Source organism: Mauremys mutica, chromosome 2 (genome assembly GCF_020497125.1).
Source record: "Mauremys mutica isolate MM-2020 ecotype Southern chromosome 2, ASM2049712v1, whole genome shotgun sequence".
Lineage (NCBI taxonomy): Eukaryota > Metazoa > Chordata > Testudines > Geoemydidae > Mauremys > Mauremys mutica.
Window position 1 is genome coordinate 142,159,293 of NC_059073.1, and position 215,186 is coordinate 142,374,478.

General features: G+C 44.6%; 1 protein-coding gene across 4 annotated transcripts; it reads left to right on the plus strand.

Moving 5' to 3' along the window:
- Nucleotides 1–5,048: 5,048 nt before the first annotated feature.
- Nucleotides 5,049–204,157, plus strand: ANTXR1 (ANTXR cell adhesion molecule 1). Of its 4 annotated transcripts, none has more exons than XM_045006867.1 (18): nucleotides 5,049–5,109; nucleotides 25,316–25,387; nucleotides 26,380–26,451; nucleotides 32,650–32,731; nucleotides 34,417–34,450; nucleotides 36,458–36,537; nucleotides 37,791–37,859; nucleotides 39,855–39,935; nucleotides 53,764–53,824; nucleotides 61,272–61,370; nucleotides 78,136–78,205; nucleotides 80,239–80,317; nucleotides 106,924–107,019; nucleotides 123,892–123,933; nucleotides 141,333–141,428; nucleotides 144,613–144,780; nucleotides 153,366–153,446; nucleotides 197,985–204,157. In XM_045006867.1, the coding sequence occupies exons 3-18, from the start codon at nucleotides 26,393–26,395 to the stop codon at nucleotides 198,255–198,257; spliced, it is 1,470 nt and encodes a 489-aa protein (XP_044862802.1). In that variant the 5' UTR covers nucleotides 5,049–5,109; nucleotides 25,316–25,387; nucleotides 26,380–26,392; the 3' UTR covers nucleotides 198,258–204,157. The 4 variants fall into 4 exon arrangements, with proteins under 4 accessions (XP_044862802.1, XP_044862804.1, XP_044862803.1 ...); XM_045006869.1 differs by lacking the exon at nucleotides 5,049–5,109 and adding an exon at nucleotides 5,723–5,859; XM_045006868.1 differs by lacking the exon at nucleotides 5,049–5,109 and adding an exon at nucleotides 9,394–9,466.
- Nucleotides 204,158–215,186: the final 11,029 nt, after the last annotated feature.

Consider the following 215,186-nt stretch of genomic DNA (forward strand, 5'->3'; position numbering starts at 1 on the left):
ACATGTATCTGTTCAAGGAAATCAGTTACTTTTCCCATCACACAGCTTCGGCTCTTTCCTGGACTGCCCCGGCATCCCCCTCGCAGAGGCTGGCGCAGATTAGGCGGCAAAAGAAAAAGACTAGGGACGAGATGTTCGCGGAACTGATGGCCTGCTCCAGAGCCGAGGCGGCAGAGCAGAGACAGTGGAGGGAGACCCTATGTCAACAGCATCGCACACACAGCGAACGGGAGGACAGGTGGCGGCAGGAAGACCAGCAGGCGACTCAAACGCTGCTTGGGCTAATGAGGGAGCAAACGGACACGCTCCGGCGCCTTGTTGATGTTCTGCAGGACCGCAGGCAGGAGGACAGAGCCCCCCTGCAGTGTATCTGCAACCGCCCTCCCCCGCCAAGAAGTCCTGCCCCCCCCACCCAAAAGTACAAGACGGAGGGGCGGTAGGGGCCATGAGAACTGTCACTGCACCACTGCATAGCGCTAATGTACCACACACCTCTCACGCTATACATTTGTAGAAGTGCTTCCCTTACAGGCTCACCCAGTCCCAAATCCAAGTTTCATCCCCCCACTGTGTATTAGATTATTAAAAGCTGTTTGCTGTTATTCACTGTTTCGGTCACGTCTTTCGTGTCAGAGGATTTTTTTGTGTATGGGGGGGGAGGGGATTTATAATTGCACGGTATAGCCTACATTACCAGGGTACAGACTTGGGGGCATGATCAACTGCAGGGCACACACACACTGCAGTCAGTAGGCACCAGGGTCACTCTGTGTGGTGTATGCTGCCCCGGGTCATTCTGTGATGTGTATGCTTGTCCAGGGTCCTAGCGCCTGCCACCCCCTTAATGTTAAGGCACGCTGCCCTTACCATGCACTTCCACCGTAGCAACGAGCCTCTCTGCTGCCCTGAGCCCCAACAAGAGCCCTCATCCACGGACAGATACTCACCCTTCCCCCACACCCCTCACCCCTTCCTACGCCCAAACCCGCAGCCCACTGCCGTCATCCAAACCCCTATCCAAAGAAGGCACCACTCGCCCCTTCCTGCAAACCCACCCCTTCCTGCAATCCCTCCCCTTCATGCACAACCACTTGCAACCGTCCCCCACCCCAGAGACCTATGTAGGAGCAGGACGGAGGATGTCATTCCTCTATGGAACAAGCGGTCTGTACATCAGTGCACACCGTGCCCAGCACAGTATGCGTCCATGTTTCAACACCTGAACAGAAATGCAAAGTAAAACAAAGATTTATTAATAATGAGTGTAACAATTAATTTGCTTTAAAACGTGCTTTGGAAGTGGGGGAAACTTGGAGAACGGGGTATGTAACCGCAGATCTCACTCAACACATAGAGACACAGGCCCAGGGTCAGTTTCTCTTGAAAGCAAGTGGAGAGTCATAGGTTACCCTGCTCTCCGAGGAAACTTGCTTTCAAAGCCTCCCGGATACACAGCGCTTCCCGCTGGGATATTCTCTCGGCACGGGTGTCTGGCTGAGCGTAAACTGCAGCCAGGCGATTTGCCTCAACCTCCCATCCGGACAAAAAGGTCTCGCCCTTGCTCTCACAGAGATTGTGTAGCACACAGCAAGCAGCAATAACTACAGGGATATTCTTTTCGCTGATGTCCGAGCGAGTCAGTAAGCTCCGCCATCTCCCCTTGAGATGTCCGAAAGCACACTCCACCACCATTCTGCACTTGCTCAGCCGGTAGTTGAAGAGTTCCTTCTCTCTGTCCAAGGCGCCTGTATAGGGCTTCATGAGCCAGGGCATTAGCGGGTAGGCTGGGTCCCCGAGGATCACTGTAGGCATCTGCACATCCCCAACCGTGGTTTGTGTTCCGGGAAGAAAGTACCTGCCTGGAGGCGTTTAAACAGACCAGAGTTCCTGAACACACGCGCGTCATGAACCTTGCCCGCCCACCCAACGAAGATGTTGGTAAAACGTCCCCTATGGTCTACCAGTGCTTGCAGCACCATTGAAAATTAGCCCTTTCGGTTAATGTACTCGCTGGCCTGGTGGGCTGGTGCCAGGATAGGGATGTGAGTCCCATCTATAGCCCCACCGCAGTTTGGGAATCCCATCGCGGCGAAGCCATCTATGATGTCCTGGACGTTTCCGAGAGTCACTACCTTTGAGAGCAGTTGCTCAACGATTGCGTGGGCTACTTCAATCACAGCAACCCCCACGGTAGATTTGCCCACGCCAAAGTGGTTCGCTACTGACCGGTAGCTGTCTGGCGTTGCAAGTTTCCAGAGGGCTATGGCCACTCGCTTCTGCACACTCAGGGCTGCTCGCATCCGGGTGTCCTGGCGCTTCAGGGCAGGGGACAGCAAGTCACAGAGTTCAAGGAAAGTGCCCTTACGCATCCTGAAGTTTCGCAGCCACTGTGATTCATCCCAGACCTGCAGACTATGTGGTCCCACCAGTCCGTGCTTGTTTCCCGGGCCCAGAATCGCCGTTCCACACCATGAACTTGACCCATTGCCACCATGATCTCCACGGCGCGGCGTACCCTGCTTTGTGAGAGGTCTGCGCCACTCTCCTCACCGCGCTGCCGGAGCCTCCTCGCCTGATTTCTCAGCAGCTGACTGTGGAAGAGGTGGACGATAAGGTGCGAGGAGTTGACAACGGCCATAAGTGCAGCGATGATCGCAGCGGGCTCCATGCTCGCAGTGCTGTGGCGTACGCGCTGTAATTGACAAGAGAAGGGCGTGAACAGATTTCCCGCTGGAGCTTTCAGGGAGGGAGGGCGTGATTGACGGTTCAATGACAACAGTTACCCAAAAGCACCCTCGACACATTTTTCCCCCAGGAGGCATTGGGAGCTCTACCCAGCATTCCAATGGGCAGCGGGGACTGCGGGAACTGTGGGATAGCTTCCCACAGTGCACCGCTTCCAAAGTCGACGCCAGCCCCGTTACTGTGGACTCAGAAATTCGAATTAGTGTATTTACTGTGGATACACAAATTCGACTTCATAAGGTCGAATCCACAAATTCGAACTAAGTTGATTCGAAATAGTCTTGTAGTGTAGACAAGGCCTTAGTGCACATCAGCAGGGTCCATATGCCAACTTAATGCACAGCAGTTTAGTGTTCTGTATGCTCACAAGCTTCCCACAATGCTGTGTATGAGAACTCCCATGAGAACAGGGCAATATGCTCACTGCACATCTCACTTCATAAAAGAAAACATTCATGGTAAGAGATGGGCAAAACCAATAACACTAGGGCTCTAAATTTCAGAGGGCTGTCATGACCAGTACAATGGGGAAGATAGTAAGACTGGGGAGGGGCAGACAGGCAGCTTACAGCACTCTCTCCCTCTTCCCCCCTGCCCACATCATTTACACATAGAAATTATTTTCACACACAAGTGGGACCAGCTGTAGCATCATTACATACAGCAGTGCGACAGTTAATATGTGTTAATTCTCTCTCTCCCTCTCTCTCTCTCACGCACACACATACTGCAGCCCATGAAATCCACTTCCCGAAAATTATTAGGTCTTTAACACAAAGCTCTACTGTACTTTTCTACAACATTTCGTGTCTAGCATTTTTAGTGAGCGAGGGACAGAGAGAGTGGAAATTCTGACATCCTGCCCCCCCCCACCCTCCCGCCTCGAACATAGTTGCCAGAATCTGTAAAAGAGCCAGGGCTTCTTTTTGTAGGCACAATCATCTTGCCACTGTCATTTGACCACAAAGGAAAAAGCAGGCTTGCAGAGAGGAACAAATGGATGAGAAATAGCTCTAAAGAAAGAAAACCCAAAGCCAAAGCACATATGAACTGCTTTTCACTTTATCAGCTGCTCTCCCCATCTTGATCACTGCTTCAAGCTTTCTCAGATGCCTTATTCACTGGCTCTTTCCCAAGCCATATTGAGCCGACTGTCAGCCTGAATGCATAGCTGCATATAGGGAATATGATTCCCTGCCTTTCCCCTCTTTTTCCTCTGCTCATTTAGAGCTTCTGGCCAAACTTATTTTCCTGAGGCTCTTTCAGGATTTTCATTGCTTGCTTTTTCTCATCTCAGGGCCAACCGGAAACAAATCTAAATAAATATATAATTTTTCAGTTTAGCTTTTCACTTTTAGCAGGTTACAGGCTGAGGGCTAGATTCCAACTGCAGTCATGATGGCGCAAGCCCGGAGCTATTCTTCTGACTTTGGTGAAGTTACGGTGGTGACCATGAGACCAGAATCTGGCCAAAGCTCGTCAAGGGATTTTTTTTTCTTCACCCTTCCCACTTAGAGGAACTTTTGTTTCCTGTATTCAGATCATTTTCTTCATCGAATGTCTAAACTCATGCACAAGCCAGGCTTCCCTCTCCAACACAGTACCGCACCTACACATGTGCACCAGCCTTTTACACAGCTGCCCGGTGTGTTTTCAACATCGGCCTGACAGCGAAGTCCCTCAAGTGTATGTTTATTAGATTTAGAAGGGTCTCCCAGGTGACACTTTCAAATAGAAGGTCCTTTCTGTTCTGAGTGTCCATATACTCTTGCTACAGGAGCTATAGCTGCGCTCCAGAGCACCCAGTGGTTATTGTGGCTGCAGAGTACTGAAGCAGCCAAAATGTCACACATGGCTTAAACAAGATCTGATCATTGAAAATGTACAACTTAAAGCCAAGTCTTTGAGTCTTCAATTCAAATGTTATTTCTACCCTAACACATTGATGTGAAACCTGGGAATCCATCATAGGCATAGGCTGACATCTAAATGTCTTTGAAAGCAAATGCCTAAGGAAAATACTAGATAGTTGATGGATTGAATTTATAAGCAATTCTGAGATTTGTCAAAGAGTTCAACAATTCCTTATCTCTAAAGTTCTCCAGAAGAGAATGTTATATCCTTGGGGGCAGCCGGTTTAGGAAGAAATCACTTGAGGCCAGACAGCAGACAGCTAACAAAACCACCATTTTATTTACAGACACAGAGAGCTCACTCAGCCGGCTGAAGCTGGCTGAGCTAACCCATAATAATCTAACTCAGTTGCCATGGCAACAAAAACCATGACAACCAAATACACAACAGAGAAGATGGACATAAGTGGGACATGTGTTAAGAATGAAACCAAAGCATCTGCCATGGCAGGTATGCCATTGGGTAGCTGGAGGAACATGTAAAAGGGGTTGGGTGAAAGAATCCCTACACTGAAAAGTACTTAGAAAAGAAAAATTTGTGGGACTTAACAACACAGAGAAAATGCAGAAAGACCCAGGATAGACAGGGAAGATGTAACCTTGTACATGTCCTAAGCAATGTATAATGGCACTGGAAGGATTCAGATTGGTGAAAAAATAATAACTAGCTTAAATGAGATCTGTTGGGAGCTTAATGCCTCTCGAAATCAGTGTTGTTGTAGCCATGTCAGTCCGAGGATTTTAGAGAGACAAGGTGGGTGAGGAAATGTATTTAGCTGCTGAGGTATGGGTTTAAAAGCCCAACCTTAATAATCCTAGTTCTTTTTTATTTTTAGATCGCTAAGAGCTTTACAAAGGAGATCAGTATCATTACTCCCACTTTACAAATGGGGAAACTACGGCAGAAAGCAGGGAAGTAACATGCCCAAACTCACCCAGCAGCTCACTGCCAGAGATGGGAAGAGCGCACAAGTCCCCTGAATCCAATGCTGCTGTCCTAGCCACTTAACTACAGGTTGATCTGCTGCTGGCTAGGAAGCCATTGGTGCAGTCAGGAATAGAACTCTGCTTTCCTGATTCCCAGCATAGGCCTCCTTAGACCACAGCTGGGTGAGCACAGAACTACACAGAAGAGATTTCCTTATTTACCACAAATAGTACCATCTCAGGCTCAATCCAGCAGTGGCAGCCGTAGCAGCAGGTGAGAAAAAAGCCATGCTCCCCTAGTACTGCAGAGTTCCCCCGGGGTATGCATGAACTGTGGGGCAGTAGGGCTTGCTTGTTAACCTCCCCCTCCCACCCCCCCACCGGAGGTGGAGTAGGGAGTCAGGGTATGTCTACACTACAGGATTATTCCGATTTTACATAAACCGTTTTTTTAAAACAGATTGTATAAAGTCGAGTGCACGCGGCCATGCGAAACACAGTATTGCGGCAGTGTGCTTCCATGTACCGAGACTAGCATCGATTTCCAAAGCATTGCACTGTGGGTAGCTATCCCGTAGCTATCCCATAGTTCCCGCAGTCTCCCCCGCCCATTGGAATTCTGGGTGGAGATCCCAATGCAAAAACAGTGTCACAGATGATTCTGGGTAAATGTCGTCACTCAATCCTCCCTCCGTGACAGCAATGGCAGACAATCATTTTGCGCCCTTTTTCCCTGGATTGCCCTGGCAGACGCCATAGCATGGCAACCATGCAGCCCGTTTAGCCTTTTGTCACTGTCACCGTATGTGTACTGGATGCTGCTGACAGACGTGGTACTGCAGTGCTACACAGCAGCATTCATTTGCCTTTGCAAGGTAGCAGAGACGGTTACCAGCTATAGCACCATCTGCAATTGGAAATTGGCAATGACGTTTATCAGTCATTTTGCACCGTTTGCAATTGGAAATTGGCGATGACGGTTATCAGTCCTTTTGTACCGTCTGCTGCTGTCATGGGTGCTCCTGGCTGGCCTCGCTGAGGTCGGCCGGGGGCGCATGGACAAAAATGGGAATGACTCCCCAGGTTATTCCCTTCTTTATGTTTTGTCTAAAAATAGAGTCAGTCCTGCCTAGAATATGGGGCAAGTGTACTAGAGAACCAGAGAGCACAGCCGCTCCGGGTCAGAGCCCCAGAGATCCTGCAGAAATGATGATTCCATTCTAGGGGGTGCCCCTGCAACAACCCCACCCATTGCTTTCCTCCTTCCCCAATCCTCCTGGGCTACCATGGCAGTGTCCCCCCCCCCATTTGTGTGATGAAGTAATAAAGAATGCAGGAATAAGAAACACTGAGTTTTTAGTGAGATAAAATGAGGGGGAGGCAGCCTCCAGGCAGTACAGGCAGTACAGATTCTTCATTAGACATGAAAAGGAGGGGCTTATGGAGCTCAGCCCCCAGTTGCTATGATGAGGATGGTTTTCAATCCTTTTGAACTGTCTGCCGGAAATGACCAGGAGTCATTCCCATTGTTGCCCAGGCACCCCCGGCCGACCTCACCAAGGCCAGCCAGGAGCACTCACGGGATGATGAGGACGGTTTTCCACCATTTTGCACTGTCTGCCATCAGGAAAGGAAGGAGAGGGGATGCTGCTGTTCAGCGCCGCAGCACCGCGTCTATCAGCAGCATGCAGTAAACATACGGTGACACTGAAAAAAGGCGAGAAATGATTTTCTCCCCTTTTCTTTCACGGGGGAGGAAGGGAGGTAAATTGACAAGATATACCCTGAACTACCCTTCAGGCATTGGGAGCTCAGCTAAGAATGCAAATGCTTTTCGGAGACTGCAAGGACTGTGGGATAGCTGGAGTCCTCAGTCTCACCCCCCTCCATGAGCGTCCATTTGATTCTTTGGCTTTCCGTTACGCTTGTCACGCAGCACTGTGTTGAGTCCCTGCTGTGGCCTCTGTCTGGAGATTTTTTCAAATGCTTTGGCATTTCATCTTCTGAAACGAAGCTCTGATAGAACAGATTTGTCTCCCCATAAAGCGATCAGATCTAGTATCTCCTGTACAGTCCATGCTGATCAGCGCTCCACGCTGGGCAAACAGGAAATGAAATTCAAAAGTTTGCGGGGCTTTTCCTGTCTACCTGGCCAGTGTATCCAAGTTCAGATTGCTTTCCAGAGCGGTTCACAATGGTGCACTGTGGGATACTGCCCGGAGGCCAATACCGTCGAATTGCGGCCACACTAACCCTAATCCGACATGGCAATACCGATTTCAGCGCTACTCCCCTCGTCAGGAAGGAGTACAGAAATCGGTTTTAAGAGCCCTTTATATCGATATAAAGGGCTTCGTTGTGTGGACGGGTGCAACGTTAAATCGGTTTAACGCTGCTAAATTTGGTATAAACGCGTAATGTAGACCAGGCCTCAGAGACTCTGCAAGGTCAAGGTGAGTGGAAGGCAGGCCTAACATGCATGCGGAGCAAGTTCTGGAAGCATTTAGGCTAGTATGTTAATGGGGATGATACCCAGATTCAAGGAGTGACATATTCTGTGACTATTAGGATCCAGACGTAGGTGCCTGTTGCTTGCTCTTAATCCAGAGTTGCCAACTTTTGCAATCTCATTGATTGTTTTTTTTCTTTAAACCGCAGCTCCTAGAGTCAAGATATTTACATGAGAATCTCCACTTTCATTTAAAAATAAGGAGGTGTCTGGCCCTCGTGGTTGTAGACCAAGGGTAGGCAACCTATGGCACATGTGCCAAAGGCGGCACGCGAGCTGATTTTCAGTGGCACTCACACTGCCCAGGTCCTGGCCACTGGTCCGGGGGGTTCTGCATTTTAATTTAATTTTAAATGAAGCTTCTTAAACATTTTTAAAACCATATTTACTTTACATACAAAATAGTTCAGTTATGTATTATAGACTTATAGAAAGAGACCTTCTAAAAATGTTAAAGTGGATTACTGGCACACGAAACCTTAAATTAGAGTGAATAAATGTAGACTCGGCACACGACTTCTGAAAGGTTGCTGACCCCTGTTGCAGAGAAACAGCTTAAAAGCCAAGCCCTGTACAGCTAAAAGGCTCAGAAATCAAGGTGAAATAAAAAGGACCCATAATGTATCATTCAAAAAAATCACACCTCATGATTTTTGAATGCTTGAGGTTGTCTCTACTACTAATGATATGCAATGCTATTGCAAGGTCTGTGGTATAACTAGGCTTAGCTGATGTTTAAACAATAGCATCACACACAAGCTTAATGATCCCCCAGGCTAGCTTAGTTCTTTTGTAATACTCTCCTCCACCCCATCTCTCTTTCTTATTTAAAACCAGGCAAACTCCCTTATGTCACTCTCCTTAATGAGTTCATTACAGACACCTGAAGCCCACAAAGCCCTGGCTGGGATCATTTAGTTGGTGTTGGTCCTGCTTTGAGCAGGGGGTTGGACTAGATGACCTCCTGAGGTCCCTTCCAACCCTAATATTCTATTATTCTAATGTTCAGCTGTACTGCTGTTGCTTTGCTAATTCTTGAGAGGAATTTGGTAGATGGGGGTTCATAAGTTATCTTGCTGTGTTGCTAGATTCACTCCCTATTCCCAGTGGCAGCTCAGCACACTGTGCTCTGACAGTGAGAATTTTCCCTAGCATACAAGAACACAGACGGGCTCAGACAGGATTCACCTGTCTAAACCCACAGAACTGCCTTTAGAGATTCCAAGAAACCATTTTGTAGCAAAGAATGAGTGGGACTACAGAACCTTGCTGAGTTTCCTTGGCTAATCAGCCAGGCAGGAGAAATGCTGTAGCCTCAGGTGCTGAAATGAGCTCATTAAGGGAAATTCTGGAAAGGCACCTCCTTGATTAGGTAGGGAGATAAGTGTGCTTAATAAATAACTGCATGTTTAATTACTAGAAAAATACATTGGGCCAAACTCCCTCTCATTTATTGCTGCTGTAAGTCTGGAGTAACTCTGGATTTACATTTATGTGTCTGAGAACAGAATTCAGACCCCTACCTAAATGGGTGGCAAACACCAAACATGTATGTGTGTTATGATATGTAAATGAGTAGTCCCATGTAGGCCTGTGCATCAGTGTATGCAAGATAGGTCACATGTATGCAACCAAAATTGCTGCAGCATACACTCTGTAAGCTCTTGGCATGAGTATTCTAATTAATATCCTTTCAGAGACTCCAGTCTGTTTTGTCAGGCCTTCACCACAAGATGGCATTCTCTGAACTTTCTTTTGTAAGAAACAACAAAACCCACCACCCACAATAACAATAATAATTAAGAAGAAACACTCCAAACCCTCCTCAGATTCTCTGAAATCTGGGGCAAAGCAAGAATTGTTAGGAAGTAGTTTCTCCTGTTGCAAAACAATTATACTGCTTTTGGAGAGCTGCAGGGGAGAGTGACGGAGAAGTCCCTTTAAATAAAAAAAGCGAAATACAGTATTGTGCATCTTGAAATCTGAAACCAAGAAACAGAACTGCAGGGGAAACAAGGGGAAAAAGTCTTGCAATTTCAGAGGACAATTGCTGCAAGTGGAGTTTAAGGAGCAAAATATATGTATATACATTTTAAAGCCATTGAAAGGCATTTTTGGACAAGGCTATGAAATAAGGGAGCTTTGGAAGAAGAGAACTTTTCCCCCCCCTTTCTGGATATAATGGCTATTGCAAAGCAAAGAGTCTTGAGATTCGGCTTCAGGTTTCTCTTCTTCGCAACGTTTGTGTTAGCCTGTGATGGACAAGGTGGAAATAAAGAGAACGGAGGTCCTGCTTGTTATGGAGGATTTGATTTGTACTTTATTTTAGACAAGTAAGTTGGTTTGTTTTTGTTTTAGATGAATCCTTTGCCAAGGCATGGAAATTGTATCAATTGGCACTTACAAGACATCATGTCTCCAAGGGACCTGAAAAAGGTCCTACTCTTATGGCTTTATTTTTGTTTTGGTAACTTCTACAGTAGCTAGAATATGTCTTTCTGCAATGATATATAGAGTAAATTTGCCCAGCTCTGGGAATTGAAATGTTTTGTTATTGTGACTAGTGTAGATGCTATAGTGGATACTTTACAGTGTCCTAAAATTGGCAGTGGGGAAGGATGGGAGGGAGGGATAAAAACCTGGTTATATCTGCTTTTTCTCTGACCTGCAAAGGTTGAGGCACTTCTAAAAGGAGATGGCAGGAGAACGTTACCAGAGGCATTAATTTTTAGCTCACCTTTCAGAGGAAATGCCAGTCTGACTGAAGTGTTACTGTTTAACCATTTTCCCCATTAGATCCAAATGTTCCAGTTTAAGTGACTAGCTGATTAAAAAAAAACCACCTCTTTAATGGCTGAGTACTTTGTTTCAAAGAAAATCTGATTTTGATCACTGTGATGGAAAATATATAGACTTTCTTAATCCATTTTTTTAAAGTCAGCCAATTTTTATCAGCTCTCAGTCAGATTTTCTTTGTTCCCAGTTAATGAAATGCATATTTTTACTGCTTAACTAACCAATAGTATACAGTGAGGATAAATGCTTACTCGTGTTATTTACCACTCATATGATATGTCATTGTTTTTGCATTGGTAGCTTCTTGCTGTAATTTAAAGGCCTTCAGATTGCACTATAGACAAGTCGAAAAGATAGGAAGCTCTCTAAAAAAGTGTGGAAAAGAAACTAGTTAACCCCAGTATTTTGCAGTGGCTCCCAGATTCCATTAGTATAAAAGCCCATTCTAAATTACAATTAGTTATGCAGCAAGATACTTGATTAAAAAAAAAAAGATAAATACACCGGATATTTAGGAAAACCAGATTGTCAAATACTCAAGGGAAATGATTTTATTTTCATTTTACTTAGTCCAATGAAAAAGTTCTTCTCACCTACAGCTTCTTATTGCTTTGGTCATTCTGTTCTGTCATTTGGAATAGTTCCTTTTATCACCAGATTTCATAGCAATGCTTATTTAAAAAAAGTTGAGTATGATTTCTATTGCAGTTTACTTACATACACTAAGTTTCCCCTAAGGTTAAAGTTGAGGTGGCTGGAGGTTTTTCCCCGCTGAGTAGATATGCTTTGTTATACCTTTGAGTTAGGTGAATGGCTATGAAAATTAAACTAAATCGAATGCATCCTCTTATGACACAAAAAGTGAAAATTTGCTCAGCCAGTACAAATCCTAAAGGTAGAAATGCTGCACCAGTACATGTGTATCACTGGTTCATGTTACACTTCTGTAAGCCTCATTTTGCACTGGTGCAGCTTCTCTACATTTGGGTTTTTCACTGGTGCAAAATTCTTTAATGTAGAAAGGGTCACAGATGGGGCCTGATTTAAAATCCATTGAAAAATTTCCATGGGCTTAGGAGTGGGTTCACAGTGCTTAGGTACTACCATGTTGGATGCTCTGTGGACCTGATCTTGCAAGAAACTAAGAACTTCTGTGGAGTTGGGTGTGATCAGCACCTCACAAAGGGGGCTCAGTACCCTGCAGGATTGGGTCATCCAAACACCTTAGATAGAGAGTAGCAAGAAATGGCCAAAGCTACCACCTCCTTTATACCTTCTTTATGTTTTGCAAAAAATGGGCTATCTGGTCCCCATCAGTCCTGATGTAAGTGGATATAATTCCATCAACTTCTGTGGGGTTGCTGTCAGGCACAATGGGTCTGAATTTGGCCCCATGTTCATATGCTGTCTGTTGTTATCCTGTCAGGTTAATTGCCCATATGTGTTGTGTGGCTGAGCAGTGATCCATGGTGTACCTGGTGAACCTCACAGTCTACTCCTCAGTTAACATGTTACACTGACATTGGTGTCTAGGTGTCGTTTTGTTTGGCGTGGGGCAGGCATAGTTTAAAATTGCATCTTTTCTTCATCCTGCTGATCTCAGGGTCGTTCTTGTTCAGCTTCCGGACAGGGTTTAGCAACACAAGGTCATGTGGCCCTGTGGACGGTGGGTGGGAGGGGGAGATCTCGAAAGGATGGGCTTTCACCAAGTATCCATTGCTGCCAAAATGATAGGAAACCTTTACACACTATCTTAGGAAGCATCGGGGAATAACAATCGGCCTCAGTGATTTCCTAGCAGGGTTACCCCACATGTCTTGGGCAGTCAGTCGGTTTGCTACTCTCATGTTATCATTCTGGGGTATAAAGACAGAACAGGAATACTGGGATTATTCTTGATCCAGCCACCATGTGAAATGATCAGTTTGCATGCAGGGTTTCAGACCATTCTGTCTGCAGCCTGGATGCCGCTCCTGTCCATGGTCTGGGGGAACACATTCAGTTGAACAGTGTATCAAGTGATTAGCCAGGACCCCATAATGATAATGCAGAAACCTCTGCACAAGGACTAGGCATGATGGCACAGATTCAGAGCATAGCCTGGAATGGCCATTTTTTTCAATGACAGATTACATGCTCATTGTAAATATCCTTTTTGCTGTAGTCTGACTCTGAGGGAAGGTCTGAGAGCTAGTCAGAGTTCTGACATGAGATTCTGCATGCAGTACCATCAACAGCCATGCCATGTTGTACAAGTAGCATGGTTACAGGGCATGACATGGATTTAAATGGATACTAAATCTAATTAGGCACTGAAGCACAGGAGACGGTAGAGGGCTCCAGCATTGCTTTACTTCTAGGGCTGTGTTTATTTTTTTAATATTATTTCTTATGTCTCAGAATGAAACTCTTCCCCATTCCTGATAAGGATCCTTTATCACTGGGGCTTTAATTATTTTTAAGGTAGATCCAAATGAAGACAGTGAAGCAGATCCTGATCTCATTGCTATTCACGTCCTGGTGCACTCAGAGGTACAATCAGGAACTGTTCCCCATTGTTCTGGATGTAGTAGAAAACCCACATGAAAACATGCTTCCTGCCTTGAAGAGTTAAGAACGTGGGAATTGGGAGACCTAGTCTCCTGTCTCTGACAGTGGCCAGCAACAGATGCGGTAGAGGAAGAAGTGAGAACCCCACGGTAGCAGATGTAGGATAATCTACCCATTTGCATTACGTCTCATCCTGATCTCTATTAGCTAGAGATGGGCTGGTGATTTGAAGTTTAATATCCCTTTCAAAAGGATGATGATGATAATTATTAACACTCAGAATATTCATGATATCTATATAAATGTCCAATCAATTTTTTCTTAGTTGAGTTTACAATCCAAGGCCCCAAACCTACAAACTCTTACACATTTCTTCTGGTGTTTGAGCCTTTAGAGTTCTGGTCAGGTCACATTTTCAAATTTTTCTCTGTAACCCGGAGGGCTAGAAAGTTATTGAACAAAAAACAACAACAACAACAAAGTAGCTGAGGTGATCCTGTATTCACTTGTATCTAAGTAAAACACCAAATATCATGAGACTCATCAATTGCCAGTGCTGGATTTCTTATAGGCATCTTGCAGAAACAGGTCTCAAGAAGAGATTTGAAGGTGAAGAGGGTAGTACAGAAGAGATGAGGGGTGGCATTCTATGCATAAGGGGCAGTGTGGAAGAAGGTCCTAGTGGGAAGCTAGCAAACAGGCAGATGATGTTAGCACTATCAATGGAGAAGAGGACCCAGGATGAAATAGGGGAAATAAGACAGAAGGAAAACTTGTGAAGGATCTTGAAGATGAATGAAGCTTGAACAAGGAACCAAGGTCAAGCTTGAGTTTGTTTTGAAAAAGAGGGAGACAATGGAGAGATTTGAAGTCAATGGAAAGATTCCCAGTGGTCTTTAGATTAGGCTCTCAAAGGAGGTTAGAATGACAGGGAAAGAAGACAACCTTATTCGCTCGGTTTTGTGTGGACCGAAGGGGTACAACAGGATGTCAGGTATGCCAGAGAAGAGTTGTTTATGATAATCAAGACAGGAGATGAGGAAGGCTTGGATAAGAGTTCTGACTCTCTGAACAGCATGCAAAGAATTGCTCTTAGAAATGTTACAGAAGAAGCAGCAAAATCTGGATGCAGCCTGGATGTGCAGAGCAAGAGAGGAGTCAAAGATCCCTTAGGTTACAGATCTGAGTGTTGAGTCCTAATTCACTTAGTCAAAACTCCCGTTGATTTCAAAGGACACACTCCTGAGACATCAATGGATGTTCTGGGTGCTGAGAACCACTCAGGATTTAGCCATTTGTAACATTGCCTGAGAAAGGAGGCCAGGCTGTGAATTAGGAATTTTGCATTAAGAACTCAAGCTTTGGTCCAGTGAGAGAAACGAATGACTTTCCATTGTGGTTTATTTTAATCCTGATATTTGTACTTCTGCAGCAAAAAAGATCAATATCTGAAATCAGGACCTTCAATATTATCTGAGATGTTCATTGCCAGTGTGGTCTGAGTCCTGTAATCACCTGGGCTGAGGTTTTCAAAGCTGCTTTAGGGTATTTAGACCCAGATATTCCATTAGTTTTAATGTAGGATCTGGGTTTAAATCCCCTAGACTTTTTTGAAAATCTCAATCTATACCTTTTCTTCCGGTTTCCTTGTTGAGAGAGGTTTTCTAGGCAAGAAATATGAAGTTATCCCAGCCTTCCAGGTACATACTAGCACCACAGAGCATGCAGTGCCTAGTCCAACAGGTTCCATCAGTGAGAACAACTATTTGGATAGAAAAAAAGGGAATTTTTGGACTGGCTGGTTTACTGTTTAGCAATGTGCTGAACCAATCAGAGATTTCTCTGACTGCAGAATGTTTTCCACAGATGTGTGCAAGTAACTGGAACTTCTTTTCATTCCTGGTTTTATGGGGTTATTGGCAAAATGTACCCGGAGGCAGATATTTTTTGATCATGCAGCATAAACTGCATTGCTGCTCAGTGCAGTTAGAGGGGGCTAATGTTCTTTAGCACTGGTGTTTTTAGATTGTACTGTATTTACTTTTGGATTAATTAAATTAGATGGTGCGATAGTGGAACTCATGAAGAAATCTCTCCTGGTATCTCATTATGTTGGACCCGAGTATTATGGAAATAAGGAAGCTGGGTGTAGTTATGGATGTTTGTGTGAATTAGAGGTTGGGACAGCTGAATTCTTGTGGCACATCACCTTTTTATGATTTGAATTGCAGTATTGCCTAGGAGACTCAGTCGTGGACCAGGACCCCGTTGTTCTAGGTGCTGTACAAACACAACAAAATGATGCTCCCTGTTCCGAACAGCTTACAATCTAAATCTAAGATAAGAGACAACAGGAGGCTACAGACAGATAGGGAAGCCTATGGAAACAATGAGAAGATATTGGTCAGCATGATAGGCAGACCATTCTTTTGGTTGGTTTGTTCCATTCACTATTATCTAGCAAACCTGGGGGGAGGGATAGCTCAGTAGTTTGAGCATTGGCCTGCTAAACTCAGGATTGTGAGTTCAGTCCTTGAGGGAGCCTCCTAGGGATCTGGGGCAAAATCAGTACTTGGTCCTGCTAGTGAAGGCAGGGGGCTGGACTCAATGACCTTTCAGGGTACCTTTCAGTTCTATGAGATAGGTATATCTCCATATAAGTGTCACAGCATATGATTGACAAATGCATTTATCCATCCCATTTATAATATGTCTAGCACCAGTCAGTTGAACACTGGCTAGGAGAGGCTCACAGAACCATTGATTTGCAGTTCAGGAGGTGAATAATAAATCCTGGCACTAATATTTTCTATCATTTACAAGCCCAAAGTTAAAGGCCTTATTTTCAAATGGGACGTCTCAGAACAGCCGACATTTTATTCCCACCCACACGAACAAATGCATGAAACGGATTTGTCGGTGAATGCATGCAAACAGGTTTGCACATGCAAAAATTTGCATGAGCCAGATGAAAAATCTGACTGTAAGAGAATAGTGATGAAGGGAGGCAAGTAATCTGAGCCATTTCATGTGATCCTTTCATTGTCCATCCAGCCAGTTATTCTATTTTTTAACAAACCGCATTGAAATGAACTCCCGCTATTAAAAGTACATATAACAAATAAAGGGTTAGATCTCCCTTATACTAGCGTTACTTGATGTAACTCTGTTGACTTAAATAACTCCTGTAACTCCTCATTTGCACCAGTATAAATAAGTGGAAATTGAGCTCACCGAGTGATGGGAAGCAGACAAAAATAAGAAATTGACATCACAAATTTGACATCACATAGACACAAGACTGTCCTCCAGGAACCACTTCCTGTGGGGAGAGGGGTGATTCTTCCTATGGGAGAAACAAAAGCTCTAGCAAAATCCAGCCACAGAACTTTCTGGAACAGAGTACTAGTCTAGCTGTTTTAGTCACCAGAGATACAGGCTCTGTGGAATGAAGACACTTTTACCTCTAAGGAACCAGTTCAAATTTGTCCCAGATCACTTGAGACAAAAGCTTTTTACTATCTGATGACTGGTGACCATTCTGAAAGGTTTCAATCCAGTTTGTAATGGTCTGGTGTCTACCACACACAGTTGGCACAGCTGTTGGTTGTCTCACTAGGTTGACCAAGGCATATAGTCTGAGCTTCCTGCTTGCTCCCCATTATATGTGTTTCTTTAACATGACGTGTAAGGTGTGTTGTCAGGACTGTGGAGAAGCTTGTAGTTCAGTTGTCTTTGTACCTGTTCTGTGGATAAATGTAACATAAGAATGGCCATACTGACCAATGGTCCACCTAGCCCAGTATCCTGTCTTCCAGCAGTGGCCAATGCCAGATGCTTCAGAGGGAATGAACAGAACAGGTTATCATCAAGTGATCCATCCTCTGTTATCCAACCACAGCATCTGGCAAACAGAGGCTAGGGACACCCAGAGTATGGGGTTGCATCCCTGACTATCTTGGTTAATAGCCATTGATGGACCTATCCTCCATGAACTTACTTAGTTCTTTTTTGACCTTCATTACAGTTTTGACCTTCACAACGTCCCGGCAACTAGTTCCACAGGTCGACTGCACCGTGTGAAGAAGTACTTCCATTTGTTTGTTTTAAACCTGCTGCCTATTAATTTCACTGGGTGGCCACTGGTTCTTGTGTTATATGAAGAGTAAATAACACTTCCTTATTCACTTTCTCCAAACCATTCATGATTTTATACATCTCTAACACATCCCCCCTTAATTGTCTCTTTTTCCAAGCTGAGAAGTCCCAGGCTTTTTAATCTCGTCTCATATGGAAGCTGTTCCATGCCCTTAATCATTTTTGTTGCCCTTATCTGAATGTTTTCCCATTTTAATATATCTTTTTTGGAGAGGGGGCAACCAGAACTGCTGGCAGTATTCAAGGTGTGGGTGTGCCATGGATTGGTAGTGTCTGTTGCCTGATCTACAAAGGATGAGAGACTGTAACAGATTCACTACTAATGAGCCTGGTTCTTTGGCTCAAACTGTAAAAACATTTGCATTTAGCTCTGGAGATCTGCAGTTCAATTCCTGAGGTCAAACGTGATGGCAGCTGTGACATAATCACAGGCTAGCTGACTTCAGTGGAATTCTTGTCCTCTTAGACTTGGACTGCATTTGGTCATAAGGACAAAACTCTGCTCTGGTTGCACCTGAGCAAGCCCTGAAACACGGATCACACATCACACTACAATGTTCAATGGCTGGTCTTTATTAGTGAGTGGCCTCGTGTTAAGTCAGCTCAAACAATATATAGTCTATGATTCAATCCAGATCAACAGAGTTAAATCACTTTGCTAACAGTGATGGGGTATGTCCAAACCTATTGGCTTTTTCCAAATGTCTCTTGGAATACTTGGGAAGATGGAATGAAGCGGCTGGCTCTTCCAATAAAACCGTACTGATTTCTAAAGAGCACAGTAAGATGCTGCAACAAAATTTCCTGGGCCAAATTCAGCTGTGATTGACAGCCATGGAATGAAGCGGAGTGACTCCATTCTTGCACTGGCATAACTGAGAGAAGAATCTGACCACCATCAATCTCTAAACCAAACACCTTTCTTTTTTGTTTTGTCCGCTGTTGGCATGTACGTACAAGTAGATATGAGCTTAGATTAATAGATTCCAAGGCCAGAAGGGGCCATTGTGATCACTGATTGCATGAAGTCCATGGGCCTGATTCTGTTTTCACGTACACTGGTGTAACTCCACTGGCATCATTGGAGGAGAGGAAACCAGTGTAAGCATAAACAAGTGTCATTGGAAGTGTAAACAAGTGTGATTGGAATTGGACACTGTGTGTGGCGGGGTGACATTGATGTAAAGCGCATGAATAATAATTTGGCCCCAGTTCAGGAAAGCATTCTAGCACATGTTTAACTTTGAGCATACTTTTAAATATTAAAGTCAATGGGACTAAAGAATATGCTTAATTGCTTTCCTGAATCAAGGCATTACCGTGCAATTGTAGAAACTCCGAGCCAGATCTGGTTCTCATTTATACCAGTGTAAGTCTTCTAGCCTCATTTGGATTTACCAAATGCTAATGTCGTTGATAGTGGAATTTACCTACTTAATGGTTTAAGTCTACTCCAAGTATGCATTTTTTCTGCAGTAAAGAGAGTTCCTGGCACCCTCATTATGATATTTCTTAGCTGCTGTGCACAAACACTGTACAAGGCGTAAGGTTGCATCATCTTGACTGGTTGATCATTTTGTTCCTCTTGCTAGATCTACAGTTATAAACATAACAAAATTCAGATGTTTTGTTTTAAACAGTTAGGCTTTATAGAAATGCTTATCCCATTCAGACAACTTATTGACTGGTAATTAAAATATAATTATATCATTTTGCAGCAATGGTGCAAAAAACTGCTAGTAACATGACTATAGCATTTTGTGCTATTATGGTTGATTATAACAGTTGTTGGGTTTGGGGTTTGTTATTTTTTTTAATGACTGATCCCTGGTTAAATTGAGACATGGATCCAAACTGCACCAGGTTTTGAACTTGCAAGAGCAAAACCACACTTGTCTCTATTTGATATGAGCTAAACTGGAACCAAATATCTGAACTTCTTGGAAGTCTGGGGGGATCAGCTAAATGGGACCCAGATCTTGTGAACCCCGTCCTGGTTTGACGTGTGTTTGTGATGCAAAAACCAAAACCACTCACTGCTCTGGATATTCATGTGTTCTTTTATTAGATTCGAGGGGTCCTTTCGGAGACATAAGGGTATTTATTCAGGCAAAGCTTCCGTTGATCTCAATGAGATTCCTCCACCCCTGCAGAGTATGAATAATAATAAGGGGGCTCGGTACTCCTTCCATTGAAGTCAATGGCAAAACTCGTATCGCCTTCAGTGTGCAAAAGATGAGGTCGTAAGCAGGGATTGAAGGATTTGACCTTTTGTCTAAAGGAGAGTCTTTGAATTCCAGATTTTGCTGCCTTTGGGGTTTTTTTTGAGGATAAAGAGCAAGCGACAAACAGTGCCAAGTAAACAGCTCCCAATAAAACCATGTCTGATGCAGCTGTTAGGGTTGGACTTGCCGTGGTTAAATGTCAGGTTGAAGATGCTCTGAGAAGAGGAAGAGCAGAAAGCAGGGGTGGCTGAATAACTGAGGGTATGTCTACTTTGCAATTAGACACACACAGCTGATCCGTACCAGCTGGCTGGGGTCATGGGGATGTTTATCTGCTTCAACCTGAGCTCTGGGATCCTCCCACCTCACAGCGTCTTATAGCCCGGGATCCAGCCTGAGCCAGAATGTCTACACTGCAATTAAACAGCCCCTAGCCCAAGCTCTGCGAACCTGAGTCAGCTGGCATGGGCCAGCTGCAGGGTTTTAATTGCAGTGTAGACATAACTTGAGAAGTGAATAGTCAAAGAGGCTTCATTGTCATTATAAAATAATACTTGGCATATGCACAGTGCCTTTCATCTGCAGATACTGCTGTGCATTATGTGTTTTAATGAATTTAGGTTTGCAATGCCCCTGTGATCATCACCATCTGCATTTTAAACGGAGGCATGGAGAACTTAAGGGGTTAGATTTTCATATGAGCTCAGGTGCCATTTAAGCGCCAAAATAAGTAGCCAGGGTTTTCAAAAGTGCTCAGCCCTTGGCATGTACATTTGGGTGCTGAGCTCTGTTGTCAATCTGTCAGCAAGTGCCACAATGAGGGATGCTTTTGGAAGATCGGACCTTTCTTTAGTTTCTTGGATGGGAACTGAGCTCCCTTGACAATCTGACCTCAGTTGTGAGCACCTGGACTAGAACTTGGGACACCGGCCTCTGAGTCCCTGGCTCTAACCACAGCTCAGAAATGAGAACCAATCAACATTACAACATGTACAGGGAGGAGAACTGAAAATCTCATCACTAGTGAGCCTGCTGCTGTTGCATCTGTAGACACAGCTGTGATGCCAATTTGCCCGGCTGAAGAGAGCATACCAATAGCAAACAGTTCCACTGGGTCATGTGGGCAACCCACAGTCCCAGAAACCACGTTACTGGACAATATACGGGAAGGTGGAACTACAGTATTTGGTACTAGTGTCTGGGACTATGAATTCAGCATCAACAAGCTCTTCAATGCATGCACAGTATAATAGTTCTTGATTGGATTTTGCTAGCATGGTGTAACGAACTGGCTTTGTGTGTGTAAGTTAATGAGGGCCCAGAGAGAGGGTAAGAAATCTGTTACTAACATTAGATAAAGGACTTTTTGATAAGTCAAATGTCTGAGAACAGGTTGGGAAACCAGCAACTACTGGTCTCCAGTACCAGTTTGGATACCTGCGCGCTCTCTCTCTCTCTCTGTCAGGCCTTAAGCAAGTAACTTAACGTCCAAGAAGTGAGAGGGATAGCATGGTGGTTTGAGCATTGGCCTGCTAAACCCAGGGTTGTGAGTTCAATCCCTGAGGGGGCCCTTTAAGGAACTGGGGTAAAAATCTATTTGGGGATTGGTCCTTCCTTGAGCAGGGGGTTGGACTAGATGACCTCTGAGGTCACTTCCAACCCTGATTCTCTATGTCTTTCCCACCTCTGTAAAAATGGGTCTAACAATCCTAACCTATCAGACAAGAGATGTCATGACAATTAGTTACTTGGAGCTTGGTGAAGGCTTTTTGAAAGTAGAAATGACTGTATAATAGGAAGGATAATGTGTGCTTGTCATGGAGTAAAATGAGCATTCTCAATATTTTCCATATAGTGACACCACACGCATACATGGAGCACCCCTTTCCCATCTAGAAGGGACCCCTCTCCCTTTTAGCAGTAATTAGACTCCCTAATATGTGTTTGTTACCCCAGTAGGGCATGGGGCAACCCCTCCACATTGAGAAGCCCTGTACTGGAGGCAATGGCATACAGTCAGTTATATGCAAAAGATTTAATTTTGGGGAACCAGTTCTGACCTCACAGTGGTGTAACTCTGCTGAAGACAATGGATTGACTCTGGATTAACGCCTCCCTACCTGAGATGAGAATCTGGCCCTTTTTGCAGGGGGCTAGTGAGATGTTTTTATAAATATCATCATAGAGAGAAGGATAAGAAGCTCTGCTAAACCCCCATGTGAAATCTCTGCCGGTCTTGGACCTTGTGCTGCTCTTCCCCTCTGTGTGAATGTATGTGTGGGAAGGTTTCATGGAAAAAGAAGAGCTGTAATTTTAGATGTTTGGATTCTTGTTCCAAAGAATTGGGGGGAGGGTGAAATTGAAACTGCAGCTTATGTGGAGAATTAAAAAGCAGCGCGTAACTGAGAAAACTGCCTTTTCCAAAACCACTTAAAACCAAGTCCAGTGGAACAACAATCACAAAGGCAAACATTTAAACAGAGAATGTAGTTTGCTGGCAACTGGCATACAACTGACTCAAGCAACTGGGTTTTAAACTCAGTTCTGGCTAATGCTGTGCTTTAAAAAAAATTAAAAGAAAAACCAACCCCAGGATTTCTCTCAGCCATGGAAAATGGCACTGTTTTATATAACGACCTACATACCATATGGGCTCTGTGGCTGTTTCTCATTTGCAGCTGCCTCACTGTGTTTAAGAAAAAAAATCGTGAAAACCAGCTTAGTTCAGAGGCTTCTAATAGGAACATAGGAATACAATGCAACAATGATCAGTAGGTGATGATTCTGGTAGAGAGAGGGAGTGTTGCCTAGTGGAAAGAGCACTGAACTGGGACTTGGGAAAACTGGATTCAATTCCTGGCTCTGCCACTGGCCTGTTGTGTGACCTTGGTCAAGTCACTTTGACTCTCTGTGCCTCAGTTTCCCCATCTGTAAATGACCCCCCCCCCCCCGTTTTTGTAAAGTGTTTTGAGATTTACCGATGAAAAGTACTGTATTGGAACTAGGTATTATTATTAGGGTCCAAATTCTGATCTCATGGAAGTCAATGGGAAAACTCCCACTGATTTAATTGAGAGCAGAAATAGGGCCCGTGATCAATTTTCATCTGAAACTATGAATTTACTTGCAAGCCTGAAAGCGCTGCAGTGTCATTGACTAAAATGAAGAACGCACAAAGCCATGTAGCAGAACTATGGTTCGGGGGTCTCAGAACAAGAAAGTAAATCAGGTTTTTACTGAGTTGCTGTGAACAAAAATGAAACAAATCTATGAATAATCCATACACTGTGGCTTGGCTTTGCATTGCACTTAGTCAGGGAAGTGATGTCACGTCATTAACAGCCAGGCCGGACTTGTATGCACCAGCTTCTGCATGTTGTGATGATTTCATTTATGGCTCTCAGTCTGGTTTCCCAGAGAGGAGACATAACAGAGAAATGTTAGATACTTTTACCTTTTTTTTTCAAAAGCTTATCCACGCCCAGCCCCAAACCTCCACATTTCTAGTCTCTTGGATGATATTCAACTCAGCCTTTAAGAGGAATATTGTTTCTCTTTCAGTTGTAAGACTCTGTAACGGCAGAATAAAGAAAAACCCAAGCGAGTGGACTGAAACAAAGTAAACTCAATGAGAGTACTGGTGTCAGTGCTCACCAGTGTTAGTAAGGATTGCACAAATCTATGCATAGACTGATAAGCAGACTTGCTGCACAGATTGTCTAGTTAACCTTGCTGTTTTGCTGTTTATCAATGTAAAAAGGAAAAATCCTGGCTCAGTCCCAATCCAATAAAAATCAATGACAAATCTCCCCGTGAACTCACTGGGAGCAGGATTAAGGCCCAATCGGTGTGACCCTAGGCACCCCTATATTCGCACCCTACCCACTACTGCAATAATATCTTGATGAAATAGGCCCTGTCAGGTATCATATGAAAGCTAATAGCATACTGGTTATTAATATCACTGTAAAATGCATATATTAATATTATATGTGAAGTTGTGAATTCCCTCTGTATGATGTTAGTAGGACATATTTAAGACAAGACAGTCTAGTGTAGGTAAAGGTGATAAACAGGTCTGTCCTAGATAAATGAATGTGGCTTTACCTAAGTTTACATGTTAGCTGTAACCAAAGCTATCGAACTAAACCACTGGGGGTTATCCTGCTCCTGAACTCGAGAGACAGAGAATTAACATGTTTCCTGTACCCCAGAGAGAGACAAAAGACTGAATCCCCAGGAGGCCGCCTTGACTTGTAAGAAAAAGGCAATCTCTTTGGGACTATAAGGAGCAAAGAGAGACTCCATCTTTATCCTTCATCTTAGGAGACAAAGAAACCAAGTGATTTGATCTCTGTGGTGGGTCCAGGCCAGTAAAAAAGCTGGAAAGGAGACTGTGTGAGAAAGAAAACTGTATCTTGCTAGCTTGAGTTTTAGACTTTTGGATGCATGTTTTCATTTTTATTTGTTTGCAGCCATCTCTACCTTTATCTCTTTTACTTGGTATCACTTAATCCATGCTCTTTTGTTAATAAACTTGATTTACTTTTACTGTAAACTAATTCCTTGCTGTGCTTGAAGGGAAGGGTATATTTACCCTGTTAAATTAATAAGCTGTGATGTACAGGCTCTTTAACAGAGCACTTATCTTCTGTCATTGTACAGTGGCAGGGGCTGTGCATTGCAAAAAAAACAAAACTCTGAGGAGCTCGGGTGCTGGCATTCACTGATTGCCACCTGCTTGGTAAGGTTTATGCCAGGAGAGCCTTGAGGAGTCTTCTGGTGAAGAAGACAGACTGTTGTGGCAGGGAGCTCACAGAGAGTCTAATCTCCAGCAAAACTCACTCTTGCTGAGGTGGATAGGTAACTCTGTGGCCCACAGCGCTGAGTATTCCAGCAGCGTGTCACAGTCTCTTTTACCGCAGTGCTAGAGAATACACCAGTTATGGCTGAATTATAGGTCTAAGATATTTTACCTCTCATTGTCACCAGCACAATGGAAACAGTGGTTTAGATTTAGGAATCTTTCCTTCCTTCCAAATGCATTATGTTCCCTAAATGCACTCAAGCTGATAGCTAGGCACAATGACACGGTGAGTAAGCCAATGGAATCCACCCAAAATACTTGACAATGACATAGATCAGCGCTAACCCTGGGTTATTTGATTACTGCCAAGTTAAAGGTCTAACGGAGCTGCCATATATTCTTGTCAAGAAGCAGCCTCAAATGCTCAACTGAAGTATAAATTATATGCTTCGCGTTTCAAAGTTGTGTCTGAGATATGATGCGATTTCCACCCCCCACTCCCTAACCCCACTTTAAGGAAACACAGAAAGGAGTTTTAGTTGTAGAAGTTTAGGTGTAGTTTTAGTTGTAAAAGAAATGATGAGATGAACAGATGTATAACAATACATTAGGCTGGGAAATAATAAAGCAGTGGCCTAACTATATGAAATTAAACTAATATTTCCTGCAATGATTGTTTTCCCAGATCAGGAAGCGTCCTGCACCACTGGAATGAAATCTATTTTTTCGTAGAACATCTTGCCCACAAGTTCATAAGGTAAGAAATGCTGGTTTTGCAGATAAATCCAACTGGGTGATGTGAGCTGCGAACTCAGGGTCAGGTCCCATGTGGTGCATAAGGATGTATGCTGATTCATACCAACCGACAGTCAGACCCTAGGTCTTTTTAAGGGATTGAGTCCTGTTCATTTTTTTTATGCAAGATGCCCCGTTAATTTCAATGTTAGTACTCCAGAGGTGAGCAGCAATTGGTGCAAATGCACTGAGCCCCTGAAAATGAACAAATAAATCACTTCTATCTCTAATTTCTATGGGTCAGATTATACCATCCTGTGGAAGTACCATGGGGAGGGTAAAGATACCTCTAAGGCTCTCAGCTGCCATGCGGTGGAAGAAGGGGAGTGGAGTTTGCCTCTGCAGGAAGCAATCAGGAGCAATGTCTTTCCAAACCCCTTGAATGTTCCAGTAGCTGTGGGGCGAGCCTGTGGGTCGTGAGTCCAACGTGAGAAGTGAAAAGACACAGGCTAGTCTCCTTGCACCTCCACATAGTGGTAAGGGGACACTGAAGTGTACAAACTTGCTTCTGAGGCATAACCTCCTTGTGGAAATTATGCAAACAGGAATGGCATTCACTTCTAGAGGGAACTGCTTAGGAATTTCCATGGTTTTGCAAGGAGGAATGAGACTTCATAAGGCTCCCATCTGCTGATTCCAGATGGCTCTATTTAGGCCTCCATCTTCTTATGATTACATTATTATTATGGTAGCAGTCACAGGTCCCAATCAAGATCGCACCCCCATTGTGCTAGGTGCTGTACATACATCTAGTGAGAGAGAGTCCCTGCCCTAAAGATCTTACAAGAAGACAAGACAGAGAAAGGGTTGGAGGGCAGCAGTGGTACAAGGAAGTGTCATTGTGAGGAGCCGGAAGGGTAAAGCAAGAGAGAGGAGAAATACTGACTAGGTGAATGAATGGAGAAATGGATTGCAAATCATTCACTCTCATTTCTGTCTATTCTCCATCTCCAGCCCCCAGCTGAGGATGTCATTCATTGTTTTCTCAACTAGAGGCTCAACTCTAATGAGGTTAACTGAAGACAGGTAAGAAGAATTTGGGGCAATAGCACAAAGCAATGTCCTTCCTTTTGCACTTTCTCCCTTTTTCTGGCTAGTGCATTCTGGCTTCATATCAAATAACTCAATAATTTTAAATCACTTGGCTGTACTTAACATCTGATATGCATGTTAGGCTCTTAAAGGAAGAGCCAGTCGAAAATTTAATCAACATCGTTTTTTGGTGGAAAATTGTTTTTTCCCCCCAGAGAGTGTCTGCTTTCCTTGAAAATTTTTCATTCTTTCCATTAGAAAAGAAAATTGAAAAACCCAAAATTTTCAGCTGAAACCCAAAGAAGTTGTTTGTTTTGACAAATATTTGAAATTTTCTGTGGAAATTTCTTCCATCCTCCCCGCCCCCCCATTCATTTTCTGTCCAGTGGTTCGCCTTTGTGTCACAAAACCTGGCTTTTGTTTAGTGTTTCAGTATAGAGGCAAAGGGCTAAATGCGCCATGGAGATGGGTGACTGGGAAGGAAGAGGAAGCCAGTAATTTCCCCCACCTTCCCCCGCCATTGAGTCCCAGTGAATCCTTTCCTTTCTCTTCTTGCATCAAATTCATGCTCTTTTGTCCTCTTCTGCAGTCTTGTATTGTCTCCCCATAATCTACCCTTCTACTTTAATTTCCCCCTATTCCCCATCTTGTTCCCAATTCCTACCATGTTGTTCCTCTCTTGCTCCTACTCCCAGCTTTATACCATCAGTTATGTTACCACTGGCTCTTGAAACTGTTTCCCCTCTACTTGGCAATCTAGGTGAAGTTCCCCTCCTTAAATCTACTTCTTCTAGGATAATTCAGTACTTGGGTTGCCTCATTGACTATCCTCCTACGCCTTCCTTTACCTGAACTGTTCTCCCATGCCTTTGTAATGATCCCTACCATGGATTCTCAGCACCTGGGACACTGAGCACCACAGCACAGACCTCTGCCACTTGAGCAAAAAGGAGCAACTCCATTAGCTGGCAGCAGTAGTAGGCTATTCTCTTCTAGAGAATATTCAGTTACTAGAGGGGGGATGCTTCACAAGTGTGTTACATCTTGTCTTGTCCCTGCTTTCCCCATCTATCTGAGTGTGCATATTCTTCAGAGCAGAAAAGAGGTCTCACTCCAGTTTTGTAAAGCATTGTGAAAACTTGTCGCACTCGTACCTGATTTTTAATAACCCTACATTAATAAAGTGAGCCGGTATACCAATAGAGCAGTTGAATTTGAACGTCAGAAAGATCAAGTTTGGAGCAATTGTTTTGAAAAGGATCTTCTTTTTGTGGGTAACTGCAAGAACACCAACAGGAATTCTATTGGGGTCTTGCTTTCTCTAGAGGATTCTGAGTAGAACTAGGCATGCAGGGTAGGAGTGGGATCTAGCCTGTGGAAGGGTAAACTCTAAAGACTTGGGCTGAGATTTTTCAAAGCTATCTAAGGGATCTGGATGCCCAGTTTCCATTGTAGTTAATCCAGATCCCTTCAAGCAGCTTTGAAAATCTCACCTTCAGAGAATAACCCTCTGCTTCAAGATCTTATTCTCACCTTTTAGGACCATTCATGGAGTTTACTCACCTCTTCTCTAGGGGCGAGAGAGCAAATGGACAGAACAAGAGTGTCTCTGTTTGTGCAAAGTGTGGGAACTACAGTCAATCTCCTGAGAAACATTTGTAGGTGGTTCCTTCACCATTCAAAAAAAGGAAACCCACCCCCCCTCAAATAACCTATCTCCCCCTGCCATAAACCAAAGCACCCTGACAGCAGGTTTCATAACTGCCTAATAGCAGAGGAAGCACCTGTGTGCCAGATTTGGACAGCTGAATATGTGCCAGTTCTGATCTGTCTGAAGTGCACATGCTGGTTGCTTGACTTTGAGCGTATTGAAAGGGGAAGAAAGGGAGAAATTAGAGCAAGACGTTGTTCCCCCATCATAGGCCTGTCCTTTGATTTCCTTCCCTTTTCTCCATGCTGGAAGGGGAGGAGCGGGGTTGCTTTCACCACCAGTGCAGAGAAGCCCAGCGCTTTCCCAAACCCTATTTTTCTGATCTCCAGTTCACCTTTTTCCAAACACTTTGTTTGGGGTCCCTGTACTATTATGGAAAGTGCCTTGAAGTGGGTGAGGGGTTGGACTTGACTGATCTGTATAATTACTGAGAGGCATTTGTGATTAATATTAAGATTAATGGGAAGCCTTTGAAAGGACTAAGGAGCCATAACACAGGCAAGCAGATGATTTAGGTGGGTTGGGTGTTTTTTGACCGGGCCAGTTTATAAGCATAACACTTTTGGAAAGTATTCTCATTGTTCCCTCTTAGAAAAGCGATGGGAGTCTTTTCATTGATTCCCAGTGTAAATTGGATCAGGCCCCTTTAATCACTACCGTTTCCTCTGTTAACTTAATTGCCACGTGGAAGAAAAAATGTGTAACACATGCGAATACTGTGTGAATAGCATATGTTTTACATATTGGACTTCTCTGAGATTACATACCAGCATAGCTCCTGTTTAGGAACTAATAGGAAACTGGCCACTTTCCTATAGTATAGTCTACATGCATACCAGTCTAAAAAATGCTATTAAAACTGGCCAGTTGGGGCATGAAATCTACTCCTCCGCCATTTACCATAACAATAGAGGACAATGAGAAAATTAATTTTATTTAACTCGATTATCAGACGAAAACCTACCCCCCTATTGAATGGGCAAGGACACTTTTGCAAGGCTGCATGTCACATACATAAGAAGACCTGCTACTTATGTATGTGAAACCTTTGTTTCCATATGGGAATGTATAAACTTACCCAACAGACGTAGAAATTATGTTGATTTCAGGCAGGACAGTAGTGTGGCACTAGCTAAAATCTAGCATGCTGGCAGGTGTAAGTCTTCTGTTTCGATTGGAGGACTGATAGGTAAAATGTGGGTCTATTGGCGTGTATCATCAGCCTTCCTGGTGTATAGCTGTGTGCAAAGGCTGTAATTAGCAATGGCCTTTTCTTTTACTTGGATTTGTAAAAAAGCATCTTTGGGTGGTAGTTTGGATGAGCCCGTTTGGAAAAGGGATGCTGCCAGTGTATGTGAGATCCCCAGCAGAAAAAGTGAATGAGGCCCCGTTTGTGAAGTGCTGATGCTCTGATTCAGGACATCTCTAAAGCACATGCTCAGCTTCACCAGTGTCCAAGGGCATCTGGAGGTGACCGACACTCTTGGGAGGCTCTCGGCCTCTTATAGGACTGAGCTGTTAACAAGGACCATGAGCCCAGAGAAAATGCCAGGTGGGAGGAACCTTAGCATGTGAATTTAAAAATCATAATTCCAAACTGAAAAGTTGCTGATCGATATTAATGCGGAAAATGTTTTGGTTGGCATAGTAACCCTGGGCTTTGTTATTAATTTGTATTGAGAAAATCTCCCCCCACTCCATCCCCCATCCAACTTTGCCTTTAGTGTCACAGGTGACAATGACTCATTCAGCCCCCAGTCCTGCAATCCGTTCCACAAGGGCAGATTCCCCTCACCACCCTGCTGGTGCTCTGCATAGATTAGCCGTGTAGATCCAATTGCAGAATCGGGGCCAGGCAGTGCCATGTATATTACAAATCAAAGAAGCTTTGATTATCTGGGGTTTATTAACCAGAGGATGTTACCACCGAAAAAAGGAACCTTTTTAAATGAAAACATATGAATACCTAGTGCTTGTAAGAAGTTGAATCATTCTGAAAATTTTACTTTGGGAAAATTTGTTTGTTAAAGGATGGGGAATCCAGTTCAGATAAAATAAGATCTGATGTCCTGGAATTTCCATCTCATCCTATCCTATTTTGAAAGTGCCCATCAACGTTAAGACAAGCTCATCCTTGAATTAACTCCTTTGAAATAAATGGAGATGAATTTGGCCCAATTTATCAAAAGCCAAACTGATTTGCCAGAAGCTGGGAATGGGTGACAGAGGATGGATCACTTGGTGATTACCTGTTCTGTTAATTACCTCTGAAGCACCTGACATTGGCCACTGTCAGAAGACAGGATACTCGGCTAGATGGACTTTTGATCAGACCCAGCATGGGCGTTCTTTGCGTCTTATGAATTTTTAGTGTATTTAGGACAGATCACTTTTTCAATTCTTGTTTTTCATTTTTCTATATTTTGTTCCTTTAAGATCTACCAGTAGAAGGGTCAAAGTATCCTGAGAGTCTGTTTTTTTGAAATTCAGAGCCTCACTATATCCTATTTGGGTGATTCACTATATCCTAAAACTCATGAAAAAGCCTGTATTTCCAGCTGGGGAGAAGTAACCCCATAATTTTCAGAAGTGAGCTCATTTCTCAGAGAATTGCTGCCCAAATTTGAAGACTCAAATGGTACAGATAGATGGAAGCATGGAAATTTTATCCCCAAATCCTTTTTGGTTCTTGAATTCCTGGAAGAATCCTGGACCCATACAGCAAAAGAGATTTAGAGCCATGTGGCTAAAAATCTCTGGCATTCAGGCCTGCAGAGTTAGTCTGGTCCTGCATACAAATTGATTTAATCTAGTTCCCATGAAGATAGCATTAGTTCATTCAGAGATCCCCCGCATACCACAAAGACTTCATCTGGGCTTTATAAAAACATCTAAACTGTACTCAGCTCTTACATGTTGGTGTCTGCAACTCAGTGAAACATGTCTGTCCCCCCACCCCACGCTGCTTAGCTTCTGATTGATCAGTCACTATGTCTGGGTTTCCAAAAGATTAAATGGGACACCCTGAATCTTAAAGCCTTTTCCATTAGCTCATTAATCCTGAAGTTGGGTTTGGCTGGGAGCGGAAGGCATTGTATCCAAATATACTGGAGCCTGCCGGATGATCATATACAGCCAGATGTAAGTCAGCAGCTCCACTTGTCTCGCCACAAGATATACTGGGGCTGTAAAGGGAGTATGAGTGTGGAGAAATACATATGCCAGAATATCACAGGAGATGTTTCTGTCGTGATGCTTTCTCCAGGCTGTGAGACTAGCAATGAAAATCGACTCTGATCTAGTTTTCACACCCCTAGAGAGAGAGGCGGTCAAGTGTTCCCCTGTTAACACTTAAAAATAAAATTCTTAGGTTACCAAGACTGTGGCCGAAGTTTGTACTTCACTGCCTGACCTGCCATTATGTAGCCAATGGAATAAAACGTTTCTTCGTTATTTACGTAGCACAGATAGATGGCCAAGAGGAGGGAACTAGGAGCATTCCCGAACGTAGCAATTTTCTTTCTCAAATACCTGCCTTTAAGGCAGGGATTTAGATGCCCAAATTCAGCTCCCTTCGGTTCTTTTGAACATTCAGACCTTAAGTGCCTTGTTGGAAGTGGGATACATGCTCCGGAAGCTCTGTTGACTTCAGTGGGTGGGTGCTGCAATCCACTGCAGGACCTGAGCTCACTGGACTATGTCAATATTTTTTTTTTTAGATTTTTAGTGGCTATTTTTGGGCTAAGAGTGTACCCTGCTAGTTGTAAGGCTGGCGTGTGCCAGTAAAGCCACCTGATTTAAAAAAAAAATTGTGGAGGGGGGAGGGATAGCTCAGTGATTTGAGCATTGGCCTGCTAAACCCAGGGTTGTGAGCTCAATCCTTGAAGGGACCATTTAGGGATCTGGGGCAAAAATCTGCCTGGGGATTGGTCCTGCTTTGAGCAGGGGGTTGGACTAGATACCTCCTGAGGTCCCTTCCAAACCTAATAGTCTATGATTCTATGATACACGCACAACGCACTACACGAGAGTTCTCCCATTGGCATTAAAAAAAAACCCACCCCCACAAGCAGCATAAGCTGTGTCAGCAGGAGAAGCTCTCCCACCAACATAGCACTGTGCACACCGGCACTTATGTCAGTGTAACGTATGTCCCTCAGGGGGGTGGAATATTCACACCCCTGAGAGACACAAGTTTGCTGACAAAGGCTGTCGTAGTATAGCCATTGCCTTTCACCCATCTGCCCACACGTCAGATCCTGACCAACCTGACAGTTGCTAACAGAATTCTCTGCACCTTGAAGTCTTTAAACCACAAGTTGAGGACTTCAGTAGGTCAGGGGTTTGTTACAGGAGTGGGTGGGTGAGATTCTGTGGCCTGCGTTGTGCAGGAGGTCAGACTAGAAGATCATAATGGTCCCTTCTGACCTTAAAGTCTAAAGTCTGTGAGAACTAAGGGAGCGTCTGTCTTAATATTTCAGGGATCAGATACGTCAAGGCCTAGAAGAGCTGCAGAAAGTTCTGCCGGGAGGCGACACTTACATGCATGAAGGATTTGAAAGGGTGAATAAACAAATCTTAAAGTCTCTACAATGTCTTTCGGCATGGGGGGCTCAGAGTGCTTTGCAAACACAAATTAATCCATGAAGCCATAGAACACCCCCGGGGAGGTAAGTGGTATTATCCATGTCTTAATGGATGGGATCCTGAAGGCAGGAATATTGAGGAACTGGTTTATGTGGGGAGGGGTGTACATCATTCACCCTGCAGACTTTAGGCTGGAATATTATCTCCTCAGGCTATAGAATCTTCCTGTGCCCCTGCCTTCAGTGTTGGGCGTTCCCTCTTCAGGAGAGCGATCGAGGGCACAGGACAGCTGCACCTTGTCCATGCAGCTGCATTTGGAGCTATGCTGCTAACAGGGGGGCAAGCTGCAGGAGACCCTGAAGCCAGCAAGGGCCTTTGTGTGGATGACCTTGGCCTTGACTGGATCCTGCAGGTAGTCGGCTAGGTTTGAGGGCTGGCCTCACAGCCTGTTCCATGGGGTGGTTAAGCCACCCCACCTTGTAGTCTCTCTCCCTCTTGCCTTGCCCTGCTGCAGACTTTATTAGCTCAAACATTTGCATGCAAACCACACAGGATTTCTTTATCCCTGTCTCCCACCTTCACTAAACATTTTAGAGGCTTTTGGAAGCGATTATGCCCCCCAATGAAGATGAATTGCATTCCTGTAATCCAGCACATGGGAAAATTACAGTGCATTCCAGGCTGCAAGGAGAGCTAGCCAAGATTTGGTTCTAGCCAGAGATGAGCCTGAACAAAACTCCCAGACCCAAACACCCCCAAACCTTGAAGGGGTGCTCAAAATCAAAAGCCAGATCCAAATTCAGCAACCAGAATCCCAGCTTCAAAGAGGAGTTCAAAGCCCAGATGCAGACCCATCTCTTAATTCCAATCTCCGATACACACAGAAGTGTTTGACCACTGTCTTGCAAAATCTGCTTGTTCATGTGTAAAGCATAAGATGCACTCAGAGGAATTTCCACATGAGATAAGTTTAACACAACTCCTGCTAGCTCACCCCATTTGGATGAGCTGAATTAGAGTGTAGGGTGCACACGGTATCCTTGTACTCCCTGTCTGTCTGTGTGTCTCCCTCCACCTCTTGTCTTATCCTAGACTGTTAGCTCTTTGGAGGCAGGGACCGTCTTTTTGTTCTTTATGTGTACAGTACCTAGCACAATGGGGCCAGGGTCCATGACTGTGGCTTTTATGTGCTACAGCAATAGACATAATAATATTAAGAGCACATTAAAATTAGCCCAGGCATTAGGCTGGGGCTCCCAAATTCATTACAGTCAATGGTGACGCTCCTGGGATAAATTTGACCGTGACACACTAAGTAAATGATGAGGTATGCTATAATGTCCATCTCACGGGTTGGCAAAGGGAACATGGGTACAAAACAGTGTCAGGATACATGCAGTGTGAACCCCTGGCTCTTGGAACTGAGCCTAAGCAGAGGGAAATGTAAAATTGAAAACAAAATTGTGCAGCCTAAGTTTTTTGCATGGGGTTACAGAATATAAAGGGGACATTAATTTCAGAATGAATGTTGCCTGTGATAAAATGCAGTCTCCAAATATGGTATCTTTGCTGCCACTTCCAAGTTGTTAGCAGGTCAGTTAGGAGCAATCACTAAGTGTTATTCAGTTATTGCTAATGCTGCTGTTTGGCTTTAATTTCAGGCAAGTGAACAGATTTACTATGAAAATGTGCAAGGTAAGAGTGTGTTTTCCCTGCTCCCCTCGCTTTTTGTCTGTGTGGTTGACTTCAGTCCTGGAGCGTAAACTTACTACAGGACAAGGGTGTGACTGTTGCTTTTTGCAGAAATTCAATGTTATTCAATGCAGTTTCCCCTGAAGAGCAATAAAGGACTTTGAATACATTTCATATTGAGGACTGAGGGCCAGTTGTGTAAAGAGGCAGATTGGTGTTGTGATGTTTAGTGATCCCTCAGTGCTTAAAGTGCTTGATTCAGTGTCTGGTTCCATATGGCATTGCATAACAACAAAACTTCACCGTGCCAGTCTCAGACTCTGTCTGGGAAGCTCAGCCCCATTAATTCCCCCCTCTCCATATATATATAATATCTATATATGAAACTATACCATTCCAGTTTGGTAATGTTTTTCTCTCTCACACACACACACACACACTCACAGTGCAGAGGTACACATGTGATGATGCAATGTGCAAACCAGTGGAGAATCAGACACACAATTCTGCAAATATCGGCCTATGTATTTTCACGAGGCCTGGCATTCTGTTTTCTTTGTACTCATTGTGCTTTCCATTGCTTTTCATCAAGTCATTGCTCTTTTGTTGTTGCATGGTTGTGTGAGAGAACCTTTTTATTAGTCTAGGCTGGGATTTTCAAAGGAGACTAAGCGAGATAGGTGCCCAAATCCCATTGACTTTCAGCAGGAGTTGAGTATTTGATTTCCTGTAGGTGCCTTTGAAATTCAGAGTCTTACCCGCTAACACCCTCATTCATTTCTACAAGGACATTCAGTGTCCCATGAGTACAGGCTCCTCCTTCCATATTTATAACTCCCCAAGGTCAGGAACCCTGGCACAGGCTGTGTGATAGTCTGGTCACAGAAACAGAAGGAAAGTTTGTGCCTGTCTGCAAAAGCAAATGGACCCAAACCAGCCCGTTCCAGCAAAAGTTGTTTTTTTTCCTCTTCATCAGCACAGACAAATGCCCATCTGTTCATAACTGCATGAAAATCCTCCTGATGACTTAGGACATTTAAAATTAATTAGCCAGATTTTCACTTTTTCAGAAACAACCTTCAAATTATATTTAGCGTTTACTAAAGTGAAGTATCAATGTTCACGTGTAATGCATGACTGCACAGCTGTTTTGGATTTATACCAAGTGTCTGTTGCCAGAAACCCAAATTAATTCCATTCAGTGCTGCTGTAAATTTACACAGAAAGAAGCCCATACAAGCCTGGGCTACAATCAATATTATAAAAGAAGATTACAGTCTTCTTGTTACAACTCCATTGTCAGTATATATGGTTGAAAGGATGAAGAGGAATTAAGCTTTTTAATAATTTTCCTACCAAAGTCTCATTAGATTCCAATTCAGCCTTGGAAGACCTAACAATAAACTGAAAATCTCTGTGGGTTTAGAGAATGGATAGATAGCATGCATAAAGGCAGGAAATAACTGGAAATGTTTTCAAGAAATTTGTAAATGGCTGCTGTGCAATCAGTCAAATCTGTTTGAAATATTAAAATATTTGTTTACTAGGCTCTCAGTTTAGAGTGATTCAGACATCTTTTGGAGGATCACAATATAAATGCCCAGAAGTCTGATAGATACAGTAGGAGGGTTGCCAACTCTGATTGAAGCTATTCTGGGAGATTTTTCCCCCCCAACATGATATAATGTCATTTTCTTAAAATATCCTACTAAAATCTTCCAGATCATTTTCAATAGTCACCAGGAGATCGATGCCAATTCTGGGAGACTCCAGACCAATCCTGGAGGGCTGGCGCAGTAGACAGGTGCTTTATTAAAAGTGGTCAAAAATTTCCATTGAAACTTGGGGCCTGTTAATGTAGGCTGTTAAAGAGAGGTGAAAGATATAAAGTTTGGAATATATCACTTCTGACCTTATCATCCCATTACCGGCTCACTGGCTAGGTTTTTGGTGCACCGATTTAGTCCTATGGGCTCTTTTTGTGAAAGATTTTTTGTTTAATTTATGTAGGCTACAGAACTGCTAGTGTCATCATTGCACTCACGGATGGTGAACTCCACGAAGACCTCTTCTTTTACGCTGAGCGAGAGGTAAGAGATTCAAGGCCTGGCTATAATGCAATCACAGGGGTTTAATCTAACTAGCGTTTGTACTGGAGAGGAGAAGCTGTAGCAGTATGAGCTTACTATACGAGTAATTACCCAGGGTTCTGGGTGGGCTTGTACAGCTCGCGTCGAAGTCTGTGATGCTATAGCTTATCTGCTAATGGTATCTGAACTAGCTAGATTAAAGCTAGCCTGGATATACCTACATGCACCCTGTGATTGCAGTGTAGACATACCCTTATGGTCCATGCTCTTGGGACAGCACTACCAGAGTTTCTGTCATTTCTACCAAAACAAGATATGTATGCTAAGGATGCATGTGTTTGTAGGGATAAATACTAACTAATAGAAGCAAGATTTCTGCAAGGCTTTCAGACCACAAGATTTCTGCTCAAGTTTTTAAAAAGCACTTTGAGTGTTGATCGCTTCTGAAAATATGTCTGTAAGTGTCACGGTGGGAGCTGCTGGGCTCTTTTGGAAAATTTGACCCCAATTTTTGGTGCTCCATACTTGAAAATCTGGCCCTGTGCTCTTTTGAAGAGCTGGCCCTGAAAGTCACCAATTCAGTAACAAGACCTTGCAAGAGAAGTTTTCCTAATGGACTTTGAATACCAAAATACTTATAAGTAAATGGTTTAAAAAGAAAATTGAAAAGAGAAGATTTTTTGTGCAAATTCTCCACCTCCCCTTTTAATGATATTGTAAATAACTAAGTGCTATAGCTCTGCAATAGCTATTGTACTGAAATGCCTCCTACACTAAGTATGAGGAGATACCATGGTTATCATGGATCCCAGGAGCAATACATACCATTTTTTTCAGGGCTTCCACTGGCCTTAGCAATTATATAAACTTTGAGGGCTGAATCTGTTTCATTTGTTTTATACTGCACACTTTCAATGGGCAAATGTTGTTAAGTTGGAATGGCTAGAAATTGGATTTGTTGGGTAAAAGAATGGATAAATGTTTTTGTTTACCATGCAAGTAGCTACTATAGGAATAGACAAACCTCTGCATCTGCAGGAGAGCAGAATGTTAGAGTCAAGATCTGCTATCCAGATCTGAGAGAAGACTTTTAATTTTATCCCTTATCATGCCCCTAGTCCTTGAATTTGAGGAGAGTTCCACTCACAGAATGACAGCAGGACGGAGATATTAACAATACAATTACAAATGTGCCGAAATCTGCAGCTGTAACATGTACCTGTTTATTTAAAAGATTTGCATTCTGGTTCCAGGCTAATCGATCTCGTGACTTGGGAGCCACCGTGTACTGTGTTGGGGTGAAAGATTTCAATGAAACACAGGTAAATGAGTCATTCTTTCCATTTTTGTTTGGAATTCTGGCAAAGGTGGACTATATGCTGTCAGTTCACAATAATTAGACTCCCCCTAATTATTATAAATCTTTCTAGAGTTCTGCTTCCTTTAGGACTTGCCATAGTCCCCAGCCCAAAATACCCAGTGCTCTTTCTCCCCTGAATAATAAAAATGAGTCTCGTTAATGAAGAAAGAGAAACTTATCAAACTCATCTCATCGTGGATTTAGCTACAGACCCGGGCTAAGCTTGTTGGAAGGTACAGTGAAGAGCCTGATGGTTTCCAATGAATGTGGGGCCAGGATTGAGTTCATGTGGGACAAGTGGGGGTTTCATTGTTTTGATGTAGGCAAGGAAAAACTCGCTGGTTATTACTGGTTTCAAGTCTGAGTCTTCGGCATTTCATTTGAACCTCAAATGAGGTTCCCCTCAAGGCAGCATAAACCCCATGTCACCCCTGCCCAAAGGAAACACAAAGAAAAGCTTTCTACTAACTCCTATGAACCAAAATCACTGAGTATTGCACAGCTCTACAAACAGCCAGCAAGATCCAGAAATGGGCCTGGTCTGCAATGAAGATTGGGATCCGAACTTCAAAATGTGGTTGTGGTTGTGTTTGGGGGCAGGGTTGTGGTTCAGATCCCATCCCTAATGTAAGATGAAGCAAGAAAATAAGAGTATTTGTGGAGGTGGTGAGAAATTAGATTCCCTCTCTACGGTCTTGCTTACAGTGCAGTTGTTCCATGGTAACTGCCCCACGGCAGACCCCTCGTGCAGACAGCTCGCAGCTTTCCCTGGTTTGTAACCAGGGTAGACCTGCAGTGGTACATGACACTTTTTTACACTGGTGAAGCACATCTATATTAGAGGTTTGCACTGGTGCATTTACCATGGGTGCAAAAATCTCCAATATAGACAAGCCTTATGCAGAGGGAGGAGAAAGCACCGGCCATCGAGACGGGCACAGCCTGAAGTCATCAAGGCATTGGAGAGGTTAACTCGAGTTCAGTGATAAAGCCCCACTGTTGTTCGAAGCCCCAGAAGCTTCCGCCAGAAAGACCATAGAGAATGAATTCAGGAAGCTATAAATCCACCCATTGACTGTAACTGCTATATCTTGGTTTATGATCCCTAAGCAACTTAATTACCTTGCTTCATAGTAGAGGGTAGCCAATAGCCTGGGATGTTCCCTATGGGCACAAACCTGGAGGGTGTGCGTGTTTGTTTTAAGAGTTGTCTATAAATGTTTATTTTAATTCTGATTATACATAGAACTGATCGACAGGGATACCGGGGGGGAAAGGCTTGCAGGGCTTAGAGATAAGGGTGAGGCTAGTTCTCTGCCTCCAATTTGCAATGCCACAGGGGAGGCTGAGCCCCAGGCAGTTGGGCAATGTTACTTCTGCTATTTGAGAGAATTATTAAAACAAATGTCACCGTCGCAGCAATAAAACTTGATTCTGCTCCAGCTGCTTCATGGAGAGCTCCTTATTCCTGAGCCGGGCTCACCATTCTCCTTAACCCCTAGCACACCAAAGGCGAATAAACTTGTCTTTCACCTCCTCCAGTGTGGCATTCCTGGTCTGTCTCGCTCCAGCCAAAGGGGACCACAAAATGCTCATCTGCCACCTGTGCTTTGTTTCCCCCGCTTCTCACACAGACCCACCGCCTCCTGCTACCTACCCACTTTCCTATTGCTGCTGGCTCTGTGATCATTCACCCGTGGGCATGTGGCCTCTGCTTCTCACCTGCCAACTTCAGGAAACCTTCTCTGACTCCCAGCACAGGTCCCTTAAAATAAACCAGGCCCATGGTATTACTGTTAGCTAATTTCCAAAGAATTACAGCGTACTAGCAATTCACACTCCATTGAGTATTGATTTTTATTTGCAAGTGGATGCATTTGAAGAACTCCTTTTAATTTGCTGATGGCTGGCTAATTTATACCATTGTTGGCTTTTCTATTTTTTGCTGTTCTGTCAGCTGGCTCGAATCGCTGACAGCAAGGATCATGTCTTCCCAGTGAATGACGGCTTTGAAGCCCTGCAGGGGATCATAGATTCTGTGAGTATTAATTTTGGCTGTATGTGTGTGGACGTGTATGCATGTGTGCGGTGGCTGGGGGAACCTGTCTATCATACTCTAAGTGACAGGTCATCGCTATTGTATTGCTTTTTTAAGCTGTCTCTGCTTTAGCTGGAGGACAAATCTGATTCTAATATTACCACGTTGGAAGTATCTGGTACTTTCTCATCTGATATGGTTTAAAAAAAAAAGGTGTGTGTGTATGTGGGGGAAGGAATCATGAACATTTTTCCTGATTTTTCCTTCCCTCTGAATCCCCAGAAACAAAGTAACTGAAATTTCAAACATCAAAACATTTTGCCCACCTTTAGTCTCCCATCCATTACAAGAATTACTCATTCCTGTGAGAAGTTGTAAGTACAGCAAGTGCTGGTATTCCCATTTTACACATGGGGGAAACTGAGGCAGTGAGCGGTCACACAGTGAGTCAGTGGCAGAGCTGTGAGTAGAATCCAGGATCCCAGTCCCCTGGCCTAACCATTGAAACACACGGCTTCCTGAAACAAAGAGGGGCCCCATTCTGCTTTTTTTCCTGCTGCTTGTTGTGTCCTTCCTTTGTTGGCAGATATACTCCACTGCTCTGAGTTTTGGTTCTCTGTGGTATTTCTCCTCTTCACTAAAGAAAGCAGAGCATGAAGATGATGGGGAAATAGGAGATGGATTTTCCTAGCTTGCCTGAAGTCCTAAAAAGGCAGCCATTCTCATTCAGAGGTTCATGGGTTGGGCCTCCTTGGAAACAGGCCATTTCTCTGCTTGGCTACATTTCTCCTCTAGAGTTGTTCAGTTGCCTGGGTTTCCCATGTGTCGGCTTCAGCAATAGGAAGCAGACAGAGAATTCATAGAATTATAGAGTTTAAGGCCAGATGTGACCACCAGATCTTCTAGTCTGACCTTCTGTATATCACAGGCCACCAGCACTAAGCCAAAAACCAAACTAACCTCCTCTTGGAGGTGGTGACACTCTAGGGTCAACAGCCCCCGTCCCAGTGATTTCCCTACACCCCCCCAGGGGGGGTGTACACCCCCCCTGAATTTTCCCAACACCCCTCCTAGTTTTGTGAGCTAGTTACATACCAATTTAGTGACTGTTTGGAAATCTGAATTTAAACTGAAACATTAATACAGACTTTAAAAGCTTATATAGTGTATGATAAAATATGTGTATCTGAAAAAGTATAATAGATTTGAAAAGTATGAACATAGACTAGCTTCCTTGCTTCCTTATACAGCTGTTTTTTATGATGTCAGTGCATTCATTTCGGTGATGTTGGCTAACCTAATAATTTCAAATGCTGATTTGTAAGCAAAGTCTAAGGCTATGGCTACACTTGCACTTCAAAGCGCTGCCGCGGCAGCGCTGCCACGGCAGCGCTTTGAAGCGCTAAGTGTAGTCAAAGCGCCAGCGCTGGGAGAGAGCTCTCCCAGCGCTGTCCGTACTCCACCTCCCTGTGGGGAATAACGTACGGCGCTGGGAGCCGCGCTCCCAGCGCTGGGGCTTTGACCACACTGGCGCTTTGCAGCGCCGCAATTTGCAGCGCTGGAGAGGGTGTGTTTTCACACCCTGCTGCAGCACTGCAAATTTGCAAGTGTAGCCATGGCCTAAATGAGCTCTCCCTAACAGCTAGTGATGAGCTGGGGGCTAAGGCTTCAGGGCCAGATTATATTTACATTCACACGTAATCTACCTAGGTATCCAGCAAACAGAGCTGTGTTGTCCAAGTGATAGATTTTGGCTGGGGTTGGGTTACAAACCACTTGAATGTGGGGGGGAAAAGGGATGAAATGTTGTTCTTATTGTATGAGTAAAGGGCAGTAGAACTGTGCTTAGCCTGTGATGATTTGAAGGCATCAAGAGAGAGGGTGGGGACCTGTCCCTCTCCACTGTTTAAAGACAGAGCTGATTAGGCTCCAATAGATAGTCTTTTGTTCTGTTAAGTGACCACTGCAGTTGAAATCACTGACAATCAGGTCTAAGTGCTTAGTCCTGTTGTGGGGACAGTGTTCCTGTGGGTACAGTGTTTTTGTGTAAGAGACAGCCCAGACTGCACTAGCAGCGAGGTTCCCGCACTGAGAGCTCAGCTGAAATCACTGAGAGCTGGTGGAACCTCAAGAGACCAACTCGCAGCGGTCACAGTGGTAGGTGACAGCAGAAGGTGACTGTGCAGGGCCATTGGCAACAGAGCGGTGGAGTGAACGGTGGCACAACGAACAGCCGTGGCCAGAGCAAACTGTGCCTTTTTGTCCCCCACCTGGAAGGTGTACTCACGTGAAAGCACCTCTGAACTCTGAGTCTCCACTGACCAAGGACAACACCTGGGAGTGGAGTGGTGGAGGGAAAAGTGAGGGGCACGTTAAATAAACATTTGTTTGTTGGACTATATTTTAGTCACTTTGCTCCAGAATGCTGGATTTGTGACTGGGAATGGAAACTTATATAAATATGTTTCCCAGTAGGCCAAGATTTTTAAAATGCAGTATTTTCCAAGGTTGTTATCTCACATTGTTGCTATCTTGGGAGGTCATTATGTTGGGGAGTTTCTGTACTAAACATTTTTATTATAATTAATTTTTACATAAGAATGGTCATACTGGGTCAGACCCATGGTCCATCTAGCCCAGTACCCTGTCTTACAACAGTGGTCAAGGCCAGGTGCTTCAGAGGGAATGAATAGAACAGGGAATCATCAAGTGATCCATCCCCTGTTGCCCATTCCCAGCCTCTGGCAAACAGGCTAGGGACACTCAGAGCATGGCGTTGCATCCCTCTCATCCTGGCTAATAGCCACAGATGGACCTGTTCTCCAGGAATTTATCTAGTTCTTTTTAAAATCCTGTTATAGTTTTGGTCTTCACAGCATCCCCTGGCAAAGAGTTCCCTGGGTTGACTTTATATTGTGTGAAGAAATACTTTCTTTTGTTTTTTTAAAATCTGTTGCCTATTAATTTCATTGGGTAACTGCTAGTTCTTGTGTTATGTGAAGAATTAAATAAAATTTCCTTATTCACTTTCTTCGCACCAGTCAAGATTTTGTAGACCTCTATCATATCCCCATTAGTCATCTCTTTTCTAAGCTGAAAATTCCCAGTCACTTTAATCTCTCCTGTTTCATACCCCTCATCATTTTAGTTGCCCATCTCTGTACCTTTTCCAATTCCAATATATATTTTTTAGGATGAGTGACCAGATCTAGACACACTATTCAAGGTGTGCACATACCATGGATTTATATAGAGGCAATATGATATTTTCTGTCTTATTATCTATCCCTTTCTTAATGATTCCCAACATTGTTTGCTTTTGTGACTGTTGCTGCACATGGAGTGGATGTTTTCAGAGATCTATCCACAATGACTCCAAGATCTCTTCCTTGAGTGTTAACAGCTAATTCAGATGCCATCATTTTGTATGTATAGATGAGATTGCTTTCCAATGTGCATTACTTTGCATTTATCAACACTGAATTTAATTTGCCATTTTGTTGCCCAGTCACCCAGTTGTGTGAGATCCCTTTGTAGCTCTTCGCAGTCTGCCTGGGACTTAATTGTCTTGAATAGTTTTGTATCATCTGCAAATTTTGCCACCTCACTGTTTACCCATTTTTCCAGATCATTTATGAATATGTTGAACAGCACTGGTCCCAGTACCGACCCCTCAGGGATACCACTATTTATCTCTCTCCATTCTGAAAACTGATAATTTATTCCTACCCTTTGTTTCCCATCTTTTAACCAGTTACTGATCCATGAGAGGATCTTCCCTCTTACCCCATGATGGCTTACTTTTCAAAAGTCAATTTAAATTAAATACATTTGTTTTAAATTATATATTTTTTTAGAAATCTAGATCTGTTATGTGTTTTGGTGTAACTTGCATTTTCCGTATGTTAAATTTGCATTATCCTAACAAAACATTTACTTTATTCACTTTCTTCACATCAGTCAAGATTTTATAGACCTTTAGCATATCCCCCCTTAGTCATCTCTTTTCTAAGCTGAATATTCCCAGTCATTTTAATTTCTTCTCCTATTTCATACCCCTAATCATTTTAGTTGCCCATCTCTGTACTTTGTGCATTTCCAGTATGTCTTTTTTGGGATGGGGTAACCAGATCTGCACACAGTATTCAAGGTGAACATGTGCCATGGATTTATATAGAGGCAATATGATATTTTCTGTCTTATATCTATCACTTTCTTTAAAAAGCAAAGGTTTCAGAGTAGCAGCCATGTTAGTCTGTACTGCAAAAAGAACATAAGCTTTCGTGGGCTACATCCGATGAAGTGGACTGTAGCCCACGAAAGCTTATGCTCAAATAAATTTGTTAGTCTCTAAGGTGCCACAAATGCTCCTGTTCTTTTTAAAAAAGCAACAGAATGTTGGGAATTACTGACTGCCGCTGCACGCTGAGTGGATGTTCTCAGAGAACTATCCACAATAACTGCAAGATCTTTCTTGAGTGTTAACAGCTAATTCAGACTCCTTCATTTTGTATGTATAGTTGAGATTGTTTTCCAATGTACATTACTTTGCATTTATCAACATTAAATTTCATCTGCCATTTTTGTTGCCCAGTCACCCAGTTTCATGAGATCCCTTTGTAATTCTTCGCAGTCTGCCTGGGACTTACCTATCTTGAATAGTTTTGCGGCGGGGAGCCCAGAGCCTTTTAAATCCTAGCCGCGGCTGGGGTGTAAAAGGCTCTGGGCTCCCCGCCGCGGCGGGGAGCCCAGAGCCCTCTGACTCCCGGCCGCGGCTGGGATCTAAAAGGCTCTGCGCTGCCCGCTGCGGCGGGCAGCCCAGAGCCTTTTAAATCCTAGCCGCGGCTGGGATTTAAAAGGCTCTGGGCTGTCCACCGCGGCGGGCAGCGCAGAGCCCTCTGACTCCCCGCCGCGGCTAGGATTTAAAAGGCTCTGGGCTCCCCGCCGCGGCGGGCAGCCCAGAGCCCTCTGACTTCCCCCCGCAGAAGGGGGGGGTCGTCTTATACGGCAAGTATATGGCAAAACTAATTTTTTAATGAAAAAATTAGGGGGTCGTCTTATACGCCACGTCGCCTTATACGCCGGAATATACGGTATGTTGAACAGCACTGGTCCCAGTACCGACCCCTCAGGGATACCACTATTTATCTCTCTCCATTCTGAAAACTGATAATTTATTCCTACCCTTTGTTTCCCATCTTTTAACCAGTTACTGATCCATGAGAGGACTTTCCTCTTACCCTATGATGGCTTACTTTTCAAAAGTCAATTTAAATTAAATACTTTTTTAAAAAATATATGGTTTTTTAGAAATCTAGACCTGTTATGTGTTTTGGTGTAACTTGCATTATTCTTATGTTAAATTTGCATAATCCTAACAAAACATTTACTTTATTCATATCTTTTTTATATATCTCGTTGGTCCTGACACCCCCCCCTGTAAATTCAAACACCCCCCCTAATTTCAATTCCTGGGGAAACCACTGCCCCATCCTGACCAATAGGAGTTTTGCCATGTGCTTCCCAGGGAGCAGTATCAGAATCCAAAGAGAGCTGTAGAAAATGGTAATGCAAACCCTGGACTAGCATACAGGTCCCAGAACTAATGTACACATCCCAGCTATGCTTGCTTCACTCATGCAAATATTCTCATTAATTTCAATGGGAATAGGATTGGGACCCGTAGGGACCTTCCATCTCTGACTCCAGTGGTTACATAAGTGATCTCTCTCTCTTGCCATCCAACTCCACCCTTTGACAAACAGAGGCTAGGGACACCATTCCTTACCCATCCTGGCTAATAGCCATTAATGGACTTAAACTCCATGAATTTATCTAGTTCTCTTTTAAACCATGTTATAGTCCTAGCCTTCACAACCTCCTCAGGTAAGGAGTTCCACAGGTTGACTGTGCGCTGTGTGAAGAAGAACTTCCTTTTATGTGTTTTAAACCTGCTGCCCATTAATTTCATTTGGTGGCCCCAGTTCTTATATTATGGGAACAAGTAAATAACTTTTCCTTATTCACTTTCTCCACACCACTCATGATTTTATATACCTCTATCATATCCCCCTTTAGTCTCCTCTTTTCCAAGCTGAAAAGTCCTATCCTCTTTAATCTCCCCTCATATGAGACCCTCTCCAAACTCCTAATCATTTTAGTTGCCCTTCTCTGAACCTTTTCTAATGCCAGTATATCTTTTTTGAGATGAGGAGACCACATCTGTACACAGCACTCAAGATGTGGGCGTACCATGGATTTATATAAGGGCAATAAGACATTCTCCGTCTTATTCTTTATCCCTTTTTGAATGATTCCTAACATCATTTGCTTTTTTGACTGCCGCTGCACACTGCATGGACGTCTTCAGAGAACTATCCACGATGACTCCAAGATCTCTTTCCTGATTAGCTGTAGCTAAATTAACCCCCATCATATTGTATGTATAGTTGGGGTTATTTTTTCCAATGTGCATTACTTTACATTTATCCACATTAAATTTCATTTAATTCTGAGTAATCCTGTCTGACTCAATGCATTTCCAAAGCCTCTCTGGGCAGAGCAGGGAAAGCAGCACACAAGGGACTGTCTGGACCATTAATTAAAAAGAAAAAAAAAGTGTAAAATATTCCAAATGTTCTCTAGGAAAGGATCTATTTGGGGATTTTTTTAGTTTCCTTTGCTCACTTGCAACACTTCCATAGCTATTCTAACTGGATTGAGTTGCCCAGGACTATGGTGCCGGATGGGGAATCCTTTTAAATCTGTGTCTATGTACTGGCCATTTGGTATGTTTTTTTTGTTGTTGTTGATAAAACCCAGAGCAAGAAAAGTCAGCTTCATACAAGGGATCTAGGATTTCTGTTTTTTTACAATAGTTACATGCTATCCTGACCACATGGTATCAAGCAAAAACAATTCTTTCCAAGACAAGCTCTGTTTCCCCCAGCTCTTTCTCTTGCTGAAGGAATATGATCCCATATTACTCATTTTCCTGATATTTTGCAAATGTGGAGCTGGTTTCCCCAAATTTTCTCTGGAATGATCAGGTGTTGTCTGTCTTTTTAAAATCTTGGTTCTCAGCCTGGCACTCTCTTTGCAGCAATCTTTAATGAAATCCAGAGGTGGCTTTCTGACATTCTCTCTGTGGCTGTATATGATAAAACATAAGATTTCAGTCTTGGGCGCCTAATTCAGAGCTAATTCAGTTAAGTGCTGCTCCATTTACCAGCTACACCAGAAAGCATAACTGCTGCAGTAATTTTGTGGTGGGATTGTGAACAGACAATGATGGTCTGTCTGAAAAAACATGGGAAATTCCCTGACAAATGATTATGCTTTCTGGTGATTCCTACTGTATAGCCAGAATGTGCCACAAATGCTTCCAAATACACTGAATGCCCTGATTATTCATCACTTTTAACAGGGGCATCACCAGAACAGCAGCAACATGGACTGTGGAGTAGGGAATTAGCAGCAGAAGAATGTCAGAACCTGGAAAGGTTCAAGCTGAAGGAATTGTAACAAGAATACAAAGCAGTGAGAGGACAGGTAGTTTGAAGACTAGCTTTGGGTTCTTATCGCAGTGTAGAACGTAAAGGCTTTTCTTTTGCGGAACAGAACACTTCAGTGCAAAGCAAGCAAACAAGGCACCCACGGTGGGCTGAAACTTGGCTTTGCTCATGGCTGAAAGGGTGCACCTCGGCAGCCTGGCAGTGAGACCTATCACTGCGCATGGGCACTGGTTCAGGACCACTTCTGAGCAACAGAGAGAGACAAATGAAAAACTATGGGGCTGAGGGGGTGGGGAAATACATCAGAATTTCTTATTTTCAAACCCCAGAAGTGGGTTTCTGGGTTTGTTCAAATCTCAGGTGAAGCTTTGCGCCAGTAATATTGCGTGAACCACCTTTAACCGCTGTGACAGCTTACCCCCCACTCTGAAGTGCCACCTGATGTACTGGGGTACCACTGAGCTCGTCTGTTTCACCAGTCGGGGCTCCCTTCCATTGTCCTGCTGAGCCAGGCCCTCAAGCCTCCTCCAGCGCATACACAGGTAGGGACACACCCAGCTGCAGAAAGACACAGACACTGAAATCAGCTCTGCCTGGGAAGACTCAGCACTTAAGTACACACCCCCTCTGGAGTGTAAACCGACAATTGTATGGTCTTGCGCGGCACAGAAAACTGTACAGTGTAAGCTCATAAAAATCACCCCCTCCTCAGTGTGGAGGAAGATATGCATAGCTTCCTTTTTAAGGAGTAAGGAAAATAAGGCAGACACCTGGTCCCTGTGAGCTGGACAACAATTCAGAGGAACAAAGTATTTTATAGCTTTTTTTTTTTTGTTACTGTGGTTTCCATGGGAATTTCTGCAGATCATAACTTGTCAATTTAAAGCAAACGGAGCAAGACCTAGAGTGAAAACCTGAAGCTCAAATTCATCAACTGCTCAGGACTTCTTTGTCTGGTATGAGGAGTGCTCCAGGCTGTGAAATATAGAACATCATGAAAGTTAGGATAGGATGCCTTTGTCATCTCCCTTATAGCCTGTAACTTAAACAATTTAGTAACACAGCTATGACTCAGAAGCAGGAATGCTCCCAGGTCCTTGCAGTTTGCTGCAGCTGAAAACTCATTTCAGACATGGAAAGGATTGTATCTCGAAAACAAAAAATGAAAACAAGATACTAACCATATATGACTATACAAATTATGTATGTGAGGTTAAGAAGGCAGCTGTGGAAAAAAGGAACTAGAGGCAGAAGTATATTATCATCTATATTCCTATTGATTGGTACTCTTGCATAATTTATTTCTGCTCTTTAACTTAATACACTGCTTGTTCATTACATTTCAGCTTTATACCCACACAGGATTTATTGGTCTCTACTGCATTCCCAATCTCTTCATATCTCAGCTCCTAAATTTGTTCTGTCAGTGTTGCATATACATTTGCCATAGAAAGTTTTAAGATGGAAAATTAAACTCTCCAAGTGCTGTATGTTACACAGATATCTGAACTCCTATAGGAAAATGGATATACCCAAAGGACAAATCTTATCCCAGAATCCACTGAGTTCAGTGAGAATCTCGCATGTGCATCTGAAGAACCAAATTGTTTGTCCTTTGCCAAATCTAAGATGCACCATTATTTTTTCTTGAGATCATCATGTGCTTTAGGGGCCAGCTTTTCATATGGGCCTCTAAAACTATATATGCAAATATTTCTTGTGTGTCCACCAACATTTACAAGTCACATGAGTATGCACACATAAGGATAGTGAGAGACAGTTACCTAGTTTGCAACACAGGGGTTCGCATAGTTTAGAATCCATTTTGAAAATTTGGACCAAGTGTGTATATTGTGCATTATGACATGTTTAATGTTTACAATTGCTTTTCAACATGATGTGTGGTCACATCTCACACTTCTTCCCTCTTCCCCCAAATCATCTCTGAAGTATGTTGTTTTTTGATGTACCAAATGCTAGCGATGCTGGAAAGGAAGTATTGTATAAATAGAATTAAATTACTGTTTTGTAATTGGCAACAGACATTGTTTTGCAATGATTCACCAGAACTTGGGTAATCAGTACCTAGACTCAGACTACAGGTCATTCACACTAACAGACATATGCAGTACCCCCCCTCTAAACTTCCACATCCTGTTTGTTCATTAAAAAACCTAAATTCAATAAAACCCCTGTTAACAGAAAACGTCCTCCAGCTGCTGTGCCGAAGAAGCCTAGGTATAAACTGGTGGGCCAACTCACCAGCCAGTGCATCAGATGCTGTTGGGAGCTTTATTTGAGTTTCAATCCCTCTCTTCAGCGATGGGTTTATTCCTCAAAACAAAACAGTCCAATGCAAGTCAACAAGTTCCTTTTCCCCTGACCCAGGGTCTCCTGCAGATCTCCCTCCCAACTGAGCTGTTTGTTGGCCTTGATCTAAGGACCAGGTGACCTACAGGCTATCACCCAGGGCTGGTGCAACCATTTAGGCGACCTAGGCGGTCGCCTAGGGTGCTGACATTTGGGGGGCACCATTTTCTTCGGCAGGGACCGTGGGGGCCGGATCTTCGGCCGCCCCGGTCACCACTGGCATTTAGGCGGAGGGAGCTGGAGCAAGGGAGCATAGGGAGGGCCGCTTGCAGCAAGTAAGGCGGGGGGGAGCGGCATGCAGGGGAACTCCCCGCCCCAGCTCACCCCTTCCCCGCCTCCTCCCCGAGCACACCAGGGCCACTTCACTTCTCCCGCCTCCCAGGCTTGCGGCTCCTAAGCTGATTGGCGCTGCAAGCCTGGAAGGTGGGAGAAGTGAAGCAGCCACGGCGTGCTCGGGGTGCACGGAGCAGGGGTGAGCTGGGGTGAGGGGCACCTCAGGGTGGAGGGGGGGAGCTGCCGCGGGGGGGGCACCTCAGGGCGGGGTGCGCAGGGAGGGGAGGGTGCAAGGTGGAAGTTTCGCCTAGGGCATGAAACATCCTTGCACCAGCCCTGCTATCACCTGATCCCTGGCCTCAGACCCCTCACCTGGGAGGCTGTGGGTTAGTCACAGGTAGGGCTAAGCCTGCCTGTCTTAAAGGGTCATTCTACCCTGTGATATGAAAAGTGCTTAAGTATCAATCTTCCGTGAGAACCCATTATACAATATTTACATTTTCAAAGTTCTTTACAAACATTAACTAACTAACCCCTGTGAGGTAGGGACATGCTTATTATCCCCTGCGAATACATGAGGAAACGGAGGCAGTTGAGCCTAAGATTCCTTGTTCAGGAGAGCACTTAAGCATGTGTTTCTCTCTAAGCACATGCCATTGAAGTCAATGGAATTTAAGCGCCCCCCCCCCTCCCCTTTCTGTCCATTTAAAGCATTCTTGCCCTTTTTTTCCCTGGCCCAAAGACCACGCAGCCAGGCATTACTGAATGAGCCAGGACTGGAGAGACGGGGTTTGCCAATCAAACACGAGGCTAGATTTGTCTTGAGTAGGATTCAGCACTAGGTCAGTTGTACTGAGCACACTGTAGGAGTGATTTATACTAGGTCTTCTGCTTGGGAACGGACTGAACGCTGTCACACTCTATTTCATTGGCTTGTTTGAGCCAGGTTACCTAATCCCTCAAGCAGTGTACATGCAATGCAAGCAAGAGCCTTCCACCACCCTTGAAGGGAGGAAAGCAGCAGACCTCATAAAGCCTACTAGGGCATATCTTGCTTATATGTGAAGTCCTTTGATACTATTGCTTCTCATAATGATGAAACGTGAGGACTGTTGGAATGATTACTTAATGCTGCTGGGACTTCATTGTGTTTATTAATGATGTTAGGATACTTAGAGTCATGGATCCTTGTCTTTTTATTATTTTAAAATCTAAATAAATGCAAACAAATATTATCATAGGTATTCTATTAAGTCCTAAAGGCCAGCTCAGAGGTGAAAAAATACAATTATTTTTGTACTACAGAGTACAAAATAATACAGAAATAAGGCTGGTTTCAAAAGGAATTAATTGTATTGTTTTTTATTTGAACTTTGTTGCGAAAGTGTTTATCAAGCTATAAGGTTTGTTTTCTCCCCGCCCTTCCTTTTTCACCTTTTCCCTTCGTCCTCCATGTTTCCATTTTACTGCTGAAAAGGGGGTGTAGGGAAAGGAAAAATTGAAAACCAAAAGATTTTTGGTTTGGGGTTCCACTGAAAAAAGGCAAAACTTAAGAAGAATAGACAAAAGTGTGCGAAAAGTTTCCATTTTTGAAACAGAGCCATTTGTCAATGAAAAGAATATTTTTTTCCTTTGAAAAATGTCAACCAGCTGTATTACGTTGACTAGTACCTCCCCTGCATGAATGGTCAGTGAGGCCACTTGTGGAGTAAACTAGTACCAAAATCTGGTTTTAGGAATGGCTAGACAGCACCCATGTGGTATCTGGCAGGCAGCATATTACAACACCTACCCACCTCTAATCTTAAGTGTCCTTTCTCTGATTCTGCTTTCAGAGCCTTCTTTTGCTTGTCGATTGTGCTCTCGACTGTGTAACTGCTGCTTCTCTCTCTTTCTCTTTTCGTTTCTCCCTTGCAGTTCCATCTGACTGGCCTTGTTCCTCCAAAGCTGCTCCTTTTCCCTATGCACTGTCAATCTGTCAGCAGGTCAGAAGGACCTGGTTCTCTTCGGTCCCTGGTATCCCAGAAGACTTTGGCATCACTGTTTCTGAGTGACTAATAAGCCCTTCAAAAAAAACAACAACCCCCAAACAAACCCATAACTATATCTGCACCTTTTGGCAAGCAGGTATTTCTGATGCATGGAGCCTTAATTACAGTGAAATCCTGGATTGTCTATTTTCTTAACATAATTTATTGTATTAGCTGTAGTTTGTTCATTACAGATATTTCAGTTTAAGGTTGGGGAAAGAATTTTGCTGCTGGATTGAGTTGTGGTGCTTGGCCAACATTATCTGGCCTCTCAGAGCTGGCTAGCTTACGTGCTGCCTCTCCAATGTCCCGTTCCAGAATGGGGCTGAGCAGTCCCAGTTCCTTGTTAAGGCCCCCAAACCTGCAAAGACTTACACATGTGATTGTGGAACTACACATAGTGCGTATAGTGAAGCATGTGTATCAGGCTGTGCAGCATCAGGGCTGTCATTGACAAAGAACAGCTGGATCATTTCTAACACGGTATTTGAATAGTACTGCTCCCAACTGAGTGAATGGCTGGCGATACGCTCAGCCCAATGTTCCAAAGGTATGCCTAGCTTGAAACTGAACCTGTGGCCTTAGGGGAGATGTCTACACTGCAGTTAAAAACTCACAGCTGTCCCAAGCTGGCTGACTTAGGCTCACAGGGCTGTTTATTTGCAGTATAGATGTTCGGGCTTGAGGTGGAGCCCAGGCTCTAGGACCCTGCAAGGTGGTTGGGTTCCAGAACTTGGGGTGCAGCCCATACCCCAACAGCTACATCACAACTAAACAGCCCCACAAACCACGGTCAGTGGTCTACGGGTGTCTAATTGTAGTGTAGACATACCCAGAGACTGTTTACACACAAATTTGCATCGGTTTTATTAAACTGGTGTAGACCTGTGTAGACACACTTATTTCAGTTTAGCTTAAAACCGTTTGTAATTGAAATAAGAGTCCCCACAGGTACATTGGCTTAAAAACAAACCTTAAGTTAAATTGGTGCAAATCTGCATGTGGACAAGCCGTTAGACATAGGATATGTCTACACTACATCTATGACAGAGGCACAGCTATGGTGCTGTAGTGCAGTCACTTTTTGCACAGACAGAAGGGGTTTTCCCATTAATGTAGTCAATCCACCTCTCTGAGAGGTGGTAGTTAGGTTGACAGAAGAATTCTTCCATTGACCTATCCACCTCTACATAGGGGGTTAGGTTGGCTCAGGGTGCAAAATTTTTCACAGCTCAGAGCAACATAGGTAGGTCGATCTAATTTTAAGTGAAGTTCAGGCCCATGACTGTAGGCTTAGGGGGCTAGATTCTCATTTGCACCATTCTGGCAGTGTAAATGGGTGACATTTTCAGTGAGAAGGGGCATTAAGGTAAATGAGAACAATGAGTCCTCGGAGTCCAGAGTTATGCCTTAATGTAACTTAAAAGTTAGTTCAATAAAGCTATGTCACTCAGAGGTGGGAAAAATTGCACACCCTTAGTGCTAAAGCTATGTAGACCTACCCCCTGGTGTAAACATGGCTAGGTCGACAGAAGAATGCTTCTATTGACCTGGCTACCATTGCTCGAGGAGGTAGAGTTCCTACATAAAATATCCTCCAAGATATTTTATCACATTTCTTCTTTCTTTCTTGGCTTCTAGATTTTGAAGAAATCATGTATAGAGATTCTTGCAGCGGAGCCTTCCAGTATATGTGCAGGAGGTAAGTTTAAACCAGTCCTCCGCGTTTACCAGTGCAATTGTCTCTATCCATCGATCCCTGATCCCTAAGGAGCCCAGAACAACTGAGTTAACTGGAGTTAATTTCTAAAATATTTTGCTACTTTTGAGGAATTTCACAAAACAAGATTTTTTTTGTCTCAAAATGAAGGAAATTAAAAACAATCATGCTCAGTTCTGAAAACAAATCTTTGTTTGATCTAAATTATGATCTTAACTCAAAGCAGCCCATTTTTCATCAAACAGTGCTAACCTTTAAGCAAAAATGCTGTGAAATTTCAAAGCCAGACTGCAAAATCAGATCATCTTTGTGAGGAGACAGTTTGGAGGTTTTCAGATTTCACTGTGAATATTTCTTACAATCTGCATTACTATAAACAGTACACGCTGGCAAGCAGCAAACCCCTCTAGGTTAACCTCACATCATATATTGTCAGAGTATAAATCAAGTGTGGGATTTTTTTCAAAGCGCTCCGAGTTAGTCTCACCCTGCTCCCATTAAGGTGAATGCTAAAACTCCCTAGCAGGGGTGGGCCTTGAACACAAGGTTGTACAAAAATTTGCTGGAACCCCTGAGAATGATGTAAGTGGCCAGTTAAGACACCATACACTTTACTGACACTGAATTGTGCTGATCCCTTTTTCCAGTGCTCATTCTAATACAGTTACGCCATTTACTTTGTGGATTAAAAATCCCTGGGAAGTATTTCTGTGTTCAGCAGAATCCAACTCCAAGCTGTACAATCTTGTATTGAGCTGTGACACTTTGAGTAAGTTTCCCAGACCTGAAGAAGCACTCTGTGTAAGATCAAAAGCTTGTCTCTCTCACCAACAGAAGTTGCTCCAATAAAAGTTATTGCCTCACTGCCATGTATCTTGAATATTATGGGACCGGCATGGCTATAACTACACTGCATACAAAATCCAACCCCCTGAGACTGGAGCTTGAGAGATGCTCTGAGCATTGTCCAGCTACTCTCCATATGATTCCAGATCCAGCGTTTCCCCATGAATTTTGCAAATTTTGCAGAGTGGATCCCAGTTGTTTAATGCAGAACAGTCCACTAGATAGAGGGGCAAGGACCAAAGCCAAAGTGTGCAGAGCAACACAACAAGTCAATGGTGAACTCTGCCAAAACAAATGTCCATTTCATAATTTTGTAGCCCAAATAGGAAAGCCAGTTGTAATAAGTTATTTTGTGTTTTCAGTTCAGAAGTGTCTGTCTGATTCATCCTTCTTGAGTTTCCCACTATTGGAGTGACTGGGCATCTGCATTGCTAGCAATGAATTGATACTAAGTTGTATTTAATAAAGAAATGATCGTGTTTTAATAGCAAAGTCAAGGTCCTGAAAAGAAAATGCAGATAACTTTCGCATTCAGTTATCCTTACTGTCATTTTTGGTTTTAGTTAATGCTGAGACTTAGTTGATCTGAGTTTGTTTGTCTAAGGCTTATTATTTTGCTATATGCCCCCCCCTTCTGTCCATTTAAAGCATTCTTGCTGAAAATCTGGACTGCATCAGTAATGACCTCTTTGACTAGTCACCCAAAAGGACTACAGAGCAATTTAAAAAATGCTATTCAAATGATATACAGGAAACTCTCTATTCAACACTGAAATGCAGTTGAATCTGGGCTGGACACAACAGGCACTTTGGCAGAGCATAGTAACAATGTATAAAAGTTTTGGGAAAGAAGTGAAGAAGAGTACTAGGTCTCACTTTATATTCCATTTATACATAGTTTATGAAGGGTTAATAAATACTTAACAGATGATTTATTAACTGGTTCATCAATTGCAATAGATGGTTATAGTGTCCATAAATTACTTATATTCATGGTTTATAATCTGCAACACTTTTTATGTGCTCAGAACTATCTACACCACTACATCTATAAATCATGTCACTAACGTGCTTGTAACATCTATTAGCCACAGGCAAACCATTTACAAATGGAGCAGCCTTAATGTGACTGAATACTGTATGCAATTGAAACAGCAGAAGGAAAATATAAGAAGACATTATGTAATGACTCAAGTTAGAAATTGGCCAAGCTGCCACAGGGGGAGTGATGTTAACCCTGAAAACTGCCAAGGGACTTTTTACTGAGCGCGGTTACTCATCCAAGACCACAGTGTTATGCCTTTTTGGAAAGAGAGCATCTTGCACAGTGTGGTGCCTCTTAACACATGCTGGGTACCAACTGAATAATAACACAATGTGCCAGCAATGCTAATTTGAGGAGCAAGTTGTTATTGCTTGGTGGGTGAAATGGGGCCCAAAATCCTAAAGTCTGGGTTCAGACAAAACCTGTATTGAGTTCAAAGTGCAGTGGGAGTTTTCCCCAGAGTGAGGATTTCAGGCTTGAGCTCACAGCTAGTAAAAATGCAAAGAATTATATAAATCTTAATTGAATTAGTTCCTCTGAGAATTACAAAGGGATGAATTATGGCAGCTATAGTTCACGGTCTGTGTGAGAGAGGGCACTATTCCCCCTAGTGCGCTTATGTAGAGTGTGGCTGTAATTTGGCTGCAAGCCTGGGAAATGCAAGGTGGGGGCCCAGAAAGGATCTAGACTAGATCGGGCTGTGATCCCCACACCCTGTACATATTAGAATGATGTCACTGTGAGGAGGGCTGGCTACACCTTCTTGTCCTCTCTCTGGTACCCTGGAGGATTATGATTTAGGACATGTCTACACTGCAATCAGGAGACACACCCGAGGTAGTCAGATGAAAGCTAGCTCAAGTAACAATAGTAGTGATGCTGTGGCAGAATGGATGGCTGCAAGGACTAGCCCCGGCTGCCTGGGAACATATGTGAGAGCCTCTGCCCATCCTGCCTTGGCTTCATTGCTGTTGTTACTCAAGCTAGTTTTGATCTAGTTATCAAAGCTAGCTCGGATATGCCTACATGTGCTATAGCTGCAGGGTAGACATTACTGTTATGCTGGCACACTGGCTCCAAACACTGCAGCTTGAGCGCTGTATCTTGTGGTGTTCAGTGATCATGCAGTACTGAAGGTGCTTGCAAGAGCTCTGCTTTATTCTGTATCTGCTTCCAACAGCTTGTGCCTAAGAAGAGCTTCACAGTGTCACTCCCAGACATTCAGTCTGGGAAGCCCAGGCCTTAAAGGCACAGTCCCCAATACCACACACCTCACCCCCACCATAGCCTAGGTCAGTTAGCAGCAGCGATGCCCCATTCTGAAAAGTTAGTCTCCACACTTGTTGGTTTTGTGTAAATATAGAAATGTGATAGTCATCGCTGGGCTTGTTAATTACAGTTCCAGACTGGATACCTTATCACAAAGGCTTTTGTACTCTTCTGTACTTGTAATCCCATCCCATATGATTTCCATAATTGCGCCTAACGATTTTACATCCTCCACCCTCCAGAGCTCAGCACTGCTCCCTTTGTTCTTCTTGAATGAGCTTGGACAATACACAGTGGGATTAAAAGGCAGCCTGCTTGGATAGATGTGCTGGGATTGTTTGCAGCTGACTTCTTCCTGGCTATAAGAAAATGAGACCTGGAACACAGCCCAGATTCCAGAGCGAATAGGCTATCCTGACAGCTACAGTGCAGGAGTCCCTCAGGGCAATTAGATAAGGTGGCTTCTGTAATGTACAAGGAACAGCTTTGAATCGGCAGAAATTTACATCGGTTTTGCTGCTTAAGAAGTTTAAATGGCACATAGGAGTCTTAATACAGAGCTCGGGTTATGATACACTGACTGCTCCTGCATCTCCTCTGAGATAAAATTGTAAATGTTTTGTCTAGGTGAGCCACAGGCTATGTCTACACTATGGACTTTGCAGTGGCACAGCTGCGTCACTGTAAGATTGCCTTCTATGATGAGATAGCTGCTCTGTGTCGACGTGAGAGAGCTCTCCCACCAGCATAATTATACCACCCCGAGCGAGCGGCTGTAGCTGTGTCTCCCACTGATGTAGCACTGTCCACTCCGGCGCTTTTGTCAGTGAATCTTATGTCAGTCAGAGGGGTGTTTTTTCACACCCCTGTCCAACACAAGTTTTGCCGACAAAAGTGGTGGTGTAGATAAAGCCACATGCATGGTGTCAGTGGGAGCTGAGTATCAATCTCCCTCTATTATTACTGCAGATGTCAGCTCAGCTGCAAAACTCCTCTTGATTTGATATTTCTCCAGCTTGGGGCTCCAAGGGTTGTACCTATGTTAAAATGATTCTTTTGTTCTGGGACCTGATTGCCTTCTATGATGAGATAACTGGCTCTGTAGATATGAGGAAAGTGGTGGATGTGATATACCTTGACTTTAGCAAAGCTTTTGATATGGTCTCCCCCAGTATTCTTGCCAGCAAGTTAAAAAAGTATGGATTGGATTAATCGACTATAAATTGGATAGAAAGCTGGCTAGATCGTCAGGCTCAACAGGTAGTGGTCAATGGCTCGATGTCTAGTTGGCAGGCGGTATCAAGTGGAGTGCCCCAAGGGTCAGTCCTTGGGCCATTTTTATTCAACGTCTTCATTAATGATCTGGATGAAGGAATGGATTGCACCCTCAGCAAGTTCACAGATGACACTAACCTGGGGGAGAGGTAGATATGGTGGAGGGTAGGAATAGGGTCCAGAGTGACCTAGACAAATTGGAGGATTGGGCTAAAAGAAATCTGATGAGGTTCAACAAGGACAAGTGCAGAGTCCTGCACTTAGGACGGAAGAATCCCATGCACTGCTACAGGCTGGGGACCATATGTCTAAGCGGCAGTTCTGGAGAAAAGGACCTGGAGATTACAGTGGACGAAAAGCTGGATATGAGTCAACAGTGTGCCTTGTTGCCAAGAATGCTAATGGCATATTGGGCTGCATTAGTAGGAGCATTGCCAGCAGATCGAGGGAAGTGATTATTCCCATCTATTTAGCACTGGTGAGACCACACCTGGATTATTGTGTCCAGTTTTGGGCCCCATGCTACAGAAAGAATGTGAATAAATAGGAGAGAGTCCAGCGGAGAGCAATGAAAATGATTAGGGGGCTGGAGCACATGACTTATGAGGAGAGGCTGAGGGAACTGGGGTTATTTAGTCTGCAGAAAAGAAGAGTGAGGGGGGGATTTGATAGAAGCCTTCAATTACCTGAAAGAGGGTTCCAAAGAGGATGGAGTTCAGCTGTTCTAAGTGGTGGCAGATGACAGAACAAGGAGCATTGGTCTCAAGTTGCAGTGGGGGAGGTTTAGGTTAGATATTAGGAAAAACCATTTCACTAGGATGGTGGTAAAACACTGGAATGGGTTACCTAGGGAGGTGGTGGACTCTCCATCCTTAGAGGTTTTTAAGGCCCGGCTTGACAAAGCCCTGGCTGGGATGATTTAGTTGGGAATTGGTCCTTCTTTGAGCAGGGGGTTGGACTAGATACCTCCTGAGGTCTCTTCCAACCCTGATATTCTATGATTCTATGTCATAATACAACATGGCACTGCTCAGTTGTGACACACACAGGTTACAGAGCACAGATTGTTCTATTACTCTCTACCTCATGTGATACAGCAGGGCCAGAGGGCAGCAGGAGAGTGATTGATGGGAGGTATATAAACCCCAGGATGATCAGAGTCTTATTCCCTGTAGACTAAGGAAAGGTTACTACAGGTTAATTAGAGCACCTGGAGCCAATTAAGGCCCCACCTGAGACCTAATAAAAACCTCTGCTTCAGTGAGACAGGCGGATGGAAGGAGAACTGATTGTAGTTTGGAGGTGTACTGGTGTTGATCAGAGGATTAGAATAGCAAGGTAAGGGAGCTCCCACCCAAGCAGGGCAGAGGGACTCCCCCAGCACAGAGAACCAAGAGAAACCCTGCCCAGGAGGAAGAGGGTAAGAAACCTGTGAAGCCGAAGGGGCTGGGACCTGAGTAGGGGGGTGAACTTGGGTCCCTTCCCTGCTCTCCTTCTCTCCTCCTCCAGGGAACTTGAGGAGCCCAAGACAAGGGCTAACCCTAACCCTGACCCACCACACCAAAGAAAAGCACGGACCCACCACAATAGCATTGGACATTTGCCACACTCAGCTACAAAAGTAGCTTTGCTGCCCATAGCCATGGGTCATATGGAGCTGCAGAACTTCCTGACTGCACCAAGAGGTTTCTGGGAGTATGGACAAGGGTGACCCTTGTTGCATCCCCTTTGTGTGCAGGATTGTCATCAGTCTTTCCCATCATTGCTACTGTTGGTTCAGCTCCAGTTGCAGCAACACTGGAAGTAAGATTGTAGCCAGGAATCCAGGAGTCTGCTGGTGCTTTAACCACACATTATCTAACCATGCTTGCTCAAAGCAGGTCTCTGCTCACTGTGGTACTTAACATGTCTAAGCTAGCACTCCCCTTGCTGCTACCCCCCAGTAGAGATGGGGTAGTATCCAGCAGTAGGAAGAATGTCAGCAAGGCCTTGAGGAACACCAGGGCTGTGATTGTGACTAGCATGCCCATCCAAGCATGCTAGATTTCCCAACTGGTGCAGGACTAAAGACAGTCTAGCTAAGCATTTGTGTCCATCTTGCATGCTAGTATTGTAGGGTGTGGGACAGACACATGGAGACTGGGACAGTTTGGAAGATTTCTAGGGAAATGGTCAAAATTTGCCATATGGGAAGTTTTCCTTCCTCTGAAAAATATGGTTTCATCAAAACCAAATTTTCCACAGGGAAATGTCAGCTCAGGTGAAAACTTTTTATTTTTCCTGCATAAGATGTTGAAATGAAAATTTTTGTTTCAAGTCCACTTAAAATGTTTCATTTCAAGTTTTAAGTTGAAACAGAACAAAAAAAATTCATTGTTTTGAAATGTCAATTCAAAATGGAAAATCGTTCTTTTTTTTAATCAATTTGAAACTTGCCAGGGGAAAACTGAGAACCTTAGACTGAAAAATTTCAAACCAAGACCTGGTCTACATTACAGGATAAGGTTGATGTAGGCTGCCTTGCATTGTCCTAGCTGTGGAAGTGTCTTCATTTAAATTTGGCTCCCGATGATGTAACTGCCTCTCTGTGCCAGTTTAGTAACACCACCTCCGCGAGTGGCATAGAGTCACGATTGATGTAGTGAGGTCGATGCAGCATCAGTGTAGACACTGCATTGCTTACGTCGATTGATACTGGCTTTCGGGAGCCATCCCACAATGTTCCACACTGCCATTATAATCGATGCAAGCATTCCTGGTGAGGACATGCACTGCTGACAGAAGGAGCAAAGTGTAGACACGCATAAGTGATGTAACTACTGCGGCGGCTGTATGCCGACATAAGTTAGGTTGACTTAATTTTGGAGTGTAGACAAGGCCGAGGACTTTTCGTTAGAAATTTCTTTCAGGAAGAAATTGTCTGTTGTCTGACCAGCTCTAACCTCCCCGTTATTACTGATGCAAGGCAAATAATCCATTTCATCTTTACCTTAGAGTCGTTCCAAGTCGTGGTCAGAGGGAATGGTTTCCGACATGCCCGGAACGTCGATCGAGTGCTCTGCAGCTTCAGGATCAATGAAACGGTTACTGTCAGTGAGTAGTTTGTTATTGTACCTTCACTAATGGCTGTTTTCCTCCAAAATACTTTGACAGTTTAGTTTCTCTGGGGGTTATTGTCCTGAGAGGGAGAGCTCTTCAATGTAGGATGTTGCAGCTCAGGGCTAGTGCCTGTGTTGCAGTGAACTGAAAGAAAACCTCTCCCTGGGCATGGCTTAGTCAGGTATGAATGAGCAGGGAGGTGCACACCAATGAGGGACTAATACAGTTTGGTGGACAGGCAGTGTGAATGCAGAATGTTGTATCTCAAATAAAAACACATCTAAGTTTTCCTGGCAACCATGGCAGCCTTTGCTGCATCTTGCATGGGTGGAACAGAGCTGGCCCTAAGAGGATTTTGTAGCTAATAGCTAAGAACTGCATAAATTGGCTCCAGATGCACTGAATAGTTCAGCACTCTTTTCGCTGCTGCTATGTCCAATATGGGCAAAAGACAAGGCGGCCTATTCTATTGGTTTAAAAGTTAAACAGATTATGCCAAGCAGTAAAATTTGAGAGACGCTCATCCTTCCTCCCGACCCCAGACCTCAATCAGGAAAATGGAAATAGGACCCTTACCCATCCCTGAAATCACAAGAAAGATTTGATCCACTTTTAGGAGTTCCATCAGTAAGAGATGACGTTCATGTCACATGATAAACCCTATGTTTTGCCTGTATTAGACCTGTGACTGTGAGTATATGAATGGAGACACTTGAATCGTGGGGCGGGGGGAGAGATATCCTTATGTATGTATATGAGGGTTCCTGTGTAGATATTGTGGGAAGTGTGAGTCTAGAGTGGATCTGTTTCTCCTCTTGCTTTTTATTATTTGTATGCCTAGGAGCCCTAGTCATAGATCTGGACCCCATTGTGTGAGGCACTACACAAACACAGAACAAAAAGACAATCCCAGCCCCAAAGCATTGACAGTCTTAGACCTGCCTTATAAAAGTATAACTCCATTGGCCCCAGTGGTGTGACTCTTACTTTATACTAGTAGAAGAGAGAGTTAGGCCCAGTGTGTAACAAGCAGTCAGTGCTTTGGGCTTCACCTGGGTGAAAGGAGCTATTGAGTCATAGATATTTTTATTTTCTGTCTGCTCTGGTATTCCTGTGAGTCAGCTAGAGTTGGAGAACCAAATGGCATAGCTCATTTCTAACACCGTAAGGGAGGGGAGAATTCATCTTGCATAATGTGAAACCAATGCAAAAGCTGATAGATTGAGAACAGGGCTTGACCCTTCAAAGAATAAGAATTTTTTCTCTTACAATACATCAAAGTCAAATGGCCGAGCACTGGACTTGCTCACTCTTGTTTGGCAAAGCTGCATCAAGCTGGACAGCTTTCCTGGCAGCAGAGATTTCCTGATCCTTGTAATAGCCCAAGTGTTGATGATGGCACTGAACGGTGTTGAGCTAATTGGCTGATTCAAAAGAAATTAAAACCAAGTGCTTGCACACAGAACTCATCTGAGCACATTGAAGGTCCCACTTCTCCCTTTGGGTGTCTGTGTAATTTGCTAGTTAAAACCTAAGAGCGGCTTACCGTGGCTGTCTGCCTTGCAAAGAGTGGGAGTAAGAGGTCAGAACAGGTGTGCTTGTGAGTCTGAGACTTAAGGAGTGTAACTTGTGTCTACTGGTCCGCCAGACATTCCTAGAAGGCAAAGTTCCTGGTTCTTCCAGTGTTATATTGCTTGGTTATAAGCAGGATATTTGGTTGGTCATAGGTTAACTGTTTCCAACCTGGATTTCTTTTCTCTGAGACAGTAGGAAGGGAAATAGTAGGGCTCAGGTGAGCACTATCAGTGGGAAAGCTGGAACAGTGAGGTGGGGAAAGAGACGCAAGCAAAATCACTCACAGGGTGAGTGGGGCTCATTGAAGAGGTGGCTGGTCACCAGATATCAGCATCAGTTGTGCCAACTGGCCAGCGATGGGAGCTGCAGCTGCATACTGGGTGCAACAGGGGAGAGGTGGGTTTCAAGAGGAAGAACTGCAGAGTCAGCTCTCGGATTCTTGCTTTCCATTATGAACCCCCAAAATAAAACTGACACTTATCAGAAAATCCTGGGCTCTGGATCAAGGCCACATGAAAGCACTGAGCCTGGTCTGGCTTCTACCCCAATGCTGCGGCTGAGCCACAAAGTGTCCTGCTCAGATCTGAAGTGCTCCAAAGCTCAGTGGAGTTCAGATCAAGGGTTTGGTTTGGGCCCCTCTCTGTTATGAAGTCTCACATAGCTCTGCTCTACAGCTGGGAAGGAAATTACTTTTTTTTACCATTCAAATTTAAAGAGAAATGAATCTTTGGTTTCATTTTTTGCTGAAAATTTTCTTAGAATCTTGTTTGGGTTTTTATTTTAAAATTTTTTAAAAAGTCAATATAAAGCCAAAAAAAATCAGGTTTTGGTTGCTGAAAAGTGAAAATTATTTTAGCTTTCTGGTTTTTGCTTTCAATGAAAATATGAACATTTTCTACAAAAACAGGATTCTCTCTAGGTGAAAATTTCCATTTTGTCAAAAAATGTTGATGGGAAAATTTTGACACACTCTCCTCTATTCCAAGGCCTCATTCCTGAGCATCCTCTGGGCCTGAGAGCCTTTTCGGAGGCCCAAGGCCTCACAGCCCTTTGACTTCTAGAAGAATAGTCATGTGAACATGTTCAGCGGCATTCTAATTTTGGGACCACACAAGGGAAGGATTCGCAAAGCGCGTGTGTGTGATGGGCGGGAGAGATTAAGGAGCGGACCGGCTGTTAAATTATACCCTAATCCCATTGGTGGCGCCACAGAATCATATGAAACATTGTGAAAGAAGCACAGCAATTTTCTTACAATGCAGCTGTTTTATTGTAAACCCTGTCCTATGCTTGAAGAGCTACAGCTCTGAATGGAAGCAATGTTTACTAAAAAGTCTTGGCTGAGAAACCTGAAGGCAGTTGGGGCTCTCTGGAAGAGGTCTGATTTATATTTGGTCTCCTTTTTGCAAGCCATGCTAGTGGTTGTTGGGGTACGAGCAGTCTTCTGGGTATGGTGGTCAACAGAGAGGGGACATTGCTTAAGACCCACAAAGCAGACAATGTACATACAACTGCAACTTTATTTGTATGTCTCGGGCACAGTGAAGAACCAGGCCCTCTGTATCTGAATCTGTCCATCAGTGACTTCCCTAATATCTGTGGAAGAGCTGAGAGTAAGACTTGGGTCATGTGACTCCCACCCCCGGGCCTTGACGAACCTTGCAAGCATTTAACTGAGCTAGAAGAACAGTGAAAGTGACAGCAGACTTGCATGACAATGAGTTAGTGCCTAGCTGCTGTATAGAAAGCTAAATTCCAGTACAGAATGTGCTATGAATAATAGAGATAAAATTAGAGCAGTGATGTGATAATTTTCGAGTCATTTTGATATAACAACACATTGCATGGGGTTAGAGGCAGTCCCTTCTGTAGTACCTTTCATCTGTGGATCCCCAAATCACTCTACAAACAATGTAAGAGAAGAAAATCACTAAATCCATTGGTTAAATGCATCTGTTTTGGAGGTGGAAGGTGAGCAGCCAGGATAACAGTATGCTTGCACCCCAACACTACACGACAGAAAGTGAGGAATAATTTATCCAGTGGAAATTACAGGGACAATTACAGGTGGACTGAGTGTAATTGCCCATCTGGATTCTGGCAAGATCATTGCAGCAGACAACCTGTTCTTGCAAGGACTTGCTATTTAATCATTCATGACCATGAGCAATCAGGCCCTGCTACATACATAGAAACCAAGCAGGGCAGCCGTAATCTAAACAGATAGTTTCAGAATTAGAACTTGGGGGGCGGGGGAGGATGGGTCAGTGGTCAGGTTGCTACCCTGGGATTTGGGAGACCTGGATTTTATTCCCTGCTTCATCAAAGACTTCTTTTGTAACCTTTGTCAAGTCACTTAGTCTCTCCATGCCTCAGTTCCCCATCTGTAAAATGAGGACAACAGCACTTCCCCAGCTCTTAGGTTCTCAGACCCTGGAGTAATGGGCATTGTCCTGTTGACCTAAAGTGATGTAGGGACAAGTTCCAACCTCCATGCCTCCCACTGATTGCAATAGGATTTGCACAAACAGCATCCAGGAAGAGAACATGTAGTCTTCAGTGTACAAGGGAAGTCAAACGGCAGAAGTGAGTGTGGGGGGAAATGTGCCTTCCCAAAAGGAGATATGGTAACTGAAAACACAGCAGTTTAGGGACAGGAAGGACACCTGGGATGTTGTACTCCACTCCAGATGTTTTTGGAAATTGATACATTTCTTTATTTTCTTGCTTTATTTAATGGAAGTTGCTGGACCCCCATCCCACCCTACGTATCCGATCACAAAGCAAACAATGAACTGGCACGTGGGCATTAGAGAGGTAATCCAGTAATGAGGCTGCCAGAAAACAAGGAAAAGGAGCAAATCCTTGCTAATTTTTATTATTCTCTATTTAGGGAGCCTCTCTGGGACTATAGGTGTTGTTTTTTATTTTTTGTGCGATGGGCAGGAAGAAAATATAGAGTTTTGAACAGATAGATGCAAAACGAAGAGCCTGATCTGAAGCCTAGAGCTGATTGGGGATTTTCTGACAAAAGATTTTAAAAATGCCAATTTGTCAAAACCGGAACTGTTTACAGGAAGGGGCCAGTTTTAACTATAATCTCCTGATTCAAAAACATTTTGAAAAAGAAAATAAGTTTTGAAATTGTTGGAATGTCCTGGTTTGACATTCTCAAAATGGAAAGTTTAGTTTTTTCAGTTAAAAATAACTCTTTGTTTTGAAATTTTAGTGAAATTATACTTTTTAAAAAAAAATTAAAAGGTTGACATTGAAATAAAATGTTTCAAAAGTATCAAAATGAAATTTTCAATTGACCCTATCAGAAATATTTTCAGGGTTATTGTTTCACAAAACTTTTTGAGTTTTTGATTTTTCATCATGATCCAGGACAGCAAAACCTTTTGAAATCTCCCGAGGGACAATCAGCTCTGTTGTTGACTTCAGTGAGCTCTGGATCAACCCTGAGTAGACCAGTTTAATAAGGAAAACTCAAGTGAAACTGTGAACAGATTTGTGATATTGGCAAGAACAAGAGGCAGTTTTGTAATCTTCTGCTTCTTGCTTGCATACATATACCTGCCCCTGGAAATTTCCACTACATGCATCCAACGAAGTGGGAATTCACCCACGAAAGCTCATGCTCCAATACGTCTGTTAGTCTATAAGGTGCCACAGGACTCTTTGCTGCTTTTACAGATCCAGACTAACACGGCTACCCCTCTGATATTTTGTAATCTTGTTCTTCCCTCTCTTCTCATGGCTGAGGGGACAAAATCCTTGTTGTGTTGTAAATTCTGAACACTTAGCAGTGCTAGGTCTGCCCCGAGAGTTTGGGGTGTTCATACTCTGTGTCCAATTCCAAGTTTTATAGCTTGATCCCGTCTTTAGTCAGTAAGTGTGATGGCCAGAATCAATAAAATCCAGAATAACAATGGGCAGAAGTGTGTGTGTGTGGAGGGGGCGGGGGGAAGAAAACTTTTAAGTGTCAAAATTGAAAGTCCAGATGCTATCTATTTTATATGAGCCATTTCATCTATCCCTAGTTAACAATAGCATTACCAGTTCCACTCCATCTAGTTTCCACAATGGCAGCAGTACAGTGAATCTGCTTTGCTAGTTTCCATAAGAACAAGGAGCAGCTGGGCATTGATTGTGCAGAGTTATGGGAACGTGGCTCCATTAAGTGACTAATGAGGAAGATTCAGTAAATCGAGAGAAGAGTGTTTCCATATATGTTCCTTGCTGCTCTTTTTCCCTGGCTAGAGTGATAGTTGAAGGGATTTCAGTTTTGGTTTTTTTGGTGTTTTTTTTGCCCTGAGTTCGCAAGTTGCTGTTTTGAAACAACCTTATGCTTCAAGAGCTGGGACTCAGAATGAGAACTCTGAATCTGCATTACAGGGCAATTGGAAATATGGTCCTTATCTTGATGTTTGAACTTTAATTCTTTTTTGAAATATTGAAGATACTTAGCAGTTTTCATCCAAAACAATCAAAACATCTCCTAGAGACAGATAAGTGTCACTACCCCCATTTTAGAGATGGGGAACCTGAGGCACAGATGGGGCCATGACTTGCCCCAAATGAGTCAGTGGCAAATCTAGGAAAAGAAACTGCATCTGCTAACTCCCAGTCTGTTATCCTGGCCAGTGGGGTCTCTGGTGCATTCCTTTTGAAGTTAGTGTTCAGGTTTTCTGAAACACTTTTTCCATTCCTAGGAGATTTCCCATCTGTCTATCTACATAGCTATCTCTCTGTGAGCCATACTTGCATGGTTCATATTACTGTAAAGAGCCCCTGGGGTGATATTTGTCCTCACAACACCCCTGTAAGGCAGAGCAGTGCTATTATCACCATTTTTCAGATAGGGAATTGAGGCATGGAGAGACAAAGTGATTTGCCCCAGGTAACTAGCAGAGCTGGACTAGAACCCAGCTTTCTAGAGTCCCAGACTGGCAACCTAACTGCTAGACCATTCTTCTTCTCCAAAGTTTCTGAAGACTCTTCAGTAATTTATCCACGTTTTCCTCCGGAGCAGACTAGAGAATACCATCAGCACTGTCTCACAACAGCTGTGAGATCTATCCCCCTGCGATGTTAACTGTGACACACAATCTGTATTTTAACCTGCCTCTCCTCCGTAATTGGCTGCCTTGGCCTTGGCTAGCTCTGGGGCCAGGCATTCTAGGAAACGTCCAAACATCTTTTATGAAACTGTAATATCGTCAGTCAGCTTTATGCTATTCAGTGCATTCTGCCCATTGAGAGATAAAATTCTAGCTTGCCAAGAGGAGGAATCAGTTGAAATGAATGTAACCTCACTCCCAAACACTGTGACCTGGTACTTAGATGGGCTGAAGAGGATTTCTTCCACCACTTTTGTTTGCTTGCTGTATCTATCTATTTATAAAAGCATCCATCACCATCCGCTGCTAGAAGGGAATGGTGTCCCTAGCCTCTGTTTGTCAGAGGGTGGTGATGGACAGCAGGAGAGAGATCACTTGATCATTACCTGTTAGGTTCACTCCCTCAGAGGCCTACACATCTAGCATCTCCCTCCATTGCCCCTGTAATGTGAAGCCAAAGTCCTCTATTACCCAGAGACCAGGTATAGTAACCATAGAAGTTGTCCCCTCCCAGCCAATATGCATCAACCCTGATCTGAAGAGAAGTCCACTGGGGGCAAAGGCCATAGCTCAGTCTCTCCCAGGTAGTCCTTGGCACCTTGTGCTATTTGCAGCTGATTATTTTGAGGCAGATACTAGGAAATGGACCAAGACCCGTCAACTAGTTTCTCACAGCCCTGGTCTGGATTTGATTTGTTGACCTAGAGGTGAAAGGTCGCTCACCCCACTGCCAAACCAAGGAGAAAAGCTAAGACCTGTGAGCGAGCCACCTCCTTGTACTGGAACTCAACAGATTCTATCTGGGGTTCTTGGGCCAGTCTTGGGCCAAATTCTCTACCAGTGTAATACTGGTACAGCTATTGTAGCTTTGAGCTGTGCTGACTTGTATCCAGAGAGGATTTGGCCTGTTGTTATTTTTAATACAGCACTGCAGGCCCAGCCTGCATTCTTGATGTGTTTTTGTGATACTTGGCTGTAACAGGTTTAAAATATGAGTTAACTCAGTTAGGGATTAATGGGAACCATATGGGTGGCTGGATAGCTCGGCTGTTTTGTTTGTTTGAAACCTCTCAGCATCTGATTATATCAGGCAAGATGCTTATTTTAAAGATAAGATTAAGCCAGCAGTTCCTAAAACCTTAGATCAGCTGAAATGAGACTCAAAACAAGATGGACAAGACTCACTGAGATCATTAAAGCCATGGAGCTAATAGATTTCAGTATATATTTTATTGGGATTATACACAGAATCATAGAAATACAGGGCTGGAAGGGACCTTGAGAGGTCATCAAGTCCAGTCCCCTGTTCCGAGGCAGACCAAGTAAGCCTAGACCATCCCTGACAAGAGTTTGTCCAACCTGTTTTTAAAAACCTCCAATTATGGAGATTCCACCACCTCCCTTGGAAACTTGTTCCAGAGCTTAATCACCCTTAGAGCTAGAAAGGTTTTCCTAATATCTAACCTAAATCTTCTTTGCTGCAGATTAAGCCCATTACTTATTGGCAAGGGATGATGGTGAGGAGAGGTGAGAGAATCAACTTGTAATGTTCATAGTTACAAGATGAAAAATAAAAAGAGAGAGAAAAAGTTGTGAGTGCTAAAGTTGTGAGTGACCGGCTATCAGCTGTACATCCACTAGCAGGATTTTTCTGCAGATGGCAGGAACTCTTAGAAACACTTTTCACTAAAAGGGTGTCATAAGGAGGAGGGAGAAAACTTGTTCACCTTAGCCTCTAAGGATAGAACAAGAAGCGATGGGCTTAAACTGCAGCAAGGGAGGTTTAGGTTGGACATTAGGAAAAAGTTCCTAACTGTCAGGGTGGTTAAACACTGGAATAAATTGCCTAGGGAGGTTGTGGAATCTCCATCTCTGGAGATATTTCAGAGTAGGTTAGATAAATGTCTATCAGGGATGGTCTAGACAGTATTTGGTCCTGCCATGAGGGCAGGGGACTGGATTCGATGACCTCTCAAGGTCCCTTCCAGTCCTAGAATCTATGAATTGTACGGGCTCAAATGGATTTATCCAGAGAGATTCTAATTACAATCTACCTGAATCACTTGTGTTCCTAAAAGACTCTCATCTGTTCTTAAGCTCCAGGATTGCCTGGATGTCCCAAACAAAATAATGGACTCATTGTTCAGGGCATTGTACATGCACATAACAATAATTGGAGATATACCAATCTCCTAGAACTGGAAGAGACCTTGAAAGGTCATCTAGTCCAGCCCCCCTGCCTTCACTAGCAGGACCAAGTACTGATTTTTGCCCCAGATCCCTAAGTGGTCCCCTCAAGGATTGTGGTCACAACCTTGGGTTTAGCAGGCCAATGCTCAAACCACTGAGCTATCCCTCCAAGAGACAGTCCTTGCACCAAAGAGTTTACAAGCTGACTAGCCAGACAAAGAGTGTGAGAGAAAATAGAGGTGAAGTGACTTGCCTAAGGTCACACAGCTGGTTAGTAGCAGAGTCAGGGGTAGAACCTATGTCTTCTGATGATTAGGCAAGCACTTGGTCCACAGGACTGAATGGCTCCTCACCTTAATGCAGCAGAGTGAGCTAGCCATGGCGTGGCACTGGTAACAAGGCAGGAGAAAATATCTCAGCGTAGAGACACGACATCCTGTTTCCAACAGTGCATTGGTGTCAGAAGAGAGGTGAGAAACAACAGGAACAGGACCACATATGTATATGCTGGATACCAGCAGGGAGTGAGGTTTATGGTCTGAACTGCACGGACCAGCATATCCTGCAATTCCTCCTGACTTTCTTATTTTTACCTTCCACGGACTTCCTGTCTTCCCTCTTCCTCTGGCTGCCTCACACTGACTTACTCTCCACAGTTCCGTGCGGCCTGGCCAGCATTAGCGCAAGAGCCTTTTGCTCCACAGCTCCTGTTTTCTAATCTGTGTCTGCCTGGTTGACTCACCATCTCACTTCAAGCCTTTACTGAATACTTGTCTCTCTTCCCCTGCCTCAGCCTCTTAATTGTCCTCTCTCTCTGCCATGGCAGTGTTGAACTCTATAACGGTATGAGCAAACGCCATACAATGTAATGGGATCCAGGTTGTATGAACAATGCTATAGGAAATGCAGCTGCCTTTCTCAGAACAGATTACACGTGCATGGAGTTATGGTATTTAGCTTGGAGTAATGCACCACGTCAGAACAGGCTGTGGATAGAGTACTGGCCAGGGAATTAGAAGGCCTGGGCTTGGCCACTGGTCTGTTACATGACTTTGGGCAATTCAGTTCCTCTCTCTCTGATTGTCTCTGTAAGCTCTGTAGGGCAGGGACTGTCTCATGCTCTGTGTTTGTGCAGTGTCTGTTAATAATAACAACAGTAGATATGGAGATGCTGTGATACAGCTCTACAAGACCATGATGGAAATGTAGCATTCTGGAGTTCTTAAAGCTTTCTTCTAAGGAATGATGCTTATTTAGAGCATGTGCTACCCTTCTGAGCCATCAGCTATTAGTGAAAGCAAATTCACTCAGTGGTAATACAATGCCTGCCAAGTTTCATTAGCAGCCTTTTAAAAGCATGTGTTGTCATTTAAAATAAAATCCCAAACACGACAGATGAACCCATCGGAGAAAACAGATTCCATCCAGATCCTTTCACTCTAGCTACAAATCATGCAGAATGTGACATCACAGCTCTATACTTTACCCATTCCCCCTCCAAACATTCCCTAAATCGCCTCGCAATGGCTTTGGGTTTCAGAAAGCGTGGCTCCCTATACAAAGCAGGGAAATTATAGCATGATTTCAGCATGGCTTTCATTACAGCATTAGCAAAACATTCATTTCTTACTGATGGGGTCTTTTAATAGGCAATTTCTCTAGCTCTGAGAACACACCAGTGTCTCTCTTTCTGCATTCCTACCTCCCCACAAACGGGTTTCAAGTAAAAAAAAGGATTTTTTCTTGGAGGGCTACCCTAAGCAGTAGAGTGGGAGGGGAAAAAAATCAGCTAGGGTAAACAAAGATCACTGGTAGATGGTGTGAAGATTTCCAAAGTATTTTCTTGATCTCCCTTTTTTCCTTTTTAATCTCTGCCTGGTATTGAACGAATAGCAGAAGAGTTGAAAGGCTCAAGACAGGCTTGTCTTAAACACTTCCCGAAGAAGCATCTAGGATGCAGCACAGAGCAGATGTTCCTGGGGGGAGCCCGTTGCTTCAGGAGTCACTGCAGTGACTATTATTAGAATTTGAATTATGGCACTATACAATAGATGATCCCTGCCCCCCCAAACAATCCAATTATTAAACAAGGAAACAGTGGGTCACATCAAGGCTGGATGATCCTCGTGAAGATATGCTTTAGGCAAGTGAAATAAATGAAGGCTCAAGCATTAAGGCCAAGATGAAAAGACGTGATTAGTAGGGAGTTGAGACATAGTAAAGAGACCTGATTTTCAGAAAGTGGTGAGCTTTCAGGCCCCTTTGCATTGTGTCTCACTCAGAAAGAGAGGCACCCCAAATCATTTGAGAGTTATATATGCTCTTTGAGGGAGGGTTTTTTTTTCCTGTTCTGTGTTTTTACAGCACCTATCACAGTGGGGCCCTGATCCATGACCAGGGCTCCTAGATGCCACTGCAATGCAAATAATAAACAGTAACAATCACTGGTTAGTTTTTAAAATCCTTGTCTTAGCCTTCATGCAGTCCCCATTCGCTCTGTCCTCCAGTTGTCTCTACAGAGTTAGCTTCTAATCCAAAGCTGGCCTGCTGGTTATATGAAAGTAGTTCTACCTTTTTTTGGTGGCTCTACTTGGGTCATTTCGCTCCTTTACGTTCCATCAAAACATCCATTCTGAGCTTCCTGTGAAATCCAGCGTGTGTCTGGAATTTTTTTCATCCTAAGGTTACAGATTGAAGAGAGGGCTGGCTCAGTGCAAGGCAATTGGCAGAAGCTCGCCAAGGTCAGAAGCAGAAAGGAACAGTCTTCAAGTGAGGATCAGTTGGTTTTACAGGCTGTAAATATTCTTTGAGCCAGAGAAGTGCGAATTAAAGGTTAGAGAGTAGATTGCATGAGTTTAAGTGCTGGTAGAAGGTTCCTTATTGCATGAAGGCCTCTATGCAGAGAATAGATTTGCGTGAGCTGCAGCAAGAAAGCTTCCCATACACACACTGCCCTGGAAATGTACCCCTCGGTTAAACGGTTGATTGGTGTCCATATACCCATTGCCAGCGGCGGCTCCAGGCACCAGTGCTCCAAGCACGTGCTCGGGGTGGCAAGCCAAGGGGGCGCCCTGCCAGTCCCTGCGAGGGTGGCAGTCAGGCAGCCTTCAGTGGCATGCCTGCAGGATGTCCCTGGTCCTGCGGATTTGGCAATAATTCGGTGGCGGGTATGCCGAATCCACGGGACCGGAGACCTCCTGCAGGCATGCCACCGAAGGCAGCCTGCCTGCCGTGCTTGGGGCAGCACAAAAGCTAGAGCCACCCCAGCCCATTGCACCTTGTCTTCTCTACTGAGACGGCCAACAAAGACATTGTGAACCATTGCACTGATTCCTGTTTAGATTTGTAAGCTCGTAAGGTCAGGAAATCTGTATTATTATATGTGGATAATGCATCTAGCACAATGGGGCCTTTAGGCAGGACTGTATTAAGAGAGAGTTCCTGACCTTAAAGAACTTACCATCTATTCTAAATCAATGAAATGGAGGCTCAGAGAGGTGAAGTGACTTTCCCAAGGACCCACAGCTGGTCCGTGACAGAGCCAGGCACAGAATTCAAGTCTTTTGTCTCCCATCTAATGCCCTGACTATCTGATTACTCTACCACCAACGGGTCTTCCATGTATCTTGTGAACTGAGACAAGTCCCAAGCCACAAAGTCCAAAGATTGTTAATGTTTTGGCCTGTCTCTCCCTGCAGAGGAATACAGCCCATTTTTCTGCAGCCTGAAAAGAGGAGCAGCATCCTTTCAAATGCATCTTGCACAAACAAACTGAATAGCAGATGAAAGGCATTTTTGTTTTGTTTCCCAATGCAGTTTTCCAGGAAGGAGTCAGATGGCTAGAGTTATGCAAACCAAATGGATCTTCTTTTGTTTTTGGGGGGGGGAGTTAGTTACTCATTTCTGTGGTGAAACAAAACATTCTCCAAACAAAACAATCCCTCCCCATAGCTAAACCTACCAGCTATGAGCTAGGGTAGACCCTGGGGACTAGAAGACAGATACACTTTCTAGAGGAGAGTAGATTTAATTTCGGGAGAAGAAATGGAGTGGGGAGGAGAGGAGAGAAACAAAATGCTTGTGAAATATTCTCAGCAAAAAGCCTTGCAAAACAAAAGCAGCTTTTAGTGCTTTAAATGCTGGAGAGCGCATGTTCTTTGGCTTTTACCTGGGTGTTTTAAAAGAAGAAAGTGGCCTATCTGACTGACATGAGACCTCATTCTGCTGTCACATGCATTGATATGGTTCATTAACTTCACTAGAGTTACTCCTGATTTACACTGGTATAAGTGAGAATAGAATCAGGCTCCTCAGGGTGTTTATGGTCCCAGGGCCTGATTCTCCTCTGTCTTGCACCCGGTTATGCGTGTGTGAGGTGGATGCAAAAGGTCACCTATAGATTGTATACCTCCTGCAGTCCAACTCTGATCTCCACTTGGCTTGCACATGGCTTAAAGGGTCTGTAGCTAGTGTTGGGAAATCCTCTGATGCTGTAAAGCCAGCCTCTCTGCCAACCTCCTTCCAACCCACCCCCACACCCTCCCAAAGCAAGAAGGTTGTCAATGTATCTCCCTATACCCTGGCAATCCCCTTGGGGGTCTGGGCAGAGTAAGCATAGCACCAAATTAGCACCTGGTGGGCACAAGTTCAGGGGAGAGTAACAGTGGCTTAAAACCAACTCTCATCCGCTGAGCCTTGTGCACAAAATCCAGATGCCAAGATCTGACCCATCACTGAAAATAATGGAGCTCATCGAAATTTTTCTTTCACAACTTATTTTTGACAAAAATGGAAAGGTGTGGGAAACGTCCAACTCTGGCAACGTTTTTTGGTCAAAAAAACCCCCCAAACCTCTAAAACTTTTTGTTGTTGTTGCAGAAAGCCTCCCAACCCCTCCCCCTGCTTTTTTAAATGAAAACTTCTTAAGAAAAATTTCATGAAAACGAACTTTTTTCCCCCATTATTGTTGAAATTTTCCATGGGAATAAAAAGAAACATTTCCCAACTGGCTTTGGAAAATCCTCTTTCAAAATGCTGCTATAGCAGGAAAACACATGAGGGTGTCATATGTACTAGGAGGGTACCATGGAACAATACTGCAAAATAATATATATTTATCTTCAATAAGAAAAGCTGCCATAGAAATGTCATGGAGAGAATTCTCTTCTGCTGTTATTTGCTTCCAGCCCCTGGAGGGTTTTATGTTGCTAGCTGCAGGGCCATAAAAACCCTGTGATCAGTATCTGCCTCACCTCCTCAGAACTTCATGGGGTTGCAGGAAAATATGCTGTACTGCCTCATTTCCCAGTGAGCCCTGCTGAGCTAACCACTGAGGAGAGGGCCATGGTTTCACAGAGGGTTGCTGTGGGTTGGCCTGCACCGGGGGAAACAGCTGCAGTGTGACCAATGAAAGTTTAAATGAGGTCAGAAGCTGCTGAAGAAAATCTTTCCTGGACGTTTGCAGCACTCTGTTCAGCTTCAAAGTTTGCCTCTTTCTGATGCTCTTTGGGGCAGGGACCATCTTTTGGTTCTGTGTTTTGTACAGCACCTAGCATGATGGGCGAAAAGAGCAGGGGGTCCTAGTCCATGACTAGGGCTCCTAGGAGCTCTGGTCATACAACTAACAAATACTGATAATCAATTCGGAATTCCAACTTGCTCAAGATTCCCTAAAAACAGAGTGCCAGATTTTCAAAATAGCTCAACTCCTACTTAGGATCCTACCTTTTTTTTTTTAGGGATGTTCCGTACCTACCAGCTGCTGTTGCTCTTAGCGAGAGGTGATGTGGCCTAGAGGATAAAGCACTAGACTGGGACTCAGGAGCCCTGGATTCAGTTCCCAGCCCTGCTGGGTGACCTTGGATAAGTCTCTGGCCTGCTCTGTGCCTCAGTTTTCCCATCTGTAAGATGGGGATAATTATACTGACCTCCTTTGTAGTATACATTGAGATCTACCGATGAAAAGTGCTAGGTATTATTAATAGGAGTTGTTGGATGCTGAGCATTTCTTAAAATCTGACCCCCAGGTGTTGGCCACTTTATTGTAAATTTTGAGTGGCAAATTGCCATGATTGAGAAGCAGCCAGCTATACAGAGAGAGAGGGGGGGGGGTCCAGATTCTCTCTTTTGCTGAGATCCACCCCTTCCCTTCCTCATCATGTCCCCTCTATGCCAGGATAGGGGAGTTGGCATAGGAACTGTCTTTGTCAATTTATATGAGTTGGGAGCTTCCCTGCACTGGGGGATTCTCAGCTAGCCATTTAGGGCCAGATTCCGTCAAGCAGGGCAAAGTGGCCAGAACAGAGGAAGAGAATCTAGCCCATATTGTCCAGTCCTGAGCTGTGAAGACAATTTTTGTGTTCTAGCAATGAGAGTTGCATTCAGTCATGTAGGGTTCAGGCTATAATGTCAGGCTGAATGAAATTTCCCATGAAATGGGCATTTCCTTTTTCGGCTACTTCTAGTTATAAACAACCTCTTGTGATGCTGGGACTCAATATAGCATTAATTAACCCTTTATAAGCTATGTAAAAGGATACCTTTAGTACACAGCACTTCTGTTTTGCTTTCTCCTTGAGGATCTCAAAGCACTTTATTAACCTGAATGAAGTCCCCAATAAAGATAAAGATTATCATCATTATACAGCTAGGGAAACTGAGGCACGGAGCATTTATATAATTTGCCGAAGGTCAGACAGGTCCCAAACCAGAAAAAAATGGGTAACTTTATGCATGTAAGCTGTTCCATTGATCTCAATGGAACTATTCATGTGCTTGAAGTTATTCATCTGCACAGCTGCTTTGCTAAGATATGGGTCGCAGTTACTTATTGGTAGAATCAGGAACAAAAGCCGGATCTCCCTACTTCCAGTGCTAGGCTTTAATGGTTATACTAGCAATATTACATTGATGAACATGTTATGAATGCCTAGACAGATGCGTGCACACGCTGACTGTTTTTTCTCTTGATCCAGGAAATCAGTTCAGGTGAAATAGGTTACCTGAACCTCATTCAAACCTTAGAATCATAGCATCATAGAATATCAAGGTTGGAAGAGACCTCAGGAGGTCATCTAATCCAATCCCCTGCTCAAATCCTTAATCCTTTCTGAGGGTTGAAAAGTTAAAAATTTAGATTACCATTCCCAAAGAGTTCTAAGGGAGTTAGGAATGTTGATGGGAGTTGGATGCTTAATTCCCATAAGGCTCTTTTGAAAATCCCAATCTAAATTCCTTTCAATGCAGTCTGACTACTAGATTTCCACCCCCACTCCATGTGTTTATATATAGGTTTTGCAGAATTTGATTTTTTTTAAATAATTTTGAGAGACATCTATTTTTAATCTTCCTTTTATTTGTATCTATTTAAATTTTCACAGTTGCACAAGACTATGGACTTTAAGCAATTTTTTTCCTATTTTTATCAACTTAAATTTTCACAGTGGAAAATTAATGTGGTTATCACCTGGGAGAGGGTCAACCAATAATTATTTAATGACAGTTTGATGCTGATATTCAAAAAAATTAAGGTTTGATAACCATTAAAACACAAATTGTCAACATCGCATGTCAAACTATACAAAATAAATATCTTTACATTAAACTCTAATAAGTTCTCAAGCACCATATTTCTCACTTTGTTTAACTCTACATTTCAGCTATTATCAGTGGAAATATTTCCTCATCAGTTTGTATGTGTACAGCGAAACAGACATTTACTGATGTTTACAGATAAAAATCTAATCCTTCAAAGCCTATTTATATGCCATGAGAGAGAATTAAGATGTAAAATTTACGGTAATCCTAATTTATAAATGATGCTTTACCAATCTCCTCACACATCAGACCACTTTCTCTCTTTCTTTCTCCAGATGAGAAACCTTTCGTAGTAGAAGATACCTATTTGCTCTGCCCAGCACCTGTATTACGAGAAGTTGGCATGTAAGTTTTTAGAGATACCCCCCAGCATTTGAAATTGACTGATCCCATTTATTGCCTGAGGAAGAATAATTGATTTGCCTGCTTTTAATTAACACACATCCCTGTATTCGCTATTAAACTGGGCCATAGTTCCTTCCTAGCCCACAAATTCCACGCAGGAAAACTGAACCACAGTCTATTGGTCATGTATGGACATGTCAGGACTGACTAGATCTTATCTTAATTGTAAAACAGTAGCCTTAGAAGCTCTCTCTGAAATTATTTCAATAGTGTAAAGCTAGACAGTGGGGTATTGAGCCTCCAATGCTCCTGTGACTCAAGATATGAGCCAAACAAAGGGATTTTGTGAAAATCTGCTGATCTTTGGGAGTTGGGAGACAGTAAAAAAGGGGGAGAATTGGTCATAAGACAGAAGGGTCCCAGTCCTGCTGCCCTCTCTCACTTAGAAATCCAGATCCAGAGCCATTCAAGTCAACTGATTTGAATGGGCATTGACTCAGTTACCGTTGACTCTTCTCACACTTACATGAAGAAGGATGGCATGATTGGCTCAAAGCATGGGAATCAATGCTGAATTAGTTTGGATCTGACTGCCTAACCTGCACAGCTCTAGAAGTTCTGCAGTGCATCATCATTCCTCATTTTTAAGAGACAACTTTATTAATGGACAGCAGTCACTGCATCTGCTCAGTTCTTCCGCACGATGTTATACTAAATGTTATACTACAATGAAGTATTGCAGCTGGAGCTGCGAGAAATCAGCCATCACCAGCAGACTCTGTGAATCTGGCCTGTTAATAGGTTAAAGAGCTCATACAATTTTTTTTTTAAATGTATGTTGCTTTTTGTGTCCCATTGCCTCTTCCCACCGCCTCTCCCATCGTAACATCCCCATAATGATAAGGCAGGCAGGTGCATTCCTAGCTTTCCACTGTATCCAAAGATTTTGTACTGCTGTCCATCACCAAGGTATCTGATCTCTTTTCACGTGCATTGGATTGGCAATAGCAAGGTCCCTAATAGAGTTCATGGAATCATTCCTTCCTCTTCCTTTTGGGTTATAGGAATTCTGCTTGAGGAAGGCATTTCTGTTTTTCATTTTGTGTGGGAAGCAAGCAGAGTGGTGCTGATGATGTAAATGTCATTCTGGTTATGGTGGAAATGCGATATGGTAGTAAGAGAGTTTTTTGCAACTTTCCCTAAAGATAGGCAGATTCTAGATTAGTCTAATCTCCTCTGGAAATTCATTCCATAGCAGAAACCCTTGATTAGAGAATGCTTTGTCCCCGGTTATCATGGCCCTTGCTTTGGGCTTTGCGCTCTGTACTCCGCAGTGCTTGACATATTTGTGATTTCCTCTCGTCCGATGAACTGAGCTCTATTCGCATGAGAGTGTTGGTGTTTTTTCATTCCCAATTGGAATAGAAAGTACAGAGCTTGAGGAAGATGATGTAATTTTAAATCCTGTGTCAGTTAGTAGAGGGAAAACAGTTCTTTATATGGGAGTGGGGAATACCCTGTTGTTGTTCCTGGAGAGGGAGTTTGTATGTATGTTCTGACTCTAATAAACAGAACAGACAATTGTTACCCCAAAAGTACAGACATTTAATGACTAGTGAGATTAAGGAGCATAAGACAGACTTATAAGTAGCAGGTAGGATCTAGGGCAAACCTGAAAGCAGATAGTAGAGATACCAGATAATACAGCCAGTTAAGGAAAATATAGAGCAGCTCTGAAGCTGCTCTAAATTGTGCTAAGGCTAGGTTGGGCCTAGGACTAAGGGAATGAAGAGGTAGCATTTTGCTCCCTTCTTTTCTCAGTGGTGTCAATTTTTTCTCCATATAATACATTGCACAGTTGGCTGAGTGCATTACAATATGGCAGTATGGAGCAGTGAGGATGGGGGGAATTAGCCTATGTTTGAAACCTCAGGCACTGGCCAGAGCCTGATATCAGGATCCCAGATTCAAGGCGGGCACTTGTCTGATGCAGCATGGCAGATGGCTGTCTTGATTTTGTTTTGTTTTTGCAGGGAGGCAGCTCTTCAGGTCAGCATGAATGACGGCCTCAGTTTCATCTCAAGCTCTGTCATCATCTCCAGCACACACTGTGTAAGTTTCAACTTTTGTTGATTCAGTAGCAAAAGGGTTCTAAACCACATATAAACTGTGCTAGTACTGGTGCTTGGGTGAGTGGTATGCTAAGGAGCCACCTCTCTGCCTTAATGGTGAGCTCTTATGCATGGCCCTCATGCACTACCATTCCCCATGTGGTGTGCACCTTCATGTGGGTTTGGAGCAATCAGGTCTTGCTCTATGTGAGATAGAGCATGTATGGGAGACGAGGAAGTGGTTTTGTGATATAGCAGAGGTGTCAGGGCCTGGTTCTCCACTGCTTTGCTCCTTGCAGGGTGAGTGCAAATTGCACCAGCTGATCAGACATGTCCACTCACACCGGTGGTTGCTGTTTAAACCCACTTTGCATAGATGTAAATGATAGCACAAGTTGCAAGGCAGTGACAATCAGACCCATTGTCTATAAATCGATATCCCCCCAGAAGTTTGGGGAGCTCTGCAGAAGTGCAGAGCCTGCACTGACCCCATGTCCTCCTTTGCTAGCAATGCTTGAGTCACTTGTTCTCATAAGCCTCTTGCAGCAGCCTGAGCAAAGGAAAGCATCTTCTTACAGTTAGTAACACCATTGTTTTGATGGGGATTTTACTTCTGCTAAAGTGTGACCATTGGGAAGGGAGGCCTCATGGTAGTAAGGATAAAGGAGATTTGGGAGGAATTTACTTTGTGCTCATGAAAACAGACAATATTGGGAATCTCATGAGAAGGTGGAAGTTCTGACTGAATAGGATGTGTAGGATTGGGACCCATGTACATAGCATGTGAGATTCATAAATTTGGTCAAGCCTTTTGACTGACCTGTGTGGGATTAAGCTAGTAAAAAGGGGGTTCTGTTATATACTGTTGCTTTGAAATAAGCAGTTTTATTAAGGTAAGGTCACAGTTATAGGGCACAGTCCTACAAGGTGCTGAGTGCCTCCTGGATGATTCTAAGCACCTTAGGTTATCATTGAAACCTGTGGGAGTTGAGACCCTCAGTATCTAGCAAAAGATATTCAGAATCTTTTGGGGTCTAGCCCTGGCTCTCCAAGCATCACTAATTGACACCCATATTGATGCCATTTAAAACTTGGTTCTTCAAGCAATGCTGTGTTTACATCTGGCTTTCTTCACAAAGGTGAACTTCATCTCTGTTCAGAGAGACCAGCATAAAGCCTATGCCCTACTTATGCCTTGTGCTGGCCCTCTGCACTGTCATCAATTTCGTATGAAGGACCAATTCCTGCAGTCAATATTCAGGCAAAACTTCTCTGGGAGTCTTGGCTGAGAAAGGACTGCAGGATTTGACTTGAAGACTTTTATGGCAGGTCTCTTTGCCTGCCCCCTTCAAATCCACCAAACAAAATTGCATCATGTTTCTATATGGAGCTAGTGAAAGGCCAAGTTATGTAATATTCACATACCAAGACTATTCAGTTGTGATCCATGAACACTGATGCACAGGCTTCGAGGGAAAATATCTCCTGTACCATTTCATCTGTCGCAACAACGACAAGATTGTCTAGAGACACCAGCATTGTCTACACGATTAACATGTCAGTTTTCAGAGCTGAGATGAAGGCTTATTTCTCTTCAGTTGACAAGGGCATCTTTATGCTTTGAGAGAAGGGCTTTTATTTCAGCTGGATTTGATATTTCAATTCAAGTTCTCTTTGCTGCCATGGTGAAAGTGTGTGTGTGAGAGAGAGAGAACTATGAACAATTTTTCTGCTTTGCCTTTTGAAGCAAGATATGGATATGATCAACACAGACAGCAAAATGCAGCTGTTTGACATCTGCAACATGCCATTGGGGCAGATACTCAGTCGGTGTAAATTGTCTTAGCTCCAACAGAACTGTGACAATTTACACCAAAGGAAGATTGGCCCTATTGACTCCAATGGAGCAGCTCACTTGACTCTGTTATTTCATTCATTTCCAAGAAGGGAATGGACACTTGTTCTCACTTGCAACACTTAGGATAAAAGCAATGAGCTGTTGCTTTAGCGCAGTCCCTGTCAGATGATGCTTCATGCAAGAAGCATGAAAACATGTAAAACACAAGATTTGTAGGATTCAACATTCTAATTTAAAAAAATCTTCCTTTGAATTTCTGGTTTTCCACATGTTCTGTATTGGGAGGCTACTCAGCCAACACATTCAGAGTAAAGTAAAAATTAGCAGATTTGGTATGTCTAGATATCAAGAGGTAAACACAAATTATTTAAATCTGCTTGCTCGTTCTATAAATGTGTGTATAGCAGTATAGATTTCAGAGACTGATAGCTGGAGAGACAGTTATGGCACTGCACAAGTGTATAGTACAGTATATTTTTGTATCTCTGCCTGTTCTAAGTGACCCAAATTTGATCCTAAATATGGAGCTTTCATCACTTGGATAGAACTCACTGTAGCGACCTTTTCACTGATACTTCCCCTAATATTTTTGTGGGAGTTATTTCCAGGCAATAGGCTGCATAATGCTGATCATTTCACCTACACTGGGTGCATAGAAAATGTTTCCTCCAATTTGAAAGCTTTTGTTGGTTCTGGCAGTATTCCCAGTGACAGCCACCTTTTCAAAAATACCTGCTAATCTTCAGTACCTCTGAGTTTGAGTATCCAACCTGTGAAACCATAAGCCTGTTTTCCAAAAATGCTGAGCAACCCCACCCCCAATTCAGATCAATTCCAGCATTTCTGAAAATTTAGTTTGCATGTGGTGTGTCAAGCATGGGCTTCAAACTCAGTGACCTGCTCTGAAAATTTGGTTGTAAATGTCTCTTAAATTGTTTGGAAAGTTTATTTTGGAGAAGACAGGGTGACGAGACAGCAAGTGTGAAAAATCGGGACAGGGTGGGGGGTAATAGGAAAAAGCCCTAAATATCAGGACTGTCCCTATAAAATCAGGACATCTGGTCACCCTAGGAGAAGAGAGGGGTTTATTTATTGTCTGTGTTTAAATAGCACCCACTGTAGACACAGTAACCGGGGTCATTTCTCAGATTCTGATCTCTTTAAAGAAAGCTAAAACAAGGGCTCCAATCTTGCAAACGCTTACATACGTGCATAACTTCAGGCAATTGATGAATAGTTGCAGAAGCGGCTCTATGTTTTTTGCCACCCCAAGCACGGCAGTCAGGCAGCCTTCAGCGGCACATCTGCGGGCAGTCTGCTGGTGACGTGGATTCAGCGGCGTTTCTGTGGGTGATGTGCCAGTCCCGGCCTTCGGCATACCCGCCGCCAAATTGCCGCCAAAGCTGCAGGACTGGCGGACCTCCTGCAGGCATGGTGCCAAAGGCTGCCTGACTGCCACCCTCACAGTGACCGGCAGGCCGCCCCCCGCAGCTTGCTGCCCCAGGCACGCGCTTGCTGCGCTGGTGCCTGGAGCCCCCCCTCCCCCGGATAGTTGCACTGGCTTCAAGCTTGAAAGATAAGCACATGTGTGTTTGCAGAATTACACCAAAGCCAGTAAATTTGGAAAGCTGCAGCAGGAGGTGACAGCACAGTGCAGAGAGAGCTTCTTTCCTCACTTTGCAAACAAACCTTGGAGGGGAGGGAAGGGAATAGGTCGTTTGTAAAGGCTGAAGTAAATCTTTCCTCCATGGCATGTCAGTGAAGCTCTTTGCAGACGGCATGCAAAAACTGCTCTAGATCTGGAACTATGCCCTGAACGTACCACAAATTCTTCCCGTCTGTGCATCTCCCACCCGGATCACATATAACAACAGCTCAGTGTTTGGCACTTGTGCAAACGCCTTAACTCTCAGAACCATTGCTCACCAGAAGCTGTGGTATGTTGGGCGAATGAGTCAGCAAATAGAGGTTTCATTCAGAAAGTGGTGCCCACACCCGTGTTTCCATATTTCTTGAGGTTTGGGGACTGGCCTCCTACTCAGAAGATGAAAGTGGATGGCACCATGCTATGTGAAACCTCTGAGGAGCCAGAATATGTGTATGCTTCTTTAAAATATATGAGTTTGCCCAAGTCTGGAGAATCAGCAAATGGAGTGCGGTGCACCTGTCCCATTTCCCAGTCCAGCGTGACTTGTGAGCTGCAAAGTTTGAAATTCTATCAATAGCTCAAGAAGTCATAGTAACAATCCTTCTTGCTGGAGACGGGTTCTAGCCAGGAGTTCAGATGCAGATTTCAAGCAGTCTGAAGGTCAGGAGTGTTTGGATGCCAGGAGCTTTGTTCTGTTCCAAAACCTGGGATTGTTTGTAAACATGGAGTTGGGTTCAGATTTTCCTCCACCCACCTGAGTCCCATATTTGATGCTGTATAGATGCAGGCCCAGCATTAATTACTGAAAAATAAAGATCCAGTCAGTCATGCTAGAAGCATTATCTAGGGTTTCACAGATGTCTACACTGCAGCTGGGAATGAGCTGTGGGTAGACACTCGCTTTAGTTTAGCTTGACCTAGTGTGCTAAAAAAAGGCTTGTGGACATTGCAGCTCTGGTGTAGGCTTGGGCTAGCTGCTGAATCCAAGCTAACCCAGCCTCATGGGCTTGACCCAGGTAGCTAGCCTGAGGTTCTTCTGGAGCCTCAAATGTCCACACTGCTATTTTTAGTGCACTACCTCCCGTAATGCTAGCATGTGTCTGTCTACCCAGGCTGGGAGGCTCTCTGCCAGCTGCAGTGTAAGCATACCCCCAGAAAACAATTAGCATTAGCTCTCTTTCTAGCAAGCATTTGTCCAAAGAACTGGCCAACATCCAACTCCCATTAAAGCCAATGGAAAGACTCACCATTGGATCAGGCCCACAGGGACGAGAGGGGAAGAGCTTTTGATGAAAGATTGGAATAACTTATTATGACATAGCAAAATTATCTCTGAGCAGGGGGAAACAACTGCCAGTTTGTAAAGGGCGTAAACATCAGAGAGGGGAGTGAATATCTGAGGCTGTTGCCCGCGGGTATAAACTTTCAAAAGGAATATTTATATTCAGAAACCCTTCCTATCAGTGACAGGTTTCAGTGGTAGCCGTGTTAGTCTGTATCAGCAAAAAAAAACAACCCTCTAGCACCTTAGAGACTAACAAATTTATTTGGGCATAAGCTTTCATGGGCTAGAACCCACTTCATCAGATGTATGTGTGTATCATGATATCAGTGAGATTATTAGCTGTGGAGTAGCCTCCCAAACAAGGTGGTTAGGACATTTTAAATGTAGGTGGCAGAAAACCCTGGAAAATAGCATGTTAAGGAACAAACCTGCAAATACAGGGACTGAATACAGTAATGGGCTTTACCACTTCTTTCTTACACGATTCTACAACATAGCAACAAATTCTTACAACACATTCTCATGACTTGGAGATCTTCAAGATAGACTCTGTCATTTCCCCCATAACTCTTGGAAGAAGGATGTTTCATACAAAACTATCTAAAGTCCATCAATGGATGGAAAGACATCTATATAAAACTCAGAGCTGATCTAATCCTTTTGAGAAATTAGACATTTTGATTTTAAAAAAGGAATATTTTTTCTTCTGAAATTTCCATTCCATTGTTTGACCAGCAATCTCTCTCTCTCTCTCTCTGGGAGATTTTCAAAGACATCAAGGGAAGTTATGGGTCCAACTTCATGGGAGTTCCCCTTAATAAGTTACAGAGGTCTCAAAGGAACATGCTTTGGTTTAAATCTGCAATTGGCATTTGGATGATTCCCTAATTATCTTTCAACAAGAAGTTCTCTTTCTCTCTCCCGTGGAGTTCTGTGCTGTTTGAACAAAATTGCCTGGCACATCTCACTCTATTTGAACTGCATCCAGTTCTATGGTGCCAATTTAAACTATCTCCCCATTGGGCAATGTCAGTCAGACACAACCCACTAATGTGGGATTTTCAAAGGGAGCTATGGGAGTTAGGGACCCAAGTCCCATTGGCTTTGAATGGGAAGTGGGTGCCTAAGTCCTATAGGCTTTTTGAAAAATGCCAATTGATGGGCCCAATCCTCAGTTATGCTAATGTCCTTTTATACCATTTTAAGACCCTCTATGCTGCCACAGTGGTATAAAGAGGCATTATCAGGCCAGATTTCCCTGGGTGCTTCTAGAGCCCAACATTAAATGTGCTACTGTAACTGCTCTGTGTTATATTGTTTCTTACGGGACTCATTCATCAAAGATACATTTCTTTTGTTGGAATATACACCACTAACACTTTTGTTAAAACCCATCATCCAGAGCATTAGCTCTGAATCTTTCAGAGAATCCAACCCATGACAGCCAAGGATTAACTGTTTTTAACATTTCATTGGTAATGCTACAACCCTTCTCAAAGAAGAGAAATGAACAGCTACTAAGAGGAGAACTGACACTCATGTAAACCTGCACTCCTAGCAACCAATTACCTAAAATATACAAGGCATCATAAGATCTCCCTGACTCCTAAATCATTGATGCATTGATTAATGCCATCATCGGATCACTAACTGAATCTGTCAGCACCATCACTCCTGCCTGACAAGGTTTTATAATGGCCCATTGCCTGAAATCCTGGGCCAGGTTCTCAGCTGGAGAAAACTGGCGCAGTTTCACTGATGTCAGTGGAACTAAGCTAATTTAACAGTTTAGGGTCTGCCTCCTGTGTCCAGCATCTAAAGACTCCTAGAGAAAAGAGAAAAATATCTATCTATCTATCTATCTATCTATCTATCTATCTATCTATCTATCTATCTATCTATCTATCCCCCAGCCCTGCAATCTCTCTAGATATATAACATTTTATCAAACAATGAGAATACTAGATCCAGGCTATAGTTTTCAAAAGCATTTAATGTCTAGGAGCCTAAGTCCCATTTTCAGCAGGGATTTGGGGCCAGATTTTCAAAGGTATTTTAACTCCTAAAGATGCAGATAGACTCCTAACTGACACTGATTCCAATGGGAGTTAGCAGTCTAACTTGCGTCAGCATTTTTGAAAATCTTACTCAGTGCCTTTCCCCATTTTTAGGCACTGAAAATCTTAGCCACTTAGGGTTTAGATTCTCAAATATATTGGGGCACCTTACTCCTATTGATTTCAGCAGGAGGTGATTTAAATAGGAGTTAGGCACCTAAATGACCAGATCACTTCGGAAGTGACTCCTAGAGTTATGTCTGTGCGTGTGCTAGCGTACATATACTCGCTCTAGCTCTTATTAAGCTAGCACAAGCATAAATGGCCGTGTAGCCACAGTGGCACTAGCAATGACTGTGCAGGCTTGGCTGAGCCATGCTGAGTATATACCTACTGCTTTCAGGTGGGTTTGTACTTGGCACAACTCAGTTGTGCCTCCACTGTGGCCACATGGCTGTTTACATTCGTGACAACCGGGTGAGAGCTAGTGTGAGCCTGTGTGCACGAGCAGGGGAATCATACCCCTCACTCATAGTGTAGACATAGCCCTAGCAAAACATATATGAGTGTACATGTAACATGTATGGAACTTTTCACTAGGCTGAGGTGCAATTCACTAGCTCTAATATTCTCACTATTTGATAAAAACATTTTGTTTTACGTAACCACGATGTTTCATCTGATGGCTTTAAACACCTCATTCCAAATTACTATTATTTAATAATTGTACCACAGTAAAACCCAAATCAGGATGAGAAGTCCTTATTGTGCTAGGGGCTGTACAAAAGAAACAGTCCTTCCCCCAAAAGAGCTTGCAAAGTAAAGGCCAGATTGTGAATCCCTTACTCCCAACAGTCAACGACTACTCACACCAGTAGTTCCATTAAAGTAAATTGTGGGGTTAAGTAACTGCTCATCACAGTATGTGTTCCGGGTTGACAGTCTGACCCTAATGAAAGACTAGACTCACTGAGTGGATGTAACAGACAAACAGAGGGAAGAAGAAGGTAACTGCAATGAAACACATGAATTAAGGACCTGTACAATTTGCAGGAATTGTGTTTCTAAATGTAAATAAACAACAAATATCAGCTGTATCCATAAAACCTTTGGGCCCCTTGCCTAGCTATTATAACTGCATATGTTTGGGTTAATTTGCCTAGTTTTTGTTTGCATTGATTCTATTTTTTCACTCTTCAAGGGAAAAGAATGTAACCAATGCTTCCTTTTGGATTTTATCTGAATCTGTAAAGAAAACAGAAACCCTAACAGACTTAGCCTTAAAATACTTAATTCAAAAGAAAAAAAAACTCTTTTTTTTTTAATATACTCAGACTCAGTTTTTGCAAGAGTGGAAAATTTTGACATTCCTAGGAAATGATGTTGAAAAATCCACGCCAAACCAATTTCCAGTGAGGTGCTGTCAGCACAGCCAAACCTCGGCAACCCTCTGGGCAACATATTCAGCATGATTATATGGGAGCTAACAGAGATGCAGGGAGTTCTGTTTATTTGATTTGTTACATTATGTTAAAAAAGTCATAGATTTGTAGATTTTTAAGGCCAGAAGGGACCATTCGATCATCTAGTCCATCCTCCTATATAACACAGAATATAGCATTTCACCTGGTTACTCCTCTATGGATCCCAGTCACCTGTTTGACTAAAGCATATCTTCCAGAAAGGCATCCAGTCCTGATCTGAAGACATCAAAAGATGGAGACTCCACCACTTCCCTTGGTTGGTTGTTCCAATGGATAATTATTGGCACTGTTACAAATTTGAGTCTTATTTTGAATTTGTCTGGCTTCAACTTCCAGCCATTGGATCTTGTTATATCTTTCTCCAGTTATGTTTGCACACCAAGGCATTTACTGCCCATAACGTGTCATTAGAGTTCGATCTTGCTCCTGTTGAAGTCAATGGTAAAACTCCCATTGTGTTCCTTAGGAACAGCCACTTACAGCTGGATTTACCATTGCATATAGTCATTTGCATCAGTGCAAAATGGGGATAAAATGCCACCATTCTGGTTTGATAGAGCTTTGCACTTGTGCATGGCAATGGTAAATTAGGCCCTTCATGAAGAAGTGTGATTCAGTAAGGCAGGGCCGTCTCAAGAGGGGTGCCAGGCCCAGGACAGCCCCCCACCCCTCTGGCCTGTAGGGAATAGATTTGCCTCTGCAGAAATCCCCAGGTTAGTGGGGAGAGGATGATTGATGTGCTGTATGAATTTTATGTGGAAGAAACAAAGCTGAAGTCCTGAGTAAAAGGAACCTAAGCCAGACTCTGGGCATGGTGCCACTCCTTCCTAGCCTGGGGAGACATGCTAGCAGTGTATGTGCTGTCTTGCGGCTCTGAATACAGTGATCATTGAAATAGAGGGCCAGATCCTTAGCTAGTGTAAACTGGTGCAGCTCCTCAGACTCCCTCTGAGCATAGGCAGAACTTTATAAGCACATAGAGTCTAACAAAAGCCAGTCCTTGCATTTCTCCACCTGCAGTGTGAAATCTGCTGCAACGTTTCAGGGAGTAGAAAACGAGGAGAACATTCTGAAGACGAGGAGTAAAAAGTGTCTGTGATGACTAGCTTGGTCCAATTCCAAGCCCTTTAGGAAGGCCCAAAATAGATCTAATTTCCAGCATTGAGGGATGGTGCTTGTTAAATACCTGTCAGTCCCAGATCAGTCACAGCTATATATATTTTTTTTAATCATGACAACAGAGAGTTGTTATATTATAGAGCTGAAACAACCTCCAAAGCTGCAGGCTATGTGTGCAATCTCTGCACATGCATGTGCAAACAGGCACAGTGGAATCTTGACATAAGGACTGACGCCGTTGATTCTGCCTCCCACAGTTCTCAAGAAATTGTACAAACTTACTCACTTATGTGCTGAGAGGGATAATGTTGCAAAGTTTGAGGGATACTCAGGTCTGGATTTAGGTCTAGGCCTGCCCCCCCAGTAATAATCAGTACTTATCTAAGCCCCAGCTTGGAAACTGCTAGGTTGACAGAAGAATTCTTCCATCGACCTAGCTGCCACCTCTTGAGGGGATGGTTTTACTACAGCAATAGAAAAAAACCCTTCTGTAGAGGGAGTAAGGGTCTTCACTACAGCACCACATGTGGACACTGCTACTGTGCACTAAATGTTTCCTACTATACAGAACATTCAGTGCACCCTAGCATGGCCCACATGGCCACAGAGCATATGTCAGGCTAGAGCACTGTAGATGCACACCCTGATTTACCATTCACAACGTCTCTGTGTAGACAAGCCCTTAGTGACTTGCCTAAAGTCAGACAGCCCTTGATGCAGGACTGCACTTAAGCATGTGCTGAAGTCCATCTTTATACATTAAAGCGAAGTCACATTGGCCACAATGAGACTTAAAATATGTGTAAAGTTTAAGCATTTTAAGCACTCTTCCTGAATAGAAACACTTTCCTGAATGAGGACCTAAGGCAGTGACAGAACCAAAAATGCGAGGACAAAATTTTCAAAAGTGGCTAAATCCCATTTTCAGAAGTGACTAAAATGGGACAAAGGCTCCTAAGTCACTTAGGAAATTTTATTCCCATGCTTTGCTTAAAGTCCACTAGAACTCCGTCTCTCAGAAGAAATGATGATAATATATCCAGTTCTTAATATAGCATAGATAAGCATGGCTTACTGAGTAAAACATTTAAAAAATGAAAAAAAAATGAATTTTTTCCAAAGAGAAGCATTTGCAGTCAAGGGTCTGTAAGTGTTTCCATAATAAAGCATGCTTTTGGAAAAATGTAATAACCTAGAAACAAAACAAAAAAAGACGTGATCTGGACTGTACAAAGTCTACATTAAAAAAATAAAATTGGCTTAAATTGGCTGTTTCCAAGCCTGAGATGTGAAATAATCTGCAGGAGGTCAGTGGTTTAAGATTTTATTTTTCCTTCTTACATCTTAATCGCAGAATGGATTTTCAAAAGCAATTCTTACAGACAGAGAAGTTAGTTATATACATGAAGCCCCGTTAAATGCCTTGTGCTAGGTATCAGGTAGTCCAGAATTTGACTAGAGATGCACATATCCATTAGCAAAATAAATCAAGTTCCAAATGTGTGACTGATGAGGATGTGGGAGTGAGAAAGAACCCAGCTTGACTTTCAGATCTCATGGGGAGGGATGACCCTTGGCTAAAAAAAGGTTCAGTTGTCATTTGATCATATTCTTCTGGAGTCAGTAAGAGACATTTACCTAGAATTCTACAGGTTGCTTTTGCAAAGTCAAGTCTCTCTTTAGCACAGAGAGAAATCAGATGTAAGGAAAAGCTGTAGGTCAAATTCTCTACTGGGGTAAAGCGGGAGCTGTGTTTGATGTGGAATTTCAGTACTTTCACTTCTGGACTGACACAAGAAGTGGAGCAGTGCATAACAATAAAGCAAAGGGAAGGTTTTAGCCCCAGTAGATGTTTTGGTTCAAGCTCTGAGTGAAGATTGATTCAGGTCTGTCTGTATTTTATCTGAACCATTGCTGATACTCTGAGCAGCACTCTTTATCTTACTCTATGTCAGATCCGCTGGTGTCCCAGCAATATAGGGGCCCAAGCTATAAAGCTGAAATCTGAACTTCCACAAAGTTAGAGAGAGAGAGATTGTGTTCAGAGCTGATACATTATTTAAGTTTGGCCCTTATTAGAGTTAGGAGTGAGCTGTGAAATCTGGATCCAAACTTTCCCAAGGTTCAGAGCTCTTGGAATCTCTTTAGCTCTAATTCAGGATTACATAATTTGTAATAACAGGTTAGAACTGGAGTTACGAGAGATTTCCCTCTAAATCTCATTACTGTGATTTCAAATTAAATACCCCACTCCTTCAATATTACTCTGTCACAGATTGTTTTTGTTGTGTCTAAATATCTTATTGCTGTTCCGATATTTGAGGGCTGAACTCTATAACAGGAAACCTGGCTGGTCCATGCCACACACCTGCGAGATCATTAAACCTAAGAGCAGAATTCCATCTGCCAGCAATGGAAAATCAGCATGTCCTGCAGAGGGGCCAGGAATATCGTATCCAGTGCTTGCCAGGTTATAAAGTGAGCCTGACCTAATTAATTAGCCAACACCTACCCTTAGTTGGTTAGAGAGAGAGCACACTCTGGCAGATTGCAGGGTTGGGCTGAGCAGAGGGAAGTGATGGCAGAATCTGGCTGGGGAAAATAAGATGTTTCAAGAAGGCTTGTATTCTGTTCCTATTTCCGCGTCCTCCAGGTGTGCCCAGAGCAGGACCAAAGAGCCAAATGCAGCTGGCAAAGTCCAGAGTCAGGGAAGGTCTAGGTCTGCTTGGTCCTGCTTCAGTGTAAGAGGATGGACTAGCTGATGTCTCAGGGTCCCTTCCAGGCCTACGTTTCTATGATTCTATAAAGCACGGCCAGCCACCAACCTCTCCCTGTAGGTTCAGGGTATAGAGAGGCTTTTATCACTGGTGAGGTCAGCCCATATATCCATCTCAGCTCCTCTATCAAATGCAATACAAACCCAAGGGCATTTTCATAGATCATCAAACCAGGAGTGTCCGCTGTGATCATCTAGTCTTACCTCTTGCATAACGCAGGCCATAGGATTTCCCTGGATTAATTCCTGTTTGAACTAGAGCAGAGCTTTCAGAAAAATGTCCCATCTTGATTCAAAAATTACCAGTGATGGAGAATCCACCACAACCCTTGGCAAATTGTTCCAATGGTTAATTACCCTCACTGTTAAAAATGTACGCCTTATTCCCAGTCTGATTGTGTTAAGTTATGGAACACAGATGAAACCCTTCAGTTCCCAATATGCTGTTACTGCAGTGCTAGGTCTTGCAATATTCGGGTACCCCTGTTCTAACATATGAGAGAGCATTGGGGCTGCTGTGGGTAGAGGGAGATTCTGCCTTTTTAAATATTAAGCTTGTACCCAATTTTCTCAGACTAAACCCATATTTTTTGTTTTCCTTTCAAGGCTCTGCTAGTGCAAGCCAAAGCTGAGGATGGATGTGTTTTGGCTGGTGATGACAAGCATTAGAAAGTTGGCTTTTTTTCAGTAACAAAGGGAAATTACTGCGTAAAGCAGGGGGGGGTTGTGGACAAAGAGCTACGTTTTGCCCCCACTTACTGTCATGCAACCCCATTCAAGTTGAGTAGCTGTGGTATGGGTTTAAGTGAAGGTGGCATTTGGCCCAGACTGCATGGCCATTGGCAGCTACCCCATCAGAAAAGGGAATGGCTGGCATGAGCACATTATTAAAGTCCCAGAGACAGTGGGCTGTTTATACACTTAGTTGTTGGATAAGATGCCAGGATCTCCAGTATGACAAGGCTCGGCTGGCTGGAAATATTTGATGAATTTGTTTGTCTTGGAGGTTTTTTTGAAGTTGCCTTTTGTAAACTTTTACCTTTTAAAGAAAGGAAGCACTGTTTTTCTTTGATTTGAAAACTTCCTGTCCCCGTGTAGAGAGCAGGGGAAAGAATCCTTCCCATCTCCATGAATGATTCTAAAACTGTATTGCTAGTGCATTACCTGAAGCAAAAAGAAACACAGGGACAAAGACGGCCAACATGGCTGAACTTAGTGTTGGGGAAAGGTGCCAAATATACAGCCCTGAGACTTCAGTCCTCTGTATAGACAAAGAACAGGACAGAAGGAGCAGGGGTAAAGAGAAGGGATGACCCTGTGGTTTGAGCACTAGACTGGGACTCAGGAGATCTGGGCTCAATCCCAGTTGTGCCACAGGTCCCTTGGATCTTCATCTCTCTAGGCCTCAGTTCTCCATCTGGAAAATGGAAATAATTATTATTTGTATTACCATAGTGCTAGGTACTGTACAAACACAGAACAAAAAGATGTTTTCTGCTCTAAAGAGCTTCCCATCTATGGCCTTCCTTTCTCCAGTCCTTCACCTGTCTTGTCTATTTAGGATGTAAGTTCTTGGGGCAAGGACTATTTATCACCATATATTTGCACAGCACTTGGTACAACAGAGCCTCCATCTCCGATAGGGTCTATAGGCACTTCTGTAGTACAAGTAATATTTAATAATCAATATCCTCCATGCTGCCACTGGAGCAGGGGGTTGTACTAGGTGACCTCCTGAGGTCTCTTCCAACCCTGATATTCTACGATTCTATGAATGTGTCTCAACCCATTCCTGGGGGTAGGAAGGAACCTCCAGTTTTCTTCAGCATTTATTATGAATGTAATTATTATTTATTTATACTGCAGTAGCACCTAGAAGCTTCAGGCTTGGACCACATCCCTTGGATCACAGCCAGGCATTGTACAAACACAGAACAAAAAGACAGTCCCTGCCCCCAAAGATCTTACAATCTAATAATTTGGGAGATAAGACTAGTTTTCTTACATACTAGAATTGTTCTTGGTCTCAGTGGGCTGCTGCCAGCCTGTTTTCCAGTGTCCTAGAAAGGTACATGTCTTCCAGGGTGGGCCTTTTTGTTTTTAGGAGATTCCTTTGTTTTCTGCTACCAAGGCCTTTGTGCTGAGAGAAGCCAAAGTATCCCCTGGCTCAATCAAGCCTTAAGTGATTACAGTTTGGATTGAAGAGACAGCAGGACACGGCTAGGAATAATTTTTAAATATACAAATGGCTTGGAGTGTTTGCATAGACCAAGAAAAACTGTGATTTTCTATTCTTATGACTATTACCAACTCCCTCCCTGCTGCATTTAAGACTGGGTTTATCCAGGGCCTTTTAACATGTCTGCCTGAGAAATATATTCTTTTATGTGAGATAGAAAATAAGGATCCATGTAGCCTCCAGACCCAGAATTATGGAACTTGACAGCTGGTATTTATGCTACAGCTATCATACTGCTCCACATTCTCCCCCTTTAATCAGAGAGCCCAGAGGCTACATCTTGTGACAGATGGTAATTACTAGTGCAGTTTTCAAAAGTGGCCTAATTCTGCTCTTGACCCATGGGAGTCAATGGGTGTTTGATCATTGACTTTAATGGGAGCAGAGTTAGGCATTGTTGAGCACTTTAAAAATCCTTCCTTGTGGCCCTGACGATATAAGGTGAGCGCCCTCAGCAAATTTCAGGATCAGATCATTTCATATGGATTGAAGCTCATTGCCAATTGCATGTACTTAGTTGTACTGTCGCCTGCAACTTGACAGTGTCAATGGTACGAATATGGTTTAGTGATTCTTTAAGTTCTAGTAGCTCAGACTAACATGAACGCATGCAGGACATGCGCTGCAGCTGTTTGCACTAAGGTCTTTGGCAACTGTATACTTGTCTCAGCTAAGGAGAAATGTAAAGCACTTCTTTGCAAGGGGACAGGATGGCTCAGAGAGTCAGTGAAGGAACAGGAGAACCTTTCAACCGTAGGTTGAGCATTCAGATCTGCCCAAGGTCAGTAACATAAGAACGGTCATACTGGATCAGACCAATGCTCCATCTAGTCCAGTACCCGGTCTTCTGACTGTGGCCAATGCCAGATGCTTCAGAGCAGTAGCTTTCAACCTTTCCAGACTACTGTACCCCTCTCAGAAGTCTGATTTGTCTTGCATAGCCCCAAGTTTCACCTCACTTAAAAACTACTTGATTAAAAAATCAGACATGAAAATACAAAAGTGTCCCAGCCACACTATTACTGAAAAATTGCTTCCTTTCTCATTTTTACCATATAATTATAAAATAAATCAATTGGAATATAAATATTGTACTTATATTTCAGTGTATAGTGTATAGAGCAGTCTAAACAAATCATTGTCTGTATGAAATTTTAGCTTGTACTGACATTGTTAGTGCTTTTAAGGTAGCCTATTGTAAAACTAGGCAAGTATCTAGATGAGTTGATGTACCCCCGGAAGATCTTTGTTTACCCCTAGGGGTCTGTGTACCCCTGCATGAGAATCACTGCTTCAGAGGGAGTGAGCAGAATAGGGCAATTATTGAGTGGTGGTGATCTGCCATTAGTTCCGTGGCCTGTGGAGTGACTCCAGTTCACAGTGGACATCTTCCCACGTCACAGCAGGTAGTCTCAGCAGAGAGGTCATGGATTGAATGAGCATGGAAAAATAAGCAGCGCTTTCACTTGGAAAGGGGATCGTGCTTGCTCATGAGTGAGGCACATTAGCTAGAGGCAGCATGGAGGAAGGTTACCTTACCTCCATACATGCTGTGACTGATCTCTTCAAAGCTGTCGATCCATCCCGCATCTATAAAAAAACCAACCCCCTGCTCATTACACAGCTTGAGACTCTGAAGCTGCAAATGACTCTTTGAGAGGAAAGTCATGGAGTGATCTAATGCCTAGCCAGGAAGCGAGCACCTTCACAGCAGCTGACAGTCCTGGGCAGCGTTTCACATTCAGAAAACAGTGCAGTCCCAGAATTGTTGGAGCAGCTGAGCTGAGCCAAGCCTCGCTGTGGAATTCAGAACTCCTTCAAACTCTGTCTCGGTGTACATGAGTGCCTGTGACTCACTGCACCTGACCCCAACTTGGGGAAGATGGAAGGCCTTATAGATTAGAGACCTGCCTTTAGTAAGGCAGTCGCCACACTGCGGTGAAGGTGACAGGGGTGACCAGTAACAAATTGCCTGGGATGTCTGGTGAGGAATAAGCTATGGTACAGGCCAACCACTTCAGAAACCATAAGAACTACACTTAGATTCCAGTTCTCCCATGGGTGTATCTCCCATTAAGGTTAGCCTCTTAACCTTCACTCAATTTTAGAAGTAAAACTGGGCGGAAAAAGGACTCTTTGCACCTCTTCATTCAAATAGGTTTTGTGGCCATTTGGAAGACAGACAAAACTTAAACCACTTTCACATGTTACGCAATGGTGGATGGATTTGATCTTTAAACAACAAAAAACCCATGTGACTCTGAAAAGCACTGCAGACTATATTAAAAACAACAGCCCCCCTTCACTCTGGGGTTATTTTCTTCAATACAATTCCTTTCAAAATGAATTTTTCAATTCTGACTCTGTTCTGGGCTGTAGAATGAAGGCTTTGCCAATTATCAGTGTTCCTAAGTCTACAGGCAATTAAGGTGAACTGCACTGTTGTATCAATAGAAGCTTTGTGAAATGCAAACTACATTTAATGAGCATTTTCCTAGGCCTTTGACCTGTATCTTATTAGTTGAGGGAGTGCTTTGTGGGGACTATAGGGCATATGGTCTCAGATTTGTTTTTAAAATAAATTGATCTTAATTACTTTTACTCTGCAAATATAATTTGCATTGACCTTTTCTGCTAATACAGATCACACTAGGAGTTGAATTGCTGAAATTGGTCTGCGCACTAACATTGCTAGGTAGATTATTTTATTAGCACCCACAAGCATGCTAGGTACTCCACAGAAAGCATGCTCATGCCCTGTGCCACTTACAAGCTAAGGTCCTGATTGGAGCTGGTCTGAATCAGAAAGAAAAGTTACAATTTTTCATGGAACAGATATTCCCCCCGCAAATTGATCCATCTTGAAACATCTTGCTTCTATGACATTGAATAATTTCATTTCAATCATATTCAAACATAAAATATGAAATATAGTGCATACATATAATATTTAATATATTAATATAACATTATAGCAAAATACTACTTTTAAACGTCAAAACAAAATTAATGGAAATGATAACATCAAAACAAAACCTTTTTACCTGACAAACAAAATGTTTCAACACTATCAAAACAAAATGAGAAAGTCATAATGATTCCTTCTGAAATTTCCCCCATCTACATTTTTCTTGAAATCGACACATTCCCACAAAATGTTTTAATTTTGAGAAAATGGCATTTTCCATTTAAAAAAAAATATTTTAACCAGTTCTAGTCCTGATCCTGCAGGTGGATCTGTGCATTCGTGTGGAGTTCAGTGGGGTTCCGTGCAGGCAGACTGGGCCACCAGCATAGATCCAGTTGAAGGACTGGGGCTGCAGGAGTGAATCTGAGAGGCAAGTGAGAGAAGATTCTTTTGAAGTTTTTCCCATCACTCCTCTAGTACAGGGCCGCCCAGAGGATTCTGGGGGCCCCGGGTCTTCGGCGGCGGGGGGCCCTTCCGTTCTGGGACCCGCCGCCGAAGTGCCCCGAAGACCCGTGGCGGGGACCCTCCCGCCGCCGAATTACCGCCGAAGCAGGACCCGCCGCCAAAGTGCAGCCCGGTCTTCGGCGGTAATTCGGCGGCGGGGGGCCCCCACCGCGGGTCTTCGGGGCACTTCGCCGACGGGTCCCGGAACGGAAGGGCCCCCCGCCGCTGAATTACCGCCGAAGACCGAGCTGAACTTCGGCGGTGGGTCCCGCTCCATCTTCGGCAGTAATTCGCCAGCAGGGGGTCCTTCCGCCCCGGAGCGGAAGGACCCCCCGCCGGCGAAGACCGGGAGCGAAGAAGCTCCTGCGCCCGGCCCCGCAAGAGTTTTCCGGGCCCCCCGGAGCGAGTGAGGGACCCCGCTCCAGGGGCCCCGAAAAACTCTGGTGGGGGCCCCTGTGGGGCCCGGGGCCTGGGGCAAATTGCCCCTCTTGCCCCCCCCCCTCTGGGCGGCCCTGGTCTAGTACAGTTTCTAATTTACTTGGCATCACATACAACTATGGAGAGACAAGACATTCAGAACTGTTATTTTTCTTCCTTCCGCAGCCCATCAACAAAAACACTAACCATTGTGAGAAAAATCTGTTCTTCCACTGTCATTTCTATAGCTTCTATTACTTCAATTGATGCCCAAAGAAATGGATGTAGCATATTTTTAGTAAGGGTTGGCCTCTGCACAAATTTGCATCATAAGAACTAAATGGGTTTTAATTCATATTTTTGGTTATTTCGATGCAAGTGTGTGTGGACAACAGACTCCGATTTTTTAATGAAACTGTAGTATTATCCAGATAGACGAGGGAGGTGAGGTAATATTTTTTATTATTATCCATTCAAGAGAGATCAAAATACATTGCTTTTGTTCCAGAATAATAATGCCCACACCCAGGCTTGCATGGAAAAGTTGTTAGTTATTTCAGTGCAAGCTTGTGAGTAGACTGGCCCTAAGAGAAGCAGGTTGCCACAAAGAACTTCTCTGCTTCCATCCTACAGCACTCACTTAATGCCACGATAAAAGGAATGGGTTGGGAAGTGTAACAACCTCTGTAAAATCAGATAATAAAGATACTCATCTTCTGCTGCAAACAAAGTGCTGAGACTTAGCAACTGTGCGACCCAGCTCATTTTGATCAGAGCTGCTTCTTGCTGCAAGGCTGTTAATCTTTTAGAACTGTAGCACCTGAAGTCTGATTAGGCCTGATAAAGTAACAAGGATCAACGTGACTAGAGTTGAAGTATGCAGCTGCTCACTAGCGCATGGTCCTATTTCAGCCTCTAGCATAGAAAGAGCGGGGCATTTAATACTGGTGCTTGTGTGACAGTTGATTTGCAAGAAGAATGATAGCAATTACTGGGTACTCTCTCGTTAGGGTAGTGGATGGTTCTGAGGGTGGAAAAATGGAACGTGAAGTTGTTTGCCCCCAGATGGCTAGCTTGTATCCAGACCAGGAGGAAGTCAATCGTGAGCCTGATGTAAAACCCAGTCAATGTGAGTCTTTCCATTGCAGCAGGCCCTACGTCTGAGGCCTGTTCTGTAGCTCATGGGGGAAATGTCTTGGTAGATCTCAGGGGATGTCTACCCAGAAATCGGAAGCGTGACTGCAGCATGGGTCAACACCTGAGCTGGCTTTGTTCTAGCTAGCTCAAAGAACAATAACACTGTCCGTTCTGCCCTAGCTTCACCAGACAGCCAAATAGGGTGACCAGTGTGAAAAATCAGCAAGTGTGAAAAATCAGGACAGGAGTGGGGGGGTAATAGGAGCCTATATAAGAAAAAAGACCCAAAAATCGGGACTGTCCCTATAAAATCGGGACATCTGGTCACCCTACAGCTAGATCAAAGCTAGCTTGGGTAAGCTGCCGTCACAACTGATTACATTGTAGACACACCCTCCATTGAGTTCTCACTGGAGAGGTGTCGATCTCAGGAAAACCACCTGAAAATCTATAGAATTAATCATCAAAGCCTATAGTCTTTAATAAGGAGGCTGAACTTTGTGTAGGTTTTTTGTAACCACCCTACCAAATTATATAGCAGAGATACAATTCCTTATTGAATTATATAGGCAGGAGATGGGGGGAAAGGATGGCTTTGTGGTTAAGCATGGCCCTGAGGCTCAGGAGATCTGGATTCTTCTCTTAGCTCTTCCAGGGCCTCCCGGGGGGGGGGGGGGGAAGTGAGGCAATTTGCCCCAGGCCCCAGGCCCTGCAGGGGCCCCCACGAGATTTTTTGGGGACCCCTGGAGCGGGATTCTTCACTTGCTCCAGGGGCCCTGGAAAACTCTTGTGGGGCCCGGGCCCCGGAGCTTCTTCCACCCCGGGTTGTCGTCGGCAATTCAGCGGTGGGGGGTCCTTCCGCTCCGGGTCTTTGGCAGCTGGGGCAGAAGGACCCCCCACCGCCGAATTACCACCGAAGCGGGACCTGCCGCCGAAGTGCCGGGTCTTCGGCGGTAATTCAGCAGCGGGAGGCCCCCGCCATGGGTCTTTGGGGCACTTCAGCAGCGGGTCCCGGAGCGGAAGGACCCCCCGCCACCGAATTACCACCAAAGTGGGGGCCCCCTGCTGCCAAAGACCCCAGGCCCCCTGAATCCTCTGGGCGGCCCTGAGCTCTTCTACCGACTCCTTGTATGTCATTGGGAAATTTTGCAAAAGCTTAAGCACATGCTTAATTTGAAGCTTCTGGGCAGTCTCTCTGAAGTAAAAATTAAGCATGTGTAAGTATTTGCAGGATTAGAGCATTGTCCTCTCTGACCTCAGTTCCCCATTTGTCTTGTACTATATTTATGTACAGCACCTAGCACTTGATGTCAGCAGGGCCTGTAGCAGTCCCACAATACAAATAACAGAGGATGCTCCAAAAGCCCACACAAAGGTTCTCACCTTTTAAATTCAGTTTGGGTTCTTTCCATAGGGCATATCACTTCATAGCAAGGTAGACTAGATTACATATACTGGGTGAGCCTAGGTCACGTCCCTCACCGAGTTGGCTGCCTGCCACTCAAGAAGATGCACACAGCATGTGATCAAAGCAAACTGGAATCTAAAAAGAGCACATTCAGTGAGTTTTCATTTCCTTTTTATTGGACCAGATTGTTTCACCAGATTGTTTCAAAAGTTAATACATATGTGATAAAAAGAATGATAGATGTCAGCTGTCACTTCCATAATGAAAGCTGTCCCCAGTGAAGTCAGATGGAAATGGGGCTTCACAATAAAAGCCATCTAAATCTGTGGTGAGAAGAAGGCTCACCCATTATCCTCTCTTTCCCTGTACATCAAAAAAGGAAATTAAACAACAGAGAAGTTTCTCCTTTCTCTCCAGAGAAAAATCATGGGGAGTGTGTCATTCAAAGCTGTGTGTGGGATTTTCAGAAACACTAAATCAAGGATCAAGTACTGATTTTGCCCCAGATCCCTAAGTGGCTCCCTCAAGGATTGTGGTCACAACCTTGGGTTTAGCAGGCCAATGCGCAAACCACTGAGCTATCCCTCCCTCCCCCAAAATATTGATTTTTGCCCCAGATCTCTAAATGGCTCCCTCAAGGATTGAACTCACAATTTAGCAGACAAATGCTCAAACCACTGAGCTATCCCTCCCCTCCGGCTTAACTCTGCTCACACCAAGCCAATGCTTAAATTCCCACGGACTTCAATGAGCGTTGGAGTTAGGCCAATTCTAAGTGTTTGAGGAAATCCCCCTCAGTGTCTAAGGGCATGTCTGTGCTGCAATCAGCGGTGTGACAGAAGCACATGTGGACATACCTGAGCTAGCTTTGATCTAGCTTGCTCAAATAACAATAGCAGTGAAGCCGCAGCAGCATGGACTGTCAAAGCCCTCCTGGGACTTTAGGTACATAGTTGAGCCACCTTCACCATGCTATAACCTTGTAGTGCCTCCATTTTCTCTCTCTCTCTCTAAAATAGTGATAATACTCATCTCGATGCCGTATTGTGAGAGTTTAGAGATAAGACACAACTGTTGAATATGGAACTGAATTTTCAATCTACTCTAAACTTCTGGTTCAGGTTCCTCTCTTATGAACACACCTGAGTACCACGGGATCCTTAAAGACCAGTACTTAGATGATAAGTTCTTTGTTGCAGGGGCCATCTTTTTTTTTCTTTGTTTGTACAGCGCCTAGCACAAAGGGATCCTAGTCCATGACTGGGGCTGTTTGGCACTACGATAATACAAATAATAAATAATAAGTGATTGGGACCTCAGTTTTACTTCTTGTCTGACAGATGGGCACCTCCAGTGGCACAGCACCCACTAACACCAGACTGAAGTGTTGATGCAGAATAGAATCCCAAAATAGAACTTAAGTGAAAAGTTTCCCTTATAGAAAAAACTTCCACAGCTACCCTGCATTTATGGATCCTGCCGTATGTTTTTAACATGTGTGCGCTTTACTGTAAAGTGCATTCTTTCAACTATTGATGTCGCTAAGCCAAGAATTTTTGGATTTTATTATGATTTTTCAGGGTGGGAGGAGGAAGAAATCTATTAGAAAATGCCTTCAATATGTTTTCTATAAGATTTCCTATTAATAGAGCAAATTTATGTTTTACAATATATTCCAGTGTTTGTTTTCATTGTCCTTCCACTGCCAACAACACTCTGCAGCATTTTCTGGCTTTGCTGGACTCTTTGGCAGTGAAAATATGGTTTCATCTCACATCTGCCTTGCTCTCTCTACCAACATATTTGTTTCAGAGTCTGGACGTCAGAGTCCTACCATGTAAAATCTGCAGCACATTAGAGGCTAATTTTTTAAAAAAAAATTATTTGGTATCATAGCAAGACATTTAAAAATAAAAGACGACTCCAGACATAGTTGGTGCATCTCAACAGTTGTCAAGGAGTAAATTACACAAGTTTTACACCTAGGCTATTGTTTGGCAGAGGTTTTTACAGCTGTCTCAGCAGTCTGGATTCGCTCAATCACCCAGGACTGATGTAGATTTAGACAAAAGGCTGATCACTCTTATTTTTAATGTTTTGTGTTGGAGTACAGAGTGCACATTATTTATAGGCTGAGAATATCAGTAAATTGGTAAAATAAAAAATATATTTCGGAAGTTGTAATCACAAGCTCTAGATTCAATCTTTTGAAGTTTGTAAAAATTAAAACCAACATTTTTCAAGGTAGCATTTTTGGTGGGTACATCAGACCAAATCCTGTAATCCTCACTGAGACAAAGCTGAACTTCAGTAAGAGTAATTGCCTGAGTAAGGATGTGAAGATTTTGCATACAGAATCCTTCCAAATCTGTCAGGCTGATTCTTTGCTTTGAGATACAGTATAACATCTGGCAACTTAAGATGCCTAGCACAAAACCAGATGTGCTAGAGTAATGTACCAGGGTATTTACAGGCAATTACAAAAGAAAAATCTAAAAACAAATTGCCTGTAAATACCCTGCTAGAGTAATGTAGCAGGGTATTTACAGGCAATTACAAAAGCTCTAATTTTTCTTTGTTTTGTAGCAATCAGATTGTAGGCTATTGTTAATGAAAAGATGCTTTTGTGAGTTACAGGCAGCAAAGAAGTGATGGGAGCTAAGAGCAATGAGAACCTAAAGATTTCCTGAGTCTGTTTCTTCTGTGCTTCCGTGGCAGCTAATGCAATGGGGAGACAGGGGGGCTGGGTATCTTTTCTGGAGTGCCCAGCACTCAGTAGCTGCCAGTGAGAGCACAGTGGCTGAGATTCTGTGCTGTGCCTCTAATGGTGAAGCTAAGAAAACAAAGCCTAGAGAGAGAGTGGGGTGGGCTATGGTGGCTTTAAGCCAACCTTGTGCCTTTCTGATCCAGGGCTACTGCAGGGATCATAGGGATCCTCAGCATATATTAGAGAGTTTAGTTGGGGTCCCGTGAAAGGTTTGGGGAGATTTTTCTTTTGCCTGAGCTGTCTCTCTCCATCTCTCTATGTTTGGGGGATTGGGTTGCCAGTTTTCTAGCAATTATTTCTAAATTCCAAATAGGTTTGAGAAACCTTCCTGGTCTGATATTTCATTGGTTGAGCTCACACTGCTGACAATAACATTGTGATCGGTGACCAGCCAGCCAATGAATGACAGCTACTTAAATAAACACCTGGATAACAGAACCTCCAGACCCTCTAGTTCAAACTGATGTCACAAGAGGCCTCCATAAGAAGTTGTAATCTTGGTCTTTTTAAAAAAAACTGTCTGGCTCTTAGACCAAAAACATCACAACTGGACTCGAGCCAAAGTGAATTGCCTGCTTGCTGATCCCAAAGCCTGATGATAGAAGACAGGAATGGCATAGAAACACTAGCTTATCTCAGGAAGCTAAGAGCTTATCCCTCAAATTAAATCTGGAAGCAATGAGACATGTCATGTTCAATTTTGATCGCTGCAGTGAGTTGGATAGTGCAGAAGTTCTCAGTGTGGGATTTGCAAACAGGTGTCGGGGGCTGCAGTTATCTTGTCCTTCCCATACTGCTAAATGGGAGTGGGGTTGCAGCTAGATGGGAGGGGAATCCTTAGCGGGGAGATAGGCAGGGACAGCTCTATGTTTTTTGCAACCCCAAGCACAGCAGTCAGGTGGCTTTCGGCACCATGCCTGCGGGAGGTCTGCTGGCAACGCGGATTCAGCAGCGCCTGTGGGAGGTCCGCCGGTCCACGCCTTCAGCATACCCGCCGCCAAATTACCGCCGAAATTGCAGGACTGGTGGACCTCCCGCAGGCATGCCTCCAAAGGCAGCCTGACTGCTGCCCTCACAGCGACCAGCAGGGCGCCCCCTGTGGCTTGCCGCCCCAGGCACACGCTTGGAGCGCTGGTGCCTGGAGCTGCCTCTGGAGATAGGGTTCTGATATGGAAAAGATTGAAAACCTACTGGGTTACTCTGGGTGTGCACCACTGCCACCTACTGATTGGTTTCAGAACTGCCCAACTCTGTGATCTAGTCCCTACACTGCTAATAGCTAATGCACTACTGGAAGGTACTGAGATACTATGCTGATGAGCACTGTCTAAGAACTGATATAGAATAGAATAGCTAATAAGCTTCACCTTTAGCTCCACCTTTTGGAGCAGGAGGATCTGAGTTCTATTCCCAGTCCTGCCAATCAATTCCCAGTGGTCATGACATGTAGTAGGATGACAACTGCAGAATCCTGTGTGGCTACAGACCATTTAAATGGTATTTTGAGCTGCTTTTGAGCCAAAATAGCCTTTCACCTCAAAAAAACCCACTGTTGTGAACTCATCTAGACGTGACGGATAAATCAACTCTGGGACTGGGTAGCTCAAGGCCTTGGTGATAGTGGTCAAACACCTTCCCCCTCTATGGTTAAATCTGGTTACCACTCGGCTGCTATTCAGAGGTCTATAAGAAATGAACCGGTGGTCTCAGTCCATTGCAGAGCAGGCAAGTATCCACATCACTCTATAAACCAGCTCTGATTGGTCCCCTTTGTTGTCATTCTCCACTGAGAGCCAAGAATTCCTTTCTTGCCCCTGGAGGTGGATCCTCTTGCATAGCTGCTACCATAGGTGGCAGGTTATATACATTTGCGGTGCTCGGGCTCCAGGAATATTCAGGGCCGGGTGCCCTGCTCCAGCAATATTTGGAGCTGGGTCTCTCCCCCGACCCTGCCTGGATCGGGCCCTGGCTCCCGCCCCCCGCCACATCCCTGCCTGACAGAAAGCAGCGCGGCACCTCTCCCCTGCCTGCTTTTGCTGCCGGAGTAGAACGGCTCCCGGCAGAACTGCTGTCTGCTGCCCCAGGGTCCTAGTGCCTGCCACCCACTAATGGCAAGGCAGGCTGCCCTTACCCCGTCCTTCTACCCTAGCCCTGAGCCTCTCCAACGCCCCAAATCCTCAGCCCCAGCCAGAGCCCTCATCCCCCTGCACCCTAATCCTCTGCCACAGCTCTGAGCCCCCCCCCCGCAGCATGAACCCCTCATCCTCAGCCCCACAGCCCTCAACCCTGCACTCCCTCCTATTCTCAGTCTCCCTCCCAGAGCCTGCACCCCCTCTCAGAGCGTGCACTACCTCCCCTTTCCCACACATCCCTTCCCACCCCCAAACTCCCTCCCAGAGCCTGCACCCCTCACCCCTTCCTACACCCCCACCCCCAGCCCAGAGTCTGCACCCAAACTCTGTCCCAAAGCCTGCACCCCGCACCCCCTCCTGCACACCCACCCCCTGCTCCATCCCAAAGCCTGCACCCTGCACCCCTCCTGCACCTTAATCCCCAGCCCAGGACCTGCACCCCAGACCTCCCCCCCCAAACCCCTCCCAGAGCCTTAGGCAGGTGGGGGCGGAGTTTGGGGGGGGGGGTTCTGGGCACCACCAAAATTTTTACAAACTTGCTACCCATGGCTGCTACACCTGTCCCCTGAATAAAGAGATGCTCTCCTTCTGCAGGGCTATGAAGGCATCAGCTTCCACTAGCACTGAAGTGATTATGTGATGACTTGGAGGAGGGAAGGTGTCGGGGGGGAGGGAATGAGGGGTGGGGAAATTATGCTTTGTAAGTAAAAATAAACTCAATGTGCAAGGGCCTCTCAGGGTAATTACTGGGCACAAAGGACTCCGTGCACTCTTACAAATGCAGGATGCTTTGTAGGTGCTGGGAAGGGAGGAGTTTGTATTTAGCTCCTGCTGCAGCTCACATTCTCTTTGCCTCTCTCCCTTGTAGTCTGATGGGACCATCCTGGCCATCGCCTTGTTGATCCTCTTCCTTCTCCTGATGCTGGCTCTGCTCTGGTGGTTCTGGCCTCTCTGCTGCACAGTGGTAAGTCCCCACTTCCACCCCAGTCTGCCTGTAGCAGTAACCGCGCTGTCAGGGGCATGGTGTGAAAGAACAACAGAGGTGCTGGCATGTCAACAGACATAGAAAGCTGACAAGCAGTAGCCTCTGATAACCAAACTGCAAACCAAGAGACAATGCTGTGGATTCAAGCCCAGTGATAATTTAGTGTGCATCCAGGGCAGTGAGGAGGAGGATTTTTATTACCAGGAATAAAAGTATTTCTGAGTGACAAGCTCATTTCTAAACACTTAAGTTCGTCTTGGCATATTTTTTAATTAAATATGAATGATCCAGGCAACATATCAAGCCAAATCCATCCCTGGAATAAGTCCACTGGACTTGTTCCAGGGATTCATCTAGCCCACTGTCTCCTTTGGCATCCACTCATATAAAAGCAACATTGTTTCCAAATGTATCCATGCTTATAGGTCTCCAAAGGATTCTGGGATGAAGTGTGTAATTCATCACTCTATTTACAGTAGATGCAAAGGTCACTCAGTGCATCAGAACAGTAAATAGGTCATGGAGTTACAGTAGAGGAGCAGGTTCAGAGATGAATAAAACTAGCCCAGGATGATCTGCTGAATCAACATTTCTACCTATGTGCACTTTGAGAGAATGATGGAAGATGAAATGCTAGCTACAGTAGAATGACCTTATAAGCCATGTTTCCAAAGGAGGATCTATTTGGAAAGCACCACAGATGAAATTCTGTCAGAATGAAAAATCAGTGGGAGTTTTGCCATTTAATCCAATGGGACTAGGATTCCACCCCACATTTGCACATGCAAAGTGGATAATTGAAAGTGCAAATGGACAGCTAGGTGCATTGTGTGTGCAATGGTTGTTTGTGCACCCAAGAGCCTAGCTGTGCTAAGTACAAACCTGCCTGGACACTGGGGGTACATACTCAGGGCAGCTAGCCACTGCCATTGCCCATTGCTACACTTCTATTTTTAGCACAGTTGCTCAATGAGTCCGTGCACAAGTTTGTCTACACGAGCTGGGAATCATATCCCTGGCTCCTAGTGTAGACATAGCCTGAACCTGACCCCACTCTCAGCATGTGCATCCTTCTCATTTCTGTGCCATAGCTTCTTTAAATACAGGGGCGAGGACAGTGTTTAAATGAGGTGCTGGACCACGCCTCTGACATTTAAGACCAGTCTCAGCTTTATCGCGGCTTTCTGGAAGGCTGTGTGGAAGAATCCAGCAATTTGCTTGGTTCTCAGTCTGGACTGCAGCCAGCCAAAGTGTTTGGAACCAAAAGTTGAAGGGGGAAAAAACCAGGAAATATGCTAGAAAGATGCAAGAAGCACTGTTAAACTTGAGGAAAAGGAGGAAACATAGAGTGTGAGTCTACAGTAACCCTGAAGAGCCATAAAATTATATTTTACACCCACTCCCTCCAACTTGTCAGTCGTGAATAACAAAAAGTTATACGTACTCTGGCACTCATCTATTCCCACATTGATCTGTAAAATTAGGCTCCATTCCTTTCCAGTTAAGATGATTTAAAAAAAATATACAAACAACCTAGTGAAAGACCTGACAGGGATATTAACATGGAGAGAGACATTCTCTTAGTACCCCATCCTCCAGTCCTCACTCAGAGCAAGATTCTAATACTCTGGGCCAAAGGCCAAATTCTCACCTGACGTAAATTGGTATAGTTTCATTGACGTCAATGGAGCTGTGCTGATTTACGCCAGCTGAGGATCTGATTTTGTTGCTCACACCGGATAATGTCTTACTCCACGAGCAGTCCCTCTGTAGTTAGTAGAGGTATGTCTACACAGCAATGATAAGAGTCCCACACCAAGTCTCAAAGCCCAGGTCAGCTGACCAGCTCACAGGGTTCAAGCTGTGGGGCTTGAAATAGCATTGTGGACATTTCAAGCTCAGGCTCTGAAACCCCATGATTGGGGAGGATCTCAGAGCCGAGGCTCCAGCCTGAGCCCCAGTATCTACACTGCCATTTTTAGTCCTGCAACCTGAGCCCCATGACCCATCAGCTGTCCTGGGCTTTAGGACTTGCTACCGTGTAGACATACCCTGGGACCCACATGGCTTTCAGTGCTGGTCGGCATGAATGAGGCTCTCAGAATCTGGCCCTCAGTTCCTACCCTCTCTGAAGTCAATATAAGTTTTGACTGAGAGAAATGAAGCCCTAAGTTTCCATCCCTGCTTCCCTACAGTAGATCCTAAAGGACTCAACAATGACAATTCCTTTCTTTGACACGATTCCAGCATCTGTGGCTTTTCCTCTCCCTCAGGGACAATAAAGTTACAAGCCATTGTAATCTTCCATGGGGGGAACCGGCCTTGGCTTGATTATGAGAAGTGCTCCAAGTTAGATCAAGTTCGGCTAAGATCGCTAAGTGTGACCTAACTCCTTTTTCCTAGTAGAGATTCAGGGTAACACCTTATAGCTAGTTGAGTTGTACCCTTGCCAGGTCTAACACCTAGGCAGGAGCCTAGGCTACAACCCAGCCAGCTAACATCAAGCCACAGGTGTAACCTTGCATCTCTACTTGGAAAAAGGTGACATTTAGGTCATGCTAACTAAGCCCAAATTAAACTTCACTTCTTTTCAAGACAACGACAATGAGATTACACACATTCTTTCCACCACAGAGAGGGCTGCGGAGGGTGTGGGCAATGAAACACCGAGCACATAAGCTGAAATGAAAAGAAAAATTGCCTCTCTGGGGACTGTATAAGAATCAAACATGCAGCTAGTCAAGGAAATAATAGCCAGGAACAGTGCACTCCTTGGAGTAGGCCACATTCTGTTCTTGGTTATACCAGAGTGAGTCTGGAGTAATTCCACTGGAGTTATTCCAGATTTATGCCCAAATAAATGAGAACAGAATATGGCCCTGTGTGAGCAAAGGTGGTGAGAGGCAGAGAAAGGATATTCCTTCAGCTTGTTTCCTTGTTGCAGTCCCTGCATTCCTGCTAGGGAATATAAAATAATATGGACCTACTGAACATAGAGGGAGGTTAAACCAATTTATTTTATCTAGCACCCACCTTTCCTCCAGGCATCCCACAGCACTTTACTGACATTAACTCTACTAATAACCCCATCAGTCAGGCAAGGGTTATCCAGACACAGAGAGGCCAAATAATCAAACATGCCTATTAATTTTTGGGTGTCCAATTTTGACACATCTTGTAGGGGCCTGATTTTCAGAAAATGCTGAGCACCTGTTCTCTGAAAATCAGACCCTTATGATTTGCTTTCAGTTGGGCACCCAAAAATTGAATTGCCCCAAATCATTGAAAGTTTAGGCCCACAAGTCCTGACTCCCAGTTCCCTCAAACACTCTGTAACTGACTGAATATTGGAGGCACTATTCTTTTTTTTGCCACAGGTAAACTGAAACATTCTCCCCCTCTTCCCCCCCCCCCCACTTATCTTTTCGCTGGTCATAAAATCATAAAATGTAGAGCTGGAAGGGACCTCGAGAGGTCATCAAGTCCAGCAGGACCAAGTAAGCCTAGACCATCCCTGACAGGGGTCTATCCAGCCTGTTCTTAAAAACCTCCAATGATGGGGATTCCACAGCCTCCCTTGGTAACCTGTTCCAGAGCTTAACTACTCTTAGAGTTAGAAAGTTTTTTTCCTAATATCTAACCTAAATCTCCCTTGCTGCAGATTATGATAATTAGTTTTTGCCTACCTTCAGTGGACATGGAAAACAATTGATCACAGTCTCTTTATAAGAGTTCTTAACATATTTGAAGACTGTTGTTAGGTTCCCCTCCTCAGTCTTCTTTTCTCAAGATTACACATGCCCGTTTTTTAAAGCCTTTCCTCATAGGTCAGTTTTTCTAAACCTTTTATCATTTTTTGTTGGTCTTTCTGGACTCTCTCCAATTTGTCCACATCTTTCCTAAAGTGTGGAGCCCAGAACTGGACACAGTACTCCAGATGAGGCCTTACCAGTGCTGAGTACAGCTGTGTCTTACATATGGCATTTCTGTTAATGCACACCAGAATGATATCAGTCTTTTTCACAATTTTATCAGCTCTCAGATCTGCAGGAGGAGGTTGGTTCTCCCCGTCTAAGGAGAAATATTGCTTTAAATCTGGGTCCTTCCTTAGGCAGTTGGATCATAGCAAGGCTTGCTGGATCTGACAACTAGTAATGACTTTGTTTGTTTGTTTGTTTGTTCAAATAGATTTCACTTAGATATTCATTCTGAAGAAAATGGGTTATACATTTGGGGGCAACACCCATTGAACCTGGCCCAATGTATCTGCCTAATCAGTTCAGAAAATTAGCCTAGGAAAAGGGAGTGCCCTTTGCAGATTCTGGAATGTCATTTGCATTCCTTTTGGAATTGCATGTCAGCTCCATTAATCTGCAAACTGCATCACAAGCCAAGATGGGGTTAATTAATGGAAGGTTTTGGTTCTTAATCCATGGGGTCTAGTCTCCCCTAAACACATGGAGGAGTTTGGCATGAACCACAATTAATATTAAACAAAGTTAGCCACATGTCTGTTTTTGCACTTCAACATGAGAATAAAAGCCAGACACAATCTCAGATCTGAAAATAGACACTGTTTCCCACCACAAATTTTAGAGGGGTTCATATTAAGATGCCTAGATTTGCTCCTACCCTCATGGAATTGGTCAGATTTAAATGTGGACTAATTGGCTTCCTTGCTGGGACTGATTCTCAGTAAGGTCCAGTTGTTTTTCCCCTCCCCTGAGAGTTTGGAGAGGGCTCTAGTTAAGGTAACAGAGTGGGGCAGCTTTCTGAACCTCAGGCTTCTACTCTGATTGGAACCTTAGAACCACAGCCAAGATTTTCAAGTGTCTAGTGATTTGGGTACCCAATTTAAGACATCTCAAAGGGGCCTGACTTTTCAGAAATAGCACAGCACCCACTCTCAGGCCCCTGAACGTGTCTTTGGTTGGACACCCAAAAACTGAAGGCACATCCATGCTGAGAACACCTGGCATAGACATTAGAACTGAAACGCACCTGCTAAGTCTTGATGCCCAATCCATCTCCTCTAACTCCACCAGTGCAGATTGGTCCCTACCGTCCATTCTCTGGTGCTCTGTCCTGTCTAGCTTTAAATCATAGAATCATAGAATCTCAGGGTTGGAAGGGACCTCAGGAGGTCAACAGTGTGCCCTTGTTGCCAAGAAGGCTAATGGCATTTTGGGTTGTATAAGTAGGGGCATTTCCAGCAGATTGAGGGACGTGATCATTCCCCTCTATTCAGCACTGGTGAGGCCTCATTTGGAGTACTGTGTCCAGTTTTGGGCCCCACACTACAAGAAGGATGTGGATAAATTGGAGAGAGTCCAGCGGAGGGCAACAAAAATGATTAGGGGGCTGGAGCACATGACTTATGAGGAGAGGCTGAGGGAACTGAGATTGTTTAGCCTGCAGAAGAGAAGAATGGGTGGGGGATTTGATAGCTTCTTTCAACTACCTGAAAGGGGGTTCCAAAGAGGATGGATCTAGACTGTTCTCAGTGGTAGAAGATGACAGAACAAGGAGTAATGGTCTCAAGTTGCAGAGGGGGAGGTTTAGGTTGGACATTAGGAAAAACTTTTTCACTAGTAGGGTGGTGAAGAACTGGAATGGGTTACCTAGGGAGGTGATGGAATCTCCTTCCTTAGAGGTTTTTAAGGTCAGGCTTGACAAAGCCCTGGCTGGGATGATTTAGTTGGGTTTGGTCCTGCTTTGAGCAGGGGGTTGTCTTGAACCACTGGGCTTTCACCAGTTTGAAAATAATAATAATAATAAAAATTAGGGGGTTTATAGTGGCTACAATGTATCAGTGTTCTATAACTTTCCATATGAATAAGGGTCAAATTCCCCCTCAGGTAATACCATTCTCCTTTCCTAAATTACTGCTGTACTTTCAGCTAGATACAGACGCCTTCACTTCCTGCCTTAAACTGTTTGTGTAGCTATGAAATATCTGTTGTGTTCCACCCAAGAGGCAGCGGTAAATGACGTGATGTCTCTATATCACTTATTTATCACATAGCGCTGTAAGGACTTAGTATGTACAGCATTCCAAGCAGATGGAGATCCTGCTCAGCTTCTAACACTGTGTAGACACACTGGATAGGATTCAGGTTTACCCTCAGTTCTGGAGTTTGCCTTTATTGCTAACCGAAATAACAATGATGCAACTCAGATCTCTTCCAGAGCGCGGCTAATTGTAGTGGGGTGTTTTTTCCTGTAGGGCCTCCTCTGTCCTAGTCCTGGTTCCCTCTCCCTCAGCAACTCAGGGCCTGATTCGCCATCTTCTCGGAGCCATTTACACCTGTGCAAAATTTGGATTTAATGGGATTTTACACCCATTCCCCCTAGGCAGAGGAGAATCAGACACTCAAGCTCTTTTGTACTTCTAGGTTGTAACTGATCATGCTTACCTGCTCTAATAGAGGGCAGGTCAGCAGAAAGAGCTGCATTTTTCTGCATGGTGCTAGCACCTGACATCAGGGCGAGTCAGCAAAGAGAGCTCTGCATCCGTCAGTTTACAAGCATTGTCATAAGTAGTTAGTTAAGGGTTAAGTTCTACCTGTAAAGGGTTAACACAGACCTGGTGAAACACCTGACCAAAGGACCAATCAGGGGGTCTCTGTGTTCTTTGTTCTGTGTTCTTAGCCGTGGTCTGGGCTGGTGTAGTTCCAGACGGCTAAGAACACAGAACAAAGAACACAGAGACCCAAGTTCCCGCTTTCTGGGATTTTCAAAATTCTCTTCCCTGATTGGTCCTTTGGTCAGGTGTTTCACCAGGTCTGTGTTAACCCTTTACAGGTAGAACTTAACCCTTAACTAACTACTTATGACAAGCATGTTGAGAACATTTGGTGAAAGACGGTATAAAGACAAAGAATCAGTTTATTGCCCTGAATTTTCACAGCTAAATGTGCAAAAGGGCTGACAGCAAATCTCAAAGCTTTTTCCTGTGCCAAGAAAAGCCAATGACCACACTCTCTACCCGCCCTTGCTACCTTTCAAACAAAATGGCCATAAGGAAGCATTATCATAACATGCTGATGAAGCAGAAGCCCCTAGGTGTCTATGGGCTAACTAGCTAATATGGTCGATGAACGATGGTCATTTCTCCCCATCAGACACAGGGGCCATAGGAGCAAGTGACACCAAGAAAGAAGAAATAGCCTGGGGTTATAAAAACAATTACAACACACATGAACAAACATTTCAGCTTTGCCAAGCTAAACTAGGCTAAGCGTTTTGCTTGGCCAGGCACTCTCCCAGCTGATTGCATTCTGCACGCCCATGCAGCACACACTGATAGAGAGAGAGGGAGAGAGAGCTAAACTTCACAGCCCTGTACAAACCACAGCAGGCTCAATCCTCCTGTCCCAACACACCGAATTCGCACCCATCAACTACACTGGAGCCCTGTTTCTTCTCTGTATTGGGAAGTCACTTTATGCTTGTGCAAAGTGAGCTGGTGTAAAACACCGCCCCTCTGATTTGGTACCATTTTACATCCATTGTGTGTGTGTGTCTGTGTGTGTGTCTGTGCACACATATAGCTCAAACCCATCTTTCTGGATTTCCAGCCCAATCTGAAGTCCCAACAGCTTCCAATAACTTCAGCTATGCAGATAAATGTTTGGATACTTAGCTTGGCCAAAGTTCCCGGGACTGTTTGTCCTCAGACATATACCAGTGCAAACCAGGAGAAACCCCACTGAACTCAACAGGCTCACACAGTATAAACAATGTGTGAGACAAGCCTAAGGCATCTTTCAGTGGTCATTAAAAGCCTCACATTTTGGACCCTGATCTGAACTTCCACAGGTTGGATCTGGGGTTTTGGGTCTGCTTCAGAGCTTCAACCCACCACTGTGGCCAGAAACCCAAATATTTCTGATAATGGGGCTAGAAAAGCCTCCGCTGTGGACTTTGAAACTTCTGCATGCACGGTCAGCATTTGTGCTGTTAAAAGCCATTTTCCGGAGGTCTTGTCGTCTTCATGTTCTTAAAACAAAGAGCACCACTTTGAATAAACCATCTTGCTTAAACCCATAATTCCATCTTCAGAAAGCAAGGTTCTATTTGATGTGGGCTCCTTCTCACCCATCAGAAGCTGAACTCCTTCACCAAGGCACTGGGTTGGTTTAACCCCCTTGGTAAACCATGCAGTGCCCTTTGATACACTGTGAGTCTGAGACATTCAAAAGTGCTGACTAATGGAACCCGTGGTCCTAGACCTGCCAGAGAATAAACACACTCAGGTTAAGCAAGCAAACTCCTCCACGATCTTGTGTCTTTGTACCTTGGATCCCTTGCAGGATTGGAAATCTGTGTATTTGTTCTTTCTCTTTGTCCTCCCTGAGCCATTTAGCAAACCTGAAAATTCCTACAGCCTGGGGGTGTTTTATGAGCTGCGGAGAAATAATAAAAGGAAGAACCCATTCTCCTTGAGTATGCTTCTAATACAAATAACAAGTCTAACTTGATAAATACCTGGTCAAGTGGATTGGGCAGTTGGTAGGTACTCATGGGAGTTGAGTTATATTGACAGCTGTCATTGACCTTGGGGAAATCACTCTCCTAATCTATTCTTATCTATATAGGTTCTTATATCATCCTCATCACCATAGTATCCAAGCACCTTCCAGTTGTGCATTAAGTGACATGATTATCATCTGTTGACAGTTCATTCTTTCTCATCCTCTCCCCAGAAGGCAGAATTGTTTGTGGAGTATAGTGATTTGTTTTGGTAGGGTTTTTTCAGGAAGAGGGAGGAAGTTTTTATATCCACAGAGCAGTGTGGATGTGTGTGTGTGTGTATATATATATATATATATATATACACACACACACATACACATCCACACTGCTCTGTGTTTATGTTAGAGAAGGGAAGTCAAAGAAGTGCGCCTGGCACTTGCAATGGAAGGTGTTACGGTCAGATGTTTGTCTGCCTTTTTTCCCCCCTACCTTTTGCCCATCTTGTTTCTTTAGATTATAATCTCTTAATGGTGGGAACGGTCTCTCATTATGTGTTTTTACAGTGCCTAGCACAAAAGGCCCCTGATCATGGTTATGACACCTAATACACATAACAATAATACATGATCACACTTTGCACTTTTACTGACAAATTCATCCATCTCCTTACATGGTTCCCATCACTGCAGTATCTCATAGTCATTGATGCATTGATCCTCAACACCTTTATGAAGTAGGGAAGCATTCTCTCTCCCATTTTACAGATGGGAAAACTGATACACAGTGAGCCAATTGAACCTGGTTCATTCATGATTATTTTAAGGCCCCTTTGCCTGCTCCCAGAGTGGGGCAAAGGGAACTTAGTGTAACAAAGAATCAGACCTTAAGGCCTAAAGGTATTCAGGCCTCTAATTCCCATTGAAATCAATTGGAGTTAGGGTCCCAAATACCTTTACAAATCTGGCCCTAAGTGCTTTTCCAAAGGTCCCCTGATACAGGATTCTATAGCATGGCTCACAAAAAAACTACAGAAGGGGGGGGGATCTCATTCTTTATTCAATTTCTATAGAGCCCCATTTATTTACATTCCTTATATGACTTTTCCATAGGGGATCAGGGAGAGTGAAAGGAAAGTTCCTGGCCGCTGGACAGGGTGGGATTCCTGGAAAGACTCACCACTTCCTATGTAACCTAACTCCTAACGCTCAGAATGGGAACGTGCATGAGGGGTTGCAGGGAGACGGACGAACCCAGACGGTAGCCGAGGAGTGCAGGAATGTGAGGCTGCTTCAAAGGAAGGCATGTTATTGTGTGCAGTAGGGGCCCAGGGAGATGGGAAGGGAGGGGAGTCTTGTTTCTCAGTGACAGGCCAATACAAAGGGTGTTAGCGCCGGGCAACTATGTTGTAACCTTGTTCCCCGGCTCAGTTATATTCATAATACAATCTAAATGGTGCTCCAAGCAACAGCTTTACTCCATATTTGGTTCCAATGAATCATTTCATCAGATTCTCTTCCAAGAAGTTTTCCAGGATTTTTTCTTGTTGCTTTCCATGCAAACCCTAATGATTTAGGTGTAGTTGTGCTGATAGAAATCTGGCTTGTTTATCAGGATAACAGAGTGAATTTATAATCCTGCTAGTCCTGAACTTTTTAACCCTGCTCAGCAATCAGTGCTCATCTCATATTCTCTCTTTATGGTCTGGATCTGTGTGATAGCAGAATGCCATCAACATACAGTGTAAACAATACAGCAACATACTGTGCAACCAATATGAGGAGCAATTAGAGTACAACCAAAATACAGCACAAACAATACATTGTGAATTTAAAATACAGTTGACATACAAACAATATACAGTGCAATCAGAATACAATCAACACGCAAAGCAAACAATACAGTAACACACTGCAAACTATATAGAGCAACCAAAATACAGTCAACACACGGCAATCAATATACAGTTCAACATGAACACAATCAGGACAGTGCAAACAAGATAAGTACAAACAGAATGCAATCCACACACAGTGTACACCGGGGTTGGCAACCTTTCAGAAGTTCTGTGCTGAGTCTTCATTTATTCACTCTAATTCAAGGTTTCACGTGCCAGTAATACATTTTAACGTTTTTAGAAGGTCTTTTTCTATTTCCATAATATATAAGTAAACTATTGTTGTATTTAAAGTAAATAAAGTTTTTAAAATGTTTAAGAAGCTTCATTTAAAATTAAATTAAAATGCAGAGCCCCCCGGTCTGGTGGCCAGGACCCAGGCAGTGTTACTGCCACTGAAAATCAGCTTGCATGCCGTCTTTGGCACGTGTGCCATAGGTTGCCTACCCCTGATATACACTATACAACAGGGGTCTCAAACTCAAATGACCCCGAGGGCCGCATGAGGACTAGTGCATTGGCCCGAGGGCCGCATCACTGACACGCCCCCTTGCTGCCCCTGGCCCCACCCCCAATCCACCCCTTCCATGAGGCCCCGCCCCTGCCCTGTCTCTTCTCCACCTCCTCCCCTAAGCGCGCGGCTCCCCGCTCCTCCCCCCTCCCTCCTGGAAAGTGCTAAGCGCCACCAACAGCTTTTTCAATGCACTCTTCCAATCCTTGAAATATGTCACGTCCCGTTGTGATACCCTTCAGTGGCATTAAGTCTAGCAATTCTTCAGTTATATTCAAATTGCAGTCCACACCTCTAATGAACACTGCACACTGTGCGGTATCTGATACATCTGTACTCTCATCAAGAGCAATTGAAAATACTTCAAAGTCTTTTGCCATTTGAATCAATTGTTTTTGCACTTTATCAGCTAAATCCGTTATCCTGCAGGCAACTGTATTTGCAGACAAGCTTATGCCTTCAAAAACTTTCTTCCTATCAGGACATAAAATTTCACTGGCCTTCATAAGACATTCTTTTATGAATAAGCCTTCTGTAAAAGGTCGCGATGATTTAGCTATCATTTCGCTTATCACAAAACTTGCTCTTACTGAATCTTCGCTAGACTTGTTAATCCCTGAAAATAAATTTCTTTGCTTGGCAAATGCTGCTTTAAGTTGCTGAACTTTTTCCTCTCGGATTTTTCCGGTGAATGCATCATATTTTTCACGGTGCATCGTGTCATAGTGCCGACGCACGTTATACTCCTTGGGAACAGCAATCGTTTGCTGACAAATAAGGCATTGAATTTTATCTTTTACCTCTGTGAAAAAATATAAATTCTCCCATTTGTCTTGGAAAACTCTCTTTTCTTCCATGAGTGTTCTTTTTTTTGACGAAGTCATTTCCAAGCAGTTTTAATAAATATATACACTCAGTAATGCACCTCACTCAAAGGACAAAACACGCACTTAGATTTACTGCCTAAGGCTCTGGGAGGGAGTTTGGGTGGGGGAGGGGGTCTGGAGTGCAGGCTCTGTGCTCGGTGCAGGCTCCAGGCTGCGGCAGGGGGTGGGGGTGCAGGCTTTGGGACGGAGTTTGGGGATAGGAGGGAGTGCAGGGGTGAGGGCTGTGGGGCTGAGGGTGAGGGGTTTGAGGCATTGGAGAGGCTCGGGGCATTGGAGAGTCTCAGGACTAGGGGAAGGGCAGCCTGCCCTGGCCCTAGTGCAGGGGGGCGCTAGGACCCTGCGGCAGCAGGTGATGCCGGAAGCCGGCATAGCGGAGGAGGAGTGGAGTCAGCATGAGCTCCCGGGCAGGCTACCGGGCGGTGAGGGGGCAGCAAGTGGGGGCTGGTAGACACTGGGGGGAGGCGCGTGGGGGCGGCAGGTGGGGCCAGGGGAGAGACCCGGCCCCAAACATTGGGGAGCAGCGCGCGGGGAGCTTAGGCACAGAAAATAACTCGGGGAGGGGGGCGGGGGTGAGGGGAGTTTGGCGGCGACAGGAAGTAACTGGGGGAGCTCCGCGGGCCACAGGGAAGAGCTCCGAGGGCCGCATGCGGCCCGCGGGCCGCATGTTTGAGACCCCTGCTATACAACAACATAAGTTGAAACAGTACCCTAACATGCTGTGCAAACAATATGTAGACCACCCAGAGTACAGCCAACACACAGTGCAAACAATTCAGCAATGTGCAGAACAAGAGGAATAGACGGAGCAACCAGAATATAACCATTACCCAGTGTCAAGCTTTCCCTTGCAAGACAATTGACCGGATAAGCTATAGGTCCTTCTCATCTTTAACTCTTGTATGATGCTAAAGAAGAGTAGTGTAGATGACTGAGCACTATCTTGTTGCTTTAAGATTGTTTGATTTGCTACCCGTCAATTCATGGGAGAGAGAAGGTGCGTGGAAACGTCCCGAGCCTCTTTAAGGCCAGTCACAATCATCCTGAGGAGTGCACAGACACTGTCCAAGCCAGGATGCCCAAAGGGTGCAGGGAGAAGTGGAGGAAGGCAGGGCCTTTCGTCTCTGCTACCTTTCGGCTCATATAATTCACCGTGCTAGACTCTGTGGCTATGTCTCCCATGCTTGCTGGCTCCAGGGACTATGACCTTGTTTACACTAGAGAAATTTAGCACACTACCCACCATGCATGTAACACATCTTGCAGCCGCACATATGTTAGTGGCTCCCCCTCGCAGCAGCATTCAAATCTGCATGTGTGAGTTTGGATTAGCCTTGCTTCTGGCAAGCCTACCCACCATGACAGTCTGTGCTGAGACCGGGCCATTGTGGGCTGGCATAACAGCACCAATGGTGCCTGCTCTTCTGAGCCAGTCACAGCTGTGGCCATCCTTTAGCTCAACCATCAGAATCCATTATTGTTTCATGAAGGACTTTGGTTCAGTCCCCATTCATGGCACATGATTTGACACATGCATGACCTCGGGTTTGCTGGGCGCATGTATGACAGCTGCTATCTTGGCTGATACACCAGGAATTGAACTGGAGACAAGGCTCCGCAGCTGGGGCTGTAACAGACTCAGAGCCTCTTTGAATCGGGGACACTGTGACACACACTAATCACACAATAGCAGATCTTAAGGTGGCCATCCTCCAGCAAAAAAACTTTAGGACCAGACTTCTAAGAGAAACTGCTGAGCTTCAGTTCATTTGCAAATTTGACACCATCAGTTTAGGATTAAACAAAGACTGTGAATGGCTTGCCAACTACAGAACCAGTTTCTCCTCCCTTGGTTTTCACACCTCAACTGCTAGAACAGGGCCTCATCCTCCCTGATTGATCTAACCTCATTATCTCTAGCTTGCTTCTTGCTTGCTTATATTTACCTGCCCCTGGAAATTTCCACTCTTGCATCCGACGAAGTGGTCATTCACCCACGAAAGCTCATGCTGCAAAACGTCCGTTAGTCTATAAGGTGCCACAGGATTCTTTGCTGCTTTTACACTAATCACTGGGTAATACTTGCTGCAGCCTTTCAACCTTTGCTAGCTCCAGCCTGCAAGTCAGCCAGAATTCCTCTGGGGATTCCTGCTTGTGCACCCTCCCCTGTAATGTGGCCAGCAACTTCACTGCCACAGCCTGGCCCTTGGGTTTGCTGGTGCTTTCTTTAATCCTCTTCAGATGTCATTGCTTCCTTCCAAATGGCCTTTTTGCTTCTAAACACAAAACACAACGGGTTGATTTGGTTTCAGTGCACACGCACAAGCTCTTCAAAGCTTTACAGAAAGGCCAATTAAACAAACGGCAGCTACTGTGCCCAGGGACAGGTCGCTGCAGTGACTCAGGGACACCCCTGCTCCGAGTCAAGCCACGAACAAGGGGATAACCCTGACCCCCTGGCCAGCCCCTTTCAACATTGTTAGGCGAGGGCACATGCTCCTCATTAATGACCGCGTTGCATGACTCGAAGCTTGTGAGAGGAAAATAAAAAACAGTGAGCTCATCGGAGAAGCAAAACAGGGAACAAGAGGAATTTTCATAAACATTTATGTCTCCGGGACTCTTGTGTAGCAGCCATATTTTTCCTTCCCTTTCTATTTAAACAGTCAAGTTGTCTGTGGAGCCTCGCTTTTAAAAATGACTAACTCCAGGGCCTAAGCACATCTGCAGCAAACCTCCAGCAGCTCAGACATGCCCCAGGGCCCAAATCTGTGACCTGCTGAAGTCAGGGAAACCAAGGGTGTTTGCCACCTTGCAGGAGGCATTCTGCATCTTGTAGCCTCTGGCCCGTTGAGTGCAGTTTAAAGAAAAGGTTCCTTCATTCAGATAAATATGTAGCCACGGGACAAAATGAATCCCTGGTGTAGTCGCATTGAAATGGTTGGATTTAGCCCACTGATTTCAATAGCCATGCCCCAGGGATGAATTTGGAGTTAGGGAGAGATGTTTGACATGCCTGTATGTAATAGCTGTCCCTTTGGATGGCTTTCTATTGTACTTGGAGTGGAGAGCTGTAATAATAGCCAGCTATTTGTTGAGCCCTAGATACAAACTTCATGCATGAACTAATAGCCTCCCTCCCACATAAATTTAAATGGTTTCTGTGGAGAATACACCCGATCAGCCCAAAACCTCACCCCAATTGCTTTATTAGTTAGAAATGCTGGGAGAGCCTCCAACTTATATGGGTTTTTTTTTTAATTAAAAAGCTCATGAGAGGTTGACTTCTTAGCCCAACAGCATGAAGGATAATAAGCAATAACTGCTTCCCTTCCCGTCGAGTTTGCACAGAACATGAGAAGGCAATGTGGTCTGGTGAACCCGGTGCAGGGGACCTGGATTCTATGTCTGCCACTGACCTGGTGTGTGACCTCTAAGCAAGTAATTTCTCTATGCCTCTGTTTCTCCACTCTGCCTTGTCTATGCAGACTGTGAGCTCCTGGGGGCAGGGACCATCTCCTACTGTGGGTAGTGAAGCACTGGAATGGGTTCCCTAGGGAGGTGGTGGAATCTCCATCCTTAGAGGTTTTTAAGGCCCGGCTTGACAAAGCCCTGGCTGGGATGATTTAGTTGGGGTTGGTCCAGGGGTGAAAGTAACTTAAAGGATTTACTGGTACTCTGGAGTCCTTAGGAGGGGGAGGGGCCTCAATCGGAAGAGGCATGGCCTCTACCAGAAGAGGTGGGGTCTTTAAATCCCCGGACACTTTAAATCAGGATTTAAAGGGCCTGGGGCTGAGACTGTGGTAGGAGCAGCTGGGAGCCCTGGGCCTTTTAAATCACCATTGGAGGGGGCTCCCAGCTGCTGCCGCTACCCCAGGGCTCCAGCCTCTGGCAGAGCTTTAAAGGGCCCAGGGCTCCAGTGCAGTAATGGCAGCTGGGAGCCCCTGGCCCTTTAAATCACTGCCAGAGCCCTGCCACCGCCACCCCAGGGCTCCAGCAGCAGGTGGCGATTTAGAGAGCTGTAGCAGCAGTGAGAGCCCTGAGCCTTTTAAATCACCACCCGAGTCCTGCTGCTGGAGCCCTGGGGTAGCAGCGGCAACCGGGGGCTCAGGCGGTGATTTAAAGGGCCCAGGGCTCCGGCTGCCGCTACCGCCCTGGGCCCTTTAAATCATTCACGGAGCCCTGCTGCTGAGCCCCTGGGCCTTTAAATCACTGCCAGAGCCCTGCCACCGCTACCCCAGGGCTCCAGCAGCAGCGCTCTGGCAGCAATTTAAAGGTCCCAGGGCTCCAGCTTCTGCTGGGAGCCCCTGGCCCTTTAAATTGCCTCCAGGGGAAGCCTATCCACCCCGGTACGGCGCACTGGCTTACTTTCACCTCTGGGTTGGTCCTGCTTTGAGCAGGGGGTTGGACTAGATGACCTCCTGAGGTCTCTTCCAACCCTAATCTTCTATGATTCTATGTACAGTGCTTAGCACATGGGGTGCTGATCTCAGTTGCGGCCTTTAGATGATAGAATAATCTGTATCTGTAGTTAATCCACCTCCCTAAAACACGGTAGGTAGGTTGACAGAAGTATTCTTCCATTGACTTAGCGCTGACCACACAGGATCTTAGGTCAGCTTAACTACGTCGCTCAGAGGTGGGGATTTTTCACACCCCTGAGCGACATCGTTGGGTCGATCTAATTCTCTAGTTTAGACCAGACCATTATTACTCAGCTGAGGTTTTTTTAGCTGCACTGAGTATTTTGTTCCTAGATCAGAAAGCTGGAGTGTCAGTTCCAAGACTGGTTAGATTCACTTTGATGTCATGATTGGCAGCAATCATAGCAACAGATGATATAGACTCTAATTGGGAACTATAATTAGGAAATGACTGCATGTCAGGGTTTTACAGTGGCTTATTAGGAACCCCCCTGGTTATCCCGACAGCATTAGCACATGTAGGAACCATGTAATCCACATGCATCACAGTCACGATCAGAGGAGCTGGCAGGGACAAATCCTCTATTAAAGTGACTTTTGCATCATGCCAACGAACAAAGTGTGGATTTAAGGTTGTCTGTTTCTGTTTGTTCCTTCCAGATTATCAAAGAGCCCCCTCCACCCCCTGAAGAGGACAGCGAGGTAAGTGACACCGGCATTACCAGCTCTCACTGTGCCTGGCTTTCCAGGCAGGTAGCACACAGAACATAGCAGGAGGCAGGAGTTAGCATTTCGCATTCACCTCCTGTGCGCTTGCACCCAATAGGCAAACGGGACTGTTTAAGCCACACGTGAGGTTTTGGGCGCACTATGCTTTCTGATTAATGTCTTCAGCACATGTTTCATTCAGGTAGGAATCAATCACTTTATTTTCACAAAGTGATTAGGTAACGAGCCACAGCCAGTCAGAGCTGGGCCTGTACAGCGTGTACAGGGAGCGGGAGAGAGAGAGAGACTGTTCTCTGCTTTGAATAGTAGAGCAACGTAGCAAATCAGCCCTGTTCAGGACAGCAGTTAAGTGCATGCTTAACTTTTAACTCAATAGGAAGACATAAGCACACTAGACTATGTCTTCTAGACAGATGGGTGAGCACTGCACCAGTGTGAGTAAAGGCTGTATGCGCTATCCCTTAACGTTCCTTTCTAGCCAATTAGATCTGAAGCCCAAAGGCCAAATTATGAACTGGTGTAAATTGGTGTAATTCCATTGGCTTCAGAGGAGCAGCACCATTTTACACCAGTGAACTGGGCCCACAGGTTTTACTCAAGGAGACAGAAAAGCAACCTTAAAGCTCTCATGTGAAAATCTTAAACTTACTCCGCACTTATTTTCTGTACAAATCCAGTCATGTGTGATAATTAAATCTGGATCACTATTGCTTTCCTTGGACAGATTCCTCCCTGATATATGCTGGTCCTTTCTGTGCCATATCCACATACTCCTGCTTTCAACTAGCAGTGAGAGAGATTCTTCTTTCCCTTCCACTGCTTTGCACTTCAGTTATTAGACTGACTAGACCTTGTCCTGAGCCCACTGACATCAATGGGACTCTTCGCGTTGATTTCAGTGGGGGTTGGATCAGCTCCTTACAGCAGGGTAAGTGAGAGGAGACTCAAACACATGAACAGAGTGGTGCAGTGGGTTTGTTCCCTTGCCTTTTGCTACTGGAGACGTATTCTCGACCCTCATCCAGCTCACGAGTGAAAATGTGTTTGCTGGATTGAGCCTTACCCCACTCCCCATGAAGTCTGGCCAGAGAGCAATCTCTGCTCTAAGGCAGAGCTGTTAATGTTCAGGGCTGAGAAGCATTAGCCTCTCTGGAATCCTGCTCCGCTTCTGCTTATGTAGAACTCATGGGAAAGCCAGTGAGCTTCCCATTAGTGGAATGGCTCAGAATAGCTGGAGCCCAAGCCAGGAACGGAACCTGAGACTTTGTAGCTCTGAAGCAGAAACCCAAGTCATAACGCTCCCAAAGTCCAGGAAAATTTGGATTTGAATCGGCCTCCAGATCAGAACGCTCATCTCTCATAATGGTGTATTCAATCCGTGCCTCTCTTTGCAATCATCTGACATACTTCCCTAATCAGCTCTGTCTGTTGTTGGGCCTGAAGTAAATCCAACAACTTTGTCAGTTTCCAGCTTCAGAAGGAAAGGGAAAATGTATTAACTTGAAATTGCATGTGGCTCATCTGCTCTGCACTCCACATGCCTCCAAGTCAAGGGATTCAATAGCTGAAATCAATTAAAATACATCAGGCTGGAATGCTAGCTCTCTGCCCAAACACTGGGAAGGGAAATGACATCTTGGTGAAATGGGGGGATGTACGCCTCGCACATAAGGAGGCATTTGGTAGTTCTGCGAGTGTTTTGCAGATCAAGCAGCATTTGCTTCAGGTTCTGTTTGGTTCTATTGGCCAGTCTCTCTTGGCAGAAGCTGAACTAAAGAACAAGAGACTAATTAAACTGCTATGAAGATGCTTTTTCCCTGAGTTATATTTTCCCCTGACCCTGCTGGGTTTCCATACACAGAGCAAACATGGAGGAGGCCTTGCAGGACTGGAGCCCTTTACTAAGAGAAATTTTCCTTCTCCTGTTATTTTCACTGGAGATTTTTTTTCTTCTAATGTTGTGTTTGTTATTAGCATTTGTTAAGCCTGAGACTAATCACAGTGTCAGCATCTTGGAAGGGGCAGGGAAATTGTACATAAAACTTGGGGCAGCTGTCTCTCTGAAAACCAGACCCCTCTGTCACCTACCTGTGTGCACTGTGATTACACAGACAGTTTCACCAGGGTCTATCAGGGAGGCCCAGATCCCCGAAGGTATCTAGCTCCTATTGATACCTTTGAGGATCTGGGATTGGAGTCTCTTCCATTGGGACTGTCTTTGTAACCCATAGAGAGACAAGGCTGGTGAGGTAATATTTTTTATTGGACCAAGAGCCGTCGGTGAGAGAGACAAGCTTTCGAGCCACACGGCGCTCTTCTTCAAGTCCGGGAAAGGAACTCCCAGCATCACAGCAAAATGCAGGGTGGAACAGATTGTTTGGCATAAGTAGTTAGCACATATTGTAAGGGACCCTTCAAGGTACGATGCATATTGGTAACCCACGCACACTCAGTGGGTGGCTGAGCCATTGGTAGAGGCTGATGAGCTTGCTACAGCATTGGTGAGTAGGGGTGGCCTTATTTTTTATGCTTTTCATGCTTTTTTCATCCAGAGGTCCCAGGTTCTAGCCCTACTGCTGATAACTCAGCCAGGGGTAGGGCTCCACACTATGCCTGAATAAATATGCTCCTGTTGTTACCTAAACCTATATCTGCAGCTTATCTGTTTTCCTACACAATGGGACTCATACAGCATGTCAGTCACTAGAAGCATGAACAGCTGAGCAGCTAGCACCACTGAAGAGACTCCTCGAGGGGGAAATGTGTCCAATTAACTTTCTGTCACAGCTCTGGGCAACTGCAGCTGTATTTTCCCTCAGTGGTTCAGCAAGGGCCCCCCGATCTTGGCTTTCAGCTCGCCAGCTGTTGCCCCTTTGGCTGAAGACACGTGTCACTCTCCCTTCTGACTGGAGTATTCCCAAGCAGGACAGTCCCCTACCTTCACTATGTCATCCCGGCACAGGCAGTTTGCCCTATGATACCTGCTCACTTTCTCTTTAGAGACGGATAACATTGTAATTGCTGCAGATTACCACACAGTTCTTTCTAAGCAAGCCTACTTTATGCATAAGGTAAAAAACATTCCAGACAAAACATATTACAATCAATAAAAGAACCCACACGCGTGCTAATAAGCTTACCAGAGTTCATCCCAGCTCTCACATGGGTTCTGGCAAGTGCAGCCTTCTAATACCCCACCTTAAGGGAATCCTTGTGGTTACAAGTTCATCAGAGCTGCAGCTCAGAACAAGGCGCCTCATAACATGTTTAGTTCCCTTTTTATACAGTTCAGGGGTCTTTGAACTGGAGTTTCCCAAAGCAGGTAGTTAGTTTACAAAGGATCTCTCTCCTCAGGGAATATCTCCAAAAGGTTGGCTTCAGAGCAGGAGAATTTGCATTCCCCTCACTTCAAGGTATTTCCTAAGGAAATCCACTTCACACTGTAGAGTTCCAAAAAGACTTTCGAACTTCCTCTGACCTTCCAGAGATTGAATTAATCTTGTCTTTCTGGTAAAGCAGTTCCTTACAATTTCACAGGAGTACATAAACATTTGCATTTGTAATACAATGAATTCCAAAGGTGTTAACCCTAATTCAATAAGGTTTAACATCATTCAGCAAAATATATCTTAATTTCATAAGGTTTGTTCAGGATATTGTTAATCTGTCACACTTTCAACCATCCCAAACCAAAGAGAATCCCAGGGATGCATTCAGTGTTATCCAAAGCTTTCAAAGCAATTGCTGTCTGGTTTAAATTCAGAGCTGGCTAGGAGATGGAACTACAGAACTTGTAACCCTGCGATCAGTATTGTACAGCAAAGGTCTGAGTAACCTGATTTCTCCACACAAGTGACTGTTGTTGGAGAGGATATATTCTCACATAGTTGAGTTGTTGGTGGGACTGAACAGGAAGTGATAGTGCTGGATGTTTTTCAGTTTTGCTACCTTGAATTTTGGCTTCCTGGTCTAAGGAGCACGTAATGTCCATTGTAAATGCAGCATCTCTCAACATGCTCTGGCAGAGAAGCACGCCACACAACACAGCAACTTCAAAGAGCTGCTGAGATTAAGGAGAAAGACATTCTGAGGTTTGGTGTTTCAAATTCTGCAATTACTTTAAATGCAAAGATACAGCTAATGAAGACATTGTCTGGGTATGTGCACCAGACAAAGAGATGTACCAAAAAAAATACATTTTCCCTGCCTTTATTTTATTTATGCAGGTGCATGACGCACTGTTGGGGTGGGAATTGTCATGAATGATAGAGATTTGATCTGGTTTGCAGTCTAGTATAGCAGTGTTCTAGGAGTCAAAGTCCAGAAGCTGGATCTCTCAGCTGGAGCAGCTCTATTCACACTACATAAGTGGAGGATTTGACTCCTGGGTTTTATTCCTGGCTGTGCCACAATTTACCATGGGATGATCTGGTGGTCCCTGAAAGGCTGTGTCCACACTGCAGCTGGGAGCATGCCTCCCAGTGTGGACAGACAGAAATGCACTATCTCTGTTTGAGTTAGCCTGCTCGAAAATAGCAGTGTGGACATTATGGCACGTCCGAGAACAAGCCCAGCCAGCACTTGGGTGGCTAGCCCATGCTCCAATTTTTAGCAAGCTGGCTTGAGTGGAGCTAGCGTGGATCTGTCTGCCTGGGAGGCTTGCTCCCAACTGTAGTGTAGACATAACCAAATCTGACTCCATGATTTAGGGCAGGTCATGTGGGGCATAAGTGTTTAGGTGCTGGGGTTTTGGATACTGAAAGGGGTGTCCATATTGTGAGTGTCATTCTTATGTTGGAAAACGCCTTTGATCTGACAGCACTTTCCTCCAGAGCCTAGAATTTTATAAACCTGATTCTCATTTACCCTAAGACCACTTTACATTACTTTAGCAGTAAGGTGGCCTTAAATATAGTTTCCTCCCACCTTGGACCTCCTTTACACCACTAGAAAGATGTAACATTGCCTTAATGTTAAAGTGAACCAGCACCCTCTATCTTGGAATATAATTGACATAAATCTTTCAGAATCTGAAAACTTCTTTAGACACCTTTAGGAAATTAGTGGAAATTGAGGCTGTGCTCAGCAATTCCCAAGATCAGGCTCGGAAAAGAAGGCAGGCATTGTGACAAAGTATATTTCGTTGGACTGAGTTACCAGTATAGAGCCCAATCCTGAAAGGAGGGCGGCCTTTGGAAGCAACACGTTGCATGGTAGAGAGACTCAGGCCCCATTCTCTCTATTTTTCTAAAAATAAATGGAAGATGGATTCAGTCTAGTGAAATCTGGTGTTTTTAGCATGCTGTAAATAGCTCTCTCCCCCATAGAAAACCTGGTAACCACTCATCTCTAGCATGAAGCAGTGCTAATCCCTAAAGTAGCAGCATTACATTTACAGTAAGAATTCTCTCCCACCCCCAACCCCAAACTCTTGGCAAAAATAAGATAAGAGGAATTCTTGCATCAGCAGATTTAAAAGCTGAGGCCAGATGGCTTTGCATTGCAAGGACAACGCATTATACTGTAACAATGAAGAACTAGCATCAGTGCTTTCAGAAATCTGCTCAAGGTTTTATTTGAAAGGACGTCTCAGACAGACTGGAGACACACTTGCTGTTGGCGCAGGAAGACTTTTATCAGCTGAAGATTTCTGATTGATTAACCTCAAGATCACAAATGCTGTCCCACGGATAGTACAGAGCACTGGGGGGCCTGGATGAAGGACAGATGGTTTAAATGACATCCAGAAAAGATCTAAGTAATGCCAATCAGAAGAGCTAAAAGGCTTGAAGAGCTAGTAAGCACCCGATTGCCCTCTGATTGGAGTATATGGCCTTCAGCAATTAAGGTTGAATGCACTTGTACGGGTATGCCAGACTCTTTGCTGGCCTTGATGGATCAAAAACACACATTCTTCCACCTCCAGCTGGTAAGCAGGCTCCAGCTAGTCCTGTTGGATGAACGCCTGGCTATTGGCCTTACTGCAACTCCCTCCGATTCAGACCGGACAAGAAATTCACCAATGAGCTGAAGTTGGCACCAGCACGGCAGCCTGTCTCCTACATAGGACAAATCAAAGAGAATGTGTCAGGCCAGTGCTTTGTAATATGCCACGGGTTCCCCATTCACTACCAGACCCAGTGTGCTGCTACTGATCTACAGAGGGCTAGATTGTGAATACAGCCACAGAGCAAAGGACAGAGTGTAAGGAGTAATCCCAAGAAACATTGTACCTCTAAGGGCTAGTCTACACTTACCTGCCGGGTCGATGCGGTGAGTTCGACTTCTCGGAGTTCGAACTATCGCGTCTAATCTAGACGCGATAGTTCGAACTCCCCGCGCACTCCGGTCGACTCCGGTACTCCACCACTGCAAACGGCGGTGGCGGAGTCGACCTTGGAGCCGCGGACTTCGATCCCGCGGCGTCTGGACGGGTAAGTAGTTCGAACTAGGGTACTTCAAGTTCAGCTACGCTATTCACGTAGCTGAACTTGCGTACCCTAGTTCGACCCCCGCCCTTAGTGTAGACCTGCCCTTAGAGTCTGTTCCTTCCCTGCTGTGGAGGTGGGGAAGGAGAGATGTTATGATGTGCTGCTGGCATTTGATTTTGGAGCTAACTTTTCCCCACCATTGTGACACCTTCTCTCCCCAAGACATTCAGAGACAAGAGAACCAGACAGACTGCCACAGTATGCATCGTCTCCCCAGAGCTCTGACCTGTTCTCTCCACACTGCATCAGCCTTTTCACCCGAGCCGTAAGGTCATTCCCGGCACAGCACCAGGGCCAAGCCACCAGCCAGCCCGTAATTGGATAATGCTTACGTCTGTTGTCGTCTTACCCACATACACCAAAACAAACACACACAAGAAAGTCCTGGAAAGAAAGGCGCATTCAGCAGCACATTTATGACAGGCTGAAGGTGATGATTATCACTGTCAAGGGAAGTCTGCTTGCAAAACCAGGCAGTCTCCTTTGTCCTCTTCTTGGAGGAATTTAACTCACCACATGAAGGTCACTGTTGAGCCATCAGATGAAAGCTTCTGTTCATCTCTCCTCCCTGAACTGCTTTGCTCTGCCCCAAGCCATCTCCCAAGCACATACTAGCACATTCCTGGAGTCAGAGAATAGCTGGTAGTGGCTCATCCCAGGGCGAGAGTCTGCTCTGAATTTTTTGCAGACACCCAAGCAGGAAATGTATTCCTGAAAGAAGCCAGGTTGCAGTTGTGCGCCTGCATATTTCATTCAGCCCCCTCTCTAGTAACCAGGGATTGCATAGTGGGAGGGAAAGGAACTTTCCAGGAAAGAGAAAGAAGAAAGAAGTGTAAGAGAAAATCGATTGGGCACCTTTGGGAATGGGGAGAATGGGTTTTATGCGTGGAAGGTGAGGATTTAAATAGCCAAATCGAATTTGAAACATATAGGCAGAATGGCGGACTGGTGCAGCAAACCTGATTAGAGCAGAGGATAGTGAGAAGTCAGCTCCCCCTTGAAGTGAGAATTTGCATAGACAATTAGGGTTGATTTCTTTCACATCTGTAGATTTATTTTATTTGATGTAAATTATATTATACCACCACCGGTTCGGCTCTAGCGGCTACAGTCTCAAGTTCAGCTCTAGAGCTCATAGGAACACATGAAACCATAGGCAAGTAACACAGACAATCACATGAACAAGTTCCACTAGCTTTAAGCACTTTTATTAAAGTTGCCAACAAAGTTATGAATGTCACAGCATATACAATTCCTAAATATATCCATGCACGAGTTATAACTACAGACATACTGACATCCTCGTAGGTGGTGTTAGAGTCTGATGGCTCTTTCATGGACTGATCATCAATACAGGGATGGTCCCTGCTGGAGTTTTCCCACTCTGGGCTCCCTTTTTTATAATGTGATTCTGTCTATACCTACATGCTGCGCATGTATGTGAAAGCGTCAATCCTCTCTTTTCTTATTGGTCTGTGTCCTCTAGAAACATAAAGAACCCCGAATTCTGTAGGCTGTGTAGGTTCTCTTTATTCTCATTAACATTGATGCCCCACCTGTATTCTGTGGTTAAGACACATGTTGGAGACAGATGTGCTTTTACAGCAGTTTTATAATTTAAAATTAATCTTCCGACTAAATTTTTGCAATATTACCACTTGGTATCTCTTTTCCCATAATCTTAGGGCATTGGGTTATTCCTCCATCATTTACTTATGTCAGCATTTCTTATCTCCAAGGCCTAAAATAGCTAGGCTAAAATCTTGCAGACCTCAGCCTACAGGTTCTTGCATTTCAGCATGTCTTACTGTTATCTAATACATGATTCCCTTTAAATACGGATCAATCTTATACTTCTATAATTCTATACATTAACTCTATTTAACACACAATGAATATATATAATATAGCATGTTTATTAATCATAACATCACACAATAAATAAATAATAAACTAAAATCATTGGCTACACATCATAGAAAGGGCTATGAAATTTATAATGAACTCACATGTCAAAAACAACAGGAGTCTTTAAGGTGTCACTGGACTCTTTGTTGTTTTTGTGGATACAGACTAACATGGCTACCCCCTGATACTTGTCACATATCAAAGACCACCCTTGTTATATCTCAGCATCTCCAGCAGCACAACACACCTCTCACCACAAGCGGGCATTGGTTGAAAGAGAGGGAACGTGACTTTACAGTTAAGGCAGTGGATTATATAATTCCAGGGGACTGGGTTCGATTTCTGGCTCTGCTACAGAATTACCTGCATGACCTTGGGCAAGTGTTTTAATCTCTCTGTACCATAGTGTCCCAGCTGTCAAATGGGGATAATTGCATTTCCTTTGTTTGTCGTATCTGTTCAGATCAAGTACTGTCTCTTCCTATTGCGTGTTTGTACAGTGCCTAGCATACTGAGGTCCCAATCTCTACTGCAAATACAAATACTACTACTAGGGGTCTGTCTATCCTGCAGTCAGAGATGCGACTGCAGCACATGTAGACAAATGTGAACTAGCTAGGTTGAATAGCAATAGCAGTGAAACTGTGACAAGCCCACCCGGGTCCCTGGGTATGATCAGCAAGTGGCTAGCTCATGCTGCCATGGCTTCATTGCTATTGTTATTGGGCTAGCCAGATCAAAGCAGAACCCCTTTGATTTTAAAGAGAAGAGTGCTTCCATGTAAATCACTGACATTACTTCATGCAGTACCATGCCTTTCCCTGATGGTCTCTCATCCGATTATTGACCTATTCTGACTTGTCTTAGGTTAGGAGATCTAAGAAGCCCAAATAGTAAAGCTAAAGGGATGGAAAGTTCAGTGCATTGGGTTTACTTTAGGTTAAGGAGCAAAGAGTCCTGTGGCACCTTATAGACTAACAGACGTATTGGAGCATGTAGATGCACATAGTGGAAATTTGCAGGGGCAGGTATATATATGCAAGCAAGAAGCAGGCTAGAGATAATGAGGTTAATTCAATCAGGGAGGATGAGGCCCTCTTCTAGCAGTTGAGGTGTGAAAACCAAGGGAGGAGAAACTGCTTTTGTAGTTGGAAATGAGGAAACAGATCAACAGATCCAGACGTGTACCCAGAAGCCTCCTACTGCAAGACAAACCCAAGAAAGAAACCAACAGAACTCCACTGGCCATCACATACAGTCCCCAGCTAAAATCCCTCCAACGCATCATCAGGGATCTACAACCCATCCTGGACAATGATCCCTCACTTTCACAGGCCTTGGATGGCAGGCCAGTCCTCGCCCACAGACAACCTGCCAACCTGAAGCATATTCTCACCAGTAACTGCACACCGCACCATAGTAACTCTAACTCAGGAACCAATCCATGCAACAAACCTCAATGCCAACTCTGCCCACATATCTACACCAGCGACACCATCACAAGACCTAACCAGATCAGCCACACCATCACCGGTTCATTCACCTGCATGTCCACCAATGTAATATACACCATCATATGCCAGCAATGCTCCTCTGCTATGTACATCGGCCAAACTGGACAGTCCCTACGGAAAAGGATAAATGGACACAAATCAGATATTAGGAATGGCAATATACAAAAACCTGTAGGAGAACACTTCAATCTCCCTGGACACACAATAGCAGATTTAAAGGTAGCCATCCTGCAGCAAAAAAACTTCAGGACCAGACTTCAAAGAGAAACTGCAAATTTCATCTGCAATGATGAAAAGAATGATGAAGAATGATGCAAAGAACTCCTGTTCTTTTTGCGGATACAGAATAACACGGCTGCTACTCTGAAATCTGCAAATTTGACACCATCAGCTCAGGATTAAACAAAGACTGTGAATGGCTAGCCAACTACAAAAGCAGTTTCTCCTCCCTTGGTTTTCACACCTCAACTGCTAGAGGAGGGCCTCATCCTCCCTGATTGAACTAACCTCGTTATCTCTAGCCTGCTTCTTGCTTGCATATATACACCTGCCCCTGGAAATTTCCACTACATGCATCTGATGAAGTGGGTATTCACCCACGAAAGTTCATGCTCCAATACGTCTGTTAGTCTATAAGGTGCCACAGGACTCTTTGTTGCTTTTACAGATCCAGACTAACACGGCTACCCCTCTGATACTTTAGGTTAAGGAGAACACTTGAGTGGCGGAAGCTGCCGGTCGATCAGCTGATTTTTTTTTATAGTGACATGAAGAGACAGCCTATAAAAAATAAATTAAAACAAGCACGAATCTCTTTTGCAGCCTTTAATCTTAAGTGTTTCTGATCTTTCTCAAGACAGCCAGGTAGCTGAGAAATATGGCATTCAACTCAGTTAATAGGCACCACATGTTGCACTCTTGCTTCATTCTGCCCTCAGCAACATAAATCCATTTGTCCAGAGCCAGCTGGCCTGGCTGAAATATATAATATTACAAACAAAGAATTTGTCCTGAGCTAATTCTATAATTCAGGATTTTCAATAGCAATCAACCATATATTTGTTTCATTTGCTATAAAAAAAAATCTTGAATTTGCAGAATAAATTCAGGAGAAATTCTCTGTTTCCAAACAGCAATTATGTTCATGTACAGCAGTGGTTCTAAAACTTTTGTACTGGTGACCCCTTTCACATAGCAAGACTCTAAGTGCACCCCCCCAAATAAATTATAAACACTTTTTAATATATTTAACACCATTATAAATGCTGGAGGCAAAGCAGGGTTTGGGGTGGAGGCTGACAGCTCACGATCCCCCATTTAATAACCTCATGACCCCCTGAGGGGTCCTGACCCCCAGTTTGAGAACCCCTGCTGTACAGGAAACTACAGCGGGCAGCAAGTGATGGAGTTGAAAGACATCATCTGCGTTGCACAGGCTGGCAGCCAGAGCACAGATGGCAAGGAGTGAGCAGACCAGAATACTGGTCAGGAGTGATCCTCGGGAGATTCATCCCAGCCCCTTATCCATCTTGGGGCAGCTGGGCTCCAGTTTGGCCCCCAGCACTGGTTAGAGCATCGTTTCTCTGGGACTTGTGGCAACTGGCGAATAGTGAGTGCACAGGACTGCTCACTAGGGTTGCCACCTTTCCTATTGCTGGTAACTAGACACCCCCCCACAGGCTCTTCACCTCAAGGCCCGCCCCTGCTCTATCTCTTCCACAGGCCCCACCTGTTGCTCTGCCTCTTCCTTCAAGCCCCCCACCCCGCTCTGCCTCTTCTCCCAAGGACCCGCCCCCATTGCTCGCTCCTCTCCCTCCCTCCCCTCATTGCGTACTGGATCATCTCCACCTCCCTCCCCACCCCAGCCGCTGCAGCCTGACAAGGAGCCTGCCTGCAAGTAGGAGGCAACCCCAGGTGAGCAGGGGCTGGCGCGGGTTAATGACCCGGCACCTCCCCCCGCCCCACAGTAACTGGGCTTTTGGTGTCCGGTCAGGACATCTGACCAGACACTGCCAGGTCCCCTTTTTGACGTACTTTCCAGTCAAAAACTGAGCACCTGGCAATCCTACTACTCACCCATGCCTCTTCCTGCCCCATGTGGCCCCTAGCATGACTCCTTCTGAGGGACTGCAAACACAGTGAGGATCTCTCTCCATGTGCTGGAGAGACCCTTGGAGTCACGGGTATTTCCCTAGGGTGTCTCACTGCCCCTTTATGCCCAGAGCACAGGACAGAATTCCCACTGTGGAGTTCTAGGGCAGATAAATGCAAGAGCATGGGAGCCCTCTGCCTGCAGAACTACTCCCGGAGCCAGTGGGAGCTCCGCCCATACTCGACTTGCAGGCTTGGGTTTTGGATGCTGATGAGAATCGTATACCAACTGTTGGAGTCTGCAAAATTGAGCAAAAAGTCTCTTGAGAACAGGTTGTCTCGCTGGATTAGTAGGGCTGCCCTCTCCTGGTCACACCATCACTCCCATGAGAGCAGCCTTTCTCGAGGCATTTTGGGACTTTGATGGAAAAGTGGCAGCATGACTGGGAGACGTTGGGAAGGAGGAAACAGTGAGTTCTAATCCAGACTCCACTACTGGCCTTCCACTAGTCATATTTTGCCACTCTGTGCCTCGTTTCCTCTGCTGTAAAATGGGGATAATAGTGCCCAGCCATGTGGTGGGGAACAGGGCTGTCAATGGCTATACAGTGCTTTGAGCATGCAAAGTGCTGCATAAATGTTATTCTGGTGAGGCTCCAGCAGTGCAGAGGCCACTGTGAAAATAATTATTAAGGCAGGGAAGAGAGGAAGGTGTCCAAGCATTTTCATATCTGTTCAAATTCAGTTTGAATTCTTGCCCTGAGTGGTTCAGATGCCCCTAAGGGAGCTTGAATTATCCTTATGTCAACTACAAATAAGGTTCCCTCAGGTCAGGGTTGAAGAACGTGGAGCCTAGTACAAAATATGAGACAAAGATCTTTGTTTTTTTGTCATCTGGCAGTCTATGAAGATGGATCTCTGGCTCAAAAAATTTATCTGTGTCGGCGTCTTCTTTTATGTTTAATTTAACTCCAGTTCCATCTAAAGCAGATATTTGGGGTGGAAAGATGCCAACTTTCATACAGTCACTTTCCAACTTCCTGAAACGCACTTGGATTTTTAGAGTTCTCATTTTCCTATCACTGCTGGGCCAAAGCCTGAAAATCCTTTCTCAACTCTGACTCAGTTCTTACGCAAGAAAAATTCCTGTTGTCATCAGTGGAAGGGTAGTCTGAACAAGGACTGACTCATGACTGAGCATGGACTTCAGTGTTTGGCTCCACATTATTAACTGAGAAGAAGGATGGTTTGGAGGCTAAAGAACTGCAGTGGGCTCCTGACCTTTGGGTTCTATTTGTGACTCTGCCATCAACTTGCTGTCTGACCTTATTTATGGCCCGTGCTATACAGATGATTGCAATGGTCCCCTTCTGGCCTCTGAATCTATGAAAGTCACCCCTCTGTGCTTGAGATTCTCCTTAGCGTATGCACAACATGCCTCAGGGGGCACGTGACCAGGATTCATCACTGAATTTGGTCCGCTGGTTGGATCATTAGCTTGCCTGGCCCAGTGCAATGCGACATGAATGCTGATCCATGCCCTGCTGTGCCTCAGACTGTAAAATAGGGACAGTGATACTAATGGGCCCAGACCTGTGATCCATCTGCCTCTCTCTATATATTTGTGCTTCCTTTGTTTTAGCTACTTGTATGTCCTGTTGAATTTCTGGCCAAGTCTGAAGCACATCAAGGGTGTTTTCCGCGCTTGTATTGCAAAATCGCCTGTGCCTACAAATCATGTAAACAGCCCTATCCTGCAGTGGGCATGTGACTCTTGCTTTCCAAGCCTATGCTGTAGCCATTCAGGAGAAGAGGGGGTGTTATTTTTGTTGTTGTTTTGGCAGACACGCCTCCTTCCAAGGTCTGAAAAGACTCGCAGAGCTAATAAGGCTTGTGGGGAAGATTTCTTAAGTCTTGGCATTTCCTGTTGTGAGAAGTCCAGTTTGTGCTGAAAGAAAGAAAGAAAGAAAGAAAGAAAGACGCTGAAGGAAAATATTTGGATGGCTTTGGTCCCAATTAAAAAAAAAAAATCCTCATGGAAAAATTCATGCAGAGATATTAAGTTCTTATGTTTCAGCAAAGAGAGAGAGGCTTCAGCAAAGAAGAAACTTGCAGTTGTTAGTTAATCATTAGCTTTTCTTTGGAGCAAGTCGGAATTTTCCAACTGAAAAACAAAATTGACAAAAGAATGCCTGTGTTTGGAAATTAAAAATTGAGTTTCCTTTGAAATTTTCTGGTTATTCAATGAAAAACTAAAAATATTTTTTTAGTTAAAAATGTATTTTTCTTGTTTTTGATTTTTTAATCCCGAAGAGTTTTTGCTTATATCAATATAAAGGGCTCTTAATACTGATATCTGTACTCCTCCCCGACGAGGGGAGTAGCGCTGAAATCGGTATTGCCATTTCGGATTAGGGTTAGTGTGGCCGCAATTCAACAGTATTGGCCTCCGGGACCTATCCCACAGTGCACCATTGTGACCGCTCTGGACAGCAATCTGAACTGGGATGCACTGGCCAGGTAGACAGGAAAAGCCCCATGAACTTTTGAATTTCATTTCCTGTTTGCCCAGCGTGGAGAGCCGATCAGCACAGGTGACCATGCAGTCCCAGAATCAAAAAAGAGCTCCAGCATGGACCGTACGGGAGATACTGAAGCTGATCTCTGTATGGGGAGATGAATCTGTTCTATCAGAGCTCCGTTCCAAAAGACGAAATGCCAAAGCATTTGAAAAAATCTCCAAGGCTATGATAGACAGAGGCCACAGCAGGGACTCAACACAGTGTTGCATGACAAGCGTAACGGAAAGCCAAAGAATCAAATGGATGCTCACGGAGTTAGGGAGGGGGGACTGAGGACTCTAGCTATCCCACAGTTCCCGCAGTCTCCGAAAACGATTTGCATTCTTGGCTAAGCTCCCAATGCCTGAAGGGTCAAAAACATTGTTGTGGGTGGGTCAGGGTATATGTCATCAATCTCCCCCCCCGCCACCCCATGAAAGAAAAGGGAAAAAAATCATTTCTCACCTTTTTTCAATGTTACCGTATGTCTACTGGATGCTGCTGGCAGACGCGGTGCTGCAGCGTTACACAGCAGCATCCCCTTGCCTTCCCTTCCTGATGGCAGACGATACAATAGGACTGGTATCCGTCATCATCATCCCATGAGTGCTCCTGGCTGGCCTTGGTGAGGTCAGCCGGGGGCGCCTGGGCAAAAATGGGAATGACTCCCGGTCATTCCCTTCTTTAAGCTTTGTTTCCTGGAGATTCAGTCCTGTCTGGAATATCATAGCAGCTGGAGGCTGCCTCCCCCCCGTTTTATCTCACTAAAGTCAGTGTTTCTTATTCATGCATTCTTTATTTCTTCATCACACAAATGGGGGGATGACTGCCACGGTAGCCCAGGAGGGGTGTGGGAGGAGGGAAGCAACGGGTGGGGTTGTTGCAGGGGCACTCCCTAGAATGGCATGCAGTTCATCATTTCTGCGGGATCTCTGGGGCTCTGACCCAGAGCGGCTGTTTGCCTCTCTGGTTCTTTAGTAGGCTTGCCCCATATTCTAGGCAGGACTGACTCTATTTTTAGACAAAACATAAAGAAGGGAATGACCTGGGGAGTCATTCCCATTTTTGTCCATGCACCCCCGGCCGACCTCACCAAGGCCAGCCAGGAGCACCCATGATAGCAGCAGACGGTACAATATGACTGGTAACCGTCATTGCCAACTTGCAAAGCAGCAGACGGTACAATAGGACTAGTAACCGTCTCTGCTAACTTACAAAGGCAAGGGGATATTGCTGTGTAGCACTGCAGTACCGCGTCTGTCGGCAGCATCCAGTAGAGATATGGTGACAGTGAAAAAAGGCTGAATGGGGTCCATGGTTGCCATGCTATGGCATCTGCCAGGGCAATCCAGGGAAAAGGGCGTGAAATGATTGTCTGCCATTGCTTTCATGGAGGGAGGATTGACTGATGACATTTACCCAGAATCACCCGTGACACTGTTTTTGCCCCATCATGCATTGTGATCTCAACCCAGAATTCCAATGGGCGGGGGAGACTGTGGGAACTATGGGATAGCTATGGGATAGCTACCCACAGTGCAACGCTCCAGAAATCGACGCTAGCCTCGGTACATGTACGCACACCACCGAATTAATGTGCTTAGTGTGGCCACATGCACTCAACTTTATACAATCTGTTTCCAAATACCAGTTTCTGTAAAATTGGAATAATCCCATAGTGTAGACATACCTTTAGTTTGCTGACACTTGTCTCATATCGAATGTGCACAGTGGGCCACTTTGCTATATGTACACTTAAGAACATAACAGCCATACTGGGTCAGACCAAAGGTCCATCTAGCCCAGTATCCTGTCTTCCGGCAGTGGCCAATGCCAGATGCCCCAGAGGGAATGAACAGAACAGGTAATCATCAAGTGATCCATCCCCTGTGGCCCATTCCCAGCTTCTGGCAAACAGAGGCTAAGGACACCATCCTAACAGATCCTAAACAGGCTTATCTGACTGCAGAAGGGTTCCACCAGCATTGGAAATCAGTCCCCCTGATCTGCTCCTTGTTGCCACTGACAGCCAGTATAGGTACCCAGAGCAGCACCTAGAAGGCCCCAGGATTGGGGGAGTGCAAAGATGTTTTAAAGCCACCTTCATGCCTCCTTCCTGAGCTGTGCTGAGTGCTTTTTGGCCATACCTCAGGATCTGGCCCAGTATTCCTCCTCCTTCTTTCTTCTGTTTTAAGGCGGTCTCAACCAGATTTCAAGCAATGATTTTGTAACTTGAAAACATTGTGGGATCAACCCGTTTATTTCTCAGAATTCAGAGATGATGCAAGACAGAGTCTCTTTAAAACAAAACAAGTTGTTTTGCTGGGGCAGGATTGTACCTGTCAAGTGGTGTTATTTCATAGCTCAAACAATATCTTCTTAACAGGAATGCACATCCCCTGAAAAATAACCACCAAAAGATCTAGACCCCTTTACAGCTCTCTGCCACTTCATGGTCATGTCTACACAGCAAAAGTTGTGCATGGGCTAGCCTACCTGAGCTAGCATGAGTCCAGCTAGCAGGCAATATAACAGTGAAAGCAACATAGTGCAGGCTAGTGAGCTGAGTACATATCCAGGGTCCATGCTGGGTTTACACTACCTGCATTGAAGCCCACGCTGCACTGTCTTCGCTGCTGTTGCTACCAGTGCTAGTTGGATTCAAGCTAGATTCAGTAAGCTAACCTGGCTCAACATAACCCATGTAAAGGGGTCTTACGGTCTATGTTTGTCCTTTACTTAGTCATCCATTTGTGTCCACTGACAACTCAACCCCGTGATGTATCTATCTCCTTTCTGTTTGATAGGAAGAAGATGACGATGGCCTTCCTAAGAAGAAGTGGCCAACAGTCGATGCTTCTTACTATGGTGGGCGAGGTGTTGGTGGCATTAAAAGGATGGAGGTAAATAAATATTTGCTTACGTACCAGGAAAACTCACTTGTAAACTCAGCCACAAGAGCCTTCTGACATTCTCCCAGAGGGAAACAAAGAGGAGCTGTGACCTCTCTCTCTGGGATGCCAGTATTAATTGGAAGTAACTCCACTGAGGTCAATGTGAGTATATGGAACCTCTGAAAATCAGGGCATTTATTCAGGAATCCCATTGAAATTCAATAAGAGTAAGGCACCTACCCTTCTTAGGCTCTCCTTTGAAAATTCTAGCTGAAATATGGGTTTAGGAGCCTAACTTTAGACACATATGTTTGAAAATGTTGGTGTAAGTCACTGATCGTTCTTCAGTGGGCTCTGTGAATGCTTTGGTTTGCTCTCTTGGGTTTTGTTGACTGCTTATCTCTACCAGTGACAAGTTTCTGTTGATAAGGGATGGTCAGATTTCCACACCACCACCCAAAATGGCTTTCCTAGTAAATGGAAATGTCCATTTTCATCAAGATTTTTTTTTCCAACCCCCATCCCCCAAAAAATTTTCAAAATGAATAATTTGAAAGTTTTACCAAACTCTACATTTTTTAAATTTCGTTCTGCTAGGGAACATAACACTTTCTCTCACTTTTTTGTGACTGGCTCCTTTGAGACGAATTGGGACCAGGCCTCCCTGAACCATAATGACCTGCCTCCCAGCTTAAAAGGGCAGAACTAATTGGGGACAGATGACAGCCTGAGAAATACCTGGGCCTCATAAAAGGGCTGAGAACTCCAAGTTGTCCACAGGGAGAAAATTGGGCTTCTGTGGAAAGCCCTGAAGTAAGGTCTGAAAGAAAGAGGAGATTTCATGGAAGCAGCCTGGGAATCAGGGCTCTATGCCCTCTTCTATGCACATCTAAGGCCTGGTCTACACAAGGAAGTTAGGTCAATATAACTGTGTTGCTCAGAGGTGTGAAATAACCCCCTGTGTAGACAGCAATAGGCCAATGGGAGAATTCTCCTATCAACCTAGCAACTGCCTCTCAGGGAGGTGGAGTACTTACACTGACAGGAGAACCCCTCCCATCGGTGTAGGTAGTATCTTCACTGAAGCACCTCGTTGGCATAGTTGCAGCATTTTAAGTGTAGACGAGGCCTAAGCCACGCTGGTCTGCAGGAGTGCAACGTACTTTCCTTGTCTTCATAAAACACTGTATTGGTTCCTCTGGAGCTGCCCGAAGGGAATTCCACAGAACCGCACTGTGTTGGACGCATGTCAGGAATCAATTTTTAATAAAAACCCAAATGGAATTTGTTGGTTTTTTTTTTTTTTTTAAATAACTCATGTTGTCAATAGCCCATAACATTCAGTCATGGCGGGTAAGAACACTGCCTTTCCCATTTTCTCATTTGTCAATGGAGCACAAAGGAGAAAGAGCCTTGGGAGTTTTGGGGCTTTGATGCTCTACAGATGTTAGGGCCTTCTAGTTTTCTGTTACCCTTCAGTAACTTAACGCCAGTGCAAAATGAGTGTATCGGGGAGTAAAACGCTATCCAATCAGAATGGCAGCATTTACCGCTCACTTTGCACTGGTGTCAATCACAACCCATGATACAAGGCAATGAGAATGAAGCCCATTGACTTCAAAGCCAGAAGAAACCATTATGGGTCTATTATTATAAAGGACTATTGTCTAGTCTGACCTCCTGCATAACACAAGCCATAAAATAGCACCTGTAACTTGTGGTTGAGCTACAGTGTATCTTTTAGGCTATGTCTACACTTATGGTGGCATCTAGATAGGGTAACCAGATGTCCCAATTTTATAGGGACAGTCCCGATATTTGGAGCTTTTTCTTATATAGGCACCTATTGCCCCCCACCCCCATCCCAATTTTTCACACTTGCTGTCTGGTCACCCTACCCGTAGAGTACAGGTACTACATGCGTAGCTACACGCCACACTGAAAGGCAGGCTGCGTCCATACTGGTCACTGCTGAGTGTAGCTGCATATCGCAGTGAAAAGCTCTGGCAGCGGGGATCTACCAGAGCCTTTCCCCACCACTGAAGTCTTTCACAAAGGCTCTGGCAGCAGGAGTCAGCAGGACATCGCACTGCTAAAAATAACTGTTTAGACATGGGAGGCCCTGCTTGGATGTGCAGAGAGCTGTGTAGGATGCATACCCTGGGGATTCAGCTGTTTAGGGCACTCTACTCACCTAAGCCGTGCCTCGCCGTCTACACTGCTATTTATACCCATGGTAGCTGGGCATGCAGTGTCTGTACTCTGCATACCGGACGTAACCTTAGGGCAGGTCTACACTAAGGGCGGGGGTCGAATTAGGGTACGCAAATTCAGCTACGTGAATAGCGTAGCTGAATTCGAAGTACCCTAATTCGAACAACTCACCCGTCCAGACGCGGCGGGGTCGAACTCCGCGGCTCCCCCGTCGACTCCACCAACTCCTTTTGCCGAGGTGGAGTACCGGAGTCGACCGCGGCGCTTCCGGAGTTCGAACTATCGCGTCTAGATCAGACGCGATAGTTCGAACTCCGAAAAGTCGAACTCTCCGCGTCGAACCGGCAGGTAAGTGTAGACGTACCCTTAGAGAGACATCCAGTCTCAATTTAAAGACTTCTAGTGATGGAGAATCTACCCCATCCCATGGTGAGTTGTTCCAATGGTTTAGTAATCATTGTTCCCCTGGGCAAGTGCAGAGCATCCAGAATATACTTAAGGAATGGGACTTTGGACTCTCGCAGGGGTGTAGCTAGCCCTTTGCAATTGAATTTTCTGCTGCTTCTACCAACCCCAACTCAAGCAACTGGCCCTTTTGACTCCAGTGGGACTTCCTGCATGAACGAGGATTGATGGTTTCAGAATCAGGTTTGAAGTACGGAAAGACCTCTAGATTCTATACAACAATTGTCTTCTCTGAGGCAAATGATCTTCTCCTTTTCTAGAAAACCCAGCATCTACATGTACCAAAATGCCCAGAATGGGAACTTCTTGCAACTGCAATCCGGAGAGATGGGACTGAACCAAAGCCCCAGATCCCAGCACCCAAAGCCCCAGTGTAGACTCAAACTTTGCAGCTTGTCCCTCTCTCAACAGTGAATCTGGACAATGGGGAAATCTAGATCCAGATTCAAAAGCTGCAGCTTTACTTTCAACAGCAGATGCTATTTTAAGATGCCAACAATGTTTTTCTTCTTAGGTCCGCTGGGGAGAAAAGGGATCCACGGAAGAAGGGGCTAAACTAGAGAAAGCCAAGAATGCCAGAGTGAAGATGCCAGAGCAAGAATATGAATTCCCCGAACCCAGGAACCTGGGGAATGGCATGCGCAGGTCCTCTTCTCCCCAGAGGTGGTACACGCCAATCAAGGTAGGTCTTATCCAGGTACATTGTCCATAGATCGATTCCAGTAGATACATGTTAAACACTTAACATGTGGAGCCTTATGGAGAGTTTTCATGTGCAAAGGTTAAAGCAGTGAGAGTGACTTTGTGTAAAGTTCCCAGTCCCAAACCTGGGAGTCCACCCAAAGGCTGTTTTAACTTGCACCAGATGCCTTTGCCTCAAGGGGTTGTTCGGTATAAAGGAGCCCCAGTCGTGCTTCTTTTCTCCCTCCATGCTATCTGCAATGTAAAAACCATGGCAGCGTCTCTCCACTACCCAAGTGTTCCACTAGGCAGTGGAGAGCCTTAAGTGGCTGTTAAGCTGGCGTTAGGGCTGCTTTGGAGTGGTACAGAGCAGCCAGAATGCACCTGAGGAATGGGGCCCTTGGCTCTTGCAGTGGCGTAGCTAAGCCTTTGAAAGTGCTTTCTCCCCTATTCATGCCTGAAACCCTCACAAAGTCTGCAAAGGTAGGTCTTCCATTCTCTGAGTGCAGAGAGAGAGAGAGAGAAACCTCTCTCCTGCTCTTACTTAATAATTAGCCTGGTGAAGAAGAAAATAATTCTTGCCAGATGCCACAAAGGAGAACTGACCCTAGGAAATTAAGGACTGATTCTGTTGTGCAGAGAGCGAATGACGGCCAATGACCATGGGTCAGCAGGGCTCGGAACACTGCAGGGCAGCTTGCCCATCCTCTGGGGAGGGAATGCCCTGCAAATGCTCTCTGGCCGACTTAGAGCAGCCTCGGAAGCTAAGGGCCAGATTTTTATTTATGCCAAGGCTGTGGCAGTGCAAGACTGTGGAACAAACTCCCACAACAGCTAAGGACCATCCCAAACCTCACAACCTTGCACTCCAAGTGCTAGGGGCAGTTCTCTGACCTGTGTGACAAAGTTCCTCCTCTACCTTGGTGGGTCCTGCGCTTATTGGCAGATTTTCTCACCTCAGTGATCTTCCCCACAGTCTGGATCAACTCCTCCTGTGTCTGATCAGGAGTTGGGAGGTTTGGGGGGAACCCAGGCCCGCCCTCTACTCCGGGTTCCAGCCCAGGGCCCTGTGGATTGCAACTGTCTATAGTGCCTCCTGTAACAGCTGCATGACAGCTACAACTCCCTGGGCTACTTCCCCATGGCCTCCTCCAAACACCTTCTTTATCCTCACCACAGGACCTTCCTCCTGGTGTCTGATAACGCTTGTACTCCTTAGTCCTCCAGCAGCACACCCTCTCACTCTCACTCTCAGCTCCTTGTGCCTCTTGCTTCCAGCTCCTCTCACACACACACTTCCTCTCCTCTGGCTCCTCCTCACCTGACTGGAGTGAGCTCCTTTTTAAACACAGGTGCCCTGATGAGCCTGGCTTGATTGACTGCAGGTGATCTAATCAGCCTGTCTGCCTTAATTGGTTCTAGCAGGTTCCTGATTACTCTAGTTCAGCCCCTGCTCTGGTCACTCAGGGAACAGAAAACTACTCATCCAGTGACCAGTATATTTGCCCTCTACCAGACTCCTGTAGCCCGCCCACTTCCTGGATACCAAATAGGACCAGACTCCTGTACCCCACTGGTCTGGGTCTGTCACATCTGCCTTCCCTAAGATAAACACAGAGCAGCAGGTAGATTTCAAACCAACTAACAAAAAGCCCGACCAAAACAAACCACTTCACTGCATGCACACTTCTCCCCCTCAGAAGGGGGTAAGCGAGGGAACGAACCACATGGGACAGAGGATAGCCATGCTGCTTAACGTATGTCTGGAAGGTGCTCACATACTACAGCGATGAGTGGCTTGAGCCAATCTGTAGAACAGACTTTACCTAGTTATTAATCTCCACCACACCCTCACTGGACGACCCCCGAAAGACAACATATGCAGACAGAATAACTGCATCCAAAACTTTCCCTAAACACAATCCATGAGAACTCAGCAGAAAAGAAGGAACAATTTCTGGGAACTTGATGATCTGCTACAGCCCTTCACCTACAGTCAGAAAAATGTCCAGCACCCCACTCTGCTCTTGGCAAAATCTTTTCCTCGGACAACATGAACGTACAGAGATGAATGTGCATTGTGTCATGCAGGGAAGTGATCACATCATCACAAAAGCCAGAGGCAGGAAAGACCTATTAGGTCATTGAGTCCATGTACCCAGCCAAAGCAGGATTGCTAACTCGAGTGTATCCTTCAATGCTTTTTCCAGTCTTCTTCGAAAATAACACATCACTATCCACTGTTCCCTGTGGGGGAATATTCCACAGACTCACTGGCCTCACCCATTGGAAATGTCTCCTGTGTGTTAATGTGTTCATCTTAAATATTCCTTCATCCCAGTGCTCAAAGTGTGCACAACTCCATTGGCTAAACAAGACATACTATTCCCTCTGGTTGTATTACACTGCTTAAAATACCTCCTCACTCAGTGGATGGAAGGTAAATAATGTGCTTGTTGCAATCTAATAACAACAAAAAAAGTCCTCATAAAGCAGAACACAAAACCAAATCTTAGGACCAATGTTTGAGGAAAGTTAAGCAGGAAATTCACATTTAAGGGATGATCATCTCTCTTCCTTTGCATGTGATCCTTCGCTTCACACAGCCGCACAAGCACTATCCTTCACTCGGGATTTCCTGGGTTTTGTCACTTTATCTGATGGAGTTTTTCTTCCCTTTACATTTGCTTCCACAGGAGCGTCTGTCCAGTAGGTGGATTGCCTTTAGTTGAGAGTGGATATATTGTAGCTTGAAATACCGTGGACTTTAAGTGCTGTCAGACAGCAGACTTTAGTGTTGTTACTTATTTGGATGGTACCAAATGGATTCCCCTCCCCCCGCACCTTAAACATTCTTTCAGATGTTTAAAAATGTATCAGCTGTATAATCCAGTGGATTATTTGATCATTACCTGTTCTGTTTATTCCCTCTGAGGCACCTGGCACTGGCTGCTGTCAGAAGACAGGACACTGGGCTAGATGGACCCTTGGTTGCAGGGCCATCCAGAGGATTCAGGGGGCAAGGGGTCTTCGACGGTGGGGGGCCCCCACCACCGAATTGCCACCGAAGACCCACCCCAGGACCCGCCGCCGAAGTGCCGGAAGGACGCCCCGCCGCGGGTCTTCGGGGCATTTCGGTGGCGGGTCCCAGAGAGGAAGGACCCCTCGCCGCCGAATTGCCGACGACGACCCGGAGTGGAAGAAGCTCTGGGGGCCCGGGCCCCGCGAGAGTTTTCCAGTGTCCCCAGACCGAGTGAAGGACCCCGCTCCAGGGACCCCAAAAAACTCTCGTGGGGGCGCCTGCGGGGCCCGGGGCCTGGGGCAAATTGCCCCTCTTGCCCCCCCCCTCTGGGCAGCCCTGCTTGGTCGGACTCAGTTTGGTTGTTTCTTTATGTTCTTATGTTCTTCAATAATCCAAGGAGCAAAGCAAAACAATTCAGTTAGAGCAGTTTGCTAATCTCTTTGCTCAGCTGAAAGGGAGAAACGCAGCAAACTAGAAAATTCATTATTTGCATAGCTCTGAGCCCCAGTCTACCCCACTTCCTCCAGACTCATGATCCCTGCTGTCCTTATACAACCCCTAGCCCTCTCTGCTTATCTGAGCTTCCAGTCTGGCCCTCTGCTCCCATACTTGTCTTCAGCTATACACCAAAAAATGTTCTCTTTCCTCCACAAGAAATTTATTTATTTATTTGGAAAACTGAATATTTTCAGCCAAAAATTACACCTTTCAGTTTTCAGATGAAATTTTTTAGGTTTTTTGGGTTTTCAAAAACTAAAAATATATATATTCTTTATTGGTAAAGTCAAATTTTTCCACTGAAAATTTTTTCAAAAATGAAACCTGTTTCTTTATTGTCCGTTTTCTGTGTGTGTGGTGGTGGTGAGGGGGGGGGAGGTAGGAATTAAAAGTTCCCACCTGCTCTAGTGTGAAAGTTGCCAGCAAGATAAGGATAAGATCATCTGAACTGGCTCTCTCTTTAGCCTTGAGTGTTTGTCCAGTCCATGTCTAGAAGGATTCCAGCAAAGGGGTTTCTACTGATTTCCCTGAAAAACTGTTCTACACTTTGTTGGTTCTCACTATGAGAACTTTTTTTTCTGATATCCAGCTTAAATTTCCCTTTATTTAATTTCATTCCACAACAGTTAAGGTCATTTCTAGGCCATTATTATTATAGTAATGTCAGAGTACCCGAGCCACAATCAGGGCCACATTGTGTTAGGAGCTGTACAAATGTAGAATAGACAAGTTCCCACCCTAATGGGCCAGATAGCAAATGGGTCTAAGCCAGGGATATTTTGGACTGAGGTTCTTTCCTGTCTCACGTTATTAACTAGTAAAAAGACTGGGATGTCTTCAACCATCCATAAAGGAAATTGGTTCCCCTGGAAATACATTGCCTGAGGCACAGATAAAATGTACTGGATATTATTGACAAAGGTGTGGTACTGCTGGCAGCTATTCAGTTAATCACAAGCAGCATCCAGGATTGACCACGTCTTCAAACATCCTTCTGTAGCAGTACCCAAAAAAATCCAGTATCGTGCATTCAGCCTGGAGAGGTTCAATTGGCAGAAATGCAGAGAGTGTTTGATAAATATGCTAGGTATACCTCTTTGCTCTTCCATTCCGCCGGAAATTAAAAATTCCAACATGCTGCACTCAGGAAAACGCTTCTTCAGATCTCAGGGAAGCTGATTCATTTTTGGGAGTGGAAGAGTGGCCCCTTATAGAAGAGACAGGAAAAACATTACAACAATACGAGGAATCCCTGGGCAGTGAATATATGTTTCTGAGCACATGGTGCTGTGCACAGCTGTATACTTTTTCTGGCCTCGTTAAACTCTTCTGGAAAACAACCACAGTATTTGCCTCTTTTCTCACTGCCTCATTCCAATCAGAAATAGAGGAATGCCTTATTGGGATTGCACAGATGTGCTACAAAGGCAGGAATTCCCACATATCAATCTGTCGCCTCTAACTGGGAGCTGCTCAAAAGCATCCCGTTGAAACTGTTTTTGACAGATAATTGGGTTTTTGACCAAATGATATATATTTTTAATTTATTTTTTATGCACAGAGTGTCTACTTTCTATGGAAAATTTTGGCTTTTTATCAGAAAACTGAAAGGCCAAAATCCAAAAATTTTCCATTTTCAGCTGCAAGCTGAAAATTTTTGTTTTTCAATCGAAATTTGACATTTTCTGCAGGAAAAAAAAATCTGTTTTCCAATCAGCTCTATTTCTAACTAATTCTCCCTGTTGAAATCCTTCAGCTGGATGTGAAATTACGATCGCACTTAAAATTTCTCTTTACCTAAGGCCAAAGAAAGACCACACAATGAGGTTAATTGCTGCTACAAACAGTACTACAGCCTGAGGCTAATAGCTGTGGGGAGACTGACACTGAGGCCTGGTCTACACTAGGCGTTTAAATCGGTTTTAGGAGCGTAAAACCGATTTAACGCCAAAACCGTCCACACTAGGAGGCACCTTATATCGATTTTAATGGCTCTTTAAACCGGTTTCTGTACTCCTCCCTAACGAGAGGAGTAACGCTAGTATCGGTATTAACATATCGGATTAGGGTTAGTGTGGACGCTGATCGACGGTATTGGCCTCCGGGAGCTATCCCACAGTGCACCAGTGACCGCTCTGGACCGCAATCTGAACTCGGATGCAGTGGTCAGGTAAACAGGAAAAGCCCCGCGAACTTTTGAATATTTCCTGTTTGCCCAGCGTGGAGCTCCGATCAGCACGGGTGGCGATGCAGTCCGAAATCAAAATAAAAAAAAGAGCTCCCGCATGGACCATGCGGATGTGATCGCTGTAAGGGCAGGCAAATCCGTTCTATCCGTTCTATCAGCGCTCCGTTACAGAAGATGAAATTCAGAATCCTTTTTTAAAAATCTCCAGACAGACGCCATAGCAGGGACTCAGCGCACTGCAGCGTGACAAGCGTAACGGAAAGCCAAAGAATCAAATGGATGCGCATGGACTGGAGGACTGAAGCTATCCCACAGTTCCTGCAGCCTCCTAAAATTATTTGCATTCTTGGCTGAGCTCCAAATGCTTCTAGGATCAAACACAGTGCCCGCGGGTCAGGGCATAGCTTGGCAATCTACTCACCCACCCCCCACCCACCCCCAGAAGCGAAAGGTAAAACAATCCTCTGACTCTTTTACATGTCACCCTATCTTTACTGAATGCTGCAGATAGACGCGATAGTGCAGCACTCAACACCAACATCCTTGCTCCCCCCCCCCCCGCCATGGGCGGCTGATGGTACAAAAGGATGGAAATCCATCTTCATCATCAGCATAAGCTGATCGTACAAAATGATGGAAATCCATCCTCATCATCAGCCTCAGCTGATGGTACAAAAGGACTGGTAACCGTCCTCGTCATCAGCCTATTGGCCCTAATTTTTTCTGGTGGATGGATGGTGCAATATGGCTGGTAACCATCCTCATCATAGCAACAGGGGGCTGAGCTCCATCAGCCCCCACCCTTCATGTGTAAAGAAAAGATTCAGTTGCCCCTGGACTAGCAGTGGGATGCTGGGCTTCTCTCCTACACACTGCTTAATGTCCTGTCTGGACTATCATAGCAGCTGGAGGCTGCCTTCCACTCATTTCTCACTAACAAGTCAGTGTGTCTTATTCCTGCATTCTTTATTAATTCATCACACAAGTGGGGGGACAATGCTACGGTAGCCAAGAAAGGCTGGGGGAAGAACGGAATCAACAGGTGGGGTTGTTACAGGAGCACCCCCTGTGAATAGCATACAGATAATAATTTCTGCGGGCTCTGACACAGAGCAGGTGGTTCTCTAGCACACTTGCCTATATTAGGCAGCACTGATTCTATTTTTAGATACCAAAAAGGAGGGATTGACTCAGGGAGTCATTCCCAATTTTTGCTTTTGCGCCCCTGGCTGATCGGCCAGGGGCACTTATGACAGCAGCCAATGGTACAAAACGATGGAAGGTGCAATATGGCTAGTAACCACTCTTGGCTTTTGCACCCCTGGCTGATTGACCAGGGGCACTAGCAGCAAATGGTACAAAAGGACTGGTAGCCATGATCATCCTCAGTTCCAATTTATGGAAGGGTTTGGATGGTGCAATATGGCTAGTAACCATCTCTGCTGTCATGCAAAAGCAAAAGCATGCTTCTGTGTAGCGCTGCTGAATCGCCTCTGTGAGCGGCATCTAGTACACATACGGTGAGAGTCACAAACGGCAAAAAAAGCTCCATGATTGCCATGCTATGGCATCTGCCAGGGCAATCCAGGGGAAAAAGGCGCGAAATGCTTGTCTGCCGTTGCTTTCCCAGACGAAGGAGTGACTGACGACATTTACCCAGAACCACCCGCGACAATGATTTTTGCCCCATCAGGCACTGGGATCTCAACCCGGAAGTTCCAAGGGGCGGGGGAGGCTGAGGGAACTATGGGATAGCTAGGGAATAGCTACCCACAGTGCAACGCTCCAGAAATCGACGCTAGCCACGGACCATGGACGCACACCACCGATTTAATGTGCTTAGTATGGCCGCGCTCCACCCGATTTTATAAATTCTGTTTTACAAAACCGGTTTATGCAAATTCGGAATAATCCCGTAGTGTAGACGTACCCTGAGGATACAGGAGTACAAGGTTTTTGAAGGGTGTTTGTGATTGCTGGGAAAAGTCATAGACACTGACTTGGCATAAGGGACAGAGCTAGAGAGACATGAGCACAGGAGCTTTGGTAACCTGATATTCTGTTACCAATCTGCAGATAAAACGAAAGATTAAATGGGTTTCTATATAGCACATTGTCATGACGAAGCTCTCTTGGGGAGGATGGATGGTTGGATAAATAGTTTTTCATTCTCTGCTCCATTAATGAATCCAAGGCAGGTTTTTTACACATATCACAACGCAACCAACGGACTGATCTATGTAGCAGAGTGGAAGCAGTTAGAACCAAGTTGGCACTGCTAATAGGAAACCCATCACTACTTACAAACCCACTACTACATCCCAGTTAATGAAGAGAAAGAGGAATTGGCGGGGAATGTCATGTATAAATGCACCCGATCGGTTTCCTGAATTTATATAGCATTTTCACCAGTAACCTCAGCAGAGATTCCAGGGAGTGAATGGACAATGGAGACCCCTCAACCCAACATGGTCCCCATCCAGCTTAGAGTTAAGGCCGGGGGAAGAGTGGGGGAGTTTGCACTAGAACTGCGCATGCTTTAAACACCCTTTCAGGTATTTAAGTGGCCCGTAAGATCTGAGGGAGCTTTTCAAAGGTACAAATGGAAGTTAGTCACCCAGCTTCTGTTGATTTTCAACAGGACTCAAGTGCTTAATTGCTCTTTGAAAACTTCATTTTTTGAACCTACAGTAAGTCTTGATAGAGCTTCTGTTGAGAGAGGACATCACACTCCATGACTCATCCAGCACCTTTCACAAGCACAGCATTCAGTTTAATCAAAATAGAGGTCCGAGCTGTGCTGCCCCAGAACTGAGCTATTCACCAAACACTTATTGAGCTTATTGAAAATAATTCACCGTATTTCTTGTAATTGCAGGGCAAGTTGGATGCTCTCTGGGTCCTGCTGCGGAAAGGCTATGATCGTGTGTCTGTGATGCGCCCACAGCCTGGAGACCAGGTACTGTCCCTTTTATAACATTTGTTGTACTTAAAGAAAAACAGCACCCGAACCCACAAACTTTCCAGGTCCCTTCTCCAGTGGGACTGAATGGTCGTGTCGCTGGGAAATGTCTGTCCCTGTTGTTATATACCAACGTGCCATCTCAGAAACAACCTTAGCCACTTGCATGAACTTTGTTTGCAACTGATTTCAGAGTAGCAGCCATGTTAGTCTGTATCCACAAAAGGAACAGGAGTACTTGTGGCACCTTAGAGACTAACAAATTTATTTGAGCATAAGCTTTCATGGGCTACAGCCCACTTCATTGGATGCATAGACTGGAACATACAGCAAGAAGATATTTATACATTCAGAGAACATGAAAAGGTGGAAGTAGCCATACCAACTGTAAGAGGCCAATCAATTGAGATGAGCTATCATCTCTGATATTCATATGCAACTGAGATTCATAAGGGTTCAGATTCCTTTGGCTCAGAGCCCTGTTGACACGGTTAAGTTATACAGATCACATTGCAATAACAATTGTCCATCTATGCAGAAACTATCAATCAGATATTGTTTTGCTTTTACAATTTTATGGCCACTTTCAGTTAGCTAGAGCCTTGGACGCAGAAGTAAAATGTACATGCATTTCTCATTGCTCAAAGACCTAGTTCTCCATCATACACTCCAAGGGTGAAATCCTGACCTCATTGAAGTCAATGGCAAAACTCCCATTGACTGTGATGGAGCCAGGATTTCACTCCATAATTTTAAAGTCAATTGGAGTTTTTCCTGTTCAGGGATTGGAGGTTGAGATCCAGGTTTTGTGTGTCTTAATTTGGAACCTCATAAATCTGTTGTTTCTCCAATATTAATTTCTAGCAGATGAAAAACCTCTCCATAATGGAAGGAGATAGGCATGAAATGCAGTGGGGTGGGGTATCTGTTCTCATGTTTTCTCTGTCTACAGCAGATCCTGGGCTCACAGCTTCATGAATAATTAATAGTATAGAATAGAAGGAAGAAGCACAGATAATAGGTCTGCATCTATTCATGTGTTCTTATGATTACACACATCTTCAGAGAACGGGATAGTAAAATCCATTAAAATCAATGGACTTGTGTGTCCTACTTGAAGGTGAAAGGAGAAATGGTACAAGCTGAGGCACCAATACCAATGTTAACTTTTGCATTTCACGTATGAAGTGTTTTCTATTCCTATTTTTCTTCTGCTAAAACACACAGATTCATATGTGTAGTTTATATTCTAAAATACATATCAGAGTACATACAAGACATGCAATATGGGCAAGCTGATAAAATTGTAGAAACCATAAGTTTTGCATTTACTGACTTCTTGTGACTTTAATTGTGAAAACTTGCAACATTAACAGTGCACTATCGTAGTCTGGGAGTGTATCTTTATATGCGTGTGCTTGTCTACATACACCCACACAATTATATGTCTATCTATAGCTAAATCAGTATAACTGAGTCATCTATGAATTGTACTAATTATGTATACAGTTAGTAGACAGGGGGCCAAATTTATCCCTAGCATAAATCAGCTGAGTGCAGCAGTGTTCCATCAGGAACATATTTGGCTCAGTTTGTTCATATTGGTGTGTAGCATTCAGAAGATTTCAGGAAACTCAACTAGACAAGAAACAGTGCTAACAACCATGTCATATTTTTGGTATTGATCCATAGTTCTGTAATATTTGGCTGCCTATATAGTTTTCCATTGGCTGCCAAACCAATTGGGGGTAGGGCGTTTCTGAATAAAAGTATTGAAGGCAGAAAGTATTAAAGGTACTTGGTCTTGTACATTGATAAGCTAAAACTATGCTAGTTGAAAGATTCTGCCCTCAATTACACCTGGGAAAATCCAGAGTAACTTCACTGAAGCCAACGGAGTTAGTAGCAATCTACATCATTATAACTGAGAGCAGCGTCCAGCCTTCCACGTGCATAGGAACGGCTATGCTGGCTCAGACCAATAGTACATCTAGCCCAATATCCTGTTTCTGACAATGGCCGGTGCCAGATGCTTCAAAGGGAATGAACAGGACGGGGCAATTCCAAATGATCCATCCCCTGTCCCCCAATCCCAGTTTCTGGCAGATGGAGGTTTAGGGACACCCAGAGCATGGGGTTGTGTCCCTGGCTATATTAGCTAATAGCCATTGACCTTATTTCCTTGAACTCCGTGAATTTCTCTAATTGTTTTTGAACCCAGTTATACTTTTCGCCTTCACATACACAGCATTGATCCTGCTTTTCTTTAACTGGTTTTGCATACAAATAAGTCCATGCAGTGGAGCAACTTGTCTAGACAGGGACACTCTGAAAAACCAGTCCAAATTAACTAAAGGTGTGAATTCAACGAGTGTTTGTTACTTAAATCACATTAAACCCCTGTGTGGATGCTGTCTTTCAGAATTAAAGTGGCCTTAATTTGGTTTAGTTTAATTCACTTGCAATAGAGAACAAAAAGACGGTCGCTGCCTGAAAGAGCTTACACTCTACGTCATCTTACCTAGCAGTACATAGGGCCCACTCCTTGGTGGCATTTCCAGTTGTGCCAATGGGAACTGGGTACAAGGACTGTAGGCCTGTTATGGGCCTATGGCGCATCTGTGGGTATTTTATGGGCATTGCTGCTCTGGCACTTTATCAAATGCTTAGTGAAGCCTGCGGGGCCATTTCCTGAAGTTTGTGCAAATTTGCTACATTTTTCAGCTGCAAGCTGAACCTAAAGTGAGGGGGAAATAGCCCTAGAACTCGTGTGTTGAACAAGTGAGAGCACAGTAGATGCTGCCACTTAGAGAAAGTGTAATTGAATTAATGCAAAATAAATTCTCCTGCTTTGGGAGTCTGAGTACAGCCTAGTGGCTAACAAGGCAATCGGAATTAGGACTCGAGGATACATGTACACAGCAAAAAAAAAAACTGAAAAAAAAAAAACCCATAGCAGTGAGTCTGAGCCCAGGGTAATTGACTCAGGTTTTCAGGACTGGGGCTAACAAATAGCAGTCCAAATATGTGGGCTTGGGCTGAGGTCTGGGGTCCGAGACCCTCCCACCTCGCTGTGTTTCAGAGCCCGGATTCCAGTCCAAGCCCAAACGTCTATACTGCTATTTTAGCCCTGCAGCACAAGCCCTGTGCACCCAAGTCAGTTGACCCAGGCTCTGAGACTTGCTACCATGGGTCTTTTTTTTTTTTTTTTTTTTGCTGTGTAGACCTACACATGGGCTCTATGGCCACTAACTCAGTAGATGATCTAGACTAGAGCAAGTTGTTTACCTTCTCTGTTCTTCAATTTCCTCCATCAGCAAAATTGGGAGGATCATAACACTTTGCTACCTATAAGAGAGGTGTGAAGCTGTGAGATCCTCAGACAAAAACCCTTGTAGTGTAAAGGACTGTAATGTTTTGACCTTTGGAGGAAGAATGGTTAAAGAACTGACCTGGGAGTCTTAAAACCGGGCTTATATTCCTGGCACAGACATCCGTGTGACCTTGGGCAAGTCCCTTAACTTCTCTTTGCTTTCCTCATATGTAAAGTGGAGTTGATGATAGCTACCCCACCCCGTGAGGCTAAATTCACTCAGGTGTGTGAGGGGCTCAGAGAGCGCAGTAAGATGCCAGTTCAATTAAATTTTAAAAGCATATAATTAAAAATTATTTGTAATCAATTAATTAAAGCCAGTGAATAAAATAAGCCCTTTGAGATCTCTTCAGAGCTCCTTCTATTGTTCTCTGGTCACTTTTCCGGTGGAGGAAGTGGAAGCTGATGTTATAAACCCAGCACAGTCTAGGTTACCTTAAGGTTCACTTCTTTTCGTGGGCCGGCCCAGCACACATCAAACACTAGCTCATAAAAGACATCCCCGCCTTGGTATGGTTGGCACCCAGCGCCGAAGAGACATCCAGCACGAAGGTTAGTGCTGAGTTGCTTGGAGTGGCAGTGTGGAAACAGCCATAAATCCAGTCTGCAGCTCTCTGTGCCTCCCAGATACCTAAATACAGACACACCCCAGGGTCGGTGTTAATCGTTTATGTTCCCTAAAGACAAAAATAAAAAATAAAATTCCCCTTCTCAAAATGAAAAATGGGGAAACCCTACAGAGGACACACAGAAGTTCTGCTTAACCAAACAGTGTGTTTTCTTTGCAACACATATCGCATCACAATGACATGAAATTTCCATAGATGTAAACAAGAGTCCCATGGTCAGGAAGACAGGACAGTTATGTGGTCTGGAGTCTGGCTGGAGAGCTTTGATCTGGTTTCTTCCTTTGAATCACAGTCCTTACGTCAGGGATAGCTCCCCTTCAGAAGTGGGCAGGGAAGATGGTACATCCTGTCTGACATTCTGTTTGGCATTTTCATGCAATTGTTTTTTTCAGCTGAGGCCACTGTTTCAGCATCATGTGTGTGCACAGAGCCATATGGCCACACCTTCATTCACCCCCATATACTTCTTCACACAGTCACCCCCCAACACACAATTCCACACACACACACACCCCACATTCACCCACCCACCCACACGCACACCTCCCCAGACAGACACCCACATCCACACTCTCACAGTCATGGGGTTTGTCAGCACTAAACATTAGCCAGCACGGTAAGGTTGAGAGAGTCTTCCTGGCATGAGTAAATTGGGCTGTGGCAAGTAATTACCTTTGGCTGTGGCATTGATTGTGAGTAAGACACTCAGACCAGCCAGTGCAGTGGTGGCTAGCAGCAGCAAGGATGAGCTCTGTTCTTACCAGGTTATGAAATCTTTGGTACGGCTTGGTGATTTGCAATCATGGGGTATTTCACAGAGATCTAGATGACGGATTTGTTTTTTATCCTGTTTTTGTCCTTTGTGCTGACAGAAGGGGCTGGTACTTGAATGCTCCAGCCAGCAGGTCAGTAAACAGACCCAGGCTGCTGGCATCAATGATTCCAGGGAATCCTTGTGATTTTAAAGCAGAGCCGCAGCTGGTTTGAAAGTGCAGCCCTGATATGCTGGAGCCATGTGTAAACGCTGGGCTTTGCTAGCTTCAGAAGGCAGGAAACTCTCAGGGCTTAGCACTACTGCTGCATGGGGCAGGTCAGCTGCTGGCTTAGAAATTCTCTCCTGACCCTCCTACCCTCCTCTAAAGGACCCCCCTCCCCGCACTCCCGTGGATCAAAGCAAGTGCAATATAACACAGTTTCACCTATAACGCAGTAAGATTTTTTGGCTCCCAAGGACAGCGTTATATCGAGGTAGAGGTGTACTTTGTCCCTCATGTCTCCAAGCAGAAGCTCCCTATAACCAGACCTGAGATTTCCACATTGCAGTGCACTGAAACCATTCACATATAACCCTATCAACAAGAGTTCCACCAGACACAAGGTCCTCATCCGCGGCTTCCACTGTAACCGCACACTTCCTAGAGCTGGGCGCCCTGCAGAACATTCAGTGGGGATGCTGGGGTCCAGACCTGATCTTTATAACTGAGCAGATCCCCCAAATCCAAACGCTCCCAGGCGTGGGAAGAACTCCAGTTCTGATACAAATCTGAGACGGGACCCATCTCTCATTATTATCATTGGTCTGCCGTCTCCTCCTACCCCATAATGAAAGCAATGGCACGCCCACTTCCCCCTCTGCACTGGCTGATTCTCAGAGCAGTGCTGCATATTTTCATCTGCCACGCCACTTCGAGACATAGAGTCAGTAGCCTCTTTCATTGCTCTGCAGTCCGGATGCTATGTAGTGAGCGTAGGCAGCAGCGCAGGCTTGGTCAGTTAGCCTGGGAGTGAGATAACTAGAAAGCCCCACAGGGTCTCTTCCGAGTCCAGTAGCTTCAAAATGGATCCATTTTATATTCATTACCACTGAATCCTGTCTTTCCTCCACCAGGAGAAACACTGCACAGTGTATTCTCAGGAAAGGCTTAGATAAGTATTTGGAGCCTCGCAGGCAAAAGGAATAGCTTGTAAAGAGTCACTTGAAATTTGCGGACAGGAGCCCTTGAGCATGTGTTATTTCTAAGAGCTACAAGGGGGCCCTTGTGAAAGCAATTTGCACCTTATTTCTCTCCATTTTCTTCTCCTCCCAAAAAAGAGTTGATGCCCAACCCCTTGGTGTAGCTACGTTAGTACACCCACTTGGTCAGCATAAAAGTATAAAGCTAAACAAATAAAGCGATGCAAAGTAACTGAAAAGAATCTCTGTTTATTTTGGAGGCTGAAAAGTAATTGGACTAGATCCCAGGATAACACCACTTTCTTATAAGCAGTGCCTTGAAGAAATCAGTTCCTTTAAGCACTACCAGTCCATGAGCAGGGTGCCTCATGGTTCTTGCTTCAGCATTGCATTGCATAATTATTACTGTTTACAGTAGAACCTCAGAGTTATGAACACCAGAGTTACGAACTGACTAGTCAACCACACACCTCATTTGGAACTGGAAGTACGGAATCAGGCGGCAGCAGCAGAAACAAAACAAAAACAAAAATGGAAATACAGTACAGTACTGTGTTAAACATAAACTACTAAAACAATAAAGGGAAAGCAGCATTTTTCTTCTGCATAGTAAAGTTTCACTGCTGTGTTAAGTCAACATTCAGTTGTAAACTTTGGAAAGAACAACCATAATGTTTTGTTCTGAGTTACAGACATTTCAGAGTTACGAACAACCTCCATTCCTGAGGTGTTTATAACTCTGAGGTTCTACTGTATTTACGGTGACTCCTGCAGTGTGCTAGGTAGACATTCAGGAAGGGCTGGTCCCTGCCCCATGGAGCTCACAGCATATGGCTGTGACAAGTAGGCATAGGTTAGAAGAAAGAACAAGTAGGCAATAGGTATGGAAGTCAACTCCAGTAAGGGGTCCAGTGGATAACATAGTTGGTTAGGAGACCTGGGCTCCATGCCTACTTCTGTTACTGATCTGCTGTGTGACCTTGGGCAAGCCATAGCATCCCTCTGTGCCTCAGTTTCCCCCCCCCCCCCCTTTTTTTTCTATTTAGATTATAAGTTTTTGGGGGCAGGGACTGTCTCATACTAGAGCTATGGCTTCTTCACTGCAGAGCAGGTGTGGCTTGTGCATAGGGATAGCTAGCTAGTGATGGCTATCTCAGTACAAAATCCTGGTGGAGACAAGGCAGGAGGGTAATTTTTATTGACCTTGATGTAGCTAGTTGAGGTCAACCCTATACTGCCACCTGGGGTTTCCTTAGACCAGCTATATTGAGGTATAAACTACCTACGCTTTGTCCCCAACTAGGATTTTACACTGAGATCTCTCTCCAGCTAGCTATCTCAGTGTAAAAGCCACACCCTTCTTGTGCAATGCCAGTCTAGGATCTGGGTTTGTACAGGGTCTTGCACAATAGGGCCCTCATCTTGGCTGGGGTCTCCTGGTGCTGCTGTAATACAAATGACAAAGCCTTCCGGTTAAAGTGGGTTCTGTGATAACCGTAAGCAGCATGGCAGAAGAGGGACATAAATATGGCCAGGTATGTGTGGATGCACAATGAGAAGGAAGCAGAGTGGGGCCTGGGAGACAGGAGCATCTGGGCTCTCCAGTTCTGCCCTGTCTCTCCCTGTCAGTGCTCCTGGAACCAAAGTGGCAGAGGTCAGTATGGAAACCAGGTCACCATACATGGAGGATCCTTTGGAGCAGTGAGTCAGAACTGCCAAGGGGACTTAGGCTCAGCATTGCAATGCCTACCACTTAGGCGCCCTGGTGCCTAGTGGGCTCTGCTGCCCCAAATCAGGGGCTCAGGCTCCCTGTACAATGCATGGGGAGAGTTAAGCCCCTAAGAATGGGATTCTCAGAAGCCCGCATGCTGAGTGGTGAGTTCCCTAACATTAAGCGCCAATTAATTATATAATGAAATGGCTTCAGTACTTGCATTATTCAGAAAGATGTGGCAATCTTATGTTCATCTCCCTTATGAGTAAATCCTAATGCCTTCACAAAGAAATCAAATGCTTCTTTAAACCTTTCCCAGTTTTCTGCGGCATTTCTCGACGTTTTTAGAAATGTGGGAACTCTAATTGATCCCTCTTATTTCATTCAAACTAATTTTTCACTAGTTTCCTTCTTCCAGTTCTTTTTTATCACATCCTTCAATCCTGGTACCATGTGTTGTTTTATATCCAAGTAATCCACTAGTCTTAATAATCAGTCATTGCTAGTAACTTAACAACAGGTTAACATATATACAGAGCATCTTAACTCCAGTCAAACTATCAATCTAACCTAAACCCAGCCGCCTCCTCCCACTGTCAGCTCCCACACCCCAGAGATCTTATTCATTCTCTTTAGGCCACACTCACCCCACAGGTCAAAGGGAGTTAGGCGTCTGAGTCTGGGCCAGAGGAAGGAGCCTCTCTCTGCTTAGGATTCAGAAGCATGAACCCTTTCCTGTAGTTAGGCAACTGAGCTGGGTCAGCCCTTTCTGATAAAAAGGAAGGAGGTGCCACCCTTATACCCATGGATGTGGGAGACGTAAGTTCAAATCCCCCCTTTGCCAGAGTCAGAAAAGGAACTTGGGCCCTGGCCTTCTACCTCCTAGTTGAGTGCTCTGGCTATTGTGAAGGGGAGGGGGGCACTGTCTCCTCCTTACTTTTTATGGGTTAGGTGTGCTCTGAGAGCACCTATCAGAGTGAACCCTGCAGGCAAGATAAGTGGGGGAACACCTAGTTTGCGAATCCTCGCAATGGCTTTGCGATGCCCACTGGCAGACAGGTAGGTGCCAAGGAATATTCGGCACCTACAGGGCGAGGCAGCAGCTGTACAGGGGTTTGGAAGAGCTAACACTTGGACTTGGATATCTAAGTGACACTTAGATGCCTCCATCCCTTTGTGGATCTAGCCCTTAGTGCCAGATCCAAAGCCTGCTGAAGTCAATGGAAAGACTCCCATTGGCCTTGATGAGCTCTGCAGCGGGCCCTTAATCTGCCCATGAAGGTAAGCATACTAACCTCTCATGGGGTTGTGAAGTGTGATTACTGTTAGCAAGGGACTGCGAGAATCCTGGTTGGAAGGCACTGTGGAACTACGGCAGGGCTCAGCATTATTACGATGTGCAGATATAACACCGACAGACCCCGATCATCGGCGGGCAGGATCGAACCTGGAAACTCTGGAGCTTAGTGCATGAGCCTCTACCACACGAGCTAAAAGTCAACTGGCTCTTAGCTAAGGCTGTAGAGCAGACTCATTTTTACCTCTCTCTCTCTCTCTGTGGTCTCGGTGCCACTGAGAGAGAGCTGGAACACCACACCCAGAAGGTGTGTGGGTTACACATAAATATCATGTGATTATCAGAGCTCAGTATTTCTGGAAGTTGTCTTTTTGTCTAATGGCCCATTGAGACTCTGCCAATTGACATCCAACCCATAGTATTTATCTCTGCTTTGACAGGTCATACATCCAACTTTGTATCCGCAAGAACGAAATGTGCAGCAAGTCCTTGTTTACAATAGCAGGGGTCTTTCTGACGTGTGTTTTTCATTGGAAAGCAAAAGGAAAAGAGAGGGTCAAGCAAGACCTGTTTTGAATTCACTAGGAGAAACTGAGATGCACAAAGAGGTTGTGAAATTCTTTCCTCAGCGTCAAACCTGGAAATGGTCTGAGGTTACCAACAGACACAGCTGTTTCTAATAAGGCGAGGAAGTCAGGGTAACATGGGATTCCTGTGGTCTTCCTGCATTCTAGAGAGACTAGGTTTGCATTTTTGTCTGCATTAAGGAGGTTATTTTTATAGTCAAAACATCATCAGATGGGATTTAAAAAAAAACGTTGAGCCCTTTTATTATTCTGGATGAGAGCTCTCATTAGTGCAAAGGATCCTAGTAATTATAGTGGCGCCCACTAGTGGCACTTGAAAGTTGCCAGTTGAGTTTCCATGTTTTTCAGGAATTTAGAAGTCAATTGTAAAAATGTGTCTGAGGGTACGTCCAGACTACACTGGGTCTACCAGCTATTGGCGGGTAGCGATCGATTTATCGGGGATCGATATATCGCGTCTCATCTAGATGAGATATATTGATCCCCGAACGCGCTCCCCATCGACTCCGGAACTCCACCGGAGCGAATGGCAATAGCGGAGTCAACGAGGGAGCCGCGGACATCAATCCTGCGCCGTGAGGACCCAAGGTAAATCAATCTAAGATACTTCAACTTCAGCTATGCTATTCACAGAGCTGAAGTTGCGTATCTTAGATCTACACTGGGGCGGGGGTGTCGACCATCCCTGAAGCTCAAACGAGGCCTATAAAGTCTAAAGCTGGGAACAAATTATGTTTATATTTTTATTGGTAATTTAATTTGCATTGCTTTTGCATTACTTGTGCGTGTAGATGGAGGAAAAAGCATAACAAGACCATGCAAAATTATGTATAAATAAAGAGGCCACAACAGTTACCCAAAATGTACAGGGAGAAGTATTTTTTAGATACACACTTTTTACAAATTCTCCAATGAAGTCACTTGGACTAGTATCTTGTTAGATATCAATGAAATGTCTATGGTACAAACTGCATTTAATTAGCTGAGGAGGATGGTGCTCTAAAATATTGTGAAAAATTTCCTTCATAAAATCACAAATGTGTTTTTACAATGAAATATGCACAAAATCCTCCTCACCCCAATTAAGGTTATTTCTTTAAGTTACAATGAAAGGCCAAAACCTCAACTTTGGATGGTTTCACTGTGAATGTTTCATACAGCCTGGGGAATAAGATTTGCCACACTGGAATAGATCCATCGTTTGTCTAACAGCGGGCCATTCCTGGTTAGGCCCTGATTCTGCAAAGCACTTGAACACATGCTGAACTTTCGGTATGTGCTCATCTTATTGAATTCAAAGAGACTTAAGCACACGCTCACATGTTTTGCTGAATCAGGGCCTAAATTCCCACAATTATGCAAAATGGAGAGGGGAAGGAGCTTTTTGCTTGACCCCATTGGTGACCATCTGAGGTCATGAAGCCCGGGGATTGATAGCCCTTTTCATGTTCATCTTAGCTACTATGATGACAGATCTAACATGTCCAGTTAACATATATAGACTGTTATCATGTGGCAGCAGCATGATCTACTGGTTAGGGAACTAGACTGGGAATCTGGGGACCTCCATTCTGCTCTCAGCTCTGAGACTGTCTCTTTGTCTGACCTTGGTCAAATCACTTAGAGACAAATTTTTAAGGGCATTTAGGTGCCTAGCTCCCCAGAGAGCTTAGAAGACAAGAGACAACAGACAAATGAAGGGCACTAGGACACAATGAGACAATATTGGTCTGCATAATAGGCAATGCCTAAGATGCTTATGCTACAGAGGAATCATAGAATTATATCATAGGAATTTAAGGCTGGGAGGGACCTCAAGATGACATCAAGTCCAGCCCCCTGTGCTGAGGCAGGACCAAATATTCCTAGACTATCCCTGACAGGTGTTTGTTCAACTTGTTCTTAAAAACCTCCATGATGGGAATTCCATAACCTCCCTTGGAAGCCTGTTCCAGAAATGTGCTAACTGTAAGGGTAGTTATGTTTTTCTAATATCTAACCTAAATCTTCCTTGCTGCAGAGTGAGCCCATTACTCTTTGTCCTACCTTCAGTGGACTTGGAGAACAATTGATCCTCATCTTTTTATAACAACCCTTTACATATTTGAAGACTGTTATCAAGTCCCTATTCAATCTACTTGTCTCAAGACTAAACATGCCCATTTTTTTAACCTTTCTTCATAGGTCAGGGTTTCTAAACTTTTATCATTTTTCTTGCTCTCCTCTGGACTCTGCAATTTGTCTATATCTTTCCTAAAATGTAGTGCCCAAAACTGGATACAGTACTCCAGCTGAGGCCTCACTGGGGCTGAGTGGGATAATTACTTCCTTTGTCTTCACACTATACTCCTGCTAATACACCCCAGAATATTAGACTTTTTCGCAAGTGCATCACATTGTTGATTCATATTCAGTCTCTGATCCACTATAAACCCCAGATCCTTTTCAATAGTACTACCACCAAACCAGTTATTCCCCATTTTGTACTTGTGCATTTGATATGATCTTCTTCAGAATAGTACTTTGTCTTTACTGAATTTCACCCTGTTAATTTCAGACCAATTCTCCAATTTGTCACAGTCCTTTTGAAATCAAATTCTGTCCTCCAAAGGTGCACCCCTACCCAGCTTGGTGTCATCCAGAATTTTTATTACTCTCCACTCCATTGCTGAAGTCATTAATGAAAATATTGACTAGTACCAGCCCCAGTACCAGCCCTGTAGGACCCCACTAGATATGCCTTACCAGTTTGACAGTGAACCATTGCTAATGACCCTTAGAATACTGTCTTTCAATCAGCTGTTCACCTACCTTGTGGTAATTTCATCTAGACCACATTTCCTTAGTTTGTTTAGAAGAATATCATGTGGGAGTATGTCAAAAGCCTTACTAAAATCAAGATATATAATGTATACCACTTTCTGCCTACCCACTATAGGCCAGTAATCCTGTCAAAGAAGGAAATTAGGTTGGTCTGGCAAAATACGTTCTTGACAATTCATGCTGGCTATTACTTAGAACCCTGTTATCCTCTAAGTACTCACAAATTGATTGTTTCATCATTTGTTCCAGAATCTTTCCAGGTATCAAAGTTAGGCTGACTGGTCTATTATTCCCTGGGTCCTCTTTGTTCCCCTTTTTAAAGATAGGTGGTATGTTTGCCCTTCTCCATGTCTCTGGGACCTCACTCGTCCTCCATGGGTTCTTGAACAGTTCTGAGATTGCTTCAGCTAGTTCCTCACATACCCTAACATGAATTTCATCAGCCCCTGCCAGCTTGAATACATCTAATTTATCTATGTAAACGGGCTACTCACCGCCACGGCGCCTCCTGCTGGTTTTTCCGGGGAATTAGCTCTTTTTCAGCCCGGAGCACCCTCTGCAGGCCAGTGATCCCCCTTTTTCCTATCGGCCCCGTGTCCCTCCCAGGACCCGGTGCCCCTTTAACTATAATTGGGTCTCCCCCTCCCAGGGGAACCCCCACCCTACTATCCCCACTTTGTCTCAGTAGTGGCCACTGACAGTCATGGTCTAGCCCCACACCCTGGGGCAGACTGCAGTATCAGCCCACTCATCACAGGCAAAAGGGGTTTGGACCTGCTGCTTTGTCCTACCCCTGGGTTGTCCCTTGCAACCCCCAGTACCTCTTTGCCCTTTACTAGGCCGCAGCCTGGGGCTTTCCCGGCTGGAGCTTCCCTAGCTCCTCAGCCTGTCCCCCAGGCCTGCTGCACTCAGGTATCCAATCTCAGCTTCTAAGCAGCCAGGCCCATCTCTCTCTAGAAGCAGAGAGAGACTGTCTGTGCTCTGGCTTCCCTGCCTTCTTATAAGCCCCAGGGCTTCAGTTTGGGGCGTGGCCGCAGCTGCAGCCACTTCCTTAAGCAGCCCAGCTTCCAGAGCCACCGCTCTCAAGCCCTGGCAGGCAGCATTTCAAGCCCCTCCGGGCAGGAGCAGGGTCCACCCTGCTACAATCTAACTATTCTTTATCCTGTTCTTTCCCTAGTTTGGCTTCCCACTTGTTGCTAATGTTAATTATGTTGAGTATCTGGCTGCTATTAACCTCTTTAGTGAAGACAGAAGTGAAACAGGCATTAAACACCTCAGCCTTCTTCATGTCATTTGTTATTAATTCTCCTTCCCTACTAAGTAGTAGACCTACACTTTCTTGTGTCTTTCTCTTGCTCCTAATGAATTTAAAAAGCCTCTTCTTATTGCCTTTCATGTCCCTTGCTAATTGTAACTCATTTTGTGCCTTAGCCTTTCTGATTTTGTCCCTACATGCTTTTGCTATTCTTTTGTACTCCTCCTTAGCAATTTGTCCATATTTCCATTTTTTGTTGGATTCCTTTTTGATTTCCAGCTTATTAAAGAGCTCCTGATAGAGTCATATTGGCCTCTTACTGTTCTTTCTATCTTTCCTATGCATCGGAATAGTTGGCAGTTATGCATTTAATATTGTCTCCTCGAGAAACTGCCAGCTCTCCTTATGATAATAACTCAGTGAAAGTGCCTCTGTGCAGCATGACAGGTCAGTCTGTCCAAAGGAATATGAATAGAATCTTAGATCAATTCCTGCCAAAAAAAAAAAAAAAAAAGAAAGAAAGAAATCATTCAGTAAGTGCTCAGCTTTTAATGGCTTGGTGAAAAATATTTAGGGGATGCATTCAAAGCAGATGCACCCATGTAACATCAAATCTTCAGCACAAAAGTTGCAAGTTGCCCATGGAGGAGGGCAGTTGATCTCTGTGGCTTCGGTGAACTTGTGCATAAGGGAATTTAGGAGCTAACCTATAAGAGAAAAGAAGACTGGGAAAAGCAGAACAGTTATGTTTATAGGAGAATAAGGGCTTGACTCAAAGCCCGCTGAAGTCAGTATAAATTAAATCCCTACCCATCAGTCTAATGCACTCTTCACACACTGCCTCTGTGTCATCTCTAAGCCCCACCTTATATTCTAGCCCCCAAGCAGGGTTTGGCCAACTGAACCTAGATTTCAAATATAGGCCATGTAAGGGGATTTGGGGACTGGTTCCCAGTGTAGGAGCTATTTCAGGATGGGGACCATAACTTTGCACTATGCTGTATTTCAGATATACTTCTTATGAACCTAATCATGATTTTAAAGCCAAATTTTACAGCTGCTGTAAACAGCTGGCTTCAGTGGAGTTGTGGCAGCTTACCCCAGGGTTTAATTTGTTCCAATAGGCCCTGGTACAAAGCGCACCGAGGTCAATGCAAGTCTTTGCACTGAGCTCAATGGGATGGGAATCAGGCCATAGTGTCATTAGGGAAGTACAGCAGAAGACAGCAGGACAACCATCTATGTGAGCAGGCTCTAATCCATCCATCTATCTTATGTGTTTAAGGAGCTAGTGTGTCCTGTTGGATAGAGCACTAGGCTGTGAGACAAAAGACTTTGCTTTCAGTCACGCTCTGTCCTTGTGTGGCCCCGGGCAAGTTGTTTCCTCTCTCTGGATCACTGTTTCCTCATCAGTAAATTGGGGGTAATGACACATCCCTTCCTTTTTAAAGCTTTACGAGATCTACAGATGAAAAGCACTACCCTTAGATGGTTCACTTTTTGGGGGACAGGGACTATTTGTTATGTGTTTGCATAATGGGGTCTCCTAGGCACTACTCCAATACTACTACTAATAATAATAATTAATAATTAATAGCTATGTTTATTTCTGAGGTACCTACCACCATGGCAGAGGCAGAAGGAAATCAGAAAGGGATACAAGAATCGATGGCTTTTGGTAGTTGGGACAGATTCCTTCTTCTCTTTGGATTTACCCACCCCATACCAGCCAAGTCTCCGCAAGCATGCTGACATTTTTTAGATCAACAGTGATTTCTTTTGTGAAATCGGTCCCCTCTTCCGTGCACCCAGTGGGAAAATGTTCCCATGTAAATGCCTTAACACTTACAAACCTCCTATAGTCAGAGAAAGTGCTGGCCCCCATGAAGGCCTTGCAATCTGAAGAGAGAAGACAGATAAGACAAGCAATCATCATCATCCCCAGTCTACAAGTAGTTTCTCCCTTTCCTAGGAGTTTTACACATGTTCACACAGGAAGTCTGTAGCAGAACGGGAAATTGAAGCCCACTCTGCTAAGTCCCAATCCAATGCCTTAATCACAAGGACAGCCTGTCTCTCTACATCAACCTCCCATCAGTACCTCTCCCATAAAACCTCTGCCAATGGGACCGAGTTTGGCCAGAATGTGATGTCACCAACTGATAAGTGCGCATTACAGGTCCCTGTACCAGAATCATATCTTCTGTGGATCCGGCACAGTGAGGGACCTGTAACGCACGCTTCCCCGTGGGTTACATTAACAAAGCCTAGCCCATGTGGAATCTTTCTCAGTGAGACAGGAGTGGTCCACAGAGTGTGTAAAGGAGAGTGCGAAGTCTGTAGAGAGCTTTGGGGTCATCAGGCGAATGGAGATACATAGACACAGCCACTACGGGAGGATATAATGGGCTTATGCCTTCTCTAACGTGGTACTATCCTATTCATGTCCCCCTCAGGGTATGTCTACACTGCAATCCGGAGTTGTGATTGCAGCCCATATAGACATACCCAAGCTAGCTTTAATCTAGTGAGTCTGCCTATGTCTGCACATGCTGCAATCACACTTCTGGTTGCAGTGAAGACATATTCTCAGTCTGGTTGCTGGCTCATATATTCCCACTCCTTTTCCCTCCCACCCCAAACCTGCAGTTTCCACCTCTGAGTCATTGAATAAATGCCAGCCACTGTGGGGGTTTTTTACAGCACCAAAATTATTACACCAGCTAACTTAGGTGCGACTTTAACTGAAGCATGAAACTGCCCCATCTATGCATTTAACTGTGAAATTTCCAGTGTCGTGAGTTACTAGGAAAATTTCTTAGTCTGGAAAGGCTTTTACATTTCTCAGCAGAGCTTAGGGAAAGGAATGATGCCTCTGAACGCTGGGAAGAGGAGCAGGTCCATATAATGAACTGAAAAGTATAAAGGGATTTATTTTTTAAAGTGAAGAAGGCAAAAACCAGCCAACGGAATGGTCTAGTCAAACTTTCCTTCACATGAAGTAAGTAGTTCTGCAGCAACTCTCTGAATAGACTAAAGGCTGGGAGTAAATTCTCAGGGTGGAGCTGGTCTGAAGACAGGAAGTATTTTCAGTGACAAATTTATGGAAAGAAATTTTTAAAAAAAAGTCCATTTAAAGAAAGAAAAATCCAAAAAAAAGTTCTGGATTTTTTGATGAAAAATCAGACTGACAATTTTTCTATTTTTCCAAAAATGAAACATTTTTATAGCAAAAAAAAATGGATAATTTCAAAAGAAATGAAAATTGTCCTTAGGTAAAAGGTAATTTTGGCAGTGATGGTTTGAATGAAAAATTATGAGCAGCTCTTCCTCAGGGATGTCCTATATAGTGCCAGTCCTGCAGTCCTTATTCAGAACAAACTCCCAGCAACTTTTGGGTGCATCTATAATGGCTATTTCTTTCCCCCCACTTGCCACAGTATCTGAGTGCCTCAGAATCTTTAATACATTTATCCCCACCATACTCTGTATAGGGCATTCCTAGGGCTTGTTTGCACTTACTAAAGGATCGATGCTGTGACAATCAATGCATCGGTGGTCGATTTAGCGGGTCTAGTGAAGTTTGCTCTCCCGTTGTCACCTATACACCACGTGATCGAGAAGATTAAGGGGAGTCAACGGGAGAGTGTCTCCCATTAATGTCACGTAGTGTGGACCTCGCAGTAAATAGATGTAAGCTACATCGATTTGAGTTACACTATTCTGTGAAGGTTTACGTAACTATTCACGTAAACTCAAACTGCGTAGCTTAGATCAACTTTTCCCTTTAGTGTAGACAAGGCCCTATTTTACAGATGGAGAACTGAGTCACTTGGAATTACACAGGAAGTCTGTGGCAGAGTAGGAGAATGAACTCAGGGTCCTAGGTTACTGCCATAACTACTGGACACCATTCCTCTATTGTTAGGGAAGATACTACAAATGATTTGCAGCATCTCAGACATGACAGAACATGACCTCAGATCAGACATGTCACAAGGCAAATGTTAGGACAGAAATCCTAGCTCCACTAAAGGCAATGGCAAAACTCTCATTGACTTCAGTGAGGCCAGGATTTCACCCCAGTTAGGGCCACTGTATGATACACCAGCTGGGGAAGGGAGGAACTTTTCTACATTATCATGAAGGGAAAGTGAGGTCATTGGATCCTGTGGGACTGTAGTAAATTTCCAGAAATACACATGAGAAAAGAACTGAAAAATATGGATGCAGATTCTAAACTTTCTACGCCCCTTACACAGAGTTCATGAAGCATTTGGCCTCCAGGATTTTGGTTAGGGCCCATCTGTGTCGGGAACTTTTGTATTACACACAAAGAATCAATCGTTTCTGACTGTAGGGTTTGGATGGAACCTGTGGCATAAAATAACCTCAAATCTTGTAAATGCCACTATGAAGCTGAGACAGGAAAAGAATCTGCTCAATTGTCCTGAAAGCCAAAGACAACAAACTGCAAGGATCGTGTTCACATGAGTCAAGTAAGGCAAATGGGTAGTAGCTCCCATTGACTCTGCATGCACCTGAGCAGGACCAGCTGTTTCACCAGTGGCTCATGTATCCCTTGGCAGGAAAGCTCAGGGGACCTGCTTAGCGCTAGGGTTCACAAGCACCCCAGAACCCAACTTTAAGGAAAAGGCTTGGGTTGAGCTGGTCAGATTGTTTGGTGGTTAATGGTGACATATTTGCTCTGCATCCATTTACAGGCTTCATTTCACACCGGGCATCTGGTAAGCCTATGCAAATCTAGTGAGGCCACTTACATCATATCAGGATTTTTGGCCATATAACAGAAGTAGTATTGAACAGAACTGGACTTTTCTGATTGGTGGTCAGTGACGACACATGTCTGTAATCCCCAGTAATTGCCTGGGCCTGCTTTCCAATTTTTTTTAATATGCACTACAAATTCCATATATATAAATGTAGTTTCATAACAGCAATAAAGACAGTGCAGGTGGTGTAGTTCAGAGCAATAATTGTACTTCTTGAGTGGCTAGAATAACTCCACCTGGCTTTGTGCCTGATTATGTAATACTACCTGCAGAGGGTGCCATAGTTGCCCATATATACAATATATATCCACATATATTCTGCTTTATTCCAATGTAACTATAAATACAGAGCAAAACTCCATCTCCCACCATAGCACTTAGACACTATGGTCCTGAAAGGACACAAAACTCATCAGTAGAGGCAGGCAAGCAAGCAATGGCAAAACTCTCATGGGGAGTAGGATAAGAACTTACCAAGTGCAAAGAGTTCCTGCCTCAAAGCTGCCCTCTACCCCAACCACACGCGTATCTGTGTATCTTTTCTGCTGAAAGGTGACCTCCCAGGTGACTAATAATCTGTGATTTAATCAGGGTGAAATATCTTTCTAGGGACTGTAGAGCAATTTGTTTCAGTGTTAATCACCCACTACTAGTTTTCAGCCATTATTCACTTGCCATAAAGTCGGTTTCCAGCCAGTTCACAAGGAAACATAAAACCCATTAAATATTGCCGGCACACCAGAGTGCATTTTAAATTGTTGGGACACCTTATTAGTGCTACCTCAGGGAATGTAGCAGTTAGCAGTAGCCTTTATCTGAAGTGCATGGACCCAATTAAAAGATCCTGAAAGCACTACCTATTTGCTAATAGTATAGAAGATTTAGGGGCAGATTCTGCCACACTTACATTGAGTAATACCTTCCTCCTCAAGTGGTCCGATTGAAATCAGTAAGGCGTAAAGGTGGAAGAATTAGTCTGTTTCACTTTTTTTCTTCCTTGCATTAATCCCATCAAATGGGGTCCACTCTAAGAGGCCATTTCAGTGCCACACCCTCTTTCACACCACATGCTAACATGGCTTCCTTTATGACTTCTCACCATTTCTTCTTGGCTCGACCTTTCTGTCTTTTTTTCTTCTTCAGTCTTGATCTGCTGGACTCTCTTACCCACATAGTTGTCTAGGACTGCCGTTTACGTGACCAAACCATCAGAGCCTGGATTCCCGTGATGTTTTTTGTTTAAGGGTGTTACTTTGAGCATACCTCACATGGTTTTTCTTGCTTACACCAGCCACCCATCTCAACATTCACAATTCTGTGGAGCAGACCATTTGCACCTGTGTCTTCTTGTTGCCCCACTCTCAGCACTATACATTAAAACTGGAAGGGCCACCATTGAATAGACTTCCCCTTTTAATCATATTGATATCTTCCTGTCACATGATATACCACTTATCTCTCTCCATGTGAGCCAGGCATTTGTTATCGTAGCTCTAATCTCATTTTCCACTTCCTCATTTTCCTGGAATCTGGAACCCAGATACCTGAAGCCGTGTTTTTGGTATTGCCTGAGCATTATACTTCAGTGTTCACATTGTTGAAATTACATACAATATTCTCTGGTTTTCCTCTGCTTATTTTGAGACCAGATTTCTCCAATAGGGTCTACTAGGCCGTTTCACTGCATAGTCAAATTAAGTATTAACATGTGACACGGTTTGCTTTCCTAGACCAATCACATATGCCAAAAGAAGCAGATCAGAGCCGGGACTCAGTGAAGTGTGTCATGTCCTGGCTTATTGTTAGTATGTAAGGTAAGCATCTGTTTTACAGGTGAGGAAGCTGCGGCATAGGATGAGTAAGTGATTTGCCCAAGGTCACAGAATCAGGACTAGAACCCATGTGTTTTTAATCCCACTCTCAGTTATAAACACCAAATCACACTTCTTCCAAGAGCTGAGACCAGAAGCTATGAGTTCTGACTCCCAAGTCCCTGCTTTTACCACTAGACCACACTCCCTTCCAGACCTGGGATTAGAATCCAGGGGTCTGGACACCCATGTCCTCTGTGTTCTAACTACTAGATACCTCTTCTTCCTGCAGTCTTAAAAAAATCTCATTACATACACTCATTACGTGCTAATTAGAAACTATTGTTAAACTTGCCTTCTGAAAAAGGTATCCACTGAAAGTAATAGGTTTATGCTGACGGGTTGCAGGGTTTCGGAATGAAATTGTAACCTTCTCTCTGCTCATGTGATTGTGGTGTGGTTTTCCATTATATACAGTCATGGAAAATTAATCTAAATATTCGCTCTTTTCCTGGAACTAACAGGTCGGTAGCCAAAAGCTCCACTGATCATCTGCTCATCAACTTACAGAGCTGCAACAGAACAGAGTGCTCATTACTCTCTCTTAACTCTCTCTCTTTCTCTCTCTATATATATACACACATTCTCTCTCTCTGGCATTGTTTTCTTGAATTCTTTCCTGCAGGATCAATATTCCTGAAGAGGGAAGGATAGCCAGCTCATAAAACACAGCAAGCCAGCCATCAATATACCAGGGACCATTCTAACCAGACAGAACTGAGTTCACTCCTTCAAGCTCTGTATGCACTGAACTCACTTTAAAGCCAATGGAAGTCCTGCAGACAAAGGGCCTGTGGGATTGGGACTTGTGTCTCATTTAACAGGAGACCAGTGGAAGAAAGTTAAGAGACTATGCAGGGATGAAGAATGTGGTTTGTGACAAGGGCCTCCTGAGGAGATGGCACTGTTAATGTATAGTTTACACCCTAAACAGGTTTAGACTGAAGGAAAGGGGAGTGGGAGTGGGAGTGACTGATTAAATTAGCTATCATGCAGTAACCTTAAAGTGCCGGTTTGCATTACGCCCCCTTTACATCACTCTGGTAGCATGAAAGGGCATGAAACATAGGCTAAAGTAGCAACCCTTGTAGCCTAGTGGCTAGAGCACTGTACTGGGACTCAGGAAATCCAGTTTCTCTTCCTAGCTCTGCTGCTGGGTGACCTTGTGCAACTCACTTCCTTGATCAGTACCTCAGTTTCCCCATCTGCAAAATGGGGATAATGATCATGACCTCCTTTGTAGAGCAAGTTGAAATCTACTGATGAAAAGCTCTTTTTAAGAGGTAGATATCACATTGAAAGAAGACCGTCTACACAGGCTTTTGAACTACTTTAGTTAAATCAGTTTACGTTAGACTGGTGCAATTTCTTGGCCTAGGCAAGACCAAACTGAGGCCATCATTTACAAGTACAAATTCACCATACAAAAACATGGTCTTTTATGAACCAGTCTGCAATAAGCCCTCTCCTAATCACCAGCATCAGGCCAGGAGCTCTTCTCCCCAAGCATCAAACTTTATCTTCTTTCCCTGTGTATATATTTCCTAAAACAGCAGCCACTTTCTTTAGTGTTTTTAGAACAGTGTAACTGGTTAACGGTCAAATGTGTGTGACTAGCAGAGGGGTCCCGAACTGGTTTATTGGCAAACACCTGAATCCATGAGCCATCCACTTCCTCTTGTCATTATCTGAATCTTCCCCCAGCTTGTTCAGCCAGAGTGTAACAGAAGATGTTTAGTGGGGCTACAGCCCCAAAGCAGGTTCTGCCTCTTTATGGCCCTGGTGTTAATCCTCATTAAAAAGGTTCATGATTTCTTGGGAAATTCAGCCCCATGGGAAAGGAATCGAGTGAATTTAAACAGAGATTTATGTTTGGTATCCAGCAGTCACTGTCCCACACCATGTTTATGTAGGAGTCTAATTGTGCTGAATGCTCCCATTTCTTTCTATGCAGGAGCAGGTCACAGAGTCTAATAAACTACTGAGCTCCAAACAGCCTACTTCAGTCTTATTTCCAGGGTTTCAGCCACTGGTTAGGAGCAAATTTCCCCTCCCCCTTTTCTAAACAAGCATTAGCCTGGAGGAAAGTACTCCTTTCTGTCCAAATAAGGCCCATCAGAACTCTTGGTCTGGACTAGACCTTGTTCTGCAGTGTCTCTGTCACCCCTGTTAACTGCAGCCAGATGCAAAGAGGATGCAATTCATCCCCGTGCAGAGGGCCAACACAAGGCCTAGGCCTTGTTCACAAACATAAAGACAACTAAAACCCTTTTGACTTATTCCATAGTCACCCATTTTGTGCTTAAATACAGTAATGCTGCTGGACTCCGTCAACTCAGATTTTAGGGCCAGATCCCCAGCTGGTGTAAACTGACTTCCGTGCAGTTCAGACATCCAGCCCTAAAATGTCTCATCTCTTGCATAACACAAGCCATAGGATTTCACCCAGTAATTCCTGCATCGAACCCATAATTCATGGATGAACTAGAGTGAATCTTCTAGGACGACATCCAGCTTGATTCAAAACTTCCCAGTGATGAGGAGTTTACTTTATCCCTTAATTACTCCAATAATTTATCACTGTCATTTTTAAAATGGCAACTAATTTACAGTTTGAATGTTTCTGCCTTCGCCTTCCAGCCATTGGAGTTGGTTATGCTTTATGCTTAAAAATTCAACATCCTGCATCAATCTGGAAGCTCTTTTTTTACATCATGTGGTGTTTCTCTAAGAGTAGCTGCATCCAGTAAGACAGTAGGAAGGAAGACTAGAACTTCCTAGAAGTGACACCAGTAATGCTGTGAAGATCAGCCAAATATGGCTACTGTAAAAGCAATCAGGCCTCTCTCTCTCTCTCCTTCTCTTTCCTTCTCTCTCTCTCTTGGTCCAGATGATCCATTTCACCCCAGTTCTACTGGCTCTGGTCAGTACCTGAGAAACGAGATTGATTCTCATGCTCGGATTTGGCTACGTGACAGCCTGTGATGTGCTGTTTCACTTTTCATAAGCAATGGAGTTTGCTCTGCTGCCCTTAGCCAATGTTTTCTTTTCATGCTAGCATTGGTAGGTTCCCAGCTGGGTTGAAGCTGCAAAATGTAGACCCAGATCTCAAGCACACCAGAGTTTGGCTGTGTGTGAATGAAGGGTTTTGGTTCAGACCCATCTCTCACTTGTAAAGCATTGTGTATTTACTATTTGTACTGTGGTAGCACCTAGGAACTCCAGTTAGGGACCAGAACCCCCTTGTGCTAGGCGTTGTACATACACACGAAAAGTCCTTGTACCGTAGGGCTTACATTACATGGTCCTAAACCAAAGTGCTCTGGGGGCTGTCAAGGTGAAAGATGCTGTATACAAATACACTCCCATGACACATATCCTTGGACTAGCTTTTTAGCAAACTAATGTAACTAAGCTAGTTTCCTTGCAACCTTTTGCTTTTTTAGAATCCCATGAAAAGTCTGAGAACCCACATTATGTTAATAATTTTAAAGTATTGGTTTTACATCTGCCATTTATTATAGACAGGTGTCTTATGTCAACAAAAGCATCAATTGCAAAGCAGTAGAAGAAACTCCCTCCCCCTAGGTGTCTTGGTCTTAGGTTTGTTTGAACCAAGCAAGATAAAATAAGTACAAATCCAAACCATTACCCAGAATTTGAACTGAATCCAAACCAAACCTCTTCTGGGACATCAAAAGTTTAGTTAACTTTTTATCCTATTTTCCTTCTTATTTTGCCAAAATTTTAGATGAATGCTGATCAGCTGTGGAGGAAACCTCTTACCCTGATCCATTCTCCCATCCATCTGTAATACACTAACCATCTTCCCATTAAGATTCACTTGTCACTGGGTTGGATACTGTGCTTATGACCTCCACTGGGATAAATTGATGTAGCTTCAATGGAAGCATGCCAGTTTATACCAGGGAGGAGCTTCAACTGATCACTAATTTGAAGTGCACTTTTTACATGCTAGAAATGCAGGTAATTTGAACCTTATTTAGGGCCTGATCCAAAGCCCATTGAGGTCAATGGAAATCTTTCCCTTTGCTCCAAAGGCACTTTGGGTCAGACTTTTAATATATCATTTATTGAATGCCCAAGGTGAATGGAATGCCATGGAAAATGTTCTCCGGGTTCTTAAAAATGACACTTAGTACGAGGCCCTGTATTCTGTAATGAGAGCCATATGGAGGGGGTTTCAGTGCAGGGATATTTTATCTTGAAATAAAACAGTTGTAACAGTTGCCTGCTGACCAGAAGACGTGGAGGTAGCCATATGATGACTGTACTTTCTGCACAGGCATTGTTTCCAGGCATTACAGAGCACCCTCAGCCCAGAGATTGAACTCTCTTGGAAAGGCTGGCTCACAAATCCTAGAAGCTGGTTTCCTAAAACTGTCTCCAGATGCCATGATGTGATTTCAAAGTGCAGTGCCGCCAGTTCAAATCAGTGAACCAGGCACGTTTCGAACATTCAGAGTCCGATCATGTGCCAGGAGCCAGGCTAGCTCCTGAACAGATTTAGGGGCCTGGAGCAAGGAAACTCCATGAATCCAAAAACTCAACGATCCTTCCTTCCCCTAGACTGCAGAGTCGTGGCCTATCCAATAATAGCATCTCCTCTGGTTGTGCTCTCTGGCCAGCATAGCCACTCACCTACTCTAGTCCACACCCAGTATCCCCACTTCAGTGCCTCTGTGAAGAGGAACTCTGTTGAGCACCATGTGCAAAGGCTCCCAGCCTTGTGACCCCCCCTCCCTATGCAGCAGAGCGGCACAGGATTTGCTGCAGGCGAGGCTCTCTACAGCTGCAGAGCAGGTGGCAAGATTTCTTCTTACAGTTCTGGTGCCAAGCAAAATGCCAATTGGCCACCCCAGGGTCTGGAGACACTATGCTGCTTTTGGATCCACTGAATCTTGACTGTACTGCCCCCACGCATCGCTCCCAGAGATGTTTGTGGAAGTTCCACCCATGGACTGAGTTCAAATCAAGCTACAGAGCTCCAAAGTGTGGATCCAGGGGAAGAGTTTTTTGCCCATACAATTTAGCCTAGGATTCCCTCAACCTTCCCAATGTGCGTACCTAGCTTTTAATGTTAGCTACATTCTAGTCAATGACCTGTTTCCAGAAATGAGCAATAAGGGTTGCATCTATTTAACACCTGCCTATGTTCATTTCATGACCCGTAGATCCAACAACTTTTTGTGCTTCCTTTTGAAATCAGAAATCAAATCACAGTTCTATAGCCTCTTTCTTTCTTTCTTTCTTTCTTTCTTTCTTTCTTTCTTTCTTTCTTTCTTTCTTTCTTTCTTTCTTTCTTTCTTTCTTTCATCCAACAGAGTAATGGGGAATATTGTTTATTAAAAGTTTTAATAACTAATAAACCCGGCAAAATAGTATTAAGGTCAAACCTTTTTAATATCTCTTTAAAAACTGAGGAATACAGAAGCCAGTCCCACTACGTTATGATCTTAAGAAGTTGATGTTTTTCCAGGTGGTTATTTCCAGGTTGATATAAAACCAGGGCAAAGAGACACACATTTCATCTCTACTTAAGAAAAATGTATTTTATCTTTATCTTTATCTTGCTCTTCAACCTTATCAGGTTATTACCACGGAAAGCACATAACTTTACATGCTTTCAGGCTACTTCCCTTTCCCAAATTAACTTTCTATTTGTGCAGCTGCATGAACATCACCTAAAACAGCTGGAATAATAGATAGCAAGGCAGATACTAAAAAAGGTGACAACCCAAGTGTAAACGCTCAGATACTATGGTGATGGGAGCCAATACAGTAAGATAGATGGAGGGGAGAGAAAAATACTACAGCATTACAGAGCAATGGCCCAAACCATGCTGTGCTGAATGTAGCATTTAAAGTCAATATTACAGAAGACCCCATACAGATCCACACAGATGGACGCTTGTGTCTATGCAGAGCCCCACCAAATGAGATACTGCATGGGTGTAAGAGTCTGACTACACAGTTCAGAGTGCAGGATCAGGACCGCAGAGTGTAGCATTTATAGTAAGGGTGTGGCAGAAGATGCTACTATTATTGTTTTTATTACGGGGTGCCTGGAAGGCCCAGCAAACACTTCAGGTCCCATTGTGCCAGGTGCTGTATACACATAGAATAAATGGCAGCCGCTGCCCCCAGGCACTTAGAGTTCAAATGGACCAGGCAGATAAAGGGCAGGAGGGTCAACAGAGACATCAAGTGATGTGTCCAAGGTTGCACAGAGCTTTGAGACCCTTGGACTAAGGTGCTGTAGAAGTGCCAATTATGGTGCCATTATTTGGATGGAGCATTCACTGTTTTTCTGCAGCCATGCTTTCCAGCCCAATCAAGGGTGGACAAATGCTCTCTAATTAAAGGAGAGAGATTGTCACCAAACGTGGAGACACCAACAACCCACTGAGCCTCCATAGAGTCCGGTTTAATTCTCGGCTGCTTCCACACAGACCTTTACACACACACGTGCTAGCAGCCATGCACTATTAACACCACCATAAGTGACAATCAAAAGTCTTGGCCAAGCAAATCCTCCCTGCATGTAACTTCTGGGCATTCTGCAAGCTGAGGGCTTGCAGGGTGAGGCAGCTGTCTCTTAAGATGAGACTTCCTCGCTTTCTTTGGGAGCATCTGAGTGCTTTGCTATTCTGGTGCAGTGCTGGCTGGTTCAATGCCAAAGCACCTAGCAGAAAAAGGGGAAGGAGCAGGAATGCTACAAGGAGAGGAATTCAGACTGCCCTGTGCCTGAAAGCAATGCTGTCTAGAAAAACAATGAAACACTAGAGTGAATTACCACCTCAATTTTTGCTGACCTGACTGAATTTCTGACCTTAATATGTATCCCTATTACTTCAGTTGTCTCTGCTAAGGCTCATCTGTGATTCTGTCCCCTGAAGCATTGCAGCTGCAGAAAGGGAAATAAAACATAGCCGAGTAGTTGACAAGAGCAACCCTTTAACTCAAGGCTTGTTATCTAGATTCATGAATTATGCCAGTCTAGCTACTGTCTCCCTGCTAGAAACACAGATGGAATTTGCTCCTCTTATATTCAAAGCCATGTTGCTGAGGTACCTATATAAGCTTTTCCTGGTATGATGAAAGGCAGTCTTGTATTTGACACTGCTGTGGGACTGAGGAGACATAGGTTAAATTCCTGTCCCTGCCAGAGACTCCTACTGTAGGCTTGAACAAGTCACTTATTATTGTTTATTATTTATATTACTGTAGTGCCTAGGAACCCTAGTCACTGACCAGGACCTCAACATGCTAGGTGCTGTACAAACATTTAATCTCAGTGCCTCAGTTCCCCATCTGTAAAATGGGAATAATAATATTCCCTTCCTCCCACCCTGTGTCTGTCTTCTCTATTTACATTTTAAGCTCTTCAGGGCAGGGGCTGTCTCTTACTATGAGTGTATATATAATACCTAGCACAAAGGGGTCCTGATTTCAAATGAGTACCTCTATACAGCATAAATTCATAGACTCCCAAGTGCTATTGCAATACAAATCCAAAAAAATGAAGAACTCAGTAATACAGAGTGGCTGCTCCTCCTGAGGGCTGTGCTTTGCACTGAGAGGGGTGCTGTCTGTTGAAGAGGCGTTCACCAACATAGCTGTCTGGAGGGGAAAATAAGGTTAGATTTCATATTCAGACCAAATATTCATAGACTTTAAGGCCAGAAGTGACCATCATGATCATCTTGTCTGACCTCCTGCACGTCACAGGCCACAGAACCTCACCCACCCACTTCTCTAATAACCTCTGGCTGAGTTACTGGAGTCCTCAAATCTTGATTTAAAGACTTCAAGTTACAAAGAATCCACCATTACCTCTAGTTCAAACCAGCAAGTAACCCAGGCCCCATGCTGCAGAGGAAGGCAAACCCCACCTCCAATACCAACCCAGGGTCTCTGTCAATCTGACTGGGGGGAAAATGCTTTCCCAACCCCAAGTAGGGTGTTCAGTTAGACCCTGAGCATGTGGGTGAGACCCACCATCATTATAGAGAAAATAAATAAATAAATAAATAATGTGGTAGAACTGTACTGCCTTATATTGTTTTTACATGTGGGAAGCATTCAGATATTATGGTGATGGACATCAATGTAAGTAGGTAGATAGATAGATGATAGATGATGGGGTGTCTGAGGATAGATTGATCGATTGATCAATAGATCTTCATCCAAACAATTTACCAGTTGAAATGACTAAGAACCAGGGAACAGTTCAGTGAATATTGGTATCATTATTATTTATTTATTTGTATGGAGGTAGTGCCCAGCAGCCCCACTCTTGGAGCAGAACCCCACTGTTCTAGGTGCTAATGGGTCTTTGTGCGTTGCTTACCCTACCATTCCGTTGGAGGCAGCCATGCTGTCCCATACTATAGGATTAAATAACTCCCTGTTTGGCTTGTGGTCACACTCGGGCAAGCACAAACCTCAGTGCTTCTGTGTCCATTATCAGTTTGTTAAATGCAAACCAAAAGCCGTGTTTATTTTAACATCCCGCTATTTGGTCTAAGCAGCATTTCCCACCATCACCAAACACACACACACATACACATGCCATCAGCTTTTCATGTTTGCTCACAGGACTGTTAAAACATTCTCCAGCTCTCTTGTGAAATAGCATGGTAAATTTCCCCAGACTTCTCCTTGTCATTCGATCTGACAGTTCCTTCCCTAGGAGATGTTGGCTTCTCCCTCTTCTGTGCAGCTGCAAAAAGAGCCAAAGTCCATTCTGGGATGAAAACTGCCATCTGGCTTTTCCCAATCACAGCCATGGTGAGAGAAATGTTGAACAATGAGTTCTCTTCTGCAGTGAGACACACAAAGAACTTCCTCAGCCTGTTAATTCACTTGGAATAAGGAGAAAGCTTGTGAAGTTGTCCATTGCACCGAATGATCACCTGATGTAAATGGATGCAGTCAACTGAGCATCTGTTTATACCAGCTAAGGACATGGCCAATTCTTTATCCTTTTATTAAGGGATGGGAGAATTGAACTCTAAAGTTAGGCTCACAGAACACATAAGGGACATGTGGAATACGTCTTTAGTGGGACTTGAACTAAATACCTTCTGAGATCAAATAAGCTCCAGTACCTGAGCTGAAAAAAGACTCTCCAGTGGCCATTTGTAGAAGCACCACATATATTTTCTCAGATACTAGCCCACTAGAGAGAGAGTCCATGGAATGGATGTGTGTTGCCAGATACTCATTGATATGAATTTCAGTCCTTTTTTTTTTAAATGCCTGGAATGCTGACCCTTCCAGATCAGTTTTTTAAGGGTGATTATTCCCCTCTACTTAGCAGCGGTGAGGCCACACCTGAAGTATTGTGTCCAGTTTGGGCCCCTCCCTACAGAAAGGATGTGGACAAATTGGAGAGTCCAGCGGAAGGCAATGAAAATGATTAGGAGGCTGGGGCACATGACTTACGAGGAGAGGCTGAGGGAACTGGGGTTATTTAGTCTGCAGAAGAGAAGAGTGAGGGGGGATTTGATAGCAGCCTTCAACTACCTGAAGGGGGGTTCCAAAGAGGATAGAGCTCGGCTGTTCTGTGGTGACAAATGACAGAACAAGAAGCAATGGTCTCAAGTTGCAGTCGGGGGAGGTCTAGGTTGGATATTAGGAAACACTATCTCACTAGGAGGGTGGTGAAGCATTGGAATGAGTTACCTAGGGAGGTGGTGGAATCTCCATCCTTAGAGGTTTTTAAGACCCGGCTTCACAAAGCCCTGGCTGGGATGAGTTAGTTGGTGTTGGTCCTGCTTTGAGCAGGGGATTGGACTAGATGACCTCCTGAGGTCTCTTTCAACCCTACTTTTCTGTGATTCTGTGATGGGTAGGTTTTGATGAATGTCTCGACTTGAAAAATGTTTGAAAAATAAGTTTTAAAATTGTCAAAATGTCCCATTTTGACATTTCGGAAACAACACATTCTGCTTTTCTGGTTCAAAATGACTTCTCCTTTTGAAATGTAAGCTAATTAGAGTTAAAAAAACTAAATATAAAAAATGGTCAACACTGAAATGAAACTTTTCAAAATTATCAGAACAAAATATTTCGACAGACCCCCCAAAATCATTTTGTTTTGTTTTTTAGTTCACAAAAAATTTGAAGATTTCAATTTTTTGTTCTGATTTGGGTTTGGAAATTTTTTGGAATCATTAAAATTTTCACAGGATGGCAAAACCATTTCCCACCCAAGCAGTAATCTATTATCTGGTGCGGTATATTAGAAGCACTGGGGATTGTGACGGTTCTGAGATTTTATACCATTGTATCTCACAAGCTCCTATGGAGCCATTTGTGATTTAGATGGGTGTAACTGAGATAAAAAAGAGGCTGGAATATGACTGTTCCATAACCATGAAATCACTCACTGCCTATGAGAATTAATTTAATTCTGCTAGTCTCTGAAACAGAGACATGGACATACTTAGCTCTGTTGTTAAGTAGGACAAGGTTGCAAGGATCTTTCATTTGATACCTTAAATCCACTGTACATATCCTGATCTTCAGTGGTGGTGAATACTCACAACCAGCCTGTGAAATCAGGCCATAAATACTCCTGGATACTTTCTGTAAGAGATCATTGGTTGAAACTTTCCTTTCCCCATCAACTGGCAGATTGCTGCCCTCCCCCCTAGAGATCGCTGTGTTTTATTGTTGCTCTATGAATCCAAAGTGTGATAGAAATGCAGAACATTATTAATAATAGAGTCCATTTCTTGAAATAATCTCCACTGGGGTTAAGTTTGCATTTTAATTACATTTTGAAAATCTAGTTGTGGTCACATTGGTCAGATACCCATGCAAACTCATCCACTGAAGTCAGTTGAATTACACCAGGGATTAATCTGAGTCATCGTGTTGGGATTATCTCTGAATAAAGAGCTCCAGATCTGCATGAGATATAAGATCTAGAAATATGAAGTGACTAGCAAAAAAGGAAAAGTCTCAACTTTTAAAAACAATCTCAACATTCATAATTTTGATGCCTGCATGAACAGAATACCAATGAGGCTAGCAGATCTAGCCGCAAGTCCTCCTGTGTAATTAGAAACGCTCTGTAGACAGGAAACAGCAGCTTACAAACTCGCTCGTATTCAGATGAGTAAATGACATCAGCATCTGTTGCCATTTTCCTTCCACCTCCCACCATACTCACGGGGGGATTTCTGCTGACTTAGCTCCTTTTCATATATTTTTGCAAAGTAGAAGCATTTATTGTTGTGTTTACACAGCTGAAGCTCACACAGCACATTCTGCCTTTATTCATGGATTCAGCAGGCATCAGTCTATATGGAGAACATGGCTGCTGGGTCTCAAAATGAAAGCACGTTCTAGCCTAAATTTGCCAGGGTTCCTTGCTTTCACTCCTTAGTCTTTCCGTACGACTTCTCCAAATCCAGGACCATGCTCCCTACTGCTTTACACAGTCAAGACATAGGGCAAATATTAACTAGCTCAGGTCCTGGAGCAGTAAGTCGTGCCAGCACATGCTTCAGCATGCACTGTACAAGCCTGTCTGGAACCCTGGGTAATTATTCAGCTTCACTGCTGCAGAACCTTGGCTAGGTAGATTAAGGCTAGCTCAGGGCTTGGCTACACTTGAAAGTTGCAGCGCTGGGAGTTACAGCGCTGGTCGTGCAGCTGTGCAGGAACAGTGCTGGTGTGTGGCCACACTCACAGCTACCAGCGCTGGTGTGTGGCCACATTTGCAGCATTTGCAGCGCTGTTGGGAGTGATGCATTATGGGCAGCTATCCCAGCGTTCAAGTGGCAGCAACGTGCTTTTCAAAAGAGGGGGGTGGAGTGGGGTCTAGTGTGACAGGGAGCGGGGGGAGAGAGAGAGAGTGGATTTTTGGAGCCAACACTGTGTGTTAGCTTCCTGCCTTGAAAAATCAGAAAATGTTTCCAACCCCTTAGTCTTAACTCTTAATTGCAAACAGCCTGCATCCAACACGACTCCCCGCTGTTTCACTCACTCCCTGCCTGCCTCTCATTTGATTGTTTACAGCCAGGTACAGATCGATCACAGCAAACAGGAGCTCTGTTTGTTTTTTAGATAAGCAGCACCGGCAACGGAGCTCCGCGGAGCTCCGAGTTCACAACAAAACAAAGAGAGGCTGCATAACAAAACAAAGAGAGTAATTTAGTTTAAAGCATTCTGGGATATCTCCTAATACCCTGGAGGCCAATTAAAGCGCTGGTGTGTGGCCACACTTGACGAGCAGCGCTGGATCACCAGCGCTGCACTCGTTATACCCCAACCAGACCAGGTGTACAGCCAGCGCTGCAGCCAGGGAGTTGCAGCGCTGGATGTGCCTTGCAGGTGTGGACAGTTACTAACTGCAGCGCTGGAAAGCCTCCACCAGCGCTGCAACTTTCAAGTGTAGCCAAGCCCTCAGATATGTCTGCTTGGGCTGCAGTCAAACTCCATGATTGCAGTGTAGACATACCCTGAGGCAAAGCACTGGAGCACATGCTTAAATCCATCTGTATTCAGAGAAGTGCTTATTGACACTGGGGGCTTGGCTACACTTACAAATTTGCAGCGCTGCAGCAGGGTGTGAAAACACACCCTCTCCAGCGCTGCAAATTGCGGTGCTGCAAAGCGCCAGTGTGGTCAAAGCCCCAGGGAGGTGGAGTACGGACAGCGCTGGGAGAGCTCTCTCCCAGCGCTGGTGCTTTGACTACACTTAGCGCTTCAAAGCGCTGCCACGGCAGCGCTTTGAAATGTAAGTGTAGCCAAAGCCTGGGATTTTCAACAGAGCCTAAGAGAGTTAGGTGCTCAACATCCCTAGCTTCTCTTAGGCTCATTTGAAAATCCCACCGTTAACAAACACTTTGCTGAACAGAGATCTACTTAAGCACGCCCTTAAAGTTAAGGTCATGCTAAAGTGCTTTGCTGAATTGGGGCCCAAGAAAGTAGTATTATAGCTATTGGATAGATGAGGCTGGGTCTTTATGCTTGGTGCAGCTGATGAAGTGGCGTAGGTTGGTGCTAGAGTGCTCCAAAGGGAACCCTAAGCAGGCCAGTGATCTAGCTCACAGAAAGGTACAGGTGAGTTGACCAAGGTCACATGATGAGTTCATGGTGGAGCTAGAATTAGAAGTCAGGAGTTAAATGCCAACTCTCTCAGTTCAACACCGAGAGCCCTAGACAACACTGCCTCTCTAACCTAGCAAGCAGTCATGTAGCATGATGAAAAGTAAAAGGAAAGCAGTGGTAAATGTGGCATTAAGAGCAACAGGACTTCAGTACTTAGCATTTATTGAGTCACAGCAGTGCTGCCTCAGAATGTTTCAGCATTCAATGGTATAAGCAGCTCATCTGAGATCCTGGGGATGCTCTCTTCTGTACTGAGACAGTATTCCAACTATGACATGAAAATATATTGCCAGCCTGCCTCAACCTGATTTCTGTTCCCTCCATGGTGATGTCATGTGGGTTCATTGACATTCTGAGAGTTAGATTCTGATCTCCTCCATGCCAGTTCAAATCCAAAGTCTTCAGAAGTCACTGGAGCTACTCCATATTTACACTGGGGTAACTGATCAGAAACTGGCATGAGAGCCACACACACAAAAAAAGTCATGACTCAAGACAAGGTAGCCCTAGTGCTTTGGCATTGCTATCCAGAGTCACCTCTGCATTGAAAGACACATGGCCTGGGATGTTCAGAAGGGGTCACCACTGACCTATCTGCTCCCAAATGAAGTCAATAAAACTTCTAGGCCAGTGCAGGAACCTTTTCAAAGTCCCATCTGCTGTATCCTAATTTGCTGCTATGGATGATGATATTATAATATCCAGTACTTCTATAGCAACTTTCATTCGAAGAGTCCGAAGCACTTTCTGGACTACTAAGTAAGCCTCACGTGCTTGTGAGGTAGGTAAGGGATATGGCTTTCTTCTCCATGGAATGGCAGCCACCACAGGGTTCCGTGCAGCATCTGTGCAACAGCACAGGGTAGTAATTTAGGATACAAAAGGAATAAGCAGCCCATACGTGATTGAGACATTGGGGAGACTTTAACTAGGCCAGATACGATGACCTGTATTGGAATTTTGCTAGCATGTGTTGGGGTAACATCCCTACAGTTATGAAAAGAGCCCTGGGTTTTAAAGGACTAAGGTATTCCAACACAGACACTCATAGAATCATAGAATATTAGGGTTGGAAGAGATCTCAGGAGGTCATCTGATCCAACCCCTTACTCAAAGCAGGACCAACACCAACTAAATCATCCCAGCCAAGGCTTTGTGAAGCCTGACCTTAAAAACCTCTAAGGATGGAGAGTCCACCACCTCCCTAGGGAACCCATTCCAGTGCTTCACCACCCTCCTACTGAAAAAGTTTTTCCTAATATCCAACCTAAACCTCCCCCACTTCAACTTGAGACCATTGCTTCTTGTTCTGTCATCTACCACTTCTGAGAACAGTCTAGCTCCATCCTCTTTGGAACTCCACTTCAGGTAGTTGAAGGCTGCTATCAGATCCCTCCTCACTCTTCTCTTCTGCAGACTAAATAACCCCAGTTCCCTCAGCCTCTCCTCGTAAGTCATGTGTCCCAGCCCCCTAATCATTTTGGTTGCCCTCCACTGGACTTTCTCCAATTTGTCCACATCCCTTCTGTAGTGGGGGGACCAAAACTGGATGCAATACTCCAGGTGTGGCCTCATCAGTGCTGAACAGAGGGGAATAATCACTTCCCTCAATCTGCTGGCAGTGCTCCTACTAATACAGCCCCATACACCATTAGCCTTCTTGTCAACAAGGGCACACTGCTGACTCATATCCAGTTTTTCATCCACTGTAATCCCAGGCTCCTTTTCTGCAGAACTGCTGCTTAGCCAGTCGGTCCCCAGCCTGTAGCGGTGCATGGGATTCTTCCGTCTTAAGTACAGGACTCTGTACTTATCCTTGTTGAACCTCATCAGATTTCTTTTGGTCCAATCCTCCAATTTGTCTAGGTCACTCTGGACCCTATCCCTACCCTCTATCATATCTACCTCTCCCCGCATCTTAGTGTCATCTGCGAACTTGCTGAGGGTGCAATCCATCCCATCATCCAGATCATTAATGAAGCTGTTGAACAAACCCAGCCCCAGAACCGACCCCTGGGGCACTCTGCTTAATACTGGCTGCCAACTGGACATTGAGCCGCTGATCACTACTCGTTGAGTCCGACAATCTAGCCAGCTTTCTATCCACCTTATAGTCCATTCATCCAATCCATACTATTTTAACTTGCTGGCAAGAATACTGTGGGAGACCGTATCAAAAGCTTTGCTAAAGTCAAGATATATCACGTCCACTGCTTTCCCCATATCCACAGAGCCAATTATCTCATCATAGAAGGCAATCAGATTGGTCAGGCATGACCTGCCCTTGGTGAATCCATGTTAACTGTTCCTGATCACCATCCTCTCCTCCAAGTGCTTCAAAATGGATTCCTTGAGGACCTGCTCCATGATTTTTCCGGGGATTGAAGTGAGGCTGACCAGTCTGTAGTTCCCCGGGTTCTCTTTTTTCCGTTTTTTAAATATGGGCACTATATTTGCCTTTTTCCAATCTTCCAGGACCTCCCCCGATAATCACAAATTTTCAGTGATAATGGCCAATGGCTCTGCAATCACATCAGCCAACTCCCTCAGCACCCTTGGATGCATTAGATCTGGACCCATGGACTTGTGCATGTCCAGCTTTTCTAAATAGTCCTTAACCTGTTCTTTCACCACTGAGGGCTGCTCACCTACCCACCATGCTGTGTTGCCCAGTGCAGCAGTCTGGGAGCTGCCCTTGTCTGTGAAGACCAAGGCAAAAAAACATTGAGTGAGTACTTCAGCTTTTTCCACATCACAGAATCATAGAATCATAGACTTTAAGGTCAGAAGGAACCATTATGATTGTCTAGTCTGACCTCCTGCACAACGCAGGCCACAGAATCTCACCCACCCACTCCTGTATCAAACCCCTAACCTGTGTCTGAGCTACTGAAGTCCTCAAATCATGGTATAAAGACTTCAAGGTGCAGAGAATCCTCCAGCAAGTGACCCATGCCCAACTCTGCAGAGGAAGGCAAAAAAACCCCAGGGCCTCTGCCAATCTGCCCTGGAGGAAAATTCCTTCCTGACCTCAAATATGGCGATCAGCTAAACCCTGAGCATGTGGGCAAGACTCACCCGCCAGCACCCAGGAAAGAATTCTCTGTAGTAACTCAGATCCCACCCCATCTAACATCCCATCATCTGTCACTAGGCTGCCTCCCCCATTCAGTAAGGGTCTCACACTTTCCCTGACCTTCTTCTTGTTGCTGACATACCTGTAGAAACCCTTCTTGTTACCCTTCACATCCCTTGCTAGCTGCAACTCCAATTGTGCCTTGGCCTTCCTGATTACACCCCTGCATGCTCAAGCAATATTTTTATACTCCTCTCTAATCATCTGTCCAAATTTCCACTTCTTGTAAGCTTCCTTTTTGAGTTTAAGCTCACCAAAGATTTCACTGGTTTCAGAGTAGCAGCCGTGTTAGTCTGTATCCGCAAAAAAAACAGGAGTACTTGTGGCACCTTAAAGACTAATAAAATAAAAAATAAATTTGTTAGTCTTTAAGGTGCCACAAGTACTCCTGTTTTTTTTAAAGATTTCACTGTTAAGCCAAGCTGGTTGCCCGCCATATTTGCTATTCTTTCTGCACATCAGGATGGTTTGTTCCCTGCACCCTCAATAAGGCTTCTTTAAAATACAGCCAGCTCTCCTGGACTCCTTGCTCCCTCATATTAGCCTCCCAGGGGATCCTACCCTTCAGTTCCCTAGGGGAGTCTAAGTCTTCTTTTCTAAAGTCTAGGGTCCGTAATTTGGTACTCCTTTCTTCCTTTTTTCAGGATCCTGAACTCAACCATCTCATGGTCACTGCTGCCTAGGTTGCCACCCACTTCTACTTCCCCTACCAATTCTTCCCTGTTTGTAAGCAGCAGGTCAAGAGGAGCACGGCCCCTAGTCGGTTCCTCTGGCACTTGTACCAGGAAGTTGTCCCCAACATGCTCCAAAAACTTCCTGGATTGTCTGTGCACCGCTGTATTGCTCTCCCAGCAGATGTCAGGGTGATTGAAGTCCCACATTAGAACCAGGGACTGTGATCTGGAGACTTCAGTTAGTTGTCCGAAGAAAGCCTTGTCTACCTCATCCTTCTGATCCGGTGATCTATAGCAGTCACCTATCATGACATCACCTTTGTTGCTCTCGCCTCTAAACTTAACCCAAAGACTCTCAACAGGCTTTTCTCCAGTTTCAAACTGGAGCTCTGAGCAATCATACCACTCCCATATCAGTAAGTGGCCATGAGAAAGTCTAAGGGAGTCAACTGATACCACATTGCCTGTGAATTTGGCCTCTTAACTAGTGGTTTGGAGCAAGAGGAGCTGCTCAACGGACATAGGAGACTGAGGAAAATAAACCTGGGTGGAAGGGTTCAAAATTCAAACTTTCCGGTGGGGTGCGGGGAGGAACAGGATGAAATTTGTAGTGAAAACATTATTCCATTTTTCAACTGGCTCTAATTGCAAAGGTGATCAGGGTTCAATTATCTTTTGACTGACCCACATGGGAGCCCAGGGAAATAGGAACCCCTCCCTGGCTCTCTGCGCAGCTTCCTCAGATCTTTGGCAGCTGTGTAGGCTTCAGGCCCACTGTCCCCCAGAGTGGGTGGAACCATCACTCTGCCCACCCAAGGCACCAGGTATCACAGAGGAGGAAGTAATTTCTGACTGGTATAGGCCAGTAGCCAACTTACTTCCTTCACTCCCCAGAGCATGGAGGAATCAGGGAGGGAATCATGCTTCTCTGAGGATTGAGTTATTCTCTGTAAAGTGACCATCTAGTGCTGAACTGGCAAAGAAACAAAATGGCTTTTAGGATCCAAGCCCGGGGTCTACACTTGACCCCGCTTGATCCAAAAGAATATCTGATGCCAGTAGTGTCCTAATCCACAGTGTGATTTGTGTTCTAGTCAGATCCACAAAACTATCACGTCGCCAAACTAAGTAACTCTGGGCAAAATAATCACGACCCATTATTTTCTGGCCCAGTTTCCCATTTTTTTTAAATAAATACTTCAACATAAATAAAGAAAATAAACAAAGACCATGCAAGTGATAGTCTGAAGCTGCTAAAGTTACATTGCAGGAGAGATGGAACCAGCACAAGGAAAACATTCTTATGGGTTTTTTTTCCCTGAAGAAAATTGGTTAATCTTGGGTTCTGACTTTCACTCACTCAGCAGGCCTGTCCCACAGTATTTACTTAAAATTGCAGCAAAGTGCATTAAAACAATGTTAAAGATGAGCCACCAACCTACAGAGAGAAAATAAAACCAAGGACACTATGATTTAAGACTGGGGCATGCTTGGTGTCCTCAATTCAGATGCTTCTTCTGCTTTATCATCTGGTGCCCCTTTGTTAGCTGGTGTTACAGATGCAGTAAAGATCTTTGCAAAAGAGAGTGCAATATTTCAGAGTAATGTCCTGGGTTTACTTCTATCCGGGGCAGGTCTTATAAATATTGGGCCTGATTCTCCATGCCCTAAACCGCACGCTGTCATTTATACACCAGATCAAAAGGGCAGTATCTCACGCCCTGGTGGCAGAGATGTACGGGTGTATCTCCATTTCAAGCTGGAGGCATCAATTCTGGCTTGAGGAGACATTCCCATACTAGTGCTGATCAAGCTAGCACACTACAAATAGAATGTATCCATGGCCGTGTGAGAGATTAGCTGCCCAGAGTATGTGTCCGGTGTCTCGGACGGCTCTGGGCTCAGGACAGCAAGCTCCTCCCCCAGCTTGCGCCACTGCTGCTATGCTCTATTTTTAGCATGCTAGCATGATCAGAGCTAGCGTGGGTATATCTCCTCGAGCTGGAGTTTGTGCTTCCAGCTTGAAGTGTAGACATTCCCTAAGGCTACATCTTCACTGTGGAGGAAGGGGCCTGATTCCCAGCTCGTGTAGATATACTCATGCTTGCTGTCACTGAGCTAACGCACCAAAAATAGTAGTGTAGCCACGGTAGCATGGGCACCATTGCTAGCCACCCAGAATACAAAGCCCCCTGAGCCCCATGGATATGAACTCGGGGTGGCTAGCCCATCCTGCCACTGCCCGTGCTACCACGGTTACACTGTTATTTTTAGCATGCTGGCTCAATGAAAGCTAGCATAGAGTATGTGTATGCAAGCTGGGAACAGGGCCGCCCGGGGGGGGGCAAGAGGGGCAATTTGCCCCAGGCCCCGAGCCCAGCAGGGGCCCTCACGAGAGTTTTTCGGGGCCTCTGGAGCGGGGTCCTTCACTCGCTCCGGGGGGCCCGGAAAACTCTTGCGGGGCCGGGCCCAGGAGCTTCTTCCGCTCCTGGTCTTCGCCAGTGGGGGGTCCGTCCGCTCCAGGGCGGAAGGACCCCCCGCCGGCGAATTACCGCCGAAGTGGGACCCGCCGCCGAAGTTCAGCTCGATCTTCGGCAGTAATTCGGTGGCGGGGGGCCCTTCCGTTTCGGGACCCGCTGGCGAAGTGCCCCGAAGACCCGTGGTGGGGGCCCCCCGCCGCCGAATTACCGCCGAAGACCGAGCTGAACTTCGGCTGCGGGTCCAGCTTCGGCGGTAATTCGGCAGCGGGGGGTCCCCGCCGCGGGTCTTCGGGGCACTTCACCGGCGGGTCCCGGAACGGAAGGGCCCCCCGCTGCCGAAGACCCCAGGCCCCCAGAATCCTTTGGGCGGCCCTGGCTGGGAAACCCCCCCACACCCAGCTCATAGTGTAAATGTAGCCTTAATGACAATGCATGGGGCAGGGGGGGAGGGGAAACAGGACTCCTTGTGTACTGTAATGCTGTAGGGCAAGTCTTTAAACAGGGTCACATTTGAGAACGGGCATGAACTAGTTTAAAACACTCACTGTGCACTGATGGCTCACTTCGCAGACCCACCATCAGGTGCGGCTCTAGCTTTTGTGCTGCCCCAAGCACAGCAGGCAGGCTGCCTTCGGTGGCTTGCCTGTGGGAGGTCCGCTGGTCCCGCGGTTTCAGCATACCCGACACCGAATTGCTGACGAATCCATGGGACCGGCAGAGCTCCCGCAGGCAAGCTGCTGAAGGCTGCCTGACTGCCGCCCTCACAGGGACTGGCAGGGCGCCCCCCGTGGCTTGCCGCCCTAGGCATGCGCTTGGAGCGCTGGTGCCTGGAGCCGCCGCTGCCCACCATTCAAGAAGAGCAAAGAGGCCACCTAGCTGATTTCAGCAGGTAGCCAGGGGTTTTGCCAAAAGGGTCTGGCCAAAGCCTTGCAAGCTTCACCAATCTCTTACCAGCAGATGGCCATTGCAGCCATGGTGTAGGTTAGAGCAGACTCGGGGTGTGCACTGTATGTGCAAGACAGTATATCTGCAACCCTGGTTTTCTTTTAGATGACCTCTGTTCACACAAAACAGGCTCTCCTCAACTGTGGGCCGTGCAGGGTATTTTATAGTCTCAGAGCAGAATCCACTTTCCTCTACTGCTCATCTAGGATTGAGACAGCTGTTTCTTAATATCCACAAACAATGATGATATCTTTGGCAGCGCACTTGCATAGAAGCTGTCTGAAGCTATTTTCACATCAGTCCCTTCCCCTCAGCCTCCACAGCCCATCAAATCCTCTCTCTCAGCCTTTCCAGCCTGCCATCGGAGCAGGAGGAGGGAGGAAATGGAACATTTTATTTCTGATTTATTGTTGGTACATGTATATCCAGCTACCCACTAGAAGGCATAAAAATTAAAGAGACAAACCCAGCAGTTGAAATAAAGAGACACTATCTGGCAGCCTGTGCCAGTGCAACGAAACAAACAGTTACCACTGAATTAAAATCTACGGCCTGATTGCCAAAGGTGCTAAGCACCCGCTCCTCCCATTGGACCAGACTGTCCCCAGTGGCAACTTGGCACCATGTGTGGTTGCATACTCCAATCTCATCTGGTAGCATTCACCACCACTGACCCCTTGTGTAAATGACTGCAAAAGATGTAGGGCACCAGAGCATGACACCCAGTTGCAGATGCTCAGCACTTTGGAAAAACAGGCCATTAGTATTTAAAAAATGCAAAGCGTCTGGAGTGGAGGGACATCTGATGCAAAACTTCCATGTAGCTTGCTTGCATTTGTTTTTGGGGATTCAGTGGTGTTTAGGGTCGGGGACTGAGAGTCAGGACTCCTGGATTCTAATCTTGCTTTATCAGCAATGTGATATGACGGTATGGACGAGCTGCTTATAACCCCTCTTCGACACTTTACTTGTCTGTAAAATGGGTATAATAAGACTACTCCATGGCACAGCGAGGGTTCAGAGCTCCTAATGTAGTTGCCTTAAATCCCACCACATTCCTGTGTGTTGGAACCACTCCCATCTGCCTGGGATCATTGTTCCGTTTGGCATCTTTTCACCAGCACTAACATTGACTTTGAAAAAGGAAAGAGAAAAACACAGAAAAGCAAAACACCCCCAGCCCCCCTCACCTTCTAGACCTCCCCCGTCCCCACACACCAACACCCTAACGGAAAACAAACTGTGGGCTCAGAAGCCCTCCAGTGTCTCTTTGTATGAGTTCATATCTGGAAGAATGAGCCTGTAATATAATAACTTGGATTCCAACAGTAGAGAATTTATTGTGGGATCTTTCACAGGTGGAAATTATTAGAGAAAGCTAAACAGCTTAGAGGGCAAAGGTTTTGTTTAAAATGCATAACAAACTGTAACTTAGCACCATTTTTATAGCAGAGCTACAGAAAGCAGTTTTTGGCTTCACATGGGCAGCAGACTAAGGAGACATTCTACTTAACAGTTTGTCTCTTTCAGTAAGGACACGGTACAAGCAACTAGCTTTGGTAAATAATACTCCCTCTCCTGTCCAGTTGGTAAATGGTTAGAAGCAGGACATGAGTGATATTTGATATAGATGCAAGATGCAAATTCCAGATTTCAAGCAGGGGGAGTGGGGGGAAGGCGTTTGGCTCTGGAGTTTTGTATCAGCCAAATGTAGTGGGGGACATTGGTAAAATTCTGAGCCAGAATTCTAATGGCAGCAGGAAAGGGGAAGCATGAACCATTGTTGCCAGGCCTTGAGATTTTATCATGAATCGTGTGATATTTGGTGTTTTTCTTAAAGCCCCAGCTGCTGGAGTCAGGTGATTGCATGAGAATCGCAGCTTTTGTTTTTTAAAAAGTTGGCTTCTAGCCCTCCTGCTTGCAGATAAAAGCTTGTAAATGTAACCCAAGTGTATCCCAAAGGTTCAGAAAGCAAATATAAACCCCCCCAAATATATCCCTCTCATTATTTTGAAGCTATCTCCTGATTCTGGGGGCTGACTTGTGCCTCAGTCTGGCCATATTGTTGAATCTATGATTTGACTTCTCAACCCATTTCTTCTCCCGGGCTTGTCTCTGTGGGATCAGTGTACTCAGACCAGGAATTACTTGTATTCTATAGCAGGGTCAGCAGGTTCCGTTGTCACCTGTGGCAGCTCTGTCGGCAGAATATACTCCAAAGACAAACTCTGAAGGGGAGAATTTTGCCTTAACTCTGCTAAAATGAAAGAGGTTGTGCAAAATCTATTACATCACATGATGGCACCAATTGTAAATTCAGGTCTAATCTCAGAGGCTTGCCACCCACGGTCTGTAGCACCTGTGTGTACAGATGTGGGGGGGGAGGGGAGTGGATACACTTCTAGCAAGATCTGACAGTTGAATCTGGCTTTTGCTCACAGCTGTCTTCCCTCTGGATTACACTGTAGGGGAATTCTTACTGGAGCTATTGGTCCACTGCTGAATAGTTGCACTGATTATTTCTCATCCTTTGGATGTGTTGGGAGAAAGCATGCCTGAACTCATAAGCAAATGTCTGGTATGAAACTGTAGCGACATCTGTGTAGTATTTTAATAGGGCTGCATCTGTTTTCATGGAGGGCAAGTGAGATCCCAGGGTGAATAGTGGTCATGCACACACCTGGACAGCTAGAATGAACCACTGTTAGCCAGACGTCTTCATGAGTGGACTGAGTTGATCATAAGGCTAACTGTCCCAAAAGCCTGCAGAGACACCTACAGATTAGCAGATGTGCCTGTTTATCTAGATATCCAGCCATAGTCATCGATATAGCCAGGATTGGTCTTGCCAAACTCTGTGGCCATGGGGTGGGCATTGTGGGAAGGAACAAATACAAAGCCATAGTACTCCTTTGCCCTGTTGGCATTCTAACCACCGGTGCCTCAGCCCTGGCTGACATTCATGCCTAAGGCCCTACCAAATTCACGCCCATGGAAAATGCGTCAGAGACCATGAAATCTGGTCTCCCCCAGGAAATCCGGTCTTTTCTGTGATTTTACTCCATACTATAAGGTAAAAGTATACAAAAGTACACCCCTAGTTCTGTGCTGCTGCTGCTGCTGGCGGCAGCACTGCCTGCATAGCTGGGCACCCGGCCAGCAGCTGCTGCTTTCCGGCTGCCCAGTTCTGAAGACAGCGCAGAAGGAAGGGTGGCAATTCCATCACCCCCCTCCAATAGATTTGCGACCCCCTTTTGGGTTGGGACCCCCAGTTTGAGAAACGCTGGCTTAAGGGCTTTACATGTTTATATGTTGCCACTTTTAAATACATATTCATATTTTGTTATAACACTGTGAAATTTAAGATTTAATTATCTGAAACCATGAAATTCAAGATTTTTAAAATTTTGTGATCATGAAATTTATGAAAATGGACCATGAATTTGGTAGGGCCCTATTCATGTCCCTTCACAGGACTTTATATGCTATGGCCGCTGGCTACAGGCACATGCTGGCTGCAATAGAATCAGCGAGCAGTGGTTGCAAGGATGGTTCTGTGTGCACTTTCACAATACCATGCGAGCTGGAGTCACGGATGCAGGGCTAGTCCATCCATGATTAGTCAATTTGCATTTGCTACCGCATGGTTCACTCCAGATGTGAATCCTTTTGGGTTTCTCAGAGCAGCCACACAAGGATTGGGTTAAGAATCTGGCCCATAAAGGGGCCTTGACTCCACAAAAATAAACGTAGACAGCTGATTTGTGAGTAGGAATACCACTGCACCCACCAGCAGGGCCCTGGGCTCCTACATCACCGCCACGCTCAATAACCTTTTTGTTTCTCTTTTAGGGCCGCTGTATCAATTTCACCCGAGTGAAGAATGCTGAGGCACCGCCGAAATACCCACTCAACCATGCACATCCACCCTCCTCTCCGCCCCCTGCCCCGATCTACAACCCTCCACCCCCTGCCCCGATCTATACCCCACCTCCTCCCAGTTCTCCCACTCCTCCCACCCCATCCCCATCATCCACTCTCCCTCCACTGCCCCCGCCTCCCCAGGCCCCGGCCCCCAACCGAGCCCCTCCTCCCTCCAGGCCCCCCCCTCGCCCTTCTGTCTAGGGGCTCAGCCTTGTCCCTCTCTCTTCCAGAAGCATTCGGAGGGCTCTTTCAGCAGTACTGTAACAAACCTGTCTTGGGGGGGGGGTTATAGGAAGTCTTTACATTCTGAAATGGGTGACAATAGAACAAACCACTTATTAGTCTTTTTATCTATTTATATATAATCCCACAATGCACCAGTCTCACCAACCAGCAAGGAGAGAAAATCCAGGGGGCTGCAAAAATGAGGCCACTGGAGAAACATAAATCACTAATGTTCACTTCAGCCCTCCCATCCTCTGTGATTTACCACAGTGATCCTGGAAGAAATTGGAAATTAGACTAGCTCTTAGAAAATTCAGAGACTGCAGGGCAATCCTCCACAGTGAAGGGCCCAGGTGAAAGCTTCCTACAGACCATGTGGACATCACAATGGGCTACTTTGCCATGACTGCGTGAGTTCTCTTCTTGTTGCAGTGCTTCAGATTAATATGGAGAGATGATTATTTCTCACATGCATGCGAACAGCAGGATAAGATAATGAGGAGTGTTAGATCTTGGATTTTTAATCTGAAAAAAAAAAGAAAAAAAAAAAAGCAGCCATCCCAATGGACTTTGTTCTGGAGAATGAACGGGGCCATCATCCTTTAGTTCCCAGGAGGGTGTTGGAGTAGATGTCTGGTGTATGGATTTGTGTATGTTGTTATGTGGAAGTGTGGGTGAACGAGGCTGAAGTACTACTAGAAAAATGAATTACATGTAAAATAAAAAGAAAACCCACAGGAGGGCTCCAACCCCACACTTGAAGAAGAAGAGTTAATGAAAGATCAGCCTTCCATGTTCTCACCAGGCTGTAGGGGTCTGGAGACCACTGAGCAAAGGAGCCTGTGGAAGAGAAGGTTGAAAGAAGAGTCGTTACACTACGCTTAGCTAACGGTGCCTGTCTGATGAGTGCAGCAGAGTAATTCAGTGACCGTTTCCATTTTTAAATGAAGGTTTCTGAAACAGCTGACGTGGGAATGAGTGGTTGGTTCTATTCAGTTTTTTAAAAAAAACTGCAATGCACTTAGGCTTCATAAATCCTGTAATTGTCATCAGTTTCACAGAATCTCACCGCTGCCTCTTTTGTTTGTAAATTGCCCCCTTCCGCCTTACCAACTTCTCTGCTTTGATTTTTGTTTTCCTTTCTTTAATAAGCACTGAATGTCTCCCATACACTTTGTCAAAGGGACACAGTGTGGCTACACCTTTCTCTTGTCACTTCCATTATCAGTTGTTGGCCAAGGCGAAGTCATGCACAAAGTTGCCTGAGATGGGAATCAGTCTTCCAAGAAATGCACTGGCTGCATTTCTCCATGTTTTTTCCTTCTTTTTATTTTTTTCCCAGTGGGACCCTCCCCTCATAGTTTACAATACTGCGTATGTACACGTTTTAACCTATAGTAAACTTCCTGAGCACCTGCCTTTGTAACACAGTGCTGAAATAGACAAGATCAAGATTAAAGTCAAACCTCTGCCTCCCTAGTTTACTTTTACAATCAGCTCCCATGACATGAATATCTCCTTGGAAATTGCCGCATCATAAAGACAAATCATCTTTGTAGCTACAATTCTGTGAATATCGAAGGGTTTTCATACTCATAAAGCAGGTGGTTTCAACCACAGATACGCTTTGCCAAGTAGTTACTCCAGTGTTGTTGGAAATATTGCTTTCCTAGGGGAAAAGGCTATTCAAGAAAGAGGAACAGAGCAGATATAAAGATGAAGACCCAGTCAAGGAACGAACTGGGATATCTTTTGTCAGGGACCTTTATAAACAGTCCCTTTCTATCAGGCTCAGATTCAGCCCAGTTGGCACTCACCAACCCTTTGGTCAGTGTGTCTTATGTCATATGGAACAAATGACTTCATACAGGGATCACAATGGCTCTGAGGTCTGCAGCCATGTGCGAGCTGTTCTGTGAAAGGGCCGATGTATCCACCATCACAACTGTTTGGTCTGCAGGCAGCACAGAGCAGTCCCCACTTTTGACATTCACTGGGTTAGACACTACTCAGACTGTAGCAGGTACTGGCCACAGTCGGTTCGACTAGATGACGTTAGGATTGTCAAGTGGGACTGGAAATCTTGGAAAGCCCTTCAAAGGTTTGGTTGGACTTCCCCTTGAGATGGATGCCATCTAGTTAAATAGCTGAAGATGGAAAGTGTAATAACGTCCTGTGGGATTAATAGATATTTCTCTTAACAGATCCTCAACGGTACAAAAAAGTTTGGAAAGAAAATTATTTTTTCACCAATGACATTAAGAATATCTTTTTTTAGTGTCAACCAGTAAATCAGAAGAACTGCTGGGATAAATTAGTTTACTACTCTAAGACAAAAGTAGTGTTTGCAGATTCCTATAAAAACTTCTTTACCACAATTTAAGAGGAAAAAAAAAACCAAAAAACAAACTTAAACAGAGTAACAGAAAAGCTCAATCAGGCCAGAAAAAAATAATTTTAATGTATCCCTGTACTACAGTCCTTCTCATGAGTAAAAACAAACTCCAAATTGTCGTTGTATATATTGTTATTGCATGCTTACCATATGTTAGATGGAAGCATTTCCTATCCAGTGTGGATAAAAGAACATTTTTCAAGTTGTAGTAAATTATTATAAAGCCAATGATATTTCATGGCATGTTATTGTATCAAGCTGTGCTTGTTGTATTTTTGTTCTTTATGTTTGTATTGCTTTTTATAAATGTACAAATATTTCCTGTAGTGACGAGTACCTGCTTTACATAGCATTAATTGAACTACAAGGACTATGGGCTATATACGCCCCTCGATCCATTGAATGGGAGTTATGCACATGGATCTAGGGTAGTGTATAGCCATACTGCAGTGGGTGTGTGGAGAAACACCTAGTGATAAGCAAATGCCTATTTTTTATTAACTGAACAGAGAATCATTAACTGGTTATCGACCAGTTATTTACTAGACATTGAACATGCAGGTTATTAACTGGACATAGAATCAGAGTGCCCACAGGTAATCTAAGTTACTTGTTTTCAGTAGACCCTGACCATATAAAACATACTCAGCAAAACCAGAGCAGATGTTGGCTAGCAGAATTTACCTCCAGTGTTGTATTTAAAATCAACCTATGGGTGCACAATTATGCAGGTTTGGAGCCTGGTGCCACCGAAGTCAATGGAAGTTCTGCAATTGACTTCAACAGGCACAGGACTACGGCCACATTTTCTGGGGCTGCAGTAGATTCATGTACTAAATCGAAAGGGACATGGCACAAACACCGACCTTTGTGCATGTATGCAGAGGACCATTTGTGTGTTCTGAAGAGGCTTTCAGCAGGTGCAAAACATCTAGGTGCACGCTTCTTTGCAGACATGTGCTCCTGCAAATGTGTGGCCCTAAGTTTCCAAAGAGATGGTCCTAAAGCTCTCAAATGAATTTTCCCAAAGGGGAGAAGATTTCTGATATCAGATGGTTCTTTAATCTGTAGCAACCTACATAAAATTTGGAGGCAGGAGCACAGATTGCAGGAGGGAAGCATTCAGAGAAGGCTTCAGGAAGTCAGCCTGTGTGCACATGACTGGAATGCTAGTGCAGTTTCAGCATCTCTGTAAATAGTTCTCTTAATAAAGGGCCAGTTTAGGTTTACAAACATGGATTCCTTTCATGTATTAGCCAGCATGTGATACACAAAACATAATCTAGCAGACAAAAGCATAACAAAATCCAATGGCAGGAAACTGAGGCCAGACAAATTCAGACTAGATATAAGGCACACATTTTTAACAGTGAGGGTAATTAACCATTAGAACAGTTTACTTAGGCATATGATGGATTGTCCATCACTAGAAGATGGAATGTCTTTCCTAAAGTTATGCCTTAGTTCAACCAGAAATGATGGACTTGATGCAGAAGTGACCAAGTGAAATTCTGCTGCCTGTTTTAGGCAGGAGGTCAGACTAGATGATTGGAAAGGTCCCCTTCTGACCTTAGAACCTGTGAATTTATGAAAGATCAGGTCCTAGGGAACCAGGCGGGTAGCTGCACTCATCTCTAAATTTCATTGTATTGCATTAATATGAAGAGAGAAAAGGAAATAACTAAGGTGCGGCAGGTGGAGAGATTGGGGAGAGGGAAGGGAGTAAAGGCACCTTTGCCAAAGCTAGAATCTGAATGGAAATTAAGACCAAAAGGACATATCTTCAACTGAGTGGGACTATGCTGATTGACATCAGCTGAGACTTGGGCCCCAAACTTGGGCCTAAAGTTAGACTCCTACATTTATATTTGGGCACCTTAGCAGAAGTGAGCTGAGTTTCCAAGGTGCTGAGCCCCCAGCAACCTCACTGAAATCCAGGGGAGTCACAAATGCAGGGCACTTTTGAAAATAAAATCGGACTCCTTTTGTTGAGGTGCCTAAATATGGAGTTAGGGGCCTATCAGAGAAAGGTGGCTGGAAGGAGACGCTGGAGAAATTCAGACAATAAGGTGGGAATTGATAATGATGAGAGTAATTAACAGGGAGGGTAATTAACCAGCAGAACAATTGATCCAGGATTAAGGTGGATTCTCCATCATTGGTCATTTTTAAATCAAGGTTGGATGTTTCTGTAAAAGATCTTCTGTAGGAACTATTTTGGGGAAGTTTTCTGGCTTGTGCAATACAGGAAGTCAGACTAGATGATCACAGTGGTCCTTTATGGCCTTGGAATCTGTGAACTTGTCTACATTCGAAATGCTACAGTGGCACTGCCGATGCTGATGGGAGGGGTTCTCCCATCAGTATAAGTAATCCACCTCCCAGAGAGGCAATAGCTAGGTTGATGGAAGAATTCTTCTGTCCACCTACCTCTGTCTGCACTGTGGTTAGCTTGATTTAACTACATTGCTCAGAGGCGTGGATTTTCCACACCCCTGAGCGATGTAGGTGAGTCAGCCTAACTTTGTAGTGTTGACCAGGCTTATGAAACTTTAGGCAACCAGGTTTGACAATGTTGGCCATAATTTCACATCGCCTTCCAGTGACAATTAATGCTATGCAAACAAGGTTGAATGAACTGGTGTACTGTATACAGACAAATGGTACCCTATGTATCCCCTCTCAATAGAACTTTCTTGTTGTACATATTACAAAGCTGTCATTCCAAACTAGCCAATTGAAGGCAAATGTTCATTACAGAACAAAAGGAAGGAGCCAAACGGTGAAACATCTGCTCTGCAGTTTCAACAGGAATTAGGGTTTCATTTTTTGTATTGTTTTTACCATTTGCACATGCAGAAATATAGAAGTAATAGAATTGGTCTTGATAGCAATGAACAGCTCTGAGTGATTTGCTCTGAATAGGACACTCAGGCCTGGGACTTATATTATTCTTTATTCATGTACATTTTTTATATTCAATGCTCTATGTCAATCTGTGTCCAACAGCCTGAAAGAAATATGCAGTAGCATTTGACGAGGATTAAGAACATTTCAAAATGCTGAAAAGTTACAAGCTGCTGCTGGCTGTAATTTGAAGCCTTTGTTCAAATTAGCCTTGTGATCTTCCAAATTCTCCAGATACTCCATGTCGTGTCAAAACATGTTCTGTCATCATTTAGATGATGGGGAGTTGGGGGGGGGGGGGCGGGGGAGTGGCAGGCTGTCTAGTTTCTTTGAGAACTCTAGCAGTGTTTGAGTCAAGAATATTGCTAATAGCTGGGGATGATGCAGCAGTGGAAAGGAAACATGGTTTATTTTTTGATATTGACTTCAGCGTTAATATCCCAGGACTGGTTGGAAGAAGACACTTAAGCCAGGTTTAAATGATGATGTTCTACTCCCTGTGTTTGTTGCATGTGTCATTTGTTAAATTCAGTGATTACCCTTGCTGATCTTGGTTATTATTAAAGAACTACATTAATTCATGCTTGTTTCCATATGTTGTGTTTACTAGACAAAGGCGAATGCGCTAGGAGAAAAGCAGGGGAACCTGCTCCATGTAAAACTTCCCTTTCCTCAGTGTGGATTACCAGTGTTCTGCTATTGTGGGTTTCTAATAGAATATTTCCTTCCATGGAGGAAATGAAGGGAGATTGATGAAGATGGACGCATAAGTGGCATGACAAAGGCCCCAATTCAGCAAACCATGTAAGCACAGGCATAAATTTAAGAATGTGCTTGTGTCCTGTTGACCTCAATGAGTATGTCTACACTGCAAATGAAGGTGGGCTTGCGTTTAATCGAGCTAGCGTGGGTAACAATGGTAGTATAGACATGATAGTACAGACTTCAGCATGGGCCAGCAACCCAAGTACGTACCCAGGGTCCCTGACGGGCTTGTATTCAGGCAGCTAACCTGTACTAAAGCCCACGCCCAACCATGTCTACACTAGATTAAAGTTAGCATGGGTGTGCTATAATAGCACCTCTGTTTGCACTGTAGACAAACCCAAATGGGACGTAGGCAATGTGCCGAAGTGTTTTGCTGAAACAAGGAGCCCTCGTGTGCAAATGGGAGCTTGCAAATTGACAAGCCACAACATTCTTTGCCAAATGTGTCTCTCCATCTGTCTTGTCGCCAGCATTGAATTTGCTAGGAACATGCAAACATTCTCCTGATCCATTCAGCAGGGTGGAATGCTCCAGGTTGTGTGCTGCACCTCATTGCAGACTACCTGCCTGAACCAGTTTTCCAACCCACCTATCCATTCGGATCCTCCTAAAGACTCACTTTTGCCACAATGTCCACAACAATGAATTAAAAGCTCTGCCAGCTTTTCCAGTGCAACTTCTATTCAATACAGCCAGCCTTTCATACTGCAAATTCCTTGGGACAGGAATTGCCTCTATGTTGTGTCCTGTACAGTGCTGAGTACGTACACACACGCGCACACCCTGCCATTGCTTAACAAATAGCACCCAATATACTGGAATCTGACAGCCTCTCCTTCTGAGTCCTCTGTTTTGGGGTTCCCTTCCCAACCTGAGCCACCAAAACCCTGATTTTCTGAGGTGCTGAGGATCCCCCTGCTCTCACTGAAATCTTCAGAAAATCAGGCCTTAGGTGTCTCACATAGGAACTCAAAAATAGGGCATCCAAAATCAGTAGCCATCCCTGAAAACGTGGGCTCTGGCTGGGCTTCTATGGCCTACCCCCAACTTCCTTCAGCATATTTAACACGGCAGGCTATTAGGCCCAGTTTTTGCTGTTGGATCTAACCTACCTGACTAACTAACTACTGCAAGGAAATGGGAGGAGACTCACTCTGCTTACAGCGTCTTGCTCTTCAGGTCAGAGCAAGGAGCCTTATTTCTGGGGCTTGTCAGGGGAAAGACAGCAGAAAGTCACAACCCTTCCCCCTGCAACACAAGACAGCACAATTGCAAGCTGTCCTCATCTACAAGAAAAGGCTATCGAAGATAGGCTGGAGCCCCCAGCCCCAAACTTAGCACAAGATTCAAACTTGTTCAGCTGTGATTGTAACACAGGACTTTCTAGGGTGACCAGATGTCCCCATTTTATAGGGACAGTCCCATTATTTGGGGCTTTTTTTTATATGGACTCCTATTGCCCCCCACTCCCATCCCGATTTTTCACACTTGCTATCTGGTCACCCTAGGGCTTTCCCCAGGCATTTCATCTCGGCACTGAGCATTGAGGCCAATAGGTGGGGAATTTGTGGGGAGTGCATTAGAAATTATATACACTTCCTGAGGGACTCAAACGAGAGCACAGGAAACAAAACCACAAAGAACTGTACAGTCTCAAATAAATTCTCTCCCCTCTGTCTTAGAACAGTGCCCAACCCTAACCTGTTTTCTGAGGAGGTGGAGCAACTTCATTCTCAGGACCAAGTCTGACTAGTAATGTGGGGTGTTAATGCTTAAAAGGGGGCCTGATTTTCAGAGGACTGCCTGCAAGTCAGGCCCCCTTAAGGTATCTCAGCTTAGGTTCCCCAAAACATTAGGGATTTCAATGGAAGTTAAGAGTCTAAATACTTTTGAAAATCTCTGGCCCTCACTATTTTTGAAAGCCTGTAGCAGGCTCCAGTGCTTTGTGAGTTCTGCTTCTTGTTAGCCACTGCTGATTACTCACCTGTGTCTCTCAATTAGCCCCAGCTGGGCTTGCCTCTGCCTAGTAGCAGGGAGTGGTGCTTTGCTTCCCTGGTACAGTTTGCCTGAAACTCCTGGAAGGTCAGGAAGCTGCTATCTTTCCTCAGGTTAAGTAGCTCTGGGCTGGGAGAGGGAATGTCAGAGTAGTTCAGTGTGGGGTTTTGCCTTTCAGCTGAGAAAGTCAGCCTGCAAAGAAGCTAACACGCAGCAAGAGATAGTCCCCATTCTGCTTGGGGGAACAGCAGGGAACAGACTGCTGGAGCTATCTGAAGGAGCGTGAGTGGTGAGTCTAATTCATACTGTATCATTCCTAGCTTCCCTAATGTATCATTCCCAGTTTCCCAGAGCAGTTGAGATTACAAGGAAAAGAGATTGTTTTGCCTTCCTGCCTGGCTGCTGCTGGAGACAGAAATTTGACTCAAAGGCATGATGGTTTCATCTGTTAGGGTAAATCCTCAGAAGAGTGGAGCTAATTTTAAAACAAGAGGCTAATGGCTCCAATCTGTCTCCTCCTCTAGGACCCTGAGGAAACAAACACACACACTTCCCACATGTGCATCCAAACTAAGCCAAAGCCCACTGCAGTTAGTGGAAAGACTCCCACTGACTCCAATGGAGTTGGATCGGGCCCATGATCAATTGCCCAGGGATTCCCATGTGAGTGCGAAGGGGAATAATTCTCTCCTAACCCCTGTGTCAATCTTCTAGTGTGGAGCGTGAGAGCTGACTCTATGGATCTTGGCGTGCAAATTGTCTGGAGACAGCCTGAGCAATATAATTTGAACACCCCACTCCCTAACATCAGGGGTGTTTGGAGTCATGTTTTTCCGTTGGGGGCATAGTTATGAGAGTTGTCCTGAGTCATAAATATTCTCCCTTTTAAAAGACCTCCAGGATATTTGACTCTGACCTCAAGAACAGATGAATTCTATGCTGGGCAGGAAACAGGGTGAATTTTTTTTCTAATTCTAATATATAATGTGTACAGTTTGCACATGCTAAGTTCATAGCTCTTGTAAGGAGCACAATGGAAGTCTCTTGCTGGATTCAAAATGCGTTCAGAGTCTTTGCTGTTTTTTAATTTTTAAGATCAAGAGGTTTTAAGTGGTGCTCATGCCCTCTTTAAAGAAACACGTCTATACAACATGCACTGGTAGATAATGTAACGGCAAATAGAATAGGTCCCCACTGCCAAAGAAATTCTGTTGCATGCAGGGGGGTGGAAAAATCATTGAAAATCTGGAGCAGTTTTTTACCCAGCAATGTGTGGTATTTGTGGGGGGAGGACGCAGTATATACACATACACACACACACTTTTTTTTAATATTTGAAGAAGAGCAAAGTCAGACCTAATCAGAACTCAATGCTGCCAGCATCTTGTACGATATACAGGTTACTGTTAGGTCAGTGTGGATTCTGCCTAAATGAATTTGATCATGAAAGGGGGAGGGGGGCATCTCTTGATTCAAGGATCTGCTGTAAGGTGGATATTTCCTCTTAATTCTAAAGGTGTTTGTATGTGTGCTCTGAAGCTGCAGTACATATGGTGCTGTCTTGGCCCATGATTTGAGAAAATCTCCTGAGCTGAGCATTCCCTAGCCTAGGTGACCAGATGTCCTGATTTTATAGGGATAGTTCCAATATCTGGGGCTTTGTCCTATATAGGTGCCTATTACCCTACACCTCCTGTCCCAATTTTTCACATTTGCTGTCTGGTCACCCTACCCTGGCCTGAGCAGGAATTTTCAATGCTTTTTACAGACTAATTAATTACTTTAGCTCCCAAAGATGCTTTGGAATATTGTTATACCCATTCTACAGATAGTCACTAAGGCACACAGAAGTTCAGGGAATTGAATATGACGCATGGCATAATTTACAGTCCTCCTAGTCTATTAGGAATTGATGTTCCACTGTTTATACACATTCAGAATCCCTATGTCATCTCTGTTCTGAGTGCCTGATTGTGTATGTCCCTGTGTGTTTAGGGCACTTAGCAACTTTCAGAAGATGCTCAGCAGTTGGCTGGGTCAGGCCCAGCAGTTTTTAGTGCTTATATTTTTTGTGTTGTCTCAGTACTGCTTCAGGGAGATGAAATAACATGAGATCTGGTTTTGGTTATGACACTTCAGCTCCTAGTTGGAGACTTCCTTGGAAAGCAAAAATCATAGAGCAATACACTTGCATGTTTGCATTCTTTTATCCTGATGTCGGTGACTGTGATTGCTGAATTGATGTAAATGTCTTGCTAGTTGTGGTGTTTATAAGGGCTTCTCTACAAGAGGAAATTGACTGGCATAGCCAAAGCAGAAAAATTATTCCACTATAGCTATGACGTTCATTTTCCCTGTGTAGACAAACCCATAAATTTAAGCAATTGTTTTAACAATCAAAGTGCCTCCATTCGATTTGAAACAAAACTTCTGCAGATGTGTCACGCTCAGGCCAAACACCAACAACTCTGTTTCTAAACAAAGTTTGCTGGTTTATTTCCCCAAGCTGTTCATGAGCCGTTGGCTCTTCTAACTAGATTGTAACTTCACCTCTTATCTTAATGCTGCCAGGATTTTGTTGTATTTATTGCGGTGTTAATGGGGTGGTAGGGCTCAGAGCCTTGATTTAGGTGTCTTTTTATTAACTTAAATCTAAACAAATACAATAAAGCTTCCTTGCCTCTAGCTGGCCACTGACTGCTCAGTTAGGCTCTGATACTCAATAGACTTTAAGGTCCGAAGGGACCATCGTGATCTTCTAGTCTGACTTCCTGCACATTGCAGGCCACGGAACCTCACCCAGCCACTCCTGTCATAGACCCCTAACCTCTGGTTCAGTTACTGAAGTCTTCAAATCATGGCTTCAAGTTACAGAGCATCCACCATTTACACTAGTTTAAACCTGCAAGTGACCTGTGCCCCCATATGGCAGTGGAAGGCAACACCCCCCCCCCCCGAGTCTCTGCCAATCTGACCTGGGGGAAAATTCCTTCCCAACTCCAAATATGGTGATCAGTTGGACCCTGGGCACGTGGGCAAGACCCACAAGCCAGACACCTGGGAAAGAATTCTGAGCCCTCCCTATCTAGTGTCCCATCCCCAGCCCTTGGTGATATTTGCTACTGGCGGTTACTGATGGGCTATGTGCTTACCCCGTATTGTACATTCCAGGGTGCAATCCAGACCGCCTGCTCCACAGCCTTGCATCTCTTGGGGTGCTTTGCTGGTGTAGTACCTGAGTATCTATATATAGCTACAGCCCTGGTCCAACAACCTTTGACCCCAGCAGCTGTTAGCAACACACCAGCCGCACTCTGGCTTCCATCAGTCTTGGGTACTACTGTCAGGATGAGCCTAATATGCTCCCGGTCCCCAATTTCCCCAAGACCGTGAGTTCTGCACTGTTCAGCCCCCTCCAGGACAGTTCAGATATTAAAGGTTCATTGCTCCTGTACAGAGTCAATATGCAACAGTTTGCTACTTTAACTGGAGTTCAGTTTAAACACGATACTGGATTGGTTTAGATTAAAACGTACAAGTTTATTAACAAAAGGAGATAGGATTGTAGTGAATTCGAGAATCCGAGACAGATAGAAACGGTTACAAGCAAATACAAGTGAAAACAGGAATCTAAAAGTCTGAAACTTAACCTAGCAAGTTTAGGTTCAAGGCTTGATTTAAGATGGCCTTTCCCATCCCCCCCTCATCCAGCAAGATGGTGTCTGACCCTTTCCTTGGTCACAATCTCTCCTGGGGGCCAAAGGTTTTCTTAGGTGAAAGAGAGAACTTGGGGTTCTCTGTCCCTTAAAGTGGATTCTTCTGAAGATTCTCTCTCAAAACAAAGTTTATTCAAATGGCTAAGGGGGTGACACGGAGACTGGTGGAGAAGGAGGTTCCATGCTCTTTCTCTTCTCCTGTGTTCACTGAAATGCAAATTTGTTTTGTCTCCTGCCATTTCCTTCCCCTGCTGTCTGGAGGACCCTGTTTTCTACTTGCATTGAAGTAAACACATACTCCTCTGTTTAGGATAGACCTGTTTAATTACCTTTGCCTAGGCAGGACTGTGTGGTTTTGAACATGTGCTAATAACATCATGGGGGGGGGGGGAGATTTCATTACTTTACATAGGGTTGCTACACCCATTTCACCATGCTATTATTGAGCCTTGAGTTATTAGTTTTTAAATGATGCCTCACATGGTGTATTTTGTGCAGGTGTCATTGCAGGACTGTGTAGAATGTGAATACAATGGTGCTTTCAGTCATTTACAGGATCAGAGCCTTAGGGTCTGTCTTTACTGCATTGTAAACCCGGATCTGTGGGATCTGGGCTTGTAGACTGTGTTTCCAAGCTTGCAACTGAGCATCCACGCTGCATTATAAACATGGGTTTACAGTTGCTGGACCCGCATCTTGCAGACATGCTAACGCATCCATACTGCACTGCGCTGAACTTGTGATCTGGGTCTGCATCTTGAGCTGCATCCACACTGCAAAATGACAAAGCTTAGATGAGTCACAGTGGGACTTGGTCTCTGACTCTCCCGTCCCCCATCCCAACAGGGTCTTAGGACCTGGGTCCTGAATCCTCGCTGACCTCAGTCAGACTGATTTGTGTGTGGAGAGAAGGGCAGTTTGGGTTCAAACCTGAGTCCAAGCCTTGGCTTACTGCACAGTGTAGATATGTAGGGTACATTTATGCTGCAAAAAAAAAAAAAACATGGAAAACCCTGGGCTCTGAGACCCCACCCACCCCCCGCCAGCTTTCACAACCCAGGCTCCAGCTCAAGTGGGAATGTCTACATGGCCATTCTTGCCCCAGAGCACTAGCCCCATGAGCCTGGGTCAGTTGCCCCGGGCTCTGCGACTCATACTGTGGGGTACTTTTTGCAGTGTAAATATTCTCACCCTTTCAGGCTAGAATGTTGTAATAAACAGACTAACACCAGGGTGCTAGGACGACTTTGTAAACCAACAACTTCCTCAGCCGTGTGTGGCTGCGTGAATTACCTCCCCACTCCTCTTCACAGTGGCAGAATGTCTCTCCAGTAGCAACAGCAATGGCTGAGGTGGAAAAATAATAGGCCAGTCATGAAAGTATTTTTAGGCGTGTCTAATGCAACATAGCAGTAGGAAGGAAAGACAGCCAGCACTGTGTGACTGGGCAGTTTTTCCACTGACTGCCAGCAAATGGTCCATATGCTATTTAAATCCCATTCCCATGCATAGGCATTTTGCTGATCCTCTGCAAAGGAGTGAATTTCACCCTCTGTGTACAGGTGAGAAAAAGTGCCTTGTGGTCAAAGCAGTGAGCTGGGACTTAGGAGACTGGGTCAATTTCCTCATCATCAGCAGACTTCCTATGGATGGTTCAGCAAGCCTCCATGCCTCAGTTTCCCCATCTGTAAAATGTGGGTGATCTTTCCTTTCTGTCTTGTATATTTAAATTGCAAGTTGCCAGGGGCAGAGAGTCTCCCTCTTAGTGTGTGTGCGTGCGCAGCACCTCACACAATGGGGCCCTGACGTAAGCTGGGACAGCTAGGTGGGACTGGCAATGCAAACAGGCAGGGCCGGCTCCAGGCACCAGTGAAGGAAGCAGGTGCCTGGGGCGGCCGACACAAAGGGGTGGCGCTCCGTCTGTTATTGGGGTGGCACGTCCGTGTCTGTGGCGGCAATTTGGCAGCAGGTCCTTCAGTCCCTCTTTTCCTCTTCAGCAGCACTTCAGTGGCAGCTCAATTGGGTTTTTCTTTTTTTTCCTCCCCCCTCCCCCCACTTGGGGTGGCAATAAAGCTGGAGTCGGCCCTGCAAACAGGGACTTGCATGCTAGACTATACTGTCGAGTCCTACTTGCCTCACTCCGGAAAGCGAGCCCATTCAGTTCCGTGAAAGCAGGATCTGGCTCACAGCGGGGTGGCCCCTGGGAGGTGTTTCTCTCGATTGCTGTTGGAATGGGGTGACCCCTGTGCGATTTGCCTGGCCTGGGGCACAAGTGGCTGGAAAATTGAGAAGTCTGTTCGCTCTGATGTGAACTGGTTTGAAGGTTTCACACCAACAGGACGTGGCTCCCACAGCGTGATTCTGTGGGCCTGTGCAAGAGGAGAGGGAGACAGGATCCTGGCAACCCATCCCTGTCCTGGTGCGCAGAGGTCAGCCAGAATTCTAGCGCTCCAGGTGTTCCACGCTCAAGGAGGGCCATGGTTGGCTGGGGCGCTGCCTGCTGGCACTGGGGAGTTGGGTGAACCAGGCTGCCTTGAGCCTCCCCTTAGCTCCCTGAAAGGCCCTCTACCATCTTCTGGGCGCTGCGATGCACCTCCACACCCAAACCCATTGCACTGTAGCCACCATCTAGTCCTCAGTGAGCTGCTTCAAATCCTGGAGGCTTGTCTGACCTTGGAGCTCCAGGAGCAAGCTGAGAGGTGCACCCCTCTCCCGCCACACAGAGAGAGGTGCCTGGGAGATCAGGTTCTTTTATCTAAGTGCCCCATCTCGCACTGATCTAGCAGATGTGGCTCCTGTGATGCTGACTGCACTCTCCCTGATTCTGACCTGAATTCCAAACCCAGGCCAAACAACTTAGTAAGGTACTGCCAAGGCCCTCCTACTTGGTTTTTCAAATATGTTCCCTCCCAGCCCCTTTTCTACCCCATAAGTTCTTCGCCAACCGCCTCGTAGACGTACCTCCGTTAGCTCCTCTAGTTAACAATTGGTCGTGCTGAGTACAGGGCGACTCCTAACTGAGGCATGTTTAAGGCCCAGATCCACAGGGGAAGACTTTTGCACCCACGTGGATCCAATTGCAAGGCCTAAACTCTTTGACGCAGCAGCCCCAGCTCCCTTTGAATCTCCAGGTCACAATTCTCCACTGACGTCCATGGGAGCAGAACTAGAACGTGGGGAGAGCAGCAAAGTCTCCTGTAGAACATATGACTCTCCCCCTGGGCATTCCGCAGGGTGCTCGATGCCCCCACAAAGAGACACTAAGGATGTAGAACCAGATCCTCAATGGGTGTAAATCTCTGTAGCTCCATCTAGGCCCTAGTGACTGCTCTGAAGAGCTTTCCGTGTGCAAAGGTGGTTTGGAAAGAGGTCCCTGCCACAGGAGTATTGGAGGTCTTTGAAAAAGAAACACAGTGATCAGTCCCCCTTAAAAGTTTGCCAGTTCTTTAAATAGCCCGGCATTCTCTATAGCAAGCAGAGGAAACTTGGTAATGCTCCACGTATGGAAGTAACTTTATCTACTTGTTGGAGGCAAAATTGGCAAGGTTTGAAAGGGCGTCCTTTGTAAATGGAAGACATCAGAGATAAGGACCAAGAAAAGCCCTGCTCTGGCTGCTAATCATTAGAGGTATTTTGGGCTCTACTGATACAAAAGGCAGTCTTGTTTCCATCTGAAGACTGAAATTCCCTGGGCTTCTTCCCTGGGATTACTCTTGTTCATGGAAACAAATGAAAGGAAAATGCTAGTGTTTTAAAAGTTGGGGGGGCCTTTGCAGATGGCTATGGGGTGCTTCTCCCAAGCATGAGAGGCAGCATGGGACCCAGCGTAACACTTTTTACCAAAGGATCTTGACGTGCGCTGAAAACAATGAGGATCTCTGCCCATTCTGAAGATTGGTAAAGTCAAGTTAAGTTAATGACCCAAAGGAAGGAACCAGAGGATAGACCTTGGGTCCTTTCTCCCTAGGCCCTGGGCTCCAATCAGCAGACAGTACTTTCTTTAATAAAAAACCCAAAGAAGATCATGAACTAAACATACAGAAATACACAACAGAGCATGTGTGTGATGGTATTGTCTCCCCTCTGCTGAGCAGTAGCTGATACTGGGGCCAGGCAGATCTGTTTCCTTGAAATGGAGAAATTAGTGGCACAGATACTGGGTATATTCTTAGTGTAAGTTGTTTGTTGCACATTGTATACACCAGTCCTGGAACAGAGGTGGTCACAAACAGCGCAGAGGCAATTCCTTCTTTCAGGGATTTCAGTCCAAAGCCCAGTACCCAGAGCAGCTCTGTCCCACAAATTGACTCTAGTTAGAACAATTAAGGCAGACAAACTCCCTTGCTGCTTGCCGCAGCTCCCCACCCACCCCGAGAACCTACCTCACACAGCTAACACAGTATTCCTTGAAAGACAGCATCTCTCTTGAATTTGTAGGACTGCATGTCCTATCACCATGTGGTGACTCCTGCCATAACAATACATATTGCTCTCTCTGCTCTTCTGTAGCAAATGTTTATAGGCTCAAGGGTTAGAACCACATGTTTCTCATTATCAGCTGCGAGGACCCAAGACTCTGTGTATTTACAATGGCCACAGCAGTAGGGAATATTGGCCATGAAGGCCATCTCAGGGATGTTCTTTGAAGGTCCCTTATAGCCTTTCATGTGTGGTGTTTTTGCTTTGTTTTTCCATGAGGGCTCCCTATGAACAGGAGCTTCTGTAGATGACAAAATCTCCCTTTTTTTCGCTGTTACATTCGTCTGTGTAGTTCAGCTCAGCTCAGGCCTCTCTCTCTGCAGCTCACTTAATAAAAACAAGCATGGAGCTTTCACTGGGGCTCTGAAGTGTTTGGCTAAATGGGGGTTTCCCGGCATGCAAGTTACACTCCTGGGTTCTGAGTAGGATCAGCAGTGCTGAAAAGGAGACTGTTCTTTCAACCTTTGTAGCTGAGAGGGGAAACTGGGGGCACCTGGGGCTTTGGGAGAATCATGAGTCCCAGCCCAGTCTTACAGACTCCCCGAAACAGAAACTGGAACCAAACAATCAACTCTGCTTGGCCCTTTGCTGACTTGAATTCCCTTTCTCAGTTCAGTTTCACAGCATTCTCTGTCACTGGGCGAT

Excerpts from the sequence above, each read along its gene's own strand:
- ANTXR1 (XM_045006866.1), top strand. The coding sequence starts at position 10,276 with ATGGCTATTGCAAAGCAAAGAGTCTTGAGATTCGGCTTCAGGTTTCTC. Across the intron at positions 10,428-25,315 it reads TTGTACTTTATTTTAGACAA|ATCAGGAAGCGTCCTGCACC; the intron begins GTAAGTTGGTTT and ends TTGTTTTCCCAG. Across the intron at positions 37,860-39,854 it reads AAGATTTCAATGAAACACAG|CTGGCTCGAATCGCTGACAG; the intron begins GTAAATGAGTCA and ends CTGTTCTGTCAG.